General features: G+C 38.3%; 1 protein-coding gene, 1 long non-coding RNA gene and 1 pseudogene across 5 annotated transcripts; 2 read left to right on the top strand and 1 right to left on the bottom strand.

The window, feature by feature from the left end:
• Positions 1 to 61,936: 61,936 nt before the first annotated feature.
• Positions 61,937 to 250,914, bottom strand: AGTPBP1 (ATP/GTP binding carboxypeptidase 1). Of its 3 annotated transcripts, none has more exons than XM_082613851.1 (26): positions 250,750 to 250,914; positions 212,707 to 212,771; positions 190,907 to 191,031; positions 183,430 to 183,497; positions 178,975 to 179,038; positions 178,420 to 178,566; positions 177,685 to 177,816; positions 175,852 to 175,945; positions 169,698 to 169,735; positions 166,477 to 166,685; positions 164,734 to 164,911; positions 153,382 to 153,479; positions 148,309 to 148,425; positions 137,824 to 138,539; positions 128,992 to 129,075; positions 127,798 to 127,884; positions 127,564 to 127,712; positions 106,497 to 106,584; positions 102,912 to 103,056; positions 100,114 to 100,267; positions 98,897 to 99,077; positions 97,509 to 97,638; positions 96,335 to 96,466; positions 90,848 to 91,024; positions 86,731 to 86,891; positions 61,937 to 63,151 (listed from the first exon to the last, which is right to left on the bottom strand). In XM_082613851.1, the coding sequence occupies exons 2-26, from the start codon at positions 212,736 to 212,738 to the stop codon at positions 62,974 to 62,976; spliced, it is 3,684 nt and encodes a 1,227-aa protein (XP_082469977.1). In that variant the 5' UTR covers positions 212,739 to 212,771; positions 250,750 to 250,914; the 3' UTR covers positions 61,937 to 62,973. The 3 variants fall into 3 exon arrangements, with proteins under 3 accessions (XP_082469977.1, XP_082469978.1, XP_082469979.1); XM_082613853.1 differs by lacking the exon at positions 61,937 to 63,151 and adding an exon at positions 72,199 to 72,579; XM_082613852.1 differs by lacking the exon at positions 148,309 to 148,425.
• On the top strand, positions 214,441 to 214,927 carry LOC309800242 (NEDD8-conjugating enzyme UBE2F-like; annotated as a pseudogene). Its single transcript has one exon. The product of its transcript is annotated as an NEDD8-conjugating enzyme UBE2F-like (transcript).
• Positions 249,852 to 269,974, top strand: LOC309800060. Its single transcript, XR_014293390.1, has 4 exons — positions 249,852 to 250,577; positions 260,295 to 260,428; positions 260,776 to 260,943; positions 266,987 to 269,974. It is a non-coding gene; the product is annotated as an uncharacterized lncRNA (long non-coding RNA).
• The last annotated feature ends 18,384 nt before the right edge of the window (positions 269,975 to 288,358 follow it).

The following is a 288,358-nucleotide window of genomic DNA, read 5'->3' as shown; positions in this document are numbered from 1 at the left end:
TCTAGGATTGCCTAATGTAGAATTTCCCAAATGTATTTGACCATGAAACCCTTTCTTCTTTGTCACCTACTAATATCTCATGGAACCAGTGTTCCTGGGACTGTATTTAGGAAAGTTTTATCTCCAACTCCAAATAAGGAAATTGGCCATGGAGAAGTTGGATGCCCTACCCAAGATTTCACGACCTGTAAGAGGCAGCACTGGGATAGGTTCCAGTCTTCTGACCCACATCCATGGTCTTTACCTGACAACTTGTCTCTCACTCACTTTACTATTAATAATAAAAGAGCTGAGTAAAGAAGAAACCTATAAGTCCTCATTTAAAATATGTTTCCCTTGTTTGGTGATCTTATTTTATGACTTTTCAGCTGAAAGTTGTGCTGGTCTTGCCAATACTCCAGATTACTAATGAAAAAATGAGGAACTTGTAGTGGAAAAATAAATGCTTTATGAAAACTGAGAAAAATATCAGGGAGTACTTTATTCGGAATATTATTAGGTTTTCTTTCCTTTTAAAAAAAAAACATTGGGCTTCCCAGGTGGCGCAGTGGTTGAGAGTTCGCCTGCCGATGCAGGGGACGTGGTTTCGTGCCCCAGTCCAGGAGGATCCCACATGCCGCGGAGTGGCTGGGCCCGTGAGCCATGGCCACTGAGCCTGCGCGTCCGGAGCCTGTGCTCCGCAGCGGGAGAGGCCACAACAGTGAGAGGCCCGCGTACCGCAAAAAAAAAACCAAAAACATTGAACTGTGAGCTTTTATTGGAATAATAAAATATACAAGATAAATTGTAGTTGTAACTTATTCTCCAAAACCAATTCCTGAAACTATACACAATGGAAAGAACTATAAGAACAATCACTATGCAGATCAGTGGGCTTTTCTGTGTATTTCTTACCAAATAATGTTAACATCTTTGTATATATTTCTTGTTAAAAAAAAAAAGAAGAAAGAAAAGAAAAACAACTTTAAGTACTAACAAACTCTTATAGAGTTCCTGTGATATACCGGATACTTTATATACATTATCTCATTTAATTATCAGCACGACCCTGCAAGGTACATGATCTTATTCCCATTTGAAAGGTAGGAAAATAGAGGCTCTGGGAGTCAGCACAGAGGTTAAGAGGAACTTGGGCTCTAGAGCCAATGCACCTTGGTTTAAAACCCACCTCTCACTTCTAACTGTCTGACCTCAGCAAGTCACTGAGCTTCCCTGCTTCAGTGTCTTTATGTGTAAAATAAGGATAATAATATTCAAACAGAAGTCATCAGGATTAAATAAGCCTCCATAAATGTAGGTTCTTCTTGTTTTTAAGTAAATGTCTGAAGCTCACCGAGTGGAGACTTGTCCTCGCTCATGGCAATAACCAGCTCCCTCACCCTCTGAATTTGCTGTCCTGTAAATGCTTTAAATCTCAATTCAAAAACAGTAACATGAGTGGCACTTCAATCTACTTTCTCCAGATCATAGAACAAGCGCCCATATCTGGCATCCCATCCCAGAAGCCCAGAGGCCTAGCTCTGACCCTCAGGCAGGATGCTGCTGGACACACCCTGAGACAACCTGCAACTAACAAGGTTCCCAAACCGCTGGCTACGGGGTCGCTTCAGACCCTCCACGTTCTGCAAAGACGTGTATCAACAGCGTGCACACCTGAAAACATGGGCAACCCAAACACAAAAACACCCAGCAAGAAAGGGTGGAGAAGCTGTCTTTAACAGGTTAATCTTTAATTTTCTCAAGTCTGTGGAACTGATAAGGAAGAAACATTTTTTTTTAATGAAAAGCTGACTGTGACCACGAAGAAAATTCACTTCAGCTGCACAAATATTTATTGAGAGTTTACTGGTTCAGACCCTGACAGACGCAAAGGAGTAGGATTGGAATTTTAAGTAGTTTATAATTGAGCTTCCTATTAAATATGGCAGGTTGAACACCTGTGTTCCCTCCCCCAAATCACTCTAAAATGACTGAAAACTAATTTTTCAAAAAGAAGAAATAAAGTTTAAACCCACCCTCTCAGCCCACCCCCATCCTCACTCTCAGCTAATGACCTCGCCTCATGTTCCAAGAAAAACTCCCCCAAACTCCCATCACCACATCCCCCCCTTCACCTGCTGTAGCGTCCACACCATGTGCTCTTCCTTCCTGTGACTGAAGGCCGCCTTCCAGCTGTAAAGCTCCCCATGCTGTGAGCTAGTTCAGAGAACCAGTCCAAAGTTCTCCCCCCATCCTACCCTATCATTTATCCTTTCTACAGGGTCATTCCCCGTCAGCATACAAACTAGCTGAATTCTCCTTGCTCTTTCAGCTCCCTCCCTATTTCTCCACATGAAAGGGCTGCAAAACCATTTTACAATGCTTCTGCATTTATCCCAACTCCTCTCCCTTTTGTAGGCTCACTCCACTCACGTTTTCATCCCACAATCTTAGCATGGTTACCAATGACATCCTTCTTGCTAAATCCAATAGTCAGTTCTGTCTTTCCTTACTTGGTACAATTTATCACTCCTCCAACTTGATACACTTTCTTCCCTTTGCTTCTCCAAACACCAGTCTTTCCCGTCTGCCCCACATCCCTCACATTTAATCCTTTGTTCTCTCTTCCTGTTCCAGGGGAACTTGAGGCCACATATTGAAGATGGTGGCATCAAAGGATGAAAGGACCCTGAGTTCCTGAAGATGTGGAGAACATCTTCTCATCTCCTTTGAAGACCTATATTGGAAAGAAACCTTTATTGTGTTAAGCTAGCATGATGGAGAGCTTATTATATCAGTTAGCATTGCTTAGCCTTACTCATATATTCAATCACTGCAATAAGAAGGCAATGAAAAATCTGATTAATCAAGAAATAGACATTGAAGCAAAGTATTTAGACATATGGATGTAGATAGCAAAAGAAACAGGAAAAAGAGGTGAAAGTGGTACATCCAAGGAGTAGTCCTAGTAGGACTAGGGTGGGGTAGGGTAGGTGACTGCTGGTTTTTATTATAAGCCAAATACTATTGCTAATACTTAAATTTAACTACAAATATGCATAATTTAAATAAAAATATAAATTACTGATTTAAAAGAGGTTTACAACTTTCTAGGAGAAGCAGACCTGAAAACACAGATAATTATAGAATACATACTGTAAATACCCAAACTGACGCACGATGTATTATGAGTGAAACATAGGAAAAGCTCTTAAAATGGATCTAATGCACTTGAGTACAGTAAAAGTTGTGTTCCATTTGGTTAGGCTGTTTTTCAGGTTTTGGATATGATGGCTTCTTGGAGGGTAGAAAACTTGGGAGTGTTTTCTTTCTTTTTTCTTGTCTTTCTCTTTTGGGAGAAGTGTAAGAGGGAGATATTTTAAATAGTAAGTGGAAGAAGGCCAAGAATCAGGGCTCTGCTAGCACATACTATTCCTTTGTGCAAATTTTTTTAAAGCACCCCTTCCTTGAGACAATTTTGTCTGTTGGAAAATTGCCTTTACCCTCCTATGTTGTTAGAATTAGATGCTTTACTGACATCTGGTGGATAATCATCATAATAAATATTCAAGTTCAAATATTTATACCTGTAAAGTGAATTGCTCTCCTTAGATGTGAGATGTGGTCCATACACAACCTGTACTCAGGCTTTGGGCATCATCATTACTAAAATATCTGTTGACAGCTCCAGGCCCTTGGACCCTGATCCTACCTTGCCAGCCCCTCTCTTTCCCCTTCTCCTTTCTCTCCTTCTCTTTCTCTCTGGCCCTCCTGTCTAAGAGTGCCTGTCCCCTCCAAAGAATCACCCCCTTCTTTTGCAGAGCAAAAGCCTTGGTTTCAGCAGACACCTAGACTTTTAGAGTTTCTCCTTCTATCCCAAGCTCTATCCAAAACTACAATGTAAATCCAGAGCCTACTGTTTATAAAATAAATTATTTTCCACCTCAATCTAGAGGCAGGTCATAATTCAGTCTATCTTTTAATTAAGTTCTGTGCACTGGGTGAATGGGATCCTAAGGCAGCTGCTGAAGACTGCTGCCCTGAGGCTCTCCATTTCCACCATTAGGACCATGAACACAGGCTCCGGCTTGGAGGTGAGTACTCGCCACACCCACTCAGATTGTTTCCAAGCCCTCCACTCAGACAGGGGCCAGAAAATCAGTGCGTGCTTTCTTCACCACTTCTCTTAGGAATCTAGGCTGGTTTTGCTGATGGTTGCTCAGAGCCCCTCATTCAGCTCAGCTGATTAAAAGGGAAGCCTCACTTATTTTTCCTCTGTTTCTTCTGTTCCAGTTTACTTAAGAGATTGGCTGATACACATTTGAAGAAAAAAATAATAATACTTCACTCTTTCCAGGTCTGACTCCTCTCTTTCCCTTTGTGGGAAATTGAATGAACCTGCCTATGATTTGAGACTATAAAGTGACCCAAACCCCTATACCTACATGCATAGTTTGATTCCACCACTTCTCTGGATTACTTTCTAAAACCCATAATACCAGATTGGATTAAAAAATGTACCTTCGGGCTTCCCTGGTGGCGCAGTGGTTGAGAGTCTGCCTGCCGATGCAGGGGACACGGGTTCGTGCCCTGGTCCGGGAGGATCCCACATGCCGCGGAGCTTCTGCGTCCGTGAGCCATGGCCGCTGAGCCTGCGTGTCCGGAGCCTGTGCTCCGCAACGGGAGAGGCCACAACAGTGAGAGGCCCGCGTACCACATAAAAAAAAAAAAAAAAAAAAAAAAAGATGTACCTTCAATGAGTCCCTTTCTTGCCATCCATCTGCCCTAACTACTGAAGGGAAATGGAGGAGTACAAGGAGGCAACCCAATCTCAATGACTAGCTTCTGAATCATTTTGATTCTTAAAACATGCTGACCTGTTGTAAAACAGAATAATTCTAGGAAACATAGTCCCCAAACCAGGTACAGTATAAATTCAAGTGTCTTTAGCCAATTTCATCATACTCTTCTGAGTTTGAGTCCTGGGAAACTTTTAAGAAATTGGGATAATTTAGTCCACAAAGAAAAAGAGAAAGAAGCTGGAGAAGGTTTGAATGCCTTGAGATATAAAAACAGCTGTTATAAGGGTCTTACCATTCATTTTTATTTATGTCCAATAAAATCAGCTTAACCTGCAATTATGTAGCTTTCAGTTATAGAAAGATCTTAAATGTGTGGATAAATAAGCTTTGGAAGGCCATCCTCACTCACACTGGAGAGCTTTTTTGCTTTATTGGCAGCTCACCGGAGGCAGGGGAATGAAGAGATGGCTTCCCGAGCTCCCTGGAGCCCTGAGTCCACCCTACTCATTCAACAGGCATTGATTGGGCATCTCTATTTGCCAGATACTTGTGAGATTAGGAGCACAGTGTGAATAAAATCCTTGCCCTCAGGAGCCCATGACCTGCCAGTGGAATGCGGTTTGTACAATCCTGTGAGAACTCTGTTTGTCCACCAGGTAAGGGGAAGTCACTCCCTTAAGCTAAATTCCTGCTGATCTGAGCATCTCTCAGACTTACCTGCCAATATAAGTGCAGCTGTAATTTAGCCTAAATCACTGAACACCAGGAATCTATGGCTTCCCTGAGAAGACCCCTTGGCTCTCTGTAAGCCAGCCAGCATGGGAGGAAAGAGGGTTTCTTAAGCATCCTAGAAGTACCTTTACATGTATTATACATTATGGGTGACTGAGGAGTAATGAAAGGAATTCCTACCCCAAATTGGAAATTTCAGTGCTGATCTGTCTCTTCTGCAGCTGTAGTCGAGGCTTTGCTTGCCTGTCCAGGATCACAAGTTTTGTAAAAAAAATCAAAGCGAGGGTAATATCAAGACTGCACACACTGAAATGTGAAAATGTGTCATATATTTCCCTTAGTCCTCTTAGTACTAGGTCACTAATAGCATGCTTAATTAACGACAGTTTTTCATAAATGTGTAACAGTCAAGGTTCCAGCAGGAAAGAGGTGACATGCTCAAATTAGGATAATTCAAGAAATATTAAATCAAAGAACTATTTAAAATTTTGCAGGGAAACCCCAAGGAATAATGCAGTCCCCCGGAACTAGTGTCACTGTAACTAGACACTCAGGACTCAAGGGAAGAGAGGAACGCATGATTACCAAGCAGAACGAGAAAATCCTGTAGAGGATGCCATCTTGAGAGGAGCTGCAATCTTCTGTCAAAGGGCACAGCCATCCAAGGCCAGCCCACAAGAGCAGAGATCCAGGAGAACAAATATCCCAACCTCACTCTCCTCCCTCCAACTCCATCAGCTGAATCCAAGAGGGAGCTGGAGGGCAAGGAAGCCCATTTGTTCCGTCAGGTTCATTACCATTAGTAAGAGAGCCAGGGAGAGTAGATGTGGATGGGCAAAGAAAGCATCCAGCCCAGAACCCGAGGTCTGAAAATGACAGTTCCTAGAGTCCCCCAAACAACTTTAAAATTATCGCAGTCAACCCAGGGTGATTAAGAAACAGATGTAGCAAATTCTCAGTCCAAATTTGACCAACCTCCCCACCCAACTTTCTGCCCCCCATGCACTTTTTTCCAGCCTTGTGTCATCAAGTGCCAACGGACATCCTTAATAAGTCACCGGAATGTGTTAATGAATTCAGTGGGTGGAAACATTTCACAAGGCATACGTCTGTCAAACCATCATCTGGTACACTTTAAGTATCTTACAATAACTATACTCCAATAAAGATGTTAGAAATAAATAAATAAATATCTTACAATTTTGTTTGTCAATTATGACTCAATAAAGCTGAAAAAATAATAAAGTAATTTTTTAAAAGAGAGAAAAATAATGTCACCTGAAAAAATAAAGATACTGGTAACAATTTAGTAAATGTATTTAAGATAAAGGGTCAGAAGCATGATTAATAAATGGAGGAGCACCCATAAAAATTCAAAACCTTTCACAATTTTTAAAAATAATTCTTGCTTTTCTTCTCATTGTTCTATATATTCTATATTGTTCTATCTATATCTATAGATAGATACAGATTCTATAAAAATAGAATGAGACTTGCCATTCAAAATACCAAACTGAATACAAATATTTACCTTTTCTCTCTGTAAAACCCCCACTGAAATAATAAAATAAATATAAATAATTAAAATAAATCCATAGCAATTCCTGTAAACCAGAGAGCAGTGCCACCAGAAGATCAGATAGTGATAAATTTAGAGATAAAGCAGAAGGGAAGCAATTGATGGCAAACTTAATAGGCCTGAGGAACTCATAAACCCAAAATTAACAGGGAAGGATGTCCAAAAGTAGTGAGGTTCACCATTCAGAACTTCTGAATAATCCCGTCAGCAACAAAGGCCTGGAGAAGGAGGCTTTAGGGGGCTAAAATCTGACCATTGGCTCTAGCTTTCTGAAAGTGCACTTCTGATGAGGCTGCGACCCTGGGTGGTTGCTGGGAGCCACCAAAGCTGATTTTTATAAGGGACAGGTGATGCCCTTGTAACCCAGAACACAAGCTACTAGCACGCCTGCCTTGTACCTGGCAAGAGAAGGAGCTCACTGTTCAGGCTGAGGCGCTGGAACCCACACTGGACACTGTCAAAAACAAAATACAGTGAGTAAATTTGCATCTCTAACTGGCTTTATTCAACAGTTCCTGAATTGGGCAGCATCCAATCTAGCAACTTGAAGGACGCTCAGCTCCTGGGAGTGGTACAAAATGGAAGGCTTTTATAGAAAGGAAGGTGGGGCAAGGAAGCCATTAGCAAAAGAAACAAAAAAAGGTTATTTTGGGCCAGGACACCTTCTTTTTGGAGGGTAGGGAACAGCATGGGGTTTATCGTGCAGATTGCCTCTTCTTCCTCTGGAGGTGGGGTGGGGGGGTGGAGAGGACCTATCTGACCAGTGACCTCATTGGTGCTGAACAGAAAACTGGTTGATTAAGATTTCATTTCTGGGGAAGGTCGTAACTGCAATTAAGTTTGGTATTGAATCTAGGTTTTGCATCATGAACTTTAGCACAAGTGACACCATCTTGGGCCTGTGGTTTTTCTCTTTAACAGCACTTCAGAGTGGGACATGGGCTCCAGGCCCACAAACCAGCTGATGCCTTTCCTAATGATTTCAATCAATACTAAATTTAATAAATTTTGCTTTTAAAAACATATGTGTAGTATAATTCCACCCTTCAGAAATTATTTCTGTACGTATGTGTGTGCACACACACCTAGATGCATAGACAGGTATCTATTTTAATGTTCAGAAAATATTAACACAGGTTTTTGGGGGATAATTGGATTTAGTGTGGTTTGTAGCCTTCTTTTTGTACTTTTTAAAACACACACCTGTAAAGATTGAATGGACCACAAAAGGTGACGTATCCTCCTTACTGTGTCAGAGCAGAACTGGGACACAAGCACAACTTCTTAATTCCTCTACTTGTGGGCCTGTGAATCCTCGGTCACACCAGCTGCAGCAACCAGCCTTAACAACCAGCAGCAGACCCCCAGGCTCCCAGAGGAATGTTCGGTGTCTGACTCACCAGCAAATGTAATTCTTAGAAAATTAGGGGACAAGGGATGTGATGGGGGGTTCTAAGAAAATCAGGAAAAGACTGAAATTCCTGCCAACCTAATGGGTTAGATCTGAAACTCTTTATAAGCGGACATCAAGACAAGAGGGGCCTAATCTATTCTTCCACGCTGTTCTCATCCGTTATCGCTCTCAGGTGTTACCCTTCTTTTCAACTCTGTTCCCTCATTAGAAGGAAGAAAAGAAGGAAGGATTGCCATTTATTTTTATATTTTTGTATCTGTATATATATTGCTATATATCTTTATATATTTATGTATCTCTGATTTGCTAACTCAGTCTTTTAATCAACTGCTTTATAACACATATTCCAGTAGCAATTATTCCATTTATCTGACAATTGCTTTCTTCTCCCTCTATCCCACATTGGAATATAATCTCTAGGAGGGCAAAAAGAATACCTATTTTGTTTATCACAATATTTCCACTGCCCAGCACAGTCCAATGTCTATGTAATTAATAAAAACATGTCCTTAGAGAACAGACTTGTGGTTGCCAAGGGGGAGGGGGGTGGGGGAGGGATGGATTAGGAGTTTGGGATTAGCAGACACAAACTATTATATGTAGGATGGATAAACAACAAGGTCCTACAGTATAGCACAGGGAACTATATTCAATATCCTGTGATAAACCATAATGGAAAAGAATGTTTAAAAAAGAATGTATATATATATATATATATGTATGTATAACTGAAAGAGTTTGCTGTACAGCAGAAATTAACACAACATTGTAAATCAACTATACTTGAATAAAATAAATTTTAAAATAAAATAAAATAAATAAATGTCCTGAGTGTCTACCATGTGGCATTTCATACACTGGGCGCTGTATCTACATCATCTCATTTTAGGGATTTCCCGCAGCTGGACTAGATATTCTGAAATAGCTGCCCATCACAAAACACTCAAATGGTGGATGAATTCATCAAACACAATTTAAACCACATCGTGGTACTCACAAGAAAAGAAAAGACATCTCCACCTCACGTCACCCCACCAAAAACCCCAAACCTGAAAGCTTAAAATAGAACAAATTCAGTAGCTGGGGCTACACTGGAGTGAGAGCCAATGCTCATGTCAGGGACCCAGAGCCCCAGGAATTCACAACCACGGGCATGGGAGTAAGATACTGGGCCTTGAGTCCACTGAAAATGAGACTCTTGCAGACAGCCAGGACCCCTGAAGTGGCTACAAACTCAGTGAAAGGGTGGGCAGGGGGAAATCAGCCAGAATCAAAGAGAACCCACAAGGAAACTTACCTGTCTCTACCAGCTCCCAGTAGAAAAATCAGTAATCCTGTAGTCTCCCTGGAGAGTCTGTAAACGTAGGCCTGTTCACACAAGAAGCTGAGAAGAGGACTTCCCTGGTGGCACAGTGGTTGAGAGTCCGCCTGCCGATGCAGGGGACACGGGTTCGTGCCCCGGTCCGGGAAGATCCCACATGCCACGGAGCGGCTGGGCCCATTCGCCATGGCCGCTGAGCCTGCGTGTCTGGAGCCTGTGCTCCACAAAGGGAGAGGCCACAACAGTGAGAGGCCTGCGTACCGCAAAAAAAAAAAAAAAAAAAAAAAAAAAAGGAAGAAGAAGAAGAAACCACCCTGGCTGGGAGGGGCTTTGCAATGTGTCCCCTTGGCTGGGGTGAACCACACATCCCCAAATTCCCTTCATCCCAGGTTTCCTGTCAGAGTGGGAGACAAAAGAGACCTTGTGGGAGATTTGGAGGCTGGAGGAGAAGCAGCAGCCATGTTGAAGCTCACACACTTCCTGGTTTACCTGCTGGTGCACCTCCTTCCTCTGGACTCTCTTCAGCTTCTCTGACTCCTGGGCCAGGTGTGTGTGTTGAGCTTCATGATGAAGAGCCCACGCCACCAGGATCCAAGGTGATGAGAACAGACATGGTTTTCAGTCTGTCCTCCGAGGCTCCTGTTTTTGCAGTGGTCTGGCTTGTCCTTGCTCTTCCCCATGCTACAACCGTCCTCTCTTCTTCAGCACCTGTGGGACTTGGCTCCAGCATCAGATGCCAAGACTGCAATCCCACAGAACCTGCTTAAATGGCAGCCACGAGTGCATAGTCAAGTACTGCAAAAATCATACATGTGTACTTATCCTGGTGGTCCAACTGCTCTAACTGAACCCTGACTGACACAGCATTTGGTACCTGAGTCTGGTTCTAGAACCTACCTTAAGGATAGGTTCCCTGAATTGCTTCTGGGTTTTCTTTTCTTATTATTTTTTAAAACTTGAGATATAATTGACATATAACATTGTATTAGCTTTAGGTACACAACATAGTGGTTTGATACATGTGTACATTGTGAGATGACTACCACAGTAAGTCTAGTTAACCTCCATCGCTGCAGTTACAAATTTTTTTATAAGAACCTTAAAACTACTCTCTTAGCAATTTTCAAATATATAGTACAGTATTATTAACTATAGTCACCATGGTGTACACTACATCCCCAGGGTCTACTCATCTTATAAGTGGAAGTTTGTACTTTTTGATCACCTTCCCATTTTGCCCATCCCTCCCCCCCATACCTCTGGCAACTACCAGTATGTTGCCTGTATCTATGAGCTTAGTTTGTTGGGTGCTTTTTGGTTTGTTTTATATTCTATACATAAGAGCATATGGTATTTGTCTTTCTCTGTCTGACTTATTTCACTTAATATAATGCATGCCATCAAAGTCCATCCATGTTGTCACAATGGTAGGATTCTTCTCTTCTTTAATGGTGAATAATATTCCATTGTGTGTATACATATCACATTTTTCTTTATCCATTCATTTGTTGATGGATGCTTAGGTGTTTCTGTGTCTTGGCTATTGTAAACAATGCTGCAATGAACATAACTGCAGTTATGATAGTGATATCATTTCCTTCAGATAAATATTCAGTAGTGGAATTGTTGGATCATATGGTAGTTCTATTTTTAGTTTCTTAAGGAACCTCCATACTGTTCTCCATAGTGGCTACACCAATTTACATTCCTACCAATAATGCACAAGCATTCCCTTTTCTCCTGTCCTCCCCAACACTTTCATTTCTTGTCTTTTGGTAATAACTGTTCTAACAGGTGTGAGGTGATAGCTCACTGTGGTTTTGATTTTCATTTCCCTGATGATTAGTGATGTTCAGCACATTTTCATGTGCCTGTTGGCCGTTTGTATGTCTTCTTTGGAAAAATGTCTATTCAGATCCTCTGCCCATTTTTAATTGGATTTTTTTTCTGAGTTTGTATGAGTTCTTTATATATTTTAGATATTAACCCCTTGTCAGATATATGATATGCCAATATTTCCTCCCATTCCATAGGTTGCCTTTTCATTTTGTTGACTCCCTTTGCTATACAGAAGCTTTTAGTTTGATATAGTCTCACTTATTTTTGTTTTTTGTTTGTTTGTTTCATTTTTTCCTTTGTTGCTTTTGCTTTGGGTGTCAAATCCAAAAAAATCATTGTTAAGACTGATATCAAGGGTTCTGAGTTTTCTGATGTTTGGTTCTCTGGTCTAATTAGATTTAAAGGCATTAATGACTCTGTTTCCAGTAGTAAAGAAGGGACTGGTCTTTAGTGAAGCAATAAAACAAAACAAAGTATTGTTTACAACACATACTCTTTCTTAGCCCTGTTCTCTGTCAACTGAAACTTCTGGTTCTTGAAATGTTTGCTCCAGACCTAAGATTAGAAGTTATATAATTCTTCCAATCGTGTGCCTGAAGGCTACAGTTAATGTATGATTTTCATGTTTTCTTTCATTTCTTAAACCTTAATTTAGCTTTTATCTTGATAAATATATACATAATTTTCTAAGCTTTTTCCTTCCCTGGTTGACCCATGCTCTTTTTTTTTTTTTTTTTTTTTTTTTTTTACAGTACGCAGGCCTCCCACCGCCATGGCCTCTCCCGCTGCGGAGCACAGGCTCCGGACGCGCAGGCTCAGCGGCCATGGCTCACGGGCCCAGCTGCTCCACGGCATGTGGGATCTTCCCGGACCGGGGCACGAACCTGTGTCCCCTGCATCGGCAGGAGGATTCTCAACCACTGCGCCACCAGGGAAGCCCCCCATGCTCTTGATTAACCCCATCATGCCATGTCATTTGGTATCTGCCTACCCAGAGCCCCTTCTAAGGAAAATCACTCTACCAACAGCCCCTGCCACCTAACCTTAAAGCACTTGGCCCCTTTACACCCTCATCTTTGCAGATTGGGCTAGGAAGGGCAGGACCCTCGGGATCAGGGTGACACTGCAGAGGGACCAGGCTGAGTCTCTCTAATCTAATCTAATTCATCTCCTGGTGTCTCCTGGGACAGAGCTGTTGGGACAGCTTTTCCCCAGGGTCCCATGTTTGGGGTGGTCCCTGATAGCTCTCCTTCTTCTACACCTTCTTACCCCCACTCTATCTTGGAACATGAACCATTTTGAAAGTTGAAAGTGAAGTTGCTGCTGTGAGAAAATGAGTGTAGCGCAACATTCAGCTATGGACCTCGCCAGTCGGCCATCAACTCACCTTATCCTTCTTCCTCAAACAGAAACACCTTTCTTTTCAAGTTGCTTTTGTTACAGAATTAAGGAAATGGCTGCTAGGACTTGGTGAGAAAATCCACCAAATGTCCCAAGTGTTGCTAATGCTCAGAAAGACGGGCTTTGTGTATGTTCTTGTGAACAAAGTTTCCTCCCATTGGTGGAAGAAATGCCAGATACACCAAGCATGGAGAGTTCCAAATTTATAGTTTCAACAGAGACAAAAAAGAAGAAAAAATTACCAGCAGAGACATGTCCTCTGGGAAAGATTTGGTAAATACTGAAGATTCAAGTCTCATCCCCCAGTCCCATCCCTGTGGGGCCTTGTCAGCAAATTCATTGCCCTCCCAACCATCAAAGGAACACTTTCTCACAGAAGAGCCCTTAAGAACCTCAAATGCAAAGAGAAAAGCATCTCAACAACAATGGTTTCAGGGGAACTTTTCAGAAGGAAAATCTGCTCAACTAAAGATGAGGGATGGAGCTCCTCAGGAAATCTGTGACTCTGGAAGAATACTGGGACAAGGGAACTTTGAAGTGGTCCCTGAGGTTGCAAGGGACCACTAAATGGGCAAAAGATGGCAGGCTGGAAGCTCCACTATCAAGTTACTTGGACAAAAGTCGAGCTTCCTAAAAAGTGTGAAACAAGAACACATCATATGTCAGGAGCAAGTGTTTGAGATGCCTAAGTGAATGTACCTTGTGACAGAGCTTTGTGGGGAGGGAGAACTTGAAGAAATTCTGAGAATGAGTCCAGCTTGATCATCCAAAGCCTTGCTCACGTCAGCTAGAGCATATCTTCACAACAGGATACCCAGAGATCTGAAGCTGTAAAGCAAGATGGTTTAAAGCAGCTTTATTGATGCTACCAACTTCAACATAAAGGCAATTGTGGCTTAGCTGTGCAGAAGCCATGCTGTGAGGTACACGTGGGACCCCTGCAGCTATCAATGCCCATGGCCAAAGCCAGCAGTGTGACACTGGGTCACAGATGCGTAGGGACATGTTATTATGTGGGAACCACACTTTTTAGCAAGCTCAGAAGAGAAATTTTTGAATTAATAAAAAAAGAGAGAACTATGTTTTGAAATCCACTTGGGGATTCGATAAGTGACTGTGCCAAAAGCATTTTGAAACAAGCTACAAAAGTGGATCTTGCAACTAGAATCCTGCTTGAGGAACTGTTAGATGACCAGTGGTTAGCAGGAAACATGGTTTCTCGGGCAAGATCAACCAATGTGCTGGAAATTCTTTAAGAGTGGAAACACAACTCAAGAACTGATGAAGAAAACACAGCAGATGGAAAGAAGAGCAATTGCTCCATTCGAGGACAATAGAGAAGTTACCAACCCAGGGGAAGTGGATCTGGTGTCATAACACTTTGACGGAAGAGGAAAACCAGCACTCTGCTTGTGAAAATGTAGCTCCTGTGACCAGAAAGAAGGGAAAATGGCCTATTTGGACATGTTCTCTTCAGCCTCCACATCTTGCAAACTCTTTCCAATTGGGCTCAAGGAAGAAGTAGAGAAACCCATTGTGATTTTGAGCCAAGGAATAGCAACCAAAGGCACTATTAAATCCAATGCCCTGTGTAGAACCAGAAAGTATATAGTTTTCTCCCATGCTGACCAGTACAATGACAGGCTGCTCTTTCTAGTGATAAGATGAAAGGATGGGAGGGGAAAGGGTGGAGCTATGCTGAGCCTGTTAACAGGCTGAGTCCTACATCTGCTTGCATCCATTTAAAAGTGAAGCTAGTTATCTCCAGAGCAGCATGACCTGCATAAGGGGGGTTAAAGGACAGCCACTGATGGGCTTGATGGCAGGCTGTGGCTGGAACCCAGTTGGGACAGATACAAGGGTTGTCTAGACAGGCAGAGACCCTCAAAGCAGTAAGGTCACTTGGGAAGACTTTGGGATATACGTGCTCAGTTTTACTTATATCAAATTGTATTTAGTCACAATTATTTATAGAGGAATGCAAGTGGCCAGATATGATCAGGGAGGTCCCAGATTAGATGCACTTTGCAAGAGAAGACTTTGTTAGGAAATCCCCTATAACCTTGGCATAGGCTTTACAGGAAAGTGCTCTGGCCGTTCATACATGTTCTCATGGTTTTAGGTTGCTAGAGATTGCTCAAGACAACTTCTTTTAAACTTGGAAAAATATATTTTCTAACTACCTACTATTAACCAGCTGCTAAATTCCCCATACATTGATAGAATTAATTAAAAGTAGATGTTGGGCTTCCCTGGTGGCGCAGTGGTTGAGAGTCTGCCTACCGATGCAGGGGACACGGGTTCGTGCCCTGGTCCAGGAAGATCCCACATGCCACGGAGCGGCTGGGCCCGTGAGCCATGGCCACTGAAACTGCGCGTCCGGAGCCTGTGCTCCGCAACGGGAGAGGCCACAACAGTGAGAGGCCGCAAAAAATATATATAAAATAATAAAGATAAGGCTGCAAAGAAAAACAGGTGCAAAAAAAAAATTATATGTTAAGCTTACCTCCCCTGGCCCTTCAAAAAGTGAATTCTACAAGAGCAAGGAGAGATTCACTGCTGGTGGCAATGTAAATCAGAACAAATTTTCTGAAAGTTATGGAGCATATACCAAAAGCCCTCACAATATGCATATTCTTTGCACAATCATCTTTGGCCTTGGTTTTCTCATCTGTAAAATGAGAACAATGATGTCCCCTCCTCAGATTGCCATGGGACAACTGAAATTCTGTGTTCAGATCAGCTGAAATGAATAGCTGCTCAGTAAATGCCACTTCCATTTCTCTCTTACCTGTGGTAAAACCCCATCTTGTTTGCCACCGTGTCCCTTTGCTGAGGTCCTGCATATGTATGACAACTTGGTGAATACCATGACTACTTGTGTTATTAGTTAGACCTGGTGCCTTGTGGCATGCACTCTGAGATGGCTTTTAAACAGGGATGATAAGCAAGGTAAGTCTGAGGCCAAGAAGCCAGTTGCAAGCAGCTCATGAGACATTAAATCCATGATGTCCTCACCCTGTTAGCTTTGTTAGCTTTGTGTTCTGATCAAATAAGCCTAGAAGGAGATAGAAAATGCACCATGACTATCTGTGGTGTACCCAGGACTGTCACATGTGTGATCTTATTTAATGCCTATAGCAACCAGATGGAATAAAACATTATTAACTCCACTGTAATTGGTGTTACTGTAATGTAACATGGTGGATGAGGTCCACAGCTCAGAGGAAATGAGTGGCTCCCACAAGGCAATCAGAGGTAGATCTGGGGTTTAACCCAGGTCTTCTGACTCTGAGACCCATCCAGGGTCACCACCCCAGGAGGACTTCTGATTCCATTTCTGACCCAGTCAGCACTTCTGTGTGCAGGCATCATGCTGGTTCTGGGAAGGCAGAGGGCAGTGAGCCAAAGCCCCGGCTCAGCACACAAACTTGGGTTTCCACTGGGGAGTCGATTTGTGGGGAACAAGGAAATGCACTGAGGGGACCCCCTGGGGTTGGATGGTCAGAAGATCCAAGGAGACCGTACTTGAAATGAGACCTGGAAGTATCAACCCTGTAAAGATCTCAGGGTGGGGAAGCCCTAGCAGAAGAGCAAAGGCCTTGGGGTGGGTGGGTAGTGAACAGGGAGGGGATGCAGGAGAAAGAAGGCCAGTGTGGCTGGAGCAGAAGGAAGAATGGAGAGTGTGAGAGAGGCAAGGGGTGACCAAGGTCTTGATCAGCCAGGGCCACGTGGACCAGGTTGGGTTGTACTCTGAAGTGTGGAGGGAAACCTTTCAAATGTTTTTAGCAGGGAAATGACACCATCCGATTCATAGTGTTTAGAGACTTCCCTGGCTTATGTGTGGGGAGTGGAGTGAGAGCAGTACCACCAGTTTGGGGGCTGTTACTGTACTTCCAGAGTGAGCTGGTTGTGCCTGGCCAAGGGCAGAATCAGGAAAATGCAGCAACGTGGACAATTTTACTATTTTTGAGGTATCACTGAGCCAACTTGCTAATGAGTTGAGTCTGTGATGATTGGGAATAAGGGTAGGGGTAGGGGAAAGAAAGAACTTGAATAAGGTGGGTGGTGAGGCCATTAACTGAAATAGGGAGGCCAAGGGGAGAAACAGGACGCTGGAGATGAAGAACTCTATTTTGGCTGTGGCAAGTTAGAGGTGCTGGTTAGATACCCAGATGAATACAGGTAAGCAGCTGAACTGACCTTTTGCCCTATGGAGTGATCAGAGTTGGGTTGTATCAACTAGGAAGTGAGTATAGAAGAGAGTTAGTCTGGGTCCGTGTTTAGAAAGTTGGAGCAATGATGCTGCCTGTTCTGCCTTAAAGATGATCTTCACTAAGACTGAATGGGGTGAGTGCAGACTTCTGTTTCAACGTCAGGGATCATCACTAAGTTGCAAACATCACACCACCATTCCTTCTTCTTAGAGATAAGATGGCTGATGAAGAAAGATGGCTTTGTGGAGAAGCTCTCCTACGGTGAAGGGTTGGAAGGGGTGCTGGGGTGATCACCACTCTCCCATCCAGCACCAGCTGGTTTCTCTGGGTCCTGGCCTCATTTCAATGAGCCTGGGACAGCTAAAAATAAGTTCATCTTCTTCCCCATCCTGTCCTTCTTTCTGTGAAGCCCATCACCATTGCATAGAAATATGTAACACGACAGAGCCCATCATGTTGTTGAGATGCTCATGAAACTTTGGGACAGTTGACCTGAGAAATGTGAGTAATGCCAGTGCTTCCTTTTCTCAAACTTTATAAGCACATGTTTCTCCATGGAGAATTTAACACATGGAAGTTTTCATTTTGTAATTTCCAGATGTTCTGCTGTTATCTATGAGGAAGACAAATACCATTTATATTCTTTGTTTGCATATTAAACACACACACACAACCGTCCTCCCATCTAGCTACAAAGCAGAGAATATTTTTTTCTTTCATCTTTATCTTTCCTCTCCCTTTGAATACAGATCAAGCATGGAAAATTTCCAGTCAAAGGAATAATTCTTCCCAAAGCTGTGATGCAAATGAGGAGGGGGTGGTAATGATGTACACCTGGATACAAGGCTGACCACTCATTCTGGCATCCAGGGGGGCAAACACTGGCCTGGGAAGGCCGCCCCCACACTGTGTTCACCCCTCCACAGCTTGTCCAGCCACTCAGCCACCCTGGGCTTCATCTCCCACCCTTCCAACAAAGAGGATGAAAGCATTCATTCTCTCCCCAAGGATGCCATGGAAAGGGCGTGTGAGAATCCACTGTGTGTGCTGTGTGGTCTGGGTCACTCTAAGATGGAAAATGTAGGAACGGAAGTCTGAAAGTAAAAGACATGCTTTAAGGAGAAAGTCTTCTTTGATCTCACTTGGTGATTAAATAAATCAGTATTATTCACCCAATACGTATGTTTCCCACTCATTTCCTCAAAAACACTATATACAAATAATATTATAAATGTCTACGTACATCTATCTATGTAGAGACACACATACTTCTCATAAGCAATTATACACAAGGACACTGTAGGTTGCATGTATACTAAACATCTAGAAATCTTTTCTCAACTCGTACCCTGTGCCAGGGTCTATGCTAAGTGCCATGGTTTCAAAAATGAATAATGTGCAAAATATCTTTTCTTGCGGAGTTCACTAATAGTGGATACAGAGTTCTAAACAATCTCGGCCTGCTTATCAAGTGCAACATTAAGCATTTTGTTCAGATATAGAGAACATTCAGGGGAGATTCAGAGCACCACTATCTTTCAGAAAATAGAGGCTGAATAATGGCCCCCAAAAATATCCACGTCCTTACCCCCGAATCCTGCAAATGTGTTACCACATTTGGCAAAGGGACTTTACAGATGTGATTATCCACGTGGGCCCAATGTAATCACAAGCCTCCTTATATGAGGGCTGCAGGAGGATCAGATTCAGAATAAAGAGATGTGACAACAGAAGCAGAAGTTAGAGGGATATGTTTGAAGATGAAGGAAGGGGCCACAAGCTGAGGAATGTGGGTGACCTCTAGAAGCTGGAAAAGGCAAGGAGCGGATGGCTCCCTCTGAAGCCCCCAAAAAGGTATCAGCCCTGCTAATATCCTGAGTTTAGACTTCCGACCTCCAGAACTGAGAGAGAATAAATGTGTGCTGTTTTAAGCCTCTAAATTTGTGGTAATTGGTTATGGGGGTGACAGGGAACTATTGTATTGATAGAAGGCTAAGAAGGGATTCCTGGAAGAGGTCAACAGCTTGGGGCAGCCAGACAGGGGAGCATCTCAGCGGTGGGTGAGAGTGTAGAAGCAGATGTGCTACAGAGGCTTCGCTTTAGTGTTTTGTTCTGTTCTGATGGTAGAGGGTAGTGGAGAGGAGGGAGAGGTGACACTAAGCAGTCTGTGAAGGCCTTGCATGGGGAATATCAGTTATCTAAGGCCACAATAATGCGGCACAATACACGATGCCAAGACTGTAGCTTTAGACACCACCCATTTCTAATTTCTCACAAATCACTGGGTCATCTCGGGGGCTGTGCTGATGTGAGCAGACTCAGCTGATTTAGTTGGGCTTCTCACGCAACTGCAGTCAGACAGCAGGTGGGCTGTGGGATGGCTGGTCCAGGTTGACCTCAGCTGGGAGGTCTTGGCTCTCCACGCATCTCTCACATCCTTCCAGGGGGGTATCTTGGCTATGTTCTCTCAGTAGTAGCAGGGTCAAAAGAGAAGAAGCAGAAATTTACAAGCACTTTTCAACCTTCCTCTTGGCATAAAGATTATTACCATCCCTGGTGACCTAAATGGGAAGGAAATCCAAAAAAGAAGGGATGTATGTATACATATAACTGATTCACTTTGCTGTACAGTAGAAACTAACACAACATTGTAAAGCAACTATACTCCAATGAAAATTAATTTAAAAAAAAGAAATAAGGGGAATTAAGAGGTTACAAACTTCCAGTTATTAAATAAATAAATCATGGGGGTATAATGTACAGAATAGGGAATATAGTCAATAATATTGTAACAACTTCATAATGTATAAAAATATCAAGTCACTATGTTGTACACCTGAAACAAATATAATATTTTATGTTAACTGTAATTTAATTTTTTAAAGTAAAAAAAAAAAAAAAAAAGACTACTACCGACCCATTGGCAAAAGCAAGTCACAAGGTGCAATCAGTTGCTAAGGCTGCCATAACAAAGTACCACAGACTAGGTATCTTAACACAACAGAAATTTATTTCCTCACAATTCTGGAGGCTAGAAGCCCAAGATCAAGGTGTTGGCATGGTTGTTTGTTTCTGAGTCCTCTGTCCTTGGCTTGTAGATGGCCATCTTCTCCCTGTGTCTTCACATGGTCTTCCCTCAGTGCATGTCTGGGTCCTAATTTCCTCTTCTTATAAGGATACCAGTCATATTGGATTAGGGCCACCCTAATGACCTCATTTTAACTTACCTGTTTAAAGGTCCTATCTCCAAATACAATTACATTCTGAAGTACTGGTGCGGGGGTTAAGACTTCAACATATGAATTTGAGGGGGGAACACAGTTCAGCCCAGAACATGTGGCTTAGTCCAGAGTCAGTGTGAGAGGGGGTTACCAAAGGGTGTGGACCCGGGAAAGCATGAAAATTTGGGAACACTAATGTAATCAATCTACCACACGAGGAATTGAGAATTTTGATTGAGATTCATTACATGATTGGAAGTCTGAGGATTTTTACCTGGGGAGTATAATAATAATAAATTGCATTTAAGGAAATTATAGTTCCAAATATATTTCTTGCTAAACAGAACATTGATTTACAAAATACTAATAAAAGTGGGTTCTAAATGTCATGGCTTTGATCCAACATACTGATTTCAGTTATCTATTGCAAAGTAGCCCAAACCTTAGTGGCTTAAACAGCCATTTATTAGATTTCATAATTTTATGGATCAGGAGATTGGGCTGGACTAGCTAGACACCGCAAAACCCTGAGAGAGAACTTCCAAGAGAGAGAAAGTAGAGGATTGCAGTCTTTCAAGGATGGGCCTGGAAATGGGCACAGAGAACCCTCTCCTGCACTCTATTGGTCAAAAGAGTCACAAACAAGATCCCTCTGTTCATTTCTAAAATCCTGTTGCTTCCTCAGAAAAACGGGGCCTGAATAGCTGGCTTTACACGTTGTCCTTTTTGTACATGTTTGAGAAGGGCTTTACAAGAACGTGAGCAACGTTTCAGACCTATGTGGAACAAACAGCACATGACCTGGAAAGCAGGTTTGTGACCTCTTCTCCATCCTGGGGAACCAACCCACACACCTATGCATGGCATCCAGACTCAGGGTCTCCCAGCCTGGGCTCCTGTGTTCCTTGGTGCTACCAGCAGCAGTGGGCTCCATACCCACTGAAAAGCAGTGGAAAGAATGGAGGATGACCTTCTGGCCCTTTCTTCTTGGTGTTATCATTCTACTAGCCCCCTCCAAAAAAGGAGTGAGGGGCCCGGGAGAGCATCGTTCCAGCGTCTCTGCCCCACGAGAGCCTGGAGGTGGGGCTGAGCTCCTGGAAGACTTTTTCCTTCCACTCATTCCTCTCAAAAGTGCTCACTTCCTCAGAATCTCCTCAACCCACCTCCCCTGCTTAAAAGAGAGAGGCAGTTAATCTTCCCACTACGCACGCTAGAACTTATGTCTGGGATTGGCCTTCCCCAAAGCGGACCCTGAGACGAGGACTCAAGTGCAAGAACTTAACTTGGGAGGTAATGCCAAGAAGCACCAGTATGGAGTGGGAAAGGGAAGGAACCCAGGAGAGGACGTGTTAACCAGCAGATAGCTATGATGGGCAGCCAGGGCTCACCCTTGCTGACCTCTGGGGATGCCGTAGAGGGTACCTCAGAGTTGACCCATGCATATGGGGTGGAAGCCGGGATATTGACTTCCAGCCCCACCCATCCTGGCTGACGACTGCTCTCAGGCGCCAACTCCCCTGCACATTGCACCTGCCCCAGGAATGGGCCTAGCAGCCAGAGACAGCCTCAGGCAGAGCCACGGATGCTCCTGTAGGAAGCTGCCAGCATGTGCAGGGCAGGAACAGTAAGTGTTGAAGGGATAAAGATGGGGCACCAACCATGTCTGCCAGCAACTCATACCCGACGACCCACATTAAACCTCACATCATGGTCTTTTTTACCAATTACATCACTGAGACGTTTTTATCAAATAAGAAGAAAATCAAATTTTGAATGTAGTATGTGTCTTCAGCAAAATAAAATATAATGAGAGAAGTTAAAACTGTACAGAAAAGTAAGGAACCAAAAATAAAAGTCAGTCTCATCTCTGTCTCCGTACCCCATTCCACAGAGGTATCCACTCTCTTAACTATGTTCTGTTTTAAATGCTTGGTTATAATCATCCCTCTAAATCATATACTTAGGCAGGAGGTCCTCATTATCCAGGGACAATTGGCACCGGAAAAAAAGCCACTTAAAGTGAACCCATTTAAAATGGAGATCAAAATTTCACAGTAAATGGTGATTAGGAGATTATCTTGGAAACTGAAACTAAAATGATAAAAATAAATGTATTTTATTTAATTAAACTTTTACTATAATGGCAACTGTGCACTAATTCTTAGAAAGAATAAAGAATAAATCAAGCATTTATAGGGTTTGGGGAGTAATTCTGCAGACAAAATTGCATAATAGCAGGACAAGACATGATTCGTTTCATATTTGACTTTCACTATTTAATCATAGTATGGTCATTTTTGCAAAGATCATTTGAAAACTTCATAAATTCCAAGCACTTCTCTTTATTGTGTGATATTCAAATGCATTTCCTATGAATGACGGCACTGTTGTCATCCTGCTCAGCTTTTCTCTTCTCAGTTGTCAACTGGTCTCACTCCACCATGTCCTTGTTTGTCCTTGACTTTGAGTGTCATTCACGAAGGAGTCCTGTATCACTTTAGAGTTTACATAAACTCCTACATCTTATCTAAGGTTTGCAATTGACTGAATTAATGTAATAGGTACAGATAACTGCAAGTGTCAAGAAGGGAAGATGTTTTCGTAGGAACTAATTTTACCAATATTTATATGGTTTTTTAATATATGCATAATTTGACAACTTTTGATTCCCTACACAACCTCATAAGTACAGAGACCAGCATAATGAATATTCAGATAGCAGGGAGCACTGTACCTCCATTTCTTAACTTATCAACTTTGGACAATATCCACTGACATTCCCACTGTGAAAGATGGGAAATCACTGTCCTTGAAATGCCTGCTTCATCCCCACTCTCTGTACCACTGGATTTTTGTTGTATAATCTTATTCGTTCTTCTAGGTTTGCCTTTATACTTTTAGATGTACTTAAACTTCTATTTCCTGATCCAGAAACATTAACCTTCATCTCTTGACTCTGTCCCTGAGGACCACTGTCTTGAACCACCAGCAGAGCTTGCCCAGAGGACCTAAGACCATGGAGACACGTGTAAGAAGTCATGAGCACTGCTGTGCAGGCCCTTGTAAGGCAGTTGAAGTAGCAGTTGATTCTGACCAGGTCTCTAGATCTGTTCTGTTTTCAGTTTCATGGGGAAACTGAAGTGGTCGATTGTGCCAGAAACACACATCCGTGCGCAGCAGAGAAACCATCTTTTATATGACAATCTATTACAAAAATAGGAGCTAACGTCAATGATAATTTTCAAACCAATGTGTCTATCCCGTAAAGTGAATTAAACCTAACATGTGAAAGAACAGTAACCTTGAGGGCAGAAGTTTCCAAACCTGGTAACACATCCCAAACAATGGAGAGCCTGATTTCCCAGCCCCACTTCTGGCCTCTGGGAGGAGGGCTGGGGAATCAGGATTTTCATCAGGAATGCCAGGTTTCTGATCCTTCTGGAGCCACTGCAGCCCAGGGCCTCACAAGAGCACTTCCGGACCACCTCTGTAGAGGCGGTCAGTTGTCCTGGCTAAAGCCACAGGCACTGAAGCAGGAGGAGGAGGGGTGAGAGAGGGGAAGACACGTAGTGTGTACCTCACCCCCACCTAGTGCCAGGCCAGACTCTCCACGTGTTTTGTCCCCTTTCATCCTCACAACACTGCCATGAAGTGTTAATATCCCCATTTCACAGATAATAAAACTGAAGCTCAAAGAGGTCAGGCAAATTATTCAGGTCATTTAGCTTATAAATGGAAAAACCAAGATTCAAACCCATGTAACTTGACTAAGCAAGACCATTTCCGGCTACAGAATGGAGAAGATGGTGTGATGCGTTGAATTTAGTCCCCTCAAATTTCACATATTGAAGCCCTAACCCCCAGTACCTCAGTTTGTGACTGTACTTTGAAATAGGACATATTAAAAGATAATTAAGGTTAAATGAGGTCATAAGTGTGGGCCCCAATCCAGTAGGACTGGTGTCCTCGTAGGAAGAGGAAGAGACACCAGGTATGCAGCAGTACAGAGGGGAGAACCGTGAGGACACAGGGAGAAGATGGCATCTTCAGGCCAAGGAGAGGGGCCTCAGGAGAAACCAAACCCACAGCACCTTGACCTCGGACTTCCAGCTTCCAGAGTTGTGAGAAAATAAACGTCTGCTGTTTAAGCCAGCCCATCTGTGGTATTTTGTTATGGCAGCCCAAATGAATACAGAGGGAAAATGCAAAACACAAGGAGGAAGAAGGGAAGGGAAGGGAAAATAAAAGAAAGGGAAGCAGAACAAGTAAGGAGAAAGCGTTCATTCTTGGTTGCACTTGGGATTTGGGGGAGGAGCTTGCACAGCATGAATCTGTGGAAGAGCAGCGAACAAAACTTGGAGGAAGCCTCCTTTAACCACTGACAGAGAGGCCCCTAGAATGAGCTGCACAAGGACAAGAGCTCTCCACACGTGTCCCCATCCCTCCTGAGCATCTGCGGGCCCCCAACAAGGGATGACCTCTGCTTCCCTGCCTCCTGCACTTGACATGACCGGATGCCCCAAATGGAGGCATCAAGAGGAAATCGTACAGAAGTCCAACTAAACAGTCAGATTCTGTTTTTCAAATGGGTTTTCAAATTCATCATGGAGGGATGGTTCACATCTGTGTTTTTCCCAGCTTTGCAGCCCTGTGTTTTCCCCATCCTCGCTGCTGCTGGTTCTGACTTCAAAGGTCCAGGGAGGTTTAAAGAAGCGAATTGAAGACAAGCAGCTTTGTCTCCATCAAAAGTGGATTCCACAAAGCAGCAGCAGCCCTGCACACAGAGCGTGTTGATTGCTCCACGTTCACAGTTAACAGCCTGTCAGCTGGGGAGGGGTCCGCCCTGGTAGGGCCGAGGCACCTGCCGAGGTGTGTTCACAGCAGATGCTTCAATCTTGCTTTAATGTCATCTAATCATTAGAGGAAGCGGAGCTTAAAAGAGATTCTGTCTGAGGATGCAAAGGGCTGAGCACCTCACACTAGTAGCTGAGAAAGTAGGGTCTTCAAAGATGTGATAAACTCATGACCACAGGGAAGTATTGTTAGTGCTGGGGAGAGAGGATTATTATTATTTTTTGACTTTGCATTAGAGATTCCAAGAAAATAGGACAGTTTGCAGTTGTTTGTTTGTTTGTTTTGGCTTATAAACAACAGGAACTTATTTCTCACAGTTCTAAGGCTGGAAGTGCACGATCAGGGAGCCAGTATGGCTAGGATATGGCAAGAACATTTTTCGGGGTTGTAGATAACCAACTTCTCACTGTGCCCTGACGTGGTGGAAGGGGTGACGGAGCTCTCGGGGGTCTCTTTTATAAGAGCGCTAGGCCCAATCATGAGGGCCCCATACTTGTGACCTAATCACCTCCCAAAGCCCACCTCCTAATACTAACACGTTGGGTGGGTTTAGGATTTCAACATATGAACTGGGGGAAGAGGGGGACACAAACAGACCACAGCACAGGGCTTAGTTGCTCTGCGGCATGCGGGATCTTCCCGGACCAGGGCTCGAACCCGTGTCCCCTGCATTGGCAGGCAGTTTCTTAACCACTGTGCAACCAGGGAAGTCCCCTCAGGCCTATTTTAAACAGAAAGTCCTGTGCCAAGTACAAGACGGTGCCAGCCAGGTTCCAAAGAACACCATGCGTGTGCTCTTGGTTATCTTGGATTAGGGCTGGAGCTGCGGAAGGGTCAGGAAGAACTCCTGTCTAATCTTCCACAGCAGCATCTGGTCCCTCCTTACTGTTCCCACAGATACAACTCACCTGAGACTGCGTGTCATCTCAATCAGTCCCCCAAAGCCGGGCAAGTTCTCCACCCTGACTTCCAGCCACCACCCAACACCCTGTCCTGGATTTTGCTGCAGATTTTTCATTTGAAAACACAGCTTGAGGTGAGCCATTCCCCTGCAGCTGACCCTCCTCTGGGTTCCTGCTGCCTATTCAGAAGTTCCAAGCATTGAACCTGGACTCAAGGTAATAAAAACAACTGGTGCCCTGCAGCTTTCCTGCACTCACTTCTCCCAGTTCCAGAGTCCAGGGAACAGACCATCCCAGCCCCAGTGGGTAAAATAACAGCCCGTTAACATGTCCATGGATGCTGTGGGTCAGGAGCCAGAAAGGCACAGAAGGACAGCTTACCTCTGCTCCGACATGTCTGGGGCCTGAGAAGACTTAGAGGCTGGGGTGACCCTGTGTCAGGAGATTGGAGTCATCTGAACACCCAGGCCTGGGCCGGGAGGACAGGAGTGCTTGCCAGGGTGCCTCCGTGCAGCCACTCCATGTAGAGCAGCTTCCTCCTGTCCTGGCAGGCTCAGCAGGGTCGGGCTCCACACATGAGGGCTCAGATGCCATTGGTGAGTGTTCTCACCCACAGGGCAGGAACAGCAACTCCTCTTATGGCCCGGCCTCAGAAGTCCTGTGATGTCACTTCCACTGCATTTTGAGGACTACATACAGGGCATGGCCACAGGATTCAAAGGGAAGGAAATTCGACTACACCTCTCGATGGGGAGAAAAATATGGGCTCATATTTGGAGCATATGATCAGCCGCGTACCTAGAGCCAGAGGACACATTGGCTGTTGGCCAAGCATGCCCACTCTCCTACCCCTTGTCCCTTAGCCCCAGCTGCCTAAGTCCGACACACCCCTCAAGGCCCATCACAAATACCACCTCCTCCATGAAGCCAGTGCCCCTGCCGAAACTAAACTCCTCCTCTCCACAGCCCATGCTGTAGCTGTTCTTCTCGGGTGTCTACCCTCTCCTACCCTGCAGCCTAGGTGTCTGGGCCTGCCCTGGCTCATGCCCCAATCTCCCTCTGGCCCTTCTGTGTCTGAGCATTGGACTGACCCACAGCAGGTTTAAACTCCATACATTTTCCAAGAGTGCACTGTGCACCGTGAGGGGCCAGAGTAATGGGAACAACGTGTGCCGGACGTGTGTCTGTGGATGAAATATGTCTCTGGAAAGTTTAGCAGCCTTTGAAATCAGCCCAAGCCTGGCCCAGCCCCAGCTGGCAAGCTCTGGAGGACAAGCTGGACATGGTCACTTGTACTATCCAGGCCCACATTCTCACCCATGGCTCCTTTAATATGATGCTCTGAAACGAGGTTCCCCAACACTAGACAGACATTGCCTCCGGGGCTGCATGGGGCAGGCTGGCACACAAAGCTCTTGGCTGTACAAATTCTCGGGTCCTTTGGAGCCTCGGGTCAATCTGAGACATCTTTTCCATCTGGCCAATGGCACTCATGTGAAAGACTGTGGCTGCTTCATCTTCTTTTTTTCCCCAGCTTTATTGAGGTATAATTGACAAATAAATTGTAAGATATTTAAAGTGTACATCATGATGATTTGATATATGCATACATTGTGAAAGGATTCCTCCCATCCAGTTAATTTCCTCCATCTTCTTGATCAAGTTCTGCGATTTATACCCAGAGGTCAGATCCAGCCCATTGCCTGCATTGGTAAAGTTTTAATGGAACACAGCCATCCCATTCATTGCATTTTGTCTATGGCTACTTTCCCACTACAGTGGCAGAGTTGAGTGGTGTGACAGAGATCATGCCGCCAGCAAAGCCTAGAATATCTCCTATCTGGCCCTTTAAAGAAAAAGTTTTGCCCAGCCCTTCTCTAGATGCTCCTGGATGCCCTCACCACCCCCCAGTCTAGAGATGGGTGTCAGGGAGGAAAAGGACCAGCTGGCATATGCCACCTTTCACTCCACTCAACCAAAAACATAGCCCAGGAGTTCAAACAGGGAGGAGAAGACTCCAGAAAGCCCACGAGAGAGAGTCCCACATAATGGATCAAAGGCATAACAAGAAAGAGACCCCTGGGACCACGAGGCCACCCAGCCTCTGCTTCTCCCATCTCCCCCTATAGAGGTGGGCAAGCTCCCTTCCCCCACTTTAGTAAGAGCTGGGATTGGTATTGTACTAAGGGAAAACCCAGAAAAAGAACAAAAAAAGAGGGTTGGGGTACATCGAAGTCTCAGGAGTGAACTTGTGTACAAACAAAGGAGCATGCTGCTGAGGGAAGGAAAGTCTAGCTCAGAACTGCCCCTAGACTCAGGGCCTTCAGCCCCTCTCCACCAGGCTGGGGCGCAGTGGCTGGCTGGCCATGAAAGCTGGGTCCTCACATAAGATTCAGGTCCACCATACAAGGTTCTGGTTCTCTGGGGTCCTTTCTCATCCCAAATCACAGCTGTCACCACTGTCCCAGGACCCCTCTTATAGGACTAGTAGACCCATTCTTCGTCGTCACGGTGAACCATCTGCCAGACGAGTCTCTACAGAGGGACACTCTATTCTTGCCTACCTGCAGGAGACAGATGGAGACCCTCCCCTGAGCCCAGGGAATGCTCAGATGCTTTCCTTCTCAGGGGATTAACTTGTAGACTTTTCTTTAAGGAAGGAAGCTTGCTGAATCCTAGTCCATAAGGCATTCCAAATAATGAGTTCCAAGAGAGAATCTGTCACTTGCCAGCTTTGTAACCTCAAGCAAAGTACTTAAATCTCCTGAGCTTCATTTTCTTTTTCTGGAAATGGGATAATAATACCACCCGGGATGGTTAAATGATATATATGAGGCCCTTGGCACACAGGATAAATGAAGGCTTTAAACACACAAATGGAAACAGTGACACGTATGTGACGGGAAGTTTCCTTCTCTCACAGCACCCCTTGGGAATATCGCTGTTTTCTCCCTTTTAGCCCATTTTACCCAATTTGTCCTTATTTTTCCCCACAGAAATTCCTTTCTCTTTTATTCCATTCTTAAGGCAATAAAGAAAAGGAGATACAGCTGTAAATTAAATTTCTATTTGATTAATAATACTATATTGAAATTATTATACTAAACTGAAATTTTACTATATTAAAATTTGGCAGGACAGTCCTATACCCCTGCTTCCTTTCTTTCTTACCCCAGACCAAAATTAGCCCCCATATGTGGAGCCAAATTTATTTATGAATACATATATATATGTGTGTTTGTGTGTACCTGGTTTGCATAAAGATGTAACTAAATAAAACTTTTAAAATATTAGGACTGAATGTCAAAAGACCAGGATTCAAGTCCCTGCTTTACCACAAAAATTTTGTATAACCTTTGGAGAGTCACTTGACCTCTATCGGCCTCAGTTTCCCCATCTGCATCATAAGGGATTTAGACTACATATTATTATGTCCTTGCTGTATTGTAGGATATACAATGTGAGAAAGGGGTTTGGACAAAAGGATCTGAAGGCTCTTCTGATTTGAAGCCAATCAGTCATTTCTGAGTCAAAGCTAGCAGGCTCCTGGAAATAAGAAAAAAAAAATTTTTTTTTGCCAATGATAGAATTTATTTTATTTTTTAATTGATTTATAATTAATTAATTATAAAATAATTAAATTATTTTTAATTTTAATAATTAAATTAATTAAAAATAATTAATTTTTATAGTTGATTTACAGTGTTGTATTAAGTTCAGGTGTACAGTAAAGTGATTCATTTATACATACATTTTTTTTCAGATTCTTTTCCCTTATAGGTTATTACAAAATATTGAGTAGAGTTTCCTGTGCTGTACACTAGGTCCTTGCTATTTATCTATTTTATATATAGTAGTGTGTATATGTTAATCCCACACTCCTAACTTATCCCTCCCCCTCCCTTTCCCCTTTGGTTACCATAAATTTGTTTCCTATGTCTGTGGGTCTATTTCTCTTTTGTATGTAAGTTCATCTGTATCATTTTAGAAACCAGTTTTTAATTTGATTTCTTCTTATGTCAGTCCTCTTCATTTTTGCTCTCTCCCCTAATCATGTAAACTTCCCCTACAAATTTGCCCTCAGTCATCCTTCAAAGAAAAGAAAGTCTAAAAGAATCTGCAAAATCCCTGATTATTGGAACTCATCATTCTGTGGGTGTTGGGCATTTTCAGAACATACGCCAAGGACTGGGACTCTCAGAGGTGATCAGCTGTCTGCCATGGAGCCAAATGTGTGTGTGTGTGTGTGTGTGTGTGTGTGTGTGTGTGTATATATAATATATGATAAATATATGTATGTGTCCTTGGTTTGCATAATGAAGTAGCAAAATAAAAAGGAATTATTTCTAAAGGCATCATAAACGTCATCTTCAGCAACTTCCAGAAACCACTGACTGGGTGGGGTTAGTCCCCAGCCCCCAGTTAGTAGGTCTAGGCCAAGAGCCTCAAGTCCTTTGTCTGGGGTCCAAGAGCACTGCTCGATCTTCAGAGAACTGTCATCTCTTAGGAGAAGGTCAGGGAGGCACAGGAGAGCTCAGCGGCGGTGGTGAGTGGCCTCAGTAGACGTGCCAGGACTTCTGCTTTCCCCGCTGCATCAGCTCATCCCTCTGCTGTGGGCCACAGCCCAGCACCTAATGCACCCATGACCTCTACTCACTGTCCTCACCTTTACAGTTGGCTCTCAGGCAGGGAGGCCAAGCCTAACCCCAAGCAAGGCCTTCCTCTCAGGCCTCTCTGCAGCCCTTCTCTCCTCCCCTCTATCTTCCACATTCCTCATCAGTGATCTCTGAATTTCAAAAATGATCTGGCCACCCCTTGTTTAAAAATACTTCCTGGTAGCTTGAAATTCACTCTATGGCACTATGACATTCAAAGATTCAATCTACCCTTGCCACCATTATTTTTATGCCATAGATGCCTTCCCCACCATACACATGCAAACACACACATGCACACACACATACACACTACACACAAAGCCAGAAACATACTCATACATGCACAAACCCACATTCATACACACACCCAAACCCTAAATACATAAAGTCACACACTCATACATACACATAACACAAACATGCACACAACACACACACTCTCATACACACACACACATACACACTCCAGAGTCACCATTTATTCAGTGAACCCTCTTTGTGTTTGCACACAGTGTTCTATGAATCTGGACTTTGAGACATCATCAGTCCAATGGTGGTCTCCACTTCTTGTCCCAGCTCCTCTATGATACAATTGTCTTTCTGGGTGGTAAATTATCTATTTTTATGTCCTTTGCCATCCAGACAGAAAGCTCTTAAGGGGTAAGGACTGAATGGGTCTTAGGATTGGAGCATAACAAGTCTCTCATAACAGGTTTGCTGAGCCTGTACCTCAGGTTGGGATCTGAAGCACAGACACCTGCTCAAGTATTATCACTGCTATTGACATAACTCATCCTGGTTCCCTTTCATTAGCACCCACCATGACATCTGCCCTGTTTGAGGTAAATGCAATCCTATTGACATTTTCTAGAACTCTCCATGTCCTTATTTTGCATATCTGTGTTAATGAGCAGCTTCTCCCCATTCATTCTCACCCATGTGGTGTGCAGGTGAGTGAAAGATCACTGTGTACACTCCAGGAATGTAAGTAATCCCAGCCCGAGTGGACCACACAGCCCAGTCACCAAGTGTATCCACAGGATTATTACTCCTCTCTTCTGACCCCAAAAGTCATTGTCACCCATCTAGAACATGCTTAATACACAAATTTCTTCAATGGGATTTTTTCTTACCTTGCATTCTCTCTTTCTCTCTCTCTCTTTTTTAACAGACTTTGTTTTTTTAGAGCAGTTTTTTTTTTTAGAGCAGTTTTGGGTTCACAGCAAAATTGAGAAAGAGGCACAGAGATGTCCCACAAACTCTTGCCCCTCCCCCGCAAGTCTCTCCCTTTATCAACATCTCTCAACAGAGTTGAACGTTGACCCAATATTATCACCACAGTCTACAGTTTCACTAGGTTTCACTCTTGGTGTTGGACATTCTGTGGGTTTGGATAAATGTATAATGACATGTATTAGTCATTATAATATCACACAGAGTGGTTTCATTACCCCATAATCTGCTTACTCATCCCTCCCTCTCCCTAACTACTAGCAACCACTGATGTTTTATTGTCTCCATAGTTTTGCCTTTTCCAGAATGTCATATAGTTGGAATCATACAATACGTACCTTTTTCAGACTGGCTTCTTTCACTTACTATTATGCATTTAAGTGTCCTTCATGTCTTTTCATCGCTTGATAGCTCATTTCTTTTCAGCACTGAATAATATTCCATTTCCTGGATGCACCACAGTTTATTCATGCCTTCACCTGATGAAGGGTATCTTGGTGGCTTCCAAGTTTTGGCAATTATAAGTAAAGCTGCTATAAATATCCACACACAGGTTTCTGTGTGGACATAGGTTTTCAACTCCTTTGGGTAAATGCCAGGATCATGATAGCTGGAAAAGGTATATGTACTCTTATAAGAAACCATCAAACTGCATTCCAAACTGGTGGTACCATTTTGCATCCCCACCAACAATGAACAAGAGCTCCTGTTGCCCCACATCCTCGTCAGCATTTGGTTTTGTCAGTGCTCTGCGTTTTGCCCATTCTAATAAGTATGTAGTGATATCTCATTATTGTTTTAATTTGCTTTTCCCTGATGACATGCTGCTGAACATTCTTTCATATGCTTCTTTACCTACTGTATATCTTCTTTGATGAGCTATCTTTTAAGATCTTTGACCTATTTTTAAACTGGGTTGTTTGTTGTCTTATTGTTGAGTTTTGAGTGTCCTTTGTGTATTTTGGATAATAGTTTTCTTTATCAGATATGTCTCTTGCCAATATTTTCTCCCAGTCTGAGGCTTCTCTTTTATTCTCTTATAAGTGTGTTTCACAGAGCAGAAGTTTTTAATTTCAATAAAGTCCAGTTTATCAACTATTTCTGCCATTGATCATGGCTTTGGTGTTGTAAAAAAAAGTCATCACCGGACTTCCCTCATGGCACAGTGGTTAAGAATCTGCCCGCCAATGCAGGGGACACAGGTTCGAGCCCTGGTCCGGGAAGATCCCACATGCCGCAGAACAACTAAGCCCGTGCACCACACCTACTGAGCCTGTGCTCTAGAGCCCACGGGCCACAACTGCTGAAGCCCGTGCGCCTAGAGCCCATGCTCCACAACAAGAGAAGCCACCACAATGAGAAGCCTGCACACCGCAACAAAGACCCAATGCAGCCAAAAAATAAATTAATTAAATAAATAAATTTTGGTTTTTTTTAAATCAAGGCAAGTTTGAGAAACTGCCAAAGCTAAGAAAAGCCTAAGGAGACATGACAGCTAAATATAATGTATCCTGGATAGGATCCTGGAACAGAAAAAAAAAGTCATCACCAAATCCTAGGTCATCTAGATTTCTTCCTATGTTATCTTCTAGGAGTTTTATACTCTTAAGCTTTACATTTAGGTCTGTGATCCATTTTGAGTTGATTTTTGTGAAGGTTGTAAGGTCTTTGTTTAGATTCATTTTTTTGCATGTGGATGTACAGTTGTTCCACCACCACTTGTTGAAAAGACTATCTTTTCTCCACTGTACTGCCTTTGCTCCTTTATCAATATATTTTGCTGCTTTGGCTATATTTATTGGGTCTATTTCTGACCTCTCTATTCTGTTGCATTGATCTCTTTGTCTACTCTTTTGCCAATACCACACTATCTTGATTACTATAGCAATACAGTAAGTCTTAAAGTTGGGCAGTGTCAGTCCTCTGATTTTGCTCTTCTTCAATATTGTGTTAGCTATTCTGGGTCTTTTGCCTCTCCATATAAACTTTAGAATTAGTTTGCTGATACCCACAAGGTAACTTGTTAAGATTTTTATTGGGACTGCAATGATCTATAGATCAGGTTGGGAAAAACTGACATCTTATCAATATTGAATCTTCCTATCCATGAACAAGTAGATTAGTGGTTGGGGGTGCAGGACAGGGGAACTGGGAGGAACAGGGATTAACAGTAAAGGTACATGAGTGAACTTATTAGGGAAATGTGAGTTATGGTAATGATTGCACCCCTTGGTAAGTTTACCCAAAAATAAAATCATTGGGGCCTCCCTGGTGGCGCAGTGGTTCAGAGTCCGCCTGCCGATGCAGGGGACACGGGTTCGTGCCCCGGTCTGGGAAGATCCCACGTGCCGCGCAGCGGCTGGGCCCATGAGCCATGGCCGCTGAGCCTGCGCGTCCAGAGCCTGTGCTCTGCAATGGGAGAGGCCACAACAGTGAGAGGCCCGTGTACCGCAAAAAAAATTAAAAAAATAAATAAATAAAATAAAATCATCGAATTGAACACTTGAAATGGATGAACTGTAGGATATGTATACTATACCTCATAAAGTATTGTTTTAATTCTAAAATTCACAAGTTTGTATTTTAAAATCCTTTTTGCATGACTCTGCCTCTGAGCCTCACTAAATCAGCTGGGTGAACCATACTGCATTTTCACCTGATTATTGCCAACGGCTTTACACTAAGAATGCAGAAGCTTCAAATACAGAGCTAACACTCTGAATCCTACAAGACCTACGCAGAGAGTTTTTTCTTTAATTAACAAGTCTCTGGCTTTGATACACCTGCAAGGTGTTCGTATTTCTGTAGGCTGGGGTCTAATTGCTCAGGATTTTTATCATACTTTCTTCTCTCTTCCTCTAGAGCCTCCTCCTGGGGAAAGAGAGACAGCTAGACGGTCAGAAGTGTTTGAGGCAACCTGCAATAGGGGCCCTATTCATTCCTGCACTCCCCTTCCCCTAGCACATAGTAGAAGCTCCGTAGTTATGTGCTGAATAGAAAGGCAGGGCATTTGAATTTCATTTGGGAAACATACATGGTCCACCGCCCAAGCACCTCCAAGCCAGCAGCTGGCTAAACACAGCAACAGTGAGTCAAATTTGTGTCTGCAGGGGAAACAAATAATTAAAACAGATCGAAGACTCAATGTAATAATTAGAAACATGCTCATCGCTGTTTGGTAGCCGCTGAGGATCTCCACTCTCAAAGATGGAGAAAAGGCCACAGGCAGTGTTTTAAAACTGTCTGCACTCCCTAACCCCCTTCCCTTGGGTTTAGTTCCCTTTTTCTACTGAGGGGCTGACATTTCTTCTTGCCATACTTGCAACCAAAGGATCAGTCCCCTTCTTTCTCAGCCTGTTGGCCTCTTGTACATCCTTTAAGACAACATTAAATGCCACGTCCTCTGGGAAGCTGGTCCTGGTCCCTCGGGGCTCAGGCTCACAGCTGTTGGAGCACTTCTTACTTCTCTGCTCTATGAGCAGAGATGAGGCTGCTGACTCCACCCCAGGACCTAGGCCCCATGAGGGCAAAGCCAGTGGCACTCACCTCCTTGGCCTTTTGACCTCCCACAGCGTGCGGGTACCCAGCCTGTGCACAGAAAGTCTCACTCAGATACACACCACTGACTTGACAGTGACGGTGTCTCTTGCCCTCCTGGAAGGGCCCACCACACGCCCTGCTGCCTTACGTATCCAGCCTCACTCATCTCTAGAGTCACCAAGAAGAGAAAACATTCAGACCTAGTATTTGCTCCGCCTCTAAACTGTTTGAGCTAGTTTTCACCTGGTTCCTCCCCGTCCAGAAGAAGAGACACGCTTCCTCCTCTGCAAAGACATGTCTTCCATTCCATCCTTTTCCGTTTCTTTGTTGCATCAAATATCCGCCATCTCGCCTGATGCCCTCCCCCTCCTTCACTTCTTAACCTCTCAGCAAACACCAGTCAACTTTGCCCTCGCCTCCCCCTCACACGCACCAGCATGCACACATGGCACTCAGTGACAGGGGACACGATGCAGGAAGGGAGGCTGAGAAGGGGAAACCAAAGAGGGAGGATCCAGGAGGGGACACTGGCACGAACACCATGACACACTGGCGGCCCCGGGCTTCTGCATCAGCCTTCTCTCCAGGCAATCTCATTCCCCCTCTAAGTTTCCGTTAGGAGCAGCACGGCCCACAGGCCACTCCTGTCTTTGTCTTCCCCGGAAGGGTCACCAAGCATGTAAACTTTACCCTTCCCTCCCCGCCCTTTCCATCCAGCCACCCTCCATGTCCATCTCACTTAACAGCACCTCACCACCTGCCTGTGGGCCACACACGGCCGCTCAGGGGGCCCCGCCATCAGGCACCAAGGCCCAGTCACTAAGTCTCCAGACTGATTCTTGAATCCTTCTCTCCTGCCACTACTTTCTTGGCTCTCCAAGTTCCCGACAGGCAACCTTAGAGAGCTGACTCCAGCCTCACCTTCAGGTGACATTTGGTCACGTCACCTGCTCATCTGCCTTCACTGGCTCCACATCACTCAGAAATTACTGTCCCCAACCTCGGTGTGGCCTTCGAGACCTTCTAAAGCCCTCACTCGGAACCTTCCTGCCACCCCCGACCCTTCCAGCCTCACCAAATGACTTGCCCCTTCTTACCCCACCATGCCCACGCTGCTCCGTGTCTCTACAAGTGGTTTTATCCCCTTCTCGTCTTTCGAGATCCAGCTCCCTTTCCTTGGCGCTCACAGCGCAGTCGCAAATCTAGCACTTCCTGCCCTGCCTGAGTGGTCGATCTGTGTTTGCCTGTCTGTGTCCCCATCCAAACTGTAAGGATCCTTAAAGCAGGGACTCCAATTTGCTCACCTTCACATTGCAGTGCCTCACGTAATGCCTGGCACATAGTAGGCATCTTAATAGGTTTTAATGTTATTCAGTTATGGTAAAGTCAACAGATCGGGAGAGGATTGTCATTGAAAAAAATAGTTGATTACTCCCAGTTCCTAGGAGAAGAGGGCCCACCACACCCCAGGGGCCACGTGGAGAAGCACCAGGAACCATCAGGAGGCAGAGGGAATGAGAGGAAAATATGGATGAGAGACTTTATTGTGGTTTCCACAGAAAGTAATGGGCGAGGCAAGGCAAACAGGCTTAAAATTGGCTTGTTTGAATAGTTTCAGAGCACTCAGGTGGGGGAAGGGTTTTTCCTAATTGCCTGGCATTTGGCCCTTGGGTGATAGGGTAAATGGACAGTGGCCCTAAGTGTGAAAATCCAGTAAGGGAGGTAGTTGGGAGGTAGACTCTGGATTAATCTCTTTGGAATTGGAAAGGCACCCCTGGGAGGAGGACATGGGAGGCAATGAGGGAGACAAGACAGCAAGGGCAGGTGATTCAGACATATCTTCAGTTTGTCCAGAACAATATGTGTCTGACATATGCACGCAGGGCAGATGTTAAAGCATCAAGTTTACAAGATGGTGGAAACGTGGTTGGGTGAATGGATGGATGGATGGATAGATGCTCACGTGCTAGTAGTTTCAGACAGTCTAGAGAGATCACTAAAGCATTTTGATTTTCCATCCTTTAGTTTTTTTGCATATTTCAGATATAGGAGAATTATGGTTTGTCTGTAAAACAATTTTCAGAAAAACTTGAGAAATAACAACAGTTTTGTTTCATAGCCTGGCTATGGTATATATATTTTACAGATACCATTTATTCACAACTTTTTCCTTCTAATTATGGTTAAACATAAAACTCACTGTAGTTCTAAATTGGGGGAGAGGAGTGGGGCGGGGAGGGGGAGTGTGGAATCTATACACCATCCCAATAAATGCAATAAAACTGCAATATCCTGGTTTTGAAGAGGTCATTTGCGCTGATAGAGTCCCAGTCCTGAGTGGGGTGTTCAAGGTCAGATGGGAAGCGGACTTTAGGAAACTGAGCCTCAGAATGGTTCAGTGGCCTCAGAAATGACTGTGCTGAGACTGACACCCCAAGTCCCCTATGCCTGATGCCCAAGGCTCTCTCTGTCTCTCTGCAGCTGCAGATACAAACGTTTGCCACCAATTAACAAATTACTGATGATTTCAAACCTAGTGCAAAGATGTTTCAAAAGGAAGCCACTCTGGACACAGAGCCGGAAATCCAACTCTCAGACACATCCCAGAAATATCCCTGCTGTGCGTCCCCCACTTTAATCTGTTTTCTGTGATTATAAGGGGATCTAAACTTTTTTTACAATGCCATTACCAATCTCATTAAAAAAAAAAAAAACCATCCTGCCAGGGTACATAATCCAAGTTAATATAAATCCAAACAAATACAAAAGGAAGAAAGATTGTATTTATAAGATGGAAGAGAGCAAACCATCGCCATTACTGAAATCTCATTTTCAATGGCTTTGGTCCACACTCAGAATAGCATTGAAGACCATTTGAGATGCTCAGAGGCGAATGTGAAGCTGAGATATCCACGTCTCCCAAAAGAAAGGCACAGGGGCTCGTGTAGCGTGGCCTTTAGCTGGGAGCTAATAAAAAGTGGGGAAATAAAACACATTACTGTAGTCAGGACAAATGAGATGGTATTTGGTTAAGCAGGCTACACTGTTTATTGCCTATTTCTCAGGCCCCAGTTCATTAAGCATTGCTGTTGAAAACCATGGTTGATCCAAGTTCTAAATGAAGCGGACGCTCTTGGCAATGAGAGGTTTGGGTAACTGCAGACTAAACCTGTTTAGTTTTACTCCCACAGGTGACAGAGCACAGGGAACAGAGACCAAGCAGTCAGCACGCCCAGCCCCTCAATCCGGGGACATACAGCAACCCTGCTCAAACAATAAGGCATCGTCAGGGGCCTGGGGGCACTTGTGCTGCCACCATGTCTCTCCAGCCTCCAACACCAAAATCACGTCTCCCCCGGCTTTGTTAGTTCACCGCTATTTTCTCTCTGCTGGGCTAATCGCAGCAGCCCCACTGGGGCAGTCGCTGTCTTCACCAAGGTGACCATGTTTTTCTCTTTCTGCCCTGCCACTGCCCCTGCACCAGGACCCCTGGGTATCTTGCCTCTGGATAAATTTGCTAACTTGCAGGAAAACTTCCACTTAAAAAAATATATATATCCTACTCCCCACCCCGACCCCTCAAAATTCCTTGAAGAATTTCTAATTCCAGCCCCAGCACCTGTTAAAAACATAGCCCAGGTGATTGTAATGCATACGCCAGGATTGAGAGCCCTGAATATTATCTCTACTTATTATATAGACGTAATTATACTGAAATAATACTTTGCCTACACTGGATTAGTTTGAATATGGACTAGACAATTGATGATATTATGAACTTATTAGTAATTTTCTTAGGTGTGATAACAACACTATGGTTGTTAGAAAGATTTAAGTACACACTTATAGAGATAGAGAAGTCATACATAGCAAAATGTAAATCACTGAATCTAGATGGAGCATATGCAGGTGTTCATTTTACTATTATTTCAACTTGTCTCACACTTTGAACATTTTCATAAGAAAACGTTGAAATAAGGAAAAAGTCAAATACATATTATTATAAAATACTTATTATAACTACAAATTTTTTAAAATATTAATTAATTAATTAATATTAATAAGTATTAATATTAATAAGACCTGGCTGCACCAGGTCTTATTTGCGGCATGCATGTGGGATCTAGTTCCCCGACCAGGGATTGAACCCAGGCCCCCAGCATTGGGAGCACGGAGTTTTACCCACTGGACCACCAGGGAAATCCCTATAACTACAATTTATAATAAGAAAAAATTTTAATTTTTATTACATACAGATTTCCCATTTCAAGATAGGCTAATCATTCAGAAATCTAAGAGAAAGTGACCAAAAAAAGTGTCCCCTGCACAGACTTCAGGGAAGGCAGTCAGGAATGTTCCTCAAAAGCAATTCCACTGCTAAGAGTTTAGCCTACACAAGTAAGAAAACAAAGGGAGCTCAGACGTATGAAGAAGGATATTCAATGCAGCACAGTTATAAAAGCAAAAACACCCCTCGATTGCGGGCTGACATAGCCACAGGGTGGAGTAAGACTCAGCCATCACAATTTAGGTTACATATCCATGTGTGTTAACCTGGGGGAAGATGTCCACAGTTGAAAAAGGCAGGTTAGGTACAGACAGGCAGACACATACAGACAGGGAGACATTATACGTTTTTGTTTTTTTTTTTTCTTTTTGTCTTCAGTCTTTGTTTCCTGAAAATTTTTAAATGCTCATTTATTACTTTTGTAATTAGTTGGGGGGGAAAGGCCATTTCCATTTGGGAACCAAAAGGACTCATGCCTTGTGACCCAGAGTAAATGAGTGAGGCACAGCATGTGCCACATGGCCCTGCCAGTCCCCGGGGAGACAAAGGATCGCTCTTGACAGTTTCCTTTTTTTTTTTTTTTTTTGATAGCTTCCTGTCACCCTTCCTGAGGGAACACGTGCACCCGGACCCCTCCCAGGGACGAGAGGGTGGAACCAGCATCCCAGCTCTCAGGCTCCTGTGAAGGAAGAGCATAGGGTGCCATTCTTCCCCTCCTCCCTCCAGGCTGCCAGGCTGCATTTCATAGTTTGACTGAAAGTGTGCCATTCCGTCTGTCTCCCTACAAACAAATGGAATATTCTGAGCTTCCAGCATTTGGAGGCACACAGCTTGCATGTTTTTATGAAGAAAAATAAACACTGTGTATGGTAACAACGGAGTCCTGATGGAGAAAACATGCTGCCATCCAGAAGTACTGGCACAGCCCAGGCAGCAGACTCCAGGCAGGTAGGGACCGGCCTGGCAGTGAGGGGGCACAGGCCTGGGGGCGAGGGGCATTGGAGGCTGTGTGTGCACGTGCCATCGGGAGGACACACTTATCTGGTCATGTCCCCACCGCTCCTGAAGAACAAAAGGCACATGTTGTTTATTCCAGTGGCGACAGTCAGTGGAGACGTCCAACTCCCTCTGGGCACCCAGTCACGACTCCCATCATTCAGGTTCGCCCCTTCCCCCCAACCCTCTCCCCACCTCCTCCGGCTGCTCTAGGGACTGGAAGGAATTGACATGAGCTCACACATGAGTTTCCAACCCATTCCTTAGGCTGAGCAGTGGTTCTCAAAGGGCCGTCCTGGACCGGTAGCATCCACATTGCAGGGAGCTTGTGAGAAATCCAAAGGTGTAGGCCCCGCCCTGACCTACTGGAGGGGAGATGGGCAAAGGCAAAGAGCAAGAGCGTGGGCCCGGGAATCTGTACCCACTTACAAACTGTCCAGAAGGCTCACCCAGTGGGTTCTACGGACGCCTCTTCGGCCAGCACTGTGTCCTATGGACACTGCTCCCTGCAAGGGAGACTGGGTAACGTCGCTTTTTTTTTTTTTTTTTTTTTTTTTTTGCGGTACGCGGGCCTCTCACTGCTGTGGCCTCTCCCGTTGCGGAGCACAGGCTCCGGACGCGCAGGCTCAGCGGCCATGGCTCACGGGCCCAGCCGCTCCGCGGCATGTGGGATCTTCCCGGACCGGGGCACGAACCTGTGTCCCCTGCATTGGCAGGCGGACTCTCAACCACTGCACCACCAGGGAAGCCCCCTAACGTTGCTTTTTCATTGGGCCCATTTAGTTGGGGCACAAACACACACACACACACATCCCCAATAAACCAGGCTTCAGTCGGTGAGGAAAAAGGGAAAGAAGGCTGCTGGGAGGTGAGGTGGGGGGAGCCTGCTGCCTTTTGTGTCTCTTCTTCATCTTCCCTCTCTCGGCCTCTTATAGCAAACGAACCACGGAGAATGGTCCACCATCTACACTGGCAGACTGGAGGGTGCTTGAGTTGTGGGCTTTCCTGCAGGGTTAATCCACTTCATCCCTGATCACCTTCCGGGTAAGGGCAGGAGAAGGTAACCCCCTCTCTGTACTCTCTCGTTTCTCATCTTAGGATAATACTCCCTTTGGTGGCAGCTCACTCCTGATGTTAGAAAGATGTCCTCACCTTCCCTCACCAGAGCCCTTTCCATACGAGCTACGTGCTAGCAGGTCCTGGTCTCTGTCCTGAGCAGCAGCTCTGTGTGTGGTGCCCACAGGGAGGGCATCTTTATTCAGCCTGCACAGCCGTGTCTGAGCTGAGGACCAGCCGGCCCCGCCACTGCTGACCTTACCAGCCTTCTCCTTCCCTCTTTCCACCTTCTAATCTGACCACACTGAGCACCTGTATCTTCTCCAATACCTTGTGCCTGTCTCTCTCCAGGCTTTTGCATACTCTCTTCCTGCTGCTCTGAATTCTCTTCCCTGGCTTCAGAGTCTGAAGTTCATCCCACAGGTCCCATCTCAGACATAACTTCCTCCAGGAAGACTGACCTGACCACACAAGCCCAGATGAGATGCCATCCTCTGAGCTCCTCTTGTCCACCCCAGCCTGCTTAGCTATCGTGCATGGATGCTCTTCCCCACATCCCGTAGACCAATGACCCAAGACTAAAGCTGGACCAGCGGATGAAGCAAGCAGGTCTGAATACAAACGCTAGCAGTAGGCAGGAGCCTCGTTCTGATAAGAATAGGGCACCCTTCTCATAAGGGTGACTGACCTAACTGTCCCCCGGCACCAGGATCACCAGAAGGGCTATTTTTTGAGACTCTTTCGTAAAAAGAAGTTATTGGGCGGTAGTTGCTATATGAGCAGTGAGCAGAAAGAAGATGGGAGGAAGCTGAATCAGTCTCTAGATTTTGCATGAGAGTCAAGAAATCACCACCCACCCCTACCAAAGGTGACCCATATTCTCCCCCTGAGAGCAATGGGCAGCTTGACTCCCAGGCCAGGCTCTGAAAGCAGGGCCTCATCTCTTCCACTGGTGCCTGATTCCCTTCCTTCTGCCTGGGGGTTTCCTACGAAAGCCTCTTGTGTGGCCAAGAGTGATGATCAACTGTCTCCAGCCTCGCTGTTATAAACAAACGAAGAACCCCAGGCGACATGCGGCAAACGTGAAATAGGTGCTAAAGAATACAGTTCTCACCCAGAGGCCAGTGGACTGCCAGAGCCTCCCCGGAAGCTTGCACCTAATGCTAAAGCTGGCCTGGGCTGTTCTGGGAGTACTGGCCCAGAGAGGGGTTGACCTTCCTCTCTCCCCAGTCAGCACACGGACTAGGTCAGGCCCTCACTTGTCTGCAGATAAAACCACCGTTTTCTGCAGAGACATGAACCCCTATTCCCAAGGGAACAGAACAATCACAGTCATGTTCTCCCCCCTGCTTTACCACCCCTCCTACGACTTTATTTCTTCCGGGTGCTCCTCCTCACTTAAAGGCTGTAGGCCAGAGTAGCTTGGGGACATCTTTGTAGCATGTGTTCCCTAGTAAACAATGGTGAAAAGTAAAACCTGATCATGGAAAAAACAATGTCAAAGGAAAGGAGAGGCAAGAACAAACACTCGTTTAACCCAGTACGTGCCTTGCACAGTAATAGTTTTTCTCATTCATCATCTTAATACCCACGACCATCTTCAGAGGTAGGTGTTACCATATTACAAATGAGATGATTGAAAATCAGAGAGGTTCAGTAATTTGTCCAAGATCACACAGAAGAGGCAGGAAATCCTAAAATGATCACCTTTTTTTTTCTTTTTCTCCTGACTTTAAGGTGGCTGGCCTTCTGCTCTTCTGCAATGTGAAGCCCATCTGCCTTCAAAAGACCCCTCTTCCCCTGCCAACGGCTCACCCCCTCCCACCCAGGCCCCTGGCTTGCAGGAGCCTTTGCATCTGTTTGACAAACCACAGGAGAGAAAGCTGGTCCAGGCACAGGTCAAGCTGCAAAGCTTTTTGGGATGAGGGGTTTAAAACCCACCTTTTTTTGAATGATCCCAATTCTGAGAGAAACAAATGCAAACCAGAATTCTTTGGCTGCAGTCTGTTGGAATATCTGGACACTTTTCCCAGCATGTGACATCATTTTCCTTCCAGACTTCAATGTTAAACATAGCCTGGCAAACCCTTTGAACTACTGTCTCCTTCAAACACAATATGGATTGTATGTGTGTTTACCACTTGGAAGAAACGCTCTGTGAGACAAGACATGCTGACAGCCTGTTCCAGTGGCTAAGGGGATCCATAGACTTGTTGGACTTACACTGAACAGACACACACACCTGCACACACACACACACACAGGCCACTCTTACGTGGTACAACCATTCCAAACCAGCTGCTAGTTTTAAACAACCCTATGAGGTGATCAAATTGACAAAACTCAGCAGGAAGCCACATTTTCTCTCTCCCATCCAGGTAGATCAGGCAAAAGTGCCTGATCAGGAAGAATTTTAAGAAGGTGCCATCTTAAAATTTCTAACTGCTTTTCTGCCTGGATGGGCCCAGCAGATTTTGTTCAAGGAAGAGTCGCTAGGTGACCTTCCTGGCTCTTTAAAGGTGAGGGCATAGGCCTGCCCTGGGCCTTAACAAAGGCCACTCCTTCTAGAACCACTTTCCATGCAGAGCAGGCTGCTGGAGAGACGTGAGGACATTTGCTGTAGAGCGAGGACACCTCCTGGGAGCACAGGGATAGGGAACTGACCTGAGTCTTTGAGGTTCATGATTCTAGAGCCTCTCAGTTGGACTGGAACATTCTGGCCATGGTCAGCTGGCAGGATAGGATCAAGAGTTAGTCAGAAAACAGGCGTTTGACTGACAAGCCCAGCTCAATACCAGGACCAGCTGGCTGGGCAGCCCTCCTAAACCAGTTGCCCTGAACAAAACTGGCAGAACCTTCAGCAAGCATGTTAAGTGGTTTCCCTCAGAGAACCACAGAGGCTGCCAGGGATCTGAGAGAAGGACTTGGGGGAGAGGCCTGACATTTGGAAACAGGGCTGATCCCTTTAAACTGAACCAACCCCAGGTGGCAGGGAGACCCCAAGAAAGGTGGTTCTGGATGTTCTGTAAGGTGGGCAAGAGGGTGATTGTGGCTCACCTTGAACGTTACAGGAAGACATCATGCCCATCACACCACTCCTGGGTCTGTGCCCCAAGCTGGTCAAGTAGGTCATTCAGGTTACACCCCGTGCCTCACACTCAGCCTGTAGTAGAGAAAGACTGGGTGTCCCCTGCTGGACTTCTTTCCACTCCAAAGACTGAGTGCCTTGCCTGCTTCTGGGGAAAGGGGTGTCGACTGCAGAAACGAGCCCCGTTGAGGGTCACCAGGGAGCGCACAAGACGCCCAGTCAGATCTGAGCTTCAGATAAACAATGAATAAGTTCTTAGTGCAAGAATGCCCCAAATATCACACTGCTGTTTTTCTGAAATTCAGGTTTAACCGGGCATCGTATCTTTTTGTCTGCTAAACCTGGCGGCCCCGGTCTCACTGCAGAATCTGCTGTGGGCCTGTTTTCGTTGTATGCTTCCCATGCACCGAACACAGTCCTCTGCCTTCTTCCTGTGAGTCAGAGGAAGTGATTGGGCTGAGCGAGGATGAGGGTCCCTACCCTCATGGGTGTGATTTTTTTATTTAGTCAGGAGGGGAGGAGGATATAAAAGAATTGAAGCCTTAGGAAAATAGGTTTGAAGACCCAGGAGGCCCACGGAAGCTGTGGACTTGAATTCCTACCGTTCTTTGTGCCCTGCTAAGCCCTGGGGCAACTTAATGATCCCATCTGTTATGGTTTTCTTTTTGAATCTTTTTTCCCCCAAAACTTAAATCAACAGTAAGCAGGGCCCAAAGTCCCATAACCAAGCTGTTCAGTCACCTGCTAACTGCCCCTGGTGAGGGCTTCACACCCACACAAATGTCCCCGTCCATCCCACATCCACATCAGAGAGGACCAGCTGGGAGGAGGAGTGGCTGGCCCTCCTGTGAGAGCAGAGGTGGGGTGGCCTGAAGGTCTAAAGGGCGTGCAACCTGTGGGAAGCTCTCCTGGCCACACCTCCCTTTGCGTCCTTGGGCCAGACCCAGTGCACCAGCTGGTACAACTGTTTTTGAGCATCATCATGCCCAGAACCAGCAGGAAGTAGTGCCCAGCAGAAGAGCCTGCTTGAGTCTGTGCAAAGGCAACTGGAGACCCCAGCTGGGGAGGCCAGCCTCATATAACAGTGACCTCCAGACCCAGGCCGGCCCCAGGGACCTTCGCAGTGCAGGCCATCACCAGCCTGCTCCCCTCCTGAGACACCCCCACCTACCCATCTCTCCCAAGGGTCCCAGGACAGGAGGAGAAGCCCCAGTTTTGAAGGGGCTTTAAGGAACATCTATCTCCTCCCACTTCCCATCTCTGTCCTCATCCCTGCAGAGACGGGGAACTCACTCCTCCTAAGTCAGCATATCCTCCCCCCCATTCATCTCCTTACATTGAGTCCAAACCCATCAGTGCTCACAGTTCCACCCAGACCCCACAGGGGCCCATCTAGAGCCCTGTAGTCCTTCTACTGTATGAAGCCTGCACCAGTTTATTGAGCAGTTCTCAGCTCTTTGGGGGTACAAGCATGAAACAGTTTCGTTTTTCGCCAAAGATTTTTTTATTGACATATAACTGACATATAACATTATATTAGTTTCAGATGTACAACATGATTCAATATTTGTATATACTGCAAAATGATCACCATAATAAGTCTAGTTAACATCCATCACCATACATAATTACAAAAACATTTTTTTTCTTGTGACGAGAACTTTTAAGATCTACTCTCTTAGCAACTTTCAAATATGCAATACAGTATTATTGACTATAGTCATCATGCTGTACTTATATCCCCAGGACTTACTCATCTTATAACTGGAAGTTTGTACCTTTGGACCGCCTTCACCCATTTTGCCCATCCTCCATCCCCACCTCTTGCAACTATCAATCTGTTCTCTGTATCTATGAGCTTGGTTGTTCTTTGTTTTTTTTAGATTCCACATATAAGTGAGACCACACAGCATTTGCCTTTCTCTGTCTGACTTATTTGTAATAGGGAAGAACAAATCTGACTCCATATTAGATCTGTTCCTTTTCCTGTGCTTAGTCATGCTGGCTTCACACGTTTTGTAAAAGAATGTTGCCTATAGCCTGAAATATACAGGATAGCCTCTTCTCAGGGCTCTGACCTTTGAGTCCATTCATATAGAGATAAAAAGTTGCAGAACAGAGAATAACATTTGTCATGTTGGAGGTTTACCGGGAATATCGTGACCTGACATATGTGGACAGCTGCAAGAACAAAGGAGTCCGACTTCAAGAAATTTGCAACAACTAAGTTTGCACTCCCCTCCCTCACCTGGCCTTTGGAAGTGCCTTGCTGAAACCCTTCAGAGAGTTCGGGGTTTTCTGGGCATGAGCCAGCCATCTCCTTGCATGGCCCTGCAATAAACCTTACTGTGCTCCAAACTCAGACGTTTTGGTTTGTTTGGCCTCACTGTGTATCGGGCACATGAACTTGCATTCCGTAACAATTTCACGTAACATAATGGTCAATAATTATTTTCAATCATACTGTGTCAAATCTCCCATTTCCTTCCCTCGATGACATTCTGAGTTCATACATATATTTAACTTTGATCCAAGCCTCATCTTCTCCCTCCTTCAGTGCTGACTTGAGGGAGACCCTGAGCACATGCAGTGAAGAGGTCATGGTTGAAATTCGCATCACCCCTGGTCTTTGGGGCCACGCCCCTCCAGCATGTGGGGGTGAAGAGCAGGGAGAGGCAAATGAGCAAGTGTTTCTTTAGTTCACTGGGTCCCGCTGTAGCCTTCTTTCTGTTGGTTGCCTCTGCTTCTCGGACTGAGAGTTAGCTACAAGATTTGGTCCAGCTGTAAACCTCCTGGTTGGGTGGCACAGCTTTTCTGGCTCACATCGAGGGGCTGTTGGTGCCCTCTGGGGGCAGGTGTTTCAGGAGGCCTGTGTCTGCAGGTTCCTCCTCATGGCACAGTTCCTGCAATCTCCTAGTGCCCTCAGCTTGATACCCACCAAGGTTCTTGGCCTTCCCCAAGCAACAGAAATTGACTAGAAGCCAAACAAGAAATTCAGGCAACGCTTTACTGGGGTCCCTGCTGCAGCACTGGGGGTGGGGGGGAGCGAGAACAAACAACAGGTTCCTTTGCTTGCTCGCTCCCTGAGGCATAGGGGTGTGTCCAGGGGTCAGATCGGAGGAGAGGCTTCGGTGTTTTGCCCACCCCTTAGGCGGTGTTGAGGGCTGGGGGCATGCTCAGTACCCTGCTTTTGCTCCCAACACCCTGTTTTTTGCTCCTGGCTCTTCGGAAATGGCAGTTCAGTTGGTTTTTGTTTTTGTTTTTGTTTTAGCCTTTTGTATCTTTTGGTCCAGAATTTGCCCCAACTGCACATGCACACTGTTATTTTTAGTCCCATATAGTTTCTTTGTATTTTGTAGCTCGAGGAGAGGTGTGTCCAGGTGCAAGCACTACAGCATTGTAGCAAAGCGTCCCAGGTCCCAGGCCTGTCTCAGGCTCACGTCACCAGCATCCAGCCCGCGGCCCTGGAGTAGGGTAGGCCCACCTGCTGGGTGGCGCCCTCGAGGAGGACGCTGGAGAAGCATCTCCACAGGCGCTCCTACAGTTCCCCCTCCCTGGTGCACCAACACCGAAGCATCCCTGTCTCACCTTGCCTATCCCGTCCACTGGCTCCGAGATCTCTGTTCACTGGTAATCTCATATGTATCGAAGGCACAGGTATGACCATGCTTAGTGAAAACAGCCGGAAAATTCCACCTTTCTGATATTAAAAAGTTAAAATGGCCAAGGTCACTCCAACAGAATGTAACATTGTAGTAGATTCAAAACGCAAGGAAAATAAGACTACATGGCTGAGAGCACTGTGGAGGTGTGCAATTCTCTCTCTGCATCTTGGAAATGACGCCCCACAAATATGGACAAAAAACTGGCTGAGCTATTCAAGCCCAACTGGGTCAGGCAACTTCCCAGAGCACCCGGCAGTTATGAAAGACAGTGCTGGGCTGCTTCGTGGTTTCATCTGCTATATTTTTATCTCTTTTTCCCCCAAACTTAAACCAAACTGTTATTCCACATTGAGAATTCATCACACGGAAAGCCTTAAAATTCAACCCATTTGCACAATTTGACTTTTCTAAGTGAGGAAAGCATATTTTCCTCATTCTTGTACTCTCATAACTCAAAAGGGGTTAAAATAAACTGTCCATGCGCTCGCAATAAATAAAAAGCAGCATCTTGAAGCTGAAGCCAAACATGAAAACGTTTAACTCAAAAGCAACAGGAAAGGTGGTTAGTGTTGTTGTTTATCCAAGAAGTTGAGTTGCAGCTTCATTAGACACACTCATCACATGGGAGCTGGAAGGCTGGTGGGTTTTGTTTGTTTTCCCTCCTCTGGATTAGTTTTCTGTTGCTACACATTTAGCAGACTAAAATCACTCCAAATGTAGCCGATTAAAACAACACAAACATGTTACCTCAGTTTCTCTCAGTCAGAAGTCTGGGCCCAGGAGCTTAGAGGGCTCTGCATGGCCTGAACCCACACAAGGCTGCAGGCAAGATGTCAGCAGGGCTGTGATGCTCTGGGCACCAGCTGGCTTCCAAGTTCATTCAAGTTGTTGGCAGATTTCCTTTTCCTGGAGAACTGGAGTCCCACTCCCTTGCTCTGGGCCAGGGTCGCTCCCAGCTTCTGGGTTCGCCCGCGTTCCTCGGCTCACGGTCTCCCCACTTCCATTTCCAAAGTCAGCAACGGGTGCTTCAGATCTCTCTGACGGATCTTTCTGCCTCCTTTCTCTGAGTCCTCTGCCTTCCTCTTCTGCTTTTAAGGGTTTGTGTGATTATTTCGGCACAACCAAATAATCCAGGATAATGTCCCTATTTTGAAGTCAGCTGGTTGGTAACTTTAATTACATCTGCACAACCTTTCAGCAGTACCTAGATTAGTGTTTGATTGAATAACCAGGGAATGGGAATCCTGAGTGACATAACTAGCATTTTACTGATCACACTTTTCTTCCCCTCCCATTTGCTAACTTGGTTTTTAGTTTAATTTTCTTCTTGCATAGATGGAGATCCAAGCCATTTTAATACAAATTTCACTTCCTTTCCACTCTTCTGATTTGGGGGGTATTGGGGTGGCAGCATCTCTGCCATGGCAGAAAAACCACTGGACTTACACACCACACAATCACATACCACACAACACATACAAATACATACCACACACACAACACATACAAGACACACATACCATATACACACCCCACATACACATATATACCACATACACACAAACATACCACATACACACCTCACCACACACACACGCACACGCACACGCACACACACATCCTACGTGACTCATGCACATCTCTTAACAGGAGATAAGCTAGAAACTTTTAGATCAGGAAAAAAGATTATGAAAATGGTACCATTTGTTCAAATTACTTGGTTAATGAGGGCATTTCTGTAAAGACAGGTATTTTCCACTCATCCACAATGGGAGGTAGAGGGGCGAATGTTCTAGAGGGTGAGGGGCAGTCACCCAGATCTCCGTGAGGACTACCAGTAGGATGTGTCTCTATGTACGATCAATTTGCCAACGTTATCTGCCTTAGGTAAATATTCTGTAACGTGATTGCCTAAATTAAGGTGATTGCCTAAAATACCTTCCATTCATACATGTAACAGAAACCAGAAACACTTTGTGGAGGTTTGAAGAACGTGCATGAGTAGACAAGGGGTTCCTCACTCTCCACTTCCCCAGGCTGACCCTCCTTAGGGACTCACTCAGCAAATTCATTAATCAGGAATTTGTCTGCAGTTCTGCTGGGAAGCAAAATTATTTGTCAATTGCCGTAAGACCTGCCAGCCTCTGAGAACTGCACTCTGTGACATATTGACGTAGCCTAGAATCCTTAGTTGAAATGTCAAGATCCATAGTGCACATGCACTCGTTAAATTCAAGCCCATGATGTCAGAGCACAAGTAACTTTGGTGTGACTATCTCTGTCCGTTTTCCCTCCTGGACTATGGAGTAGGTTGCAGCAGACCCTGGCTCAGAGGGAGGGTGGGTTTGTTTCTGAGGACTCCTAGTGGGCCTCTCACCCAGGGGCAGCTAGTGGCCTGAGGGATCTGGGGGTCAGCTACAAACTCATCCCCAAAGAAGGGAGTTGAGAGGCAAACCTAACAAACCCAACTGGTTGTTGGATCCAGAAGTGAAATCAGGGGTTGATACCCTCCCAACGATTCTTTAGCTTTCTAAAACATAACACTAATCCCGTTGCTTATTTGCTTAAGATCCATCTGTAGCTCCCCACTGACCTATGGAAACAAACTCCATAGCATAGCTTCCAAATCCCTTCATGACCAGAGCACCTCTCCACCTCTCCTCACCTTCCCCACCTCCAGCCTCTGTGTGTCTTGTTCCCTCTGCCTGGGATACCTGCACCTTCCCCCACCTGCTCTGCCTGCACTGCCCCGCTGCCAGCTCCCTTCTCCACTTTTCAAGCCCCAGCATTCTTTAAGATCCAGCTGGTTGTTCCCGTGTGCCCCCTCGGCAATTCTGTTCCTTCTCCTGGCGTCATGTTCTGTCTTGCGTTGCTGTTGTTTATTGAAACCATGCTTATCTCCTCCATGGGCTCCCAGTTCCTTGCAGATAAGAACCACACCTTACTTCCTTTCGTGTTCCTTTCACTTACCACAGTGCCATACACATCAGTACTGAATAAAATTTTGACAAATGAATGAGTGAATGAATGCTCTTGATTAAGAGCTGCCAAGCTCATAGGCAGATTTTCTATGTGTCTCAAATCCAAAGGCAGGTGGAATTTCTCCTCCAAGAATAGAACAATTAAACCACTGAGGCAATAGGAAAGAAAAACTTTTTTGTTGTTGTTTGGATAGACCTACCAACAATAGAAAGTACAACTTCTAAACAAAGGATAGGAACATAAACATAAAGCTTTGAAAAAAAAAAAAAGAAAAATCAGTCCTGAGGGGCTTTGCTACAATTCTGCAAAATAATCAAAATCTTAACCAGTATTTGGGCAACGACTTGACATTCTGTGCCTTTCAACATACAAAATGTACCAGCACAACCACGGACCAATGATCAGACAACTAGAGTCACTGAAAAGTCCATTACCAAATCCCATCTGCCCAAATTCTCATTTCACATGTGCTATCATCTTGCTGCTCTCCTATGCCACCACTTAAAAGCTTCATTATTAGGCATGGGGAGTGCATATTTGGATGGTAGAGTATTTGCAATGATCCTTTAAGGTGCTTCCCAGAGCTATAAAGTCAAAGCTATAAATGGCAACATGGTTAATGTAACTGTCAACAGAATATGAAACAACTCTGAAATTGAGTCAGTTCTGCTCATCCTCAAATGATGTGCCAGCAGAGTGTACACATCAGAAAAGATCTGATGAGGGGGCGGTTCAGGGAGCAGAATCAGAAAGCTGAGTGGCCTCAGGCAAGCCACTTAAGCTCTCTTGGACTGAATTCATCTTAAAAATAGTGGGGGACTCAATGACCTCTGAGGGTCTTTTCAGCACTCAAGATTTTATGGAAGGACAGAAAATTTCTGAAATACTAAGTAGAATAAATGAGAGTCAAATGGCCCACCACCCACAGAATTACACTATTTACTGAGCTGTTATTTTTGTCCCAGGCTTTATACATGACACCCTACAAATCTGGGTTTCTATAACCTCACAAGTTGTAACAGTATTTGGTGAATTAATTAAATAGACAGTAAATTCTCCGCCCAATGCAAACTATTCCAAATTAGTAAAGTAGACCTATGAAAGGGCATCCTCAGCCCCATAAGTTATTTAAATCAGATTCTACTCAAACAACGATGTAAGTGACCCCTCAAGCCCACACCAGGTCCTGTGCCCCTCCCAGCGATAACCCTGATAAAGGGAAACACTCATTTTCCCAGGAATATTACCATCAGTTTCATCAATAAGGACAAGAAAATAGAGACATGGGTCTGACAAAGATGCAAAGGCTGAATTAGCCAGGTACTAAGAGCTGTTGGGTTTGCCCTGCTAGTGGTTCACTGACGAAAGTGTCTCCAATTTCCACAAAGTCTAGTGACATTTTTGACCCCAAAGGAAGAGGCAATTTCTAGACAGTTTTAAGCAATATACAAAGACGATAGAATATCTCTTGCTTTCCTTTCCTCGGTTATAAATGTGCATTATTATCTTGTGGGAATACAGTGAACTAAATTCCTGAGTTGCATCATTTTCTTTCAGCCAGTAGGTTGCCACTCTTACTTCGGGCCTCTATAACCTCACCAGCTGTGAGAGTAGTACTTGGTGAATTAATTAAATGGACATTAAATCCTCCACCCAATGCAAACTAATCCCAAGTTAGAAAAGTAGACCCATGAAAAGGCACCCCGGCTCCTTTGAACGAAGTCAGATAATTTGAAAGAATCCACAATTAATAAGATCCCAGGCCTCTGAAACTTGGACATAAAAGCAAACGTACTGTGGACAGCTGGCGAACACAGGGGTGGTGCTGATGAGCAGGGAGGCTAAAGATGAAAACAATCATTTGAAAGATCTGTGGAGAACTCGCACCTTGGGTGTTATTTCATATGTCCCTAGTAAGTTCCTAGGCAGGTGGCTTTGACTTGGGGTGGGGGCTATTTGAATATTAACATACCAAAAATGAAAGGTAAAGTCTTGCTCTGCTATGCCCAGCTTCTACCCCTTTGTCATCCTGTGTGGACTTGTAAAATAACACAATTTTTGAAACAACTTTCCACTTCTCTAAGTCTGCAAAAGTAAGTTTCATTGTTGCTGCACAAGTTGACACTTGCATACGGTGCAAAACTGCCCTGTGAGTCACAGCCCTGTCACTGCCCCTGGTTCTGCATTTTTTGGCCCATTGATTTTACTCATTAGAGTCCATGACTGTCTCCATACACAGCCCCCCTTGCACTATCTGTACAGTGGATCCCAGGCAGGTGCCTAAGGGGTAACGGACATGCTGTAAAGTATGGAACTTCCCTCAAGAGGGAACTCTCACAATCCATCTTTATTAATCAGTGGTTTCTCATCATGTTGATCATCTAGATTTATAAACAAGTAGCATAGGAGATATTTTAGACATATATATAATTATTATATAATTATATCTATAATTATATAATAATAATTTATATATATATAATTTTTCTCAGGACCTGCTTTTTTCTTTCCTTTTAACAACAACAAAAGGTTTATGATGGGTCTAATTGGGGAACTGGACCATGTAGTGGCTGAATTGCTATCTGAATTCCATCACGCTTACCCACAAGGAGGCATATGACGGGGGACAGCCCATAAACAGAGCTACTCCTGGGAAGTTAAATGTGATGGCCATCCTGCTACAGTTCCTGAGTTAGTAAGGGCCCTGAGATTGGACTCAGAAGTATTGCACTATACCTGTTCCTTGAGGGTATAAGCAAAATGGCAGGCCCATGTAAATAAGCCATGCTTGAACCATACTGGCCATGAAATGTACTCCCTGGTGAGATACTGTGGAATCTGGGATGACAACTTTGTAAAACCCCTAATGCCAGTTCTTAGGGGTCACTTTCCTGCTTGACTTGAATAAGAATCAACTGATTTTCCAACATTTATTAGTTGCGTGATCTTTAGCAAGTTAGTTTCCGCATCTGTGAAATGGGGATAATAGTACCTGTCATAGGGTTGCTGTGAAGATTAAATAGACATACACATAATACATAGATTGGTGCCTGTAGCATCGTAGGTACTCTGCAAATGCTAGCCTTTATTATCATCAAAGCGAAAAGCATTATTTTATTCACTCCAAGTATAGGACAGATCGACATGCTTTGGAGTGGTCTTACTAAAACGTTTTGTAAATTTGATGGGCTTACCTGTAAAGATATGAGAAACTTCCCGCATCACATTAACTAGAAGTAAAGCAATGTAGAAGAGTCCTAGAGCTCTCTTCCTGTTCAGGATGCTTATGCTTTTGGATTTGGTATACAAACCCTAAGAATGACCCATGGTGGATGTCTTCTACAATGCAGGCAAGAGTGCACCTTGTCAAAGTGGTACAGCGGCAGTTACCCAGCTTTCCAGCTGCTACTATGGCACTCACACCTTTAGAATTACCAAAACTTGAGGATGATGCAAGCCAAATTTAACCAGCCAATGAATAAAAAAATCTCTATAAAAATTTGGCCAAGGGGCTTCCCTGGTGGCACAGTGGTTAAGAATCCATCTGCCAATGAAGGGGACACAGGTTTGGGCCCTGGTCCAGGAAGATCTCACATGCCGCAGAGCAACTAAGCCCATGCGCCACAACTACTGAGCCTGCGCTCTAGAGTCCATGAGCCACAACTACTGAGCCCGCATGCTATAACTACTGAAGCCCGCACATCTAGAGCCCAAGCTCTGCCACAAGAGAAGCCACCGCAATGAGAAGCCCACGCACCGCAACAATGAGTAGCCCCCGCTCGCTGCAACTAGAGAAAGCCCGTGCACAGCAACGAAGACCCAATGTTGCCAAAAGTAAGTAAATAAAATAAATAAATTTATTTTTTTTAAATGCTATGAACTATACTTAAAAAATATTTGGCCAAGAACTCAATCATAAACTAATACAAATATAAAGCTGGAGTGTTTGGGTTATCTTATTCTTGTTTTGTATTATAAAAAGGCTATATTCCTCTAACTAAAATTCAATCTAGAAAAACAGGTAATTGTGGGCTTATTTCTAAAGCTTATTTGTTGGCCCTGTCAGTTAAAGTAATAATGAAGCTACAGAATAAACTATCTTCTCAGTAAAAACATAAATTCTTTAAAGAAAACAAAACAAAAATGAACTTTAGGTTAAGTCTATGAGACAAAATGTACTCTAGGTAAGTATGTTAGACAAAATTCTTTTCCCTCACCATCACAGGTATAAAAGCAGCCTTGAGGGAAAGCAGAAAAGACAGAGAAAGGCTTGTACTAAACCATTACCTATTTTGTTAAACATAAAAAGACTCCAGGGTCTTTTTCCTTTAAAAAAATAGATATATATAGATATAGATAGATAGATAGATAGATAGATAAAATGGTTAGAAACAAAAACTGGATGGACTGCCTTCCTCCTAACCACTCATAAAAATACTGATTTGGAAAATAGGAGAATCATTCCATGGGCGAAAAAAGAAAATGTTTCCATTGAGATCGTTTTCATGAAGCACCCAAGAGAGTGCTTCACACACCTGATACTGTCAGGTTTCGCTCTGCCCACCTACCTTGGGGACCCTGTGGTGTGTAGTGATAAAACAGTTGCGTATTTTTCCAGTGTCATCAAACTATCTACACAAGGCTGGCGGGGATGGCTCATTTGCAGAGGTGGCACAGGCCGTCGATTACTCCCTGTGAGAGAAGCACAGGGTAGTCGGCAAAGGGGCCGAGGGTGGGTCTGAGCCCCAACTCTGCTATATACTAGAAGTCCAGGTAAGTCATATGGCCTCTCTAAGCCCCACGTTCTTCATATATTAAATGGCAATGCTAATGTATCTGTTTATTAATAGTGTTTGAGTGATGTTCAAATGAGGTAACCTTTAGGAAAGCACTTCTTAAACTTTAAAGAGCTGTTGAAATGCTCTTTAAATCTATGACTTTTGTGTGGATGAAAGGCAGGGATCTGTAGTTCCAATCAGTGGGTGGATGGAAATTGGTAACTGAGTAATATTAAAGCTTCATCCTATTATATTTGCTCATTGGTCTGACTGATGTAACTCAACAAAGGGATCTCTGTTCCCTCTCAGCTTGCTCCCTGGGTCCATCTTGTTATATGATGCACCACTGAGGAGGTATTCACTTTCAATATTAATATTTCACAACACTTGTGTCCTCCATTACTACTACAGAGAACTTTCAAGATGCTGAAAAGTCAGCTCTTGGGATAATATTCTTTCTGAACAAACCAATAACAGGTCTCATCACTGGAGGAAACAATTCCTGAGTTTCAAGTAGGCAATGACAAAAATATGTCTTGTTTCTGGCCCAGTAAACTTTTCTGGCAGACACAAAATAAAAATGAGTTTGTCTGACATGTTTGAGTGGATATCTGCTGGTCTTGCCTTCCCAGAGTATCTCTTCCTTTTAACACCTCTTAGGACATATGCTTTGGGTGGAGCCAGAAGGTTGCTGGGTTTTCAGGTAGGTTTCAGACATACACACCTGTGTAACAGACATATCTTTTCCAATAACAGAAAATTCAATTTTAAACAGCCTACGCTTTGAAGGTGATTTATAACTGACGCAATTGAGATTTCACATACAGCTTGACACAGGGCTCAGGTGAGAGAAAGACCCAGTTCCCCTCAAGGTCTTGCCTCTGTTCCTTCAACACTGGCTGTCTTGGGCACACTCTTCTCTCAGGGCTGTATGGTGGCTGCCAGCAGTATATCGTTCCTTACCAAGACAGGGTCTTTGTTCCAGCACTACCTTCGCAAGTCCCGACAGTCATTCTGTTTGGATTGGCTTAGATGGTGTGCCCGCCCCAGACGCTCAGCAGAAAGAACAAGCTGGCTGGCTCAGTTCAGGTCATGGGCTCCACTCTTGAAGTGGATACCTCAGAACACACAGATCTTGAAGGCTGGTTAGGGAATGGGGAAACTGGATGTGTGCCCACAGCATCCTGTAAGTGATCTGGGTTAAACAGTGGTGTCGTTTTTGATATTTTTTCATCTTGTGTAGCTCTTCAGGAGGGGGAAATAAAGGTTGGCAAAGGTAGTTATCATTGGACACTCCTCTATATTAAATACAAATTATAATCCTTTAACAGCAAAATTTTTAGATTCCGAAATTTATCCTATCCAATTCATGCACTGTTTCAAGTGCCCACATTTTGAAAGAAAAAGAAAACAGATGAAATGTCAAACATTTCTAAGAATTAAAAGGAGGAAAACAGGAGAAAAAACAATCATAGATAATACGAAGAATAGGAAAGCATAAGTAGTTTTAAAAAATAATGACACTGTAAATAGAGTACATAACTTGACTTCACTATTTTACTATGAGCACTGAACATGAAAATACATTTTCAGTCTTAAAATTCTCTACTTAATTACACCTTCAGCTAGAGGAAAAAAGCTTACAGAGAAGTCAACCTATTTTCAAAGGTGTAGACTTTACATTTATTTATTAAACACTAGCCTTTCCACTTTAATTTCCAGTAATGAGCATCTTTGCCTTTTATAATTTCTTCACATTTGCCATTTATCACAGATCTTTATGTGGCCTAAAAGTACACTAAAAATATTTGGCAGATCAGCATCATAATTACCCCGACTGGATTTTTCTTGCTGCTCACCTCATCTTCGCTGGACACTCTATCAGTGGTGTCTTTGAGATGGAGAGTAGAATCCAGTTGATATTATAAAAATAAACCTTCCTAAATATTTGGAGCCATATCTCTTCAGCCCTTTAAAGCTGTCTGGGTTTACAGGTAGGAGGGCACTACAAATCCATTTCCACTTCACAGGGCTGAGTATGTTGTGTGCAGATGCACATCCACAGAGACCCCTTTAGTACTCACCAATGTCAACCATGTCCCAGACTCCCAAATACCGCTCTGACTGGCCTGCATGATGCCTCAGATGCCACCATAACAGGGCCATTCACTTAGATTTAGGTACTGCATGTTTAGCAAACTCAAATCGAAAAAAACGTTGAATGACTCAATGCCCCCAGTAACCAGCCATGCTCTGAAGACTTGATCAGATTTGACAGAGGGTGACAGCAGGTCCAAGAGCCTGAGTATAAAGAAGGCTTATGAGGTAGAATGGGCAGAATAAATGGCCATGGGCCTAAGTTACTGTTCAGGGTCTAGAAAGAGGAGGCCACCACAAAGGCAGACCAGTATAGGTAAGTAGAAGTGCTTTATAAGTATCATTAATAGCGGAAAACAACTATATTGTAACATTTCGAGGACTAAATCTTTAAAATACTAAGGCTCATAAAGAAAATGAGACTTTCTTCTTAGTTTCCTTTTTTTCTATGCAGGAATTTGAATATGCTTTAACCAGAGAAATATTTACTTAATAATTAATGACAATATTCTGTCATGTAAAGTAGAATAGCCTTTCAATTAAAATATTGCTTCAACAGGTTTTTTGCTAAAGGAGAGAACTAGGGTTTACATACAGCTACTAAACTTTCACCAAAATAAGAGAAAAATTCACTGATTTTCAATTAATATTTTGTAATGATTGAAATACATATGGGAAAATGAAAAGATTTAGAAAGATACATTTATAGTTTCATTACAGTAATTTATTTCTGGATCATGCACAAAAACAATTCCATTAGTACACTTATTGTATTATCCATTTCAGTGCTTATATTAATACGATCATCTTAATTTGCATACTTGAAATTCAGAAGTATCATAACCATTGCGGTTCATATGCTCTCCAAAGTGGAACTCCAGCTTACTTATTTGTAATTAGGATTCAGACAAATGTCCATGTTTCTAAACATCACACAAAAACTGGCAAAAGTGGCAGAGACTGATTAAGAAAGATACTTAAATGCACAACAAAATCCTGTATTCAAACAACACTATGACTGCAATAAAGGAAAAGCCATTGTGAACCATAGGTTTTTGCCAGACAAATTTTATAAGCTCAAGAAAGACCGACCCTCGAGCTTTTAATATTCCTCATTTTGGGGAGAAAGGCAAAGAACAGCATCTCCTTCTTTGGTAAGAATATGAGGCTAGTTGTCAGGAGACCTGGGCTAAAGCCCTGGCTCTGTCCCTCAGTGACCCTGTGACCTCACCTGATCTCTGCCTATTTTCTCTATTCTGCAAATTAGCTTTTGCTCTCTGCAAACTGCGATGCTGAAAGAGCATCAGGTCATACCAGTGACTCTCACAGTTTGGCTCCTGCAGCATCACCACCTGAGAATTTTTAAGAAATGCAAATTTGGGGGACCCACCCCAGAAATCTGTGTTTGAGAAGCAAGTCCAGGTGATTCTGATGCACACAATATATACTGTATACCAGGGGTCCCCAACCCCCAGGCCGCAGACCGGTACTGGTCCCTGGCCTGTTAGGAACCGGGCCGCACAGCAGGAGGTGAGCGGCGGGCGGGTGGGCGGGCCAGCAAAGCTTCACCTGCCACTCCCCATCACTCCCCATAGCTCCCCGTCGCTCCCCATCGCTCCCCATAGCTCCCCGTCGCTCCCCATAGCTTGCATTAATGCCTGAACCATGCCCCCATCCCACCCCCACCCCCGGCCCGTGGAAAAACTGTCTTCCATGAAACCGGTCCCTGGTGTCAAAAAGATTGGGGACCACTGCTATATACAGTTTGAGAACCACTGCATTAGATCAAAACTACAGTTAAGAAATTCACAGTTCCGAATTCAATGTAAATTAAATAAATCTAAATTCCATAATAGACTCAGTTTGTCGGCCACATTAATTTTCAGGATTATGGCACTGAAGGCACCTCAATCATTCTTTGAAAATCTAAAAAGACATAGCCACAAAGGTAAAATTTAGGGCCTTTTTAGCTACAAATAGCCTATGAAACTTAGTTTTACCCCTAATTAGGAAAGTTAGGATTTTAAAGTATTTTTTACTTTTCCAAAGCTATTTATTGTTAAAGAAAAAAGTCATTTCCTAACTATAAAGACCTTCTCTTCAATCTTGTGAATAATTATTTAATAAAAGGCATATTCAGGTTTGTAAATATACTAAAAGATATGCCTGATCTATAGAAAACATTATAGCAGTACATGGTAAGGGGTTTTTACACTGCTAACATAAGAAACACACGTTCTGAGTTATTCTGCACATTCTAGTAGCTGCAGTTGCCTTTCATACAAGACTACCTTGGTTTTTAATGTCTAGTTTTATAAGATCCAAGAGAAGTGCACATACAGACATTGTGGCTCCATAATCCACCCTCTGAAAAAATTATAATTATATATGTAATTACTTTCTATATATAGAAATAATAAAATAACTTTATGAATTATTAGATAAATTATTAAATAAATAATACTTTACCTTGCTAAGGTATCCTCATCTTTCAGGTCACCACACATTAAGAGGGCTGGTTCAGTTTCACAATCTATTTAGTCTTTATTTTCTGACATCAATAAGAATTAGGCTATTTAGAGAAAAGACCTCATTATCAAGGCCCCTTGCTATGTTTTTAAACATGGTTCCTCTGACACCAAAAAGAAGCTACACTGTGGATGAAATGCCTCAAATAAAACAATGAAAATCATTGATTTGGAAAATGCAAAACTCTGAAAAATACTCTTTTATAATTTCTTTTCCATAATTACAGCTTTTTCAAAAAGGATTTTTAAAAATTATCTTCTGGAATAAGTGAAGATAATGTGCCAAAACCAAAGCACCCAAGTCCTGGCAAGAGTCTGTTCATAAGTTATCTTTTTGGATTTGTTTTGTTACAACAGAAACTTAGTTCTTAAAGCACTTATCCAAAGACCCTGGACTTGTTTTATTTTACTTGAGGACAAAGACATTCCTGCAGCAGGACAGCTTAAACTCGGGAAGATGTCACTACAAGAAAAGGCTGAAATTCACTGCCATCTTCTAGGACTCGGTTACCAGTGTCAGCATGCCCTGAATTCACTTTAGCACATCTAATAACAGCACAGCTCAGGAGGTGTTATATAAGCTTCATATACATTTAACACTGGCTCATAGCCTCACTGAATTTTTAAAGCTTTTAAACAAACTGACTGCAGTGATAGACTTTAGGTGCAGCCATGAGACACAAGTTTAGAGAAAGGAACTGTTCAAGTATATTTTTTATGATAGATAGGTATACTTATACTATAAAAAACTTAACACTAGGGCTTCCCTGGTGGTGCAGTGGTTAACAATCTGCCTGCCTAATGCAGGGGACATGGGTTCGAACCCTGGTCCAGGAAGATCCCACATGCCTTGGAGCAACTAAGCCTGCGAGCCACAACTACTGAAGCCCACATGCCCTAGAGCCTGAGCGCCGCAACTACTGAAGCCCGCGTGCCTAGAGCCTGTGCTCTGCAATAAGAGAAGCCACTGCAATGAGAAGCCCAGACACCACAATGAAGAGTAGTCCCGGCTCACTGCAACTAGAGAAAGCCCGCGCGCAGCAACAAAGACCCAATGCAGCCAAAAATAAAGTAAAAAAACAAACAAACAAAAAAACTTAACACTAGTAAATTAAGCTTTTTTTTTTTTTTTTACAAATTTTTATCAATGTTTTCAGATGTCAGATTATCATAATATTACCCCAAAGATTCTATAGACCAAATAATCTGAGCTGGTTAAAAAGGATGAATAAATGAATGCAACATTTAATAGAGCTTTTATTTGTTTAACTTGGTAAATGTAGAATGTAATGGTTTCAAGGAAAACTCTGGAGTATTTCAGTCACAACTCAACAGTTAACATGATTTTAAAGAACAGTCTTATCTTCAATATCTACCCACCCTTACACAGACACATCTACAGGAATCCATGTACATATATATTAGTTTTCAACAACCCAGGATTCTCAACAACTCTAGAATTTAGATTTTATATTCTCACACACTTCAAAATTACCCATTTGATGCAGGATATAACCATAAGGAGATAAAAATTCATGCAATGATACTCAGGTTTTGAAAAAGTAAACCCAATATTTGATACTTCAATGCTATGTAAAGTGCATTGAATATCTAAAATAAAACAAGTGCCAATTTCACCATGAATTAATAACATATTTATTGTCTTGAAACCAAACAAGGCCCAAGCTGCTTTCTGTCTTTCTGAGTCACCTCTCTATACACTCCTTGCTCTCAAACTTCCTGTGTAATGAAAACCAAGATATTTCATTTCTTCTATGCAGTTCACAAGAGATGGCAAAGGGCTCAAGGTAGGTATGATCTTGATAGTTCAGAGTCAGAAAGTACGTCTTCTTGTGCAGAAGGTTCATAGTCTCCTGCATTTTCAGCCAATTCAATATCTAACTCATCATTACTTTCTGCACTGTAATCAACTTCTTCAAGGAATCGAGGTTCATCTTCATCCAAAACATAAGTGGTGGGGCTGTAGCCAAAGCACATGGAACACACAGATTTTGTTAGTTTTCAAGGCTCTAATACAAGATTATTGGGCCATACTGGATTAACTTTGATTTCAATATAATACAAGTAATTTGGGTTAATTTTTAAAATGTTACCCAAATGAACAAATTAAGAAATTTATAATAGCGGAAATCTATTGCATTGATAATAAAGGGTGAAATGCTGATTTCTAATTATCTGACAAGAGTGTCAATATATATGCTACAATTAGATAGCTACAAAAAACAACGGACTCGCTCATTAGGTTACTTCTTTGAAGGATTCCATCAATTTGTAGACTCTAAAAGTGTATTTTAATCACTATAAATCAAGTAACAGATAATTTCAACAGGCTTTATAAGAAACTGTGGTCTCTAATTGGTTCCTCCAGTAATGCCCTGAAACCACTTATTCTAAGTCTGTAAAGTAATTATTTGCCATAAAAACTGCCCATATACCCATCCTCACAGTTTCCACTGATCAAGAATAAAAATGAAAAACAAGTGAACACTCCATACCCAGATTAATTACTTTCCCTTGGAACACAGAAGAAGATATTTGCTAAAAGCACTAAGTGCTTCTAAATATTTCATTAGGCAGGTTGTTTGGGATTAAGACAACCCTTCCACTAGGGTAACATATTCTTTCCTCTTCAAAAAAATCACAGTATTCTGATTTCTCCCCATTTTGGAGATTTTACACACACACACACACACACACACACACACACACATCAAAGACACACTACAGAAACATTTCAATGTCCCCATTTTGTGACCAAAATGATCTCAGCTTCATATAGATATGTTTGTTTATATCCCACCTACTTCCCATTGCTGATACAATTAAAAGCTATAAAATCAGACAATAAAAGGGGAACAATAATCTTGTCAAATGAGCAGAGAAAGAGATGTTATTAGGCACCTAAAATGAAAGAATTCCTACAACTGAATATTAAATTCAGTTCAGATATCTGGAAGTTTAAACAGGAAAGACAAGTTAATGGATTATATTGTTCTAATTTTCTGAGACAAGAAGGCAAAACTCATCTGGTGAGAGTATCTTTTTTCCTAGAATTGTCTTAATCTTGCTAATTAAGGAAAAGAGAGTAACACATTGCAAAACCACCTTGATCTTGTATAGTAAACTTCCTCTTAAACGCTGAGAGCTTGCACCATGATACAGTAGTCCTGATAAATCAAGCTGAGTGGTTTGGAAGATTGTGTAAGACTTTACAATACATCTAACATTCACAAGAACAATTTCACCATTATGCAACTAAAATATCATCACTCTGTTAGGTTTTTAGAAAAAAAAGTTGGATTAAAAAATTATTTGCCAGGCTTCCCTGGTGGCGCAGTGGTTGGGAGTCCGCCTGCCAATGCAGGGGACACGGGTTCGTGCCCCGGTCCGGGAGGATCCCACATGCCGCGGAGCGGCTGGGCCCGTGAGCCATGGCCGCTGAGCCTGTGCGTCTGGAGCCTGTGCTCCTCAACGGGAGAGGCCACAGCAGTGAGAGGCCCGCATACCGCAAAAAAAAAAAAAAAAAAAAAAAAAATTATTTGCCTTTAAAATGACAATTATTCTCTTTCTTTCTTTTGAAAAACTGTTAATTCATTCCATCTTGACCTTGGTGTTTCAAATTCTCAGGGTGTCCCAGGGAAGCTAAATACTAAAAAATTAATCAATTTGAACAAAGGGAAAGAGTTTAAAGAAAAAGCCTAGTCTTATAAACTGTAAGTCAATAAGGAAACTGAGGGAGAGAAGTTAATTTAGGGACAATAAAGATGCCCAGGATCAAGCCACAGAAGCTTCCAGAAAACAAGGAGACTTGGAGCTGGTATCAGATGCTGGCAAGAACTTTCAGACAGAGAAGCACAACCTGGAAGGCAAGCTACTGGAAATTTAGAAGAAATCCCACAATAAAGAACATTCAGGGCTCTGGATACAGAAAATAATTTAAGACTGTAAGTTCTTGGTTTTGGTTTATTCATATGCCACCTGTGACATGAACTCCATTCACGTTCTGGCATCACCCATTCTAAGAGCCAGGAGTGGACTAGTTTCATATTCTTAGCCCACTGCTGTAACCCACACTGGCCCTGATATTTGACTCCTGTTTCTGTGGATCCTAACAAAATCACGTTCCTAGCCCAGCTTCATTAAGGACTACACCACAGCTGAAATATTCGGTACATCCTGCAATGGTAACGGGGCCATCAGTGCTAACTTATGGTGGGGAGGGGGACAGAGGAGACAGGAGGGGTCAGTAGATCTGGGTTTAAGGAGCTAGGGGGATACTGAGATGAGGAAAGAAAAGGAAGAATACAACCCCCATCACTCACTGAAAGCAGCCTTCTTACTGGCACTTTAGATGTTCTTTTTTTAAAGCCCACCCTGCCCTTTCTCTATACACGCCCTTTGTACCCTGCACATTCTATCTGATGCTTCTCATATGCATTTGAAACCATCTATTGAGGGCCTGTCTTCTCAGTACTAAATCATAGGTGTCTCTTGGCACCTCCTGCCGGTCGGCTCCCAGACTACCTGATACACTGTAGCCCTGAACAAATGTTTGCTGAGCTCTATGAGAAGCCGCAAGGTTGACAAGATCATCCATTTTCATATCACCCAATCCCAGTGATTTTACCTTAGTGAAAAAACTTAAGGCACAAGATCAGTCCTAACAACTCAGCTTTACTTTTATTAATAATTCCAACATATGTTTTGAGTGCCTTACAACTCAGGAAGTTCCTGCACACACATGATCTCACAATAACCTTCACTTCAGAGAAAGACTAAGGTAATTTGCCCTAGTGTTATAAAACAATCCCTTTATATCAGCAGACAGGAATTCAAATATTATTTTAATCATAAAAAAAGAAAGTCTAATTTTTTTATTGGGGTATAGTTGTTTTACAATGTTGTGTTAGTTTCTACTGTACAGCGAAGTGGACTTCCCTGTGCTATGCAGCATGTTCTCATTAGTTGTCTATTTTATACATATGAATGTATACGTGTTAATCCCAATCTCCCAATTCATCCCACCTCACCTTTCCCCTCTTGGCGTCTAATCAACATTTAATTATTTCCCATCACTACTACGTTGCTTTTCCCACCACCTCTTCCTTGTTCCCCTCATTTTCTTCACAAATGTTTATTCCTTTTGCCCTGTTTTTGTTTCATTCTAATAGCTGTTCCATATATACCTGCCTTAATATCCTTCTATTCTGGATTTTAGAAACATTTCATTCTAAAAGAGAGAATAGCATTTTAATTCAAAAACAAATCCTCCTCATGCTGCTTCAGGGAAAATATCAAAACTTTCCCCCAAAGGGCATTCTCACAGGACAAATCATTGAAATTCTCTGTTGTATGGTATCGTTATGATGTGGAAAAGGTTTATAATTCTGCTTCATTCAGATTCAGAAAGTTTTCTGGCTATCCTTATGTTAAACTATTAAGCACTGCACAAAATTAAACCTAAAAAATTCAGTGTCTCCCTCAAACGTACACTCATCTGCTGCCATTACAGCTGTTCTGACATCCAAGACACCAGGGTGTAGACCCTCAGCTCTGTTAACCTGTACAAGCACGAAGGAAACATGGAGTCGGCAAGTCTGGGTTTGTGCTTCTACTCCTCTGTTAACCAGCTGTGTGATCTTGAACAAGTCACTTACTTTCTCCAAGCACTGGATTTTCTCAAGGGTATAGCGGCCCCACCACCTCACAAAGTGATCTGGCTCAAATTAGATAGTAAATGGGAAAGCATTTGAAACTCCTAAGCTGCACAAATATAAAATGTTATTATGACATTAATAAAACCTACCTTGTTAAAGAAAAAAGTAAATGAATCTTTCTCAATTCCTGAAGAGTCCAGGTGATGGGCTGCCCCAAGCCCAGCAGACTAAAAACGCTGCCTTACCTTTGTAACTCAGGATCCTCCCTTAACCCTGCACTCTTTTACAATTCTGAGACCAACCTACCTGTTTTCAGACAGTAAAATTTAAAAATAAATAAATAAAGATAGCCTGGGGGAGAATTTCTGAAACTTATTTACAAACAGAAAAATATTCCATTGCCCACATGGTCAGAAATTTGTGACTCGCTGACTGTGTCTTTCTTGTGTTGAAATGTTAAGTCTAAGGTGAAAGAAAATCTCTATCTGCACAAATATTGGAGCGTATTTTACTTATATAATTTGATTCCTACCCTATAGCCTCTACTAAATATCACAAAGTTAACAAAATTATCCATAAAAAACACAAATAACAACTTCTGTCAGTCTTAAGTGCCACGGCATATATATAAGTACTTGCACACACATTCACACGCAACACACACACACACAGAGTGTACAGAATGTTTAAAAAGAGATTATTTACCTATTTGGAAAAAAAAAAGGAAAGTCAGTTGCTAATTTACTGATACTTTGTTGGAAAAAAAGTGTAACAGTTGCCTTTGGTTAACAGTAAGTCACTAAACTCCAACTTAGTTTGCTATTGATCTAAAAACACTCCTTGTGCATAATGAGAGCGTTAAATGGTTAATTCTCAAATAATACAGGACAGCTCCAAAAACTGAAACCTTTCCCTTTCAGTAATTTTGCTTAGTCATTTGGAAGATGCAAGATATAAGGAAAGTACAGGGGAATTTTGGAGTTAGACGCAGATGCAATTCCTGGTTCTGTCAGGAATTACTAGATGGATGACCTTGATAAATTCATCTCTGAGCCTTGATTTACACACGTATGTAGAGGGGTTACAATTCCATCTGTCTCTGGTCATTCTCAGTAGAACATTAAAATCTCTGAGATAACAATCCAACTTAACAGAAATTCGGAATGCGCACGCGTGTTGGGGGTCCCAAGACCACCCCAGGTTTAGTGATTTGCTAGGAAGATTTACAGGGTTCAGCACGGAGTTGTATTCAAAGCTATGACTTATTACAGTGAAAGGATACAAAGAAAAATCAACCAAGAGAAAAGGTGCATGGGGCAAAGTCCAGAGGAAACCAAGGGCAGGCAAGGGCAGTGGCTAAGAGGCAGGGTAGTCATCAGAGCTTTCAGCAATTTCAAAAGAATGCAGGCAAAAATTGGAGTTCAACAAACACATGAAAGAATGCTCAACATCATTAATCATTAGAGAAATGCAAATCAAAACTACAATGAGATATCATCTCACACCCGTCAGAATGGCCATCATCAAAAAATCTAGAAACAATAAATGCTGGAGAGGGTGTGGAGAAAAGGGAACACTCTTGCACTGCTGGTGGGAATATAAATTGATACAGCCACTATGGAGAACGGTATGGAGGGTCCTTAAAAAACTACAAATAGAACTACCATATGACCCAGCAATCCCACTACTGGGCATATACCCTGAGAAAACCATACTTCAAAAAGAGTCATGTACCAAAATGTTCATTGCAGCTCTATTTACAATAGCCCGGAGATGGAAACAACCTAAGTGTCCATCATTGGATGAATGGATAAAGAAGATGTGGCACATATATACAATGGAATATTACTCAGCCATAAAAAGAAATGAAATTGAGCTATTTGTAATGAGGTGGATAGACCTAGAGTCTGTCATACAGAGTGAAGTAAGTCAGAAAGAGAAAGTCAAATACTGTATGCTAACACATATATATGGAATTTAAGGAAAAAAAATGTCATGAAGAACCTAGGGGTAAAACAGGAATAAAGACACAGACCTACTTGAGAATGGACTTGAGGATATGGGGAGGGGGAAGGGTAAGCTGTGACAAAGTGAGAGAGAGGCATGGACATATATACAGTACCAAACGTAAGGTAGATAGCTAGTGGGAAGCAGCCGCATAGCACAGGGAGACCAGCTCGGTGCTTTGTGACCACCTGGAGGGGTGGGATAGGGAGGGTGGGAGGGAGGGAGACGCAAGAGGGAAGGGATATGGGAACAGATGAATATGTATAACTGATTCACTTTGTTATAAAGCAGAAACTAATAAAAAAAAAATTGGAGTTCAGAGCTGCGAAGTTTCCTGAAGGAAGGGAGTTGCAGAGGTGTGACTCCCAACAATTCTGACCTAGAGGTATTTGACAAATTCTTAAAATACACAATGCAAGAAACGGAAAAGCAAAGCAGAAAGCAGCAAAACAAATAAAACAGAAAATAACAGAATTTTTGGCAGTCTTGTGGTGCTAAGGAAAGGAGAAACACTGGGCCTTCAATTGTGACCTCTGGAGGGCTACAGCTTAGAAAGGGGGGAGGGGTGAACCGAGGATTACACAAGCTTCATAAGTTTTGCAAACCCATCTCAAGTCAGCTCAGTTCCTCACTCATTTGGGGCGATCTGCCCTATTCTACGGCCTGCCGGAGGAGAGAATGAACCCTCTTTGAATGAATATGTGCTCTTCTTATTCTGATATATTATATTCTTATTTTGAAGTCTCAAATAGACACCTATGTGAGAAGAATAACTTCATTCTTTGAAGAGCCTACCAAGAATTTAACACATAAATATCTATAAATGTATCTGGTCATCAAATGTCTTGTCCAGGCAAGTCTTAGAGACTAACAATGACTAACTTGACACCTACCTGACTCTCAATGATAAGGATGATCGTTGCCTCCTCTTATGATAAGCCTCAAAGCTTTCATTATAGTCAAATCTGGCCTGTGGTCCTAAGTGCTCACTTAAGTCCCAGTTATTTTTCTAGATGATTTCAATTTCCTCTGTATTTGTGGGTACAACAGCATTTCACTGACTTAGTACAAATGCACAAATGGTTCATTTTTAGTTATAAGCAACTATGATTTCCAGGGGACTTGGAAGTTGTGATATTATCTTCAATTACATGGAATGATTTATCTGCCTAGAAAATATTCCAAAAGCAATTATAGCTATAAGAATTTTCTACGTGGTAGTAATAAATGACTCTCATATGCAAATCAGACTCAAATATGTGCATCACAGTCACTAAAAAGGAAGATCCATTTTCAAGATTAGCTTGATTAAATGGTAAACTGTACATTAAAAATGATGCACATTAATATTAGGAAGCTTTACTATACTAGATATTGCTGTGAACATTTGGCCACAAATGATCTATACTGACAGAGACTCTCCTTGACCAAACTTGAGGCAGGGTCCTCTGAGTCCTCTTTCTGACTTGGCCCTGACTTGGGTCTCTGTCCTTAGTTCAGTGGCTCTGCCTGCTTACTCCAGGTTTAGCAAGAATCTTGCTGAGTCTGTTAATCCCTTACTCTCGGTATCTGATCACCCTGGCCTGCTTTCAGCAAAAATTCTGTCATGTCCGTTTAGCCAGAATCTCCCTTACCCCTGATGTTTCCTCTTAGCAATTTTCCATCCACAAATCCCCACTCTATATCTCAGCTATAAATCTCCACTCCTCCATACTGTATTCAGAGTTGAACTCAACTCACCCCTACTGCAAAACCCCACCGTAGCAGTCCTCCTGAATTAAGTCTGCCTTGCTGTTCTTTAACAAGTATCATGAATAATGTTTTTTCTTTAACAATATTAACTTAATTTTCTCAGAAGAAAAAGTTCTTATATACTTACAAATAAACACTAGCTTCACATAAAGAAAGTGTGGATAATATGGAGGTTACTATTACATTCTAATGTTAATAGTGTACAGCAATCAATATCTTTGTATTACTTTACCAGTAACTTCCAGCTATCCTCTCTTATACTTCTAGGGACAGGGTAGAGCCTTCAACCAAGAACATTATGAAGTTAACTGGTCCATAGACCTGTACTCATTTCTTGTACCTTAGTAGAAATGTACTCTACATTTATCAAAACACATCAAATTAGATTTTTTTTTTTTTTTTTTTTGCGGTACACAGGCCTGTCACTGTTGTGGCCTCTCCCGTTGCAGAGCACAGGCTCCGGACGCGCAGGCTCAGCGGCCATGGCTCACGGGTCCAGCCGCTCCATGTCACGTGCGATCCCCCCGGACTGGGACACGAACCCCTGTCCCCTCCATCGGCAGGCGGACTCCCAACCACTGCGCCACCAGGCAAGCCCCCAAATTAGATTTTTAAAGAAGCATTCACACAAAATAGAACTAATGTTAAGCATGTTTTAAAGGCTTTCTTCAGCTTAAGTCCTATTTATTTTATTAGTTGCATTAGGAAAACTTTTTCATCAACTTTTCTTATGTCTTTGTATATGCACAAAAAGGAATTAAGTAGTGATACATGGATGAATCTCAAAAACAAAGGTAACTGAAAGAAGCCAGACACAAAAGGTCACATATTGTATGATTCCATTTATTTGAAACATCTAGAGTAGGTTAATTCATAGAAGCAGAAAACAGATTAGTGGTTCAGGGGCTGAAAATGCTGCTTAATGAGTATGAGGGTCTCCTTCGTGGGTGATTAAAAAAAGTTTTGGTACTAGACAGAGGTGACTGATGGTTGCAAAATATTGTAAACAAACTAAATACTATTAAATTGTTCACTTTAAAAATGGTAAATTTCATGCTGTGTGAATTTCACCTCAATTAAAAAAAAACAGGTCCAAATGCAGTTTGATTACAAGATAATAAGTAGGCTTCATTTAAATACGGCTATATTTTTTATTACAATAAAACACTGTATAGAGTTTGGTATTTTTCAGCTTCACTTTCCCATAATGTTTCAAACATACTTAAACTTAAAACCATATGGCTATTATCCTGAAATTTAGTCACCATCACAATTTCCTAATGAGAAGTATTGTTAAATGCTTTATCAGTTCTCAAAATCCTTTAAATGAGGGTCACTAGAATACTGCTTAGTTCAGGTAACAGGTAAAATAAAAACACTTTTGCTAAGTTCAAAAACACTATATAGCTGTGTATGGTCAGGCCACTCAAGATGGCTGTTCTCTTGCTCCCTGTACATCCCCCACTCAAGGAGTGCCTGCCTCACCCACACCCTACTGGCATGACTGACCTTCCCTTTTAATCATAGAGCCTAATAAGTAACTTGCCCCACGCCCCAACCTCCCACCCCTACCCCAGCTTAGTGATCTTCTACTCTTCAGATCAGAATGGCTCCACCTGCTAGTTTATCAAAGGGACTGTGAGGGAAATGCTCTTCTGCTGGTTTCTCTGGTAACTGGTGAGCCAACCTGATGCCAATTCTCTGTGTAACTGGTAACACCCACCCCCACCACCGGTACGAAGACTGCAGCCATGTCCTGCCTGCTGTCTCTTTCCAGGACCTTGCATCAGACATGTAAGAGTCACTATCCAATAAACCAAGGATGTCTCTAGCTGTCTCTGGGCTCGCTCTTTGGTTTTAAGGCTGGGCAATTACAAGGCGTGCAGGACTGTAGGGTGTAGCCTAACAAGCTTTAAGTTTTTAAATGAGTTCTACCAACATTCCCAGATTTGACCTAAAAGAAACACACGCCCTAGGAAAGACATAATGCAGACTTAAGTGTTGTATGAAATGGAATTTTTATTACACAACAAATACAATTGGGTAAAATTAAAATGATTTGCATGTGGCAATTTCAAACAAATGCCCTAAGAATATAAAACATAATTAATTTTCAACCACAGGCTTCACTGAGAAGCAAGTTCTATAACTTATGGTAAACATAGTGGACCTCAAAAGCCACTAAGATGATGGGAAAAAAAATAACTTTTTTAAAAAGGATAAACCCATACAAAAAGAAAACTGGAGGGGAAATAATAGCAAAGAAGAGATATCAACAAAATGTTGGAGGATGGAGGAAGATGGATGAAATTAGTAGGCTTGAGTTCCAACTTCCTCCAATTTGCTGAGCATCTACAGTAGGGGAAGCCAAGGAAAAAATGCCGATTTGTATTACAAAGCCCTAGAACAGTTCAGGAATTGAAGATAATGGTTATATGGGGGAACTGAAAACAGAACTGGTTAAAAGGTATTACAAAGAGCAATTAGATCTTTAGATCCCCTTGCTTGGGCCATGCCCTAGTTCAAAGAGATGGAAAGTCGACTTTCTAAAGACTTTTTATCAGAGAGGCTACTCACTTAGGGCAAAAGGCAGATATGGGGTAAAGGTGAGGAGAGTAAGTGAAAGTCTGCTCAAAATAAGTCCTACTAGGCTCCTAGAATGCTGGCTTATGCGCCTGGGCAATATTTCTCAATTTAAAAAAATCATCCTCTCGAGTTTTTTTTGGTTTTTTTCCCCCTAATCCCCCCTTAATTAACTACATTTAAGAACTAAAAAGATAAATTTCACATCAGATTAGACCCAGCTAAAGGAAGCATGGGTGAATTAAAGGTTGGTTAGAAAAAACATCCAGAAAAAAGCAGATGGACAAAGGAATAGAAACTTATTCATGAGAAGTAAAAGACACAGAGGATATAGTAAAAAGGTCAAACTTAAAAGTAAATGGAGGGGGGCCTCCCTGGTGGCGCAGTGGTTGAGAGTCCGCCTGCCGATGCAGGGGATGCGGGTTCGTGCCCCGGTCTGGGAGGATCCCATATGCCGCGGAGCGGCTGGGCCCGTGAGCCATGGCCGCTGGGCCTGCGCGTCCGGAGCCTGTGCTCCGCAACGGGAGAGGCCACAACAGTGAGAGGCCCGCATACCGCAAAAAGAAAAAAAAAAAAAAAAAAAAGTAAATGGAGGGGCTTTCCTGGGGGCACAGTGGTTAAGAATCCACCTGCCAATTCAGGGGACATGGGTTCGAGCCCTGGTCCAGGAAGATCCCACATGCCATGGAGTAACTAAGCCCATGCACCACAACTACTGAGCCTGCGAGCCTAGAGCCCATGCGCTGCAACAAGAGAAGCCACTGCAATGAGAAGCCCACGCAGCACAATGAAGAGTAGCTCCCGCTCATCGCAACTAGAGAAAAGCCCACGCACAGCAACAAAGACCCAGCGCAGCCAAAAATAAAATAAATTAATTAAAAAAAAAAAGTAAATGGAGTCCCAGAAAGCGGGAGATAATAGAGCAGAATCAATGTTTGAAGAGAAAGTGGCTAAGAATTTCCCAAAACTGATAGAAGACATCAAGCCACAAATTTAAGAAACCTTGTGAATCTCAAGCAAAATAAATAAAATCACATCTAAGTTAAACCCCTAAATAACTAAAGACTAAGAGAAATTCATAAAAGCAACTTAACCTTAAAAGATAGATCACGTTCAAAGGGGCAACAATCAGACTAATGGCTGACTTGACAACTCAGTGGTGGAAAACTGAAGACAATAGAATGATCCCTCAACATCCTGAAAAACGTTTCTCTTTCCAAAATAACACCCCTCAAAAATGAAGGTGAAGACTTAAGGGTATTCTTTGAGTAGAAGAAAAATGACCCCAGACAAAAGCTGATACGAAGAAAGAAATGAGAAAAGGGGCAGGGAGTGGTGAGGCAGTAAATGTGTGGTGAGATCCAATGACTGCATAAAACAGTAATAACGGCTACAAAGTGTACAATGCTCATAGTATACTCTATCTGACAACAGCAGTACATATATTGAGAGGGGGTTAAATGGAGTTAACATACGAAGGATCCTATATTGTCCCAAGAGATAAAAATTCACATTTATATTGAGTTTGAATATAAATACGAATATATTTTATATAATATAAATGTAAAAAGTTTAGTTTGAATAAATCAAAAAGAAATCTTTGCAAAAACACAGGGCAAGTGGAACAAACAAAGCAAATAATAAGCAGGTAGATTTAAATCTAAATATGTCAATAATTACAGTAAATGTAAATGAACTAATGTTCCGATTAAAAGATAACTGTCAGACTAAAACTTTACAAAAACAACTATATTCTGCTTACAATATATTTACATATAAAGAGACAGAAGGTTAGAAACAAACACTAAATGAAAAGAAAGCTAGTTATAGCTTATATACATGTAATACCAACATGGTTAAAGAATCTGTCTGCTTTTTAATATAAAGTCTTATATTCAGAAGTTTTAAGCATTCCAAGTAAAATAATTTTACAGATCAGTAGTTTTTAAGCTTTGTTCAACTTCTAATTGATTTTTAGATTCCAATTATTGTTTATAAAACTAAAGTATCTTCTATTAAATGGAGCAATGGTATATATACTAAATGGAACAACTGGGAAATTATTTTTCATAATTATCAAAGATTCACTTTGAATAAGTCTCTTACCTTTTTTCTTACGTTTATTTAAACAAACTCAAACGCTATGTGCCAAATACCTACGGGTTTATGGTGTTGTGATGACTAATTATTTGTCATCTATACATAAGTCACTGATTACCTTGACAAAGGCATTTAATGTTTACTATTCTTGCCACTGCAATTATTCCAAGCTTACTTGATATAAATTGCCTATAGAAAATAAATTAGTTCACAACAAATAGATACTCTATCTTGAGAAACAGTTAAACCTGAGGAAGATAAAATTAAATTGAGGGCTACTATGTGGAATAAAACCATCCACATTGTACACAGAAACAAAAGCATAAATTTGACAGGGGAAGATGGGTTTGAAAGATTTTTAACGGTCAACTCACTAAAAAAAAATGGGAAGGACTTATATTCATTCAGATGATACCTCAGGTTCACATTAAGACCAGGAAACAGAAAGTTACCAAGAACAAAGAAAGGATACAGAAGAGTACAGACAATAAAGAGAAAAGGACAGGAAGGTAATCTTAGTAAAAGTAAGTGGTTTCCTAGTTCCATCTCTAATACCACCATTTGCCTTTTTCACTCCAATATGGAAATGTGGCTTCACCTGCTTCTGATTCCATATTCAAGCATCAAGACCTCTCCATTGCCACCTGATACTGTCTCCTCAAACAATCATTGCCAGTTACCTCCTTATTTGAGCTCTCATCCTCCTCTCAAACATGAAAGATTCCAAACAGTTTCCTCAAGGGTTTTCTTGCCTCTACCTTCTCAGCTTCAATCAAATCTTTACACTATTTTCAGGCAAAAACTACCAATTAGCAGACTCCACCCAGTGGCTTCAAAACTGCCTACTGCCTAAAGGATAAAGTCTAACATCCTTACACTGATATTTAGGGTACTGTAAGACCTTTCCCCCAACCAACAAGCAATCCAACCCAACTGAATCTGAAAATCTTATGTAGCAACCTACCACTTCCTCAACTCAGTATGTGACTGGCACTATGCAAGCCACCATTAGACAGTGTTGAAAGGCATAAATTTGGTCCCTGAGGTTAACTAGGAGTTAGCTAGGTAGGTGTGACTGACAGACTTCTCTCAGAAGCTGGTTTAGACAAGTACATGCTTTGAGACTCTTATTATCCTTGCTCTAACCACAGAGCAATGATAGATAAGATATAAAACAGGAAAACAAAAAAGACACAGATGCATACAGAAACAAGATAAACATCTCCTTGGCCCAGAAAAAGCATAGAGTCACAAAAATAGGTCATGGGTCTCCTGAATTCCAGGTCCAAGAGCAGGCAGCAGTAGCTCCTTCAAAATAACAGGGAGGCTTAAATGTCCTAGAGCCAGGGAATTAAACCCAGACTCATGGCAATTGAGCAGCTGGAGTGAGGCTTCCCACTTTAGAAAGGAGGCTGAAAAAATAAGGCTGAGACTTCTGCCTAAGGCTAAGATTTTACAAAGTTGCAATTATTAAGTCAGAAAAAAGGAGACAAAGCAGCAAAGTCAGAACCCTCATGAACACAGTCACCTGTCCAGCAAAATCCCCAGTATCATTGAAGGATGGGAAGTAGGAAATACAAGACTAATAAAATGCTAGCATAAGCTAATATAAGCTTGGACTGGAGCCTAGAGAGGGCCAGGTAGAAGCAACACAAAATCATTAAGGGATTAAGGGCAGAGACTTGAAAGAGCTGGGGGTTTGGGGGAAACTCTCATTTAATATGAGCTTGCAAGTTACAAAACTCTTGAGAAACCATGATGAGCTTACCAACACAAAAATAATGGCATGATCTACAAATGACTATGAAAGTGTTTAGGGTCTTCAAAGAAGAGAAGAATAGTAGCCATAAGAATAAACAAGGCATCATGAAATTTAAAAATGCAGAAACAAAAAAGAACCAATTAGACGTGAAATATATAATCTTTAAAATAAAATACTCCCATGAGATAAACTTTAGACCAGAAACAACTAAATTTAGTGAATTATAAAATGCTACTGAAGAATTTACCTAGACTGAAGTAGAGATAGAAAATGTGAAAAAGTTGTTAAGAGACATGTGTGGAGAACAGACAGAAAAGCTCCAGTGTAGGAATTCTGGAAGAACAGAATAAAGGAATTGTCAAAGAAGCAATTTTCAAAAAAAAAAAAAAAAAAAAAGGTTGAGATTTTTTCAAAATTGAAGAGTCCTCAAATTAAAAGTACATATTAAGTGTCAACCAAGGTATATTCTTTTTAATATACCACTCCTAAACACAATGCACTGAAACTGAAAAGCACTGAGGATAAGGATAAAACCTTAAACAAGTGGAGGCATAGACATTTTGGTAGAGGAAAAAGCAGATGCAAAGACGCTGGGATGATAAAAAGATTTTCATGTTCTAGAATAGCACTACTCAAGGTATGGTCCACAAATTCTTTGTTATTGGTCCATGGCAACAAAAGCCTAGGAATTAAAATGAAGTGTTCAGAAACTTTTACAACAATTTTACATAAAATTATGTGTCTGGTGACTCTAATAACAGGAAATTGGAGCTTATATTTGCATTCCTTGGGGTGCCCTCTTCCATTTGTATAGTACTTCATTCTTACTGTATTTTAGTCAATTATCAATCCATAACAAATAGGAAAATAAAAACTAGACCTTTGCTAGTTTAGGAGCACTGTCATAAAAACTAAAAGATGGTCAGTGCGGTTGGAATGGTAAGAATACAGAGAGAGAGTAGGACAAGCTAAAGGGGGAAAGAAAGGTATAGATGGCTCATTCTGGACCTCAGAGACTCTGATAATGGATATAGGCCATATATGTGGAAAATAACGGAAGGACTTTAAACAGGACAGTGACCACTTCGTACAAAGAAACTGGAGGATACAAAAAAGTAGGGAAAGACCAGGGAGGGGCTACTGGAGTAGAGCAGGCAAGAGATGATGGCAGTCTGGACCAGTGTAATGGCAGAAGTGGTGGAAAGAAATAGAAAGATCTGAGAAATATTTTGGAGGAGAAATCAAAAAGCCCCAGGTGATGGATTGGATTAAGGGTAAGGGAGAGAGAAGGAGATGCCAAGAATAAGATTTCTTACAAGGGCAATTGGGTAGAGGGAGGTGGATACAGATGAATGGGTTTGTTTGGGGAGAGGTAGGCGAACAGAAGTCATGAGTTGAGTTTTAGACAAGTTAATTTTGTGTCCAAGTGTACGAAACCAAGTCGGAAGCTGGATACGTAAGTCTAGAGCTCAGAAGAGAGGTCTGGAAGATTATATGTATTTTGGAGTTATCAAGACACAGACGTAATTTAAAATCACTGGAATGAATATCACTTATGGAAAGTGTGTAGGGTGAGAAGAAAAGTTGAAAGAGGAGAAAAAGCAAAGAAGATAGAGAAGAAACACTCAAAGGAAAGTTTTTGAACACCACAACCCCCATTTTTGGCCTCAACAAATAAACCCAACTGATCTGTGTTACATTTACTATAGCTTTTATTTCCAAGGTAATTGTTATCAGTGATTGCCAATGCACAGCAAAACTAAAGGATGATTATCAAAAGCTAGGAGAAAGAGGGAAAGGTGAGAAATATGTACAAATTCCCTCCCACCCATTTTACCAATAATGCAAATAATGACAAGAATTTACAATGATTCTTGAAAAGTTTCCAAGAAGCAATAAAAAGGACAGCCAAATGAGTAAGCAATCATTATTAAATAAGATTTTAAAATCATAAATGACAGTAGCTATGAGGAAAAGAGCTTTGTCAGTCTTGGTGGTGGTGGGGGCAGTCTTAAAAGCAATAAGTATATACCAATAATTCCATCAGAAACTTTGGAGCTAGCTAGTTTCATCTTCAGCCACAATCAGAACCTCTCTCATTCCTCCTTATTCACTCTACCCATATTAGAAACCAACTAAAACAAAAGAAAATAAGAATAACAGAAATCTACATTCAAGAAGCAGCATTTTGAATAACTGGACACTAGTAGTATACATTAAAAGTATCAACCTCAAAGAACAACCCCAGAAAGCTCTGTAGTCACCTTTTCCCTCAACTTACCATAATACCTGGTGCTTACAGAAGTATTACACTAGCATAAGCTTCTAAACATTTTGAATTTTAATAACACTGCATAGGATATATCAGTTATCATTCCTTGCTTAAGAACATATACAGTTACTACTTCTCTTCTATAAAATCCACACTAACCTTCCCATGAAACTGAACACCTACTCCCGTAATGCCTTCTTCAACATTAGCTTTTCTAAGCTCCAAGCAATCCTTTCCACCTTACCTAAATTAGTCTACTTCTTATTGCCAACTTTGTTTTCTTCATGTTAGCTCCTATTTCTTTACCAAGCCTCACCTACTATCTTTCAAGCCCTAGCCTAAAACATACTAATTTAAGAAATTTATTCCACATAAATCCAGGTGATTTTAAATTATTTACTCAGTAACTTTTTTCTCAATATGTCTATGCAATTTATAAATTTTGTTTTTTAAATATATTAATGTATTTTCTGTATTTTTTATAATTACCATCATGCCCCTTCACAAATGTAAATTGTGCTTTTTCTATTATACTGTCAGCTCCTTTCAGAACACTATCTTTTGGGGAATAACAAAAGTATGAAACACAACAAAGAGCTCATGCCATGAAACCATTATGTCAGGCTGGGAGAGGTGGCTGTTCTAACTAATGTGCAGAAATGAACAGAGTCAATAAAAATGAAGAATTAGGGGAATATGTTCCAAACAAAGAACAATAAAAATATCCAGAAGCAGATCTTAATGAAATAAAGGTAAGTGATTTACATGATACAGAGTTCAAAATAATGGTCATAAAGAGGCACACCAAAGTTAGGAGAGTAATGCATGAACAAAGTAAGAACTTCAAAAAAGAGACAGAAAATATTAAAAATTCCCAAACAGAAATGATAGAGCTGAAGACTATAATAACTGCACTGAAAAATGCAATACGACAGTTTCAACAGCAGACTAGATCAAGTGGAAGAAAGGATCAGCAAACCTGAAAACGGCAGCAGAATTTTTTTCAAACACAGGTGCAAACAGAAATAACGAAAGAGTGAAAATAGCTTAAGATATGCATTATAGGGGTTCCAGAAAGAGAGCAGAGAAAAGGAGGCAGAAAGGTTATTCAAGAATTAATGGCTGAACACTTCCCTAACTTGGGAAAAGAAAGAGACGTCAGACAGTTGGATCTAGGAAGTCTAGAGAGCACTAAAAAAGATAAATCCAAAAGGACCCACACCAAAACACATTATAATTAAATCATCAAAACTTAAAGACAAGGAGAATCTTCAAAGTAGCAAGAGAAAAAGAAACTCATTACATACACAGGAACCCAGATAAGACCATAAACATATTTTTCAGCAGAAACCTTGCAGGCTAGAAGGGAGTAAGATGATATAATCAAAGTTCTGAAAGGAAAAAATTGCCAATCAAGAATACTCTACCTGGCAAAGTTGTCCTTCAGAACTGAAAAAGAGATATAAGTTTTCCAGATAAACAAATGATGAAGGAGTTCATCAACACTAGACCAGTCTTAAAAGAAATGCTAAAGGAAGTTCTTCAAGCTGAAACAAAAGGATACTAATTAGTAACAGGAAAACATGAAAGTATAAAACTCACAGGTAAAGGTAAATATATAGTTAAATTCAGAATATTCTAATATTGCAATGGTGATGGGTACATCACTTACAAATGTAGTTTGCAGGTTAAAAGACAAAAGTATTAAAAATAAATGTAATTACAATAATTTGTTAATGGATATACAATGTGAAAAGATGCAAATTATAACGTTAAACAAAATGTGAAGGAAGGGGAAGTTTTGGTATGCATTTAAAGTTAAGTAATTATCAGATTAAAATAGACTGTTTATATTTAAAATGTTTTATATAAGGGTGGTGGCCTTGACAAAAAAGAAAAAAAAATGTTTTATGTAAGCCTCAATGCACTGCCAAAACCTATAGAAGATATACAAAAGATAAAGAATTCAAAGCATACCACTACCGTAAGTCCCCTACATACAAACAAGTTTCATTCCAAGAGCACCTTTGTAAGTCCAACAAAATTAGCCTAGGTACCTAACTAGCACAATCGGCTATATAGTACTGTACTGTAATAGGTTTATAATATTTTTCACACAAATAATACATAAAAAACAAACAAACACAAAAAATAAAATATTTTTAATCTTACAGTACAGTACCTTGAAAAGTACAGTAGTACAGTAAAACAGCTGGCATACAGGGGCTGGCATTGAGTGAACAGGCAAGAAGAGTAACTGACTGGAGGAGGGAGAGGAGAGATGAGAGATGATAGAACTGAAGGATCATCAGCAATAGAAGACGGAGGGCAAGCTGCAACTTCATTCATGCCTGACGCTGATGACATAGGTTCTGGTTCCTTTCCGGATTCAATTCTATCTACCCTCTTGAAAAAATGGTCCAGGGATGTCTGGGTAGTAGCTCTTTTTTTCTCATCATAGATGACACAGCAGCACTGGATTGCATTCTGAACGGCTGCTGCAAACTTCGTGTACTGTTCTACATTCAGCTCCTGTGCCTCAAAATTAACAGTGCCTCTTCAAATAAAGAAAATCCCCTTGCCATTTCCTGTGTTGTGAATCTCTTTGGTTCTTCAGTTACTTCTTCTTCTTCTTCTTGTCTCTCTTCATCCTTTCTCTGGGTCTCCAATTCTATCAGGTCTTCATTAGTAAGCTCCTCATGTGGCACAGCAAGGAGTTCAATGAAGTTGTTCCTTTGCAGATCTAGCTTGAAATAAAGATACTGTACTACTGTACTCTATACAGTACTATACAGTAAAGTACACAAAAGCACAACCACTTGTAAAGGATGCACGCAGATGACAATGTACACCAGACACATGAACTAGCTTACATGATTGGACATGTGAACACACGTTTCCATCTTTGAAAGTTTGCAACTTGAAGGTTCATGTATAGGGGACTTACTGTACAGAAAATTATCAAATCACAGAGGAAGAGAGCAAGAGAGGAAGTAAGAAACAAAGGAATTACAAAATAACCAGAAAACAATTAAAATGACAACAGTAGGCCCACACTTATCAATGATTACTTTAAATGTAAATGGACTAAATTCTCCAATCAAAAAATGGAGTGGCTGAATAAATAATAAAAGAGACCCAACTATATGTTGCCTACAAGAGACACCTCAGTTTCTCAGTTTTAAGGACACACATCAACTGAAAATGAAGTGATGAAAAAATAAATTCAATGCAAATAGAAACCAGAAGAAAGCAGGGGTAGCTAAACTTATACCAGAAATAAAAGACTTTAAACCAAAGACCAACAAGAGAAAATAATAAGGTCAGTATATAATAATAAAAGGACTGGACTTCCCTGGTGGCGCAGTGGTTCAGAATCCGCCTGCCAATGCAGGGGACACAGGTTTGAGCCCTGGTCCGGGAAGACCCCACATGCCATGGAGCCACTAAGCCCATGCACCACAACTACTGAGTCTGTGCTCTAGAGCCTGCGAGCCACAACTACTGAGCCCATGTGCCACAACTACAGAAGCCCATGCGCCTAGAGCCCATGCTCCACAACAAAGAGAAGCCACCACAATAAGAAGCCAGTGCACTGCATGAAGAGTAGCCCCTGCTTGCCACAACTAGAAAGGAAACCGCGCGCAGCAACGAAGACCCAATGCAGCCAAAAATAAATAAACAAATTAATTAATTTTTTAAAAAAATAATAAAAGGATCAATTCATCAGGAGAATATAACAATTGTAAATATTTATGCACCCAACATAGGAGCACCTAAATATATAAAGCAAATATTAACAGATCTGAAGGAGGGAACAGACAGCAATATAAGAATAGCAATGAACTTCAAACACCCACTTTCAACAATGGATAGATCATCCAAGACAGAAAATGAGTCTAACAAAAACCACTGGAATTAAACTACACATTAGACCAGACGGACCTAACAGATATATAAAACATTCTATCCAACAGCAAAAGAGTACATAAACACACATGGAACATTACCCAGGGTAAATCATATCTTAGGCTACAAACAAGTCTTAATAAAGTTAAGAAGACTGAAATCATATTAAGCCCAACCACAATATAAAACTAGAAATTGATTGGGAATCCCCTGGTGGTCCAGTGATTAGGACTCCGTGCCCTCACTGCTGAGGGCCTGGGTTCAATCCCTGGTCAGGGAACTAAGATTCCACAAGCCGTGTGGTGTGGCAAAAAAAAAAGAAAAAGAAAAAGAAAAAGAAAGAAAGAAAGAAAGAAAGAAAGAAAGAAAGAAAGAAAGAAAGAAAGAAAGAAAAGAAAAGAAAAGAAAACTAGAAATCAATTAGGAAAACTGGAAAATTCACAAGTACGTGGAGATTACATATGTTCTTGAACAACCAATGAGTGAAAGAGAAATCAAATAATATCTTGAGAGAACTAAAAATGGAAACACAACATACCAAAACTGATAATATGCAGCAAAAGCAGTTCTAAGAGGGAAGTTTATAACAGTAAATACCTGAGAAAAGAAAGATCTCAAATAAACAACATAATTTTACACCTCAAGGAACTAGGAAAATAAGAACAAACTAAGCCTAGAGTTAGCAGAAGGTAGAAAATAACAAAGATCAAAGAGACATAAATGAAATAGAGACTAAAAAGAAAAAAAATCAATAAAATTAAGAGCTAATTTTTTAAAAGATAGAATAGACAAACAGTGAGACTTTCCAAAAAAAAGAGAGAAATTATAAATGAAAAAGGAGACATCACATCAGATACCTCAAAAATACAAAGGATCATAAGAGACCACTATGAACAATTATACACCAACAAATTGGACAACCTAGAAGAAATGGAAAAAATTCCTAGAAACATACAAGCTACTAAGACTGAATCATGAAGAAATTAACAGAAAATCCAAACAGACCAATTACTTGTGAGGAAACTGAATCAATACTCAAAAACCTTCCAAGATAACCCCAAGACTAGATGGCTTCAATGATGAATTCTACCAAACATTTAAGCAAGAAATAATAGCAATTATTTTCAAACTTTTCCCAAATTAAAAGAGGAGGGAACAATTCCAAATTCATTTTACAAGGTCAGCATTACCCTGATACCAAAGTCAGAGAAGAAATTTTAAAAACAAGAAAATTATTGGCCAAAATCCCTCATGAACTTAGATGCAAAAATCCTCAATAAAATGTATTAGGAAATCATATTCAACAATACACTAAAAGAATCATACCTAAACCATGATCACCTTGCACCCTGAGATGCAAGGATGGTTCAACATATGCAAATCCATCAATGTGATACACCACATTAACAAAATGAAGGATAAAAATCATATAATCATCTCAATAGATGCAGAAAAGCATTTGACAAAATTCACCATCCATTCATGATAAAACTCAACAAACCAGCATAATAAAGGCAATATATGACAAGCCCACAGCTAATGTCATACTCACGATGAAATACCAAAAGCTCTTCCTCTAAGATAAGGAACAAAACAAGGATGCCCACTGTCACCACTTTTATTCAACACAGTACTGGCTTGAGCAATTAGGCAAGAAAGAGAAATAAAACGCATCCAAATCAGCAAGGAAAAAGTAAATTTTCTCTATTTGCAGTAGACAAGATATCACATAGAATCCCTAAAAACAGCACAACGTTAGAAGTAATAAATGATTTCAGTAAAGCTGCAGTATACAAAATCAATATACAAAAACCAGCTGCATTTCTATACACTAACAATGAAACATCAGAAACAGAAATCAAGAAAACAAACTTACTATAGCATCAAAAATAATCGTTAGGAATAAATTAACCAAGAAGGTGGAAGATCTGTACACTGAAAACTGTTAAGACACTCTTATGTTCAAAGCAGTATTATTCACATAGTCAAAGTATGAAAACAATCTAACTGTCCATTGATGGATGAATGGATAAAGAAAATGTGGTATATAGATATACAATGGAATATTCAGTCTTAAAAAAAAAGAAGGAAATCCTGTCATATGCTACAGCATGGATGAAACTGGAGGGCATTATGCTAAGTGAAATAAGCCAGACAAAGACAAATACTGCATGGTGTCACTTACATATGAAATGTTAAAAAAAAAAAAAAAGAATTGGAACAACTCAGAAACAGAGAGTAGGAAAGTGGTTGCCAGGGGATATGGGGCAGGCAGAGGACGCAATAGGGAGAGGTTAGTAAGAGTGATACAAACTTTCAGGTGTTGAGATGAATAAGGTCTGCGGAAGTAATGTATAACATGGTGACTATACTAGATAACACTGGATTGTATAATTGAAATTTGCTTGGAGAGCAAAACTGAAAAATATTCCCTCACACCCAGACACAAAGGTAAACATGTGATGTGATGGATGGGTATGTTAATAACTCAATGGGGTAAATCCTTTCACAATGTATACATATACCAAATCATCACAGTGTACACTTTAAATATCTTACCATTTTATTTGTGAATTTTACCTCAAAAAGATGGGGGGGGGAAGAATACATGAAATAACTTAAAAGTAGGCTTCTAAACATCAATGAGAACTTTATTTATACTTATTTACACATAAATATATTTATATTTATTTCCATTATTGTTTAGCAAGTGTTTTGAAATATAGAGAATGCAGAGGATCACTGCCTCAATTATCACATTATATAAGAATCAAGTTCTAATTAATGTTTTACTACACTTAAAACTACTAAATTGATATATATATATATATATATATATAACATAGCTTGGCAATAAATTAACAAATCTGATGTCAATGTCCAACAATAAAAATCATGTAGGTTCTATAAAATGGGACTATTCCTACCCATGTGTATCAAACTATAAAATGCTAAACTCTGGTACTATGATTAAGAATTGTGATACTAAATTATCTCTGAGCCAATAACTGATCAAATTTTACATACACTGAATTTTAGGAGCAAAAGTTTACCTACTCAGAAGGATACTACTTGGCAGATGTAGTTATATTTTCAGAGGGATATTAAATTAGCTGTTTCTAGTAGATGTAACCAGAAGGTGACTGGAAAGCCATCTGATATTTGTAGATTATCAACAAAATAAAATTTCTTTTGAACTATGAATCTTGGCTCCAAGCCTTCTTAATTTACATATTATCTAAGTAACGTTTTCCACACTGCTTATTTTTAAGTTAAAACTAAATCATTAAGATCACTAAAACAGCATCCCAAATATAAGGATATTTCATTAGAATTTTATCCAAATACCAATGTTAAAAGAAGCAAGACTTATGTATATTAATTCTAAAAATGCTCCTGGCTGTCAAAATCTCTGAGCCTTTCCTCTGCGTAACTAATTTAATGAAGTTTAACAGTATACTACCATATAACAAAAGAATAAAACAAGTATGTCTTACCTAGTTACTTTGCAGCTCGATTCAATCAAGTCATTTTCAAAGTCAAGCAGACAAGAAGGTAGATTATATTCCAGTGGGGATGTCAGTCTTTTCAAACGCAATAGACCAACACAAAATTTTGCTCCCATCTCTTCCAATTCTCGAGTACCAATCTGTAAACCCTAAAAATAAAGAAATAATAAACATGTAACTAGGACATTTGCTATCCTCTGGCTATATCTCATTAAAATTACATAAAAGGAATTTGTAACTATATTAATAAAATAAAAGCCTGGCACTTTGTATGAACCTAGGACTCAAAAGCACAGTGTCTTAACAACATAAGATTATTTTAAATCACAAAGGAAACTGTCTTAAGAAACCATTTATAAAATGTCTATGCTCATTCACTGCGTGCAAACTATTTTCACCAACACACTGGGGAGGAAAAAACAGATAAACATCTTGTGGTTAAGTTATTCTTGGAGTTCATGGGTGAAATTATATTTTTACAAGATCTTGCTAGTACTTCTTGTAATCTACTACTTGTATGCCAATGTTGAAATATTATAGTGCTACAATCAAGGCTCCAATTTGTATACTTGAACATTACTTTATACATACTTTTCCTGAATGATAAAAAGAAATTGCTGAGTAAAAAACAAACAAAAGAAAGGTAACTATGTCAAAAAATAATCAGACGAATCTAAGCTAATGAGGCAGCAGTAAAATAAGTTTTTATGTTCCATGTTAGTTAAGAATGCCCATTTCAAAGCTGGTCTACTAATGCAAAAGCAAAATTTTACCACAACCCTTTTTTAACCAATAGTTTCTCAATAAACAATATATAAGGTTTACCAAAAGTTAAACATTACCAAATAAAAGGATAGAAATGGACTGTAAATCAAGACGTTACTTATCATTTAATTTTCAGATAAAAATGAATCTCTAAAATAAATGCAATCCTTACACCAACAAAGGTTGCAGGCATAGATGAGAGCAGACTAGACTTTCAATGACCAGACTAAAAGCACACAGTAACTGAAGAGATAAATCATAAAAACTGTTATTTACTCTACGTAACACATGCCTTCATAATAATGATTGACTGATTGTTTAAATAGTTTGGCCATCTCCAAATATTCTAAGAAATGTGACCTAACTGACTTAGAAAATGCATTTGCCTTCTTAATCTAAAAGCTTTAGAAAGGCTATGCCTATTTCTGAATTAGCTCATCAAAAATAAAAATAAAGAATATTTAAAGCCTAAAATTCAGTAATATAAGAACATTCTTGAGGGTGAAGAGATTTGTTTCTTAAAATATTATTAGACTTACACAACTTATTAGCTAATATTAACAAGTTTGAAAAGTATACATTATGTGTAGGGGGGAGGGTGGGGGTATACGGGAATTCTGTAGTTACCACTCAATTTTTCTGTGAATCTAAAACTGCTCTTTAAAAAGTTTATTGGGACTTCCCTGGTGGCGCAGTGGTTAAGAATCCGCCTGTCAACGCATGGGACACGGGTTCGAGCCCTGGTCCGGGGGGATTCCACATGCCGTGGAGCAACTAAGCCCATGCGCCACAACTACTGAAGCCCGCATGCCACAACTACTGAAGCCCACAGGCCTACAGCTCGTTTTCCACAGCAAGAGAAGCCACCGCAATGAGAAGCCCGTGCACTGCTATGAAAAGTAGCCCCCGCTTGCCACAGCTAGAGAAAGCCCGGGTGCAGCAATCAAGACCCAACGCAGCCAAAAATAATAAATAAACTTATTTTTTAAAGTTTATTAATTAAAAAAAACTTTTAAAAAGTATATGTTAGGATCAAAGCACTGAATTTTAGATGTACAAAACTTAGCTTATTAGTAGCAGTAATAGGAGTTTTAAATCAATGTAACTATCAATGGAAATCACGTAAAGTATATATATTTCAATGTAAATCGTATAAAAGAGAAATGACTGTATATTAGGTATCTATTTTATTTAAAAAATTTTATAAAGTAATTTTTAGAAAACTCGTCTAATGTTTTATGTTTCAAAATATATTTTAGCAATTTTTTAAACGTGGTTTTTTCAATGACTAAATAAATTTATCAAAACACAAAAAGAACACTTAAAAAAATCCAATGAAAGTCTATCAGTAGAATCCAAATATAGTAAGAAAGTGCTACTATTATTATGCAACAGATGATTTCAAGGGGCATGCAAGTCTCAGCTTTCCTGACTTCTTCTCTCCCTACTCCCAGAGACTAGTTTCACAGACACTGACACTTTAATTTACCTTCTCCAGCCAGACTGCATCTCTTTAAGAACAAATAATTTATAGTCTATTTCCCTAAATCATATGAACTACCTATGGTCCTTTACAAAAATGACTGTCAAGTTTTTTCCATCCCACACACTTACAGTCCACTAAAGCAATGATTAGGAGGCAGGGTCTGTGGGCTGGAGTGCTCATGCTCCTCTCTTACCACAATCGTGCCTTTGGTAATCTAGAAGACACTGTTTTACAATATTTGAAGAGATTTCAAAGGATAGCACATTTTAGAAGAATAGTATACTGTGGTCAACCTAAATCTTAGGGAAGAGTCATTCTACAGAAAGTACTGAAATTTCACTAAGTTCTACCCATCTAGGCCCCCAAAGTTTGAATGCCAGTTGCAAAATCTATACAATTTTCTTCTAGTTTGTTACAGACTGGAAAAATCATTTAAGCTCGCCACTTGAACATTTTGGCATCAATCATAATATGTTTACATTTTTAATACTAAGCAATTGGAAGATTTTTAACTCTTTCTAAACATAAAGTTATAATCACTTTTATGTGACGTATATGAAAATCACTATGAATTCAGATTCCTTTTGCCCATGTCAAAAAAACAAAACACAACAAAACAGAATGAGTGGAATAGTTAGCATCATGACACCTGAAAAGCTTTTTGTGGCAAGGTAAGAAAAATAAATATCCGGGTTTACAGTTGCTTACCTAAGGTCCAATTCATTGCCTTTTAAGTTCTCAATCTTTTGTGGTACATACATGCAATGGAATATTACTCAGCAATAAAAAAGGAACGAAATAATACCACGTGTAGCAACATGGATGGACCTAGAGATTGTAATACTGAGTGAAGTAAGTCAGACTGAGAAGAACAAATATTGTATGATATCACTTATACGTGGAATCTAAAAAAATGGTACAAATGAACTTATCTACAAAACAGAAATAGAGTCACAGATGTAGAAAACAATCTTATGGTTACCAGCAGGGAAACGCGAGAAGGGATAAATTGGGAGATTGGGATTGACATATACACACTACTATATATAAAATAGATTAACTAATAAGGAACTACTGTATAGCACAGGAAACTCTACACAGTACTCTGTAATGACCTATATGGGAAAAGAATCTAAAAAAGAGTTTATATATGTATATGTATAACTGATTCACTTTGCTGTACACCTGCAAGTAACAAAACATTGTAAATCAACTATACTCCAATAAAAAAAATTTTTTTTAAGTTCTCAAACTTTAAAATTAAAAAATTCAAAGTCACCTAACATTTAATTACTCTTAGATTTCAAAAGTAAAGTCTGAACTCATTGTTTCCCATAAAAGCCTATGGTACCATAGGAGGAGGAGAAGAGGAGTCTTAGTAAAGAAAAAAAAATTAGTAAAGGAATATGCATTTAAAAGTCACATACACACAAAATCTAAATTTAAAAAACTTAGTGTAATGTGTTTATTTCTAAATGCATAAAAATATATTTACAACCAATAAATTAAAATGATAGAACATTTTATTAATAATGTACTACTTGCACAGCTCATTAAAAATTACTAACCGTTATTTAAATGTGTATTACAATATGCTTTCTTAAAAATTATGACTGTAAGTAGACTCAACCAAGATTTCATAAGGATCCAAAGCAAGCTATTTAGTTCAGAGAAGTAAAAAAAACAACCAAAACAAAAACTGTTCTCAAGATCGCATATAATTCAATTCCATTATTGCAAGTTACATTTAGCTCAGCATAACAAACATATCATTTAATACATACTTGAAAACTACTAGAGCATATATGGAAGACTTGAAATATTTTTATGGCTGGAAGTCCTGAGATGTTTTACCTTATATTTTCCCTGATCACAGCCACACAAAGTACTCTCCATGGTATAGCTTCTTTGTACTCCTATCTCTCTCCAAACTACAACACGTGCTGTAGATTCTTTAGATTTTTCTACTACGAAGCTACAGCTGCTCATGCAAAATGCTGGGGCAATATGGCTCAGAATCTTAGGCAAAGTCTGCAAAGATAAGAATGATAAAATATTTCAAGAGCTTTCTTTTTTTGTCATTTAAAATTATTTTAATTTCTAAATTTTGAAAAAAATTTATGAAAGCATAGTCATTAGAGCAGTCATGTGGATCTTCTTCCTATATCCCTTGCTATTCAAAACACTGAAAGAATCCTCTTACTAAATTAGACTTTTCTGCTTTCCTAGACAAATATTAATCAGAAAATAGAATGAACGAAAGGATAACATTCATAGTAGCAACCAATAAGTGGAATAAAACCATGTAAAAAAAACATGTTTTAAAATACGAAAACATATTTCAAAAACTGAAGAAACTTTAGTCATGAAGATGGCTTGACTAAGAGATTTAACACTGTAAACGTCAATCACCCCTAAATGAAACAATAAAGCTAAAACAGTCACAGTCGAAATGCCCACAAAATTTTTGCAACTTAAAATTATTCTCAGGTTCATGTGAAAATGAAATATAGCTGTATACCTTGGGGAATTCTGAAAGAAAAGGCTACAACTAGAGAAATAATCTGACAGATAATTACATATCTAGCATTAGTTAAAAGATGATACTGGTATAGGAATAGATGCATCTTTAGAAAGAGAGTTCAGAATTAGAACCAAAGGTATTTGTTAAAATTAGTATTATTATTAGTGAGGAACATTGATCATTCATGAAAAGCTAACACAACTGGTCAGCCACTGAGAAAAACCAGCTGAAGTCACTCTCCATTGAACTAACTCTAATTAGATTGTGAATTTAAATTTTAATAAGTTAAAATTTTAAATGAAACTACAAACAGTAAACATAGAACTCTACTTTTAAAATCTTAGAATGAGAAGTCTTTCTAAGCCTCAAAACCCAGAAGCTACTTAAAAAAAAATCAACAAATATGATAAAAGTTTTAAATCACTACACATCATAAACAAAAAATTTTAATATAAAGAGTATACTTATAAAGTTATTTTAAAAACAATATTAGATACTTGTACAAAAGCAGAGAATATGAGAAAAGGCTATTTTTTAAAAAGAGAGATCATAATTGGCCAAACAGAAAAAGATACTTGACCTCATATATTATAATTACAGATACACAAACTAAAACCATCAGATATTTTTTTCACCTGGCAAAGATGATAGTAAGATGTTTGGAGAAACAGCACTATCATTCACTGGGAAGTATCAATTTGTACAATCCTTATGAAAAACAATTTGGCAATATTAATGAAGTGACCACCACCAAGGGACAGTGAATAAATACATTTTGGTATAGCCATACAATAATAACAAAAATACACAATGAAAATCTTGTGTGGCTATCAAAAATATTAAGACAGATCTAGATATGAGGACCTAGAAAGATGGCCAACAAACACGTGAAAAAAAAGTTGCTGTGGAGCGTTAAAAAAAAAACACAAAAACTTGATATACTATGTTTATATACATCTATGAATGCATGTGCTTAGAGGTAAATCTCACAATACACATGGTGAAAGTGATGAATTAGTGATTAATTGAGAGAAAATGACTTTCACTCACTACATTTCTGGAGTGTTTCCATTTTTTAACATAACTCTAATCATTTTATTTGAGAAAGGGGAAGAAGAGAGAGGACACCAAAAAGAAAATGTGCTTTGAAGTTTTGCTAAGGGTAGTGGTATGTTACTGAAACTTTTTTTTGGAAAATAACCTGGGGTGCTTGTTTAGGCGTAAATATAGTAAGAGAGACACTGTGACAAAATGAAAAGCACACAGTACATAAAACAATAGATCTCCCTTCAGTCCTAGGCAGACCTCAAAACACACCCATACATGTGGAAACAAAGTCTGTAACAGATGGCTTTATAAAATTGGCAGAGGAAGGAGGTGCTGTTTAATAAATGGTGCTGAGACAACTGGTTATACATGGGGAAACTAAAATTAGACCCCCACACTTCATACAAAAATAAATTCCAAATCGATTAAAAATCTAAATGTGAGAAGCATTTTTAGAGGAAAAGCTTTCAGTTTTTCAAACTTGAGTATGATATTAACTGTGGGTTTGTCATAAACGGCCTTCATTATGTTGAGATATGTTCCCTCTACACCAACTTTGATGAGAGTTTTTAACATGAATGGATGAATTCTGTCAAATGCTTTTTCTGCATCTATTGAGATGATCATGTGATTTTTATCCTTCCTTTTGTTAATGAGGCATATTACAATGACTGTTTTGTGAATATGAACCATTCTTGCATCTTTAGAATAAATCCAACTTGATCATGGTGCATGATCCTTTTTATATATTGTTGGATTCAGTTTGCTAATATTTTGTTGAGGATTTTTGCATCTATATTCATCATAGATACTGGCCTGTAATCTTTTTTGTAGTGTCTTTGGTTTTGGTTATCAGGGTAATGTTGGCCTTGTAGAATGAATTTGGGAGTGTTCCCTCATTTTCAATTTTTTGGAGTAGTTTGAGAAGGATAGGTATTAGCTCTTCTTTACATGTTTGGTAGAATTCCCCTTTGAAGCTGTTGGATCCTGGACTTTTGTTTGCTAGGAGTTATTTTATTACTGATTCAATTTCACTACTAGTGATCAGTCTGTTCAGGTTATCTATTGCTTTGGCCAAAAAGTTCCTTTGGTTTTTAAGTAAAAATAAAAGACACATTTTTCATTTTCACCAAGAACTTTATTGAACAACGTATTCACCCTCTGGTTCCACTACCTTCTGCCATTTTTCAGGCAACTTCATAATTCCATCTTCCCAAAGCTTTTTATCTTTTTGAGCAAAGAACTGTTCCAGATGCCTTTTATAGTTTTGGAAGACTGTAGATTTCTAGGAATTTATCCATTCCTTCCAGATCATACAATTTGTTGGCATAAAACTGTTCATAGTATTCTCTTATGTTTTTTGTATCTCTGTGATACTGGTTGTAATTTCTCCTCTTTCATTTATTTTGTTTATTTGGGACCTCTCTCCTTTTCTTAATGAGCCTGGCTAAAGGCTTATTAATTTTGTTCATCTTTTCAAAAAAAAAAAAAACATTGATTTTTTTCTATTTTTTGGGGGGGGCTGTCTCAATTTTATTTCCACTCTGATCTTTATTATTTCCTTCCTTTTGCTGACTTTGAGCTTTGTTTGTTCTTCCTTTTCTAATTACTTTGGATGATAGGTTAGGTTGTTTACTTGGGATTTTTCTTGTACAGGATACAAGATTAAAATACAGAAATCTGTTGCTTTTTTATATACACTGATAATGAACTATCTTTAGTTCAGGAATCCAAAACTAATTCCATTTAAAACTGCATCAAAAAGAATAAAATACATAGGAATAAACTGAAAGACCTATACTCTGACAATTATATAACACTGATGAAGGAAATTGAAGATGATACAAAGAAATGGAAAGATAACCCTGTTCATGTACTGGAAGAATTAATACTGTTGAAATGTTCATACTACTCAAAGCAATCTACAAAATTAATGCAATCGCTATCAAAATATCTAGAATACCCAGGACATTTCTCAGAGAAGTACAACAAATAATCCTAAAATTTATATGGAACCACAACAGACTATAAAGCAATCTGGAGGAAAAAAAAACAAAACAAAGCTGGAGGTAACACTGACTTCCTGACTTCAGACTATACTACAAAGCTACAGTAATCAAAACAGGAATGTACTGGCACACACACTAAAAAACCCTGACATATCGAGCAATGGAATAGAGAGCCCAGAAATAAATGCACTAACATATGGTCAATTAATCTATGACAAAGGAGGCAAAAATATAAAATAGGGAAAAGACAGTCTCTTCAATAAGTGGTGGTGGGAAAACCGGACAGCTACATGTAAAAGAGTGAAATTAGAAACATTTTCCATACCATATGCAAAAGTAAACTCAAAATGAATTAAAGACCTAAATGTAAGGCTGGAAACCATAAAACTCACAGAAGAAAATATAGGCAGAACACTCTTTCATGTAAGTTACAGCAATATTTTTTTGATCTGTCTCCTCAGGTAAAGGAAAAAAACCAAAAGTAAATAGCTAGGACCTAATTAAATTTAAAAGCTTTTGCACATCAAAGGAAACAACTGACAAAATGAAAAGACAACCTACGTAAAGGGAGAACCTATCTGCAAATGATATGACTGAAAGAGGTTAATATCTAAAATATATAAACAGCTCATACAACTCAACATCAAAAAAACCCCCAAACCACCCAATTAAAAAATGGGCAGAAGAACTGAATAGATATTTTTCCAAAGGAGACATACAGTTGGCCAATAGGCACATGAAAAGATGCTCAACATCACTAATTATTAGAGAAATGCAAATCAAAACCACAATGAGGTATCACTTCACATTGGTCATAATGGCCATCATCAAAAAGTCTACAAATAATAAATGCTGGAGAGGGTGTGGAGAAAAGGGAACCCTCCTACACTGTTGGTGGGAATGTAAATTGGTACAACCATTATGGAGAACAGTATAGAGGTTCCTTAAAAAACTAAAAATAAAGCTACCATATGATCCAGCAATCCCACTCCTGAGCACATATCCAGAAAAGACAAAAAACTCTAATTCAAGATGATACATGCACCTCAATGTCCACAGCAGCACTATTTACAATAGCCAAGACATGGAAGCAACCTAAGTATCCACCAACAGATGAATGGATAAAGAAGATGTGGTGTATATTATACAATGGAATACTCTCAGCCATAAAAAAGAATGAAATTTTGCCATTTGAAACATCATGAATAGATCTGGAGGGTATTATGCTTAGTGAAATAAGTCAGACAGAGAAAGACAAATACTGTATATTATCATTTATATATGGAACCTAAAAAAATAAAACAAATGTATATAACAAAAGAGAAACAGACTCACAGGTATAAGGAACAAACTAGCCATTACCAGTAGGGAGAGGGATGGGGTAGTGGCAAGATAACAGTAGGCGATTAAGAGATACATACTATGTATAAAATAAACAATGCATGAACAATACAAGGATATACTGTACAGCACAGAAAATACAGCCAACATTCTATAATAACTTTAACTGGAGTATAATCTACAAAAATAGTGAATAACTACACTGTACACCTGTAACTAATGTAATATTGTAAATCAAGTCTACTTTAATTAAAAAAAGCAAAAAAAAATTAGAAGAAACATTTAAAACGAAAAATCTGAAACAAAATGGCAAAATGGTAACATTTACTGAATCTGAGTAGTTCCTGTATGTTAAATTATTCTCTGTAGTTTTATGCATGTTTGAAATTCAAAAATTCCTGCCTTATCTGTAATAATTACCCTGTATCCCCCATCTTCCACAACATCACATGAAGCTGCATTGTCATTCGTGTGCCACACTGTCTCTTTGATGCTGCAGCCATACATAAATACATTCTTCTTTCGGGAGTGGCCATGATAATCACAATAAACCTTGAAAAGATAATATATTTTAAAAATAAAATCCTTCAAATTCATATATTGCCAAGTAAAGGTAGCTAATATGAAGCCAATAAACAGTTCTGTGTTCCTTTGTCCTTTTATTGTAACTGCGCCACCATTTAACAAGTAGAATCAATAAAAGTAATAATACATATCTACTTCTGGAAAGGATCTATGATTAATCCTAGAATGGCTAAATCCTTTGCAGGTAGGTCCTGCATCAAGCCACGAGTTCCACTCTTTGTTTTGTATCTACTATTCATCACTTAAAAAATAATAAATTCAATTATAGGTCAATCTACAGCTGCACGCATCACTGACCCAACGGTTGTTAAAATATTTACCTAATTTAAGAGAACATAAAAAATGCTTTCATGAAAAACATTTTAAAAGGAGTATGGTTTCCCTTTAATTTTTAAGAGCATCATTTAAAAAATAGAAAATGGACAGATTTGCATGCCAATTTTGCCCCTCTGAAAAGTGTTCTATCTTTCCCAAAGGAAGATTAACTCATTTAAAGATTAAAATAATGGAAACATTCTAAACAAAAGCTGCTGAAAACAGAAGAAATACACATACACAGTTCAGGAGAGCATCCCACCATGCCTATATTACCTTTCCTATGTGTATAATCGAGACTTACCTGCTTTAGAATTAGCTAAAGAGCTCAGAAATAATTTTCTACTAGTTTGAGAACTTGGAAGATATCTATTGTACTTTTACCTTGATATTGTTCAAACAGTGATGTTAAATAGCTAAAACTTACAGCCAGGAGTTACCACTATTCATAAACAAAACAGAAAAGTAAAGGGCTCATGAGAATTATAAAAATTAAATCTAATGAAATAAGAATATGGATACATTGTATTAATTTGACAACATAATTAATACACAAGTGATAGATAACAAAGATGTTTTAAAGAAACTGCTTCTGAAATTAACACCCAGCTTTTATAACCAGAAAATAATCTACAAAATACTAACTTATAACAAAATCACCTCTTTGACTATACAAACAAATATTGCCACTTACCAGTGGTAAACGCTTCACTGCAGCCAGATATTGCAGCAGACCCTTGGCATGATAAATTGTAGGATGTAAATCTGGATTTGGACTTTGCCACTGTCTATTCAAATCCTCTCCACTTAAAGAACAGCGGTGACTACACATATGTAAACACAATGACAAACATTGGTACCAATAAACTCTTACATACACTTGATTTAATTTTATGATTCTATTCCACTAAATATTTCAAACAGGTATAAACGGTGTGCTCACCAGAATGCATATTATAGTCAGTAAGTAAACATTTATTTAGCATTTGCTATGTGCAAGATCTTGTGTTACATGCATTTAACTGTGGTAAGCTTGCAGTTTTATAAGTCAAAATTTTCAAGCTATAGGAAAAGTTCTCCATTCATGGTCATATTTTCCATTCTGACTACATAATAATCATTTCTTATGCTAACATTCTGTATTTTGATTGTATCAGTTATTATTGAAGGTGCTATCTGGGCCCTCCTTCTAAGAAAGATAAGTATTGTATATGAAAAGCACACATTCTTGCAAAAATTCAAATACATTTTCATTAATCATAGGTATTAAGTATTAAAGCCACTGAGCAAAAATTTAAGCAAATGGTCAGAAGGTGATAACAGAAATATAAACAGAATTCTAACTGGTCAATATGTTTTTGAATTAAAATTAGACATAAAATCTCATTTTAGTTCCATAATCATACTACCTAAAAAGAAATTATTCTATTTTTTTAATTCAAAAATTTCCTAAATATGAGAAATATTCATGGTTCTTTTATTGAATAAATAAATATGGTGTCCTCGACTTTGGAGATGCTCATGACAGTTAGACTAACTCCCCCCTTTCAGAGACCTTGGTCTAATTGACACAATAAATGAACTGTACCAACTATAAGCCACCTCCACTTAAAAAGTAACGTTCCAGTATTTCCTCTAAAGAATTCCTACTCATATCAAGAAGAGGTTAGCAAACGGAGCCAATATTCCATATTAGTGGAAAGAGATCCCAGAAGATTCTAAATCTTAAAACAACCTAAGATCATGCCATGTCAAATAAAAAGGACTATAAGACGATGTGCTAAAATCTTTTTCATATCCCAATACTGTGATTTTTCTAAAACAATTCAAGCAGACATACATCTTATAAAATCATATTCTCATGAATAGATACAGAATTTCTCAAAATATCATAGTACTAATAATATACAAATTATATTTTCACTTAAAAATTTATCAGATTAATTCTTCACTAAATTTTTTTTGTTCTAGAAAAATCACTAGGTTTGTTTTTGAAATTAATGTGGATGCTATTATTTCAACAAGTTTATACAGGACAGCCACAACAATCTATAATATTTCTATAACTATTGCTTAACTTACTTTCCATTGATGACACCATCTGGATTTAGCATAGGGACAATTTTAAAAATATAGGATTCTCGTAAGCTCTGAGCAGTAGGGTTATTACTCATGAGATACTCCAATGTTCCTTTCATTACCCAACTTGCATTAGTCTCTCCAGGATGCACCCGAGCAGATAAGAAAACGTAAGGGCGATTTCCTAAAGTAGACATAAAACCTCAAATTAAAATGAACGTCTACTAAAAGGCTGTATGATGTTTGACTTTGGGGCTCTGGAAATATTTCTACTCAATTGTGAATACTGATGTAAAGTCAAAGTATAACTCACTGCGCACCTATTATATACAAGCACTATACTAGGCCCGCTAGAGAAAACAGATATAAAACCCATATAAGTCATGTCTTATATGAACATAACACATTAAATAGTATTTGAGTCATTTATTTCACGATGATTAATCTAACACATAAAATTAATTTTTTAATATTATCTTGGTTTCATAAAGAACAAGTATCTGGGGAAAATAGATGAAATATAAATTTATTTTTCATAAAGTCATGGAAAAAAGAAGGAACATATAATCTTATTTCTGTTTTATAGTCACTATGATAAGCACAGAACAGTAGGTATATCTGCTCAGAGATTTACAAAGAAAAATATTTTTCACTATACATTTAGATATACAGGGCTACAAAATAACCATTCAGTTCATCTGCTCATATTTTCATGAATAGCAAGCTCTTTCTCTTTCCCGAAAATATTTTACCTTCTTAACAAAATTAGAACAGTTTTCTTATATGCATATATATTTTTTTACCATAGCTGTACATTTGAGGCAATTTAAAAACATAAATGGCAGGGAAAAACAAGTAGCTATTCAGTACTAGCATCAAAATACTTGATAGGTTTATGGTAGTTTTATTTATAAATAAAATTAATTGTAAAGTCTTAAACTGATGGTATAATTTGTTATACTATACTTTGGGTATGACTTCTAAGAATAAGAACTACAGAATATTAGTATCAAGAGACCTCAGAGGTCATCTCAGGCAGCTCCCTCATATGAGGAAACTGAGGCCCAGAAGTGGGCCCAAGCTAGGCAGTAACAGGACCCAGACTAGAACCCAAGACTTCTGATGCTTATTCCTAGTACTAATGCCCTTACAAAATAGTCATGAAGCAAAGAAAAATAAGTAAGAATGATTGGTATTGTGAGTGAAGAAGACAAACTTACTGAATTGACAGATATGTTCATAATAATTAGACTCTGGCATTGCTGTTATAGTCACCAAGGGACAGCTGTTTCCAGACAGGGTTTCACATAACACATCTTTTCGAAAATAGATTTGCTGAGGATTGTGTGCTGATTCCAATTTTTGAAGATGCATCTTAATAAAAATTTAAAAGCAAAGTATATAATCATTTAAAAACTCCCTATGATAAACAGAAATAAATGCATCCAGATCTTGAACATAACTAAAAGTGAATCAGATTCCTAATCCCTTCTCCAGGGATTAGGGTCCAGATGCAGTTAAATATCAGTATTTGGGAACTTGAGAAAGGGGATAGATACAGTTTGGATACCCTTAATAGTGTGATATAACCAGTGGGGTCAGCAGCAGCAGCCTGTAAATAAGCACATTAGTATTTCTGTAGCAAAGCATATGAAGAGTCACGCTAAGTAGAATCAATATTCTAAATAAGCTCACATCAATTCAGGCCAGGCTTTGCTGCCAAATGGGTTATGAAAATGCTTTTGGTTTTCAAAGGCTTCTGAATGTTGAAATTTTGTGACTATAGATCTGTTAATGGCAACCTAAAATATGGAGAATGAATATTATGCAGCACAAGTTTTTTAACAATCTTTCCTGATTTCAAGATTAATAAAGGCTCATCATAAAATGTCTGGAAGACACAGAAAGTACAAGAAAAAAATTTAAACACCCATAATTGCATCACCTAGATTACTACTAACAAATGCCAATATATATAAACAAAACTGTAATTACATGTAAGACTTTTTATAATCTGATTTTATCATTTAATAATTTATACATTCACATTAAGATATTCATAATTATAAATATTATGCCATATCATTAAACATGTTGAATATATGTCTTTTGAAAACACAAATTTTAATGGTTTTAGTATATGGTCACACCAAAAATAAATTGTTCAATCCCTTATTTTAAAGATACTTAGTTGGTTTCCAAACTTTTGCCTATGTTCATTCACATAATCATGATTTACCATGTGGTCACTATTTCTGGGCTAGAAACTGTGCCAGGCATTGGGGATATAACAATGAATAAATGGTCCCTACCCTAGAAAAAATATACAGTGCTATGAGAGCTTGAAATAAAGGGAAGGGAGCCTTGCAGAGTCTGGGCAGGGAGGAAAGGTCTTCTAAAAAAAAATTACATTTAAAGTGAGATCCAAAGGATGAGTGAAATGGATAGAAAGTGCACTGTAGGCAGAAGGAAAGCATACAGGAAGACCGTGAAATAAGAAAAAAGAAGGACATTTCAAAGAACTGAAGAAGATTCATTATAGCTAGACCAGAAAGAAAAGGGTAAGAAATCGAGAATTTAACACAGAAGAAAGGGCCTGGTAGACCAGTCCTTCCCAAAGCATAGTATTTGGTAATTAAGGTAACTAAGTGATATGTGGATAACCTTTAAAAAATTTTTAATAGATATGTATTTTACTGTGAATTAGAAAAAAAGTTTAGCACATTAAACCTGTAATTCCACATATATTAACTTAGGATGAGGATAATCTTTAAAGAGTGAATTACTTTAAAGTCTATTTAAAAATAAATATTAAGTAAGTAACAGTCCAAACAGTATGAATAAATGGCCAAAACTGTGCAAAATAGTGGAGAAATGACTGAATGAGCTATGGTAAGAATTTTAGACTTCATACAAATGGCAAGAGAAATCACTAAGGAATTTTAAGGAGCAGATTTATATGATTAGATTTGCCATCAAAGAGCCCTCTTGCTACAGTGTGATAAAACAGTGATGAAGAGGAAAGGGGATACAAGTGAATTTTGGGACACCAGTTAGAAAGAGATCGGCAAAAGTCCAGGTGAGAAACAATGGTAATGCATGGAAAAGGTCGTGGTAGTGGGACTGGAAGAAAGTAGGGGCATTTAAAATATATTAAAAAGGTAACATCAGTAAAGGACAGTAACAAATACCATGTAAATAACAACACTATATTTCTGATGCTATGTTATTCAGCACAGAAAGATATCAGTTTATACCTTTACTGTAGGTTGGAACCTTACTAAAATAAAGTGAGCCTCATTTAATGTTCTCGGCCTTGACATTTCTTCTGCTCTATGGACTATGTTTTTCTCTCATTTTCTCCTCTCTCATAATTTGGAATCTTGTTTCTAATCATTGTGTTCCAATTCCTTTCTGGGTAAATTGATCATACGAAGCTTCAAGATCCTTGATCATTAGGACAGACATTCTGTTCTGAGTGTAAATCTGCCACGGTAATTACTTGAATTTTTTGTTTTACAACGCAAATAATCAAAAAATCTCAAAAGAACCCACAAAACAACTCTTATACCCCATATTCTAAGCAATCTGGATCTAGGACTCCATATGAAGACTCCATATGACTCCATTAGAAGAAATGAATTCACAACAGAAAAACTTAAATTGCATATACATTTTCTACTATTACATTTTCTGTGAGATTCAATGCTTTTCTTTAAACAAGTAGAAATCTCACCTAGTTAAAATTTATAAATTGTGATTTGTAGATTTCTACCCAAAGTGGAAAGTAAAAATCATGTCATATTTCCATAGTATTTCTATTAAATAAAAATTAAGACTATATTCCCATTTTACTTTAATGATTTCAACAAATATTGTTATTATTTTCTAAAGTCATCAACCCTGAATCTTTTTCTTATCTTATTTAGATATTTAATTAAAGCAATTTTTCTTCAATTATCTGACACATACACATACAACACAATAATGGTCACAGTACAACTTAATGAGTTCTCACCTGTAAAGTTGAATACGTATATGGATAGTGATAAGCAAAATAGCACACATCATCTTTATGTGGAAAAATGACAGTGAATGTAATTGTATAGTAGGATTTTCCCTTTTGCCCACCTGCAGCAATTGAACTTCTTGAGAAGTGATTTCTGCAACAGAAATGCATTGTTTATTTCATCCACATAAAAATTCTGATTTTTCTTGCTATTTTAGTAAACAGAATTTCAGAAAAAAAAAAAGAAAAACCATGGCTTGTAAAAAAGTTTAACTTAAATCCTCTTAAAAATTAGACTTGGGGGACTTCCCTGGTGGGCTAGTGGTACAGAATCTGCCGTACAATGCAGGGGACACAGGTTTGATCCCTGGTCACGGAACTAAGATCCCACCTGCCGTGGGGCAACTAAGCCTGCACGTCATAACTACTGATCTCGCGTGCCTCAACTAGAGAGCCTGAGTACCGCAAACTAGAGCCCACGCACTCTGGAGCCCGCTTACCACAACTAGAAAGAAGCCTGCATGCCACAATGAAAGATCCCGCGTGCCGCAACTAAAACCTGATGCAGCCAAAAATACATTAAATTAATTAAATAAATAAATAATAAATAAATCTCTACAAAAAATCAGTATGTTGTTTAAAACAAAAATTAGACTTGGTACTAAAAAAGCAGTTAATTGTTATCAGCCAACATCATGACTTTCCACTTCTGGATTTACTAATTAAATAGAGCTACTACTCTATACATCAATAGAAGTTTTAGACCCCCATTCTTTGATAGCCATACACATTACTGGATCCAGGCAGTGATCACCAATGGCTGCTACAACCATTGGATGAAAGGCTGACGGATCAGACGACAATACCTGAATTCACTGATCAATTTTAAAATTACAAAAGAATAAATAACCAGAGATGATATGTTTCCTAATATGATGCAACAGGAATTCCCTGCACCATCTATGAAGTACTCTTGTCAAAAATGAAACCTGAAACTGATAAAGCTTCTACATCTAACTATGAGTTTATAGGAGATTGGTGAGATAGAAGAATTCATTAACACCACAGGGATGCAATCAGCAAAATCCAAAATATGGAAAATCCTGCATGACAAATGATCTAATTTCTTCAATAAATAAAGGAGAAAGTTAAAAACAGAGAAGAAGGAAGCCTATAAATTAAGAGACTTAAAGGACATACGTGTGATCCCTTGGTTGGTATGATTTAAACAAACCAACTATAAAGTAACATTTATGAGACAAGTAAGTCCAAACATTGACTGGATATTTTATCTTATTAAGGAATTTTCTTAGGTGTGACAACGGCCTTGTGGTTAGATTGTCTTAAATATGTATCTCAAAAAGACAAAGACCTTTGAAGCATTTATGGATAAAATATATCTGGAGAAAAATAAGGATAAAATATGTCTTAAAAAATTCAGTGTGGAGGTAGGGGTGAAAGTATAGCTAAAATGAAACCATGTGTTGATAATTGTTGAAACTCAGTGATGAATACATGGGGCCTCATTATTCTATTATCCACTTTTGTAAATGTTTGGAGATTTCCATAATAAAAAGTTTTTTAAACTACATATTACTTTCCAGACATTAAGTATCATTGAGATATGATGACCTAAAGATGCTTTGGTCTATCAACTTCATTTCTAAAATTCCAAATCACCTTGTATTATTTAAGCCATGAACTGAAGAAAAGCCAGGGCCTACAGATTACTTATTCATGCACACAGACATTCAAGGTAGATCACAACCTTAGAACTACCCTGGGATCAGACCTTCTAATATAATCTTATAAAAATCAAGCTTGCTATTAATGAAAATAAAAGAACACTGACGTAAAAGAATGATACAGTCTTCATTAACTTAGCCACTACATCTTGAATAGATACTCAATGACAAGGTGCTAAGAGTTGAGGAAAATGCAAAATAAGGCCCGGAAGTAGATCCTGCCAACTCTTTTACTCCAAAAGCTTAACATCTAATTGTGGAGGTATTTATGTCACCACATTACAGCTATATGGCATTTTATAGGTTATATTCACTCACATATTCGTGGAAAGTAGATTTATTCTCATTTTACAGATGAGACAAACAAGTATCAAAGGACAGTGCAAAAATAGTAGTTTTTAATCCCCACTATCTGGATTTCAGGCTTGAGAAAAGCAACTAGAACAGTGCTTGTTACATAGAAAGTGGTTAATAAATATCTGTTGAATTGGCCTGAATTCCAATTCCAAATCTGGAAGTAGCCAAAAGAAAAAATAAAAACTAAACAAACAAAAATCCTTGCCATCACCCTTTACATAAAAAAGAAAAACCACCTGAGATGCTATGACGATTCACTTTACAGTGTGAAAAAGAAAAGCATTCATTGATTGATGATTTCTATTGTGCAAAAGAAAAGCATGAAAGAAATACTTTTTGAAAAACATTGTTTCACCCTTTAACAATTTAAATCACTCTGCCAAAATCTAACCAAGCACTTCCCAGATAATCACTGCTCCACTCCAACTTATGAGAAAGAGATAAATGATAAAGTATATTTATATTAGGCTACCATTAAAAGAAATATGAAATTCATTCAGGTGAAGAAGAATTACATATAACCTTATGCTTCTTTCCCTCATTTATTTACTATTTATTTTGCTAATAAAATGGGGAAAACCCTACTGAGATTAATTCCAAGGAATGATTTCTTTCTTAGAAAGCAATAGCACTTACGATCTAGGTTTTTCCAAAATCCTATCAAAACCATTAAAAACAGTTTAATTTTAAAATTCTTCTTCTTCTAACAGATCAAACTAAAAGAAAAGGAACATTAGTGCTAGTTAAGCACAATATAAAATATAAAAAGTCAAAATCCACTAAACAGAAATGCCAGGATTAAAATTAATAACAGAGAAAAACAGGGATGTCAAGTGCATTCAATAGAGGATAGAAGTTATCTTGAAATGTATTACATGCAGAAACAGTAAAAATGGGAAGCAAGGCATATGATAATCCTAGATTACTTAGTCATGAATTGAAGAATAATCCAATTATTCCACTGAAGCAATAAATGATTTCTAGCACTTATTTTAACTTGATAAACAGATCACCTATTTGAAGTCAAAGTTGAATTGTGAAAGCAGAAGTAATGTAATTGTGGAATACATCTCCAAGTAAAATATTTTTGAAGTTAAAATGAGGTAAACATTTGTGTGCAGAAGAGAAAAGAATTACACTTAATATCACCAGAATAATAAAAAAAAACCACTGTAAATTATTTCCTAGAGTTTCTAATTTCAGTCTTACTCAATGAAGTTTCCAGAGTTTTAAAGCTAAAAAAGTTGAGAACACATCTAAGTGGGGGAGGCAAGATTTGGACCTAAGTCTGTTGTCTGTCTACAAAACACGTTTTATTTCCACTAAATATACCCCCACATGGATCTCAAATTTTTAAAAACTCTGTTGGAAGTAATTCTAAACCATATCACCAAATTCAAAGAACACAATAACTTTTTATCTTTGAACTTAAATAAGACGAATTAATATTTCCTTCTGTAAACTGATGTCCTATTATTGTCAGAATACTTACTTATAGTAACAAATGTCAGTCCCCACACGAATCCACCATGGTCTAGCATTTAACGCTTCCTGAACCGAATACATGAGTGGTTGCATACCTTTGACAGAGAGAAAAAAAAGAGAAAATTCTTTTCAGAATGTTTGAGTTAAAAATTAATCTTGCCATTGTAGAAAGCACCAAACATTCAGGAAAGCTAAAAGAAAATACATTTTGGTTTTTCAGTATGCATTTAAAAAATCTGAGATCTTTCTTTAAAATCTCCTAAATCAATCAATGATATGTTTTATTTCTAGTTTTAACTAAAATGGAGTTTCAACTTCAATGAGTGAAAAGTCATTAAACATTTTTCTATTATCTTTTCTATATTAGATCAATTATATACATTATAATGTATAATTATATATAATATATAAAAATTATATATATGTAATATATATTACACTAAAAATTATACATATATTCCTTATAACAAGTGAAAGAGACACAAATATATATTAAATTAAGTATGATCGCCCCTCTAACTCTCCATAGATTCCCATCTACACCAAGGTAAGGAAAACAATGCCACTAAAATGGCATGACTGTTTTCTTCCTCAGCCTTCTCCATACAAATAGGTGTTTATAGCATGGAGAAGGAGAGCGGGGATGAGGAGGAAGAGGGACTGTTAACAAAAACAGAATTAAATATATAGTATATTTTCTTAGGTAGTTTTAGAAATATAATTTCCACATGCACTTTAAAGTCATTTTAAAGGTTTCTAGGTTTCTAACAGGAATTAATGAAATTCATATGTTAATTTTGGAAAGGTTGACAATTTTTATTGAGATCTCGTTCAACTTTCATTTCTTTATTTTCTTGATACAGAACCATTATGTTAAACTTATCTCTGAGTATTTTTATTAGTCTTTAATAGTCTCTTGGGTTTTCTAGGCATGCAAATCATATCATTTGTAACAAAATATTTTATCTCCTTTTTTAGTATTTATAACAGTTACTTTATTTTTTACTTTTATTATATTTAGAGAAATGAAACAACCTCAAAAATGATTCTGAATATAGTGGTAAGAACAAAACTCTGTCTTCATAATTTTAATCAAAATACTTTGCCATTCAATGCTATTATTTGCCTCTTGTTTTTTAACAAATCAACTTTATCTTATTTAAATAATAGAAAGAGCTAACACTGAATAATTTCTATGTGCCAAATACTGCTCTAAGCATTTTTATATACATTGTCATTAAATCCTCACAACAACCCTCTGTGGTAGGTGCTATGATTATTCCTGTAACTGGAGCAGTTTCTCCCATAATTCTTATTACATTGAAGTGTTTTTAATTATTTCATCAAATGCCTTTTCAGCATCCAGTAACAGAATCACATGGCTTTTCTCCTTTAGTCTCTTGATGCAATAAATTGATAGATTTCCTATTGTAAACTATCCTTGCATTCCAAGAAAATGCTATTCTTTTACTGTTGTATGATTAAATTAGCTAAATCTCATTTAGAATTTCTATATTTAAACATTGGTCTTTAAAAAAAAACTACCTTTACCAAGCATTGGTATATTATTATACTAGCTTCAGAAAAACATAATAAAAAGCTGTCCATCACTTATTAGAATAAAAGTAAAATCTATTTTTTTAGAAGTAAATATAATTTAGCTGGAATATCATCCTGATATGGTGACTAATAAATACATTTTTTATTTCCTTTTCAACAGTTATAGTCTGTTCAGAATCTTTACTTTTTTCAACCAATTTCAGTATTTCTATGTTTTGTTCTATTTCTCATTATTTTTGGCATTTAAAAAAATTCTCTTCTCTATCCTTTTGGTTTTATTTTTTTGTTTTTCTAATATCTTGAGTACTTATTTTTTGAGTACTTAAAAACTGAGTATTTGAGCAATAACTTATTTTCAGTCTTTTTTAATTTTAAATAATACAGTTATTAAAAGCATTCAATTTTCCTCCAAATACCAGTTTAGCTATGTCCCATAAGTCTATAAAGTGTTCTCCTTTGCTATACTTTCTAGATCAGAGCCATCCAATTAAACTTTCTGCCAGAATGGAAATGTTCAATATCTGCACTGTCCAATGTGGCAGCCACTAGCCATGTGTGGCTATTAAGCACAGGAAATAAGCCTAGTGCCACTAAAGAACTGAATTTTAAATTCTCACAATAACTGTCTTCTAATCAGGTTGTAATTCTCAGAGATTTTGCTCTTTCTATGTGAGTGCCATGTGGTTATGGCTATTGTATTGTATAAGAGGTTAGTGTTCTGTATAGCAAATGAAACCATCAACAAAATGAAACAGCAACCTAACAAATGGGAGAAAATATTTGCAAATCATATATCTGATAAAGGATTAATATCCAAAATATATGAAGAACTCATACAACTCAATAGCAAAAAAACACACAATCTAATTGAAAAGTGGACAGAGGATCTGAACGGACATTTTCCAAAGAAGATATACAGATGGCCAACACGTACATGAAAAGGTACTCAACATCACTAATCATCAGGAAAATGCAAATCAAAACCACCATGAGATATCACCTCATACCTGCTAGAATGGCTATTATCAAAAAGACAGGAAATAATAAGCATTGGTGAGACTGTAGAGAAAAGAGAACCCTTGTGCACCGTTGCTGAGAATGTAAATTGGTGGAGTCACTATGGAAAACAGTATGAAGATTCCTCAAAAAATTAAAAGTTGAACCACTGTTTGATCCAGCAGTTCTACTCCTGGGTATTTATCCTAAAAAACTAATTCAAAAAGACATGCACTGCTCCCCACATGCTCATTGCACCATTACTTACAATAGCTAACACATGGAAGCAACTTAAGTATCCACTGATGAGTGAATGGATAAAGAAGATGTGGTATGTATATAATGTATGTATGACCGTGTGTGTGTATGTGTGTGTGTACATAGTGGAATATTATTTAGCTATAAAAAAGAAGGAATTCTTGCTATTTGCAACAACATGGACAGACCTTGAGGGCACTATGCTAATAAGTAGGACAGAGAAAGACAAATACTGTATGATCTTGCATACGTGTGGAATCTTAAAAAAAGAAAAAAAAAACCAAACTCATAGATACAGAGAACAGAATGGTGTCTGCCACAGGCAGGGGCTGGAGGGGTTGGTAAAGTGGTCAAAAGGTTATGAACTTCAGGTTATAAAACAACTAAGTCATGGTGATATAATGTACAGCATGGTAACTATAGTTAATAATACTACAGTGTGTATTTGTAAGTGGCTCAGAGAATAGATCTTAAGAGTTCTCATCACAAGAAAAATAAAGTGTAGTGATGGATGTTAACTAGACTTACTGTAGTGATCACTTCACAATATATACAAACACTGAATCATTATGTTGCACACCTGAAACTAATACAATGCTATATGTCAATTATATCTCAATGGGGGGGAGATTTGCAATTATTATAGCATCTTCAAGGACTGCAACTTGTAAATACACAATATCCAGTCAGTGCTTTTAACCCTGAATTATTCTTTGTCTGACATTAATATTACCACTTTTCCTTTACTTTATTTGCATGTACCTAGTTTATCTCTGCCCAGTCATTTCTTTCAACTTTATCATTTAATTAATAAACACACACACACATATTCTCTGACCCTACAAATTGTATAATTTTTGATATCTGATTTTTGAGGATATTTTGGCTCATTCATAGTCAGTAATGACAGACAAACATTTCATTTCATTTCATTCCTTCCATCTTTCTTTCTACTATTCATTATTTTTTTTTCCTTCTTTAGAACTTATTTCACTTGCTTGGTTACATTTTTCCACATTTCCTTTTCTTCTTCTATCATTTGAAAGCTTTCTTTTGTGTTTCTCAATTCCATTTCCCATCCTAATAGTTATGATTAACTGATATTTCTCTAGTATACTATTATCATATTAAATAACTAAGCAATCCCATCAAGACACATTAGCTTTCACTTCTCCCATATCACCCCTTTTAGAACATTTTCACTTAACACATTTTATAAATTTCAAGTCTTCTATCTTGAGATCTTTTTCCTCATTTATTTTTCTCAGAGAGGGTTCAGGTTAGCAGATTTTCTGAATTCTACATATACACAAACATGCGGTTTGTTGGCCATGACAAACAAATGACAGATTTTGCAAAAGACATTTGGCGCTCCTCTAGCTTCTAGCACCACAGATGAGAGTCCAATACTAACCTAATTTTTTCACATGCACAACAACATAGTGATCAAGAGCATGCAGTCTGTAACCAGACTACCTGGGTTTGAATTCCCACTTTACCACATGCCACATACATGATCCTGGTCAGATTACTAAACCACTCATGCCCCCTTTTTCTCTTCTGTGGATAACAACCATGCTAGGTTGGTTTGTTGTATGGATTAAGAGTATCACATGTGTTAGCACTTAAAGAAGGCCTGGAACATGATAAATTTTCAATAAACATTAGCTGCTGTTATTATCAATATTATTAAAGTACTGTAACCAGTTCTTTTAAAGTGGAAGTATGTTAAGGTTTTCTCTTTATATCTGAAACTCAGGTATTTCACTGATACATATAAAAGATTACTGTCTTCCTTATTTCTTCCTAGGAGTCAGTGAGGTATTTCAATCCGAAACTTCAACCTCTTCCAGGCACACAAAACTCATAATAATGGTTAATTATAATAAGGTGGAACAAGGTTCAGGCTGAAGTCAAAGGGCATAAAAGATTTATCTGAAGTGTTCTAATTTTATAAAAGACAATGTATTCTCTTATTACTTTTAAAATGATGGTCAATTCTGGTCACAGTGAAGGGAGCTATATTTGGAAATTCTGACTATAATGAAAACCATCTGAACAAAATAGGTTGCCCCAGTAAGAATAAATCAAATGAGGTAATCAGATTGAATAAATCACAATCTACTCAACCTAATACAGAAAGGCTATATTTGAATAACTGATTTAGTCATTAGCCAAAGGATAAACTTTTATGTGTATAAAATAAATACGTTAAGAACTGTCAAGCTTGTCACCTGAATACAGACGATCAAAATATTAAACTGCCAGAGTGAAACCAACATCCAATGGCAATAGCCTCTAATAATATTTATGTAAAGGCTTAAGTTGTACTGAGTACAGGCTCAGTAACAAGTGCAGATACAATGAAAGACAAGGTGTTTTAGGCCCTAATCATCAAATATATTGTGAATCACAGACTCAAAATTTTCAAGTTGAAGCTAACACCATCATTTAACAGATGAGGGGGAGCTTGAATAACCTGAAGGTACCTATCACAAGCTGCATATATGTTATCAGTAACTGTACAGAGAAAAAAACACATGCTTCTAATATGGCTGGTATCATAGCAGAGAGTCATACTAAAAACAGGAAGATGAGATTCTTGGTCTGAAGGGTAATGGTAGACACTTGAATCAGAATCACTCCACACATCCTCACCAAGACCAAATAAATAAATTCAACAAGTAGCACAAATAAAAACTACACATGCCCAGGCCTTCAGCATTCCTGGAAGACAGAATATAACAGACTTCAAGTTGCCTTTATGTAGAAAAATGGGCAAAGATATACCACAGAAGTGGAAACAATAAAGGAGGGATTGAAATCATGAGCTCAAAGTAGATTGCAGGCTAAAAAATACTAAGTGACACGAAGAAGGAATTTTATGAAGTCACAATTCACAGTGAAAATATAGCAAGACACAATATCTATGCACCAGATAAGACCAACCTCTTATATAAGGCAGAAACTACAGGAAATACAGGAGAAGTATTAGAGACATACTACTGATAGCAGATGCTAACACTCCACTCTCAGTACAAGACAGGCCAATTAAACAAAAATTAAGAATATTTATACAGATCTAAATAACATAACTAACAAGGCAAATCTTATATTGATATGTTGAACACTGTATCCTGATAGTAGAGAACATACCTTCTTCTAAGAGCATGTGGAATATTCACAAAAATTGACTATATAGTAGGTCAAAAGGAAATGTCAGTTAGTTCCATAAAAGAGAAATATTACAAACTCTCTGATCACCATGTGATAAAACTAAAAATTAAAATCAAAATGAAAAACAAAACAAAAAGGGAGGATACCCATGCAGAGGCAAGGGAGACAGGTTGACTTGGGTGTCAGATCTTGAAAGGGGTGAGGAGGGCATCTGCCCGAAAGTGCAAAGGGCAGACTGTTATGTACACTGGAATTGATCAAATAAATATATTAAGAATAGTAGAAGCCAAAATTCTCCATGTTGGAGAAGGAAGTTGTAAATATGGAAAGAAAACTAGAATAAATCCTGTGCAAGTGAAGATATCAGTGTAACTTCATAGAGATACTGGGTGTGTGCTTATGTGTGTGTTTGTGCATACACACACAAAAATAAACATACACATACGTATAAATTACTACCAATGAAAATTTCTATATAAACGCTTGTATATACAAATACATATTCCCTAGCTCTGTCAATGGACAGGTCCAATAACAATGTACACACTATGCACACAGATTTTATTTTTAAAATACCATTCTCCAAACCAGGGCTCTTTGAAGAAACGACTGTTGAAAGGCAAGATGAGCCCTGAGCATCTTGTGCCAAAAAGCAAGGACACCCATAAAGAATGATGGGGATATGTCAAAAGAACACACAATGCAGCATGAAGAGATCCCAATGGCCAAATCCTGGGCGATTTAAACATCAAAATAAATAATGACAGCAACAAATTACAACCCACTGAGTAAAACAGTAAACAATTCTATACTGATATTAACATGTAAAATACTAACTACAAAGAGAAAAAAGGTAACTTTACAATGGAAAAGTCTGGCAGACACCAACTTAAACAAATGAATAAATTATTACTATCAGTAATAAAACAAAATCCTGGGTCACCAAAACACACTGTCACTTCTGTGATGTTCCTCCTGAAGATGCCTAACTTAAATCAAATCATGAGGAACATGAGACAACTCCAAACTGAGAACCATTCTACAAAATAAGTGCTATAATTTTCAAAAGTGTCAAGGTCATGACCATTAAAGACTGCAAAACTGTTCCTGACTAAAACAGTCCAAAGAGGCTTGACAACTAATTTACAACATGTGGTTTGAGCTGAATCCTTGTGCTATTAAGGTCATTAATGGCAAAATAGGTGAAACTTAAATGGAGGGGGTCTAAGGATTAGATGGGATTCATATATCAATGATAATTTCCTGATGTTGATAGCTTTCCCATAGTTACATAGAAAAATGCCATGTTTGCACAAAATATACTGAAAGTGTTCTAGGGTGATGGGGCATCACTTTCGAAGCCCAACATGTAGATAAAGGGTACAACTTTTCTGTAAGTTTGAAATTATTTCAAAAAAAATATTTAGAAAACGATGATCATAAACTGAACTACCTTCTTCTTGACATATATTTTGTGCGTGGCATTTTATGTTCCTAATAGGATCTTCATAGTTCATTCATCCATTGCCTCATTTATTTAATAAATATTTACTGAACATCTACTAAATGCCTTACTATAAATAACAGAGGTCAGCAACAGATACTGTCCCTGATCTTGTAGAATATACAAACAATTTGCGGGGAGGGGCACATAGAGAGGAAAGGTATTAATCAGCCACATACAAAAACAACATTAAACTGTGAAGAGCACCCTAAAAGGAAAAAAATACAAGCAACATTTATCAAGGGGACTAAGCCAGTCTGGGGAGTCAGGGAAGACTTCTTTAGTCAAGAGATAGCTCAACTTCCAAGTATGGAATTAACTAATGTGAGCAAGGTGGGAATGCTACAGAATTGACTCCAAAATGCTATTTTGTTGCCTGGTTCCACATATGTTCAATTTATATAAGAGAGTGGTTAAAAATCTTCATATATCTGGAAGATATGGGGGAGGAAGGGCAGGGGGAGAAAGAGCTTGCAACTAAAGCTCTAAGTTACTAAAACGCAAGACTGCCATCTAGTGGTAATTTGAGCAAACCCCTTTCAAGTAAGGGGGGGGCCTGAGAAGGGGGAGGGAGTAACGAATTACAACAGTAGTATATAGTGACATAAATTCTCACATACAAATTTATAAATAAGATCATTCATTGTGAGAAAACTAAGAAAACTAATATTTAATAGAATCACCTAAAAATTCTCCAAGAAAAGGGCAACTTGTGAAACAAAAGAAACTATAATTCTTCTCTTTTTTGAGGGACACTGCCAAAGAACAAGACCTCTATTGGGCACATCTGCTAGAAGAACCAACATTTAAATACTCCCCCAAGCAGCATGTCCCAATGGGGAAAAAATTTTTTTTTTATAATTTCCTAATTAATATTATTTCCTGACTTCAATCATGCATGGCAATTAAATAAATTCTTCCAGCTGAAGATGCTTCCACTGCAAATATCTTCAGTCATCATTATCATCCCTGAAGTGAATTCAATATGAATCTCATGACAATTAACATTAACTACATAGCTGGTTATCATTTCTTAAAATGTTGAATTCTAATTTACTAAAATATTGGCTTCTCCCTTCTTCTAACTCTGTTGATGTTCAGAAAAACTAAGATTTGCTGTATGTTGCATTATCCTAACAAATCTAATAGTAGAGTTCATTTGAAAATTACATCTACCTAACAACTCTTTCTACAGCTTCTACCAACCTCCTAGTTAAATACTTACAAGTATAGGAAAATAAAGGACTCACAACAGACAACTTCTTGTCAGAATCTGGGAGGAATCTCTAGTAAACTTAAGACAGATGGAGCAGGACTGAAAGAAATCCAGTACAGAATATGCCTCACAATCTATTTTTATATATACATATTTTGGTTTCCCACAGCTAAAAGAAGTATTGTACTACACCTTGTAGGCCCTTAAAGAATAACACATAAAGAAAATAAAGAACAGCAAAAATAGAAAACATTTAAAAAGTATCAATTATAAAAAGAATTTTGAATAGGTTAAAATCACATTTTAAAAGGCAAGGGTCAAACAAAATGCAACCTCTATTTACAAAAACAATCAGCAAAGATGTATCAAACAAATTCAAATCAATGTAATATAAAAATACAATTCTGAGCAAAAGATACTGAATGGAATGAATGTGACTATTTTATACTGTTAATGGGTATACACAAAAGGAACAGGAAAAGTTATAAATGTCTATGTGCCAAATGATACAGCATTAAAATAGAAAAAAATATGTATATATTTTAAATACGTCATTTTAAATGAGGTATTGACAGAAACATAATAGAAGTGAAAGACTGTTGAGTTTTCTTAAGCCTTGGGCAAGTAGACAAGATAAAAAATAAAAAGGATACAGAAAACTGAATAAACAAATTTATATCAATAAACTTAACAATGTATGTTAAATTATGTTGCCAACAAAGAATACATATTTCCAAGAAACTGTGAACACTAAAACTGATCAGATATTAAGCCATAAAAATTATTTCAAATCATAAATTTCACATCTATGAACAAAATTGATTAAAATCTGAATGCAATGAGAAAAATTATAGCCAAAATAATTTAACCAACTAAAAATATAACAAACCCTTTTCTAAATAATTCTTGGGCCAAAAGGGATATGAAAACCAAACACAATTAGAAGCCATCTAGAAAATTACAAGGAGGTCTTAGTATCAAAATCTGGAGGGGAGGGGATACAGAATTAAGTTGTAATCGAGAACAAATCCAAAACCTAAACGCTTGCAGGAGACTTCCCAACATGGCAGAGTAGAAAGACCCTGAGCTCACCTCCTCTCAGGGGCACACCAAAATCACAACTATCTGCAGAACCACCTATGAAAAAGACTAGAACCTACCAGAAAACATCTTCTACAACTAAAGATATAAAGAAGAACCACAATGAGACAGGTAGGAGGGGGAGAGTCATGGTATAATCAAGACACATGCCCTTCAGTGGGCAATCCACAAACAGGAGAATACAATTGCAGAGGTTCTCCCCAGGGAGCAAGGGGTCTAAGCCCCACATGAGGCTCCCTAGCCCAGGAGTCCTGTGCCAGGAAACAAGCCTTGAGAATGTTTGGCTTTGAAGGCTAGCAGGGCTTAAATTCAGGGGGGCTGGAAGGCTGTGGGAAACAGACTCTATTCCTAAAGGACACACAGAAAATCTCACACGTTCCAGGGCCCAGGGAAAAAGAAGTAATTTGAAAGGAGCCTGGGTCAGACCTAACTGCTGATCTTGAGAAGTCTCCCAGAGAGGAAAGAGGCAACTGGAGCTCACCTTAAGGACACAGACACTGGGGGCTGCCATCTTTGGGTGCTCGTTCTATCAGACACTGGTGCTGGCAAGTATCACTGTGGAATCCTCCCTCTAGCTTATTAGCCCTAGGACCCCAGGACTCAACAGCCTGTAGTCACCAGTTCTGCGACACCTGAGGCCAAGCAACTAACTGGGCCAAGACATACCCCCATCCACCAATAGGCAGGCTGCCTTAAGAACCCCTGAACAGACAGCTGCCCCAGACATGGCTGTGCCCACCAGAGGGCCCAGGACCTGGCCCCACACACCAGTGTGCAAGCACTAGATCTGGGACTCCCAGGGCCCTACAGGCAGAGATTCCAAGACCCAACTCCACCTACCAGCAGGGAGCTGACACTGGCCTCAGGACCAGCCTCACATACCACTGGACAGGCACCAGCCCCAGGACCCACTGGGCCCAGCCCCTGCCTCAAAACAAGCCTGCTCTAGCCTCAAGACCAGTCTCACCCACTAGTGGGCACTCATCAGCCCCAGGACAACCTCAGCCCTGAAGCCTGCCAGGGCAGGACCCAGCCCAACCACTAGCAGGCCAGCACCAGACCTGGGACAGTTGAGCCCTAGTCCCACCTACCAGCAAGCCAAGACAAGTTTCAGGACAACACAAACCCTGCAGCCAGCTGTATCAGGAACCAGCCCCACCCTCCAGTGGTCTGACACCAGCTCTGGGACCCCTGGGCCCTCTAGCCAGACCCCAGGACCCAGCTCTGCTTGACAGTAAGGCCAAAACCAGCTCCGAGACCTGACTTCAGCCACCAGTAAGTGAGCACTGGCTCCAGGATCTCCTGGACCCCAACTCTGTCCACCAGTGAGCCAGCACTAGCCCTAAGGCCCCCTGGGCTTCCACAGCCAGCCACCTCATGACCCAGCCCTACCAATCAGTGGCTGGCAGCCTCCACACAAGGCAGGACTTGGCAACCAACCAGACCAGGGGCCAGCCACACCTACCAGTCCACCCACAGTGGTCAGCCCACCACAACAGAAGGACACAAAAAGCCCATATAGGAGGCACCACTAGAGCACACAGTTCTAGTGACCAGAGAGAAGTACACAGCTGGGGCGCATAGAATATCTCCTACAAAAGGGTACTTTTCTAAGGTCAGGAAACATAACCAACATACCAGATACATAAAAACAAAAACAGCAACTCAGGCAAAATAAGTTGACAGAGGAACACGTTTCAAATGAAGGAATAAGATAAAACCCCAAAAGAAGAACAAAGTGAAGTAAATATAGGCAATCTACCCAAGAAAGAGTTCAAGGTAATGATCATAAGGATGATGAAAGAACTCAGGAGAAGTAAAGATGCACAGGGCAGGAAATTATAAGTTTTTAACAAAGAATTGGAAAATATAAAGAACAACCAAACTGAGATGAAGAACACAATAAATGAAACAAAAATTACACTATAAGGAATCAATAGAAGACTAAATGATACACAGGAAAAGGATCAGCAACCTGGAAGACAAGAATAGTGGAAATCACTGACGCTGAACAGAAAAAAGAATAAAAAGAAATAAGGACAGTTAGAGACCTCTGGGGCAACATTGGGCATACTAGGATTCACATTAGAGGGGTTCCAAAAGGAAGAGACAAAGGAGCAAATAATACATTTGAAGAAATAATAGCTGAAAATTTCCCTAACCTGAGAAAGGATACAGACATCCCAGTGCAGAAAGCACAGAGAGTCCCAAACAGGATCAACCAAAAGAGGACCACACCAAGACACAATGTTATTAAAATGGCAAAAATATTTTAAAAGGACAGAATATTAAAAGGAGCAAGGAAAAAGCACTAAGTTACATAAAAGGGAACTCCCATAAGACTACCAGCTGACTTTTCAGCAGAAACTCTGCAGGCCAGAAGGGAGTGGCATGATATATTTAAAATGATGAAAGGGAAAAACCTACAATCAAGAATATTCTACCTGGCAAGGCTCTCTTTCTGATTTGCTGGAGAGATCAAATGTTTTGCAGACAAGCAAAAGCTAAAAGAGTTCAGCACCAACAAACCAGCTTTACAAGAAATGTTAAAAGGACTTCTCTAAGTGAAAAAGAAAAGGCTACAACTAGGAACATGAAAATTATGAAAGGAAAAAGCTCATCAGTAAAGGCAAACATACAGTAAAGGTAGTAAAGCAACATGTAAGAGCTAGTAGGAAGGTTAAAAGACAAAAGCAGTAAAATAAGCTATATCCACAATAAGCAGTTAAGGAATACACAAAACAAACAGATGTAAAATATATGATATCAAAAATGGTAATTGTGAGGAGAGCAGAGTACAAATACATGGTTGTTACAATGCATTTGAAATTAAGAGATCACCAACCTAAAATAATCATGTATATAAATACAGATTGCTACATATAAACCTCATGGTAACAACAAAACAAAAATCTATAATAGATACATACACAAAAGAAAAAGGAATCCAAACATAACACTAAAGATAGTCATCAAATCATAGGGGAAGAGAACAAAAAAAAGAAACAAAAAAGACCTACAAAAACAACTCCAAAACAATTAACACAGTGGCAGTAAGTACATAAGTATCAATAATTACTTTAAATATAAATAGAATAAATGCTCTAATCAAAAGACAGAGAGCATCTGAATGGATGCAAAAACAAGACCTGTAATATATGCTGTCTACAAGAGACTCACTTCATATCCAAAAACACAAACAGATTGAAAGTGAGGAGATGGAAAAAGGTATTCCATGCAAATGGAAATCAAAAGAAAGCCAGTGTAGCAATACCTGTATGAGACAAAATAGATTTTAAAACAAAGACTGTGACAAGAGATAAAGAAGGATATCATATAATGATCAGGGGATCAATCCAAGAAGAAAATATAACAATTACAAACATATATACACCCAACATAGGAGCACCTAAACACAAAGAGCAAATATTAACAGACATAAAGGGAGAAATCAACAATAACACAATATTAGTAGTGGACATTAACACCCACTTACATCAATGGACAGATCATCTAGACAGAAAATCAATAAGGTAACACTGTCCTTAAATGACACATTAGAGCAGATGGACTTAATAGATATATATAGAACACTCTGTCCAAAAGCAGCAGATAACGCACTCTTTTCAAGTGCATATGGAACATTCTCCAGGATAGATCACATGCTAGGCCACAAAACAGGCCTTGGTAAATTTAAGAAAATTGAAATCATATCAAGCATCTTTTTTGACCACAATGCCATGAGACTACAAAAAAAAAAAAAAAAAAAAACCTGCCAAAAACACAAACACATGGAGGCTAAACAATATGCTCCTAAACAACCAATGGATCACTGAAGAAAAAAAAAAAACTGGAGACAAATGAAAACAAAACACAATAAATCCAAAATCTATACGATGCAACAAAAGCAGTTCTAAGAGGGAATTTTAAAGCGATACAGCTTACCTAAGGAAACAAGAAAAATCTCAAATAAACAATCTAACTTTAAACCAAAAAAAAAAAAAAACACCTAACTTTACACCTAAAGGAAAAAGAACAAACAAAACCCAAAGTTAGTAGAAGGAAAGAAATCATAAACATCAAGAATTAATAAAATAGGGACTAAAAAAAAACAACAGAAAATATCAGTGAAATTAAAGCTGGTTCTCTGAAAAAATAAACAAAATTGATAAAGTTTTAGCCAGACTCATCAAGAAAAAAAGAGGGCCCAAATCAATAAAAATCAGAAATAAAAAGGGAGAATTTATAAGCAACACCATAGAAATAAAAAGAATCATAAGAGATATGCCAGTAAAATGTACAAACTAGAAGAAATGGACAAATTCCTAGAAATGTACAATCTCCCAAGATTGAACCAAGAAGGAATAGAAAACATAAACAGAGCAATTACCCATAATGAAATTGAATCAGTAATTTAAAAACTCCCAAAAAACAAAAGTCCTGGACCAGATAGCTTCACAGGTGAATTCCACCAAACATTTAAAGAAGAGCTAACACCTATCCTTCTCAAACTATTCTAAAAAGTTGCTGAGGAAGGAATACTTCTGAAATCATTCTATGAGGCTAGCATCACCCTGACACCAAAATCAGACAAAGAGATCACAAAAAAGAAAATTACAAGCTACTATCACTGATGAACATAGACTCAATAATCCTCAACAAAATATTAGCAAACTGAATCCAACAATATGTTAAAAGGAGACCGTACACCATTATCAAGTGGAATTTATTGCAGGGATGAAAGGATGGTTCAATATCCACAAATCAATCAACGTGATACACCACAATGACAAATTGAAGAATAAAAACAATATGATCATCTCAAAAGATGCAGAAAAAGCTTTTGACAAATTTCAACATCCACTTATGATAAAATCTCTATAGGAAGTGGTACAGAGGGAACATACCTCAACATAATAAAGGCCATATATTATTAGCCCACAGCTAACATCATACTCAATGATGAAAAGCTGAAAGCATTTCCTCTAAGATCAGAAACAAGACAAGGATGCCCACTCTCCTCACTTTTATTCAATATAGTATTAGAAGTCCTAGCCACAGCTTTCAGATAACAAAGAGTAATAAAAGGAATCCAAATTGGAAAACAGAAAGTAAAACTGTCATTGTTTGCAGATGACATGACATTATACATAGAAAATCCTAAAGATGCCACCAAAAAATGACTAGAGCTCTTCAATGAATTCAGTAAAGTTGCAGGATTCAAAATTAATATACAGAAGTCTGTTGCATTTCTATACACTATAACGAACTATCAGAAAGAGAAATTAAGGAAACAATTCCATGTACCAATGCATCAAAAAAGAATAAAATACCTAGGAATAAACCTACCTAAGGAGGTAAAAGACCTGTACTCGAAAAACAAAAGGACACTGATGAAACTGAAGAAGACACAGATGGAGAGATACATCATGTTCATGGATTGGAAGAATCAGTATTGTTAAAATAACCATACTACCCAAGGCAATCTACAGATTTAATGCAATCCCTATCAAAATACCAATGGCACTGCTCACAGAACTAGGACAAATAAATTTAAAATTTGTATGGAAACATAAAAGATGCTGAATAGCCAAAACAATCTTGAAAGAGAAGAACAGAGCTGGAGGTACCACGCTCCCTGACTTCACACTACACTACAAAGCTTCAGTAATCAAAACAGTATGGTACTAGCACAAACATGGATACACAGATCAATGGAACAGACCAGGAGCCCCGAAATAAGCATGCACCCCAATGTTCATATTATTTACAATAGCCAAGATATGGAAGCAACTTAACTGCCCATGAACAGATGAATGGATAAAGAAGATGTGGTGTACACACACACACACACACACACACACACAAATGGAATACTACTCAGCCATAAGAAAGAATAAAATTTGCCATTTACAACAACATGGATGGACTAAGAGGGTATTATGCTCAGTGAAATAAGCCAGACAGAGAAAGACAAATACTGTATTTATCATGTATATGTGGAATATAAAAAATAAAACAAACTAGTGAACATAAAAAGAAACAGAATCACAGATACTGTGACTAAACAAACTAGGTTACCAGTGTGGAGAGGGGAGGTGGGAGGGGCAAGATAGGGGCAGGGGATTAAGAGGTACAAAGTACTATGTATAAAACAATTAAGCGTCAAGGATATTGTACAACACAGGGAATAGAGCCAATATTTTTAATAACTATAAATGGATTATAATTTATAAAAATTTTGAATCACTATGTTGTACACCTAAAATTAATATAATATTGTAAATCAACTATACCTCAATTTAAAAAAAAACCCTAAATGCTTGATCATCAAACAAAAATAAACTTAAATAAATTTAAGCAAATAAACTAGAAGTTAGAAAGAGAAAAAATATCAACCTGCAGGGAGGACAAGGGAGAAATTAATAAATTTAAAAAAACTTTTAATGGAAATAATGAATAAAACTAAGAGCCAGGTTTTTAAAATAGTAAAATAAAACAAATTATGTTTTACACACACACACACAAAAAGGAAAGCAAACAAGGGGACATGCAAGTACACATACTACAGATATTGCATACAACTCTCTGCTAGTGAATTCTGAAAATCTAAATATTACCTGTGTAAGAAAAAATAAATCATCAAGACTGCCTCAGTAAAAACTAGAAAACTAGACTATATGGAGTCACGTAAAACTGAAGAAGTTATCCAGATGCTCCCTCTCCCCCACAAAAAGGGGCACAGAATCAGACTACTTTAGAGGTGCATTATTTCCAAGTTTCATGAAAACATATAAATGCTATTTAAACTGCTCCAGAACACTGGGTAGGGAAATAAAAGCTGTTCATTTAAGTGTTCAATGTTAGCATTAGCCTGCTTCCAAAACTATAAAAAGATAGTCCTCCAGTCAGGAAATTGTTTTGTCTAACTTATGACCAATGATGTAAAAACCTTTAAACAAAATACTAACAAATGCAAAATATTTGTATTAAAGATTAACTCACAGGGCAAAACAGACTAATTTCTGAAACTCAAGGATGGTTTACTATTAGAAACATTATTAAATAATTATAATACAGCACATTAACAGCTCACAGCATTATATGGTCACACTGATAAATGCAAAAAGTGAAATAAAATATTTCTGATTTTTAAAAATTCGGTAAAAATAGCAATTATTTACTATAAGAAAGAATATGTAGCCCAAAACGAGCTGACATACATAACATAAATACTAGCAGGATTTTCCTGGCGGTCCAGCAGGTTAAGACTTCACGCTCCCAATGCAGGAGGCGCGGGTGCAATCCCTGGTCGGGGAACTAAGATCCCGCATGCCGCGGGGCACCGCCACACACACAAAAAATACGCACACACACACACACACACACACAGCACTCACATTAAATTCAAAATTAAACAAGGATGCCCAAAGTCTCCTTTTAGTTTAAACAATCTCAAAGTTCCAGCCAAGCAATGAAACATATACGATATAACTAGGGATAAGGAGAAATTATAGGGACCTACCAAGAAAATTAAAAATATCAACTGAGAAACTATGAGAACTAATAAGAAACTAAGGAGTCTGATTTTCAAGTAAACATATAAAAATCCTTAGCTTTCTTAATTATAAATAATAACAAGCTTGAAAATAGGGAGAAGTACGCTTTCACAACAGAAAAGAGAAATACATAAAATACTTAAGAATGAAGGTATACTTAAGAAATATATGGAACTTACAAAAAGAAAACTAAAAAATTTAGGTGAGAACATAAAAAACTTGAGTAAACAAATACACCATGTTCCTAAGTGGCAAGATCGAATACAATATAAGAAATCCAATTTCTCCCACATTATTCTATAAGTTTAATGCAATGGAAATTTGGGGCACTTGATAAAATTACTCAGAATGATATTCAGAATAAACTATTCAGGAAAAATAAAGTTAGAAAAAGTTGTTAAACTGTTTTTGAAAAAGACTACAGGATGTTAAACTATATTATAGTCAAAATAATTTAAAAAACAAAATGGTTCTAGAGCAACAATGATGTTACACAAGACTGAAAGGTCAGAATAATTAAAATCAAGTGGTGCTAGAGCAACACACAGCCCCCAAACAAATGCTAGTATATTGTGAAGGCCACAGCTTGCGAGAGTTGTGGTGTTTCAAACCAAAAGGGATACACAGTATGACTAACAGGTCAGAATAATTCCACCCAAATTCAGAAAGTCAGAAATTATGAATAAGCAATAGTGGGATACCTTAAACCAGTTTCTAATCTGTTTTTTTTTTCTAAACTGACCGTTTTCTATAACAATTATAACAGGGAAACAATGTACAATGTCTTCTGAGTCATGTTCCCTATCCTGTTTTTACTAGTGGGTCAGGAATACAGTTGCAAATGAGTTACAAATGTAAACGTCTGACAACTCAATGAATTCATCAACAACAGTTTAAAACTCTTTTGAGAAAGAATTAGTTCAGCTAAAGCTGCTTAACTACAAACGATAGGATTACCTTAGATCCCAATTCACAGAATATACCAAAATAAATCCTGCATGGATGAAGTAAAATATAAACACTAAAATCATACTATCAAATGCTCTTCAAAGAATCTGAACTAATTCAACACTCCCACCAACACTGTAAGGACCCATTTTCCTTAGTCTTCACCAACATAAGTTCATTTCCTTTGAGAAATTCTACTTGGAGGAATATATGGCAAAGCAATAATCAGAAACATACACACACAAGAATAATTAAGGATATCTATTGCAACACAGCTCCTAATTTTGAAATGTTGAAAAAGACAAATTCTCGTCAATCTGTTATCATTTAAATAATTATTGTACATTACTCAACAGAATACTATACAAACATTAGTAATGATGTTGCTGAAAATATGTAATGGCATGGTGAAATGTTTTTACAATATATTGTGTAGTTTAAAAATATAGTTTACAAATGAGTTTTCATATTGTGATCCCAAATCTATAAAAGGGTAAAATTTAATTTTAAAATTATGTGAATGTGAATAACTTTAAGGATGGCTAACAAAACGCTAAACAGCGGATTTTTTTCTTCTCTTTCCTTCTTAGAGATTGTTCTCTAAAGTGTATTTCCTAAAAAAAAATAAAAAATAAAAAGAAAATCACTACTTCAAAAATAAAATAAAATAAAATGTATTTCCTTTACCAAATTCCCTAATTTGGATAGTGGATCCCATAAGATCCACTGTTCCTAATCAGAAAAAAAAAAAAAAAAAAAAAAAAAAAAACACATTTACAGCTGGCAGACAAAGAAATTCCACTTCTGTAAATGTGTAACAAAATTATTATACACACAAATATTTAGTACAATGTTTATCTCAGTAGTATTTAAAATAGAAAATAATTAGAAACAACTTAAATTATAATAGGTTCACTAAACATTGTAATCATTTCATGATATAAGTCAAACCACAATGCTGTACACTTTAAAGTTATACAGTGCTGTAGGGTCAGTTATATCTCAATAAAACTGGAAGGAAAAAAAAAACAAGTCCAACAAAAGAATGTTTGGATAAATGAGTTAGAGAACTTCCATAGGATGTCCATTAAACTCTGCTTCAGATGGATATTTAATAACCAGAAAAATACTGACAATATAAATATAATGGTTGGTTAAAATATAGACTATGAAACTGCATGGGTTGTGAGCATTATTTTTTTAAATAAATACATAACTATATGTATGGAAAAATCACATACTGCATTATTTTAAAAGCTGGAAAGAAACAACAAACATTAAAATATGTTTCTCGGGCTTCCCTGGTGGCGCAGTGGTTAAGAATCTGCCTGCCAGTGCAGGGGACATGGGTTCCAGCCCTGATCCAGGAAGATCCCACATGCCACGGAGCAGCTAAGCCTGTGTGTCACAACTACTGAGCCTGCGCTCTAGAGCCCACATGCCACAACTACTGAAGCCCGCGCGCCTAGAGCCCGTGCTCTGCAGCAAGAGAAGTCACCGCAATAAGAAGCCCGTGCACCACAACGAAGAGTAGCCCCTGCTCACCGCAACAAGACCCAACGCAGCCATAAATAAATAAATAAATAAATAAATAAATAAAATGTATAAAAAATAAACAAATAAAATAAGTTTCTCTGGATGACATACTGTTGATGGTTTTAATTTCCTTAACAACACTGTGTTTTCCAAATTCTCCACAAAGTGGGTTTGGAAAGGATGATATACATACAAAAATACCCAAAGGGCAGGAGAAACTTAAAAACTAAAGCAGCCATCTGTCTCATTGTTTTGATTTAGTTTTCCAGAATTTTATTCATTTTAAATTTAAAATGACACTAAAGGAAAAAAATTATCACACAGAAGTATAGTTTTTTTTAATAGAGAAGCACTGTTCCAAAATGTGTGCTTTTAAGTGTAAAAATTAAAATATTTTAATGAAGCTTAAAGTAGTAAGTACTATTTTATAAAAGTGAATAAATAAATACAATTAGTAAAAATGCCATCTACCTATAGCACTAGTATTTAAAACCCTGGCTTTGGTATTCCAGTACAGCTATGTAAGATGTAACCATGAGAAGAAATCTGGTGAAGAGAACATGGAACCTTTCTGCAACTTCTACAATACTGTAACTTTTTATGAATCTATTCAAAATAAACAGTTAAAAAGAGACTGCTTTATGTAATTCTCTTCTGGATGAACAGACTTTATTAAAAACTTGATTTTAAGCAGCATACATAATAAATCTTTATAGTTGTATTCAATTTGGATGAAACCAACCTCACTTATTACATTTTTGTTTGTTTGTTTTGTTTTTTGGGTTTTTTTTTTTTTTGCGGTATGCAGGCCTCTCACTGTTGTGGCCACTCCCATTGCGGAGCACAGACTCCGGAAGCGCAGGCTCGGTGGCCATGGCTCACGGGCCCAGCCGCTCCGCGGCATGTGGGATCTTCCTGGACCGGGGCACGAACCCGTGTCCCCTGCATCAGCAGGCGGACTCTCAACCACTGCGCCACCAGGGAAGCCCCACTTATTACATTTTAAAGGGCTTGCTTTTATAAGGGTAACTCTGTTCACCAACAAAGCAAAGCTTAGTTTATGTCAAATCTTGCATAAATATCTGAATTTTGAAAACTAGAAAAAACAAAAGAACACTGAAACTTTTTAAAAACATTAGTAATTTTAAAAAAAACTTCTATCCTACAGTTACAATGCCTGCATGCCCTCTAAATTGGGAAAGAAAACTTTCTGTCTTACCATAATTAAATTGACTGTTGGACTTTTCACAGTTAATGATGTTGAACCTATAAGCAATGCTTGGTCGCATTCCACTGACTTCAAAGTAAAACCACTGATGATAATGATTACTATTTATATCTGAGTTCAGAATAAGGTCATATTCATTTCTGAAAACAGAAAATAAACAAATTTGATGAAAATTAGGAAAATAATCTGTGCACATACAAAATGGGAAAATTTTTAATGACTTACTTTCTAATTTGAATTACTTTGCGCAGATTCCCAGATTCAAATTTGGAGTTAAACTTCAAAATATCTCCTTCTTCTGGAGTGGTATAACTAAATGAAATTTTAAAGTAAGAATAATAAGATACATTGCATTTAAACAAGTGAGCAAAAAATAAAACTACACTACAGGTTAAAAACACACCATTATTGCTGCATCACCCTCCTCATTATTTTTAAACCAAAGAACAAAACCAACACAAGCAAAATACAAACTTCAGCTAATATTTATAGACAAAATAATTATAAGTACGAGTAGAGATTTGTTCCCACATTTATAGTCAGTGTTAATCACAAAAACTTTAGAAATAACTAAGAAGTTATGAATAAGGTAGATTTGTTTTTCATTTTTGAGAATATTATTTCAAATTCAGTCATTAGCTCTGACATTAACTTTACCCTAACTCTCTAACAAAAATCTTTTTAAAATGTTTTATTTTTTCCAAATGAGACTACTGAAATATGAAACTGCCCCAAAATATTAGAATGTTGAGGGAGAGGGAAAACCCACGTGCAGGCTGATTAAATTTCTTATTTGATAAATAGTAGTCACCTTCATCATTTTTCATTTTCACTTATTTATTTATATTTAAACCATAAAATACAATGGTACCAGTGATAATCCTAAATTGGAAGTGACGTTAAAACATCAAGGATCACAAACAAATGGCTTCAAAGGTCAGGCAAGTAACTTAAAGGATTGAAGCAGATTGTAAGCAGTAAGAGACAAAAGAGAGAAGTGGGGACTGTGGAGAGTTAGGAAGCATATGTTCCTTCTAAAGGGGATGGTAATTTGTTGCCCTAAGGAAATGAAGGCTCAGTATTACAGGACAAAATTGCAGCATTCATGTGATATCTCCACTCTCTTAAGTGGAGGTATTTTCAGTTTTTAAAAATAAAGCATCAGTTTGTGACCTTTCCCTTATGAAACCCATTAAAAGCCCACCTAAGATCAAATAAAAGCTTTCGATATATTCAATTTAAGTAAATAAACATGACTTACATTACCATTACATCTCTGCTAAAAGATCAAAACGTAGTGAGGGTTAACTAACTAGGTGGAAGTTAACTATATTTTTTTGTCTTTTAAAAGAACACTGAAATTTTACAGTAGGAATAAAACCAATAAAAGTAAAATAAACAAACAAAAAGCATACTTACTTTGGGTTATCTAAGTCATATACCACTCGATCTATTATATCACTCTGATGTATTAGCCTCTCAATATCTTGGGCAATTTTTGTCCTGAAATCATAAAAAAGAAGTTTGACCAAAATTCATTATTATCTCCCAAGTAAGTTTTGGATAAAAAAGCATAAAATGATTAAAAAAATTTCTTAAAGTAAAAATGATCAGTCCTCTACATATTTTGTGTACAAAAAAAAAATCAATTCATAACAAGACATAAACCAGTATTTTAAAAGTCTGAGTTGTAGAAAATAACTAGCTACAAGGCCAATAGTTTTTGGAAAAAAAAATCTTGAATGTCTATTATGCTTTTCTACATAGAAATTCTTAATCTAGCAGTTATGCATAATTTATTAATTTTTATTTTACAAAAAATAACTCATCACTCACAAAGCAGTATATCAAGAAATAAACCCAGTATCAAAGGATTATGATATAAATCCTTGATTTAGAGTCAATGTCGTAACTTGCAAAAGTCAAATTCTTTCTAAAGAAACAAACTTTTAAAAAGCTATTAATTATAATAATAACAAATCCAAAATTTATATCAACCAGATCTCCAACAATGAAAGAGATGGCACTTACATACATACTATACCAAAAATTACAAGTGTTCAAGTATGGTGAATGACTAAATACATCCATTTGTCAAAATAATTTATTAAATCTTAAGGTTGATATCTACCACAAATGTGCAAAAAATTAATACATACAAAAGTCTGGGGCTTTACTTAAGGAAAATGGTATTAAAAGGCTGATATAATAGCTCAGTTCTACAGCAATGTTCTGTAATGTAAAACAAGGTAAAAAAGCTCGACACCTACAGGGCCAGCAGGTGATGTACCTGAGGAGACCTGTGGAAAACTGGGGAACGCAGGCTCTGTCTAAAAACAACTGAATGTTGCCAGGTAGGAAACAGAGGTTAAGGATGTCATACCAGTTTTCCGAGAAACAGCAGAAACTTGGATCTCTATGTGGAATCTCTCAAATGTTAACTGTTGGCATTCAGTTAATAAACAAAAACAAAAACCTCTGCAAGTGAAGCTAAAATCACAAGCAAGTTGAATACGGCACTGCATTTTAGGAGATATAACTCCCCATTTATATTAAATTTAGATTAGACCTAAAACTAATACCTGAGGGAAATCTTGCCCTGCCCTCAGACCTCATTAGTAAAGAGGACAATTAGCCTTTTATTCATACATTTGTGTTAAGCAGCACAGCTTTCATAAAAGATATCAATCCTTCGTTACTTTACCTCAGCTGCCTATTAAAATATATGGCTCTCTAGTCAAAACAAAACAATAAGTATTTTCTAGGTACCCTTGGGGACTATAACCTCAAACTTATTGACATTCATCATCAAAGGCTTGGCTCAGAAGAAAATAATTTGTGTTGGCTCAGAAGAAAATAATTTGTGTAAGGCAGTCTGAAAAATTTGCAGCCCATTCAGTCTAGTAAATACTCAAAAGTTCACATGATATGTGGCCAACACCAAAATTGTACTTTTGTTAGGTTTCAACCAATACAGAACAACATTATGAGAAACAATTTAGTACACCTCATTGCTATATTTACTCAACCATCAGGATATTATGGGATATGTTGTTCGTTACATAAGTGTTCTCTGAGGACCCGTAGAAGATATTCTTCATGAGTATGGTATAACCACATATATATGATCACTATGTATGAATGCCTAACAGGACAGGCTCATGACGTAAACCAGGCTGACTCTTGGCTCTGTCATTTGCTAGCAATGTTACCTTGGATAAGTTCCTCAAGAATCCTAAGTTTCAGCATAGTCTTCCATAAAACAGGAGAAATAATAGCAATTTCCTCATAGAGCTGTTATACCATTAAATGACATAATTTATAAGCATATACACACTGCATACAAAGTGCTTTTTACTTATTTCTGTGTCTGGCCCATAAAAACCACCCAATATAAAAATTTTCTGCTAGTGTTGCTCCTACTAATACTTCTATTATCTCCATTCCAGAAGTACGTGAACCATTCTAAATATGATATAAAGAAATCCAAGGTTTTGCTTTCCTTATTTTGCTTTTGCCACAATTCCTTCACCTATGTTTTTAATTTTAAATTTCTCAACAGGTAATATATTGACCTGGTACAAAAATCAAATATTACATAAAAGTATAAAATGAAGACTCTCACTTTCAACACAACCCACACTGTTCACTTATCCAGTTAACTACTTTTATTACTCTCCTTCCACAGCACCTTGATTATTTTATTTAATAATACATCTTGAAGCTCTTTCTATCAGTGTACAGAGATCTTTTTGTTTTTTAATCATTGCAAAGTATTCATAGAATGGATACACCATAATTTATTTAACTAGTCTGTGATCGATGGGCATTTGAGTTGCTTCCAATCTCAAAACAATGCTACAATGAAAAACTTTGAACCTAGACATGCAAATTACATGCGTATATGTACATATATATCATATATATATATATCATAAATTTTCAGATGTGGGATTAATGTGTCAAAGGAATTTAATTTTGATAAACTCTGTCAGACTGCCCTCCACAAGAGGTATTATCAATTGAAAATCCCACTATCAATGTATGCGAGAGCCTGTTTCTCCACAGCCTCATCAATAGAATATACTGTCAAGCTTCCACATTTTAGCCAATTTTTGATATGTGGGAAATGATATCTCAGTACATTTTAATTTGCATGGTGGGACGGGGGGAGGGAGGTCCATGAGAGAGGGGATATATATGTACATAGAGCTGATTCACTTTGTTGTACAGCAGAAACTAACATAACATTGTAAAGCAACTATACTCCAGTTAAAAAAAAAAAAATGTCTCTTACTTTGAAAAATGCTGAACATATTTCTGAGGTTAAGAGTCACCATGTTTCTTTGCCATTTTTTGCATTTTATTTTGCTGAAAGTATTTTCGTAAAATACCTTAAATGCTTTTTTAAAACAAGGTAACATGAATTATATTTTATAATAAAGTATCTATTATTATAAAATACAGCTAGGCAATTTTTCTAAAACATACAGAAGAACAATGTGAAGAAAATCAAAATGCTAATTTTATGTAATATGAATACAAGGAAAATACACCAAAAAATGCCAAGCACACTTTAAACTGAGATGCTTCATTTTAATTTTTGATCCAACTTAGACCAAAAATATGGATTTCAAGTAATCATCATTATGTATTTACAATAATTTTTTTAAAATGTCAGTGCATTATCCACATTGAGATATGAATCTTATAATGGATTTTTCCCCTTCCAAATGAGGTGAAGAGATTTTTAATGAAATTTTATTCATTTATTGTACTTTCTTTTAAAAAGATCAGTGATTACATACAAGAAAGATTATTATAAAGTAGACCTTCAAAATGACAAAAAGATATTTTCACTGAATAATTTTAAGGAATCTAATGCTTTCTTTTCTGAAAATGATAAAATAGTAAATCCTCATTAATTCTGACATCAGTCATTTACAATGTTACTGCACTCAGATAGGGACTGAGCTAAAAGTTGACACTTACAAAATGTTTATCATTTGCTCAAAAAATAAGTTTCAGAAGATGAGGCAAATAAGATAAACAAACTAGAATCAATATCCTCAATGTATTTCAAAAAAAAAAGGAAGCACTTCTGAGTATTTTAGTAATACCTATTACCTGGCCCATATTTGATATTTTATTACAAATACAGAACCATAAAGCCTTCAGACTACCTAGCTACAGGGGTCAGCAAACTTTTCCTATATAGGGTCAGACAGTAAATAGTTTAGGCTTTGCAAGGCACATGGTCTCTCACTACTATTTAACCTTGTCACTGTGGTGAAAAAACAGCCATAGATGGTACATAAACAAATAGGACTGGCTGTGTTCCAATAAAACTTTATTTATGGACACAAATATGAATTTCATATAATTTTAATGTGTTACAAAATATTATTTTTCTTTGGATTTTTTTGAGCCATTTAAACATATAAAAACCATTCTTCGCTGGTGGGCTGAACATAAATAGGCAGTAAGCTGTATTTGACTTGTGGGCCATAGTTTGCTATCCCTGGTCTAGATGAATTATCAAACTTTCTTGATCGTGACCTTCAAGAAATACATTAAAAAAATCACAGCCCTACATACACACACATGCACGCAAGCGTACACACGCATACACACACACAGCTGAAACAAAAAGTTTATAAAACAATACCTGGCTGCACTAGATGTGACACACTGTTATTTTCTCTTTCAATACTGGCTACTAATGGACATCAACCCACAGTTTCAAAAACAGTGATCTGCTTTTAGTTAAGAAAATTGGTATCTGGAGAAATAAAGTTATTTGCTCAAATGTACACACACAAAGTCAGTGGGAGAGCCCAGTCTAGAATCCATGTGCTTCGACTTGCTTTTCAGAGTATCCTGACCTGCCAAAACGCCTCACCATGCCACATGGCCTCCGCACTCTCAAATCAAGTCCAATTGTCCAAGTATTGCCGCTACAGGCATTTGTTCTTCCAGTCTCAAATTAATGTCACCTGAAGGAACAAATAATTCTGAAGTTTTCTACCCGTTATTCAAAAATGATGGGAGAAAAGCAGCTTTGACACATTGCATCTCTCTGCATCGGGATGACACTGCCCACCACAAATTCCACATAAATACTTGACAAATATTTGCAGAGTACATAAAATAAGGAGAAAAAGAGTAACAACCCTCAAATATGAGAGTACTGCTGCCTAGTATGTATTGATAATTCAGAAACATTTTAAGTATATATTTTTTGCATTAGTTATATCTAAAGCAATTAACATTACTGGGGAAAGTCCTACACATCTAAATAAACAGAATCATAATGTTTGGTTTCATTGACATAGAGTTATATTCCTGCGTCACATCAAATATCTGACACCCATGGAAATTTTGACAAATGATATGAAAATGGAAATTATGACAAATAAGATGAAAGGTGTTCTTTGCAACACTCACAGTCACACAAAATATATAATGATGCAGCAAAAGAGACTAGCAAAGGTTAGATTACTTCATAATTTCTCACTTATTTCTGTTGCAACAAATCAGAAGGCAAAAGAATATTTTTATCAAGGTGATGAAAATCAGTGGGGTAAGAAATCTTTGAAACTTCCAGGAGAAATGGATTATCTAACCCTCCAAGCTGTTTTAGGGTCCTACTTTTCTCATTGTAAATTTTCCAGAGTGGATGCAGGAAACCAGGTTGTAAATCATTGGGTTTTCTGTGTTTTCATTTCCTTGAGCTCCATCTCCTATGCACTTTAACTTGCACCAACACACCCACCTTTAAAACACATATCCCAACTCTGAGTGACCTTTTTATCATTTATCATGCTGTTTAGTTTCAAAATTATATTTTAAAGCTTTGGTTTGAATACATAACAAACTCGGTGGTACATTACCCTGTGTAGAGAGGCAATAGAAAAAGTCAATTACTTCAGGAAAAAAAATCTGAAGGTGGACTAATATACTCAAGAGGTCGAACTTCTAATCTGTTGATTAGATGCGTAAAGCAATTGCGATGTCTGTGTTTCAGGAATGAGGTGAAAGAATTCACCATAAATATGAAGAAAGAGGGGAGGACTGAGAAGAGCCACAGTAATTCCAGTCGGTATAAACTTCTCCTCTACCAGGAAAGGCACAGTCCTGGGGAGACAGCAAGTAGACTATGGGACTGTGGGTGGAATAATCTTCTCTTAAAGACCCAGCCAGGCAATGACAAAGCCCAACACTAGAAACAGCTGCTCAAAGAGGACAAGAGGCCACCAGAGTTGAGGGTGTAGCTCCCCACCGGCAGCACAGACATTTTGAAAACCCACAGAGTAGGTATAACAACTATTCGTGGCCATGATACATTTATTTGCAGTACAGCTACACTTAATTAAAACAAGTTTCTTTACTTATCAATATCAATAAATGTATCAACTGAAAAGGTGAACTAATGTTAATCAGAAGCTCTGCTTAGCAGGAATTTATGTCTTTTATTAGCAAAAATGGGTAAAATACTTAAATAAGAGTCTTGACTGAGAAAAGCTTTCATAACAAAGTCCATGAGGGGAAATAAGAAGGAACCTTGGTAGTTAAATTAAGGCTGAGAATCAGAGACCTATATAATAGTTATAGCCCAATTCCACAATCTTCCTTCCTTCTAATCTTACTTCAGATATTATAGGCTAATAAGGAAAATTAAAACTTTCAGACTGAGGCAATTTAATGAGGAAACTTGCTCTCAGCATTTAAAGAACACTTAAAGTTCAGGAAGTGCCTTCTGTAGCCAAGATGACATCTTTGACTTTCAGGAGATAGAGAGGCTAAGTGGTGATGCTGAAAAGGAGAAAAATCTAGCTGCTGACTGATTCTGACTCATGCCAGGCATGTCAGTTCAGGTCCTTCAAAAAGCAAATGCCAGACACAGTCACAATCTCTTGCAGCCAACTGTGCAAGAGATCTATTGGGGGAAACACGTGTGAAAAACAAAGGGGAGAGGGAGCAGTAGTTAGGCGTGAAAGGCCTTCAGGTCTGTCCAAAAAGCAGATTTTATCTCTGGGAAGAGAGAGAACACTGAGTAGGAGAGCCTCACACTGCAGTGCAGATCTGCAAAAGTCTCAGCCATGCCAAAAAGAAGCCACAGAGCAAAGACTGCCTATGATCAGATCCCCGCATTGGTCAGGAATGGCTCAGCTCTAGTACCACCATCATGGTCAGCCAATGGCTGAAGCAATGCAAAGAGGACATGGTCTCAGCAATAATACTGCAAGGGATCTCCAAAATACAGTGGCTGAAGGCTGGGGGCAACTACAAGCCTCACAGCAGGTTCTCTCAGGAAGGGAGAGATGAGAAACTCATTGCCATGGCTGCCACAGCCCACCCTTGTGCTGCATGGATCCACTTCTCCACCCATCTTTGGAGAGCAGCTGCTCCACAGTTCCTGTGGGCCTCTACTAAGGAGACACTTAGAAGAAAAACATGAGCAGGACAAACGCTGTCCCCATGCATCACTGCAATTATTCTCAGGGCTGTAACTCATCTCCATCCTCTGATATCTATCAAAATTCCCCTCTGCCTCACCTATAACACCTCTGCAGGTCTTGGTAGCTGATGTGATTAAGTGACCCAAACATTCCTTAGATGTCTGAGACCCTGGCAATCATATCATCCTCATTCCAGGGTGGCCGTCATGTGTCCATTCACACTTAAAGTTAGTGGATCACTTGAGTGCCACCCATAGTCAACCTGTTGCCATTGTGTAGAAGCAATCCTACCTCCTTTAGCTGATCTGGGTCCTGTCTGCTGGTCCTAGACACAAGAGACTAAAGTAAATCATTGGCAACCACAGCTTGCAGTCAAACTGTACCCTTGCTATGTCCCCTGTGGAAAGACTACACCCACTTTGGGACTAGGACTACTAATGCTGCAGAGCTCAGAGGTGCAGGGACACATGCCTGCACAAAGTTCCCCAGCGGGACACTGTGAGCTACAGTAAGTAGGACTATTTCTGTTTCCACCTTCTGCTTCCCAGACCCATTAGTCTTTCTACTGGGGATACAGAACCAAATGGAAGTTTCTAACTTAGTGGCTATACTCCATCCTGTAAGACTGCAGCCCATCCTTGCAGAGTATTTCCTCTGAGTTGGAGCTTCATCTGTGCCTTCTGAAGGCCACTCCAGCACTCCAAGAGGCCCGTCACCTCTGGATGATGCAGTCTGTGATACAACAGGTGGATGACAAGGCAAAGGCCCACCCTCTCACCCCCCCGCCCCATGTCCCAGCAGAGTCAGTCCCTTGTTCTGATGCTATGTTGTATGTGATTCCATACCTATGGATCAAGGAGTCAATTGGTAGCATTAAACATATACTAAGTTGCCAAGTAAAAATGATTAATTATATTATATATTAAATATAAAAAATAAATAAGACACAGGTGTTGCCTTAAAGGAGCTCATAGTCTAAGGAGGATCAAATATGCACAGTAATGTCTTCCTTCATCATTACATACCATACTCATATCAAGAACATATAAATGTTCTTAAGTACTGGTAAGCCACCATCACAAACCCTTAATCATAATCTCTGAAAATAGTCAAGTTGCACCAAAAATGTATTTATGTGCCCAATATTCACTAGTTGGCAACAGTTAATACTAACCATAATTTCTAAAATTAACTGGCAATATTTAATAAGTTCAGTTCTATGAATCCCAAATTTTTATATTGTATATTTCCAATTCCAAATTTTACAACAAAATAATGCTGCCCATATTGCTATTTTTAGATTATATACCTAAATCAAGTTCAAATAATAATCAAATTACTAAATTAATATATAACTAATATAATATTTTTTCAAAGATTACTAAATAATCTTTTTATATTTTCAGAATCATTCTAAATAGAAAATTTCTAAATTGTACAATGGTCAGGTTTATTATGCTGGCTTCATTTGAATAGTTCATTTGAATAAGTTCATTGAATAATGAACTTAGAAAATAAATAAACCCATACAATTTCAAAACAATGCAAAATTTCCAAAGCAGGATAAAAAATGACACTAACTTTATTTTTTTTCTTTTGATAGGCAAGAAGTAGATTCATTACTACAGGATGCTTGTGAGGGATACAAGCGGGCAGGTGAGGGGGCTCTGCTGACACTAACTTTAATTAAGAATAATTTTCTTCCTAAATACCCAAAGCAGTTTTTTTTAGCATGCTCCATATTTTGACAATGATCTTGTTTATGAAGAAGAGGAAATCTGCAACTCACCTTTGTACACCGTAAGGCCTTTCCAAAATAGGCTCTTTGAATGGAGGAGGAATGTGACCAAAATAGTCAGGATAAGCCACCTCTGAATATTCTGGGACAGACTTCGTACTTTTCACAATCTCAATATAAAGATCTGAGTCGTGGAGTGTTGGTCCATCAGGAACTTCAACTAATGCTTGTTCCACTGATGCAGTAGACTCAGTGTCTTCATCATCCTCAGTTTCGACTCCAGTACAGCAAAGCTTGCCTAGCTGAACAGTTCTTCCCTCAAACAGAACATTCCCACAAGTAGCCACGTGTGAACATGCGTTAGCGCACGTAAGGGCGGTGACAGGGAGACCGTAGTCCTTCTTCATTCCTGCAGTAAAACCCGGGGCTGTTCGAGAAGGAATATTCTGCAATGTAATTCGGTCCAAGGCCTTCACAATATCATTGTTTAAGCCATGGCCCGATGAAATAGTTCTATTTTGATCACCTAGCTGCTGTTGTAATGTTCTGTCATTATCTTTAATGTCTTCTTTTGCCAGATCCGCACAGGCTGGTTTCTTATTATCTTCATCTCCTTTAGGAGACACAGTCACCTTCATTACAACTCCTTTTCTTAAACTGCTGAAATTCCCAGATGCTTCCTCTCCTGCCGTGGGAACAACAATAGGGCCACGCACTTTTCCCTCAAATACAAAAGCTTTTGGTTCTCTGGAGATTAAATCATAGTCCTTTGAAAATAAAAAATAAGTTTAATCTTTTATATGTGAATATTTACACGTATTAACAAAACTAAGATCATATTCATTTTATATGCTGATTCAGAAACCTAACATTTGAAAATTTTAAAGATGGATAAAACAGGGTATATTTTAATTTTGCTAATAAAAGACAAAATGTTTAACTAGCACAAAATTCATTACACTTATTTTACTTTTTCTATTATAAAAATAGTGCCTATATATAAGAAATATGAGAAATTTTAGAAAAGTATAGAGACATTAAAATCATCCAAAATCTATTAAAGGAAACAGAACAGCTAAATTGTTATTCACTAATTCAACAGACATTTAGAGTGTTTGTTTTGTGCCAAGCAGTTTCAGGCACTTAAGACCCATCAGTTTAAAAAAAAAAAACAAAAAAACAAACAACTCTTCCCTTTTGCAGCTTATATTCTTCTACAGAAGGAGGGGAGAGGACTGTCAATAGAAAAAGTAATAAACATGATACAAATATATTTTATGGAATGTTAGAGGGTAAAGTGTTAAAGCAAAAGAAGAGGGGGAAAGTGTTAAAGCAAAAGAAGAGGGGGAAAGGGGTAATGTGGACTGGGAGTGCCAGGGGGAGGAGAGGTGGGTGGCAATATTAATGTCATTGATTAGGGAAGGCTCACTGAGCAGATATAAGCAAAGACAGAGAGGGCTGCCGGTTCCCAGACCCACAAGTGGGAGAAGGCCTGGTGTGGTCAGAGAACATCAAGGAGGTTAGGATGGCTGGAACAGATGGACCAAGATGAAGTCCAAGAGGTAAAGAGGACCAGATACTGTAGGGCCTTGCAGACTATTGTAAGAATTTTGCTTTTTACTCTGAATGAGACTGGGAGCCAATGGAGGGTTCTGAGAAGACGAGTGCCATGACATGATGTATTTGGGGAGGGGAGTGGGGGGAAAAGACAAAAACCAAAACTGTAGTGCAGGCTTCTTAACCACAGCATTTAGGCATTTGGGGCTATGTAATTCTTTTTTGTTTAGTTTGGTTCTGTCTTTCTGGGGAGGAGCAGGGGGGTAATAGAAGCAGGAAGACCTATTAAGAGTCCTCTGCAGTAATCTACAGAAGTTGGTAAGAAGTGGTTGGATTCTAAATGTATTGTGAGGCCAAAAAAGACATGATATACTGATAGACCAGATACAGGGTAAAAGGTACAAAGAGAGGTCACAGATGGTACCAAAGTATTTGCCTGAACAACTGAAAAGCATCAGGAGTTTAGCTTTGGAATGTTAAGTGTGAGCTAGTCACATATAGACAAGGATGTAAAGCAGGCAGCTGAATGTATGCATTGAGAATTCAGAAGAAAGGTGTATGCAGAAGATGTTACTTTGAGAGTCGTTCACATACAGATACTACTCCAAGCCATGAGACTGGAGATCATCAGTGGAAAGAAACAGACAGATAAGAGAATAAGACAAAAGACTGTACACCTCGGGATACTACAGTCTTAAGAAGTTGAGGAGATGGAAAATGAAACAATAGGAGATGGAGAAGAAAAAGCTGGGCTGGAAACATGAAAACCAGGAAAGAAAAGTGTCCTGGAAGACAAGTAAAAAAAAGGATGCTGCTGACAGATCAAGTAGCCTTTTCTCTTTTTATACTTTTAGACATTTTTTTGGTCTATGTAAGACTTTATCAAAAAAAAAAAAAAAAAACCTCAATGGATTTAACCTTTATTCTACTGCTGGGCATTAAATCCTTCACAGAATATGGAAGGATTTAAACAAACAAGTAAGATGTATATTTAAGCCATTTCCAAAATTTTGCTATTATAAAGAACTCTGCAATGAACATCCTTTTGCATAAATTTTTTGTTTAGGATAATTTCCCAAGCACTGAAATGGAATTACAGAGCCAGATACTATAATCAATTTTAATGTTTAATACAAATTGTCCAAATGCCTTCCAAAAATACTTATATTAATACTATTCCCAGTAACTGTATATGAGAGTATCTATTTCAACTTTTCTCTTCCTTGACAACATTAGGTACTATAGTTTAAAAAAATTTTTTCTAAAGTGGTAGATAAGAAGTATGGTCTTACCACCACTTTAATTTGCATTTCTTTGACTATTAGAAAAGCAAACAATTTTCCATATATCTATTAACCAGTTTATTTCTTCATAGGTAATATATTTATTCCTGGAATATAGGGATTTTCTTGTTTTGCAGTATAAATTCTCACATTTATTTATATATACACACACATACACAGAGACACATCCCTTAACCTATTTTTGCAACAATTTTTCTGGATTTACAATTCACCTTTTAATTTTGTTTAACTTCTACACACACATTATGTAGTCAAAATTAAGACTCTTTTCTTTTGGGATTCATTCCTTAAATATCCACTGTATAAAAGCCAGGGATTCAAATATAATTCACTTTCGGCCTCTGTACTATATCTAATCCAAGGAGACAAGGAGGCACAAAGGAGGTAATGGGTAAATGTCTCTGCATTAAAAGGGCTGAAGGGAAGAAATCTGCATTTAAAAATCTGTTGTAGGAAACCTGGTGGGCTAGTTATCTACCCCACAGAAACATTTACAACTGTTGGAAAAGATATTAAAATATTTTGGAAGTTCTCTGATGGTCTAGTGGTTAGGATTCAGAGCTTTCACTGCCTTGGCCCAGGGTTCAATCCCTGGTCAGGGAACTGAGATCCTGCAAGCCACACGTCACGGCCAAAAAAAAAAAAAAGATATTAAAACATTTTAAGTATGACAACAAGTGAATAAGAAAGCAAGGGTTAAAAACCAAATAGTAAGTGAAGACAGGATCCCAAAGCTGTAGGACTGAAGCTGGCTTTCACTTGAAAAATGTTTGTTAAAACAGGTGACCTAGGGTATAGGTTTTCCCATCTCAAAAAGTATAAAGAACAGGAGAGTAACTCAGAGCTTGCATAAAGTGGGCAGTCCAACAGAAGATACCCCTCCCATAAAGAGGAACCCCAGAAAACTAAATCTTCAGTATAGAGGCCCTAGAAATACCCCACCACAAAACAAATAATAGCAAGGAAAGTCAACTGTCTCAAACCTTAGCACTTAAGAGGGTGAAGAATAGCACTACTCACAAAATGGTACCAAAAGCCTGCTATCACACCACATGAATTTGCAGCCTGAATTCACATTATCTGGGTGGTCCAAAAATCCTCAATGAGGAATTTAATCTATTACAGTGCTTGTCAAAAGCAACAACAACAAAAACTTCTGGAATTTCCACAAAATTATAAAGAAAATGAGCAGCTCATGGCAAAAAATAAAAAAACTGCAAGAAATTCAGACACTAAAACTATAAGACTAAGGAATGTCTATATTTAATATGTTCAAAGAAATGAAAGACAAGAAACAAGAAGTTAAAGACTGATGAAACATTTTTTTAAACCTTCTAAAAATCAAAAACAAATTTAAATGCCTAATGTATGTTTCTAATGACAGATTAGATGGAGCAAAAATTAGAACTAGGGAACTGGTAGACTGTTCTGATGAAATTACCTAAATGCAGCACAGAGAAACAAAGAGAAGGAAAACATAAAAAAAAGAGTTAAAAGATATGGAAGAGAGTTAGAAAACCTACATTCAATTTGAAATGCCAAAAGAGAAGAGAGAGGGAAAGAGAAAGAGGCAGTATCTGAAGAAGAGAATAAAGAGTTTTTCCAAATCCTATGAGAAAACAACACTCACAGATTCCAAAACACAATGAATCCCAAACAAGACTTAACAATACCTACACTTAACAAACATTTCTGGGAAACTGTAGAGCATTGAAGCTAAAGAAACAATCTTACAAGTCACCAGAAACAATTTCTTATAAAGTGAAAACATACACTCAACCCAGCAATTTCACTTGTAGGTATTTATCCAAGAGAAATGAAGGCATATTTCCTACAAAGCTTTCCTACAAAAAAGCTTTGTACACACATGGTAGTATCAATTGTATTCATGATAGCCTCAAATTGCCAACATTACAATACTCATCAAGAAGTGCATGAATAAAGAAATCGTGGTATATTCATAAAATGAAATATTACTCAGCAATAAGGGAAAAAAAAACACTGATAAATGCAAAACACAGGTGAATCTCAAAAACATACTGAGCAAAAGAAGCCTTACACAAAAAAGTACATACTATACGAGCCCAGTTTTGAGAAATTCCAAAACAGGCAAAATTAACCTGGAGTGACAGCAGGTCAGTAGTTACCTGGGTGAGATGAAGATATTGTCTAAAAAGAAACCCAGGCAGAATTTCTGGGGTGACAGAAACAATTCTATATCTTGACGGGGTTGGTAGCTACACAATTGTATATATCTGTTAAAACTCATTGAACCTAAATATTTGTAATCTATTGCATGTAAATTACACTTAAGTAAAGTTGATTTTTAAAAAGTAGCTAGAGGAAAACAGTGACTAACTTTCAAGAAGTACAAAATAAATACATTTTTGGACCAAAAAAGAGACAGACAGACAGACACTATAAAACATTTCAAGCAGGAGGAAAGCAATTCAGACAGAAAGTCTGAGAAACAAGAAGAAATAAAAAATAAAAAGGTAGTGAAAATGTACGTAAATCTTAAACACAATCTAAGCACAAAGCAGTAGCATCATATGAGTTTTTTTTTTTTAAAGCTAGAGTTAAAATATAAATTCAAAGCATGTAAGTTTTGAAGGTTTGGGAGGTATATATAAAGTATCCTAAGTTTCCTTTTATAATTAAGAAGAGAAAAGAAAGATCCTAATTAACTTCAGAATTTAGTAAATACATATATTTACTATTTTATCAAGAGTAACTAGAGGGCTTCCCTGGTGGCACAGTGGTTAAGAATCCACCTGCCAATGCAGGGGACATGGGTTTGAGCCCTGGTCCAGGAAGATCCCACATGCCACAGAGCAACTAAGTCCGTGCGCCACAACTACTGAGCCTGTGCTCTAGAGCCTGTGAGCCACAACTACTGAGCCCGCATGCCACAACTACTGAAGCCCACATGTCTAGAGCCCATGCTCCACAACGAGAAGCCACCAAAATGAGAAGCCCATGCACTGCAACAAAGAGTAGCCCCCGCTCGCCACGATTAGAGAAAGCCCACGTGCAGCAATGAAGACCCAACACAGCCAAAAATAAAATGAAATAAATAAATTTAAAAAAAAGAGTAACTAGAATTTTTGCATTTATGTCAAACTTACACTTTAAATGAATGCAATTTGTTGCACATAAATTATACCACAAGAAAGTTGAATAAAACTAAAATAATGAGACTGTGTAGTTTTCATATAAATGTGAAAAAACTGAAACGAGGAAAAATAATCCAAACAAAGGCAAGAAAAAGACACAGAGATGAAACAAATGAAAATACAAAATAAGATCTCACAAATCCAAATATATGAATAATTATATGTAAGTGATCTAAACACTCCAGTTAAATAGCAAAGACTCAGACTTGAGTTTTTAAAATCTAACTATATGCTGTTTAAAAGGTAAACAGCTAAGGGTAACAAGAAGTTGGTGAAAAGGTTTTTAAAGATGCCAGGCAAGTAACTAAAATTTATGTAACTACATTAATATTTTTTTTTAAAAACTTTTTGCCTTAAAGGCTTACAAATAAAAACTAACTTCAGGGCTTCCCTGGTGGCGCAGTGGTTGAGAGTCTGCCTGCCGATGCAGGGGATGTGGGTTCGTGCCCTGGTCCGGGAAGATCCCACATGCCGCGGAGCGGCTAGGCCCGTGAGCCATGGCCGCTGAGCCTGCACGTCCAGAGCCTGTGCTCCGCAACGGGAGAGGCCACAACAGTGAGAGGCCCGCGTACAGAAAAAAAAAAAAAAAAAAAAAAGGTGAAAAAAAAAAAAAAAACTAACTTCAATAAAAGGTTCAATCTGAGGGAATTCCCTGGTTGTCCAGTGGTTAAGAATCCACCTTCCAATTCAGGGGACGCAGGTTCAATCCCTGGTCAAGGAACTAAGATCCCACATGCCACTATTGCTGAGCCCGTATGCCTCAACTAGAGAGCCCGCACACTGAAAACTATAGAGCCCACGTGTTCTGGAGCCCGTGCGCCGCAACTAGAGAGAAGCCCGCGCGCCACAATGAAGAGCCCATGCACTGCAAGGAAAGATCCTGCATGCCGCAACTAAGACCCAACGCAGCCAAAAAAAAAAAAAGTTCAATTTGAAAGGAGGAGAAATCAATATACACTTATACAAAATAAATAATAAGCCTCCAAAAATATGTAACAAAAACTGACAGAGCTGCAAAAAGAAACATATTTGCAATCATAATGAGAAATCTTTAACACACTTTTATCAGTAACTTATAACATAGGAATAAAAATCCATAAGGATAGAAAAGAGCTTCTAAACACAATTAACAATCTTGTCCTATTAGGCAAATATACAACCATGACTAACTGCAGCAGAGTTCTTTCCAAAGACATGAGAAATAATAACAAAAATTGACCATATTCAAAGTTATAAGCCTCAAAAATTTCAGAAGATTATAATCATAAAGGATATGGGCTCTCATCCTACTACAATATGCTAGAAGTCAATAAAAAGACAAACAGAAAATTGGAAATTAAAAAGCCAATCTGACATTACCAATGAATCAAAGGAAAAAATCATAATGGAAAAAAAGTTTCAAAACAAAGAAAATGAAAGTACTAAATTTCAAAACCTGTGTGATGCAACTAAAACAGTAGAGGGAAATTTATAGCCTCAAAATGTAAATATTAGAAGAGAAGCTGAAAATTACTGGACATCTATCTTAAGATGATATTAAAAAGAGAGAGAGAGAGAATGAAAGCAGGAAATATCAAGACATGGCACTGTAAGCATATCATTTAGAAATATGGGGATTAACTTCAAAAACATACGGAAAGGTGATTGTAGGAAACAGCAGATAGGAAGGAGACTACAGTTTTTCCTGATTAGACTATGTAAAACTATTTGCTCTTTAAACTTTGTCCATGCATAACTTTAATAAAAATTTAAAACCAAATTAAAAAGAGAGGAAAGAGGGGCTTCCCTGGTGGCACAGTGGTTGGGAGTCCGCCTGCCGATGCGGGGGACACGGGTTCGTGCCCCGGTCTGGGAGGATCCCACATACTGCGGGGCGGCTGGGCCCGTGAGCCATGGCCACTGAACCTGCGCGTCCGGAGCCTGTGCTCCGCAGCAGGAGAGGCCATAGCAGTGAGAGGCCCACGTATCACACACAAAAAAAAGAGGGGAAGGAAATAAACATAACAAAAGTCCATATGGTAAATGTCATCATGCTACCATAGATGTATGAAAACAGAGCTGTGAAAATGCAGGATTTTGACACTTCTAATATTCTGCTATCAAGAAACAAAAGAAAATAAAACTATACTTGTCACTACAAATAAATAATCATAGCTTTAAAAGCATGCGTAAGGTCCCCTTAAAAAAGTCTGTTGCTAACTACTTTAATAATTCTTTATGTGGACTTCAAATGCACTCATTCTGCCTCCGTCAGGCCATTGAATAGTAGCTTTAACACATCTGGAAACAAAGTGGGTGGTGTTCAGGTAAAAACAAACACATCAAGTAATTTTAAGCTTCAGTGGTTGCTGTTGAAAGTGACATGCAAATCCAAGTGGAAAAAGTCATAATCAAAATTAATTCCATTTCTGATTAATATCTCATGATCTGCCATCTCATATCATTGTATCATTTGATACAATGATAGCTGAAAAAAATTCTTTCAAACACTTCCTATTTAGAGCCAACCAAATATTTTTAATTCTCAAAAAAACATCACTTAAATATCTCTGCCTATACATAGTTCCAACACACACTTAAAAAATTAGAGACTAAAGTGTTTGAACAGTGCGTTCCTCTGAAACTGAAAAATGAGAGAGTGCCAACACAATTACTTTAGAATGATTTTCCAATTACGTACATAGAAGAAAATGTGCTATTTCCTGCAATATATACTATATACATAGAGCTAACTATTCTACTTTAAGCTTTAAAAATATGGCCTTAATAAATATGTACTATCTGAAATACTGGAAATAACTTCTTTTGCTTAAACACAGTAAAAAGGGGTAACTCACTTGGGAAGAATCCTCAGAGCTCTTAACACTCAGACACACCTGTCTTTACCATCTGACCCTGGTCACACCAAGTCAGGCCAAAAGTAGGAGTCTGTTCTAGGAGCAGCCAAACTAAAGGACAAGTTGGCCAGCTCTTCAAAGGTGCCAAGCAGGAAACCATCACGGGTGGCCTATTCTGGTTGTTGAACTAATAGGCAAACGTACAAGTACTCATCAACATAGTCTACAAGAAAAGAACTGGCTTGTGAAATAATGAGAATCAAAATCCTGACCTTAACACCTATTAAAAAACTAGTCATCTCTATTCCCACATCAAAACTCCTACAGTTTTTACTCACATTATATAATTCTTATATGTATACAAATAGAGAAGAAAATAGGTCATTTCTTCACAGAATAATCAATTCCTTCCCCAAACCCCTTCCACAATATATTTTTTCTGCTTTAAATTGGCAGTATTTGTTATTTCTGGGGTTTTATTTTAAAGTGGTTCTTAGTTGGGCACAAAAGTGTGAAAAGAGCAGCCAGATACTTCCGGTAGGTGGCATGAAAGAAAATCACCCTGTATCCTTTCCCAAATGCCTCTTCTTGTCTTCTTCTTTTTCTTTGACAAATAACCTCTCCTTCATTCCTGCCCTCTTTCTACTACCCCTGATTTCAACGTACCTTCCAACATACCCCAAATCTATGGGGAGTACTAAGACACTGGGGGAGGGGGAGAGGGAGCAACTTGCTGCTGCTTCTATTGCATCCAAAAGCTCATTAGTTCCCAAAGAGAAACCTGAATAATTAGAACTGTGAAATGTAAACATTAGCTAGCAAGTATTTCTCTGTTTTTATTTCTCACATATAGCTTCACATTTAAGTCTTTTTCTTTGAGCAACCAGGAATTAAGTGTGTGAAACTTGGCAGGGCAGGGGGGAGAGGGGAAGGGGGGCGGTTTGCAGCAAGAGCTAAATAAATCTAAGATTATCAGTTCAAACCCTTTATTTTACAGTTTAAGATTCTGGGCAGTTTCAGGGACTTACTCAAGAACCCACCACAAGTGAGTAGCAGAGTGAGCGTAAGAAACTATATTTACTACTAGCCATCAGTTCAATCAGCTTTACTTGCTGTGCAATCCAAGCTGAATACTATATTCTAGTAAATAAATGAGGGTAAGAAATGTTAACAAGAAGTCACTGTCCTTATGAAGCAACTTAGATTCAAAGACTTCCAGTTGTCCTCTTTCCCCGACCTTCCATGCTTATATGGTGACTATCAGGAAAAACAATTCAACGAGCATAGACTATGTTTTTAATTAAGCATTTTCTCAGCTCTCATCTCCCCTCAGTTGAAAGCAACTGATAAAAATAAGGCTTTAACATAAGATTCTGAAATGCCATTTTAAAGATTACTTTTAAAAAGAATAAAAAACGATGTCAATTAACTTGATAAACAAAAGTGATTAAAAAATTTAAAAGCTAGTCCAAAAATTAAATGGCTTAGTCCCCTCGTTTTTACCGACAGCAATTTGTAGCTCAGAATGCTGAAATAACTGTCCAATGTCACTCAGAAAAGCAACACTACTTTCATTTTTTAGAAGTGAAAACAGTGATGATAGGTCTAAGAAAAAAAGAACTTTTTCTTAAAATTAGTTAAGATGCTGAATTTTCTGTATACCTGAAAATCATCAACGAGCTCAGGGAAAAGGTGTTCATACATTTTAAGTTCTTCTATTGTTCGTCCTGGTTCTTGCTGGGGTTTTAGTTTGTTAATATCTGTTTCAATATCATCATTCTGAAATAATAAAAATGGTATGTCACCAATTAAGAAAAATGAAAACTTACAAAATACATTTCAGATTTAAAGCTTTCCAAATTATTAATTACATGTACATAGAGAATAATCACTGCAGAAAGGTTGTATTAATTTAATTGTAAATTAAAATTTGCTTACATTTTTTGATTGTTGTGTTATTGTTATTTTGATTGTTATGTTGTGTTTTCTTTTTATCAAAGATTATCCTAACATAGCATGGTATGTAGGCTCCTCAAGATAGAAAAACTAGAGATCGAAACTAAACTATGTTCCCCCCCAATCTCCCCAACTGCCATCGTTTTGCTCAGATTAAAGGGCAGTAAACTAAATTGAAAAACGTAAGTATATGATGGTGGTGGTGATAATCAAAATAACTAACTTTTATAGAGCAATGAAAATATGTGACGGACTATGCTAAGGATTTTACATAATGATCTAATTTAATCTGCATAAGAATACTATGAAGCAGATAGTATCATGACCTCCATTTAATTAAAGAGGAAACTGAGGTACAGAGAGGTTAAGTGGCTTGCAAAGAGAGGAGCCAGCATGTGAAATCACTAATCAGTGATTTCAAAGAATACACTGTTAGTCAATATAACGCACTGCCTCAAGAGCGACTAATGGTTATCACGCACCCTTAGAAAAGCTCATTACTACCATTCACTCTGTTTTTCAGGGAAAAAAAACAATGAGGAGTGGAACAACAGCCAAAAATGATTTCCATGTCCCTTCAGGAAAAAAAGAGGGTAAATGTAAAGAAATATGACCTCGGAGGAATAGGATATTTATCCAGGATTAATTTGATCTGTGTGTGTACAAAGAGCTAATGTACATCATGATGGAAAGACAAGTGTGAGTTACCAAGCTATTTTCTAGGACCCTCAACAACTCTGGCCTTACACAAATACAAATCCATCATTACCTTCACTGATGGCTAAAGAGAGATAATAAGACCACTTATTAATTTTCAATTGGTATTCATCTTCAATTTTATATTTATCTTACTATCAGAGTACTTATTTTTCAGACTTAAATTCATTCTATGTGTCAATCCTTAAAATGCTTTATATACATGTACCTGATTATATTTATATATTGTCATATTAACACATAATTTAAAAAAGAACAATATACTATATATTTCTCATATTTCATATTCAGGAATTTAGCTATTATTTCTTTAGCCAATAAAAAGATTTTCCCCATTGCCATAAATAATAAAGACTGGTTTTATTTAAAGTGTATCATATTAATTACTGTATCATAATTGTGTAATTATTATTACATGAATATATAATTTCACATATCCTTAAATTATACATTGATGAACCAAAAAAATGTAACTTTCTTGATAGCATCTATTAAAGTAGATAATACTTTCAAAATAATAAAAAAATTTTTAAAGGTATTCCTTACTCTAAACATACTAGTAGTTCAATATTCATTATTATTTTATGAAGATATAGCTTTTTACAAAGTAGCTATTTTAAAAATTTTAAAAAAATTTCCTGTAAAACAGGCACAGTGAGGAAAGAAAACTATACTTTGAGAGGCCAATAGCAAGAAATTTTGTGTTTTGGTTTGGGGAAAAACAAAGATAAAGAGCTCCTGACACACTCAGAAGAAATAAACCTCCTACTACTCCTTAAAGTTCTTCTAAAATTAAGGAGAAAAAAAAAGAATACATTGAAGCTTATATACTGACAAGTCCTGGCAATCTGGAGACGACTCTTCTACAACAGAACCTCCAGGTTTCTATAAATGCTCCAAACTCTGAAAAATCTGGGGCAAAGAGAATTGAATCACTATGGTGAGGAAAAAACAGTCTCTATGACTACAGTCACATTAGAACACAGATATTATACCCACTACAATGTAGCAGGTTCACCTAAAGCATGAAAAAAGTGATGTGATTTAGATAAAAAGGAAAAACTAAGGAAAGTCCAAATGTAACAGACAACGTGAGTAAGAAGCAGAGAGTGGTAAAGAAGAAAAATAAGATAACACAGCTCAGCAGTGTCAAAGAGCCAACAATTCTGTAGCCCTTGAAAAAAAGTAATATTTAGCAGAGCAGAGTGGTAAAGAAAGCAAACATTCACACTGGAATGCTTTATTCTGCATCTTGGTCCCACCTCTTATCAGCTACACCGATAACCTTTCTGTACCTTTGGTTTCTAATTATCAGCCCTGTAAAGCAGAGGTAATAATACCACATACCTTATAGGATTACTATCAGGACTTAATGGTTACTACAGGCATACCTCGGAAATATCTCAGCTTCAATTCCAGGCCACCACAATAAAACAAATGTCGCAATAAAGAGAGTCAGACGAATTTTTGTTTTCCCAATACATACAAAAGTTATGTTTATACTATACTGTGGTCTATTAAGTGTTCAATACATTGTCTAAAAAAACAATGTAAATACCTTAATTAAAAAATACTTCATTGCTAAACACTTACAATAGTAACATCAAAGATCACTGATCACAGATCACCATAACAAATATATTAATAATGAAAAAGTTTGAAATATTGTGAGAATTACCAATGTGACACAGAGACATGAAGTGAGCCAATGCTGTTGGAAAAATGGCACCAACAGACTTGTTCCACACAGGGCTGCCACAAACCTTCTTCAATTTGTTAAAAACACAGTATCTGCTAAGCTCAATAAAAGGAAGTGCAATAAAACAAGGTATGCCTGTATATGTAAAGTGCATGGACTAGCACAGGATTAACTGTTCAATAAATTCAATCTATTATTTTTTCTTATTATTATAACTGCTGTGTTAAGGTAAAATGGGGAAAATGTGAGCAATCTCGAATACCCCAGTGAATAATGCTGCCAATAACTGTATATTTTATAGATGTGACTGTCAAAAAAGGCAAAGAAATATGTGGAAATGTTCTAAATTAAAGGAGACTTAATAGACATGACAATTAAATGCAATACCTGATGCTAGATCCTATACTGGAGAAAGAAAAAAAAAATGTTTTAAAAGGGATTATTAGATCAGCTGACAAAATGGAATGTGGATGGTAGATTAGATAAAAATGATATATCGCTATAAATGTATTAAGTTGGTAATTGTATTGTGGTTATGTAACAGAATACAGTCAGTCCTCCGTATCCACAGGTTCCCATTCCTCAGATCCAACGAACCATGGATTGAAAATATTAAAAAAACAAAACTCCAACAAGTAAAACATGAATTTGCAGCACTCCAGCAACTATATACACAGCATTTACTTTGTACTTACAACTATTTACATAGCATTTACATTGTATTAGGTATTATAAGTAATCTAGAGATGACAAAGTATATGGGAGGATGTGTATAGGTTACATGCAAATACTATGTCATTTCATATAAGGAACTTGAGCATCTGTGGATTTTGGTATCTGAGGTGGGTCCTGGAACCAATTCCCCCTAGGACACTGAGAGATTACTATATCACTGTCCTTAGAGGAAATATACACTAATTTATTTAGGGGTAAATGACCATAATACATAATATACAAAACTTATCCCCATACGATTTTTTAAAAAATTTTAAATATGTATTCATGCATACACACTGACAATTTCCAAGCAGAAAAATTAGAATCACTGTTATAAATTCCTATTGAGTTCTATTTCCCTGCCAATCTCCATCTTTACATCTGTATCAGTCACAACAGATTTTTTTTTTTTTTCGGTACGCGGGGCTCTCACTATTGTGGCCTCTCCCGTTGCAGAGCCCAGGCTCTGGACGCACAGGCTCAGCGGCCATGGCTCACGGGCCCAGCTGCTCCGCGGCATGTGGGATCTTCCCAGACCGGGACACGAACCCGTGTCCCCTGAATCGACAGGTGGACTCTCAACCACAGCGCCACCAGGGAAGCCCACAACAGATAATTTTAATGAGGACCCTGAGCCATGAAGAATAAATTACACTCAACATACTTTGTTTTTAATACACATGGAAACATACATAAAAGAAAGGTTTCCATCGAAATACAAAACTTTAAATTATAAACTTAATATTAATCTAGGAAATTTTACTATCTCTAAACACTCACTTCCCAAAGAATCCAAACAGTTGATTTTAATATACCTCCTGTTACCTAAGGAACACTTTATATGCAGAATATAAACTCTTCTAACTTGGATCCTACCAGTTCTTTCACCATATCAAGTCCAGAACCACCAATACAGTTACCCCAGATTTTTTGCCTTGAACACCAGAGCCTGCACTGTTTTTCGTCTTTGTAGCTTCTTGAGGCCAGGATGCATGCCATCACGTTGTCTAGACTGGCTACCATGACAATTTCGCCAAAGCTTGCCTTGGTGATCACATCTGGTGATAATAAAACTGGTTCTACATCTGCTATTAAGATAGAAATGTCCTTCCAGTATCTTAGATTCTATTTCCAGAGAGAGTCAAATACTCAGTGTACCCCAACTTTGATGTAGCATTTCAAGACAAAAAGGCCCAAGCAGACAAGAGTCAAATGAACCCCCTGTGCCCCAAAAGGCATTAAGCTAAACAGTTGAAAAATAGGAGTTAAGATGTTTTTCTGCAGATACTAAAATGGCCCCCTCTACCACTTAACAAAGCAAAACGGGTTGCCACCTAAGAGCCTCAAAAAACACTTTCCTTCAACCTTAGATTTCCTTAGACTTTAAAATCTAAGTCAGAAAGGTTAGATAAAATCTTCCTTGTCAGAGACAGTGAAAATAACTTCTTTTAAGGCCCTTTTCAGACTAATGTATTCAAAGCAACATTATTTTCCTTTCAATAGCTTAGTGTCCATAGTCATCCATGATAAAATGATGTGGACAAAACAAATTAATCTACTGTTAGCTATACATATCTACCCAATCTTTGTCCTACACCTGTGAATACAATTTATAAAGTTGACTAAACACAGAAATTTATACCAACCTTAAAATTTTTATCTAGGTCATCTTCATTTTCGGTTTCATTTTCAGCTTCTAAATCAATATCATCGTTGTCATCACTTTCATCTACTACGTCATCCACTGTGATACAAAATGTGCTATAAGTAGGTCAGAGGTAAGCATTCTATAACATGCACATCCAAAAGTAGAATGTTATATATATATATATGTATATAACACTGGTATTTCAATCACTAATGGAAAAGTAAATGAAATTTCCTTATAAAAAATGTCTCTAAGGTTGTTCCAGGTGTTGAAAAACCTATGAGATGAAGTGAAAGTACTTCAAAATTTGGAAAAGCACTCTAAAAATGTATGAGCTTTTTCACTAATGTTATCAAGTTCTAAAAAATTAATAATGTCTTACGTTGCAACAGCCTGAATGAAACACCTCGTTTCCTGTTTATGATAAATTTCAATAACTCTTGTCATCCATTTACAATTCACTCCCCATTTATTTCTTTCACTGACTGCCATGTACCATGCACCGTGTTGTGTGCAGGGAATTTTTTAAAAGATGTGTAAATATAGTCCCTGCCTCAGGGACCTTATGAAGTTAAAGAGAGAAAGAGCAAAAAATAATTATAATACAAAAGGTCTACACTAATGAAGGCATATACTTAAAAATGCCATGGGAATGGAATAATAAATGCAAACTGCCTGGGGCCAAGGTTATTAGTGATCACTTCACAAAACAGGTAATAATTAAGCAGTATCTTGGAGAAAAATATAGCAGCTTTCTGGGTGAACATAAGAGTGTGTGAGTGTGGCTTTTAAGAAGAAGAAATGATAATGTGAAAATATAGAATTTAAATTATATATTTGGAAAATAAGTTAATAGTGACTTAACTTGTATGCTTGAGAAAGTACTAGGAGAAGCAAATAAGAATGAGAAAATGAAGGGTATGATAGGCCAATTAGTTTAGATTGTCATCCGATGGAAGATAAGCACTGGGGATTTTAAAGAGGAGAGTGATTTAACTTACATTTTTCAAAAGATCACTCTGGCAGGTATGAGAAAGGGAGCATATATATGGAGGGGGACCAATTAACAGAAGAAAAGACAATAACTGTCTGGACCAATATAGCAGTAATGGGGATGAAGAATGAATATGCATTAGAGAAAAACCCAGGAAACAGAATGCAAAAGGACATGAGGACCATAGACGTGGGGGACACAAGGAAAGAAGAGTAAAGGAGTATTCTGAGAGTACTCAGGTAAGCAAATGAGTGCATTAAAACAAAGTAGAGAATATTTTTAAAGGACATTTTTCTAAAGTTTGTTTTTATTTTTTGACTCTATTGAGGAATAATTGACAATATAACTGTATATATTGAAAGTGTAAAATGTGATGATATATGGTAAAATGGTAAATCATGGTAAAATGTATATATTGAAAGTGTAAAATGTGATGATATATGGTAAAATGGTAAATCATGGTAAAATGATTATCAAGATGGAGATAATTAATACGTCCATCACCTCACATGGTTAACACTGTTAACACTTTGTGTATGTGTGTGTGCGTGTGCATGTGGTGAGAATACTTAAGACTTACTCTCAGAAACTCAATACACAATGCCGTACTATTAACTATAGTCACCATGTTGTACATTAGATCCTCAGAACTTAATCTTCTTAAAACTGAAAATGTATACCCTTTGACCTTATTACCCCATTTACCATTCTCCCAGCCCTTGGAATCCAACTTTCTATTCTGTTTCTATGAAATCGGTTTTCTTTTTTTTATTCAACGATTCCACATATAAGTGATACCATACAGTATTTGTCTTCCTCTGCCTTGCACATTTCACTTAGCATAAATGCCTACCAGATTCATCCATGTATCCATGTTGTTGAAAATGGCAGCATTTCCTTTTTTTAATTGGCTGAATAATATTTGTATATATGATATATGTACATCCTATATATGAATCACTTTTCCTTATCCATTCATTCATGGAAAGACATTAAGGTTGTTTACAAATGTTGGCTGTTGTAAATAATGCTGGACTAAACATGGGTATACAGATATCTCTTTAAGATAATGACTGATTCCTTTGGGTATATACCCAGGAGTGGGTTTGCTGGTATGGTAGTTCTATTTTTAATTTTTTGAGGAATCTCCATGTCCTATTCCATATTAGCTGTACCATGTTACATTCCCACCAACAGTGTATAAGGGTTCTGTTTTCTCCAAATCCTCACTATTTGCTCTCTCTTCTTTTTTATAATAGCCATTCTAAGAAGTGTGAGGTAATATCTCTTTGTGGTTTTCATTTGCATTTCCCTGATTATTGATGTAAGGCACCTTTTCATTATCTACTGGCCATTTGTACATAATTCTTTGGGAAAATGTCTATTCAAGTCCTTTGCCCATTTTTAATTGAACTTCTTTTGTACTATTCGGCTATGTGAGTTCTTTGTATTTTTTTGATATTAAACCCTTATTAGATATATGGTTTGCAATTATCTTTTCCCATTCTGTAGGTTGCCTTTTCAATATATTGTCTCCTTTGCTCTGCAGAATCTTTTTAGTTTGTTGTAGTCCCACTCATTTATTTTAGCTTCTGTTGCCTGTGCTTTTGTTATCTTACCTGAGAAATCACTGCTAAGACAAATGTCAAGGATCTTTTCCCTTAAGTTTTCTTCTAGGAGTTTTATAGTTTCAGGCCTTATATGTAAAGTCTTTTATCCATTTCAAGTCAATTTTTGAGAATGGTGTAAGACAGGGGTCCAGTTTCATTCTTTTGTGGATACCTAGTTTTCCCAATACCATTTATTAGAGACTGTCCTTTCCCCATTGTGTGTTCTTGACACCCTTATCAAAAACTAGTTGACCATAATATGTTTGGGTTTATGACTGGGCTCTCTAATTTGTTTCACTGGTCTATGTGCCCTGCTTTATTTGAGTGCCATACTATTTTGATTACCATAGCTTCATAATAGCTTGAAATCAGGAGGTGTGATGCCTCCAGCTTTCTCCTTCTTTCTCAAGATTGCTTTGGCTATCTGGGGTCTTTTGTGGTTCCATACAAATTTTAGGATAGTTTTTGTATTTCTGTGAAAAATGACACTGGAATTTTGATAGGGATTGCATTGATTCTGAAGATCACTTTGGTCAGCATGAACATTTTCATATTAATTCTTCCAATTATAGAATACAGGATATCTTTCAATTTTTTTGTGTGTCTTCAATAACTTTTAACAACGTCTTATTGATCAGTGTACAGGTCTTTCAATTCCTTGGTAAAACTTATTTGTAAGTACTTTATTGTTTTTGATGCTATTGTAAATGGGATTGCTTTCTTAATTTCTCTTTCAGATAGTTCATTATTAGTGTGTAGAAATGCAACTGATGGTTTGTATATTAACTTTGTGTCCTGTACCTTTACTGAATTCATTTACTAGTTCTAACAGTTTTTTGGTGGAGATGTTACAGCTTTCTATATATAAGATAATGTCATCTGCAAACAGAGATGACTTCATTTCTTCCTTTCTGACTTGGATTTATTTTCTTTCTTTTTTCTAGCCTAATTGCTATAATTAGGATATCTAGTACTATGCTGAGTAAAAATGGTGAGAGTGGGCATTCAGCTTTTGTTTTTCTGTTGAACTCTTTATCTCTCATTTCTGAAGGACAACTTTGATGGGTAAAGTTTTTTTTAATTAATTTATTTATTTTTGGCTGTGTTGGGTCTCCATTGCTGCACGTGGGCTTTCTCTAGTTGCAGCAAGCAGGGGCTACTCTTCATTGCGGTGAGCAGGCTTCTCATTGCGGTGGCTTCTCCTGTTGCAGAGCATGGGCTCTAGGTGCACGGGCTTCAGCAGTTGTGGCACGTGGGCTCAGTAGCTGTGGCTCACAGGCTTAGTTGCTCTGCGGCATGTGGGATCTTCCCAGACCAGGGCTTGAACCCGTGTCCCCTGCATTAGCAGGTGGATTCTTAACCACTGAACCACCAGAAAGTCCCAGGTAAAGTGTTTTTGATTGACAGTTTTTTTCTTCAAGCAATTTGAATATATCATCCCACTCTCTCCTGGCCTGCAAGGCTTCTGCTGAGAAATCTACTAATAGGCTTATCAGTATTACCAGATAGGTAACAAGATTTTTCTCTAGTTGCTTTCAAAATCCTCCCTTTGCCTTAAGAGCCTGATGAAAATGTCTTGGTGAAGATCTCTTAGGGATGAATCTATTTGCAGATCTCTGAGCTTGTGCACCTACATAGCCATATCTTCACCAGATTTGGTAAGTTTTCAGCCACTATGTCTTTAAATAAGTTTTCTGTCCCTTTCTCTCTTCTTCTTCTTCTGAGATTCCCATTACACAGATGTTGTTTCACTTAATCGTGTTCCACTATTCACATAGGCCTTCTTCACTCTTTCTTTCTGATTTCTTTTTCTCCTCTGACCTTATAATATCATGAGATCTGTCTTCGAGTTCACAGATTCTTTCTTTTGCTTGATTGAGCCTGATACTGAAGTTCTCTATTGCATTATTCATTGTATTCTTCAGGTCCAGAATTTGGTTCTTTTTATGATTTCTTTCTCTTCATTGAACTTCTCAATTTGTTCATGTATTGTTTTCCTAAGTTCACTGAATTGCTTCTGTCTTCTCTTGAAGTATCTGAGCTTCTTTACTTTGAATTCTTTTTCAGATAACTCACAGACCTCCATTTCTTTAAGTTCAGTTACTGAAAAGTTACTGTGTTCCTTTGGCAGTGTCATGTTTCCTTGCTTTTCCAGGTTTCTGAAGGTTTTGTATTGATGTCTGCACATCTGAGGGTGCAGTCAACTCTTCCAGCCTTTTTGGACTGGCTTGGGTAGGGAAAGACTTTCACCTGAAGGTGACTGTAAGAGCACCAGCTGGGTAGCATGCAGCAACTTTGCTTCCTGGGAAGGCACAGTGATGGCATCTTTATGCAGCTCCATCAGTTGAGGTCAACATCAGCACTGACTGTAGGGGTCTTCTGTGGCCTATACTATGGAGGTCCTCAGGTAGCAGTGGTGGCTAGGGCTATTGGGATCCTCAGGGGCAAAGGCTGCTAGGGTCTTCTTGTACTCCTCTTTTCTGCCTATACGAGGAAGTTCTAGCTAAGGGGATCCCCCTTGGCACCTGATCTGGTATGCTGGATCTCACAGCAGTAACAGAGCCAGCCAGGGTCCTACAATCAGGTGCATGTGGAACCACCATAAAGCCTGAGTCCTTGGGCACTGGTACACTTGCTGTGGCAGTGGCATTGGTGTCTAAGGTGCGAGAATGTGCATATCTCTCATGAAAATGAGGTCTGGAACTCTGGGGCTCACTGTAGTGAGTCCAGCTGAGGGGAGATGCAGCAGCTATATGATCCCACAGCAAGAGCTCCATCCCCAAGGAACAAATGCAAGAGGCAGGACTCCAGGCAGCTCCGTCAGCTGAAAGCAACTTTGGTGAAGACTTGGGAAGCCTCGGAAACAAAGGCTATAAACATCCACAGCAAAAAGGCTCACCAGGATTCTTCTGCTGTCCTTTTCTCCATGGGGTAAAACTCTACTGAGGGGAACTCTCTGGTACCAAGCTGCTCTGGACTGGGGGATGGGGTGATGGAGCTAAAATGCTTCCTGTACTTTTCTATGTGGCCATCCTCAGGTTTTGAGTTCTGCATGGTTTCTGATGCTTCTTCATTGAAGTTCAGAGCTATCCCTGAAATATTTTCATCAGTTTGTAGTTGGTTATTTATTGTTTTTGCTGCATTTGCAGGGGAGACGAGTGTTGGGACCTCCTACCCCTCCATCTTGCTGATGTAACCTTCTTTAAACTCTTTTATACTTCCATTTCCAATGTGATTTATTATAGCAAAGATTATAAATTCCTCCCACCCAAGTATTTGTTCTCCTCTCCTTCATTTCAGTAACAGAACCTCTGAGTTTTAGCTAGAGGTTATAGATGCCAGCCTCCCTCACAGTAGTTACAGCCATATGACTAATTTTTGGCCAACAGTATGTGAGGCAAAGTTGTAAATACAAACTCCAGGTCCCATCCTTTAAAAAGAAAATTGCCCTCTCCATTTTCTTCCATTACCATTTTCCACATGCACATGAGGAAACCACCATAGGAGATGATGAAAACAAAAAGAATCTTTTTCCTTTGATGACCTGGTGGACAGAGGCCTACTGTCCAGGATCACCTACCCATCTTCTGGATGGGTATGTGAGAGAAAAAAAAACATTTATCTCATGGCAGTGTAGCAAATAGGCTCTGGAGACAGAATACCTAATTCAAAACCTGGCTCCTTGAGTTACTAACTACTTGATCTTGAGCAAGTTACATAAGTTATTTGTGTCTCAGTTTCCTCATCTATAAAATGGAGATACCCACACATACTGTTCTTGGGAGACTTAAAGGAGTTAATATATATAACGTGCCAGGCAAAGAGTATGTGCTATATGGGACTTCCCTGGTGGCGCAGTAGTTAAGAATCTGCCTGCCAATGCAGGGGACATGGGTTCAATCCCTGGTCTGGGAAGATCCCACATGCCATGGAGCAACTAAGCCCGTGTGCCACAACTACTGAGCCCATGCGCCTAGAGCTCATGCTCCGCAATAAGAGAAGCCACCACAATGAGAAGCCCATGCACTGCAACAAGGAGTAGCCTGCGCACAGCAACAAAGACCCAGCACAGTCAATAAATAAATAAATAAATAAATTTATTTCTAAAAAAGAGAGAGTATGTGCTATAAAAACGTCTGTTATTACTATTGTTGCTTGAAGGACTGTGGTACTGTACTGGGTCGCTGTGTAACAGCAGCTCAGTCTATCCTAACAAGCAGAGCTACAAAATTGCTCTAAATTCTTTCAGAAATAGACCACACAAAGTAAGTATTTATATTGCATATAGTAACTGGGTCTATTTATGTCAATGTACTAATGCCAGTTAGTCGTGGATAAACATAGGAAAAACTGACATTTTGTAAAAGAACTGTTAGGAAAAAAGAAGGCACTGATTTCAGAAAAGCCTATTGCAAACAAGAAAGACAACTCCTTGGATAGGGAGAAGGGAAAATGCAGTTCAGCATCAAAGAGAAAATATGTTTTTAATTTTTAGGCAAACCTGTCAAATTTCTTCCTTTATAGGTATTTTCCTTTGGTTTCATACTCCAGATGTGAAATGTCATATAGCTTAGGGCGTCTGAGACCTTCTTTTCTATTCCAATGATCTATTCTTGTACCATCACCAATAAATATCAATTATTATAACTTAATCTCACAATTAAAATCAGGGAATAAAATCATCCTTGTTGTTAGTTTTCAAAATGTCCTTGGCTCATTTATAGTGAAGACAAAAACATAGGAAAAAACTTAAATGGCTATCAATAGGAAACTAGTTAGATAAATTATACTATATCCGTATGATATAACAATTAAAAGGTACAAGTCAGCACTTTCCATAAGGTTTTGGAAAGTATATTCCAAGGGGTTTATTTTGTTCGTCCTATTGCTCCTATAAATGTGATCTTTCCCTTTGTGTTTTCTGTTACTGTTTTTTGTTGATACATACATATACATACACACACGTGCGCACACGAAGGAAAACTAGTGAATTTTATTCATCTATCTTGTAAACAGGACTTCATTGAACTTTTATCTGGTCTAAGATACATTTTATACTTGATTTGCTTGGATTTTCCACATGAGCAATAACATCCTCTGCAGACACTGATATAACTTTATCTCACTCTTTTAATGATTAATACCTTTCCTTTCCCTGTCTTACTGATTTGGCCAGAGTTTTCAAAACAGTGTTAACTAATAATGGTTAAGAAAGGCTTCCTCTAACACTTCATAACTATTTGTGATGTTGGTTGCTGGTTTGAATTAGATAATACTCAGTTAGCAGGGAAAATATTCCTTAAGAAATTTTATCTGGAACTAATAATGATTTTTATCAAAATTCTTCATGGCATTTATTAAGATAATCATTGGTTTTCGTGCTTTGACCTACTGATAAATTTTAATTAAAGTCTTAATATTACGATAAACTTACTTTCTAAAATAACCCTTACTTTGTCAAAGTGTCCTATATCTGAAAATGCAGCTCAATTCAATATGCTAGTATTTTAGATTTTTATATTTATTTTCATGAGTGACAATGATCTGTAAGTTGTTTCAGGTTATTCTTACCAGGTTTTGATTTCAGCAACATACTAGCTTCTAAACTTTTCTTTTTTTTTCTATGCTCTGGAAAATAAAGCATAGGAAAATTTCTTGAAAGTTGAAAGAGCTAATCTATAAAGTCATTGTTGTTTGGTGTCTTCACTGAAGGCAACTTGATTGCATATTCAGTTGTGGGTTTGCTACTATTTAAGTCAATTTTAGTTATTTATATTTCCCTAAAATATTGTCCATCTCAATCATATTTTCAAATGTATTAACAGGAGCTATCTTTAGCATCCACTTAGATTGACTGGATCTCCTCTATTTAACTTGCCAAGAACTTAGAGGTATATTAAAATCACCCACTAATGCTGTGTTTCTATCAATTTCTCCATATTATCCAAATAATTATAGCTTTATCTACCTTTGTTCTAGTGCTTGGCACACTTGTTATTATCTAGCTTGCATAAAATCATCTTTGATATCTTGCTTTAAACATTTTGTTCTGTATTTATATTTTGTGGGGTAGTAATAATGTCTTCCTCACCTTTCTTGAGCTGAGAAAAACAGATACACAGTTGCCAATCTGTTTATTTTAAGCTTTCAGTCTTGCTGTTTTAAGAGTTTCCAGGATGTACCAGCTACTTAGATTTTGTTTTCAACCCAACCTGAGAGTCTCTTTTTTTTTTTTAATGGGAGTATTTTATCCTTTTAGATATCTTATTACTGAAACTGATTTGCTTGTTCTCGCTTTGTATTCAGCATTCTCCAGATTTTGTGCATGTTGGAAATTTTCTTACTTTTCTATAGCAGTGTCTTCAAGAATTTTTTCCAAGAAGAAATATACATTATTTTATACAGAATTTCAAAGGGTTCTTAGTGTCTGAGGTCCATCCATGGATTCCTATGGTTCAGTAGATTCTAGTCTAAGGATCTCTGCTCTAGATGTTACTTTTACATTTTGAAACACATATTTGGTCCACTATTTCTATAATTACCATCTTAGAAATACAGCAATATTATAATTTAAGAAATCTATGAATATAAATTGCAAAAGACCCAGTTTACTATAGCCGTATATTATGTATCTTTCACCAAATATTAGTTGATATATTTCAAAATAATAGTAGAGCAACTATTTAGTATTACATAATTAACAATTTGTAATGTTAAATATAATTACTCTACTACCATGTCTTCTGCATTCTTGACTTAATTCATCACTGGCCTGGCGGAAGTATTATTTCATATAATTACTTCAGAAGGGTTCCTGGGCAATATGCTTCTGTACCCTTGCATATCTAAGAATATGTCACCTTCATATATGGGTGGCTTCTAATAATGGTTCAGAAATCTTGAGTCAGAACTCTTTTCCTTCGAATCTCCAGCGTCTGCTTCACTATCTTTTGGCATTAAATGTTTAAGAGAATAAGTCTTGAGGCCAGCTCAATTCATCCATTAACAAATGTTAAATGCACATTTATTATAACTCATGCAATCTAACGCATGCTGAGCATAAAATGAAGGTATAACGACAGTCCTAGCTTCGTGGAATTTACAGTCTAACTGAGGATGGTAAAAAATAATGAAAATTGTGATAAATGTAATGAAGCCTGATATGTGAGAAAATGATGGAGAGCAGGGTGTTTTCCTTGTGTCTATGCAATTGCTATTAGAACCCTGCTCTCACATCTTATTCATGAAGCCTTCTTAGTCAATTAAAGTCTCCATTTCTAGTTCAGTGATCCATCAGTCTGAAATGATGCAGAAAAGGAGCCCTCAGAAAAATATTATCTCTGTCTTTTTTTTCCCCATGTTTGATATATTCCCTGCACTACAAGTCAGCTTTCTCTATCCATGTGATTATTTTGGACACTGAGCAAAGAACACTCGGGGGTATATCCTATCTCTCTCCCAGTGTTACTACCTGCCACACATAGCAAAGTTTCACAGCTTTCTACCAGTTAGACCACCACTTAAACCTCCATAATCCTACATTGAGAGAGAGAAAGAAATTCCAACAGCTCCTTGATTGTCCCTCCAAATTAGATGCTAGTGGCCCTCAACCTGGAGCCAGAGATACTGCATTTCATAGAAGGGTGAATAGAGTTGACACTCTTCCTTAATCTATTCTTTTCTCCAACATGTTTGTTTCACACCCTATGTTTATTCCATGAGAATGCTCCTTTTATCTAGTTTTCAGATTCAGTACAGATTGTCCCCCTATTTTTGAAGTCTGTTGGCAATTTTAAATGGAATGAGAAGAAGCAATTAGATCACTGTTTTCACTTAGCTATGTTTAATCAAGTCCCAGACTTAGACTTTTAAATCTTTTAAAGGAAGTTTCTGAATAATCCATTTTGATATTTTGTGTAGACTAAACTTCTACTTTAATAATTAAATACTTTAGAAATGCAATCATAACAGTGAACTCTGTGATATATACCATAGGTAAATCTATATCGAGGATAATAAACTAATTATAATTACTTGAAATTTTTCTTAACTCACTTACTTCAAAGAGTTGCTTTTAAATATAATTAAAAACCTCTTACTTTTAAAAAAAGTGATCACCTAACAAGAAAATACTTTAGAAATTCTATTAATAGCCTAGACTACTTTCTCTTTTTAATTTTGCTATGTCTTATCAAAAAAATTCTGCTTTTTCCCCACATTAAGAAGTGGAAACTCTTACTTCCTTTGCTATGTACACAATATTGCACCAAAAATGACAAAGAGCCAATTTATGATAATTTCATATTTTCTATCAGGTAAGTAACTGTGCAAGTTTTGTTAAACATAAACCATAACATATTTGATGATTAGACACCTTTAACTTTAAAAAATGAAGTTCATTAAACAGCTACAAATGTAAGCTCAAATATAATTACCTAAACAGTTAATGTTCACATTCTTAGATTTTGAAAATTTATATAAATTATCAAATACTGTTCCTGTGTGGTACTTAAAGTTTTTCACAATTCACATTTCCACATATGTAGTACACCCCACATTCCTTCCCTTAATTACTCAATCTCAATTTCTTATATTTGAAGAAATATTTATTAACTAAAAAATAATATGAAAGTTTATCATGTTCATTAAAGCCTTCTTTTGCTAGGGAGATGAACAAAAGCAAAAATAGATAAAGTCACACAATTCCAATAACCACTGAAAGCCAGCAAGAAGCATGTGGTCCTACCTTCAGGGGGTAAACTGTAGAGCTGGGCCACAGGTCCAGTCACAGGAATAACTGGTAACTGGAAATGGAAAGAACTTTTAATCGTTGGGAGTGGCAGGCGATTTTTAGGGAAACACTTCCTCATTATCAGACTGGAGGTGTTGACAAGAGGATCAAGGGTCCTGACTGCCAAACATTCCTGTTTTATAAGAAAAGAAAAAAAAGATAATGTGCCTTTGGTGAATAAGTGAAACAATTTTACATGACTTCGGAAAGTAATATATTAATAATTTTCAAAAGGCAAATACCACAAAAAACAATATTTTTAATATAATTATAAAACAGCTTTGACTAATCAGAAATATCTTTTTGTAAGTAAGAACTTCATATGGCAAATTTAGCAATAATTTTCCTTAAATATTTTAACTAAACAGAAATCAGTACCATCTTTGGTACCAGAAGTCACCAAAGCACTAAGTAATATCTATGAGTGACTTAGGGAGCATTTAGCAAGCCTAGGGTATAAAATAAAAATGAAAATTTAAGGGAAGAAGAAAAAAAGAAGAAAGATTAAGAAATTAAGAAAGGTGTAAAAAATAAAAAGAAATGTGCATTTGGCTGAGCCTTTCTCAAAATTCTATCAGTTATCATGCAATAGTACCCCTAATAAGTTAGCTGTTCAACTTATAAAAGAATAGCCTGAATATCACAATTTTAAGTTTTAAGAGTTTAATTTCCTATCCTGGTATCTAATCTTGAGAAGGACTAGTGAACAGGGAATTTGAAACTATTTCATATAACACTGTTATTATTATTGACAATTGACATCTAGATGGCTTTAGATGGCATTTTGATAACCTGTGAAATTTTCAGTGGAAATCTTCACACCTGACCTGTCAAAACAGATGAAAAACTAAGGCTCATAAATGTGAAGTGGCATAAACAAAGTCACCCAATTCTTCCTCATATATCAAATATCCATCACTGTCTATATTAGGAATAGTAAAAATAAATGCATGTGATTGATCTAGAAAAGAAAAAGCTAAGAGTTAACATAAAATATGTGTTCTTAACTACTCTCACATAGAAAAAGATTATTTGTTGTGTGTAAGACCAAGAGGGCACAACCAAGATGACTGGCTAGAATTTTCAAGACAGATTTTGTTCTAATAATTATAGCCTTGTAAAAATAAAAGGTTACTTTGCAATATCCCCACTCTCCATAACTGACAGTCTTCTACAGATGCTAGAATCTTGCTAAAGATATTGTTGAGAAGGTTTATGCATAAGATGGCTGGCAGAACCAGGATTCCTAACTCCAGGTTTCACTTCTGTACCTGCACTATTTAAAAATATTCTCTCCAGAAGAAAGACTGAGAACACTCACAAACAACATATCTGCGTTACCAGCCATAAAGGATTCGTGAATACTTATGAGGGAAACATACAAAACTGAGTACAGCCAACTGCACACCTTAGAAAATGTGGCTATATGGAATTCTTTCCTGCCCAGTGGAGAGATTTATATACATCTTCCTTTTACGTATGGGGGAAAAACCTCATATTGCAGAGATATGCACTGAGCACTTTCTCGAACTCAGTCTGATGTCACATTTGAGAAACGATTGTGCCTTTTGGCTTTCGGATTTTTTAAATATATTTATCATACTTTTTGAGTATTTTTAGAAATACTAAGTATTCTTAAGAACAAAATCCTATCATTAATAGATAATCATAATAACAGGAAGAAAATTAAAAACTCACTTGTGAAGTGTTATAAAGAATTTTCATCCCATTGGCATCAATAAATGCTTTTCTTCCCAACTTGATGCTTGTAACACTTTTTAAACTCTGTAAAATTCCTTTTCGAATGAGCATGTTTCTATGCCGATTATCATGGCGGTGCCAATCTACATAAATTGTTAAAAGGACTTGGACATATCCTCTGTCTACAGCTCTCCTGGCATTTGTTTCTTTAACAAAAGAAAATTGAGAAAGAATATTTTTTAAATAATAAGAGACACTGGTAGAATAAATCAAATTAAAAACATAACCACAATACTGGAATGAAGTCTTACAAAACTTTTTTTCCAAAAAAAATGGCAACCACATATTTAAATATTTTTTAGCTAACAAAATAAATTTGACAAGTTCCAGGTAATTTTCCAGAAACCTGCCCATATATTGTTTTGTGGTTAATAAATATCAAAATATCTTTAACACAATTAAGGTTGTATATTTTTAAATGTTAATACTAACAAAACTTTCATATATTTTAAAACTTATGCATATACTGACTTTCATTACACCAAAAGGAATATATAAGCCTTTAACTCACTAGCTGTGACTATGATTTTGTCAAAAGCCATTATCATTATCGCAACTTATATTACAATCTTTGTGTGAAATAAACTCCATTGGATTGTAGTTCCTATTACAAATTTTATGCGTTTCTATTGAAATTATTTTAAATTTTAATTACCCCCACAATTATATAAATATCCATGCTACAACAAAGCTAAGTGAAAAGTACTTAAACAACTTTTTAGTAAGTGAAATGTAAGAAGCATTATATGATTAGAAGATAGTGCTTTATTGTCATTAATTTTTTAATATATGAAAAAACTGCATCAAAAAATTTTTTTGTAAACAGTCAATTTTATTGGGGTAAAATTAACAGAAATAAATCCATAAATTTGATGTACTTCATTTTCTTATGTTAATATTTAAGATTTTTAACCAAAAGGGTGCATTTCACTAAGATGAGCACAAGGGAATCATATCTTAGCAACATCCTGGGCCACCCAGCACCACATGGGTGGGCCAATGATAAGAGTACAAGATAATGTGGAATACCAACCCATCTGAGGTTGTTTAATTAGAAAGAAATACCAATCTCTTCCTCATCTACATTTACGTATAAAATGACCACCTGGTTCATGGCATGGACACTAAGATAATGCAACAGTAAGGCTGTGCTGCTTTTAGTTGCCTGAAAGAATTACTACAGTTTTAAATGTGCTAATACCCACCTAAAACATAAAGACACTGAGATCAACAAACTTATTAATGCCCTCTTAGAAATTATGTTCTGATATTTGAGAGCTGGAAGAAACTCACAGGGGCAGGAGGGGGGCACTTTCTTATGTAAAAGGTTTAATACCTCTGTTGTGTCTGGAAGAGCTAGTTTGCTAAGGCTGTGACTATCTATAGAACAGTTCAATAGTTCTGACTAACAATAGTTTCATGTATTTTAAACAAATATACACATTTTGTTCACACCAATTGGAATATATAAGCCTTTAGCTTACTAGCTTTTTAGTATTACCAGTAATACTTAAAAGATATTACTATCATAATGTCTTTTAAGAATCACTGTAACTCCTATTACAAACTGTGTTTCCACTGGAATTCCCAAAAGCCTAAATGGTATTTATGAGAAATATTTAAATTCTTTATTGAAGATCAAATTAAAAACTTGTGCATAACTCAAGCACAGGTGCTGAGTGACTCTTAAGAGAAGTGAGCAGATCTATCTGCAATCCAGGATCATTTACTTGTCAGTTACTTTTTTACCTGATGGAGCAAACAGATATGCTTGCCCACCATCCTCCTTTGAAGGAGAAGAAGGGAGGGAGTAAAAGGAAGCTTATTATTTAAAACTGAAGATATCAGCATTTCAGTCATTTTACATTAACTGATTTCTAAAAATACCTGAAACTTAGGGTTTGAGTTTTTACTGACTTCGAATTAGTGACTTTGTCATCAGTGATTCTGAAAATTAGTAAGCTTTAATAAGAGTTTAGTTTTAATGGCTATTTTAATCTACTCTAAATCAAAAAAAATATGCCTACATTAATTTAAAAATTAATCTTTAAACAATTTGAACCACAAAGGCAGGGAGGGCACATCAAAGCAAGGCTACAGATATCTTTGAAATTAATCCAAATATTCTAATCTTGGTCTAAAATTTATCACATCATATATGAAAACAAAGCTACATAGCTAATCTAATTGAATAACACACATTTCATTTCAAGGATAAAACTGTTAACTGAATTTTATGCACTCTAGTATATAATACTAATACCTAAGGTGATTTTTTAAATTTAATAAATCATTACCAAATATCAGATTCTCAATCAATTAATCATTTGCTACTGTCCTTCTCATCAAACTTAAGGGCACCATCAATAGACAGTTTTGGGGAAAAATAACATTGAAAGCCATCAACATAGATCTTTAGGACTAAATGTTATTGTGGTTAAATAAGATGTTAATTTAATCAACCAATAAAATGGGGTAATGGGAGTGCTAACAAAAATTAATATTTAAAATACAGACACTGAGTATCATGGAGAGAAAAAAAGCACATAATGCAGATGGTTACTCTCCAAAAGCACCATATTGTGTTAAGACATATTTCCTCCAATACTTCAATTTTGAAAATTAAAAAAATTGTGCTTTAGTCTGTAAATGCATTTAGTAAAATATAAATTTACATTAAGTCATTTTTAATGTTAAAAATTTGAATTTTAAGGTAGAAATAAAACTTCTAATAAAGAGGTCCTAACTGAAAATCATATGTTATATAGAGACAGTAGTTGTCAAAGATACTCTTCATGGTAGATGTTCTCAAGGCCATGTTAGCATCACTTTTTCAAAATGATACTATATAATATTTACATATTACTTTCCCCTACTAACAAGGCTTTATGTTTATGAAAGTAACTTAGAAAAAGGAAGTCAATATACTTGAATAAATTATATGAATGTACTGATAAATTAGAGCTCAATAAACATAAATGATCTTAGTTAGATATATATCAATCAACTGTACTAAAAGATAAAATCAACTTTGACATTAAATTATTATGAACAAGCTTTATAAACATAAACTAAATCTACATTTCCAGTTTCTTTAACATAGTAGATAGAATACTCAGAAAAATAGTATCTAGTATTTCTAGTATTTAAAAACTTACTTGATTTTAGCAATGCAGCAAGAGTGTCTAAAGCAACCCTGTCAACATGAGAAAACACAAACAACAACAAAACTAGTAAAATTAATCTACAATAGTAAATTCATACAATCTTTTCAGATAAGTAATTAGTATCTACTCCAAATGTCATTCCTGTTATAATCAATTACATATGGTGTTTCTCTATATGCCGCACTTCCTTCAGGTTAAAATTGGATATGAGGAAGATTAAAATATCAACTAAAAAGCACCAAAAAAAATGTTTAAGAAAGAAAGAGAAGAAAATTAACAATGTCTAAGTCTTCGTATTGGAGGTTAGGCAAATGGAATCATTGTACCTGTGTCTGACTGGGACAGAGTTCACAAAGGAATAATACTAAGAATCATAGATTCTGATTCACAAAAAAATTAAAACAAAAACCAGTTTTAACACAAAGTTTGCAACTACAAAATTCTATAGATATTCGTAGCTATCTGACTTCAAAGTATTTTAGCTCTATCAAGCAATAATCCTAACATTTAATGTAATAACAAATGTAAAATATTTTGGAACTAGGAGGTTTGGGGAGAGGAAGTATGAACCCTTAACATTTTTCAGCCATATGGCACCAAAGAGAATAATGACCTAATTAACAACTCAAAAATTCTCACTGCCCATTAGAGGACTTATATATTCTTTGAATATAAATGTGCAGTTACACACAGTGAAATCAGGGGCCATTAAGCAGCTTTAAAAATATATATAACATCACTGTGGAAAACCTGTAATTCAAATATTTTTTTAAAAATGAGTTATTGAAGAAATGGAACTTTCAGGAACTTTAAAAATATAAGCCAGTACCTCTTAGTAAGATTTCAACAAGGATAATTAATTTGCATGAAAATATGTACACTGTCAAATTTAAGTATTTCACTCATCACTAAGCATTTGTTGAATGCCTACTAGATCCCCACAGTAGCAGGTTCTTCATGGGTATAAAATTAGAAAACAAAGTTATCTCTTTCACAGATAATTTTACAATCTAGATAATGTAATAAAATATACACATCTATGGAAAAACTACTCAAGAAATTAAAACTGAAAACAAGATAATAAAGTTAATAAAGCTGCATACACATTAGTGGTACACATAGCGTGACCAGATGATGACTTCTAAGATGACTTAGAAGATTTAAAACGGATACTGATTTAAGATGGATACTGGTTCAAAATAAAACCTGAAACAATAATCCAGGACTAGGTACAGACTAAGTGCTCATTTATAATAAATGCTCATTACTGCTACCCTCTAGAGCAAGTTATTAACAGTTACATTTTGGTTTATTGACACAAATAAAGAAACCATATAAACATTTATTTATGATAACATTTGTAAAATAAAAACAACAGTATATGCTCTAAAAAATATAAACTCCTGCATGTAACTTTCTTAAAACAATATGCAGTTTTGGTAATAGCAAGTTAAAAGTAAATGAAAACTATAAAATTATAACAGAATTTTCACAGCACTGAATCATCAGTAAGAAACTTTTCATAATCTTATAATTATTCAATAAAATGCACTTAAGACTATAAAACTATCAGAATAAGGATGACTTTTAAATTGGTCAAAATCAGAACTAAATGGATCTTCTAAGTACAATGGCAATTTTGGGGGAAAAAGAAAAGAAGACTTCATTCAGCAAGACCTGATAAATGCCAAAAATTGTTACAGATGCCTTGTATATGTGTTTTCTAGTTTAATTCTTTAAAAAAAAATTCCTAGTTCATAGAATTGATACATTTTATGAATAAGGAAACTAAGGATTTCAGAATATAATATGCCTAGGGTCACATTAAAAACTAAGTGATATGAAAAATTAATCATACAAGATTCTTGTTGAGAAAGAAAATTATGGAATCAGAAATGTCAGTCTCCTCCAAAAAGATATGTTGAAGTCCAAACCTCTAGCACCTCAGAACGTGGCCTTATCTGGAAACAGGGTCTTTGCAGATGTAATTAGTTAAAATGAAGTCATGCTGGAGTAGACTGCCCTTAATCCATCAAGACGGATGCTCTTATAAAAAGAGGGAAGACTATTTGAAGACAGACACACAAGGAGAGAACACCATATGATGATAGAGGCAGAGACTGAAATGTTGCACCTACAACCAAGGACCATTAAAGATTGCCAGCAAACCACCAAAAGCTAGGAATAAGCAAGGAAGGATTCTCCCCTGCAGGTTACAAAGGGAACACTGGTCCTGCTGACAAGTTGATTCTGAACTTCCAGCCTTCAGAGACAATAAATTTGTTATTGTAAACTACCAACTTTGTACTAGGTACTTTGTTACAACAGTCCTAGGAAACTAATACAATCGCTTAGAGGCAATCATTTGCAATGAACTCAGAATTTTCCCATCTACAACTAAGTCTTAATTCAAAATTTAAAAAATCTTAAGAGTACTTTCAGAAACAGTCTTTCTGCCTGCTGGCAGTGTCTACAACACATTTGAACCAAACAGAAGTGCTCTGACATTTTCTAAGCCTTAAACTACATGTTTTTCTCTTGATGTTTATTCTTCAACACTGCCAAAACTGGATATGCACCCAATTCCTTCTGCCCATCATGCTTGTTCCACAGCCCCATTAGATGAAAAGAAATTATCAAGTTTGGTACAAAGTCGTCTTGACAGTTTTACCAAGATGTTTTTTAAAAGGTATTTTTAAAAACTTCAGTACAAAGGAATTTCTGCAATTCTATGTCAGTTATAAGCCAGTATGAATTTATAATATAAAAGTTACCTAACAATTACAGAATAGTATTTATTGAAAAGTACATTTTTATATGTTAATTAGAATTTCTCAGCACCAATATTTTATACTTCCTCATATATTTTTCAGTCTTCATAAGTCCCACACAGAATAACATAGCTAACAATGGCTTTAAAAGCAGCCTGTGGCTTATTCATTTGGGAGCAGTGAGGGAGGAGAAACTGAAGCCTCAGGTACTCATGAAGTTATTTAAGTTGGGGGGGGTATCAATCCTTGCAATAACCTCCAAACCTGTAGTGAAACTCAGAAAGAGTTACAATAACTTTTAGAGTTGCTTCCTTCTAGTTTAACAATGTTTAAATCCAAAACCTAAAATTGGAAAGGAGAGGAAATTCTCAAGGAAAGCACTACTCTTCAAACATAAATAATAACCCTCAATCTTCTTCAACTAACTAAATGCAGGGCATTAAGGGGAGGAAGAACTGGTATACAAATGCTCTAGATGTTGAGATTGTTTAATTAAGGGGGAGATCCTACAATTATTCAAAATAATAAAGGAATCATGATATAGATGTCTGGTCAATGAATGGTTTATCCTTTTTAAAGTAAAAATAAAGTTTAAAGAGTTTTTCTTTTTAAAATATAGAAAAAAGAATGAAGGAATAATGTAGATAACGTACATTCCTTTCTCGGAAGTTTAAACCCACTGATTTCTACGTGGTTTTGGAAATAGTCCATGTTGTGTATTATACAGATACTTGTGAAATGTTCTTTTCTCCTAGGAACTTTTTATATTAGGTTTGGTAACTTGGTTACAATAGAGTAATGTAGATCTTAAGTAGGAGATCATAACCAAGATAAAGATTAATTTTAAAGTACTTTAAAGATCGAGAAAAGGCATAAAAATTTTAAAGATAAAGAATATATTTTTAATATTAACTAGAATTCATTCACATCCACATTACTACATTACTTACCTAAACTAATTACACTGCATTAATATAGGCATTGTGCTAATTACAAGAATTACCTCATTAAATCCTCAAAACAACCTTATGATGTAGGCAAAAATACTACCATTTTACAGACAGGAAACTGGGGCATAAAAAGTTAGGCAACTTACTTCATATCATGAAGCCAGTAAGAGCTAATATGCAAATCAAGTTCTGCCGGACTCCAAAGCCCACTCACTACACTACATCAATTCTGGAAGTTGGTTTTACTAATTGTGAACAATCATTTTCTTTATCTTGTCACATTTCGTCAGATGCTCTGTGTGTATGATCTTTATATAAGTAAATATGCTGTCATCCCACCAAATAATATTTAATAAATAATTATATGTGCCAGTAAGCTTCCATTTTCAAGCAGGGTAAAAGCTAAATATTTGACCTTTATTAAGTAAGGGTGAAAAGACTGGGTATGTTCTGGACATTATTCATTTGTAAAATTTAACCAAATAGTTGATGTGGACAAGTTCTTCCTTATAAAAGAATCACAGCTAATAAAAGTAGAAAGAATGAGAAAATTAGAAAAGTCACTATTTTGGAACCTTTTAAGAAATAATGGATCAGGCAATGCTATGAAATATTGCTAAGTTTTTAGGTGAAAGGGGATGGAACATTTCAACTCAATGATTTTAAGTGGTTCAAAACAGAGACCCAGCACCACCTATGAAATATTTTGACCATTAAAAAAAAAAAAAGAAGGGCTTCCCTGGTGGCGCAGTGGTTGAGAGTCCGCCTGCCGATGCAGCGGACACGGGTTCATGCCCCGGTCCGGGAAGATCCCACATGCCGCGGAGCGGCTGGGCCCATGAGCCATGGCCTCTGAGCCTGCGTGTCCAGAGCCTGTGCTCCGCAATGGGAGAGGCCGTAACAGTGAGAGGCCCGCATACCGCAAAAAAAAAAAAAAAAGAAAAAACAAATCTAATCAAGCCTCAAGCTCCATCAGTCTACAGAAAATTTGAGGGATATACCTACAAATTAAGTGACCCCAGTATACAGTCATCTTAATCTATGTTGGGACATTTTATAAGATGCCATTCAGTTCCTTCAACAAATAAACCAAACAGACGGAAAAGTAGGGGGACTGTTATTGACTGCAAAAAATTACAAGACATCAATCAAGTAGAATATAGAGCCCTTATTTGGATCCTGATTTGAACAAGCCAACTGTAAAAAAAAGACATTCCTCAGACAATCAGAAAATATTAGATGATCTTAAATAATTATTAATATTGTTGAACAAAGAAATGATACTTTGGTAACACTAAAAGAAAAAAACTATGTCTGATAGTGATCATACGAAAGAATTTACAGTATAAATGTCATGGCTGATACTTGCTTTAAAGGGCATTTGGAGACAACTGGAGAAAACTAAATACACTGGATTTTAGATTGTGTTAGGGAATTAATCATTTTGTTGAGTATGATTATAGTATTATGGTTATTTTTTAGGTCCCTATTTAGCAGAGTTACATAATGAAGTATTTAGGGGAAAAGTGAGAAAATATCTGGTATTTGCTTACAGAAATTCATATATATGTGGATAACATCTGGGATTTGCTTAAAAATACCCCAGGAAAAATAAATAAAAGTCTGGAGGGGGAATAAATGAAACAAACATGGCAGAATGTTGATAACTGTTGAATATAATAAGTAATAATTAATATATTATAAATGCTGTATTTGAAAAATTCCATAATAAAAAATTTTTTTAAAGAATGACCATTAATTTGGCTTAAGAAAGTACTAAATATAATGAAATAACTGAAACTGCTTTCATTTTCTGACGTTGAGTGACCTACAAATGAATATGGGCATATGTGTGTGTGTGTGTATATATTTATTTATTATTTATTTATTTATGGATGTGTGTGTGTGTGTGTGTGTATATACACACACACACAAATACACACATATATAACACATATTTTGAGATATATATACACATATCTAAAAGTAAGAAAAAGAATAACATGATTTTGACAAAAAAGAAATGCATAAATTTAAAATATATCCAAATAATTGTAAGACTGAAGGAAGTAGTCATTAAAAGACTGTAAAATTGGGTAGGGAATATAGTAGGCACTCAATAAATGTTTCTGAATGAATGATACGCTATAAATGGTCTTCTTTCCTATTATAGTATCTAGGAATGTTCAAAGTCTTAATTTCCATAACACTATGTTCAATGAATTTATCTAATTTTGATATATTTTTGAAGATTAAACTTTATACTAAAGAAAATCTTTATCATAATTAAATCACTATTTAAGAACTGAGAAAGGACCCTAGATACAATTTAACTCAACCTGCTCATTGTACAGATCAAGATGGTAAGGCCCAAAATAACAAAGGGTATATATACCTCTATTTACACTTAAAACATTTACTCACTTCATAAGACTGGAATTCTTCTTACTAAATGGTCCGATGATTTTAAACATCAGTTCCACAACTCCATTTTTCCCTAAGGATACAGAATTCACAGCTGGGAAGGTGAAAAAAGAGATGTAAAGTGATTTAAAAACCTCAGTGAGTAGAAATGTATATACGTGTGATACATAGCCAAAAATATACACAAATTGTTTAGTAAATGTGAACTCAAGTCCCTCGTAAAGTCCACCTTAGTCAATACTTCAAAGGAAGGGGGTTTTTTTGCTTTATTTTTTAATGGGAAGTTGCAGGGAAATTGCAGTTACATGTTGTTAAAACAGTGTTAGACAAAGGCATGCCAATGGGAAGATGAGGTGGGAAAAGAAGTTAAAACAAATTATGAAAGGTCCTAGAAGTTGTTAATTCTTTCAACTACAGGGAATTACCCAAAAGGAGCAACAAATCAGATCTGCTTTTAGATACAGGTCAGACCTAACAGCATTGTAGGAAAGATGGATTTGAGAGACACATTAGGAGACTGTGGTCTAGGTGAGAGGTAATGAGGACCTTAACTAAAGCAACTGCAGTAGGGAAAAACAGGTAACAACTTTAGACAGAACATGCAAATAATTACCTAACCAGAAAGTTGTGCCTAACATTTTCAATCCTGAACAAATATTATTTAAAAATTATAGATACACTGTTTACTGGCCTCCTGGTGCTTAATTAAATAAAATGCCACCAAAAATGTAGTTACTGAAGTTTTGTATGACAATTTTAATTTCCTCTATATCTGTTTATTACTCCATTATCGCTTCTAACTTTAGTCTGTTTTGTCTTCCTTTTTCCTTCATTCAGTGGTTTACCTGTTTTATTTTTAATCCAATTGTTTTATTTTTTAAATCAACTTTTGAAGATTTCATAATGTATTTTTTCTTTACTATTTCATTCCTCTGCTTTCCTTGTGTTTATTGCTCTGTTCCTAATTTCTTTGTTTAAACAGCCAATTAATTCATTTCCTCATGTGCTTCTTAATTATTTAAGTGTTAATTATTTAAGTGTTCAAAACTATTTTCCTGTGAGTACACCTTTAGCTATACTGTCAAAGTATAGATACAGATAAATAAATACACACACACAATCTACCACTTTGATTATCATTATTTTGTGACGATGTTCTGCAATAATATGTACTGTACAGTCTCAATTCCGGGTGTTTTGTTAATCATTCCAATCCCATAGTCAGAGAATAGAAGAAAATCCTTACCTCAGAGGCTTGGGACTTAATATTACATTAGTGAGAGAGGGAGAGAATATGTGTGTGTGTGTGTGTGTGTGTGTGTGTGTGCCCATTGGGAGACACTTCATCTGAGACTCTCTCCCTGTGATTACTGTTTTCTCCAGCTTCCTCAGAAGCTCCTGTGCTATTTATTTTCGGTTCTGCTACTTCCCTATTCATTACTGAAGAGAATTAGCTCCAGGTGACTATGCCACCGCATTCCTTCCTTCTCAATTTTCCTCTCATCTGTGAAAATCCAAATAGGCATAGCAGTTTTTCCAGCTTCCAATATCCTCATATTCCTCCAAATCTTTTCCACAAGCCACCTACTCATCCCCCTTACTACATGCCTTTACATACTGGGGGAATTAATGAGAATTCTGAAGATTTTGTCAACTCAAGTTCTTACCCTACCTCACTTTTGTGGTGGGGGGTTAGAATTACAAAGAGCCATATTAAATATTCTCTTTCCTTGTCCACAAATTTTAGAGACTTATGAAGTTAAAGTACAAAATTTTCATTTTGTGTTAACTTCACAACACTGAGCTAACTAAAAGCTGCTCTGAAATACTCACAGTTGGCAGAATATACTCGTAAAAGCTGAAGACAAGGCAAAACCAAGCGATGATTCTGCAAATTCTGTTTGACCAAATTCAGGGTTATATTTAGAGCTCCATTAATTCTAGCTTTCACTCCAAATTTTTTGTCTGTTTAAAAAAAAATGAACAAACACAATTTATTCATATATAACTTCTGAATAAAATGAAATGTCATAAAACAATGAAATTTCTAAAACTAATATTGTAAATTCATATTATCAACTAAAAGTTGATCTGAGATAATTAAAGCTGCAATCACTTTCTTATATGATTATGATTAAAAGCTTAACTAGACTGTAAGCTTTTTAGGCACTGAGACGTGACTATAAGATGACTATTACTGAAAAGCAAACATATTCTACCAGCATGCTCCTCAAAGCATTCCCATCCACACTCCCTCCTTCTGGCCTCAACAATATCCATGTTATGTGTATCTTTATAACATATATATGCTAGGGACACACACACCAAGACATACTTCTGACTTTAACACATTTTTTCTTCCTTTTTCCACCATATGCAATAGAATTACTCAGGAATTTAGGATCCTAAATTCTTGCAGGTCACTAGTTGACTGTAAAAAGCATTCCATGATGCAGACCAAGAAAAAGCAGTAGCATTTTAGATTGTAAAATTTACCAGTTTCAAGGCACACAGAATTGATGTAACAAAAACAGTTCCACCTGATAGTCATACAAACGAAACCCTTACCTTTCGGTCCAATTTTTGCAAGAATGGAATGAATCTGCACCATTAACTCCTCATTCAGGGGAGATTCTTTGCTGGCGTTCATAAGTAACTGTAATAATATTTGTGAACCACCTTTGGAGACTAAGAAACTCGCTCTTCGACCTCCACCTAAGAAGTTTTTTGAAAGAAATATGCTGAAATCGCAAATTCTTCTATAACATATTAGATATCACAACTTGTTAGCTTTAAAGAAGTATTAAAAGTGATGACTTCAGAAGGCAAACAAATAGCATCAAAATAAAATTTTATTTTATTTATGTTAGTTTAAAAAACAATGCAGACAGTAAATAAAAGTGATGCAAAACTCTACATTCAAGGCTCTAAAACATGGGTTTGAGGGACACCAGAAGATGCCAAAAACAAAGCAAGAACAAGAGTATGACATTTTCGCTTCCAAATTCCAATACTCAGAATAGCCTCTGTATGAGTATCAGAAAATTCCAAAAAAAGTACACATGATGCATTTCTGATCATTGTATACAAACAGAAATTACACCAAAGGAAACAAAAACTTACCAGCTGACACCAGCTCAACAAGAATGCTTAAGATATTAAGTGTAGTTTGAAGATCTTTCGTGTTCTGAAATAAATAGTTTATTTGCTTTATTAAAACATTGTAAATTTGTGATTCCCAAACTTTTTCTGTCTGTCGGGAACCACCTATATTTTACAGATGACCTTTTTGGTTTCTCTAAGAATAAACGTATTCAGGTTTTCACTATTCTCACACATCACTTCAGTCTCTTCTTATTGCCCTTAAAATTTTTTGGAAATCATCTGAGTTATTATTTTCTTATTATCAACAGGAATTAATTTGTGATTTGAACTCATCAACTTCTACCAAACAGACAATACAAATAAATGTATCAAAGTATAAAAGGCACTACAATGTATATATGGTGACTATCCAGTGAGCTCCCCTCTCAAAAAGTAACTGCATTATCAATTTCTTATGCATCCAGCAAGATACTGTACACACATAAAAGTAATCCATGTAAATACACATGTATACATGATTTATTTCTCCAAATGGTATTACTGCTCTGTAGATAACTATTTTTCATACTGATATTTTTACATGTCAATAAATAGTTTCTTAACCCTTTTTTAAGGACCACATGATATATTCCACTGCATGGCAATACCATTGTTTATGCAACCAGTCACCTATCGATGGGATATTTAAAAATTTTAAATCTTTTGCTATTAAAAATTGCAACCAAAACTAAGTATGTACACTTACAGGGAAGCAAGTACAACTGTACATGGGATAAATTCCTAGAATTGCTGGGTCAATGATATGGGCATTTATTTTGATAGTAGATATTACTAACTTGCTCTTCACTGAGCAATTTACACTCCAACCCACAATGCAGAAAAGTAACTATTTCCCAAAGTCTGAACAACCAATCTAATAAAATGTTTAAATACTGTACTTTGGTTATATTTCTCTTACTAAAAGCAATGCTTGGATGAAGAAAACCACATAGACAGCAGAACTGTGGCCTATTCAAGGAACTGCCTCATCCCCAGAGTAGAAGGATTTTACAGTGCTTATTTAGAGGAATTTCGGAATTGCAATGTATCAGTGACTGGAATGGGACGCTTGTTCTTCCCCTTTCCAAAAGGGAATAAGTGTTGTCTACTTCACCATTTAAGGGCAGAGACTAATGGAACCAGAAAGTCAAATCCAGACCAGAAAAAGGACCACACATTAACCAGAGACCCTCGTCTTAGCACTGTGGGTGTTAACTGGACCACTGGCTCACTGGGGACGGAGTTGGAAGAATGAGAGACAAACATTTGTTAAAGAAAAGAATGGGCTGCGGCACGAGCAGTATTGCTAAGTGTTCATCTTCTTCCTGGGTACACAGCCAAACCACATTTTCCAGCTCTTTTGCAATTAGGTTTGGGCCATGTGACTGAGTTCAGGCCATTGGAATCTGAATGGAAGTTACACTGCCCTCTCATTTACCAGGGAAGTGGGATAATTTTTTTTTGAATAGTTTTTTATTTTTAATTTTTAAAAAATTTTATACAATTTTAAAAGGTTACTTTCCATTTACAGTTATTAAAAAATATTGGCTATATTCCCCATGTTGTACAATACATCCTTGTACAAAACTATCTTGCACTCTATAGTTTTTTTTGGGGGGAGGGGATATAGTTGTTTTACAATGTTGTGTTAATTTCTACTGTACAGTGGAGTTCCCTGTGCTATACAGCAGGTTCTCATTAGTTATCTATTTTATACATATTAGTGTATATATGTCAATCCCAGTCTCCCAATTCATCCCACCCCCCCTTTCCCCCCTTGGTGTCCATACGTTTGTTCTCTATGTCTGTGTCTCTATTTCTGCCTTGCAAACAGGTTCATCTGTACCATTTTTCTAGATTCCACATACATGCGTTAACATATATTTGTTTTTCTCTTTCTCACTTACTTCACTCTGAATGACAGTCTCTAGGTCCATCCACATCTCTACAAATGACCCAATTTCGTTCCTATTTATGGCTGAGTAATATTCCATTGGGTATATATACTACATCTTCTTTATCCATTCGTCTGTTGATGGGCATTTAGGTTGCTTCCATGACCTGGCTATTGTAAATAGTGCTGCAATGAGCACTGGGGTGCATGTATCTTTTTGAGTTATGGTTTTCTCTGGGTATATGCCCAGTAGTGGGATTGCTGGGTCATATGGTAGTTCTATTTTTAGTTTTTTAAGGAACCTCCATACTGTTCTCCATAGTGGCTATATCAATTTACATTCCCACCAACAGTGCAAGAGGGTTCCCTTTCCTCCTCACCCTGTCCAGCATTTATTGTTTATAGATTTTTTGATGATGGCCATTCTGACCAGTGTGAGGTGATACCTCATTGTGATTTTGATTTGCATTTCTCTAATAATTCGTGATGACTAACAGACATATAGGAGAAACTGACAATAATACATAATAGTAGAAGACTTTAACACCCCACTTACATCACTGGACAGCTCATCAGACACAAAATCAAAAAGGCAACAGCAGTCTTATATGACACCAGAGGCCAGTTGGACTTTATAGGTATCTACAGGGCATTACATCCCAAAACAGCAGAATACATAATCTTTTCAAGTACACATGGAACCTTCTCCAGGATAGATCACATGCCAGGCCACAAAACAAGTCTCAACAAATTAAAAGGCACATGAAAAGATGTACAATAAGGATAATTATTATAGAAGTGCAAATCAAAACAACGATATATCACCTCACACCTGTCAGAATGGCTATCATCAAAAAGAACACAAAAAAACAAATGTTGGCAAGGATGTGGAGAAAAAAAACCATGTACACTGTTGGTGGGAATGTATATTGGTGCAGCCACTGTGGAAAAGAGTATGGAGCTTTCTCAAAACTAAAAATACAACTACAGAATGACCCAGCAATTCCAATCCTGAGTATATATCCAGAAAAAAACAAAAACACCAATTTGAAAAGATATATGCACCCCAATGTTCATAGCAGTACTATTTACAATAACCAAGATATGGAAGCAACCCAAGTATCCATAAACAGATGAATGGATAAAGAAGATGTGATATATATATATATATATATATATATATATATATATATATATATATATATATATATATAATAGAGTATTACTCAGCCATAATAATGAAATTCTACCATTTGTAGTAATGTGGATGGACCTAGAGAATTTTATGCTTAGTGAAACAAGTCAGACAGAGAAAGACAAATATTGTATGCTATCACTTATATGTGAACCCTAAAAAATAATACAAATGAATGTATAAAGCAAAATTGGAACATTCTCACAGATACAGAAAACTAACTAGCGGTTACCAGTGGGGAGAGAAGATGGTGGAGGGGCACATTAGGGGTACAGAATTGAGTTACAAACTACTACGTATAAAACAAATAGGCAACAAGAATATATTGTATAGCATAGGGAATTTATAGCCATTATCTTGCAATAACGTTTAATGGAGTATAAACTATAAAAATACTGAATCACTATGCCATACATCTGAAACTATAAAATATATAATATTGTAAATCAATACTATACTTCAATTAAAGGAAAAAAAAAAAAAAAACAGAGAATTCCCTGGCAGTCCAGTGGTTAGGACTTCACGCTTTCACTGCTGAGGGCACAGGTTCCATCCCTGGTCAGGGAACTAAGATCCCACAAGCCATGCGGCACAGTCAAAAAAAAAAAAAACACACACACACATGAACTTACTCCCTGCTCATTTTTTTTCCAGTTCTACTAAGATATAATCTGACATATAACATTGTTTAAGTCTAAGATATACAATGTACTCACTCACTCCTTATTTTTAACATTACACTGAATAAAATATAAAATCTTGATTCTGACTATGTCTTGCTGATCCACCCCAAACTGTTATACTAGCATTGAAACTTAATTAATATCAATATAATATAGTTATTCAACAAATGTATGAAGTAAACTTAGTCATAAATGAATAACTAACAGAATAAATGAGAATTTCCAATTTCAATCTTTTTTTTTTTTTTTTGGCCATGCCACACATTATGCAGGATCTTAGTTCCCTGACCAGGGATCGAACCCATGCCCCCTGCAGTGGAAGCACAGAGTCTTAACCACTGGACCGCTAGGGAAGTCCCTCAATCATTTATTTTAAGCTAAAGATTTATTTCCAACTAATGCTTTATTTTCTATTACCAATTAGAATGGCATATTAAGATTTAAAATATGGTTATCATTATAATCCTAGGGAAATACACTTAGAGGTTCATCTAATATATGTTAGAATTTTTATATCCCCATTCCAAATAATTTAAAAAAGAAAACAAACTTCCATTCATTTGCTCTACCTCTAGGATAAAAATTTTGTACTTTGTAATTTTTTTTCTCTCAGTATTGGTTGCTATTAAGAGCTACATAATTAAAGCATGTCAGTGACTTACCTCTAATGTTGACAGCAGAACTTCCATTCCTGTAGAACCTTTGGCTGTCATTTCTCTCCTTGTTTTTTCTGAAAAGTAGGAAAAAAAGTTTTCTTCTAAAACATGAAAGAAAAAAAATTACATATAGCTTTATCACACAGTTAACATTTACTAATATTAGATATTATATTAGTTATAATTATATTATACTAGATAATATTCCCCATGGTATACAACATATCCTTGTGGCCTATCTTACATCAAATACTTCGTACCTCACTCCTCACCACTATATTGTCCCCCCCTCCCTCCCCACTGGTAACACTAGTTTGTTCTCTATATCTGTGAATCTGCTTCTTTGTTGTATTCACTAGTTTGTTATATATTTTACATTCCACATTTAAGTGATATCATACAGTATTTTCTTTGTCTGACTTATTTCACTTAGTATAATGCCCACCAAGTCCATCCATGTTGCTGCAAACAGCAAAATTTGTTCTTTTTTTATGGCTGAGTAGTACTCCATTGTGTGTGTCTGTGTGTTTGTGTGTGTATATCACATCTCTTTCATCCATTCATCTGTTGATGGAACTTAAGTTGCTTCCATATCTTGGCAATTGTAAATAATGCTGATATGAACATTGGGGTGCATATATCTTTTCAAATTAGTGTTTTTGTGGCTTTTTGGATATATACCCAGGAGTGGAACTTCTGGGTCATATGGTAGTTCTATTTTTAGTTTTTTGAGGAAGCTCCATACTGTGTTCCACAGTGGTTGCACCAATTTACATCCCCAACAACAGTGTGCAAGGGTTTTTTCTCCACATCCTCACCAACATTTGTTATTTGTGTTCTATTTGATAATAGCCATTTTGACAGGTGTGAGGTGATAGCTCATTGTGGTTTTGAGCTACATTTCACTGATGATTAGCAGTACTGAGCATCTTTTCATATGCCTGTTGGCCACCTGCATTTTCTCTTTGGAAAAATGTCTGTTCAGTTCTTCTTCCCATTTTTTAATTAGGCTGTCTGGTTTTTTTTTTGATGTGAAGTTGTATTAGCTGTTTATATATATTAGATATTAATCCCTTATCAGTCGTATCATTTGCAAATATTTTCTCCCATTCAGTAGAAATGGAAACTAGATGATCCTTTTCATCACAATAAATAGAAAAAAAAAGGTTGTCTTTTTGTTTTGTCAATGGTGTCCTTTGCTTTTAAATTGAATTAGGTCCCATTTATTTATTTATTTTTGCTTTTATTTACTTTACTTTAGGACATGAATCCAAAAAAATATTGCTGCGATTTATGTCAGAGTGTTCTGCCTATGTTTTCCTCTAGGAGTTTTATAGTATCCAATCTTACATTTAGATCTTTAATCCAATTTGAGTTTATTTTTGTATATGGCGTTAAAGAATGTTTTAATTTCATTCTTTCACATGCAGCTGTCCAGTTTACCCAGCACCACTTACTGAAGAGGCTGTCTTTTCTCCATCGTATATTTTTGCCTCCTTTGTCATAGATTAAGTACCTGGGTTTATTTCTGGGCTCTCTATCTTGTTCCATTGATCTATGTGTCTGCTTTTTGTGCCAATACCATACTCTTTTGATTACTGTTGCTTTGTAGTATAGTCTGAAATCTAGGTGTGTGATTCCTCCAGCTCTGTTCTTCTTTCTCAAGATTGTTTTGGCAATTTGGGGTCTTTTCTGTTTCCATACAAATTTTGAAATTATTTGTTTTAGTTCTGTGAAACATGCCATTGGTATTTTGATAGGGATTGCACTGAATCTGTACATCGCCTTGGGTAGTATGGTTATTGTAACAATACTGATTCATCCAACCCATGAACACGGTATATCTTTCCATCTATTTTTGTCATCTTCAATTTCTTTCATCAGTGTCTTATAGTTTTCAGAGTACAGGTCTTTTGCCTTCTTAGGTAGGTTTATTCCCAGGTGTTTTACTCTTTTTGATGCGATGATAAATGGGATGGTTTCCATAATTTCTGTTTCTTATATTCTGTTGTTAGTGTACAGAAACTCAGCAGATTTCTGTATATTAATTTTGTATCCTGCAACTTTATGAAAATTCACTGAGGAACTCTAGTAGTTTCTGGTAGCATCTTTAGGGTTTTCTATGTATAGTATCATGTCATCTGCAAACAGTGACTATTTTACTTCTTCCTTTCCAATTTGGATCCCTTTTATTTCTTTTTCTTCTCTGATTGCTGTGGCTAGGACTTCCAAAACTATGTTGAGTAAAAGTGGTGAGAGTAGGCATCTATGTCTTGTTCCTGATTTTAGAGAAAATACTTTCAGCTTTTCATCACTGAGTATGATGTTAACTGTGGGCTTATCACATATGGCCTTTATTATGTTGAGGTATGTTCCCTCTATGCCCACTTTCTGGAGAGTTTTTACCATAAGTAGATGTTGAAATTTGTCAAAAGCTTTTCTGCATCTATTGAGATGATTATATGGCTTTTATTCTTCAATTTGTTAACGTGGTGTATCACACTGTTTGATTTGTGGATACTGAAGCATCCTTACATCCCTGAGATAAATCCCACTTGATTATGGTGTATGATCCTCTTAATGTATTGTTGGATTCAATTTGCTAATATTTTGGTGAGGATTTTTGCATCTATGTTCATCAGTGAAATGGGCCTGTAATTTTCTTTTTTTTGTTATATCTTTGTCTGGTTTTGCTATCAGGGTAATGCTGACCTTGTAGAATGAGTTCAGAAGCATGCCTTCCTCTGCAATTTTTTGGAGTAGTTTCACAAAGATAGGTATTAACTCTTCTCTAAATATTTGGCAGAATTCACCTGTGAAGCCATCTGGTCCAGGACTTTGGTTTGTTGGGAGTGTTTTAATTACTGATTCAGTTTCATCACTGGTAATTGGTCTGTTCACATTTTCTGTTTCTTCCTGGTTCAATCTTGGGAGACTGTACGTTTCTAAGAATTTGCACCTTTTTCCTAGGTTGTCCATTTTATTGGCATATAGGTGCTCATAGTAGTCTCTTATGAGCTTTTATATTTCTGTGGTTTCAGTTGTAATTTCTTCTTCATTTCTGATTTTATCAATTTGAGCATTCTCTTCTCTTTTTTTTGATGTATCTGGTTATAGGCTTATCAATTTTGTTTATCTTTTCAAAGAACCAGCTCTTATTTTCACTCATTCTTTCTAATTTTTTTAAGTCATTTCATTCATTTCTGCTCTGATCTTTATGATTTCTTACCTTCTACTAACTTTGGGTTTTGTTTGTTCTTTCTTTTTCTAGTTTCTTTAGGTGTAAGGTTAGGTTGAGATTTTTGTTTCCTGGGCTAAGCTTGTATCACTATTTTGTATCACTAATTCCCTCTGAGAATTGCTTTTACTGCATCCTATAGATTTCAGACCATTATTTTCATTTCATTTGTCTCCAGGTATTTTATGATTTCCTCTTTGATTTCTTCAGTGATCCATTTCTTGTTTAGTAATGTACTGTTTAACCTCCACATATTTGTGGTTTTCGCAGGTTTTTTCCCTTGTAGTTGATTTCTAGACTCATAACATTGTGGTTATAAAAGATACATGATATGATTTCAATTTTCTTAAATTTACCGAGGCTTATTTTGTGGCCTAGCATGTGAACTATCTTGGAGAATGTTCCATGTGCATTTGAAAAGAATGTGTATTTTGCTGCTTTCAGATGGAATGTTCTATATATATTTATCAAGTCCATTTGGTTAAATGTGTCATTTAAGGCCAGTGTTTCCATATTGATTTTCTGTCTGAATGATATGTCCCTTGATGTAAGTGGAGTGTTAAAGCCCCCTACTATTATTGTGTTACTGTCCACTTCTCCCTTTATGCCTGTTAATACTTGCTGTATGGATTTAGGTGCTCCTATATTGGGTGTAAATTTATTTACAATTGAACTGATCCCTTGATCATCATGTTAAGTCCTTTGTCTCTTGTAATGGTCTATATTGTCTGATACAAATATTGCTACCCTGGTTTTCTTTTGATTTCCATTTGCATGGAATACCTTTTTCTGCAGAGGAAATGTTTGAAGCTAGCAGAGGCTGATTCATGAGGATCAATGAAAGAAGCCATCTCTATAACATAAAAGTGCAAAGTAAAGCAGCAAGTGCTGATGTAGAAGCTGCAGTGAGTTGGCTACACGAAACAGCAGATTTTCAGTGTAGACAAAATAGCCTTATATTGGAAGAGATGCCATCCAGGACTTTAATAGCTAGGGAGAAGTCAATATCTGGCTTCAAAGCTTCTCTCATTAGGGACTAATGTATCTCATGACTTGAAGTTGAAGCCAATGCTCATTTTCAATTCCAAAAATTCTAGGGCCCTTAAGAATTATGCTTAATCTACTCTGCCTGTATTGTATCAATGGAACAATGAAGCCTGGATGACAGCGCATCTGTCTGCCACATGGTTTACTGAATATTTTAAAGCCCACTATTGGGACCTACTGCTCAGAAAAAAAAAGATTCCTTTCAAAATGGGACTGATCACTAACAATGCACCTTGTCACTCTGATGAAGAGCTCTGATGAAGATATACAAGATTAGTGTTGTTCTCATGCCTGCTAACACAACATCCACTCTGCAATCCATGGATCAAGGAGTAATTTTGCCTTTCAAGTCTTCTTATTTAAGAAATACACTTCATAAGGCTATAACTGTCACAGGTAGTGATTCCTCTGATGGATCTGAGCAAAGTCAGTTAAAAACCTGTAAAGAATTCACCATTCTAGATGCCATTAAGAACATCTGTGATTCATGGGAAGAGGTCAAAACATCAACATAAATAGAAGTTTCAGAGAAGTTGATTCCAACCCTCATGGATGACTTTGAGGGATTCAAGACTTCAGAGGAGGAAATAACTGCAGATGTGGTGGAAACAGCAAGAGAACTAGAATTAGAAGTGGATCCTGATGATATGACTGAATTCCTGTAATCTCATGATAAAATATTAACAGATGAGGAGATGCTTCTTATGGATAAGCAAAGGAAGTGGTCTTGAGATGGAATCTACTCCTGGTGAAGATTGCTGAAGTGACAACAAAGGATTTAGAACACTACAAAAACTCAGTTGATAAAGCAGCAGTAGGGTTTGAGAGGATTAATTCCAGTTTTAAAAGAAGTTCTACTGTGGGTAAAATGCTATCAAACAGCACCACATGCTATAGAGAAATCATTCGTGAAAGAGTATGTGTGGCAAACTTCACTGTCTTATTTTAAGAAATTGCTACAGCCAACCCAGCCTTCAGCAACCACCACCTCAATCAGTCAGCCACCTTAAATATTGAGGCAAGACACTCCAACAGCAAAAAGATTATGACTCACTGAGGGCTTACATTTTAAGCAATAAAGTATTTTTAAATTAAGGTATGTACATTTTTTTAGACATATGCTATTGCACACTTAATAGATTACAGTACAGTGTAAACATAACTTTAATATGCACTGGGAAACCAAAAACTTCATGTGATTCACCCTATTGCAATATTTGCTTTATTGCAGTAGTCTGAAATCGAACCTACAATATCTCTGAGGTATGCCTGTAGTTCCACATATGAACCACAGCATATATTATAAATAATTTATTATTGATAATAGTTGTATAATGTAGTTATAATGTCCCACAGTTTGGCTATATCAAAATTAATTCAACCATTCTCCACAGTTGGATATTTAAGGTTGTTTCTTTATCTTTGACTTTACAAACACTGAAATAAACACCTCCAAATATTCTTTTATATAATAAGATTTTTATTTCACTCAGATTTCTGAGAGTGAAAGTGTTAAGTAAAATAGCAGGTGCACTTTAAATTTTAATAAACGTTGCCAGATTCCTTCCTCCAAAGTTTATAATAATTATTGCACCACCTACAGTGTATGAGAATACCCTATTTTCCATGCCGTCAATGGCACTGGATATTGTCATTCTCTAATTTCTGCCAATTTAAGTAGTGAGAAATATCTTAGTTGTTTTCATTAATAATTCCTGACTTTTAAGAAAGTAAAGAACCTTTTCATATGTTTACTGGTTATTTGCATTTCTTCTTCTTTGAGCTGTAAATTACTAATCTCTCTCTCTCAAATGAATAGACAACTGGATTATCCTATAAATAATGATGGGACAATCTTTCACTACTAATTTATACTGTGTTAACTATAAACGGAGTCATTGTATTATACAACCCCAGGGGCCAGTATTCAGGGGCTGGCTCTCCCATTTGTGGGTGGCAGGGTGGGGAAAAGGACAATCTCTGGTAGTGGTATGACTAGGGGCATTTTCAGTAGTGATGTTGGAGTCGGGACTTCTAGACTCTGATGGGAAGAGTCTACAGTGGTGAGAGCAATTATACGCAAGTAGTATCTATAGGTCTGGAGAATTTGTTTTCTTTTTTTTGCTGGGGTGTTTTGTTTTGTTTTAAGGAGTTATTTCATATGCGAATACAGTGAATATACTTGGTACATCTATCTATCTTTGCACTAATACAGTGACCATCCTTATACATTTACCTTAGTTGATAAGCACAATATTTCAATGACCTACACCTCCAGAATAATGAAATAATAAAAAACTAAATAAATTAAAATAATTGTGAATTGTCTGGATCTTAATTTTAACAGAATGCCTTCAATGTGTCACTGTTAAATATAAAGGTAGCTACTGGTTTACCCTTATTTAGAAAAAGAAAAATCAAGGTTTTTTTTTAATCAAGCACAGATTTTGGAATCTTAAATTTCTTTTTTAGCTCCTATTGAGATAATCACATAGGTTTTATTCAACCGGTCCAAATAATGCTATACTGATATATTTCTTGATATTATAATTGGACTTAATTCATTAATGTTTTATTTGGGATTTTTCAAATTTAGGTTCCTGAGTGCAAAGTTAATACTTTTCTTCTCTTGTACTCTGTCAAGGTTTTGATAACAACTCAGTAGTACTAGCTTCATAAAACAGATAAATTATGCCTAATTACAGATATCATTTATTGAACATTTTGAACATTATTTTTACATGCTTCTCATGTAAATTACATGATAATTACATGATACCTCTTATCTCTATTTCAGAGATGGTGCAGCTAAATCCTAGAGATTCAAAACTTCCCTAAGGTCACCCAATCACTGAATGACAGGGCTTGCATTTCAAAGTGGGGAACAACACTAATAACCAACATAATACCTGCCATCTTTTTGTCAACATTCTAGAAAAAGTAGTACTGGAATTAGGTGTTGTCTGAAAATTGGGGAAAGGGGGGCATACATACATAAGTAAACTCATAATCATTTTTTAGAAACAATGCTTTGAAGATCAATTTCTTCCACAGTTATTCACTTTTCTACGTCTTGAGTCTATGCGAGAAAGTTCAATTTTTACATAAAACCATGTATTTATCAAAAGTTTGAACATTCTTAGCATCTACTTTTAAAGAATTAAGAAAGCATTCCAAAAACAAGAGATTAAAGTTTACCCTGACTCTGAGCCAGATGAAGAATTTTTGATGTAACATATCTGGCAGTGTCTGATTCTGTAGATTCAGTATTGATCTTCTCCAGCTGAGCCAGGAGTCCCACAATCCGAGAGTTATTGGTAAGGCTAAAAAAAGAATGTTACTTTAAATCAGGGCACATTCTACATCAATTGCAAATAAAATACTATAAAGGTCAGTGTTAAAAACAAATCAAAACAAAATTCTACCCTTCTAAGAACATTAAGCATTTACACATGTCACATTTCCTTACTCTGTGTTAGAGCTTAACATTGCTATGTTCTGTTGATTTACATGAGAAACATTCTATTTCAGGAAACCACAAATGTGCATTCAACCCTATCCAGCAATCTTTTATCACATCCTGACAATTCACCTTTCCACTCTCCAAGCAGACTTTTTATACATCCTATGCTCTCCTCAAACCTCTAACCATCCCTTCCAACCCACTCCATTCTCAGTTAGTACCCTGCTTCATAACTATTGTAAAATCAAAAAAGAATACATTCATTTTCCCACAAATAGTTCCTTAAACCTCTCTGATTCTCTAGCCACATTCTTTCTTCTTTATTCCCATTCATTATACATTTGCACATTTGGTGCTATTCTAGGTACTGCCAACAGTAAACAAAATGAACAAAAATTCCTGCCCCTCAGAGTGAACATTCTAATGGGACAAATTAAATACATAAATAATTATATAGTACGAAGGAGGTAGGAAGCACTATGGAGAAAAGCGGGTTGTGGGAATAAAAGATGCAAGGGTGTGGAAGGTTGCAATTTTAGACAGGGTGGTCAGGGAAAACTTTGAGAGGGTACCATTTAGGGAAAGGCCTGAAAGGAGTAAGAGAGTAAACGGTGCAGATACCCACAAAAAGAGCTGACCAGAAGACAGAGTCACAATCATCAAAACACCAAGGCAGGACCATGCCTGCTGTATTCAATTAAGAGTGAGATGGCCACAGCAGACTTAAAGGAGAATAACGGTAAAAGATGAGGTCAGAGTTGAGGGTGGGGTCGAAGAGAGCACAATCATTTAGAGCCTTATAGGCCACTGTAAAAACGTTGACTTTTTGCAACTAGGTGAGACGGGAAGTTTTTGAGGAGAAGAGTGATGTGATCTGACTTCATGCATTTATTTATTTATTCATTCATTCATTCCTTTATTTATTTATTTTTATTTTTGGCTGCGTTGGGTGTTCGTTGCTGTGCACGGGATTTTCTCTAGTTGCAGCGAGCGGGGGCCACTCTTTGTTGCGGTGCGCGGGCTTCTCGTTTTGGTGGCTTCTCTTGTTGTGGAGCATGGGCTCTAGGCACGAGGGCTTCAGTAGTTGTGGCTCACGGGCTCTAGAGCACAGGCTCGGTAGTTGTGGCGCACGGGCTTAGGTGCTCCGCGGCATGTAGGATCTTCCCGGACCAGGGCTTGAACCTGTGTCCCCTATGTTGGCAGATGGATTCTCAACCAGTGCACCACCAGGGAAGCCCTGACTTGCTTTTAAAAGGCTCTCTCTGGCCGGTATGTTGAGACTCAAAGAACAATCCCTCCACTGGCATGCCTGACCCCAGCCCTTCTTGCATTCCCAATGTATTTATTCCTTCAATTAATCTTTCTCTGATTCATCATTTAGCTCTCCCTTTCAACTGGATCATACCCATTAGCACACAATATGCTCCAGGAGCTCCCACTAGTTACCACCCCATTTCTCTGCTACTCCTTGAAGGAAATGTCTGTACTTGACCTCTCCATTTCCTCACATGTTGTTCACTTTTTCAAACTACTACTTTGGCTTCTGCACTCTGAGGTCTCCCCAAAACCTCCTGTGGTCACTTCTTTCCTTGTCAGATTCAGAATCTCAGCCCTACCCCAATCAGCTCCTTCTTTCTTCACTTCCTCCCTTGGGCTTCAGTGGCTCCATATTCTCCTGATTTTCTTCCTATCACCACTTCTTTTAGATCGACTCTACTGGCTCCTCCTCCAACAAACCTCTAGATGCTGAGGACCCCCCACAGCTCTATCCCCAGCCCTCTTCCCTTCACTCTCTCCATTCTACTGCCCCGAGCAATCTCATCTAACCCCACAGCTGCGGGTTAGATTAAAACTGATATGCTGCCTGGCTCCTACATTCAACTCCAGCCTCAAGCTGCTCCTCTTCCAAATCTTAACTTTCCCAAACTCACATGAAACCATCAGTTGCTCAAGACAAAAATCTAGACTCCCCTTCCCATGCCCAGCTCAATATTAGCTCCATCTCTAAAACACCTCAAATCCATCCACTTCTCTCCATATCTTATCATTATTACTACCCAAGTCCAAGCAATCATCATTTCTCACTTGGCAATTACAGCATCCTAAATAATCTGCTTTCATTCTTGCTGCCCTCATACTGGGATCCAAACACACTGGCCTTCTACCAAGTTCCCTGAATATAGCAAGTTTCTTCCCAGTCTCAAGGTCTTTATATTTGCTGTCCTCTCAACCTAGAGGATAATTTCTGCCAGTTCTTCATATGCCTGGCTCCTTCTCATTTCAGGTTACAACCTGAAGATGTTCCCACTTCTCCGCCAGCCCCTCAGCTTCCAATATTAAAATGTGTCCAATGATGTAAGCTTCACAAAGGTAAAGACCTTGCATGTCTTATTCTATATACGTAGTATTTTGAACAGTGGCTAGCACAGAATAGGCAATACCCAGCTATATTCAGAATGAACAAAGAAATGAAGAAGCATATGGAAAACAGTATATTTATACATTTTTTAGATTAACAACTAGACTCAATGCTTTAAATTTGGAGGTACTTCATCTGAAAAGGTATCTGGAGGATGAAAAAAACATATTGAGCAGACTATTTAAGAATGTAACTAAAATAAAATAATACAATATTTCCCAATTTTGCAAATAGCCAGCATTGTATGAAAATGAAAATACATATCACTATGTATAAATCTCTAAAAGAAAAAACAACTCAAAATATATACAGTATGATATTAACATAAAGTTTTAAAATATACAAACTCAATACAATATATCCTTTAGTGTGTGTGTGTGTGTACTTATATTTTCCTCTCCCCAACAATGGTATCATTAATATGCTTGTCAATCTTTATTTTCTGTAAACTGGTAGTCGAATTTAAAGGCCTAACCTGATCAAGGCCTGATTTGGTGACATGAATTCTTTATAAGTGGTACTGTAATCTTCCATAAGGAAGCAAACAGGGTCTGGTTATCTTACTTTTGTAATATAAGCAGTCACTGGTTACCACTGCCTAGATCCATTACTTTACTAGGGGTTGAAAAGCACTGATACTCTACCATTTCCATTCCTTCTACTTCTTAACTAGGACAACTCCATAAAAAGAAAAATCCCTTATTTAATTATCCAGAGGTATAATTCATCAAATAAAAGCAAAATAAATGCTGGATTTTTAATTTATCTTTTTTTTAATTTATTTATTTATTTTTTAATTTTTTGCCTTATAACAAATTTATTCAGTTATACATATACATATGTTTCCATATCCCCTCCCTTTTGCGTCTCCCTCCCACCCTCCATATCCCACCCCTCCAGGCGGTCACAAAGCACCGAGCTGATCTCCCTGTGCTATGCGGCTGCTTCCCACTAGCTATCTACCTTACGTTTGGTAGTGTATATATGTCCATGCCACTCTTTCACTTTGTCACAGCTTACCCTTCCCCCTCCCCATATCCTCAAGTCCATTCTCTAGTAGGTCTGTGTCTTTATTCCTGTCTTACCCCTATGTTCTTCATGACATTTTTTTTTCTTAAATTCCATATATATGTGTTAGCATACAGTATTTGTCTTTCTCTTTTTGACTTACTTCACTCTGTATGACAGACTCTAGGTCTATCCACCTCATTACAAATAGCTCAATTTCATTTCTTTTTATGGCTGAGTAATATTCCATTGTATATATGTGCCACATCTTCTTTATCCATTCATCCGATGATGGACACTTAGGTTGTTTCCATCTCCGGGCTATTGTAAATAGGGCTGCTATGAACATTTTGGTACATGTCTCTTTTTGAATTATGGTTTTCTCAGGGTATATGCCCAGTAGTGGGATTGCTGGGTCATATGGTAGTTCTATTTGTAGTTTTTTAAGGAACCTCCATACCGTTCTCCATAGCGGCTGTACCAATTCACATTCCCACCAGCAGTGCAAGAGTGTTCCCTTTTTTCCACACCCTCTCCAGCATTTATTGTTTCTAGATTTTTTCATGATGGCCATTCTGACTGGTGTGAGATGATATCTCATTGTAGTTTTGATTTGCATTTCTCTAATGAGTAGAGATGTTGAGCACTGTTTCATGTGTTTGTTGACAGTCTGTATATCTTCTGTGGAGAAATGTCTATTTAGGTCTTCTGCCCATTTTTGGATTGGGTTGTTTGTTTTTTTGTTATTGAGCTGCATGAGCTGCTTATAAATTTTGGAGATTAATCCTTTGTCAGTTGCTTCATTTGCAAATATTTTCTCCCATTCTGAGGGTTGTCTTTTGGTCTTGTTTATGGTTTCCTTTGCTGTGCAAAAGCTTTTAAGTTTCATTAGGTCCCATGTGTTTATTTTTGTCTTTATTTCCATTTCTCTAGGAGGTGGCTCAAAAAGGATCTTGCTGTGATTTATGTCATAGAGTGTTCTGCCTATGTTTTCCTCTAAGAGTTTGATAGTGTCTGGCCTTACATTTAGGTCTTTAATCCATTTTGAGCTTATTTTTGTGTATGGTGTTAGGGAGTGATCTAATCTCATACTTTTACATGTCCCTATCCAGTTTTCCCAGCACCACTTATTGAAGAGACTGTCCTTTCTCCACTGTACATTCCTGCCTCCTTTATCAAAGATAAGGTGACCATATGTCTGTGGGTTTAACTCTGGGCTTTCTATCCTGTTCCATTGATCTATCTTTCTGTTTTTGTGCCAGTACCATACTGTCTTGATTACTGTAGCTTTGTAGTATAGTCTGAAGTCAGGGAGCCTGATTCCTCCAGCTCCATTTTTCGTTCTCAAGATTGCTTTGGCTATTCGGGGTCTTTTGTGTTTCCATACAAATTGTGAAATTTTTTGTTCTAGTTCTGTGAAAAATGCCAGTGGTAGTTTGATAGGGATTGCATTAAATCTGTAGATTGCTTTGGGTAGTAGAGTCATTTTCACAATGTTGATTCTTCCAATCCAAGAACATGGTACATCTCTCCATCTATTTGTATCATCTTTAATTTCTTTCATCAGTGTCTTATAACTTTCTGCATACAGGTCTTTTGTCTCCTTAGGTAGGTTTATTCCTAGATATTTTATTCTTTTTGTTGCAATGGTAAATGGGAGTGTTTCCTTGATTTCACTTTCAGATTTTTCATCATTAGTATATAGGAATGCCAGAGATTTCTGTGCATTAATTTTGTATCCTGCAACTTTACCAAATTCATTGATTAGCTCTAGTAGTTTTCTGGTAGCATCTTTAGGATTCTCTATGTATAGTATCATGTCATCTGCAAACAGTGACAGCTTTACTTCTTCTTTTCCGATTTGGATTCCTTTTATTTCCTTTTCTTCTCTGATTGCTGAGGCTAAAACTTCCAAAACTAGGTTGAATAAGAGTGGTGAGAGTGGGCAACCTTGTCTTGTTCCTGATCTTAGTGGAAATGGTTTCAGTTTTTCACCATTGAGGACAATGCTGGCTGTGGGTTTGTCATAGATGGCCTTTATTATGTTGAGGAAAGTTCCCTCTATGCCTACTCTCTGCAGGGTTTTTATCATAAATGGGTGTTGAATTTTGTCGAAAGCTTTCTCTGCATCTATTGAGATGATCATATGGTTTTTCTCTTTCAATTTGTTAATATGGTGTATCACGTTGATTGATTTGCGTATATTGAAGAATCCTTGCATTCCTGGAATAAACCCCACTTGATCATGGTGTATGATCCTTTTAATGTGCTGTTGGATTCTGTTTGCTAGTATTTTGTTGAGGATTTTTGCATCTATGTTCATCAGTGATATTGGCCTGTAGTTTTCTTTCTTTGTGACATCCTTGTCTGGTTTTGGTATCAAGGTGATGGTGGCCTCGTAGAATAAGTTTGGGAGTGTTCCTCCCTCTGCTATATTTTGGAAGAGTTTCAGAAGGATAGGTGTTAGCTCTTCTCTAAATGCTTGATAGAATTCGCCTGTGAAGCCATCTGGTCCTGGGCTTTTGTTTGTTGGAAGATTTTTTATCACAGTTTCAATTTCAGTGCTTGTGATTGGTCTGCTCATATTTTCTATTTCTTCCTGATTCAGTCTTGGCAGGTTGTGCATTTCTAAGAATTTGTCCATTTCTTCCAGGTTGTCCATTTTATTGGCATAGAGTTGCTTATAGTAATCTCTCATGATCTTTTGTATTTCTGCCGTGTCAGTTGTTACTTCTCCTTTTTCATTTCTAATTCTATTGATTTGAGTCTTCTCCCTTTTTTTCTTGATGAGTCTGGCTAATGGTTTATCAATTTTGTTTATCTTCTCAAAGAACCAGCTTTTAGTTTTATTGATCTTTGCTATCGTTTCCTTCATTTCTTTTTCATTTATTTCTGATATGATTTTTATGATTTCTTTCCTTCTGCTAACTTTGGGATGTTTTTGTTCTTCTTTCTCTAATTGCTTTAGGTGCAAGGTTAGGTTGTTTATTCGAGATGTTTCCTGTTTCTTAAGGTGGGATTGTATTGCTATAAACTTCCCTCTTAGAACTGCTTTTGCTGCATCCCATAGGTTTTGGGTCGTCGTGTCTCCATTGTCATTTGTTTCTAGGTATTTTTTAATTTCCTCTTTGATTTCTTCAGTGATCACTTCGTTATTAAGTAGTGTATTGTTTAGCCTCCATGTGTTTGTATTTTTTTACAGCTCTTTTCCTGTAATTGATATCTAGTCTCATAGCATTGTGGTCGGAAAAGATACTTGATACAATTTCAATTTTCTTAAATTTACCAAGGCTTGATTTGTGACCCAAGATATGATCTATCCTGGAGAATGTTCCATGAACACTTGAGAAAAATGTGTATTCTGTTGTTTTTGGATGGAATGTCCTATAAATATCAATTAAGTCCATCTTGTTTAATGTATCATTTAAAGCTTGTGTTTCCTTATTTATTTTCATTTTGGATGATCTGTCCATTGGTGAAAGTGGGGTGTTAAAGTCCCCTACTATGATTGTGTTACTGTCGATTTCTCCTTTTATGGCTGTTAGTATTTGCCTTATGTATTGAGGTGCTCCTATGTTGGGTGCATAAATATTTACAATTGTTATATCTTCTTCTTGGATCGATCCCTTGATCATTATGTAGTGTCCTTCTTTGTCTCTTCTAGTAGTCTTTATTTTAAAGTCTATTTTGTCTGATATGAGAATTGCTACTCCAGCTTTCTTTTGGTTTCCATTTGCATGGAATATCTTTTTCCATCCCCTTACTTTCAGTCTGTATGTGTCTCTAGGTCTGAAGTGGGTCTCTTGTAGACAGCATATATATGGGTCTTGTTTTTGTATCCATTCAGCCAATCTGTGTCTTTTGGTGGGAGCATTTAGTCCATTTACATTTAAGGTAATTATTGATATGTATGTTCCTGTTCCCATTTTCTTAATTGTTTTGGGTTCGTTATTGTAGGTCTTTTCCTTCTGTTGTGTTTCTTGCCTAGAGAAGTTCCTTTAGCATTTGTTGTAAAGCTGGTTTGGTGGTGCTGAACTCTCTCAGCTTTTGCTTGTCTGTAAACGTTTTAATTTCTCCATCAAATCTGAATGAGATCCTTGCTGGGTAGAGTAATCTTGGTTGCAGGTTTTTCTCCTTCATCACTTTAATTATGTCCTGCCACTCCCTTCTGGCTTGTAGAGTTTCTGCTGAGAGATCAGCTGTTATCCTGATGGGGATTCCCTTGTGTGTTATTTGTTGTTTTTGCCTTGCTGCTTTTAATATGATTTCTTTGTGTTTAATTTTTGACAGTTTGATTAGTATGTGTCTTGGCGTATTTCTCCTTGGATTTATTCTGTATGGGACTCTCTGTGCCTCCTGGACTTGATTAACTATTTCCTTTCCCATATTAGGGAAGTTTTCAACTATAATCTCTTCAAATATTTTCTCAGTCCCTTTCTTTTTCTCTTCTTCTTCTGGAACCCCTATAATTCGAATGTTGGTGCGTTTAATGTTGTCCCAGAGGTCTCTGAGACTGTCCTCTGTTCTTTTCATTCTTTTTTCTTTATTTTGCTCTGCAGCAGTTATTTCCACTATTTTATCTTCCACCTCACTTATCCGTTCTTCTGCCTCAGTTATTCTGCTATTGATCCCATCTAGAGTATTTTTTATTTCATGTATTGTGTTTTTAATGGATGCTTGATTCATCTTTAGTTCTTCTAGGTCCTTGTTAACTGTTTCTTGCATTTTGTCTATTCTATTTCCAAGATTTTGGATCTGGGAAATAGAATCTTGGATCATCTTTACCATCATTATTCTGAATTCTTTTTCAGGTAGAGTGCCTATTACCTCTTCATTTGTTAGATCTGGTGGGTTTTTATCTTGCTCCTTCTCCTGCTGTGTGTTTTTCTGTCTTCTCATTTTGCTTATGTTACTGTGTTTGTGGTCTCCTTTTTGCAGGCTGCAGGTTCGTAGTTCCCGTTGTTTTTGGTGTCTGTCCCCAGTGGCTAAGGTTGGTTTAGTGGGTTGTGTAGGCTTCCTGGTGGAGGGGACTAGTGCCTGTGTTCTGGTGGGTGAGGCTGGATCTTGTCTTTCTGGTGGGCAGGTCCACGTCTGGTGGTGTGTTTTGGGGTGTCTGCAGACTTTTTATGAGTTTAGGCCACCTCTCTGCTAATGGGTGGCGTTGTGTTCCTGTCTTGCTAGTTGTTTGGCTTAGGGTGTCCAGCACTGTAGCTTGCTGGTCGTTGAGTGAAGCTGGGTGCTGGTGTTGAGATGGAGATCTCTGGAAGATTTTCGCCGTTTGATATTATGTGGAGCTGGGAGGTCTCTTGTGGACCAGTGTCCTGAAGTTGGCTCTCCCACCTCAGAGGCACAGCACTGACTCCTGGCTCCTCAATTTGGGATGATTTGTTGTCTATTCATGTATTCCACAGATGCAGGGTACATCAAGTTGATTGTGGAGCTTTAATCCGCTGCTTCTGAGGCTGCTGGGAGAGGTTTCCCTTTCTCTTCTTTGTTCTCACAGCTCCTGGGTCTTAGCTTTGGATTTGGCCCCGCCTCTGCGTGTAGGTCGCCGGAGGGCGTCTGTTCTTCGCTCAGGCAGGACAGGGTTAAAGGAGCAGCCTCTTCGGGGACTCTGGCTCACTCAGGCCGGGCGGGAGGGAGGGGCACGGAGTGCGGGGCGAGCCTGCAGCGGCAAAGGTCGGCGTGACGTTGCACCAGCCCGAGGCGCGCCGTGCGTTCTCCCAGGGAAGCCGCCCCTGGATCCCGGGACCCCGGCAGTGGCGGGCTGCACAGGCTCCCGGAAGGGCGGTGTGGGCAGTGACCTGCGCTCGCACACAGGCTTCTTGGCGGCGGCAGCAGCAGCCCCAGCGTCCCACGCCCGTCTCTGGGCTCCGCGCTTTCAGTCGCGACTCGCGCCCGTCTGTGGAGCCCCTTTAAGCAGCGCTCTTAATCCCCTCTCCTCGCGCACCAGGAAACCAAGAGGGAAGAAAAAGTCTCTTGCCTCTTCAGCAGCTCCAGAGTTTTCCCAGACTCCCTCCCGGCTAGCTGTGGCACATTAGCCCCCTTCAGGCTGAGTTCTCGCCGCCAGCCCCAGTCCTCTCCCTGCGCTCTGACCGAAGCCCGAGCCTCAGCTTCCAGCGCTGCGCGCCCCGGCGGGCGAGCAGACAAGCCTCTCGGGCTGGTGAGTGCCGCTCGGCACTGATCCTCTGTGTGGGGATCTCTCCGCTTTGCCCTACCCAGGTATGTGGGGAGTTTCTTGCCTTTTGGGAGGTCTGGGGTCTTCTGCCAGCGTTCAGTAGGTGTTCTGTAGGAGTTGTTCCACGTGTAGCTGTATTTCTGGTGTATCCGTGGGGAGGAAGGTGATCTCCACGTCTTACTCTTCCGCCATCTTACCCGGAAGTCGTTTAATTTATCTTTATTTACCAGTTTTCAGAAGAATGAGTTCATTTCCAAAAGTCCCCCCCCAAGTAATCAATGAAGTATTTTGATTTCATGTATCAATATGTACTCACAGATTTAAATGCATATGATACATTTTATCCACTGTAGTTATTAATGCTCAAATTGCCCCATCTTTGATCAATGGGAGCCTCTTCATGTGGGCTCCCAAGTCCTTTTGTTATGATCCTAGTCTTTGATAGCTTCCTGGATTTCTGATATAACAAGACTGTTATTAGGCCAGCAGTTCTCAGTATGCTCTACAAAACTGAGTACTTGAGACTTTCAGAAAATCTGTGAGGTCAAAAACTATTTTCATAAAAATACTAAGACACTATTTACCTTTGACACAGTGTTGACATTTACATTGTTGATCTGAAGGCAATGGTGGATAAAATGCTGGCACATGATACAATCAAGACAGTGACACCAAATTGTAGTCACTGTGTGATACCTAGCAGTCACCACGTTCTTCACCAACATGCACTCACAGTTAAAAACAAAAATGCCAGTTTCACCTATGAGTATACATTTTTTTAATATTCTGTGTGCACATAAGACATTTCAGCTGCACAATGAAATAGGATGGTTGAGGGAAAACACTTGTGTGGTTGTTTAAACTGCAAGCTGAACTAGTTACTTTTTCCATAGAACATCATTTTTACTTTAAAAACACAACTGACAATGATTATTCGCACTGGGGTATTCTGGCATACATTTTCTTGGCGATAAACAAAGTGAGTCTATCATTTCAAGGAAACAACTGATAGATTTCTTACCAATGATTAAATGTGAACTTTCAAGCAAAAATTAGAATCTTGGAAAACAAAGATCTACCATCATGACCTTGACAGCTTCCCCCTACTTAAAGAATTTTCTGATAAAATCACTGGTGATATTAGTAAATGTAATTTTTTTAAACTGTGTAATAAACATTGTCAATATTTAGAAGGTCTGCATAACTCACTGAATCAGTATGTTCCAAATACTGACCAATGTGTGATGTTACAAATTCAGACATGGAAAAAAGAACCAGTCAATATGCAAAAGAGACCAATGGATTTTAATGTAAAAGAAAACAAAAAGTTCACATATGTGGTTGCTGATTCCACAGTGCAACTAACCTTTAGGAAACTACCACTTATCAAGTTTTAGTGTAATATCAAAGAACATCCACTTCAATTTGAATTTCAAACAATATGGCTTTATTTCTAAAGTACATTGTTATCATTCAGAAATGTTTATTCCTAGCCCGGAGATGGAAACAACCTAAGTGTCCATCATCGGATGAATGGATAAAGAAGATGTGGCACATATATACAATGGAATATTACTCAGCCATAAAAAGAAACAAAATTGAGCTATTTGTAATGAGGTGGATGGACCTAGAGTCTGTCATACAGAGTGAAGTAAGTCAGAAAGAGAAAGACAAATACTGTATGCTGACACACATATATGGAATTTAAGGAAAAAAAATGTCATGAAGAACATAGGGGTAAGACAGGAATAAAGACACAGACCTACTAGAGAATACTTGAGGATATGGGGAGGGGGAAGGGTAAGCTGTGACAAAGCGAAAGAGAGGCATGGACATATACACACTACCAAACGTAAGGTAGATAGCTAGTGGGAAGCAGCCGCATAGCACAGGGAGATCAGCTCGGTGCTTTGTGACCGCCTGGAGGGGTGGGATAGGGAGGGTGGGTGGGAGACGCAAGAGGGAGGGGATATGGGAACATATGTATATGTATAACTGATTAATTTTGTTATAAAGCAGAAACTAACACACAATCGTTAAGCAATTATACTCCAATAAAGATGTAAAATAAATTTTTTAAAAAAAGAAATGTTTATTCCTCACCTATAATTATTACTCTTGCTTTAATCACATTTTTACTATTTCTCTCCGAATACTGAACACACAACTTTATTTTCCTCCATCATAAATCAAAGGACAATTAGCCACAATTATCTGAAAAGGCCTTTTATTCAACTATTCCTTCCTTTTCTAAATATATATCTATGTGAGCCCATATTGTAGTCATATATTTTAACAACATGAATACACACAAAAACATATACGTATGTACGTATAACATATGTGTGTACTATATACAATATGTATATTGATGTATGTATGACAGTTTGAACTCAGAAGCAGATAAGAGAATCTAGCTGTCTTCCATTAAGCCAGACATTAAAGAGATCTGCAAAAATTTAATAAAACATGCCACCTTCTAAATATTTTTGACAATTTAGTTATTTTAATATAAAATATTACTATGTTATTATGCAATGGGTTTATTACTGTTATTTTTAAATGAAGTAATAAAATTTTTTTAATTTCTCAGTTTTAATTTATAATATGGTAAATATCAATAGATAAAAAATAATGCACATTCAACAAAAGATTTTTGGAGTCATTAATTTAAGAGCACAAGGGAGTTCTTAGACAAAAAGTTTGAGAACTGTTGTTCTCAACTTATCTTGCACATTTTGTGCTCTGATCTGGAATCGACCCTTTCTCCAAAAAGCCCTGGTTCTTTCTGGTAAGAAATGGTATTAAGACACCACAGTCTGCATACTAGAGAGCAAATACATCTTTAAAAACAATTCTGTAACCTAGATTTAAGAAAAATTTGCATTTTGGAAACCAGGATTCTGAAATTTAATAATTGAGTGGGTTTTTTTGTTTAGTTTTCTCCAGTTATTTTTCTCTTAAAGGTCATCTGTTAGCATTTTTCAGTAGCTAATAAAATATCTACTATTAAAAATATTCAAAAACATATAAAACACACTGATCATAACACAAGCTATGGTCCATTCCAAAGTAAGAGTTTGAATTTTAAATTAAATTATACCACTATCAAAGTAAAACAACTTGCAACTAAGTGATTTCTTTCTAAGAATCATGCTCTTACAAATTATAGATGGATAGATGCATGCATTTTTTTGAAGGACAGCAAACAAATGGAAATTAAGAACGTAGGCAAGTTGATTTCCCTATTTTTACTTTTCTTATTGACAGAATAAAAACTGAACGAAGGGCTTCCCTGGTGGTGCAGTGGTCTTCCCTGGTGGCGCAGTGGTTGAGAGTCCGCCTGCCGATGCAGGGGACACAGGTTCGTGCCCCGGTCCGGGAAGATCCCACATGCCACGGAGCGGCTGGGCCCGTGAGCCATGGCCGCTGAGCCTGAGCGTCCGGAGCCTGTGCTCCGCAACGGGAGAGGCCACAACAGTGAGAGGCCCACGTACCACAAAAAAATTAAAAATAAAAAATAACTGAGCAAAATGTTCCAAGCCACCCCCAACTCAGCTCTAAAAATTTAAGGCTGTTGACACTAATGCTGAGAGAACTGCAGGGTGAACACCAGAGGGCAGCTCTACCTACTGAATGATTTTTAGACTTTGGAAAATCCAAGGATAAAGGAAAAAACAAAAGCTATACAGCTATTCAATGAGCAATCTGAGCTACACAGCAGAGCAGAAAATTGTTAAATAAAGAGGCTCAGACAAGGATTTATCTTCCCTGCCTTGCCCTATTTTTAGATGAATCGAAATGAGACCAAGACCAACCTCGGGAGGTTCCATTTATAACTGCTAATGTTAATTACTTTATAGTAAAAAAAATCATGGAATTGAAAATATGATCAATGTGAAATACATCAAATCGATTGAACTTTCCAATGTATATTTTAAAGATACTATCACTCAAATATTTGTTTCACTGTAGTGGTCTCCTACTGCTTTTGATTCTTTGAGTTTACATTCAGCCTTACAGCTACTTCCCTAAAAACATAATTTTTTTGTACGTTACGAAAGTCTCAATGGTGTATAGATATTATCTTGCAACAAATGATTTCCCAAGCAAGTGCAAGGGCTAAAGAACCTATCTTCACATTATAAATAAATTTTATTAGCTTTTCATCTTAAAATGTAAATTGAATACAGATAGTAAACGTCTTCATAAACAAGATATAAACATCTGACAGCAAAAAATTCATTAAAATATATCAAAGTTTTAGACTTAACCAAGACTCATAGTAATTAAGATTTAATTTCAAACAATATAGTTTTATGTCCAAAATATGCACGTTATCTTTCAGAAATGGTTGTTCCTCATTTATAACTCTTTATTTTTATTACTTTTGCTTTAATCATATTTTTATTGTTTCTCTCCAAATACTGATCACAAATCTTTATTTTTCTTTATTGTACAGCAAAGGACAATGAAAAATAGAAATTTCACTATCATTCCTTTATAGAAATAGCTAAATATTTAAATATGTAAGTTTGGAAAATAATATTCTAACTGGAAGAGAACAATACTTCTCTAACGACTTCTAAGATAATAATTAAACACAATAAAGGCTTCTTGAACAATAAATGTAGCTCAATAGTATCAAGTGATTTGTTAAAGAAAACCAATAAAAGTTTGTTAAAAATTTAAATTACCTGAATTTATACCAGTGTCAACAATAATTAAAGTTATCCTCTAAATTTCTTCACCAAAGTTAACTAAATGCTAATTATTTTATATTCATTATTTTTAAAAACTTCTCCAGTCATGTTCTAGTGGGATTTTAGGTAAGTGCATATGGCTAACTTCTAACTTTAACTTTCCCCCAATATTTGTTCTCTCTTTTATAGTAACAAGAGTTTTAGCCAGGCCTATTCCAACTCTGTTAAAACCACATTTCTCAGCCTCACTTTATACTCTTAAAAATTATTAGGGACACCCCTCAAAGAGTTGTTATTTGTATGGGAAACAGGGATAAATCTGAAAAACCAGTGCACTGAAAACTACAAAATACTAGTGAGAGAAGTTAAAGAAGATCATAAATAAAAGAGAGATATATCATGTTCAAGAGTAAGAAGACAATATTGTTAAGATATCAATTCTCCCCAAAATGATCTACAGAATCAAGGCAATCCCAATCAAAATACCAACAGGCTGTCGTGTAGAAATTATCAGACTGATGCTAAATTCATATGGAAATGCAAAGAACCTAAAATAGGCCAAACTTTAGAATAAAGAGAAAGGTTGGCAGATCAACACTATATGCTAAATTCATATGGGAATGCAAAGAACCTAAAATAGGCCAAACTTTAGAAAAAAGTAAAGGTTGGCAGACCAACACTACCTAAATCTTGAGACTCATTATAAAGCAACAATTATCCAAGCAGTGAGGTATAGGCACTAAGATAGACATGTTGATCAACGGAACAAGACAGAGTATAAGAATAGACCTACACATCCACAAATAACTGATTTTTGATAAAGGTACAAAGGAAACTCAGTGAAGAAAGGACAGTCTTTCTAAAAATGGTGCTGAACAACCAGATATCCATATGAGCAAAAAAAAAGAACTTCTATCCATACCTCGCACCACATATAAAAATTAACTCAGAAAGGAGCATAGACCTAAATGTGAAATCTAAAACTATAAAAACTTCTAGAAGAAACATAAGAGAAAACATTGGTAATATGGATTATGCAAATATTTCTTAGATGCAACTCTAAAAGCATAATCCATAAAAGAACAAATAAGCAAATGGAAATCATCTAAATTTGAAACTTCTGATCTTAAAAGATACTGCACAGAATATGAAAAGACAAGACTGGAAGAAAATGTTTGCAATTCAAATATCTGATAAAGGACTTGTATCCATAATATATAAAAAATTCTGAAACTCAACTATTAAGAAACACTACAATTTCAAAAACTGGAAGATTTGGAAAGATATTTCACCAAATAAGTGCATGAAAAGATGCTCAACATCATGTCATTAGGGAAATGCAAATTAAAATCACAACGAGATACCAATACACCCCTATTAGAATGGCTACAATTTTAAAAGAATGATCATAAGAATTTAAGAATTTGAAAAGAATGACCGTACCAAGTGTTGGTGAGAATGTAGAACTAGAACTTTCATACACTGCTGCAGGGAATAGAAGATGGTATTAATGTCTTTGTAAAACAGATTGTTGGCAGTTTCATAAAAAGAAACACAGACCTACCATATGCTTCAGCCATTTCATTCCTAGGTATTTAGCTAACAGAAAATAAAGTGTAAGTCCAAAAAATGTTCATAACAGCTTTACTTGTAACAACCAAAAACTGGAAACAACCCAAATGTCCAAAAGTTGAATGGATAAACAAATTGTGGTACATCAACACAATGGAATACTACTTACTAATCAAAAAAAAAGGTATGACTACAAGAGATGATTATCAAAAATAATTGCGCTGAATCAAAGAAGGCATACCCACACCCCTACCTTCTACCTCCACCCCCACCCCCAAAAAAGACATACTGTATGGTCCCATTTATATTAAGTTCTAAAAAAGCCAACACGTCTGTAGTGACAGAAAGCAGATCAATGGTTGTCTGGAGTGAGGGATGGGGTGGGAGAGAAAGATTACAAAAGGGCACCAATAGACATTTGAGCATGATAAATATTTTAAGTATTTTGATAGACAGGATAATTCCAGTTATACATAGGCCACACTTACCAAACTGTACTCTCTATGTACAGCTTGTTGTAAGATGATTATATCTCAATAAAGCTGTTTAAAAATTCATAGGTACTTCACAAGCACTGAAATTGAAACTGTGATAAAAAATCTTCCAACAAACAAAAGCCCAGGACCAGATGGCTTCACAGGCGAATTCTATCAAGCATTTAGAGAAGAGCTAACACCTATCCTTCTGAAACTCTTCCAAAATATAGCAGAGGGAGGAACACTCCCAAACTCATTCTACGAGGCCACCATCACCTTGATACCAAAACCAGGCAAGGATGTCACAAAGAAAGAAAACTACAGACCAATATCACTGATGAACATAGATGCAAAAATCCTCAACAAAATACTAGCAAACAGAATCCAACAGCACATTAAAAGGATCATACACCATGATCAAGTGGGGTTTATTCCAGGAATGCAAGGATACTTCAATATACGCAAATCAATCAACGTGATACACCATATTAACAAATTGAAGGAGAAAAACCATATGATCATCTCAATAGATGCAGAGAAAGCTTTCGACAAAATTCAACACCCATTTATGATAAAAACCCTGCAGAAAGTAGGCATAGAGGGAACTTTCCTCAACATAATAAAGGCCATATATGACAAACCCACAGCCAGCATCGTCCTCAATGGTGAAAAACTGAAACCATTTCCACTAAGATCAGGAACTAGACAAGGTTGCCCACTTTCACCACTCTTATTCAACCTAGTTTTGGAAGTTTTAGCCACAGCAATCAGAGAAGAAAAGGAAATAAAAGGAATCCAAATTGGAAAAGAAGAAGTAAAGCTGTCACTGTTTGCAGATGACATGATACTATACATAGAGAATCCTAAAGATGCTACCAGAAAACTACTAGAGTTAATCAATGAATTTGGTCAAGTTGCAGGATACAAAATTAATGCACAGAAATCTCTGGCATTCCTATATACTAATGATGAAAAATCTGAAAGTGAAATCAAGGAAACGCTCCCATTTACCATTGCAACAAAAAGAATAAAATATCTAGGAATAAACCTACCTAAGGAGACAAAAGACCTGTATGCAGAAAATTATAAGACACTGATGAAAGAAATTAAAGATGATACAAATAGATGGAGAGATGTACCATGTTCTTGGATTGGAAGAATCAACATTGTGAAAATGACTCTACTACCCAAAGCAATCTACAGGTTCAATGCAATCCCTATCAAACTACCACTGGCATTTTTCACAGAACTAGAACAAAAAATTTCACAATTTGTATGGAAACACAAAAGACCCCGAATAGCCAAAGCAATCTTGAGAACGAAAAATGGAGCTGGAGGAATCAGGCTCCCTGACTTCAGACTATACTACAAAGCTACAGTAATCAAGACAGTATGGTACTGGCACAAAAACAGAAAGATAGATCAATGGAACAGGATAGAAAGCCCAGAGTTAAACCCACGGACATATGGTCACCTTATCTTTGATAAAGGAGGCAGGAATGTACAGTGGAGAAAGGACAGTCTCTTCAATAAGTGGTGCTGGGAAAACTGGATAGGGACATGTAAAAGTATGAGATTAGATCACTCCCTAACACCATACACAAAAATAAGCTCAAAATGGATTAAAGACCTAAATGTAAGGCCAGACACTATCAAACTCTTAGAGGAACACATAGGCAGAACACTCTATGACATAAATCACAGCAAGATCCTTTTAGACCCACCTCCTAGAGAAATGGAAATAAAGACAAAAATAAACACATGGGACCTAATGAAACTTCAAAGCTTTTGCACAGCAAAGGAAACCATAAACAAGACCAAAAGACAACCCTCAGAATGGGAGAAAATATTTGCAAATGAAGCAACTGACAAAGGATTAATCTCCAAAATTTATAAGCAGCTCATGCAGCTCAATAACAAAAAAACAAACAACCCAATCCAAAAATGGGCAGAAGACCTAAATAGACATTTCTCCACAGAAGATATACAGACTGCCAACAAACACATGAAAGGATGCTCAACATCTTTACTCATTAGAGAAATGCAAATCAAAACTACAATGAGATATCACCTCACACCAGTCAGAATGGCCATCATGAAAAAATCTAGAAACAATAAATGCTGGAGAGGGTGTGGAAAAAAGGGAACACTCTTGCACTGCTGGTGGGAATGTGAATTGGTACAGCCGCTATGGAGAACGGTATGGAGGTTCCTTAAAAAACTACAAATAGAACTACCATATGACCCAGCAATCCCACTACTGGGCATATACCCTGAGAAAACCATAATTCAAAAAGAGACATGTACCAAAATGTTCATAGCAGCCCTATTTACAATAGCCCGGAGATGGAAACAACCTAAGTGTCCATCATCGGATGAATGGATAAAGAAGATGTGGCACATATATACAATGGAATATTACTCAGCCATAAAAAGAAATGAAATTGAGCTATTTGTAATGAGGTGGATAGACCTAGAGTCTGTCATACAGAGTGAAGTAAGTCAGAAAGAGAAAGACAAATACTGTATGCTAACACATATATATGGAATTTAAGAAAAAAAAATGTCATGAAGAACATAGGGGTAAGACAGGAATAAAGACACAGACCTACTAGAGAATGGACTTGAGGATATGGGGAGGGGGAAGGGTAAGCTGTGACAAAGTGAAAGAGCGGCATGGACATATATACACTACCAAACGTGAGGTAGATAGCTAGTGGGAAGCAGCCGCATAGCACAGGGAGGTCAGCTCGGTACTTTGTGACCGCCTGGAGGGGTGGGATAGGGAGGGTGGGAGGGAGACGCAAAAGGGAGGGGTTATGGAAACATATGTATATGTATAACTGATTAAATTTGTTATAAAAAAATAAAAAAAAAAAATTCATAGGTACTGTTGGTGTAGTGGATAAGGCAGAAACTAAAGAAGAGTGGTTAGAGTGTGAAATGAGATGTAGATTTCATTTATAGGCTATTTCAAATTTTTTGTCTTTTGAGGAAATCAGATAAATTGAGTAGTAACAGAAGAGCAGAGTCTAAATATTGGAAAGTCTAGATCATGTTTAAATGATAAGGAATGGAGGAGTTAAGATTCAATATAGAACAATACTAATGATTAAAAGACCCTGAAAAGGAAAGAGAGAGGTGAAATCTAGAACACAGGTGACAGTATTAGTCTTTAACAAAAAAACAGACACATCCTCTGTTGCAGTAAATAACAGGAGGGTAAACAGAGGATAGAATCAAGTAAAGGGGAGTATGCAAATTTTGTGTAAGAAATATAAGGATAATAAACTGTATTATCTCTATGATATCACAGAGAAGGTCAACTGCTGAGGGTATGTATATGATACATCTGAGGATTTCAAAGATTTGAAAGGTATGAAGAAAGTGTAAAACAGTCATTAAAAAAAATTGAGAAAATGAGCTTTATAGAGAACCACGGTAGTAAGATTACTGATCAATAATGATCCATAATTTTTAGCAGTATCTTCCAAGTTAGTTCATCCTCCAACATCATTCAGCTGCTCAGTAAAGGTCTACCCAGGGAAAGGACTTCGTCAGGTATGTGTGATGAAATAATACAAAGTGAGGTAAAAACATTTCAGGTATTCCAAGAGTGTAATGATGAACAATGGATTCTACACTGGGTAAGAGAGGAAGAGATGATAAAAGTCAATAGCTCAGAGCTCTGGATAAGGCAGAACTCTTTGCAGTACAGCCACTTGAACAAGTGAGCTAGAAAGGTAAAAGATTTTTGTTGGAAAATGAAAAGTCTGAATTAGTACTTTGAAAGGAGAGTTTTGCTGGTGATAACACTTAGGGCATGAACATGATGATGGAGAGTAGGGAGTAGAGAAAAATTCTGCTTCTTGTATCTTACAAAATTTTCATTGCTTGATTTGTCTCACCACCCACTCATATGGTCTTTAAATCTGCCAATCTAATCCATCCAATTACAGTCCTTGCCTAAACTCAGCAAGTATCAATATTCCACCCACTCCTCCAGATTTGCTAAAAAGCAAGAAAGTCTCAAGCCAGCCCTGCCTCTTCAAGTCCATATCACACGATAAACACCTATTTATGAGGATCCTGTTTTCTAACTCTAAAGACCTCACAATTTAACACTTCACTGTATACTGGTTAAACCACTATACTGCATTTGTTCAGGTGTTTTCATCAGGTTACAAGCTTCGTGTAAAAAGAGAATAGGGCTCAATTCTTCAGAACATACTCAACACCCATTTTCTGCAAAGCACTGTGTTAAGTGTTATATTTATGTTTCTTTTCTACTCTCAAAGATTCAGTGCTGGGTTAGGTACATAAAAGTGTTTAATAGATATCTCACGGTTGAGAAATAAATCTAAAAGGGGCAAAAAAATAAATAAACTAAAAAGAGCATCTATAGAAGCCTTTAAAGACAGAAAGAATATAATAAGTTTTCTGTTGAAATGGATGTGCTTTGATCAAGTCTTATGTAAGGAAAAAAATTCAGTGGCCAGACAATATATAAATAAGTGAGCACAGCTGTGTTCCAGTAAAACCTTATTTACTGAAATCTGAATTTCATATAATCTTCATATGTCAGAAAATATTATTCTTCTTTTTAGTTTTATTCCTAACCATTTAGAAACGTAAAAACCACTCTTAGCTCATAGGCCACACAAAAATAAGAAGTAGGCCAGATTTGACCCATGTGTCCTACCTAGTTTGCTGACTCCTGCTTTAACTGAAAAGTTAAACACTAATAAATATTAATAAAATAACATAAATATAACACACTATATTTAAACAAATATTTCTTAAAGTAAAAAGTTTCAAACGATCACTTCATGCATTATTTCTGTAATTTATACATACTGGTATTTAAAATTGCAGTACCAGGGCTTCCCTGGTGGCACAGTGGTTAAGAACCCACCTGCCAATGCAGGGGACATGGGCTCAAGCCCTGGTCTGTAATATCCCACCTGCTGCGGAACAATTAAGCCCGTGCACCACAACTACTGAAGCCTGCACGCCTAGAGCCCATGCTCTGCAACAAGAGAAGCCACCGCACTGAGAGGCCTGCGCACCACAATAAAGAGTAGCCCCCACTCGCTGCAACCAGAGAAAGACCACACACAGCAACAAAGACCCAACTCAGCCATAAATAAATAAATAAATAAAAATAAAATTGCAGTACCTTTTCTCTGGTATCACTTTTAACTTGCTCATCTTGAATTACTTCATTTCACCATTGCAGATAATCTGAAAAGAAAAAAAAAGTTAATGATACTAAACACACAATTCTGTTTTCTATATATTAGATGTCATAAAAGCCATACAATTGAAAGTTTTTATCATGGGCAACATAAGACTGGAAACCACAGGAGAATGTTTGAGTTTTATGTGCTTCTGGCAGGTCACTTCAATGCGCAATGTGTGACTATTAAATTACCTAAAATCAGCCAGTAAAATGTTATCAAAAATCCTAGTGCTACAAAAATGCAAAAATTTAACATAACACAATTTATGATACAGTACCAAGATTTCTTTTTAGATAATTCAAATTATCCTTCCTGTTCTAATACTCCACCTTAAAATACTCAAACCAATCATAGCATCATGTGATTAGTGCATTGTCCACCATTCACACAGCAGTGCAATACTGGTAAATATGTATGATTATTTCTATATGAAAACACCTTAATCAAAAACAAATTGTTTAGACAGAGCAAAAACCTTCTAAAACATCATCTCATTTAATATACTTATGCATATTTTCCCTCAATCAGTACAGGTTTCATCTTTAGAAAGTGCATATTACACATTTAAAACCTTAAATCTTTTTTTTCTTTAATAGAAGGAACCTAATATAGGAATTGGTAACATGGGTGTTGAAAGGCTAGCAAGCAAAAGAGGAAACCTAGGGAGGCTCAAGATAAAGAGTTGCAGGAAGCAGTCACCACCCTGGGCTGCAAGGACAAGAGGGAGAGGGGGTTTAAAACCCTAAATCTCAATTCACACCATTTTTATAATTTTTCAGATTTATTTTACAGCTATTCACCACCCCCCAAAAAAACCCCCTGGATATCTTTGAATTTTACATATCAATGCTTATTAATGAAGCAGAATTTTGCGGCATCACAAGAAGTTTAAAAATTACTGCCAATTCAACAAGTTACATTCTTATGCAGTATTTAGTAATGCTACAGTTAAAGGAAAACAAACATGCCAAAAAAGAGATCTCAAATTGTTTAATAGAATAGATTTAGAAGATATAGGGTTTCCCTGGTGGCGCAGTGGTTGAGAGTCCGCCTGCCGATTCAGGGGACACGGGTTCGTGCCCCGGTCTGGGAGGATCCCATGTGCCGCAGAGCAGCTGGGCCCGTGAGCCGTGGCCGCTGAGCCTGCGCGTCCGGAGCCTGTGCTCTGCAACGGGAGGGGCCACAGCAGTGAGAGGCCCGCGTACCGCAAAAAAAAAAAAAAAAAAAAGAAGAAGATATAGATATTCTGGATGTAGTTCTCCAACAACAAAGAACTTTTACATTAACAAAATAAACATGACTTTTTTTCATTTTTCTAATTAACTCAATTATGAAAGAGGAAACATGTATTTAGGGTTATGTACAAAAATTACATAGGCTGTTTTTAAGGTAGATAAGAAAATGTTTAAATGCTGTTTTTTCTTTTAATTGACTTTTTTAATGACTACAAAGTCAAAGTAACTTTTTCCAATTTCCAAATTAATTAAGGGGGGGGGGAATCTTGTGTGTCTTCAAAAGTGCTGTTGCTGCCATAAACAGAGGTTAATTAAGCTACTTCTACTTGTTGAGCAGTATGACTTTCTCTAAAACTACATTAACAGCAAGCCCACCTCAGGAGGTGAGGGGCCGCATCTCGCCTGTCTCGGGTGCCCAGGGTAAAGAGAGCAGTAATGCTGACGCTGGCAAGCATACTGAAGCGAGATAATGGGTCTCAAAGGGTCCCGGACATCAGCCATAGCCTCCATCTCTGCTCGGAGGGCTTCTATGAGAGACATGCTGCTTATTAAAGAGGTTGCAGGGCATGAAGCTAACTTATAATACATTGCACATGTAAAGTGCATTTTTCTGATCCAAACAAGCTTCACTGCTTTCAGCAAACTGTAACTCCAACCTCCCAAGGTGAAATGCTTGACTAGGGTCACTGGTAAAATATGTCTAAGTTTACTGAGAGAACATTCGGTTGATGGCACCGGCTGGGCTCCCATGAGGACACGGAAGTATGTTGTTTCAGGATTAAACTCTGTTTACTGATCCTCTCAATTCTGATGCTCCACTGAATCATGAAGCTGCAGAACATCATCTGTGGGACAAGGAGGACTTGGGGAATAAAGTTGAAGACTACACGAAGCGTTACTCCAGATGATAGGAGGAGAAGGCTGCAGGGCTCATAGGCTGTGTGTTACAAGTCTGTCTCCAACTTAAAAGGAAGCCCTCCTCCCCAGTCATGAAGCTCCCTCTCAGTCCCAGTGGTTGTCCAAGTCCTGTGACCATGTTGTCCTGAGGAAGAACCTCTTCACAACTGCCCATTGTAGATGGAGAGTTCTACATAAATACAGCAAGAAAATGTGTTTGAAGTTCTAAAGGGTTGCCTCCTTACCTTAACATATTTACTTTTCTGAAACTGTACTAAATAGGCCTCTGCTGAGATTCCTGAGAAGTTGTAATGAACTCAGAATTGAGCCTAGAGCTTGCTTCTTCCCTTTTTCCCAGACAAAATCAGTTCCCTGCACAAGTGATGCTAACGATGTGCTTAGCGTAGCTTGCAGACTGGTGATAAGAAATCTGTTACAAACTGTGATTGGATGTAAATTCTTAGCCCTTTCCTAGATGTCATGAAGCTTCCCAGAATGTATAGAGTCATTCACTGTAGATCTCTACTGAAATGAGCATTGTATTTAATGTAAGTATATTTGGAACAGATTCGTAATTTGTACAATTTAATGCTTTAATTATTTTTTTCTATTGTCATTTAGTTTGTATTTTCATTGTATAGAGCCAACAGAAGGATGTTAGGTCAAGCAACTACTGAAGAGAAATACAAAGAAAATACAAAAGAAGAAAAAAAAGTGCATTTTACTAAGCCAATATGTCCCTTACAGTCAGTTTTTCTTGCTGAAGCCTGATGCTACAGTACTTCAGAGAAAAAGAAAAGCCTTCTTTTTGCTGTGACAGTTTGTGTTCATTACAGTATGGTGTAACAGAAAGAGCAGGAACCTAGAAGCAGACATGTTGCATCTCACCAAGTTTTGTGGCTTTGCCAACCAAGTGTGACAAAGCAAGAAAGGGACAAAGAAGTTGAGACCTTATGCAAGGGAGGCTGGAAAGTCTGAGATCAAGGTGCTGGCAGTTATAGTGTCTGGTGAGAACTGGCTAGATGGTTCATAGACCCCCATCTTCTCACTGTGTTGTGGCATGGGGGAAGGGGCCAGGGGGTTCTCTTAGGTGTCTTATAGGAACACTCATCCCATTCCTGAGAGCTCCACCCTCATGACCTAATCACCTACAAAAGGCCCACCTCCAAACACTACTGCACTGGGAATTAGTTTTCAAAAAATAAATTTTTAGGGACACAACATTCAGTCTGTGGCACTATCTGAATCACTTTTATGATCTGACCTATCTCATATTTATTTTAAAATATTTCAGGAGGTTAGGAAAAATGGACACTTAAACAGAGCTTAACAGTGGTTACCTCTGGGCATGGGGGTGAGTGGAAGAGGGGGCTGGAAAGCAAGGTGATAGTGGAAAAAAGATCTTTGATTTCTTATGTTTTGCCATACTGTTTTACCTTCTTATTTTGAAATTATTATAAATTCACAGGAAGTTGCAAAGATAGTAGAGAGAGGTCCCGTGTTTCCTCTCTGTTTCACCCAACAGTTATATGACATTTTATGCTAACTCTAGCACAGTATCAAAGCCAGGAATTTGATATTCATACAACATGTTTCTCTAGTTCTATGTCATTTTATTACATGTGTAATTTATGTAACTACCATGTTCTGCTATATTTTTAAAATATTAGAAAGCATGGATTTACTTGAATAATTAACTTTAAAAAGATGAAAATCACTGTAATCTCAAAATTCATTCATTTAACAAACATTAATGGCTTCATAGCTTCAACGGTGTATGGCCAAAGAAAGTACTTCCAAGAAGGAGCATTTGATACAGCTGATCACTCTCTCTTCTTGCAAATACTTTATTTATATGGCCATATTTTGTTTTCTGCCTACCTCACTGCCACCCCTTCTTAAGTTTCCTTTACTAGAATGCCCCAGGGCTCAGTTCTTGTCCTTTTCAACTCCAGTCTCTTCCTTGGTGATCTCATCCAGTCTCATGACTACTCAACATCTCCACTTGGCTCTCTAATAATATCACAAACTCAACATATATAAAACTAATCCGACTTTCCCTTCCCTTCCCAATGTGCTCTAACCTCAGCTTTCCCCAAGTGTAGTTAGAGACAATTCTCTCTCTCTCCAATTGCTCAGTCTAGAACCTTAGTGTCCTTCTTGACTCCTGTTTTATTTTACACCCAACATCCAACCCATGAGGAAGTCCTGATAATTCTGCTTTCAAAATATATCCAGACTCCGATCACTTCTCCACATCTACTACCATGATTGGGCCACTGCCCTTATCAGTCTCCTTTCACTCTATTCTCAACACAGCATCCTGACTGATCCTTTTAAAAATTTGAAGAGAAAAAAAAAAAAAAAAACAGTAGATAAATCTTAACAGCACTCTGCTCAAAGCCCAGCAATGCTGCCCATTTCAATGACATTAGGGACCCTAAGGGAATACCCCAGCCCTTCCCTCACTAACCTCATCTCCTACCTACAACTCTTCTCCCTCACACTGCTCTAGACACACTGGCTGGGCTTCCCTGCTTTCCACCAACATGCCAAGCTCACTCTCGCCTTACTACCTTTGCCCAACCTGTTTCCTTTGCCCAGAATGTTCTACCAGGTATCCCAATGACCAACAAACTCCCAAACTTCCCTGGCCCAAGTATCACCTTTTCAATAAAGCCTATCCCAACCATCCTATTTAATACTGTAAATCACTTCCATACCCTGGCATACCCACTGCCCCTTGCCTCAGTTTACTTTGTCTTTTCCCAGAGCACTTACCGCCTTCTATGACAGGATGGTTCAAAAGTATCAGAACACTTTGAAAATTGTACTACTCAATAATAACTGATTATAATTGAACAGGTGTCAAAACAAATTTTTAAGGGAACAGTTTATTTCCATGTACTTATAAATGCTCAATATATGGCCTTATCACACCACATACATTAATCCTGTACTCTAATTCACCCCAAACTCTTAGCAGCTTATCACCACTGGTGACTACAAAAGAACCACAATGGGTTCTTTCATTTCCTCAAGGTTTTGAGGAAAGCAGCAGCAACCCAAGGTTCTTGATATAACCACATAAGTCACATAGTTTAATATCTAATATCTTGTTGGTCACTTACTTGACTCTTTTTAATCACCTTGTGAACTAGACAATTTAACTCTGTGTACTATTTATTATCTATTTCTCTCCACTGGAATTAAAGTTCCGTAAGGGCAGAAATCTTGGTTTCGCTCACTGTCTCCCAAGTACCTAGAACAGTGCCAGCACATTGCAGGTGGTAAATAAACTTCTGAATGAACAAAATTTTGAGAAAATTTTACTACACAAATAAGAAATCTTCATTTTTAAAAATCCAACAATATGGTAGATATATTGGCATGCAATATCTATCCCAATTTCTCTCCAGTGTGCCTTCCTGTACTACAGGAATGTGAAAGCTTTCCCAAATTAAAAAAAAAGTATTTCCTAGACTCTCCTGCAGCTAGGGTTCCAGATGTTTTCCTCAATTTCATCATTTATGAAATTTATTAGACTGAAAGTCAGAAAAAGGCCACTTGATCCCACAGGTAAGTACCAACTTAAACGTGCTTAGTTCTTCTACAGCAGTGTATGGAGAGGTCCCAAAGTCTAGTCCAGGGTTTCTCAAAGTGGGGTCCACAAGCTGAATTCTTTGAGAGCTCATGATGGGGGGCAGGGGGTTCTTATTTCCTTTTCTTTTACTTTTGCGCACCAAGCAATGACAGCATAATTAATGATTTTGTTACAAATCAGCTGTGTGTGATAGTGCACAGTAGGACCATGTTCTTTTGGTTAGAGTTGGCCTTGATAATTGAAGACTGCAGGACACAGGGAGAAGATAATAGGCTAATGACTATCAGCCTCTCCTTTTCAAATTGCCTCCCCTAATCTCCCCTTGTGCACTGCTAACTGCCTTATAGGAGCAAACAAACTCTACAAGTGTAATGAAAAACTGGAGGGAAATTTTAATTCTAATGAAAAAAACTTTATACCCAGTTGCCCCCATTCCTAACGCTTTGCTATTGGCCTGAACATTCAAAAATGTGGACTAAGTAAATTACCAGGGACTTCTACTGTGAAATGTTTGGACTTTTTGTGATTTTCTCACTTAATTGTTTGGTATGCCCTTATGTCTCACACATTAACATTTGTAATTTACAAATATGCCTGATAATCCAATGTGGCAATTTTTGAGGCTGAAGTGTGAAAGGAAGGTCAGTGGACAATTCTGGTAAGATTAGTAATGAAGAGTTGTATCTTGTGAGTCATTTCACTAAATTAATGCAACAAGAGAGACACACAAAAAACATATCCTTCTAATGAAAACTACTTATCAATGGATTTATACAATGGAATATCCTATTCCATTTTGTGTTGTCTGTGGAAAACAACGTTTCAAGTGCAGCAATGGCTCCAGCAATATTCAAAAGACATAGCTGCAAATTATAGTCATTTGACACATTAAAGATATTAATGGGATCTCAAAATAAGCATAATAAAGCTTTTGCTTTAAAAATAACATATAATGAAAAGGCTGAGGTAGCAAGTTATATAGTAGCAGATCTTATTGACCAGAAAAACGAAAGCCACCCCAATTGCTGAGAACCTAATACGGCCAGAATGTAAAATTATGCTGAGTGAAATGTTTATATGAGATGCAGTAAGAGAAATTTTTAAAGTTCTATAGTACAATAACAGTAAGGTAAGTCAATGTATTGACATGTCATGTGATGTTGAAGACCTACGTGATAACAGGAAAACAAGTTTCTCTAACCAGATTGATGAGCCAACAGAGTTCATCATCTGTAATATTTATAAGATTACATTATGTATTTATAGATTTTATAAGATTTGAAAATGGTAAAATCAAGAAAACTTTTTTTTGCTACACAGTGCTGCCCAAAGCCAGCAAAGGACAGGATATTTAATGTTTTGTCCTCTGTCTAGAAACAAAAGGTCCATCTTGGAGGAACTATGTTGGCATCTGTGCTGAAAATGTCCCACCAATAGCTGGCTCCATGTGAAGATGTGCCACTATTGTTTAAACTCTCCCCACACCCCGAAAAAAAAAAAAAAAAAAAAAAAGCCTGACTTCTCAACACAGTGTTTTCTTCACAGAGAAATGCTAGTGTCAAAAGCTCTGGGAGATGCAATGAAAAAGTTCTATTTGAAGCTACAAAAAATGATTGACTTTATTAAACAAAAACCTGTTTACTCAAAAATGTTTAAAGAGCTATGTGAAAACCTGGACAAAGAGCACATAAATCTCCTGCTCCATGCAGAAGTCCAGGGGCTTAGCAGATGAAGAGTTCTCAACAGGACATCCGAGCTGAATGGTGAGCTGCAGGGGTACGTTCGCAAACACAGTAGGCCAGATTCTGCTAAGTGCTTAGAGGATGAAGAATGGCTACTGAAACTAGCCAACTTAGCAAACATTTGTTATCACATGAAACAAATGAACCACTCTCTGCAAGACCTTAAAGAAAGCATTTTGACTTCAAGTGACAAGATTCTTGGGGAAAAGATCAAGTGACAAAAGGATATCAAAAGATGCTCTTATTGCTGCTTGGACTTAAGAGTGAAAAAGGATATATCTGCAAATCTCAAGTCTTGCTAACCTAGGGGAGCAAAATTTTAAAATAAAATAGAACAGTATTTTCCCTTTCTTTTCAAACAAGTGTAAGGCTAAAATGAGAGACCCTTTCTCTGAATCATCTGTGCAGGCTGAGAACTTCACTTTGAGGAAGAAGAATTTTGTGCACTGCGGTCTGACTATGAAATCAAGATGGTATTTACTGATCTGCCCCTAAAAGGTGCTGGATTTCTATCAAAGAGTAGTGTCCTGAAAATCATAAGAGGGTAATGAACATTTTGCTGCCAGCTTTCAATTTCGTTATATGTGTATGGAATTTTTTGTTTAACAAGCATCAAGAGCAAGGAGGAAATCATCTTATGTCAGTTGAAAATGAAATCTGTGAATGGTTATTTAAAGTTCAACCAAAGAACACAAAAACAAGTTTCATATGAAAGACATAAACTTCACTCTTTATTTTTAGTTTTAAAAACTAATAAGTTTATTGTATAAAACCTTTTCATAAAATATCAAGTGATCAACACACATATATATACTCATTTGTAATTCCTGGACCTATATTTGAGCCTCATCATGTCAGTCAGGAAAAAATGAGTTTATTTTTTTCGAATTCTGGTATAAATTCTAGTGGGCTATATTTTTATTAATATTACTTTGGCTTATAGCTTTTAGATAGCAAATATCTGCACTGTCAATAATTTTCATGTTTGTAGTAAATGCTAGTTAAAATCAGTTTACAGTGGTACTGGCAAGAAGATAGACAAAGAGACCAATGGAATAGAACTGCAAGTCTAGAAATAAACACGTACATTTATGGCCTATTGATTATTGACAAGGGTGTCAAGTCCATTCCATAATGAAAGAACAGTCTCTTCTATTGCTGGGACAACTGGATTTCCACATGCAAAAGAATGAATTTGAACACCCACTCACACCATAGATAAAAATTAACTCAAAATGAATCAATGACCTAAATATAAGCACTAAAACTCTTAAAAGAAAACACGGGAGTAAATCTGTATGACCTTGAATTTGGCAATGGATTCTAAGTTATGGCAACAAAAGCATTAGGAACAAAAAATAAATAAATAAATTGAACTTCAAAATTAAAACCTTCTGTGCATCTAAGGACATTGTCAAGAAAGTGAAAAGACAACATACAGAATGGGAGAAAATATTTGCAAATCATACATCTCATAAGGGTTTAATATCCAGGGACTTCCCTGGTGGCGCAGTGGTTGAGAGTCTACCTGCCAATGCAGGGGAGACGGGTTCGATCCCTGGTCCAGGAAGATCCCACATGCCACAGAGCAGCTAAGCCCGTGCACCACAACTACTGAGCCTGCGCTCTAGAGCCCACGTGCCACAACTACTGAAGCTGGCACACCACAACTACTGAGCCCGCACGCCACAACTAGTGAAGCCTGCACACCTACAGCCCATGCTCCGCAACAAGAGAAGCCACTGCAATGAGAAGCCCACGCACCGCAACGAAGAGTAGCCCCCGCTTGCCACAACTAGAGAAAGCCTGGGTGCAGCAATGAAGACCCAGTGCAGCCAAAAGTAAGTAAATAAATAAATAAATTTTAAAAATAAAAGAATGTGGATAAATTGAAACCCTCACACATTGCTGGTGGGAATGGAAAATGGCACAACCACTATGGAAAATAGTTCGGTGGTTCCTCAAAAAGAATTACCATATGACCCTTCAATTCTACTCGTAGGTATATACCCACAAGAATTGAAAACAGAGACTCAGATAATTGTACATCAATGTACATAGCATTCTTCACAACACAAAAACAAGCTAAGTGTCTACTGAAAGATGAATGTACAAAATGTGGTATATACACAGGATGGAATGTTATTTAGCCATTAAAAGGAATAAAGTTCTAACACATGCTACAGTATGAATTAACCTTGAAAACATTATGCTAAGTGAAATAAGTTAGAAACAAAACAATAAATATTGTATGCTTCCACTTATATACAATATCTATAACAGGCAAATTCGACTTCCGGGTAAGATGGCGGAAGAGTAAGACGCGGAGATTACCGTCCTCCCCACGGATACACCAGAAATACAGCTACACGTCGAACAACCCCTACAGAACACCTACTGAACGCTGGCAGAAGACCCCAGACCTCCCAAAAGGCAAGAAACTCCCCACATACCTGGGTAGGGCAAAGCGGAGAGATTCCCGCACAGAGGATCGGTGCCGAGCGGCACTCACCAGCCCGAGAGGCTTGTCTGCTCGCCCCGGCGGCGCTGGAAGCTGAGGCTCGGGCTTCGGTCAGAGCGCAGGGAGAGGACTGGGGCTGGCGGCGAGAACTCAGCCGGAAGGGGGCTAATGAGCCACAGCTAGCCGGCAGGGAGTCCGGGAAAACTCTGGAGCTGCCGAAGAGGCAAGAGACTTTTTCTTCCCTCTTGGTTTCCTGGTGCGCGAGGAGAGGGGATTAAGAGCGCTGCTTAAAGGGGCTCCACAGACGGGCGCGAGTCACGACTGAAAGCGCGGAGCCCAGTGACGGGCGTGGGACACTGGGGCTGCTGCTGCCGCTGCCAAGAAGCCTGTGTGCGAGCGCAGGTCACTGTCCACACCGCCCTTCCGGGAGCCTGTGCAGCCCGCCACTGCCGGGGTCCCGGGATCCAGGGGCGGCTTCCCTGGGAGAACGCACGGCGCGCCTCGGGCTGGTGAAACGTCACGCCGACTTCTGCCGCTGCAGGCTCGCCCCGCACTCCGTGCCCCTCCCTCCCGCCCGGCCTGAGTGAGCCAGAGTCCCCGAAGAGGCTGCTCCTTTAACCCTGTCCTGTCTGAGCGAAGAACAGACGCCCTCCGGCGACCTACACGCAGAGGCGGGGCCAAATCCAAAGCTGAGACCCAGGAGCTGTGAGAACAAAGAAGAGAAAGGGAAACCTCTCCCAGCAGCCTTAGAAGCAGTGGATTAAAGCTCCGCAATCAACTTGATGTACCCTGCATCTGTGGAATACATGAATGGACAACAAATCATCCCAAATTGAGGAGCCAGGAGTCAGTGCTGTGCCTCTGAGGTGGGAGAGCCAACTTCAGGACACTGGTCCACAAGAGACCTCCCAGCTCCACATAATATCAAACGGCGAAAATCTTCCAGAGATCTCCATCTCAACACCAGCACCCAGCTTCACTCAACGACCAGCAAGCAACAGTGCTGGACACCCTAAGCCAAACAACTAGCAAGACAGGAACACAACGCCACCCATTAGCAGAGAGGCTGCCTAAAATCATAAAAAGTCCACAGACACCCCAAAACACACCACCAGACGTGGACCTGCCCACCAGAAAGACAAGATCCAGCCTCACCCACCAGAACACAGGCACTAGTCCCCTCCACCAGGAAGCCTACACAACCCACTAAACCAACCTTAGCCACTGGGGACAGACACCAAAAACAACGGGAACTACGAACCTGCAGCCTGCAAAAAGGAGACCCCAAACACAGTAACATAAGCAAAATGAGAAGACAGAAAAACACACAGCAGGAGAAGGAGCAAGATAAAAACTCACCAGACCTAACAAATGAAGAGGTAATAGGCACTCTACCTGAAAAAGAATTCAGAATAATGATGGTAAAGATGATCCAAGATTCTATTTCCCAGATCCAAAATCTTGGAAATAGAATAGACAAAATGCAAGAAACAGTTAACAAGGACCTAGAAGAACTAAAGATGAATCAAGCATCCATTAAAAACACAATAAATGAAATAAAAAATACTCTAGATGGGATCAATAGCAGAATAACTGAGGCAGAAGAACGGATAAGTGAGGTGGAAGATAAAATAGTGGAAATAACTGCTGCAGAGCAAAATAAAGAAAAAAGAATGAAAAGAACAGAGGACAGTCTCAGAGACCTCTGGGACAACATTAAACGCACCAACATTCGAATTATAGGGGTTCCAGAAGAAGAAGAGAAAAAGAAAGGGACTGAGAAAATATTTGAAGAGATTATAGTTGAAAACTTCCCTCATATGGGAAAGGAAATAGTTAATCAAGTCCAGGAGGCACAGAGAGTCCCATACAGAATAAATCCAAGGAGAAATACGCCAAGACACATACTAATCAAACTGTCAAAAATTAAACACAAAGAAATCATATTAAAAGCAGCAAGGCAAAAACAACAGATAACACACAAGGGAATCCCCATCAGGATAACAGCTGATCTCTCAGCAGAAACTCTACAAGCCAGAAGGGAGTGGCAGGACATAATTAAAGTGATGAAGGAGAAAAACCTGCAACCAAGATTACTCTACCCAGCAAGGATCTCATTCAGATTTGATGGAGAAATTAAAACGTTTACAGACAAGCAAAAGCTGAGAGAGTTCAGCACCACCAAACCAGCTTTACAACAAATGCTAAAGGAACTTCTCTAGGCAAGAAACACAACAGAAGGAAAAGACCTACAATAACGAACCCAAAACAATTAAGAAAATGGGAATAGGAACATACATATCGATAATTACCTTAAATGTAAATGGACTAAATGCTCCCACCAAAAGACACAGAGTGGCTGAATGGATACAAAAACAAGACCCATATATATGCTGTCTACAAGAGACCCACTTCAGACCTAGAGACACATACAGACTGAAAGTAAGGGGATGGAAAAAGATATTCCATGCAAATGGAAACCAAAAGAAAGCTGGAGTAGCAATTCTCATATCAGACAAAATAGACTTTAAAATAAAGACTACTAGAAGAGACAAAGAAGGACACTACATAATGATCAAGGGATCGATCCAAGAAGAAGATATAACAATTTTAAATATTTATGCACCAAACATAGGAGCACCTCAATACATAAAGCAAATACTAACAGCCATAAAAGGAGAAATCGACAGTAACACAATCATAGTAGGGGACTTTAACACCCCACTTTCACCAATGGACAGATCATCCAAAATGAAAATAAATAAGGAAACACAAGCTTTAAATGATACATTAAACAAGATGGACTTAATTGATATTTATAGGACATTCCATCCAAAAACAACAGAATACACATTTTTCTCAAGTGCTCATGGAACATTCTCCAGGATAGATCATATCTTGGGTCACAAATCAAGCCTTGGTAAATTTAAGAAAATTGAAATTGTATCAAGTATCTTTTCCGACCACAATGCTATGAGACTAGATATCAATTACAGGAAAAGAGCTGTAAAAAAATACAAACACATGGAGGCTAAACAATACACTACTTAATAACAAAGTGATCACTGAAGAAATCAAAGGGGAAATTAAAAAATACCTAGAAACAAATGACAATGGAGACACGACGACCCAAAACCCATGGGATGCAGCAAAAGCAGTTCTAAGAGGGAAGTTTATAGCAATACAATCCCACCTTAAGAAACAGGAAACATCTCGAATAAACAACCTAACCTTGCACCTAAAGCAATTAGAGAAAGAAGAACAAAAAACCCCAAAGTTAGCAGAAGGAAAGAAATCATAAAAATCAGATCAGAAATAAATGAAAAAGAAATGAAGGAAACGATAGCAAAGATCAATAAAACTAAAAGCTGGTTCTTTGAGAAGACAAACAAAATTGATAAACCATTAGCCAGACTCACCAAGAAAAAAAGGGAGAAGACTCAAATCAATAGAATTAGAAATGAAAAAGGAGAAGTAACAACTGGCACTGCAGAAATACAAAAGATCATGAGAGATTACTACAAGCAACTCTATGCCAATAAAATGGACAACCTGGAAGAAATGGACAAATTCTTAGAAATGCACAACCTGCCAAGACTGAATCAGGAAGAAATAGAAAATATGAACAGACCAATCACAAGCACTGAAATTGAAACTGTGATAAAAAATCTTCCAACAAACAAAAGCCCAGGACCAGATGGCTTCACAGGTGAATTCTATCAAGCATTTAGAGAAGCGCTAACACCTATCCTTCTCAAACTCTTCCAAAATATAGCAGAGGGAGGAACACTCCCAAACTCATTCTACGAGGCCACCATCACCTTGATACCAAAACCAGACAAGGATGTCACAAACAAAGAAAACTACAGGCCAATATCACTGATGAACATAGATGCAAAAATCCTCAACAAAATACTAGCAAACAGAATCCAACAGCACATTAAAAGGATCATACACCATGATCAAGTGGGGTTTATTCCAGGAATGCAAGGATTCTTCAATATACGCAAATCAATCAATGTGATACACCATATTAACAAATTGAAGGAGAAAAACCATATGATCATCTCAATAGATGCAGAGAAAGCTTTCGACAAAATTCAACACCCATTTATGATAAAAACCCTGCAGAAAGTAGGCATAGAGGGAACTTTCCTCAACATAATAAAGGCCATATATGACAAACCCACAGCCAGCATCGTCCTCAATGGTGAAAAACTGAAACCATTTCCACTAAGATCAGGAACAAGACAAGGTTGCCCACTCTCACCACTCTTATTCAACCTAGTTTTGGAAGTTTTAGCCACAGCAATCAGAGAAGAAAAGGAAATAAAAGGAATCCAAATCGGAAAAGAAGAAGTAAAGCTGTCACTGTTTGCAGATGACATGATACTATACATAGAGAATCCTAAAGATGCTACCAGAAAACTAATAGAGCTAATCAATGAATTTGGTCAAGTTGCAGGATACAAAATTAATGCACAGAAATCTCTGGCATTCCTATATACTAATGATGAAAAATCTGAAAGTGAAATCAAGAAAACACTCCCATTTACCATTGCAACAAAAAGAATAAAATATCTAGGAATAAACCTACCTAAGGAGACAAAAGACCTGTATGCAGAAAGTTATAAGACACTGATGAAAGAAATTAAAGATGATACAAATAGATGGAGAGATGTACCATATTCTTGGATTGGAAGAATCAACATTGTGAAAATGACTCTACTACCCAAAGCAATCTACAGATTTAATGCAATCCCTATCAAACTACCACTGGCATTTTTCACAGAACTAGAGCAAAAAATTTCACAATTTGTATGGAAACACAAAAGACCCCGAATAGCCAAAGCAATCTTGAGAACGAAAAATGGAGCTGGAGGAATCAGGCTCCCTGACTTCAGACTATACTACAAAGCTACAGTAATCAAGACAGTGTGGTACTGGCATAAAAACAGAAAGATAGATCAGTGGATCAGGAAAGAAAGCCCAGAGATAAACCCACGCACATATGGCCAACTTATCTTTGATAAAGGAGGCAGGAAAGTACAGTGGAGAAAGGACAGCCTCTTCAATAAGTGGTGCTGGGAAAACTGGACAGGGACATGTAAAAGTTTGCGATTAGATCATTCCCTAACACCATACACAAAAATAAGCTCAAAATGGATTAAAGACTTAAATGTAAGGCAAGAAACTATCAAACTCTTAGAGGAAAACATAGGTAGAACACTCTATGACATAAATCACAGCAAGATCCTTTTGGACCCACCTCCTAGAGAAATGGAAATAAAAACACAGATAAACAAATGGGACCTAATGAAACTTCAAAGCTTTTGCACAGCAAAGGAAACCATAAACAAGACCAAAAGACAACCCTCAGAATGGGAGAAAATATTTGCAAATGAAGCAACTGACAAAGGATTAATCTCCAAAATTTATAAACAGCTCATGCAGCTCAATAGCAAAAAAACAAACAACCCAATCCAAAAATGGGCAGAAGACTTAAATAGGCATTTCTCCAAAGAAGATATACAGACTGCCAACAAACACATGAAAGAATGCTCAACATCATTAATCATTAGAGAAATGCAAATCAAAACTACAATGAGATATCATATCACACCAGTCAGAATGGCCATCATCAAGAAATCTAGAAACAATAAATGCTGGAGAGGGTGTGGAGAAAAGGGAACACTCTTGCACTGCTGGTGGGAATGTGAATTGGTACAGCCACTATGGAGAACGGTATGGAGGTTCCTTAAAAAACTACAAATAGAACTACCATATGACCCAGCAACCCCACTACTGGGCATATACCCTGAGAAAACCATAATTCAAAAAGAGACATGTACCAAAATGTTCATAGCAGCCTATTTACAATAGCCCGGAGATGGAAACAACCTAAGTGTCCATCATCAGATGAATGGGTAAAGAAGATGTGGCACATATATACAATGGAATATTACTCAGCCATAAAAAGAAATGAAATTGAGCTATTTGTAATGAGGTGGATGGACCTAGAGTCTGTCATACAGAGTGAAGTAAGTCAGAAAGAGAAAGACAAGTACTGTATGCTGACACATATATATGGAATTTAAGAAAAAAAATGTCATGAAGAACATAGGGGTAAGACAGGAATAAAGACACAGACCTACTAGAGAATGGACTTGAGGATATGGGGAGGGGGAAGGGTAAGCTGTGACAAAGTGAAAGAGCGGCATGGACATATATACACTACCAAACGTAAGGTAGATAGCTAGTGGGAAGCAGCCGCATAGCACAGGGAGATCAGCTTGGTGCTTTGTGACCGCCTGGAGGGGTGGGATAGGGAGGGTGGGAGGGAGACGCAAAAGGGAGGGGATATGGGAACATATGTATACGTATAACTGATTAAATTTGTTATTTAAAAAAAAACAGGCAAATTCATAGAGATATAAAGTAGATTAGTTTACTGGGGGCTAGTGGCAAGGGTGAATGGGGAGTCACTGCTTAATGGTTGCAGAGTATCTGTTTGGGGTGATGACAAATTTTGGAAATTAGATAGCGATGACTGTTGTATAACATCATGAAAGTAATTAATGCTACTGAATTATAAGCTTAAAAATGGTTAAAATGGCAAATTGTACGTTAAATATATTTTACCACAATAAAAAGATAATTTTTTTAAAAATCAGCATACAATATTTTTTTAAACTAAGTCTACCAAGGCTGCTTTTCAAAAAAATTGAATCCCATTTTAGCTTAAGCCAGTTATTTAACAGAAATTTATTATCATCACCATATGTGGGGTTTTTTTGGTTTTTTTTTTTTTTTTTTTGCAGTGTGTGGGCCTCACACTGTTGTGGCCTCTCCCGTTGGGGAGCACAGGCTCCGGACGCGCAGGCTCAGCAGCCACAGCTCATGTGCCCAGCCACTCCGCGGCATGTGGGATCTTCCCGGACTGGGGCACAAACCCGTGTCCCCTGCATCGGCAGGCGGACTCTCAACCACTGCACCACCGGGGAAGCCCTCACCATATGTGTTTTTAAACATCATAAAAAGGAAAGAGATTAGTCTCCAGAACAGTAAGCTAAGTTTAACTACCTGGTTATTTTTCAAGTAAGGTTGGTTAAAGTCTTTATTTGTATAAATAAAAATAAAATTACTCTTGTACAAGCCATATACCACAAGCCATACTATTGATATCTTGTATAGTAAAAATCTGTAAGACTCCTAGGTCTACTTGGATAAAGTACAAAAATACAGTGGGAAATTTAGGAAAAGGAAAAACTGTTTTTTCTACCTGCACAATTTAGGACAGGAGATCTCTCTTTCACCAGTCAAATGAAGGGAGGTGAACAGGAGGTGGTCAGACAATTACTATATCTAAACTTTCTGTTTACACTAATATCACACCTGTAACCTGAGACCTGAAAATTATATCATGGATCCTCCAAGGTATAAAAATTGAGAAAGGCTAGTCTAGTCTCTTGTAGGCAGGGCTGGTACAGACCAGAACAGGTCCAGTGCGGTTCTAGAGCTGATTAAGTATAGCAGGAGATTCCCGATTACCATGGCCTCCTGACCACATTTTCCTGATTTTAAAACAGCAGTAAAGATCTAAAGGCAATTTCACAATTAGACAGGCCCCTTAGTCAAAAAAAGACAATAACTCCCTGTGTTTCTCAGTTCTGTGCAGAGGTTTTGGAGGTTGTTCCTTTGAAGCTCAATCAAGAGTCTCTTTCTTTAGTTGTCTAAACAATTCTGTAAACCACTTAATACCTGTGCTAGATATTGATTCATTACCCCCTCCTCTCCAAATTCACCCTTTTTGCCTGTACTGTGAAAATGGATTTATGCACTTAAAATACCAATTTCTTTGCCAACTGACATGATATTAAGCTTTGCCAAGAGAGCAATGGAAAGACACTGTGGGGGGAAAGGATTCTGTTTCGTGGTTCCAATGTGCTCACTTGGCTGCAGCAGGCAAGGCTTCTCCAGGACCCACCCCGACAAGGATGGCTTCTCCAGCACCAGATTCCTGCAGCAGTGCAGCTTCTCCAACAGGAGGTTAGGCAGTTTCGTAGCAGAGTGCCGCTGGTGAGTCACCTCCCCAGGAATGCTTTCCCTGGAACCCAAGAGGGCACATAACCAGCAAATTCTCCTAGTGCCACACCTTACCTACTTGACTTGAACGTGCCCTACCTAACCAAGGATAGACTTCAGTGAGCCCTGGGGTTAGAAACTGCTCTTTATATCAGCTATTCTTATATTCTTTAGCATTACCTTGACTTCTTACTGGTAAATCCCATATTGCTCCAGTCCCCTGTTATAGTCAATAATTCTTTTTTGTTGTTGTTGTTGTTGGAGTATAGTTGATTTACAATGTTGTGTTACTTTCTGCTGTATGGCAAAGTGAATCAGTTATACATATAAATATATCCATTCTTTTTTAGATTCTTTTCCCATATAGATCATTACAGAGTACTGAGTAGAATTCCCTGTGCTGTACAGTAGGTCCTTATTAGTTATCTATTTTATATATAGTAGTGTACATATGTCAATCCCAATCTCCCAATTTATCCCTCCCTCCCTTTCCCCCCAGTAACCATAAATTTGTTTTCTACATCTGTGACTCTATTTCTGTTTTGTAAATAAGTTCATTTGTACTTTTTTTAGATTACACATATAAGCAATATCATATGATATTTGTCTTTGTCTGACCTACTTCACCTAGTATGATAATCTCTAGGTCCACCCATGTTGCTGTAAATGGCATTATTTCATTCTTTTTTATGGCTGAGTAATATTCCATTATATATATATATGTATCACATCTTCTTTATCCAATCCTCTATCAATGGACATTTAGGTTGCTTCCATGTCTTGGCTATTGTAAACAGTGCTGCAGTGAACACTGGGGTGCATGTATCCTTTCAGATTATGGTTTTCTCCAGATATATGCCCAGGAGTGGGATTGCTAGATCATATGGTAGTTCTATTTTTAGCTTTTTAAGGAACCTCCATACTGTTCTCCATAGTGGTTGCACCGATTTACATTCCCGCCAACAGTGTAGGAGAGTTGCCTTTCCTCCACACCCTCTCCAGCAATTATTGTTTGTAGACTTTTTGAATGATGGCCATTCTGCCCAGTGTGAGGTGATACCTCATTGTAGTTTTGATTTGCATTTCTCTGATAATTAGTGATGTTAAACATCTTTTCATGTGCTTTTTGGCCATCTGTATGTTTTCTTTGGAGAAATGTCTATCCAGATCTTCTTCCCATTTTTTGATTGTTTTGTTTTGTTTTGTTTTTTGGTTTTGGGGGTTTTTTTTGACATAGAGCTACATGAGCTGTTTGTATATTTTGGAGACTAATCCCTTGTCGGTCACTTCATTTACAAATATTTTCTCCCATTCTGTGAATTGTCTTTTCATTTTGTTTATGGTTTCCTTTGCCGTGCAGACACTTTTAAGTTTAATTAGGTCCCATTTGTTTATTTTTGTTTTTATTTTTCATTACTCTAGGAGGAACTGCCTGTCCTGAATTGTACAAGATAGGTACTACCTGACCCTGATCAGATCAAAAAAGATCTTGCTGTGATTTATGTCATAGAGTGTTCTGCCTATGTTTTCCTCTAAGAGTTTTATAGTGTCTGCCCTTACACTTAGGTCTTTGATCCATTTCGAGTTTATTTTTGTGTATGGTGTTAGAGATCTAATTTTTTTTTTTTTACATGTAGCTGTCCAATTTTCCCAGCACCACTTCTCAGCCTTTTGGTTAAGATCAAGTGTAGTCAATAATTCTTTATACTACTCTTTCCCTGTTAAATTACTGTGTGGCTTCTATCTCCTGATCAGACCCAGACTGATATATCCCAACAATTTTTTAAGCTATTTACTACCCCACAGTAAATAAATCCTCTCTGCTTAAGTTACATCAAGTGGATTCTGTTCTCTATAATTAAATCTTCACTGTTTTCTCTTTGAATAAAGAATTTTAGGGGGTGGGGGTGTGGAAAGATTTTACAATATTCATAACATCATTTTTTTTTAATTAGGAAGTGATACTAATTATACATAGCCAGAGTTAAGAATGGCTACTGAAGATTATATTCCCAGGTCAGGCTATTAAATACTTTAATTGTAATATTAACTTCATCTTAGAGTACTATCATTCCTGTAATGCCTAACCACTATTTTAAAAAATTAGTCCACAGTGAGATACCACTTCACACCTACTAGAATATCTACAATAAAAAACACAGATAATGACAAGTGTTAACAAGGATGTGGAGAAACTAGATCACTTGTACATTGCTGATGGGAAAGTAAAATAATACAGCTGCTTTGAAAACAGTCTAGCAGTTCCTCAAAAGGCTAAACATAAAGTGGCGATAACGACTCAGCTATTCCATCTCTTGGTACATACCCAAAGAAATGAAAATTATATCCATACAAAAACCTGTACACAAATGTTTATAGAAGCATTATTCATAAAAACCAAGAAGTGGAAACAACCCAAATGCCCATCAACTGATGAATGGATAAAATGTGGTATATCCATACAATGTAATATTATTCAGTGACAAAAAGAAACAAAGTACTTATATGTGCTACCTGGATAAACCTTAAAAATATTATGTTAAGTGGAAGAAGCCAGTCAAGAAGGACCACATAATTATATAATTCCATTTATATGAAATATCCAGGATAGCTAAATCTATAGAGACAGAAAGTAGATTAGTGGTCACCTAGGACTAGGAGAGATGGGGATGGGTGTGCGGGAAGAGGCTAAAAGGGTGTGGGGCTTCTTCGAGGGGTAATGAAAATGTTCTAAAACTGACTGTGGTGACGTCTGCACAATTCTGTGAATGTACTGAAATCCACTGAACTGCATACTTTAACTGGTGAAATTGTATGGTATGTGAGTTATATCTCAATACAACTATTTGAAAAAAAAAGCTTAATCTCTGCAGGTACTTTCATAATTCAACCATTCCTAAATTAGGATTAGAGACTTAAATCCCTCTGTACCTCAGTGCCTGCTTCTCATGATGGAATACAATATCCTTTACACAAAAGCAAAACTACAGACCCACCTGGCTCTTGGGGATATGTATTCTGAGTTACTTACCCAAAAGAGGTTTGGGGGAAAAAAAAGCTACACTATGCTGTCACATAAAAATCCACAGTATACACCTCCCTCAGTTGGGGGAAGAGTCTGTATAAATTGATTTTTATATATTTAAATGTGGCTTACACTAGAATTTAATGTGGAAATCTGGCCTTAGCAGAAAATCATACAAGCAAATAAACTTGCTCAAGCTAGCCCACACATAAGGAAAAGTAAACAATTTTGCATATTCTAGCTCAGAAGTACAAAGGTTTGGATCTTCTGAATTTCTGAGATTTTCCTGATCTTTTGCTCTCAACTAGAACTAGTTCCAGAGCCTAGAGAATCTAAAAACTGAAACCCTCAGTTCTCACTGGCTTAAGCCTGGAATCAAGCTCATCAGCCAAGTCAATAAACAGGCACACACACATAAGGCATCAGTATTTCATACATGTAAACTGTCCTAATTTTCATTCCACAAACAAGCCACAGAAGAAATTCTGACACACAGCAAAGGTAAAGCTGTATATTCTAAATATATAAAGACTTCAAATACATGTGGTTTTAAATTTATTTCAAGTCAAACTGCTAAAAAAGAAAAAACGCCAAGAACCATATACTGTTCACACTCCAAAGCCCCATCTAAAATCTTTCAAAAACAATCTGAGGAAATATGATTCCCTTTGACTTGACTTGCTTAAACAACTTGGTCCAGTTCCCATTCAGCCAGAACAACTTCACTAATTTACTCTCATCTGTTTACTAATGGGTCTCCGCACAAGGTATCATTAGACAAAAAACTTCCACTATTTAAAAACGTTTGAGGGCTTCCCTGGTGGCGCAGTGGTTGAGAGTCTGCCTGCCGATGCAGGGGACACGGGTTCGTGCCCCAGTCCGGGAAGATCCCACATGCTGCGCAGCGGCTGGGCCCATGAGCCACGGCCACTGAGCCTGCACGTCCAGAGCCTGTGCTCCCCAACGGGAGAGGCCACAACAGTGAGAGGCCTGCGTACTGCAAAAACAAACAAACAAACAAACAAACAAGAGTTTGGATGGTTCACACACTACTCCACAAAAGATGCTCTGACATTTACAAAGGTCTAATTTGTTCTGCTATGTGATGTTTTAATTATACTACAATTAATAGGGTCTTATTGTTGGAGGAGCAGAATCCAACTACACTTCAATTTAATTAGTTTATTTAAAGTAACTCTTCCACCCAACACTGATTCCAACTGACTATTTTTATACTTAAACAAATGCCAAAATTCCTAAATCCATATGGAAGAAATTAAAATTCTTACCTTGAAGCACATATTTTCCTTGCCTCTAATCTATGACTCTAACCCACTAAAATGATTTAAGTTTTGTTTATTTGTTTATTTGTTTGTTTTAAGGAAAGTACCACAGCCCTAAGTCACCTCCCACTAATATCACAATAGGAATCAAAATATACAGGACATGAGGAACTCAAAAAGCTATCAGGCATATAAGAAACTAATAGCAAAATGACAAAGTTCCTCCTTATGAATAATTACTTTAGATGTAAATGGATTAAACTCTCCAATAGACATTGACAAAAATGGATTTTAAAAACATGATCCAACTATATGTTCTCTACAAGAGACTTACTTTAGATACAAAGGTACAAGAGGGGTTGAAAGTGAAAGGATGGAAAAAGATATGACATGCAAATAGTAACCAAAAGAGATCACGGGTGGCTGTACTAATACCAGACAAAATAGACTTTAAATCAAAGGAGGTTATAAAATACAAAGAAGAACACTATATATTAATAAAAGGCTCAAGAGAGCAAGAAGATATAACAATTATAAACATTCACCTAATAACAGACTATCAAAATATATGAAGCAAAAACTGACAGAATTAAAGGGGAAAATAGACAGTTCTATAATAACAGTTGGCAGTTTCAACACCCTACTCTCAATAATGGATAGAACAATCAGACGGAAGATAAGTAAGGAAATAGAGGACTTGAACAACACAATTAACCAACTAGAGATAACAGACATATATAGAACATTCTACCTAACAACAGATTATACATTCTTCTCAAGTACAAGTGGCACATTCTCCAGAATACATGATATATCAGGCCATAAATTATGTCTCAATAGACTTTTAAAGACAGATAATCATACAAAGTATTTTTCCTAACTACAACAGAATGAATTTAGAAATCAGTAAAAGAAAAATTAGAAAATTTACAAATTTGTGGAAATTAAACAATACGCTCTTAAACAACCACTGGGTCAAAGTAGAAATCCAAAGGGAAATTAGAAATACTTAAAAGACAAATGAAAACAAAAAACACAACATACCAAAATTTATTAGATGCAATGAAAGTAGTGCTAAGGGGGAAATTTATAGCTGTAAACACATATTAAAAAATAAAGATCTCAAATCAACAACTTAACTTTACAATTTAAGGAACTAGAAAAAGCTGAAACCCAAAGCTAGCAGAAAGAAGAAAATAATAAAGACTAGGGCAGAGATAAATGAAACAGTGAATAGAAAAATAATACAGAAAAGCCAACAAAAACAAAAGTTGATTCTTCAAAAAATTTACAAAATTGATGAAACTTTAGCAAGATTAAGAAAAAAGAAGCAAATTACTAATCAGAAAGTGCAGACATCACTGATTCCACAGAAATAAAAAAGATTTTATGAGAGTACTGTGAACAACTGTGCACCAACAAAGTGGATAACCTATGTAAAACTGACAAATTTCTAGAAACCTATTATGTCACAAAGAAATAGAAAATCTGAATAGACCCATAATTATTAAGGAGATTGAGCCAGTAATCAAAATGCTCCCAACAAAGAAAAGCCCCAAACCTGATGACTTCACTAGTGAACTGTACCAAACATTTAAAGAATATCAATGCTTCTCAAATTCTTCAAAAAACTGAAGTGGAGGGAACACTTCCTAACTCCTTCTATGAGGCATCGCCCTGATACCAAAGCCACACAAAGACATTACAAGAAAACTACAGATCAATACCCCTTTGAACACAGATCCAAAAAATCCCCCACAAAATACCAGCAAACTGACTTCAGCAGCATAAATGCAAATCAAAAGCACAATGAGATATCACCTAACACCCATCAGGATGGCTACTATCCAAAAAAAACCAAAAAACAAAAAAACCCACACACAGGAAATAACAAGTGTTGACAAGGATATAAAGAACTTGGAACCCTTGTTCAATGTTGGTGCTGGTGTGAATATAAAATGATGCAGCCGTGATGGAAACAGTATGGTCGTTCCTCAAAAAATTCAAAATAGAATTACCATATGACCCAGCAATTCCACTTCTGAGTATGTACCCAAAAGAACTAAAAGTAGGGTCTTAAAGGAATATGTGCACACCCACGTACACAGCAGCAGCATTATTCACAACAGCCAAAAGGTAGAAGCAACCCAAGTAACTATCAATGGATGAAAAAACAAAAAAATGAACAAATATGGTATATACATACAATGGAATGTCAGCCTTAAAAAGGAAGGAAATTCTGACATGCTACAGCATAGATGAACCTTGACGATACCATACTAAAAGAAATAAGCCAATCACAAAAGAGCAAATACTGTATGATTCCATTCATATAACGTAGATAAAGTAGTCTAATTCAGAGAAAAAACAAATGGTAGTTGCCAGGGGCAGGTGGGAGCATAAGAAATGGGCAGCTATTATTTAATGGATCAAGAGTTTTAGTTTTTCAAGATGAAAAGTTCTAGAGATGGATGGTAATAATGGATGCACAACAACGTGAATTACTTAATGCCACCGAACTGTATATTAAAAATGATTAAGGGCTTCCCTGGTGGCGCAGTGGTTAAGAATCCGCTTGCTAATTCAGGGGACATGGGTTCGAGCCCTGGTCCGGGAAGATCCCACATGCTGCGGAGCAACTAAGCCCATGCGCCGCAACTACTGAGCTTGTGCTCTAGAGCCCACAAGCCACAACTACTGAGCCTATGTGCCACAACTACTGAAGCCCGCACACCTAGAACCCATGCTCCAAACAAGAGAAGCCACCACAATGAGAAGCCTGTGCACCACAATGAAGAATAGACCCCGCTCACCACAACCAGAGGAAAGCCCACGTGCAGCAATGAAGGCCCAACGCAGCCAAAAAATAATAAAATAAAATCATTTATTTTAAAAAGAGATTAAAATGCTAAATTTTATGTTATATATATTTTACCATAATTTCTAAAAATAAATTTTAAAATCAAAATATGGACCAAAAATATGAATGAGTCAGTATGTTAAAAATTGGAAAAAATAAGTTTCAAATATAAACACAAAATTAAAACTGGGGGGGACTGGTTAGATGGTGGAGTTGAAGGACATGCTCTCACTCCCTCTTCTGAGAACACCAGAATCACAATTAACTGCTGAACAATCATCGACAGGAAGACACTGGAACTCACCAAAAGAGATACCCCACATCCAAACACAAAGGAGAAGCCACAATGAGATGGTAAGAGGGGCGCAATCACAATAAAATCAAATCCCATAACTGCTCGGTGGGTGACTCATAAACTGGAGAACACTAATACCACAGAAGTCCACCCACTGGAGTGAAGGTTCTGAGCCCCATGTCAGGCTTCCCAACCTGGGGGTCCGGCAAGGGGAGGAGGAATTCCTAGAGAATCTAACTTTGAAGGCCAGTGGGATTTGATTGCAGGACTTCGACAGGACTGGGGGAAACAGAGACTCCACTCTTGGAGGGCACACACAAAGTAGTGTCTGCATTGGGACTCAGGGGAAGGAGCAGTGACCCCATAGGAGACTGAACCAGACTTACCTGCTAGTGTTCGAGGGTCTTCTGCAGAGGTGGGGGGTGGCTGTGGCTCCCCGTGAGGACAAGGACACTGGCAGCAGAAATTCTGGGAAGTACTCCTGGGTGAGAGCCTTCCCAGAGTCCGACATTAGCACCACCAAAGAGCGCGGGTACGCTCCAGTGTTGGGTCGCCCCAGGCCAAACAACAAACGAAGAGGGAACCCAGCCCCACCATCAGCAGACAAGTGGATTAAAAGTTTGACTCGGCTCTGCCCACCAGAGCAACACCCAGCTCTACCCACCACCAGTCCCTCCCATCAGGAAACTTGCACAAGCCTCTTAGATAGGCTCATCCATCAGAGGACAGACAGCAGAAGCAAGGAGAACTACAATCCTGCAGCCTGTGGAACAAAAACCGCATTCACAGAAAGATAAACGAGATGAAAAGGCAGAGGGCTATGTACCAGACGAAGGAACAAGATAAAACCCCAGAAAAACAACTAAATGAAGTGGAGATAGGCAACCGTCCAGACAAAGAATTCAGAATAATGATAGTGAAGATGATCCAGGACCTCAGAAAAAGAATGGAGGCAAAGGAAAAAGAATGGAGGCAAAGATCGAGAAGATGCAAGAAATGTTTAACAAAGATCTAGAAGAATTAAAGAACAAACAGAGATAACAATACAATAACTGAAATGAAAACTACACTAGAAGGAATCAATAGCAGAATAACTGAGGCAGAAGAACGGATAAGTGACCTGGAAGACAGACTGGTGGAATTCACTGCTGCAGAACAGAATAAAGAAAAAAGAGTGAAAAGAAATGAAGACAACCTAAGAGACCTCTGAGACAACATTAAACGCAACAACATTCACATTATAGCAGTTCCAGAAGGAGACGAGAGAGAAACGACCCCAGAAAATATTTGAAGAGATACAGTCAAAAACTTCCCTAACGTGGGAAAAGAAATAGCCACCCAAGTCCAAGAAGCGCAGAGAGTCCCATACAGGATAAACGCAAGGAGAAACAAGTTAAGACACATAAAAATCAAATTGGCAAAAATTAAAGACAAAGAAAAATTACTGAAAGCAGCAAGGGAAAAATGACAACGTACAAGGGAACTCCCATAAGGTTAACAGCTGATTTCTCAGCAGAAACTCTACAAGCCAGAAGGGAGTGGCAGGACACATTTAAAGTGATGAAAGGGAAGAAACCACAAGCAAGATTACTCTACCCGGCAAGGATCTCATTCAGATTCGATGGAGAAATCAAAAGCTTTACAGACAAGCAAAAGCTAAGAGAATTCAGCACCACCAAACCAGCTCTACAACAAATGCTAAAGGAACTTCTCTAAGTAGGAAACACAAGAGAAGAAAAGGACCTACAAACACAAACCCAAAACAATTAAGAAAATTGTCATAGGAATATACATATTGATAATTACCTTCAAGGTGAATGGATTAAATGCTCCAACCAAAAGACACAGACAGGCTGAATGGATACAAAAACAAGACCCATATATATGCTGTCTATAAGAGACCCACTTCAGACCTAGGGACACATACAGACTGAAAGTGAGGGGATGGAAAAACATATTCCATGCAAATGGAAATCAAAAGAAAGCTAGAGTACCAATATTCATATCAGATAAAATAGACTTTAAAATAAAGAATGTTACAAGACACAAGGAAGGACACTACATAATGATCAAGGGATCAATCCCAAAAGAAGATATAACAATTATAAATATATATGCACCCAACATAGGAGCACCTCAATACATAAGGCAACTGCTAACAGCTATAAAAGAGGAAATAGACAGTAACACAATAATACTGGGGGACTTTAACACCTCACTTACACCAATGGACAGATGATCCAAACAGAAAATTAATAAGGAAACAGAAGCTTTAAATGATACAATAGACCAGATAGATTTAATTGATATTTATAGGACATTCCATCCAAAAACAGCAGATTACACTTTCTTCTCAAGTGCGCACGGAACATTCTCCAGGATAGATCACATCTTGGGCCTCAGTAAATCAAGCCTCAGTAAATTTAAGAAAATTGAAATCATATCAAGCATCTTTTTTGACCACAATGCTATGAGATTAGAAGTGAATTACAGGGGAAAAAAAGTAAAAAACACAAACACATGGAGGCTAAACAATACGTCACTAAATAACCAAGAGATCACTGAAGAAATCAAAGAGGAAATTTTAAAAAATACCTAGAGACAAATGACAATGAAAACACAACAATCCAAAACCTATGGGATGCAGCAAAAGCAGTTCTAAGAAGGAAGTTTATAGCAGTACAAGCCTACCTCAAAAAACAAAAAAAAATCTCAAATAAACAATCTAACCTTACACCTATAGGAACCAGAGAAAGCAGAACAAACAAAACCCAAAGGTAGCAGAAGGAAAGATATCATAAAGATCGGAGCAGAAATAAATGAAATAGAAACAAAGAAAACAATAGCAAAGATCAATAAAACTAAAAGCTAGTTCTTTGAGAAGATAAACAAAATTGATAAACCATTAGCCAGACTCATCAAGAAAAACAGGAAGAGGACTCAAATCAATAAAATTAGAAATGAAAAAGGAGAAGTTCCTACAGACGCCGCAGAAATACAAAGCATCCTAAGAGACTACTACAAGCAACTCTATGCCAATAAAATGGACAACCTGGAAGAAATGGACAAATTCTTAGAGAGGTATAACCTTCCAAGACTGAACCAGGAAGAAATAGAAAATATGAACAGACCAATCACAAGTAATGAAATTGAAACTGTGACTAAAAATCTTCCAACAAACAAAAGTCCAGGACCAGATGGCTCCACAGGTGAATTCTACCAAATATTTAGAGAAGAGCTAACACCCATCTTTCTCAAACTCTTCCAAAACATTGCAGAGGAAGGAACACTCCCAAACACATTATATGAGACCACCAGCACCCAGATAACAAAACCAGACAAAGGTACTACAAAAAAAGAAAATTAAAGACCAATATCACTGAAGAATATAGATGCAAAAACCCTCAACAAAATACAACCAAACAGAATCCAACAACACATTAAAATGATCATACACCACAATCAAGTGGGATTTATCCCAGGGATGCAAGGATTCTACAATATATGCAAATAAATCAATGTGATACACCATATTAACAAATTGAATAAAAACCATATGATCATCTCAAGAGATGCAGAAAAAGCTTTTGACAAAATTCAACACCTATTTATGATAAAACCTCTCCAGAAAATGGGCATAGGGGGAACCTACCTCAACATAATAAAGGCCATATACGACAAACCCACAGCAAACATCACTCTCAATGGTGAAAAACTGAAAGCATTTCCTCTAAGATCAGGAGCAAAACAAGGATGTCCATTCTCACCACTGTTACTCAACATTGTTTTGAAAGTCCTAGCCACGGCAATCAGAGAAGAAAAAGAACAAAAGGAATACAAATTGGAAAAGAAGTAAAACTGTCACTGTTAGCAGATGACATGATACTATACATAGAGAATCCTTAAGATGCCACCAGAAAACTACTAGAGCTAATCAATGAATTTGGTAACGTAGCAGGATACAAAATTAATGGACAGAAATCTCTTGCATTCCTATACACTAATGAAAAATCTGAAAGAGAAGTTAAGGAAACACTCCCATTTACCATTGCAAATACCTAGGAATAAACCTACCTAGGGAGACAAAAGACCTGCATGCAGAAAACTATAAGACACTGATGAAAGAAATTAAAGACAATACCAATAGATGGAGAGATATACCATGTTCTTGAATTGGAAGAATCAATATTGTGAAAATGACTATACTACCCAAAGCAATCTACAGATTCAATGCAATCCCTATCGAATTACCAATGGCATTTTTTACAGAGCTAGAACAAAAAATCTTAAAATTTGTATGGAGACACAAAAGACCCCGAATAGCCAAAGCAGTCTTGAAGGAAAAAAACGGAGCTGGAGGAATCAGACTCCCTGACTTCAGACTATACTACAGAGCTACAGTAATCAAGACAATATGGTACTGGCACAAAAACAGAAATATAAATCAATGGAACAAGATAGAAAGCCCAGAGATAAACCCATGCAACTATGGTCAACTAATCTATGACAAAGGAGGCAAGGATATACAATGGAGAAAAGACAGTCTCTTCAATAAGTGGTGCTGGGAAAACAGGACAGCTACATGTAAAAGAATGAAATTAGAACACTCCATAACACCATACACAAAAATAAACTCAAAATGGATTCGAGACCTAAATGTAAGACCGGACACTATAAAACTCTTAGAGGAAAACATAGGAAGAACCCTCTTTGACATAAATCAAAGCAAGATCTTTTTTGATCCACCTCCTAGAGTAATGGAAATAAAAACAAAAATAAACAAATGGGACCTAATGAAACTTAAAAGCTTTTACACAGCAAAGGAAACCATAAACAAGACAAAAAGACAACCCTCAGAATGGGATAAAGTATTTCCAAATGAGTCAACGGACAAAGGATTAATCTCCCAAATACATAAACAGCTAATGCAGCTCAACATTAAAACAACAAACAACCCAATCCAGAAATGGGCAGAAGACCTAAATAGACATTTCTCCAAAGAAGACATACAGATGGCCAAGGAGCACATGAAAACCTGCTCAACATCAGTAATTATTAGAGAAATGCAAATCAAAACTACAATGAGGTATCACCTCACACCAGTTAGAATGGGCATCATCAGAAAATCTACAAACAACAAATGCTGGAGAGGGTGTGGAGAAAAGGGAACCATCCTGCAGTGTAGGTGGGAATGTAAATTGATACAGCCACTATGGAGAACAGTATGGAGGTTCCTTAAGAAACTAAAAATAGGGCTTCCCTGGTGGCGCAGTGGTTGAGAGTCCGCCTGCCAATGCAGGGGACACGGGTTCGTGCCCCGGTTCGTGAAGATCCCACATGCCGTGGAGCAGCTGGGCCCGTGAGCCATGGCCGTTGAGCCTGCTCGTCTAGAGCCTGTGCTCCGCAACAGGAGAGGCCACAACAGTGAGAGGCCCGCATACCGCAAAAAAAAAAAAAAAAGAAACTAAAAATAGAATTACCATACGATCCAGCAATCCCACTGCTGGGCATATACCCATAGAAAACCATAATTCAAAGACACATGCACCCCAATGTTCACTGCAGCACTATTTACAATAGCCAGGTCACGGAAGCAACCTAAATGCACATCAACAGACGAATGGATAAAGAAGATGTGGTACATATATACAATGGAGTATTACTCAGCCATAAAAAGGAATGAAATTGGGTGATTTGTAGATATATGGATGGATCTAGAGGCTGTCATAGAGTGAAGTAAGTCAGAAGGAGAAAAACAAATATCATATATTAACGCATATATGTGGAACCTAGAAAAACTGTACAGATGAACCGATTTGCAGGACAGAAGTGGAGACACAGATGTAGAGAACAAACGTATGGACACCAAGAGGGGAAAGCGGCAGGGGGTGGGGGTGGTAGTGTGATGAATTGGGCGATTGGGATTGACATGTATACACTGATGTATATAAAATGGAAGACTAATAAGAACCTGCTGTATAAAAAAATAAATAAAAGAAAATTTGGACCAAAAAAAATAAAATCTGTTAAAAGGGAAAAAAATTTAATTTAATTTAACTAAAAAAAAATTAAAACTGAAGAGATGAAATTAACAGATGAAAGAGACATTTTCAAGGCAAAGAAAAAAATCCCAGAACTCCAGAATTGTAGCAGGCTTCAAAGATCTTGTGGAAGTCAAATTCCTTCACTCTGTAAATTAGGAGAGAAGCTCCTCAGTGAAGTTAGCTGTCTTGCATCAACTATCATCAGTCAGTTCTGCCTACATTCAACAAGAAGCTGTGCCTACCATAAATTAACAAATCTGGAGTTTTTGTCAAAAATAGCATTCTTTTCAATTCATTAAACTATTATATGTAGACAGTGTTAACATTTTTATTACTATTATTCTACCATAAATCCTTCATTGACATTATTATTATTATTATTCCCAATGTAACCTATACCCTTATAATCATAATCGTAAATCATTTTCCCCATAGGGAAAAGATGTGACACAAAGACAGCAAGTGCTGGGCACCTCTCCTTAGGATGGTTCATCCTCAGCATGAGTTAAATGAGAAATGAAGGGAGCTAAGTAGTTTGTCTTTTTTTTTTTCCAGCTTATGAGCTGGGTATCAAGCGAGTTTTCCATACTGTGCCTTCACTATATTTGCCTAATATGTAAAATCCAAAAAAAAATAGATTTGAACATTTATGTGGAAATGTACTACCAAATCTTCTTGTTTTAAAATAGTATAATTTCAAAATACTAATAATATAGCCCCCTTGTATCAGCACTTGACTAAAACCCTAAGAAACCTCTCAACTTTCTATGAATAACCTTTACTCTGCTTAAATTTTTTTTTTTTTAAAGAAGGCCTTTACAGGGACCCAAAAGTCTGAAGCAAAAATAGACTAGGAATAGTTACTACCACTTCCCTTCCTAATCAAAGTTTGGTAGAAATCCCCTATGATTTATACTATAAGTCCTCAAAGTGTGGTCTGTGGAACCCTGGGGTCCCAACACCCTTTTAGGGGGTCCACAAAGTCAAAACTATTTTTATAATAATACTAAAACATTATTAGCCTTTTTAACTATATTAGCATTTATACTAATAGTGCAAAAGCAATGGTGTGTAAAATTTCTGGCACCTTGGAACAAATTATAATGGTGGCACCAAACTGTACTGTTATTAGTGATTGTATTTTCACCATCAAGCACAAGCAATTATAAAAAAAAAAGAGTCTGTTTCACTTAAGAATGTCCCTGAAATAGTAAAAAAAGATATTAATTTTACTAAATCTTGGCCCTTGCATACATATTCTTTTAATGTTCTATGTGAAAAAATGGTTAAGTATGCATGAAGCCTTTCTTGCTATATACTAAATTATAATGCTTGACAGCTGTCTCAAGGAAAAGTGCTTCCGTAACTGAATTGAGAGCTTGAATTAGCCTTTTTCATTAGGCACCACCTTTACTTAAAAGAATGACTTAGGTATTTTGGCAGAGGTTTGCTCAGAAATGAATGAAGTCTATTTCTCACTTACAGGAAACAACTGACAATCATATTTGTTGCCAATGATAAAATTTGAGCTTTCAAGCAAAAATTAGATTTCTGGAAAACTCATATCCACCATCATGTCACAACTGGGACAGCTTCCCAATAACTTGTTTCTGATGGAATAGGTGGTGATATTGATATTAACAAACATGATTTTTTTAATATTTTATAATGAAAAGTAACTCACTGAACCAATATTTACAAATGACCAGGGCATGATGTTATAAATTCAGGCATGGGCATTAGGTCCACTCTAAGTTCAGACCAATGGATTTTAACATAACATTATTAAAAAGTCCAATGTTACGATTTCAGATTCCATACTGCAACTGTCAGGGAGGAAGAAAACTTTCCTCTACCCTTCTTCTAGGTTATTCTGGCTGGTCTAAGAATTAAATTGGCATGAGACAGATTAACAGGAGAAAAGCAAATTTAATTTCATATGTATGGGAATCCCATCCACATGAGGGGTCAGAGACCCTACATACATCAGAGCTTCAAAGACAGAATGGTAAAATGAAGTGTGTACGTCATCCTGAGCTACAGAATGGGATAGGGGCCTGGGCCTTCCAAGAACTAAGGTCATTCACAGGACAATAAGAAGAGGAGATGTTTGACAATATGATGTTTGTCTGCCATATAGATGGGGCCACTAGGATAAAATTTATCTCTGGTAATAACTCTTTTTCTGGGAAAAATCCCCAATTTAAATTCTTCTAGGTAGTTAAGGAAGGGGCAGTAGTTTCCCTTGAACAGGCAGTTTCTCAACTGCCTTTAGCTCAAAATAATCCACACTCAAAAGTGGCACATTTTGGGGAGGTTCATTCCAAACCTTTATATAACTAACTAAAAACTGTCATATGCTGAGTTTTGATGTAGTACCAAACAAGTATATCCATAATTATCTGGAGGCTATCAAAATATCCCTTCCTTTTTCAGCCATTAATTGTGTGAGGCTGGATTTCTCTCTGTATATATACTTCAACCCGAACAATATATTGCAATAGACTGAATGCAGAAGCAGATATGAGAATCCCTCTGTTTCTATTAAACCAGACATTAGAGGTTTACAAAAGCTAGAATGCCAGTCTTCTCACTCCTTTATTTATTCTTGAAAAATAGTCATCTTTCACTAAAAAATACGTTTATGTTAACATGTAATGGGTTTATAATGATCATTTTAAGTGTATTAATAAAAATTTTGCACCTTTGCTTTAATTTATAATATATAATCCACAAAAGCTTTTTGTGGTGCTCAATAATTTTTCAAGAGTATAAAAGGGTCCTGAGACCAAACATTTGAAAGCACCTGGTGTAAAGAACAAAGTATTAATATCAGATCCCTGCAAACCAAAAAGAATGAGAAGTACATTTTAAAAAATTTGTTTTAGTTTTCCTAGGAAAATTACATGAAAACTGAAAAGGAACACAATGGCAAATCAAAACTAACCTCATTCTAAGTAACATCAATACAGAATTTAAAAAGAAAAGAATGCTTAGATGAAAGTGATTTTGTATATCCTGGAAACATGCAATATCTTGATCAGATAAACACATAAATATATCCATTAATAGTTTGATAGATAATATTTTTGATAGCTGCACATGACAGCCAAAGAAACATGCAATCACAAACTCAGAAACAGGTGATTAAAATAGCAGCCACCACCACCATGAGGGAGACAATCCAAGGTTCTGTCAGAAGGGACAAACAGGGATACTACAGCCACTCTCCGGCAGCATCTCAGGGCACCCAGCTCAGGGTCTAGCTGTTCTAAACTAAACAAATTACATGCTTCCAAGTCAGGACAGTAACACTAAGCTCTCACTTAGCCCCAAAAGAGCAAATGGGTCATTGTGGAATTAATCTGGAATAACAGTGTTCGATCAGCCCAAAGCCCCTTTTCGGCTTACTAGATCCCTTGCACTGAGGAAAAACACTAGCAATATTTACTGAGCATTTACTATGTGCCAGGCATTGTGGGCTAAGCACTTTATATGTATTAACTCATTTAATATTCAAGATCAGCTTAAGAGTATACACCATAATTATCCCCATTTTTGGAGTTGAGAAAATTGAAGCACAAAGAAGATAAACAACTTGCTCAAAGCAAAGCCAGGATTCAAATCCAGCCTGTCTGGCTCTGAGGCCCAGCCCCTTAGCCACTACACTGTAGTACACAGAGGCACAGTAACCAACAATAATATATAAAGTTTAAATTCAGTGTCCACGGTTGACAATTTCTGTTGTTTACACTGAGACCTACTGCCTAAGAGAAGCTCCCAATTTGCAGAGAGCCCTCTGACAGGTCATCCATTACTACCCATGCACTGTTCAACTTCCAGGTATTAAGGGGCTTCGAGCAAGAAAAGTAGATTTTGGAAGGTGAAACTGTGGAAGAGATTTTTTTTTTTGTCCAAGATATAGAATATAATACAAATTAGATGATTTCACACGTCTGGGACCTCTTTTTCTTCCACTATTGAAAATAAAACTGTTATTATATAAGAATCTAGCTAGACTATTCCAAAGAGAATAATGCCTCAATTCAAGTGAACTAAAAAAGCTTTATAAAAACTGCTTTTACAAAAGCTCAGATTACACTATACATTTAAATGTTTTGCAACGTGGCTGATTACAAGGGTAGCTCTATGTCTATACTTTTCATTTCAGTGCTCAGAGTGAGACTGCAGTTCTAAGTATGTGTTGAAGCAATTCAAGGCAGAGTTTTGAGGTCATTAAAAATGAACCTAGGGGCTTCCTTGGTGGCGCAGTGGTTGGGGGTCCGCCTGCCGATGCGGGGGACATGGGCTCGTGCCCCGGTCCGGGAAGATCCCACATGCCGCGGAGCGGCTGGGCCCGTGAGCCATGGCCGCTGAGCCTGTGCGTCCGAAGCCTGTGCTCCGCAACGGGAGAGGCCACAACAGTGAGAGGCCCGCGTACAGCAAAAAAAAAAAAAAAAAAAAAAAAGAACCTAGGGCTTCCCTGGTGGCACAGTGGTGAAGAATCCGCCACAACTACTGAGCCTGCGCTCTAGAACCCGCAAGCCACAACTACTGAAGCCCGCGCACCTAGAGCCCGTGCTCTGCAACACGAGAAGCCACCGCAATGAGAAGCCCTCGCACCGCAACGAAGAGTAGCCCCCGCTCAACGCAACTAGAGAAAGCCCCCGCACAGCAACGAAGACCACAATGCAGCCAAAAATAAAATAAATAAATTTTTTTAAAAATGAACCTATAACTTCACTGTAGAAATTAATTCAAGCAAAGTGGAATGGGAAACAGAATAAATCATGTTACAACTCAGCCTTAAGGATGAGAAATAAGGAGGGGATAAGGTACTGCTAACTATCTCACAGTAATTACATAGGAAAATGCTTACAGATCTTTCAGGGTTTTGTTTGGTTTTAACATTTGGCACACGTTTTAAATAACACGCCTTAAATAAACTACTACTTTTTTGGCCTACTGAACTGAAAACATTCCACAATACAATTATAAAAATCAGTTTCTGGTTTTCTCAGGGGAAAAAAAAAAGACAATTTATAAGACGAATTCAGAGGTTAACAAAGAAAGAGATAACCGGATTTACATAAAGATTCCAACACGGGGGCTCCCTGGTGGCGCAGTGGTTGAGAGTCTGCCTGCAGATGCAGGGGACACGGGTTCGTGCCCCGGTCCGGGCAGATCCCACATGCCGCGGAGCGGCTAGGCCCGGGAGCCATGGCCGCTCAGCCTGCGCGTCCGGAGCCTGTGCTCCGCAACGGGAGAGGCCACAACAGTGAGAGCCCAACGTACCGCAAAAAAAAAAAAAAAAAAAAAAAAGATTCCAACACGAACATAAATGCTAAGTGAAAATGAGTGATCCAGAAGACTATTAAAGTCCCTTCTACCTACAAACTGTCGTACATCATAAACACTGCTACAATTTTGAATACCTGAAAGAAAAAAAAAAACACACTGAATTAATATTGCCAAAGAAAATTTCGAATGAGTCTTAACAACATATTAGGTCATCGGCAGTACTAGACCTGCAAGCACTTGAGGAAGCTATCTTAAAATGAGAAATGGGCTTTAAGTTATCAACATTCACAACGATGTGTAAAACTCTATTCTGTGATGAGTAAATGCCCAGGAAAGGAAACGAACCAATTCAAAACTGCACTGGTACTTTAAGAGACTTAAAGGCACAGGAGGGAAACAACCATTGAGCCCAGCAAGCCTTTGCGTTGGGTTGCAGGAGTCCCTGAACACTTGGAATGAAGAACCCGCAACTCAGGAAGGAAGGCTGGAGGGAAACTCTGCACTGTCATCTAGGGCGATCTGATTCAGGTTCAAATCAAACCCACAGGGCGCCAATTTGTAAGCAGAAAACACACGTCAGGCCAAGCTACCCACTGAGAGGGAGCAAGCCCAGCCATCGCCGACGTCACACCACAGCCCACCCTGAAGCCCGGCGCACCTAGGGGTTGGGAGTTGGGGCGGCTGGGGAGGCGGGGTGCGCGCCCGGCCCCTGCCCGCCGCCCCTAGGCCCCGCCCGGCGCTGTACTGCAGCCACCCGCGCGGTCACCACCGAGAGAAAGGGAGAGCAGGGCAGGGGGCCGTCTCTGCCTGGAGACCGCGCCGGGCACCCTCCGCGGGGACTGGAGCGGGGACGACCGAGCCTCCATGGGTGGGGGCGGGGCGTTTTCCAGAAACCGGCCAAAGGCCCCACCCATCAGGGGTTCCCCTCAAGACCCGGTCCACCCCCCGAAAGACACGGGTTACACAACCTGACAGGTAAGGGGCGGAGGGATCGCAGGGCGCAGACCGGGGCGGGCCCGAGGTCGCTCCTCCCCGCCTCCCCAGCCCCCAGGACGCCGCGGCTGAGGAGATAGGAGGGGTGGCGGGCGGGCTAGCCGCAGCCGAGGGGCTGCCGGCCCGGACGCGCTGACGGCGACAGGGCGCTCACCGGCTCAGGATGGGGCGCTGGCAGGGACTGGGTAAAGCTGCAGCACCCGGATCGTCGTCGGCAGCGCAGGCGGCTGCTCTCCGGGGGCCCGGCGGATGCCTCGCCGCCCGCCGCCGGGTGTTTTCATACAAACCCTGGTGGCAGAAGAGGAGGCGGCGGCGGAACCTGCCCGCATCCCAGGCAACGTCAGCGCGGTGCCCCGCCCATCGCACTCCTCGGCCAGCCTGCTCGCGCGCGCCACGGGGAGGGCGGGGCGCGCGCCGCGGGGAGGGCGGGGCGCGCGCCGCGGGGAGGGCGGGGCGCGCGCGGGCAGGAGCGGGGTTCGGTGTGTTGGGGAGCGCGCGTGGAGAAGGGGGGAGCGCGCGCAGGGGGAGGGCGGGGCGCACGCGCCGTTGTTTGGGGGCGGGGAAGGCCGGGCCGAGAGTCTGGAGTAGGGCTAGTGCGCGACGAAGGCTGTGGACCACTGCAGCTCTCGGCCTACCCAGCCAAATGGTTCTTCGGGCGGTTTCCCATGTCCCGCAGGTCACCTTTCTGTACGCTCCCAGTTAGAGGCAACGCCTTTTCCCAGAACTAAGCCGGAGCCCACGCCCACCCTCTTAGGAGGCTTTTAGCAGCACCGGACCAGCACCATGCCACCCGGTACCTCTGACCCACGTGGTACCCGGGTGGCATTGGACCCTGGGGACCGCGGTAAAACTTAGCCTTTTCCTCACCTCAAGGAGAGTCCATAATAAGAAGGTGAAGACAAGCAGCTATCACAGCTGGGCTCCCAGAACACAACGAAATTCCACTTTGTGGCCCTGCCTCAGTAAATCAGATACCTAGTGCTGCAGCGAACAAAATAGCATAATGATTTATTTTTTGCTTTTTTTGTAATGTGCGTACATATGTTCACAAAAATGGTAATGCTAAATGGGCCACTGAAGGCAGGACGGAATGTTTTATCTGAGCCAAAGTAATGTGTCAGAAAGGTAAAATACTGATACACCCCCTTCTGTTTTGACTGCATGTAAACGCACTATAATATATTCTTAATACTGCCATTTACTTTTTTTCAATAGCATGGATCATGTTTGCTGCTGTTTATAGTAGCTGTTAAGGAATGTAAAATTATTACAACCAGTTAGGGAAATAAATTGAGAGCTGTGAGGTTTTAGTTTTGTTTTCTTATCATCAAGTTTAAAAGAAATTAAGCAGATGTGAAGGTCATTCAAAAGGTAACCCGAGGTGCAGCACGTGTACTTTCTGCAGTTTGCCCTTGGCAGATGTCTTTACTCCGATAAACAAGAGACTGCCATTTTATAAATGCCACAGTTTCCCTGACTGTGAGCACCAAAAGGCAGGGTACAATATTTTAAATAATTTTAAAACAACTACCACCCCAAACCACCCAGGCTGAAAAGCATTATCTGAGAAATTATCTAAATATTTAACACTTTACAGAAATTAAATGTAGGTAATATACATGAAACTTTATTCAAAGAGCATCTTCCTAAATGAATTAACCTGCAATGTAGAAATATAGATAAAAATGTGAATGTGTGTTTTTGCACAATTTGCATTCAACTTTAACAAAGCATTGTTAGTGTAGTTCAATAAGCATTGTTAGTGTGGTTCAATGGCCAAGACACAGACCCAGTAGATTAACCTACACAACTAAGTAAAATGCAGAACCAATCCCTGTTGTTCCCTCAGCTTTGTCAGCACACCCTATTATGATACATAAAACTTGTTGTAAATAATTGTATGCTGTAGACCAGAGTCTGACCATACAATGATATTCATTTAACTGGGATTCTTCAAATCAGTCTAGCCCATACCTTGTAAGTATTCAATAAATGTTTGATTATTTTAACTTTGGACTAGACTGGGAGAGAAAGGTGAGTGTTGTAGCCCAACTATCTCTTTCTCCTCTTTTGGTGATTTCCTTACCTCCATACCTTTATTAGAGAAATATACAAAATGCCGCAAACTTTATCACGAAACTTTATAGCCGTAAGGTTTAGAATAATAGTGGCCCTCTCAGGGCTTCCCTAGTGGCGCAATGGTTGAGAGTCCGCCTGCCGATGCAGGGGACACGGGTTCGTGCCCCGGTCCAGGAAGATCCCACATGCCGCGGAGCGGCTGGACCCGTGAGCCATGGCTGCTGAGCCTGGGTGTCCGGAGCCTGTGCTCCGCAACGGGAGAGGCCACAACAGTGAGAGGCCCACGTACCACAAAAAAAAAGTGGTCCTCTCAAAGTCTACAGTCATTTCCATCTGGAAACATAAATGTTAGACATGGTTTCTGATACATATCCAATCTGGAGTTGTAACAATCATCAGTTTATTGAGCACCTCCTATGTGCCAGACACAATCCTCCTGAAATCTTCTGAGGAGTTAAACAAATGATAATACTCAACAAAATATCTAACAGTTGTTATGTGTCAAACTAAAAGGTTTCCCATAAAAAAACAGCAAAAGTGCAGCAAGAACAACCTGAGCTGAACCTAAACAAACATGACAAGGCTGGGAAGCAACCCCCAGCATTTCACACAATGGTGTGGTTCTGGGGGCAAAACCCTTTTACAGTGGCAAATGGTTTCCAGTGGTCAGGTGGTAGATCAAATGATATATGATTCAGGGTCAGAAAAACTGAGTTTAACGATCCATTATCTGTAAACCACTATACTCTCACTTTCTTCATTTGTGAAATGAACTTAAATATTCTTGCCAAATCTAACATTTGAAAATTTGACATACCCTTTGATCCACTTAACGAAATTTATTCTAAGGAAATAACCAGGGAAGTGGCAGAGATTTAGCTAAAAGAATGATTATCCCAGAGTGGTATTATAAACCATCTTAAGTGTTCAAGAGAAGGCACCTGGATAAACATATTATTGTACATCCATGCAATAGATGACTAGGAAGCCATGAAAAATGATGTCGTAGAGAAGGAGTTTTTAACCTGGGGCCCAAAAGGTTTCATTCATTAACAGCTGTGGATTTACCTTGAGGCTAATGGAGTGAGCAGTGAAGAGAGCTCTCATAGCTCCCCACTTGTGCAGGCACCTGTGAGTGCTGAATTGCTGAGAGTTAAAGAATTTTCTAGGCATGAAGGGGAAGCCAAGTTGCAATCAAGAAGGATTTCTACTTAGCATTTCTGGTAAATTCCTGAACAGATCTCATTTAAAAAGCACCTGAGGGCTTCCCTGGTGGCACAGTGGTTGAGAATCCGCCTGCCGATGCAGGGGACACGGGTTCGTGCCCCGGTCCGGGAAGATCCCACACGCTGCGGAGCGGCTGGGTCCGTGAGCCATGGCCACTGAACCTGCGCATCCGGAGCCTGTGCTCCGCAATGGGAGAGGCCACAACAGTGAGAGGCCCGCGTACCGCAAAAAAAAATTAAAAATAAAAATAAATAAAAATAAAAAGCACCTGAATCTCCAAGTCTCCAGCAAGATATTGTAATTTCTCATTCTAAATAAATACATTTATATATAATTTTGTGTTTTTCCTTTTAGAGGGCTCCCCACAGTGTGAGAAGGGAATTTCCCATCATTTTCATATCAGTTTCTCAATCCTACAATCTAGACAAGTGTTTTGTTTTGTTTTGTTCTTAATAACCAAAATAATAAATTTTTAACAGAAATCACAAACACTAAAAGTACTCTTTATTTCTATGTAATAAAACTGTTTAGCACTTCCAAACAACTAATAATTAACTGATTTGAAAACATTAAAGAAATAGTTTCATACCAGCTAATCATTAATTAGATTGAAATTTAGAAATGGGGAGTCAAAATTAAATTCACTTTCTCATACTTAAGAAATTCTTCAGTGTCTGATATATTGTTAAATGAGAAAAGCAAGTAGTTGAACTGTATGGATTGTATGAAGAAATTTGTATTTTTTTAAAATCAATACTACAGAAATTATTATGCATTTATAGTTTCATAAATAGGGTTCTAGAAGAGAAAATACCATTCTACTTACTAGAATTACTTGGGGCCAGGTGGGGATAGGCACTGCCATTTTATATATTTTGCATTATTTAAATGTTTTAAAAGTAAGCATGCAACCTAAGAAAAAATAAAGTTAAAAACAAAAAAATAAAAATAAAATAGCCTCTCCAAAATCATATAAACTTCAAATCCCATAAATCCTAGATCCTCCTCTATTTATTAACTGATAAATTTTTATTGTGTAATTGCATAGCTGCTTCTTTTGGGGCTTAGGGAGTATGACTTTCATTAGATTCTTAAAGAGGTCCAATTACAAAAGGATTAAGATCATGGTTTAAGAGGAATACACTTAATGACACATAAACATATTCATGATACATTGTTTTGTAAGTTAGCAGATTACATGCAACATGATTCCATTTTTATAAAAACATATGTCTTTATATGTATAAAAACAAGACTGGAACATTAAAGTTTTTTGTTGTTGTTGTTAGGATTCTGTTTTTATTTCATATATTTGTGCTTAATTTTTCCATTATGAAAGTGAGGTCAGATCTCATTGGTCTCTTTATTTAAAAAAAGGGTAGGGGAGGAATTTTATGTTGGCCAACTTATTCAACATTGGTCTGAGTGAAAGAAGATGAGTTTTTGGTAAGGTTCAGTGACAACTCTTGGACAGCTCAGCACTAACATGTAACAGTGCACAAAATATATACAAATTTATTAGTGTTTTCTCACTGCAAGCTATCACCGAATTACCAAGGAGCAGACACTAGGGATGCATGATTTTTACTTTCTATATATAATGATGTTTTTTTTCTGCTTTATAACAAATTTAATCAGTTATACATATACATATATTCCCATATCCCCTCCCTTTTGCGTCTCCCTCCCACCCTCCCTATCCCACCCCTCCAGGCGGTCACAAAGCACCAAGCTGATCTCCCTGTGCTATGCGGCTGCTTCCCACTAGCTATCTACCTTACGTTTGGTAGTGTATATATGTCCATGCAGCTCTTTCGCTTTGTCACAGCTTACCCTTCCCCCTCCCCATATCCTCAAGTCCATTCTCTAGTAGGTCTGTGTCTTTATTCCTGTCTTACCCCTATGTTCTTCATGACATTTTTTTTTCTTAAATTCCATATATATGTGTCAGCATACAGTATTCGTCTTTCTCTTTCTGACTTACTTCACTCTGTATGACAGACTCTAGGTCCATCCACCTCATTACAAATAGCTCAATTTTGTTTCTTTTTATGGCTGAGTAATATTCCATTGTATATATGTGCCACATCTTCTTTATCCATTCATCCGATGATGGACACTTAGGTTGTTTCCATCTCCGGGCTATTGTAAATAGGGCTGCTATGAACATTTTGGTACATGACTCTTTTTGAATTATGGTTTTCTCAGGGTATATGCCCAGTAGCGGGATTGCTGGGTCATATGGAACATTAAAGTTTTAACAACAGTTATCACTTGATAATGGAATTATAGATCATTTAAAATTTGTTCTTTTTATTTCTCAATGGTTGTTAAACTTTCTGCAATAAAAATATGATATTTTAACAAAAAGGTTACATTATTTAAGTTATCATAACTAATTTTGAAAGTTTTTGAGCAGATTAGAAGTTATAGTATATGTAGGCTTCCCTGGTGGTGCAGTGGTTAAGAATCTGCCTGCCAATGCAGGGGACATGGGTTTGAGCCCTAATTGGGTAAGATCCCACATGCAGCAGAGCAACTAAGCCCGTGCACCACAACTACTGAGCCCACGTGCCTAGAACTCGTGCTGCGCAACAAGAGAAGCCACCGCAATGAGAAGTTTGCGCACTGCAACAAAGAGCAAGCCCTGCTCGCTGCAACTAGAGAAAGCCCGCGTGCAGCAATGAAGACCCAATGCAGCCAAAAATAAATAAATTTTTTTAAAAAGTATAGTATATGTAAAAGCAGGTTGTAAATCATAAGGTCCCTACAAAGGTTAATTATTGTTTTCCTGGCTTTAAAGTAGCCATGGAACATGGGCACCAATAGACTGCATTAGCCTGAAACCAAAGGCAACCATTGGGAAGTCTCATTTATACATTACTCTCTTCTGTCACAATCGACTTTGTGGACAACACCTTTTAAAACAAGAGTTAATGCAAATATGAAAGATCTGGATTTTTTTTTAACTACAAAGAGAAGTCATGCAGAATTATCTTCAGCTTAAAAGTAAGAAATAATTTTTTATGAATTATTGAAGAAACATTATTCCTATTTTTAGATATGTGAAATTTGGGCATACCTTTATACTCTTAGGGCTAGACTGGACTTTGATTCCTCTCCTGGAAATTTCAGGACAATAACCAATAACCAATCAAATTATTTGTTCTCTATCTGTATCAGTCTGCAGGTTCAAGATCCAGATCTTGCAGAGAGCACAGCAGTGACTCACAGAGATGATGGTGAAGTCTCTGTGATACTGTGCTGGCAGAACGTGCTGGAAATCTGTCCTTTGGAACTTACTAGAACTTCATCATCTAGGATGCTGGGGAAAGCTATTCATGGGGAGGCATCCCACCGAGACACTCCACTATGAAACTGCCTGAAGGGGTGCCAGCTGCTGGCTACTGGGTGCCATGCATTGGAGAAGTCACCGATTGGGACTTAATGTTGGTCTTCACTGTTTGCAGGTTAGGCACTCAGAAGTAGCGTCAGCTAAGTCAGCCTTAGTAAGCATAAGCCACGTTGCTGAGCCCATGCATAGCCTCTATCCCAGCCACTGCAGCCACTTTGCTCAGGGGTCCACTGAGCAAACACTGCAGTGGCTGGAGAAAGTGACTGACATCTCAGAGAGCATCATTTTGTCCATCTGGTAATTAACCTTCCCTGCAGTAGATGCCCTTAGGTGGGCTTTCATGTGGAACACAAATATTTTCATGGTTTGTGCCCATTCAGAGAGGTCCATCCACATAACCTCCTTTGCAAACTTCCTCGTCACCAATCTCTCAATCCCATTTCTTCCAAGTCCCTAACTCACCAGCCCAACAATTGGCCACTGCCCAAGAAGCAACGTGGATCCATACCTATTGATCAAAATTCTGCCCATTGGAAGGATTTTCCTTCACTGTTGTCCTTCGAGTCACCCCTGTGTGAGCTGTAATGCTGCAGCCGTCTACTTTTGTATGGTGCCAGCATATATACAGATCCATCAGTAAACCAAGTTTGATTTTTTTCTTCCTCAGACAGCTGGCCATATATACAGTGTCCCCCAAAATATCTAGGTATTATCTGTAGTGCTTTCAGTCTTCCTTCTAGGTGGGAATCTTTGATTTGCCAAAGGACTCTAGACCTGTGATTCCTCCCTGAGAAACTGAGACTTAATGAGCTTTAATTCTGGGACACTGGTAAAAATACTTTTACAACTTCCTTTTGCATTGTTTAAAATTCATAGTGACAGGCTTATGCCTTAACTATTTATAAAGGAATGCATGCCAAAAAAGTAAGAAAACAGGATTCATAAATAAGAGGGATTTTAACCAAAGGATTAGTGGATATTGCTCAAAGAGACATGAAAATATCTTACAGGGAAAGACTCAGTGGCTCTGGCCTGCATTGCTTATGGACAATGGTCACGATATGCTAGTATTTTGTTCCTATAAGAAACGAAAAATTTGCTACTTGGCTAGAGCCAGCCATTTCAGGCTCCATTTGGGGAGTTTCCCAAGAATCTCGCACAACACAGAACAGCATAGAAGGAATGCTTTATTTCTCTGGAAATTCTTTTCTCCTGATCCCTGTGGAAGACAGAATCATGCCCCCTCCCCAAAGATACCCACATCCTAATCCCCAGAACCTATGAATATATTACTTTACATGGCAAAGAGACTTTTCAGAATTTATTAAATCAAGGACCTTAAGACAGGAAGATTATTCTGGACAATCTGGATTATTCTGAATTATCTGGGCCCAATCTAATCACATGAGACCTTAAAAGCAGAGAGTCTTTCCTGGCTGTGGTCAGAGGAAGATGTGACTATAGAGGACAGATCAGACAGGTGCAACATTGCTGGCTTTGAAGGTGGAGAGAGGAGACCATAAGCCAAGAAATGCAGTGGGCTCCAGAAGCTGAAAAAGGAAAGGAAAGGGAATCACCCCAGACTCTAGAAAGGAATGCACCCCTGTCAAAATTTTAATTTTAACCCAGTAAGAGCTGTATTGGATTTCTAATCTACAAAACTGTAATATAATTAATGTGTGTTATTCTAAGCCACTGTGATTATGGTAATTTGTTACAGCAGCAAGAGAAAACTAATACGACCTCCATGTTGATTATCCGTAAGTAATGAGAATACTCTGTCTACTTGACTTTTTTTTTTTTTTTTTGCGGTACGTGGGCCTCTCCTGTTGCAGAGCACAGGCTCTGGACGCGCAGGCTCAGCGGCCATGGCTCACGGGCCCAGCTGCTCCGCGGCATGTGGGATCTTCCCAGACCGGGGCACGAACCCTTGTCCCCTGCATCGGCAGGCGGACTCTCAACCACTGAGCCACCAGGGAAGCCCTACTTGACTTCTTAAACAAACATAACCTACTCAATTCTAAATGTGATTATGCTGGGGTTTTTTCTTTTGAACTTTCCAGACAGAAAATGTAGATATGTTTCTTACTTCTGAATTGGAGGAAGTCTCATTATAATGCAATTATCATCTTACCAACCCCCAACCTTCACCCCCAAAGTCAGGATAGTTCATTCTCTAAATGAAGGTATTCTTACAGCAACCTGCATACACCGGGACTTAATTCATGTTTGCTGATGATTATGACAATAGTAATGACCATAGATGAGAAGCTTTCTCTAGCCATAAAGGAAAATAATGCATAAAAACAAAACAACAACGAAAGACTTTTTAAGAATATTTTAATAGAAGGAAAATGTTTGAGCTCTATTTCCATATATAAACCAAAAATCTTCTCTTTAAATTAGCTGTTACACTTTACAAATATGCTTGCATAGGCTCAGAGTGTCTCTGAAAAACAAACAAGGAACTGATAACAGTGGTTGCCTCTGGGGAGAGCTGGTAGACTGTGGCAGAGAGACTTACGTTTATTGAACACCGTATTATGCTTTTAGATTATACTGTATGCATGTAGTATCTAGTAAAATAACTACTTGATTTTTTTAAATTTGAAGCTTTTACATTACCTTTTATTTAGAATTTTATATAGAGAAAAGGCCTTTCGTGTAGAGATCAACCTGTACCCAGGTATTACAGATACAGAAACTGTGATGAGAACCAGTCAAATGTCATTACATTGCAAACTCAAAGTTTAAAACCTCCTTTTAAAAAAAAAGTCATGTGGAAGAAAAAAAAAAGTCATGTGTATGTGGATGAACATGTGTGTTTGTATAAATGGCTAGACGATACACCAGAAGTAATAGTGACTGTCTTTGGGTGGTGGATAAAGTGATTTCCATTTTCTTCTTTTTGCTTTTCTAATTTTCTAAAAATTTTACGGGACATCAGGTCACTTTTGTAATTAGAAGAAGAACCATTTTAATAGACAGAAACGTCCCATGACTTGAGCTCAGCTCACCTGACTGACTACATTTTCCAGTTTCCTTGTAGCAAAGAGAAAGTTTCCCAGTTGCTCCACTTAAGAAAGAGCTATCAGAGAGGAAAGTGTGCTGACCACCCTGATCGAAGTCTCAGAAGGGCAGTTCCTCACTGATGAGTCTAGTCTTCAACATGGTAAGTCAAGATATTTGAATTTTCAGTCGGTGCATCGCAAATTTATCAGTTAATAGGAAGCTGATTGAAGTTAACTAAACTCACAAGTGACCGAATTATACCCAGAAAAATAAACTGTTAACTTTAATAAGGGATGTGCTTTTCTGGCAAACAAAATCTCTGGCCTACTATTTTTGAAAGTTTTTTTTAGCGGTGGAATGCTTTCTCCAAGCAACTGTTTTGTTTTGGGTTGTGTGTGTGTGTGTGTGTGTGAGACCAATATGTAAAACAGAGAAAATGAAGCTGCTCCTGTTGAAGACAGATGAAAGGGCTGCTCAGCCTAGTGTGATCTTCTCCTCTTTCCCCAGATGTCCTCCAGAACAGTTCCTTAGAAGCCCCAGGACTTGAAGGAATACCATCTGACACCAATTCATCTACTGGTACCAAATAAATAAGTAGAAGGTTGCTTAGTTGAGCATAGACCTGAAGGAAGGAGACTTGGAGGAATACTCCATCCAGGTTCTGGGAAATGTCTGGTGAGTTTTCCCAGTTCCACACAACACATGCCTCTCTGACAGATGGGAATGTACATTTTCCTGACAGATAGGCTCTCTTTGCTTCTAGCAGTGCTGGACAGTGGTAGACTGTTAAACCAACTCTCTGAAAACTAAACAAAACTAGCAAACAAAAATCCATGGTCTATAGCAACTGCCAATTTCTGTGGTATAAACATTCCCACTGTGGCTGATTTCAAGCGACCAACAGAATTTACCTGAATATTTAACAATCAGTTCTGTAAAACCCGTACTGCCAGCTCCAGTGGAACACTGCTATATGTGTGCTCTATGCAAAACACAGTTTAGTAGGCTATAGCTTTCTCTGCTAATATTCCTTGTCTTGATGATATATGTAGGTCAGCTATATAAAATTTAGAGGTTTCCTGAATCTCTAATAGTCACACATCTACAAACCATCTCTGGATTGTTTCTGCCAAAGGTAAATCTACTTGTCATGTGTTCATTCTTTCTGGTTTTATTCAGAGGGCAACCAAATTCTGAAAGTTTCACTATTTACTGACAGCAGTGATTCTGACAAACTGTAGCCACCTCTTTGGCCTGGTGATGATTTCATACCTTACAGGCCTTTTCCTCCCTTATGAATCATGCCTCTGTTTATTCCTGGAAGTGAAATGGACAATTTTTAATAAATGCTGTGTCCATACAGCCACAGAAGAATTGGACCTGAATAAATAATTGAGTTAGTCTCTCTTACTATTTATTATCCATATGTTCTGGTTTCTTACTGAGGGCCTGCGTGACCAGTTCTGTTTTCCAGGATAAGGTTGCTCCTGATTTAGTTTTTTGCAGATTACCATCTTGCACAGAACCATAAACACTGTAAAATATTTCTATTCACCTCCTAGGCAATGTTAGCTAGTGTCGACTGAAAAAAAAAGAAGCACAACCTAAAAGTTGAGAGTTATGTTTTATTTGACAGACATTCTACTTAAACCTGGGAGACAGGACTCTCAGATCTCTCTGATGGACTGCTCTGAAGAGGCAAGGGGGGATGGCAGGATGTATAGGAGCTTTTGCAACAAAGACCAGGTAGTGGGAACATCAAAAGATTACTGTTAATTAAAGAAAACCAGATATCTCAAGTTAAGGAATTTAGTGCTTTTCTATGTATAGGAAGATGCAAGGGTCTGGGCTCATTGAAATCATTCCTTTGATATGCACCTCAGCTATCTGGGGCCAGTATTCTGCTTTTCTCCATCCTGAATCACCTCAGGGTGCACAGTTGGGGGTGACTGCAGTGGCTCAGAGCTTGGCAGTGGGCAGCCTGTTTGTCTCCACCCTGAGTTCCCTCAGGGCTCACAGTCAGGGGGGCTGTAATGTGATGGCTTGATGGCTGCAACATCCTTTGTTTGCTGATATGGCAGGGAACATTTCTCATTCACACTAACCTGAGTGGCTGATGTGAAATAAAGAAAACTTAAATGCCTACCCCAAATATCTTTGACTACAGGTTCATCAAGTTCCCTGAAATTCTCAGCCTGGGAGTCACTCCTTTGAGGCAAATTCTAATTCTCCAGAGGAACTTAGAGCTGTGAAATATTTAATTTATGAGGGAGATGCCTTAGCAGTTAGAAATATAATTTTTAGATATTTATGAGTTTAATGAAAAGAAAATAGGCCACAAAAGACAGATTACCATGAAGGAATGGGAGAAAGGTTCAGAGCTTGGAAGAATGCTATGTGTGGGCTCTGGGCAGAGCAAAACACAGTGAGCTTTGAAAGTGAGTAGAAGTCCACAGTAATGGGAGGTGAATTACTCGAAGACAGACTATAATTCTGTGACTTTTCTTGTCCTGTCTTGCTGGCTTTGATTCTAGCACATACATGATTCTGGAAAACAAAATGCAGCATTCCCTTTTCTAATTGAAGTACCTTCAGTTCCCTTGGCATTGCATCTGAAATTGAAAAGTGGATAAGAACACTATGAAGATGTACCAGCCGGTACAGAGCTCTTCCCTCTATGAATTAGCAGCAATCATGAGTATTAGTTAACAGAGTGTGCCTGGAAGGCCCCCAGAGTGTAATGGGATCAGCTATCACTAATGATTACAGGAAGATGAAAGCAGACAGTAGCTAAAGGAGGAATTTGAGCTGAGGCAGGCAGCCTGAAGCAACTGGAAAACCAAGTCATTACATGTGCAAAATCAATCCTTCTGTTCAGTTTTTGGGAGACTCCCCTATTGCCAAGAAGGGTTTAATTCAATTAGCAAAGAGCTGTGGGGAAAAGGCTTGTGCAACCTTGAGGCTGGCTGGATATCTTTAGCTCTAAAGCAAAGTTATTTTGGGAGGATCATCATAATTCGCTTGCTTCAGCACTAAACGCATCCAGGATATGCTCCCTGAAACGCAAAGGAATGCTCTGTCTCACATCCTGTGTTCCTGCATGTAACTTTCCTTGCACTTTACTACTGCTCCCTACACCCATCTCTTCCCGGCTTCCCACCGTAAGCTCTCTTCTCCCTATATTGGATAAGAGCATTGTGAAAGGACCTTAAGTTGCGGAAGAGGAGCCATCTCTAAATGGAGCTATGAGGAGAAACTCCAATTCAGTGTGTGCCCTTGGGTAAGCCATGCCACCTCTCTGGGCCTTGGTTACCTCCTTTCTAAAACTGAAGTTCTGGAAAGCAAATGAACTGCAGGGCTGGACTAAACAATCTCTAAGGTATTATTCCAAACAAGTGTGCCAGCTAACATAAATGTGGCCAGAACAGCTTACGGGCAAGCTGACAGTCATCTGCTTGCCCCTGTCTAGCCACACTAGCATGCAGAGGTATTGAACCCCTTGGCCTTTAGGGCAGCTGGAGCCCCTGAGTCTGCCACTTACAGATGCAAACCTCCCAATCCCTTTTGATATGCAGTATATATACAGATTTCTATGGAAAACACTAGAAAACATTAAGATCCCTTTCAGAGCTAGCATTCTGCAAATCTGTAAATGTGGCATTTGCATTTCCCAGAGGGAGAGCTTCCAAAACCCTCAGGAAATATGCCTGGGAGGCCATGAAAAAGATCAGATGAGGGTTTTCTTTGGAGAGTCTCAAAAAGACAGGAAAGATGCTCACAGCAAAGGTGGAGAATTTGCTGGTGGTTATAAGAAGAGTTGGCCTTTGGAGACAAATTAATATTTTTGCACCTGAATAATAATAACAATAATAATTAAAAGGCGGTCCTTCATACAGATCTGGTATAAGGTATATACACGGTAAAAGGTGAATGAATACATGACCTTTACTAAGAAGCCACAAGATACAGTACTAGGATTATACCTGTAATCCAATAGTTCCCTTGGTTAGTCTCAAGCTTGCCAGATACGTATATCTGTTGCCTCTACTAGACTTTGAGGGCCCCTTAAGCAAGGACAATTTGTCTTACAGCACTTAGCAAAGTACTTTGGATACGGTATATACTCAATGCAAATTTGCTGAATTTAATTTAATTTAGAGATACCAGCTTCAAGAAATTCCTGCTTTCAAAATATTTGCAGTGCATGGGGGGAACAAAGCTAATCAACTTTAATAATTATACACATTACAAAATTAATTATGCTTATTAATATGGAAATAATTCTAAGAATCCTTCTTAATATAAAACAATAGAAACAATTCAGTTTTACCTTCATTAAATGCACTTTCATTTTTACCTTTCATTGCTCTCCCCTGTGGCCTAAAATTGACCTGTTTTTCCTATTTGATGGGGGAGTTCTACTCTCCTTTTCAAAACCACAGTTTTCCACTTGCTCTCTGCATGGGTAGCTCTGTCCAGCCTTTGGGTCTCAGCTGGGTTTCACTTTGATATCTCCTGGGCAGAGACTGAGATTAGGACTTAGGAAGGGATTCCTTAGAGAGAGAGTGGAGAAGAACGAGACAAGGAAGGAGGAAAATCCAATAAAGGACCCACTTATTGTCTGGGTACGGTTATGGACTACTGGGGCTCCCTCCCCCTAGGAGCCCTCTGCTGCATCACGTAGAATGTGCGTCAGAATTGTTCTCTAAAATGGTTGGAGTCTGGGGCCTTTATCCACCAACTTCTCTCCTTTTTTGGTTAACGGTTGCCCCTGGTGAATACTTCCAGTTTACCCCGTACCTGGCAGAGCAAGCTCCCAAAGAAATTCTGCCAAGAAAGCCCTGAGGCAGAATTAGTAGTGGGATGCTGTCTACACGCAGGAGAACTGACCCCTACAGGTGCAGTGCAAATCGAACGCAGGTTAACACCCATGAGGCTTTGCTGAAATAGGCAGCCACTAAAGCATTTTGCCTAACAATATATATATATATATATATATATTTTTTGCGGTACGCAGGCCTCTCACTGTTGTGGCCTCTCCCGTTGCGGAGCACAGGCTCCGGACGCGCAGGCTCAGCGGCCATGGCTCACGGGCCTAAGCCGCTCCGCGGCATGTGGGATCCTCCCGGACCGGGGCATGAACCCGTGTCCCCTGCATCAGCAGGCGGACTCTCAACCTCTGCGCCACCAGGGAAGCCCTGCCTAACAATATTGATCAGCTTTAGTTTAATTATCAGGATATATCATTGTTCATCTTTGTTCATGAGCATCTAATGTTTGGGGGGCTTCTTTCTTCTGGAAACAGTACTGCAGTTTTCCTCGAGGAAAGCCACTTCTCTATTGACAGCTATTAGGCTTCAAAAGTAGAGTCCACTCCTCGTTCTAATAATGGCCAGGAAGCAGTGTGCTCCACAGTCCATGGATGTGTCTCTTGCTTCAATAGTGTTTGTACAGAACAGACCCAGAGACGCCCCTTCCTCCAGCCCCCATCCACCCTCCAACCTATTTATCACTTGCAACCTTTGGACCAACCACTCAGCTCTCCTCGGTCTCGGGCACCAGCCAACATCATTTTCTGAGCTTAGCTCCTTAATGCCAATCAACCACGAGCTCCCAGATTTGTCAAAATTATTCCACGGAGATAGAGGCTGTCATCAACCGCCCGGCCTACATGCATCTGCGGGCCTCCTACACCTACTGTTACCCAAAAAACTGGGTTTGCCTCTTGGTGGGTGTCGAGTTAAAAGATACAACTGTGGAAGAACATCACCTGCCATATCAGTAAACAAAGGATGTTGCAGCCATCAATCCCTCAGCCACTGCAGCTGCCCCGATTGTGCATCTGATTCAGTATGGAGGCCCTAGACAGTTAAGGAATGATTTCAAAGAGCCCAGACTCTTGCATCTTCCCATACATAAAAAAGTACTAAAGTAACTTAAGATATCTGGTTTTTCTTTAATTAACAGTACTCTTTTGATGTTCCAACTACCTGGGTTTGGTTACAAAAACTCTTGTATCCTGGTTCCTCCCTTACCTCTTTGGAGCAGTCCCACAGAGCTATCTGGGAGGCTGTCTTCTGGTCTTAAGTCCTCAGAAAGTCTGCTGAAATTCTCAACTTTTAGATTGTGCCATTTTTTTCAGTTGACACAACCAAACCAAAGATCAAGAAAAGGAAGAATTTATTACTTGCAGCAAGTAAGGAGAACACTGGGGATCTTTCCCAAAGCAGTGTCTCCCTAAACAGTAAAATTGAGGAAGCTAAGGGTACATGCATTTTCATGAAGGGACTTGGGTGGTCAAAAGACTCCAAGCTTTAGTTGACAGAAGTCACAGGGGTCCAGAAAAGGTTAACATCCTCCTCCCTTAGGTTCCAGTTGATCTGGTGGTTGAGAGCTTCAGGTTAATCTTTACCATTGAAAGAGAACTGGGAGTTTTTACAACTGCTATATTATCTTTGCTATTGTTACTTCTCTTACTTGACAATAGTCATTTGTTTCTGCATTCTTTTGCTCTCTTAAGATCATTAATTACTGAAATCTGTTCAAAGGACTAGCTTTGTGGCCAGGCTTAGATCACAAAATGGCTTGGGCTAGAAATGGCTTATTTATGTCAAGAAAGCCGTGATTGGTTCTTTCTCTGGGGACCCCCTACCCTATCTGCTTATACTAACTTTCTCTGGGCTTCTATTTTGACCTTGGCTATGATGTGTCTCTGCAGGGCATGGGACACTTTTCCCACAAATTGGTGGAGGAGAATCCCAAGGGTGCTGAGTGTCTCTTGAAGATGCAACACCAGCAGTGACCTCACCCTCTTTCAGGACCTGCAGAAGCCGTCCCAAGATGAGTGGGGTAAAACCCAGGTGGCTACAGAAGCCACCGCGCTCATGGAGAAAAACCTGACCCAGGCCCTTTTGGATCTGCATGCGTTGGGTTCTGCCTGAGTAGACCCCCATCTCTGTGACTTCCTGGAGAGCCACTTCCTACAGGAGCAGGTGAAACTAATCAAGAAGATGGCAACAACCTGACTAACATCCACAGACTGGGGGCCCCGAGTCTGGGCTGGACGTGTATCTCTTCAAAATGCTCACCCTCAAGCACGACTAGGAACCTCTGGAGCCCAGCACCCTTTGAGGAGTCCCTCTGGTGTCAGGGCTTCTGCCTGAAGCCTCTCTGCAGCCATTAGGCTGCTTTTGAACCACGGTGGAGCCCTAATCCAAGCCCTGGACCAAATGGAAATAATAAAGCTTTTTGCAGCAAATAATAATAATAAGAGTGGCTAGGAGGCTCCTGCTGAGCCAATCAGAGCATCACGTTCCCAATCAGCCAATGAGAAGCAATGAAATATATTCTAGGACTCTCAGTTGTAACACATTTGCTGCACCGAGGGGGGAACTAGTTTAAGGACTGAGCCCACACATGAAAAGCAGAACCAGGGGTGTAAGAGAAATAGGTTTTGGTGACATTGCTTGAGGTCCTAGATAAAACTTCATAGGTAGTGTCAACTGAAAAAATACACAATCTAAAATTTTAGAATTATGTTTTACTCCGTGGACAAAACTGAAGACTTAAGCCCAGGACACAGCATCTCATAGAGACTCTGAGAGAATTCTCCGAAGAGGTAAAGGAGGAGCCAGGATACACAGGAGTTTTTGCAACAAAGACCAGGTAGTCAGAACATCAAAAGTTTACTGTTGGGGGACTTCCCTGGTGGTGCAGTGGTTAAGACTTCGCCTGCCAATGCAGGGGGTTCAGGTTTGATCCCTGGTCAGGGAGCTAAGATCCCACATGCCTCACAGCCAAAAAACCAAAACATTAAAAAAAAAAACAGAAGCAATATCAAATTCAATAAAGACTTTAAAAATGGTCCACATCTAAATAAATAAATAAATAAATAAAAGGTTACTGTTAATTAAAGAAAACCAGACATCTCAAGTTATGGAATTTAGCGCTTTTCTGTGTATGGAAAGATGCAAGAGTCTGGGCTCACTGAAATCATTCCTTTGACATGCACCTCAGCGATCTGGGGCCAGTATCCTGTGCTTTCTTTTTCTTTTTTTCTTTTTTACTAATGGCCTACTTGAGTTGGTTGGGTTTTTTTTTTTTTAATTTTTATTTTATATTGGAGCGTAGTTGATTAACAACAGTGTGTTATTTCAGGTGTACAGGTAAGAGATTCAGTTATACACGTATCTATTCTTTTTCAAACTCTCTGTGGTTTCTCATCCTGAGTCTCCTCAGGGTGCACTATCGGGTGGGGTGGGGGGATGGTGGCAGCTGCTGACTGCTAGATGGCGGCCATCCTGTTCATATCCTGAGTTCCCTCAGGGCTCACCGTGGGGGCGGCTGTAATGTAATGGCTTGATGGCTGCAACATCCTTTGTTCACTGATACCGCAGGTGATATTTTTTTTCATTCGCGGTAGCGAGCCCAATTTCTGGATTTTTTTTTTTTAATGAGCCAATAAATTCCCCTTTTGCATGAGTCAGTTTGGGTTCAGCTTTTCTATCATTTGCAACTTAAAGGATCTTGTATTGTCTAACTCTCCCCGTAGACTGTATGTTCCATGCGGGCGGAGACCTTATCTGTCTCAGTCACCATTGATTAAGCTGATATTGGCACAGTGCCTGGCACATAGTAAGTGCTCAAAAATTATTTGTTGACTTAAATCATTTATTCAGCTCCAACTCTGAGTAGTGTAAATTACACTACTGAAGAAAATTCTAGTGTTGAAAATAGTATGTAACTAAGGTAAGATGTATTCATTCAGGTACTGGCAGGAAATTAGGTCCAGATATTTTAACTGAGGAGGCTTTAATGAAGGGATTATTTGAAGAGTCCCTTCATGAAAGGACCACACAAGAGAAATTGGGGGCATCTAGAGCTTGCAACAGTGGGAATCCATTACCATGCCTAGGGCTGAAGGGGACAAGGGGAGGAAATACTGTCATTAAAGCTTAGGGAGAGCAGAACTAGGGAGGAAGGGCTGTGGTACAAGAGCTAGAACTGTGGAGGAAAGTTGCCACTGTCAAAACCACAGTGCCCCAGGAGGGAAGAAATGGTGGAATTAATACCCTGACCTCTACTTCCTCCTTGCAACACAGGCAAAACCTAACCAGAAGTCAATCTATAAAGGAGCCTGGGTGACACGATCCCAAGTGGTAGCCTCCAGGAACATGGAAAAAGGCAAGAGAATGGATCTGTATGGTCAAACGGAGAACAACTAGGACAAATATAAGAGAAGATTCTCTTGAGAGAATAAAGAAAATAGACCACAGAAAAGAGGAAGTCAAATATGACAGAAACCAAGTGTCAAATCAAGTGTCAGTGCTGCTGCACTTCCTTCTTATGTTTTTATCTCCTTGTAATAGGTATATATCCCTCTTCATTTTTCCCAGTTGATGCTTATTACTGCCCTCATCTTCCTAATGTTGTCTTTATGTATGAGTATTTTTTATTGAAGTGTAATTGACATACAATATCATACTAGTTTCAAGTGTACATCATAGTGATTTGATATTTACATACATTTTGAAATGGTCAAATCGATGTCTAATTACCATCTGAGACCATACAAACTTAATACAGTGTTATTGAATATATTCCCTGTGCTGTACATTGCATCTCTGTGATTTAATTTTTTTATAACTCAAAGTTTGTACCTCTTAATCCTTTTCACCTGTTTTGGCTGCCCCCCAACACCCTCTCATCTGGCCACCACTGTTTTGTTCTCTATGAGTCTGGTTTTGTATTGTTTGTTTTGTTTTTTGGATTCCACGTATGGTTTTGTATTGTTTGTTTTGTTTTTTAGATTCCACATATATGTGAAATCATATGGTAATTGTCTTTCTCTATCTGACTTATTTCACTTAGCGTAATAAACTCTAGGTCCATCTATGTTCTTGCAAATGGCAAGGTTTCTTTTCTTATGGCTGAATAATATTCTATTGTTTATATACACCAATATCTTCTTTATCCTTTCATCAATCAACAGACAATTAGGTTTCTATATCTTGGCTATTGTAAATAATACTGCAAAGATATATGCATAGGGTTGCATATATCTTTTCAAGTTAGTGTTTTCTTTTCTTTTTTCTTTTTTCACTATTCAACTCATTCTATGAGGCTGGTATAATTTTGGTACAAAACCAGGAAGGGAAAATAGGAGAAAGGCAAATAACAGGCCAGTTTCACACATGAGTACAGGGGCAGAGTATTCCTTAACAGAATATTAACAAAATAAATCAATCAATTTTAAAAAATAACAGTTTTACACTAAAAGCAAAAAAAAAGTGAAAATAGAAAAATTAGATTACAATAAAATTTAAAACTTCTTCATCAAAGAAAACCGTTTTTTTTTTGAATTTTTGAATTTTATTTATTATTTTATACAGCAGGCCCTTATTAGTCATCCATTTTATACACATCAGTGTATACATGTCAATCCCAATCGCCCAATTCATCCCACCGCCACCACCATCCCCCTGCCGCTTTCCCCCCCTGGTGTCCATACGTTTCTTCTCTACATCTGTGTCTCTATTTCTGCCCTGCAAACTGGTTCATCTGTACCATTTTTATAGGTTCCACATATATGTGTTAATATACAATATTTGTTTTTCGCTTTCTGACTTACTTCACTCTGTATGACAGTCTCTAGATCCCTCCACGTCTCAAAAAATGACCCAATTTCATTCCTTTTTATAGTTGAGTAATACTCCATTGTATATATGTACCACATCTTCTTTATCCATTCGTCTGTCAATGGGCATTTAGGTTGCTTCCATGACTTGGCTATTGTAAATAGTGCCACAATGAACGTTGGGGTGCATGTGTCTTTTTGAATTATGGTTTTCTCTGGGTATATGCCCAGTAGTGGCATTGCTGGGTCATACAGTAATTCTATATTTAGATTTTTAAGGGACCTCCATACTGTTCTCCATAGTGGCTGTATCAATTTACATTCCCACCAACAGTGCAAGAGGGTTCCCTTTTCTCCACACCCTCTCCAGCATTTGTTGTTTGTAGATTTTCTGATTCTAACTGGTGTGAGGTGATACCTCATTGTAGTTTTGATTTGCATTTCTCTAATAATTAGTGATGTTGAGCAGCTTTTCATGTGCTTCTTGGCCATCTGTATGTCTTTGGAGAAATGTCTCTTTAGGTCTTCTGCCCATTTTTGGATTGGGTTGTTTGTTTTAATATTGAGCTGCATGAGCTGTTTATATATTTTGGAAATTAATCCATTGTCCACTGATTCATTTGCCAATATTTTCTCCCATTCTGAGGGTTGTATTTTTGACTTGTTTATGCTTTCCTTTGCTGTGTAAAAGCTTTAAAGTTCCATTAGGTCCCATTTGTTTATTTTTGTTTTTATTTCCATTACTCTAGGAGGTATGTCAGAAAAGATCTTGCTGTGATTTATGTTAAAGAGGGTTCCTCCTATGTTTTCCTCTAAGAGTTTTATAGTGTCCAGTCTTACATTTAGGTCTCTAATCCATTTTGAGGTTTTTTTGTGTGTGTATGGTGTTATGGAGTGTTCTAATTTCATTCTTTTACATGTAGCTGTCCTGTTTTCCCAGCACCACTTATTGAAGAGACTGTCTTTTCTCCATTGTATATCCTTGCCTCCTTTGTCATAGATTAGTTGACCATAGGTGCATGGGTTTATCTCTGGGCTTTCTATCTTGTTCCATTTATTTATATTTCTGTTTTTGTGCCAGTACCATATTGTCTTGATTACTGTAGCTCTGTAGTATAGTCTGAAGTCAGGGAGTCTGATTCCTACAGCTCCACTTTTTTCACTCAAGACTGCTTTGGCTATTCGGAGTCTTTTGTGTCTCCATACAAATTTTAAGATTTTTTGTTCTAGCTCTGTAAAAAATGCCATTGGTAATTCGATAGGGATTGCATTGAATCTGTAGATTGCTTTGGGTAGTATAGTCATTTTCACAATATTGATTCTTCCAATCCAAGAACATGGTGTATCTCTCCATCTGTTTGTATCATCTTTAATTTCTTTCATCAGTGTCTTATAGTTTTCTGCATACAGGTCTTTTGTCTCCCTAGGTAGGTTCATTCCTAGATATTTACTTCTTTTTGTTGCAATGGTAAATGGGAGTGTTTCCTCAATTTCTTTTTCAAATTTTTCATTATTACTATATAGGAATGGAAGAGATTTCTGTCCATTAATTTTGTATCCTGAAACTTTACCAAATTCATTGATTAGCTCTAGTAGTTTTCTGGTGGCATTTTTAGGATTCTCTATGTATAGTATAATATCATCTGCAAAAGTGACAGTTTTACCTCTTCTTTTTCAATTTGTATTTTTTATTTCTTTTTCTTCTCTGATTTCTGTGGCTAGGACTTCCAAAACTATGTTGAATAATAGTGGTGAGAGTGGACATCCTTGTCTTGTTCCTGATCTTAGAGGAAATGCTTTCAGTTTTTCACCATTGAGAATGATGTTTGTTGTGTGTTTGTCATATATGGCCTTTATTATGTTGAGGTAGCTTCCCTCTATGCCCACTTTCTAGAGAGTTTTTACCATAAATGGGTATTGAATTTTGTCAAAAGCTTTTTCTGCATCTATTGAGATGATCATATGGTTTTTATTCTTCAGTTTCTTAATATGGCATATCACATTGATTGATTTGCGTATATTGAAGAATACTTGCATCCCTGGGATAAATCCCAATTGATCATGGTGTATGATCCTTTTAATGTGTTGTTGGATTCTGTTTGCTAGTATTTGGTTGAGGATTTTTGCATCTATATTCATCAGTGATATTGGTCTGTAATTTTATTTTTTTGTATCTTTGTCTGGTTTTGGTATCAGAGTTATGATGGCCTCACAGAATGACTTTGGGAGTGTTCCTCCCTCCAAATTTTTTTGGAAGAGTTTGAGAAGGATGGGTGTTAGCTCTTCTCTAAATGTTTGATAGAATTCACCTATGAAGCCATCTGGTCCTGGACGTTTGTTTGTTGGAAGATTTTTTATCACAGTTTCAATTTCATTACTTGTGATTGGTCTGTTCATATTTCCTATTTCTTCCTGGTTCAGTCTTGGAAGGTTATACCTTTCTAAGAATTTGTCAGTTTCTTCCAGGTTGTCCATTTTATTGGCATAGAGTTGCTTGTAGTAGTCTCTTAGGATGCTTTGTATTTCTGTGGTGTCTGTTGTAACTTCCCCTTTTTCATTTCTAATTTTATTGATTTGAGTCCTCTCCCTGTTTTTCTTGATGAGTCTGGCTAATGATTTATCAATTTTGTTTATCTTCTCAAAGAACCAGCTTTTAGTTTTATTGATTTTTGTTATTTCTTTCTTTGTTTCTATTTCATTTGTTTCTGCTCTGATCTTTATGATTTCTTTCCTTCTGCTGCCTTTGGGTTTTGTTTTTTCTTCTTTCTCTTGTTCCTTTAGGTGTAAGGTTAGATTGTTTACTTGAGATTTTTCTTCTTTCTTGAGGTAGGCTTGTATAGCTATAAACTTCCCTCTTAGAACTGCTTTTGCTGCATCCCATAGGTTTTGGATCGTCATGTTTTCATTGTCATTTGTCTCTAGGTATTTTTTTGATTTCCTCTTTGATTTCTTCAGTGATCTCTTGGTTATTTAGTAACATATTGTTTAGCCTCCATGTGTTTGTGTTTTTTGCATTTTTTTCCCTGTAATTCATTTCTAATCTCATAGCGTTGTGGTCAGAAAAGATGCTTGATATGATTTCAATTTTCTTAAATTTACTGAGGCTTTATTTGTGACCCAAGATGTGATCTATCCTGGAGGATGTTCCGTGTGCACTTGAGAAGAAAGTGTAATCTGCTGTTTTTGGATGGAATGTCCTATAAATATCAATTAAATCTCTCTGGTCTATTGTGTCATTTAAAGCTTCTGTTTCCTTATTTATTTTCATTTTAGATAATCTGTCCATTGGCTTAAGTGAGGTGTTAAAGTCCCGCACTATTATTGTGTTACTGTCAATTTCCTCTTTTATAGCTGTTAGCAGTTGCCTTATGTATTGAGGTGCTCCTATGTTGGGTGCATAAATATTTTCAATTGTTATATCTTTTTCTTGGATTGATCCGTTGATCATTATGTAGTGTCCTTCCTTGTCTCTTGTAACATTCTTTATTTTAAAGTCTATTTTATCTGATATGAGTGTTGGTACTCCAGCTTTCTTTTGATTTCCATTTGCATGGAATATGTTTTTCCATCCCCTCACTTTCAGTCTGTATGTGTCCCTAGGTCTGAAGTGGGTCTCTTATAGACAGCATATATATGGGTCTTGTTTTTGTATCCATTCAGCAAGCCTGTGTCTTTTGGTTGGAGCATTTAATCCATTCATTTAAGGTAATTATCAATATGTACATTCTTATGACAATTTTCTTAATTGTTTTGGGTTTGTGTTTGTAGGTCCTTTTCTTCTCTTGTGTTTCCTACTTAGAGAAGTTCCTTTAGCATTTGTTGTAGAGCTGGTTTGGTGGTGCTGCATTCTCTTAGCTTTTACTTGTCTGTAAAGCTTTTGATTTCTCCATTGAATCTGAATGAGATCCTTCCGGGTAGAGTAAGCTTGGTTGTACGTTCTTCCCTTTCATCACTTTCATCACTTTAAGTATATCATGCCACTCCCTTCTGGCTTAATCTAATTTCTGCTGAGAAATCAGCTATTAACCTTATGGGAGGTCCCTTGTATGTTATTTGGTGTTTTTCCCTTGCTGCTTTCAATAATTTTTCTTTGTCTTTAATTTTTGCCAATTTGATTACTATGTGTCTCGGCATGTTTCTCCTTGGGATTATCCTGTATGGGACTCCCTGCGCTTCCTGGACTTGGGTGGCTATTTCCTTTCCCATGTTACGGAAGTTTTCGACTATAATCTCTTCAAATATTTTCTTGGGTACTTTCTCTCTCTCTTCTTCTTCTGGTACCCCTATAATAAGAATGTTGTTGCCTTTTTTTTTTTTATATGAAATCGATTTTTTATTGGTAGACATTTAGATTGTTTCCAGTTTCTTCTTATAACAGATAATACTGCATACATAATTTTTCAAGCATACAAATAATTCTCCAGTATAAATTCCTCAAAGTAGCATTGCTGGGTCAAAGTATATGTGCATTTGTAATTTGCCAAACTGCTCCATGGAAGTTATACCAATTAATACTCCTACCAGCAATGTATGAGAAGGTCTGCTTCCCCACCCGTTTGTCAATTTAATGCATTTTTAGATTCTTTGGCCTTTGTCAATTTGGTAGGTGAAAACCAATATCTCATTTTTAACTCTTTATTGTAAAAACTGACAGACACATAATTATGTAGAGTGACTAGAATATTGAATTCCCATTACTCAGTATCTAGATTTTAAACATTTTTATTTATTTGTTTTTAACAGCTTTATTATGATAGACTGAATAATGGCCCCCTAAAGATACCTGTGTCCTAGTCCCTGGAATCTTTGACTGTGATATGTTATAGCATGTATCAACATTTCATTCCTTTTTATTTATTTATTTATTTTTTTTTGCCTTATAACAAATTTAATCAGTTATACATATACATATGTTTCCATATCCCCTCCCTTTTGCGTCTCCCTCCCATCCTCCCTATCTCACCCCTCCAGGCGGTCACAAAGCACCGAGCTGATCTCCCTGTGCTATGCAGCTGCTTCCCACTAGCTTTCTACCTTACGCTTGGTAGTGTATATATGTCCATGCCGCTCTTTCACTTTGTCACAGCTTACCCTTCCCCCTCCCCATATCCTCAAGTCCATTCTCTAGTAGGTCTGTGTCTTTATTCCTGTCTTACCCCTATGTTCTTCATGACATTATTTTTTCTTAAATTCCATATATATGTGTTAGCATACAGTATTTGTCTTTCTCTTTCTGACCTACTTCACTCTGTATGACCGACTCTAGGTCTATCCACCTCATTACAAATAGCTCAATTTCATTTCTTTTTATGGCTGAGTAATATTCCATTGTATATATGTGCCACATCTTCTTTATCCATTCATCCGATGATGGACACTTAGGTTGTTTCCATCTCCGGGCTATTGTAAATAGGGCTGCTATGAACATTTTGGTACATGTCTCTTTTTGAATTATGGTTTTCTCAGGGTATATGCCCAGTAGTGGGATTGCTGGGTCATATGGTAGTTCTATTTGTAGTTTTTTAAGGAACCTCCATACCGTTCCCCATAGTGGCTGTACCAATTCACATTCCCACCAGCAGTGCAAGAGTGTTCCCTTTTTTCCACACCCTCTCCAGCATTTATTGTTTCTAGATTTTTTGATGATGGCCATTCTGACTGGTGTGAGATGATATCTCATTGTAGTTTTGATTTGCATTTCTCTAATGAGTAAAGATGTTGAGCACTGTTTCATGTGTTTGTTGGCAGTCTGTATATCTTCTGTGGAGAAATGTCTATTTAGGTCTTCTGCCCATTTTTGGATTGGGTTGTTTGTTTTTTTGTTATTGAGCTGCAAGAGCTGCTTGTAAATTTTGGAGATTAATCCTTTGTCAGTTGCTTCATTTGCAAATATTTTCTCCCATTCTGAGGGTTGTCTTTTGGTCTTGTTTATGGTTTCCTTTGCTGTGCAAAAGCTTTTAAGTTTCATTAGGTCCCATGTGTTTATTTTTGTCTTTATTTCCATTTCTCTAGGAGGTGGGTCAAAAAGGATCTTGCTGTGATTTATGTCATAGAGTGTTCTGCCTATGTGTTCCTCTAAGAGTTTGATAGTGTCTGGCCTTACATTTAGGTCTTTAATCCATTTTGAGCTTATTTTTGTGTATGGTGTTAGGGAGTGATCTAATCTCATACTTTTACATGTCCCTATCCAGTTTTCCCAGCACCACTTATTGAAGAGACTGTCCTTTCTCCACTGTACATTCCTGCCTCCTTTATCAAAGATAAGGTGACCATATGTCTGTGGGTTTAACTCTGGGCTTTCTATCCTGTTCCATTGATCTATCTTTCTGTTTTTGTGCCAGTACCATACTGTCTTGATTACTGTAGCTTTGTAGTATAGTCTGAAGTCAGGGAGCCTGATTCCTCCAGCTCCATTTTTCGTTCTCAAGATTGCTTTGGCTATTCGGGGTCTTTTGTGTTTCCATACAAATTGTGAAATTTTTTGTTCTAGTTCTGTGAAAAATGCCAGTGGTAGTTTGATAGGGATTGCACTGAATCTGTAGATTGCTTTGGGTAGTAGAGTCATTTTCACAATGTTGATCCTTCCAATCCAAGAACATGATACATCTCTCCATCTATTTGTATCATCTTTAATTTCTTTCATCAGTGTCTTATAATTTTCTGCATACAGGTCTTTTGTCTCCTTAGGTAGGTTTATTCCTAGATATTTTATTCTTTTTGTTGCAATGGTAAATGGGAGTGCTTCCTTGATTTCACTTTCAGATTTTTCATCATTAGTATATAGGAATGCCAGAGATTTCTGTGCATTAATTTTGTATCCTGCAACTTGACCAAATTCATTGATTAGCTCTAGTAGTTTTCTGGTAGCATCTTTAGGATTCTCTATGTATAGTATCATGTCATCTGCAAACAGTGACAGCTTTACTTCTTCTTTTCTGATTTGGATTCCTCTTATTTCCTTTTCTTCTCTGATTGCTGTGGCTAAAACTTCCAAAACTAGGTTGAATAAGAGTGGTGAGAGTGGGCAACCTTGTCTTGTTCCTGATCTTAGTGGAAATGGTTTCAGTTTTTCACCATTGAGGACGATGCTGGCTGTGGGTTTGTCATATATGGCCTTTATTATGTTGAGGAAAGTTCCCTCTATGCCTACTTTCTGCAGGGTTTTTATCATAAATGGGTGTTGAATTTTGTCGAAAGATTTCTCTGCATCTATTGAGATGATCATATGGTTTTTCTCCTTCAGTTTGTTAATATGGTGTATCACGTTGATTGATTTGCGTATATTGAAGAATCCTTGCATTCCTGGAATGAACCCCACTTGATCATGGTGTATGATCCTTTTAATGTGCTGTTGGATTCTGTTTGCTAGTATTTTGTTGAGGATTTTTGCATCTATGTTCATCAGTGATATTGGCCTGTAGTTTTCTTTCTTTGTGACATCCTTGTCTGGTTTTGGTATCAAGGTGATGGTGGCCTCGTAGAATGAGTTTGGGAGTGTTCCTCCCTCTGCTATATTTTGGAAGAGTTTCAGAAGGATAGGTGTTAGCTCTTCTCTAAATGCTTGATAGAATTCGCCTGTGAAGCCATCTGGTCCTGGGCTTTTGTTTGTTGGAAGATTTTTTATCACAGTTTCAATTTCAGTGCTTGTGATTGGTCTGTTCATATTTTCTATTTCTTCCTGATTCAGTCTTGGCAGGTTGTGCATTTCTAAGAATTTGTCCATTTCTTCCAGGTTGTCCATTTTATTGGCATAGAGTTGCTTATAGTAATCTCTCATGATCTTTTGTATTTCTGCAGTGTCAGTTGTTACCTCTCCTTTTTCATTTCTAATTCTATTGATTTGAGTCTTCTCCCTTTTTTTCTTGATGAGTCTGGCTAATGGTTTATCAATTTTGTTTATCTTCTCAAAGAACCAGCTTTTAGTTTTATTGATCTTTGCTATCGTTTCCTTCATTTCTTTTTCATTTATTTCTGATCTGATTTTTATGATTTCTTTCCTTCTGCTAACTTTGGGATGTTTTTGTTCTTCTTTCTCTAATTGCTTTAGGTGCAAGGTTAGGTTGTTTATTCGAGATGTTTCCTGTTTCTTAAGGTGGGATTGTATTGCTATAAACTTCCCTCTTAGAACTGCTTTTGCTGCATCCCATAGGTTTTGGGTCGTCGTGTCTCCATTGTCATTTGTTTCTAGGTATTTTTTAATTTCCTCTTTGATTTCTTCAGTGATCACTTCGTTATTAAGTAGTGTATTGTTTAGCCTCCATGTGTTTGTATTTTTTACAGATCTTTTCCTGTAATTGATATCTAGTGTCATAGCATTGTGGTCGGAAAAGATACTTGATACAATTTCAATTTTCTTAAATTTACCAAGGCTTGATTTGTGACCCAAGATATGATCTATCCTGGAGAATGTTCCATGAGCACTTGAGAAAAATGTGTATTCTGTTGTTTTTGGATGGAATGTCCTATAAATATCAATTAAGTCCATCTTGTTTAATGTATCATTTAAAGCTTGTGTTTCCTTATTTATTTTCATTTTGGATGATCTGTCCATTGGTGAAAGTGGGGTGTTAAAGTCCCCTACTATGAGTGTGTTACTGTCGATTTCCCCTTTTATGGCTGTTAGTATTTGCCTTATGTATTGAGGTGCTCCTATGTTTGGTGCATAAATATTTATAATTGTTATATCTTCTTCTTGGATCGATCCCTTGATCATTATGTAGTGTCCTTCTTTGTCTCTTCTAGTAGTCTTTATTTTAAAGTCTATTTTGTCTGATATGAGAATTGCTACTCCAGCTTTCTTTTGGTTTCCATTTGCATGGAATATCTTTTTCCATCCCCTTACTTTCAGTCTGTATGTGTCCCTAGGTCTGAAGTGGGTCTCTTGTAGACAGCATATATATGGGTCTTGTTTTTGTATCCATTCAGCCAATCTGTGTCTTTTGGTGGGAGCATTTAGTCCATTTACATTTAAGGTAATTATTGATATGTATGTTCCTGTTCCCATTTTCTTAATTGTTTTGGGTTCGTTATTGTAGGTCTTTTACTTCTGTTGTGTTTCTTGCCTAGAGAAGTTCCTTTAGCATTTGTTGTAAAGCTGGTTTGGTGGTGCTGAACTCTCTCAGCTTTTGCTTGTCTGTAAACGTTTTAATTTCTCCATCAAATCTGAATGAGATCCTTGCTGGGTAGAGTAATCTTGGTTGCAGGTTTTTCTCCTTCATCACTTTAAGTATGTCCTGCCACTCCCTTCTGGCTTGTAGAGTTTCTGCTGAGAGATCAGCTGTTATCCTGATGGGGATTCCCTTGTGTGTTATTTGTTGTTTTTGCCTTGCTGCTTTTAATATGATTTCTTTGTGTTTAATTTTTGACAGTTTGATTAATATGTGTCTTGGCGTATTTCTCCTTGGATTTATTCTGTATGGGATTCTCTGTGCCTCCTGGACTTGATTAACTATTTCCTTTCCCATATTAGGGAAGTTTTCAACTATAATCTCTTCAAATATTTTCTCAGTCCCTTTCTTTTTCTCTTCTTCTTCTGGAACCCCTATAATTCGAATGTTGGTGCGTTTAATGTTGTCCCAGAGGTCTCTGAGACTGTCCTCTGTTCTTTTCATTCTTTTTTCTTTATTTTGCTCTGCAGCAGTTATTTCCACTATTTTATCTTCCACCTCACTTATCCGTTCTTCTGCCTCAGTTATTCTGCTATTGATCCCATCTAGAGTATTTTTTATTTCATGTATTGTGTTTTTAATGGATGCTTGATTCATCTTTAGTTCTTCTAGGTCCTTGTTAACTGTTTCTTGCATTTTGTCTATTCTATTTCCAAGGTTTTGGATCTGGGAAATAGAATCTTGGATCATCTTTACCATCATTATTCTGAATTCTTTTTCAGGTAGACTGCCTATTACCTCTTCATTTGTTAGATCTGGTGGGTTTTTATCTTGCTCCTTCTCCTGCTGTGTGTTTTTCTGTCTTCTCATTTTGCTTATGTTACTGTGTTTGGGGTCTCCTTTTTGCAGGCTGCAGGTTCGTAGTTCCTGTTGTTTTTGGTGTCTGTCCCCAGTGGCTAAGGTTGGTTTAGTGGGTTGTGTAGGCTTCCTGGTGGAGGGGACTAGTGCCTGTGTTCTGGTGGATGAGGCTGGATCTTGTCTTTCTGGTGGGCAGGTCCACGTCTGGTGGTGTGTTTTGGGGTGTCTGCAGACTTTTTATGAGTTTAGGCCACCTCTCTGCTAATGGGTGGCGTTGTGTTCCTGTCTTGCTAGTTGTTTGGCTTAGGGTGTCCAGCACTGTAGCTTGCTGGTCGTTGAGTGAAGCTGGGTGCTGGTGTTGAGATGGAGATCTCTGGAAGATTTTTGCCGTTTGATATTATGTGGAGCTGGGAGGTCTCTTGTGGACCCGTGTCCTGAAGTTGGCTCTCCCACCTCAGAGGCACAGCACTGACTCCGGGCTCCTCAATTTGGGATGATTTGTTGTCTATTCATGTATTCCACAGATGCAGGGTACATCAAGTTGATTGTGGAGCTTTAATCCGCTGCTTCTGAGGCTGCTGGGAGAGGTTTCCCTTTCTCTTCTTTGTTCTCACAGCTCCTGGGTCTCAGCTTTGGATTTGGCCCCGCCTCTGCGTGTAGGTCGCCGGAGGGCGTCTGTTCTTCGCTCAGGCAGGACAGGGTTAAAGGAGCAGCCTCTTCGGGGACTCTGGCTCACTCAGGCCGGGCGGGAGGGAGGGGCACGGAGTGCGGGGCGAGCCTGCAGCGGCAAAGGTCGGCGTGACGTTGCACCAGCCCGAGGCGCGCCGTGCGTTCTCCCAGGGAAGCCGCCCCTGGATCCCGGGACCCCGGCAGTGGCGGGCTGCACAGGCTCCCGGAAGGGCGGTGTGGGCAGTGACCTGCGCTCGCACACAGGCTTCTTGGCGGCGGCAGCAGCAGCCCCAGCGTCCCACGCCCGTCTCTCGGCTCCGCTCTTTCAGTCGCGACTTGCGCCCGTCTGTGGAGCCCCTTTAAGCAGCGCTCTTAATCCCCTCTCCTCGCGCACCAGGAAACCAAGAGGGAAGAAAAAGTCTCTTGCCTCTTCGGCAGCTCCAGAGTTTTCCCGGACTCCCTCCCGGCTAGCTGTGGCACATTAGCCCCCTTCAGGCTGAGTTCTCGCCGCCAGCCCCAGTCCTCTCCCTGCGCTCTGACCGAAGCCCGAGCCTCAGCTTCCAGCGCTGCGTGCCCCGGCGGGCGAGCAGACAAGCCTCTCGGGCTGGTGAGTGCCGCTCGGCACCGATCCTCTGTGTGGGGATCTCTCCGCTTTGCCCTACCCAGGTATGTGGGGTGTTTCTTGCCTTTTGGGAGGTCTGGGGTCTTCTGCCAGCGTTCAGTAGGTGTTCTGTAGGAGTTGTTCCACGTGTAGCTGTATTTCTGGTGTATCCGTGGGGAGGAAGGTGATCTCCGCGTCTTACTCTTTCGCCATCTTACCCGGAAGTCTCATTCCTTTTTATCTGTTGTTGCGTTTAATGTTGTCTCAGAGGTCTCTTAGGTTGTCTTCCTTTCTTTTCACTCTTTTTTCTTTATTCTGTTCCATGGCAGTGAATTCCACCATTCTATCTTGCAGGTCACTTATCCGTTCTTCTCCCTCAGTTATTCTGCTATTGATTCCTTCTAGTGTAGTTTTCATTTCAGTTATTGTATTGTTCATTTCTGTTTGTTTGTTCTTTAATTCTTCTAGGTCTTTGTTATACATTTCTTGCATCTTCTCGATGTTTGCCTCCATTCTTGTTCCAATGTCCTGGATCATCTTCACTGTCATTATTCTGAATTCTTTTTCTGGACGGTTGCCTATCTCCACTTCATTTAGTTGTTTTTCTGGGGTTTTATCTTGTTCCTTCATCTGGTACATAGCCCTCTGCCTTTTCATCTTGTCTATCTTTCTGTGAATGTGGTTTTTGTTCCACAGGCTGCAGGATTGTAGTTCTTCTTGCTTCTGCTGTCTGCCCTCTTATGGTGAGCCTATCTAAGAGGCTTGTGCAAGCTTTCTGATGGGAGGGACTGGTGGTGGGTAGAAGTGGGTGTTGCTCTGGTGGGCAAAGCTCAGTAAAACTTTAATCTACTTGTCTGCTGATGGGTGAGGCTGGGTTCCTTCCCTGTTGGTTGTTTGGCCTGAGGCAACCCAGCACTGGAGCCTACCCAGGCTCTTTGTTGAGGTAATGGCAGAGTCTGGGAGGGCTCACGCCAAGGAGTACTTCCCAGAACTTCTGCTGCCAGTGTCCTTGTCCTCATGATGAGACACAGCCACCCCTCGCCTCTGCAGGAGACCCTCCAACACTAGCAGGTAGGTCTGGTTCAGTCTCCTATGGGGTCAGTGCTCCTTCCCCTGGGTCCCGATGCACCCACTACTTTGTGTGTGCCCTCCAAGAGTGGAGTCTCTGTTTCCCCCAGTCCTGTCAGAGTCCTGTAATCAAATCCCACTAGCCTTCAAAATCTGACTCTCTAGGATTTCCTCATCCTGTTGCCGGACCCCCAGTTTCAGAAGCCTAATGTGGGGCTCAGAACCTTCACTCCAGTGGGTGGGGTTCAGTGGTATAAGTGTTCTCCAGTTTGTGAGTCGCCCACCCAGCAGTTATGGGATTTGATTTTATTGTGATTGCGCCCCTCCTACCATCCCATTTTGGCTTCTCCTTTGTCTTTGGATGTGAGGTATCTTTTTTGGTGAGTTCCAGTGTCTTCCTGTCGATGATTGTTCAGCAGTTAGCAGTGATTCTGGTGTTTTCGCAAGAGGGAGTGAGAGCACGTCCTTCTACTCCACCATCTTGGTTTCAGCACAGTCTATTTCAACAGCATTGCCCTCCATCCTCAACACCCAACATCACAAAACTAGTTACTGGTGAAGCTCACTTCTCAGTGTTCTCCAGCCTTTTGTGGTGCCTGTCCAATAGTAGCACCATCCATGCTTGCCCTGGTCTCACTGTCAGGACACGTATTTCAGTTCATCTGCATTAGCCCCATGCTCGGTTCCCCTCAAGTTAGTGTTTTCATTATCTTTGAGTAAATACCCAGAAGTAGAAATGCTGGATCATATCTTAATTCTATTTTTAATTTTTTGAGGAACCTCAATATTATTTTCTGTAGTGGCTGCACCAATTTACTTTCCCACCAACAGTGCACAAGGGTTCCCTTTTCTCCACATCCTCACCAAAACTTGTCATTTTTTAAAAAAAATCTTTTTGATAATAGCCATTCCGACAGGTGTGAGGTGGTATCTCTTTGTGGTTTTAATTTGCATTTCCCTGATGACTGGTGATGTTGTGCATCTTTTCATGTGCCTGTTAGCTATCTGTATGCCTTCTTTTCAAAAATGTCTATTCAGATCCTCTGCCCATTTTTTAATCAGGTTCTTTGTTTTTTGATATTAAATTGTATATATTCTTTATATATTTTGGATATAAACTCCTTATCAAGTATATGATTTGCACATATCTTCTCTCATTCAGTAGGTCACCTTTTCATTTTTGTTGATGGTTTCCTTAGCTGTGCAAAAGCTTTTTAGTTTGATGTAGTCTTGTTTGTTTTTGCTTTTGATGCCCTTGCCTGAGAAGACATGTCAAAAAAATATCTCTAAGAGCAGTGTCAAAGAGCTTACTGCCTGTGCTTTCTTCTAGGAGTTTTATGGTTTCAGGTCTTACATCCAAGTCTTTGATCCATTTTAAAATTATTTTTGTATGTGTTATAAGATAGTGGTCCAGTTTCATTCTTTTGATGTATTTGTCTAGTTTTCCCAACACCATTTATTGAAGAGATTGTCTTTTCTCCATTGTGTAGTTTCACCTCCTTTGTCATAGATTAATTGGCCATATAACCGTGGGCTTATTTATGAGCTCTCTAGTCTGTTCCATTGATCTATGTGTCTGTTTTCATGCCAGTGCCATACTGTGTTGATTACTATCGCTTTGTAGTATAGTTTAAATTTTAAGGGCACATGATACCTCCAGCTTTGTCTTCTTTCTCAAGATTGTTTTGGTTATTTGGGGTCTTTTGTGGTTCCATACAAATTTTAAGGTTCTTTGTTCTGGGTCTGTGAAAAAAATGCCACTGGTATTTTGGTAGGGATTGCATTGAATCTCTAGATTGCTTTGGGTAGGATAGACATTTTAACAATATTAATTCTTCAAATCCATAAGCACAATATATCTTACCATTTATTTGTGTCCTCTTCAATTTTTTTCATCAATGTCTTATAATTTTCAGAGTACAGGTTTTTCACCTCCCTGATTAAATTTATTCCTAGGTGTTTTATTCTTTTTGATGCAATTGTAAATGGGATTGTTTTTTTGTTTTGTTTTGTTTTAATTAATTAATTTATTTGTTTTTTGGGGCTGCATTAGGTCTTCGTTGCTGTGCACAGGCTTTCTCTAGTCACTGTGAGTGGGGGCTACTCTTTGTTGTGGTGCGTGGGCTTTTCATTGCAGTGGCTTCTCTTGTTGCGGAGCATGGGCTCTAGGCATGCAGACTTTAGTAATTGTGGCACGCGGGCTTCAGTAGCTGTGGCACGCAGGCTCTAGAGTGCAGGCTCAGTAATTGTGGCGCGTGGGCTTAGTTGCTCTGCGGCATGTGGGATCTTCCTGAACCAGGGCTCAAACCCGTGTTCTCTGCATTGGCAGGCTGATTCTTAACCACTGTGCCACCAGGGAAGACCAATTGTTGTATTCTTTAACTCTGGTGGGTTCTTTATTATATTTTCTAACTCTGTTGAAGTTTTCACTAGGTTATTTCATTCTTCTTCCAAGTTTGGTGAGCATTTTTATGACCATTACTTTGACTTATTTCTCAGATAGATTACTTTTCTCCCTACTGGGGTCTTTTTTAAGGTTTTTGTCTTGTTCTTTCATTTAGGACATATTTCTCTGTTTCTTCATTTTGCTTAGCTCTCTGTATCTGTTTCTATGTATCAGGAAAAACTGCTACCTCCCAGTCTTTAAGGAGTGGCCTTGTATAGGTGATGATCCTTCTCATTCAACCATAGCTGTTGGTTGCTTCTTAAATCTTTGTGGTTGTCTACACTACCTGATTTATTCTGAATATACCCCTGTTGTTGAGGTTGTATTGTCAGTGTTCCAAGTAGAGGAAACTCATTTTGCACATATTTTCAGGCTGATTGGATGACAGACCCTTAGGCAGCTCTTAAAGTGTACAGATATGTACAGTCCTGTGGGACTGTAATTGTAATCCTGCTGGACTCCAAACCAAGAGATCTGGAGGTGCCCCTGCACAAGAATTGCAAAAATCAGGGCTCCTGACAAGTGTATATGCTCCTTTCTAGGGAGTCTTGTCAAGCTGTAGTGATACCAAGTGAGTGTACAAGGATAGTGTCTCCCTGCTTACATTCCCCAAGAGCACCTCCTTAGCCTGTAGGCATGTGTGAGACCTATACCCTCTCCCTCAGGATAGTGTCATTATGAACTCATGGATTTTAAACATATTTGAAGTATTTTTATACCTTGCAGTTATCATCCTTATTAGTGCTCAAATTTCTCCATCTTTGGCCAGTGGAAATCTATTCAAATTGGTTTTAAGTCCCTTTGATACAACCCTAGTAGTCTTTGGTAGTTTTCCTATTGTCTGGTATTAAAAGATATTCCAGCCTTTTATTTTCCTGTCCCAAACATGGAAGCAGCCATTTCTCCAAGGAATCCTGGTGCTCTTTCCTACTCAGTTGAAAATACCTAAAAACAATAATCAACTGTATAGCAATGAGGACCTGTAGTAGACAGATCATGGTCTCAAACTAGCACTTTTCAGTACATCATTGTTTCTAGGTCCTTTAAGCAGTGATAAGAAATTATGGTAAATTGAAAAAATGGACACAAGTCCCTCCCCTTCCTGTATACCACATGTCTCTGACCTTGACACTTCTCCCATTGAGATATGGATCTATTTCTCTAACTCTAGAATTTAGGCTTGGCCATGATACTAACCTTGGCTAGTGGACAACAGGAGAAGTGACAAAAACATAGACTTGAAAAGCACATGTGCAGTGGGGGCTTGATCAGGTACCACTGGGAACAAGCCTGGGTTAGCTTCCTTAAGAATAAAAGACCACATGGCGAGAAGCACCCACCATCCTGGCTGTCCCAGCTGAGACCCCATACATGTGATTGATGCTGTCCTACCCAATCCCTCCCCAAATTGACCTCCCAAACCAGAAAAACCACCCAGCTAACCCACAGAGTCATGAGAAATAAAAACATTTGTTGTTTTAATCCCTTAAGCTTTAGAATGGTTTTGTTAAGCAGTAAAAGCCAACTGATACAAAAATATGTATTTTAAAGCTAACGTGTATCATATGTTCACATTAATACTTTAAGCTAAAATCCAATTTTACAGGGCTTTTACTTAAGCCTTGATCTTTCACTGAAACTCCTTTCTCTTACTCCAAAACTTCTTATTTTAAACAAGATGAACATGATTAGTTATTTGTTTTATCCCAAACTATACGTCTAAAGGTCTCAGAACAATAGTACAGTCATCCCTCGGTATCCCTGAGGGATTGGATTGGTTCCAGGAGCCCCCATGGATGCCAAAATCCACAGATACTTATATCCCTTATATAAAATAACGTAGTACAATGAATACAGTTGGTCCTCCACAACCGCAGGGTTTGCATCTGCAGATTCAGCTAACTGCAGTTGAATCCATGAATGCAAAACCTGTAGATACTAAGGGCCAACTGTACTAATGCTACCTCTGTCACAGGTTGGGTTTTCTGGAAGCAGAAACTGAGATGGAGTTTAGGATACAACATGAGAAAGGAAGGGGGAGGAAACAGAATTGGGCAGAAGCCAGATCAATGTGACATGATGTGATCAAGTCCCTCCAAACCTTGGTTAATCCACAGGAAATATGGGATGGATAATGCCCATCACATATGTCTCATATTGGACTGAACTTGCCAGAACTTTATATTCCTGTCCTGCTTGGTCACCAGATGTGGGCTGCACCAGGAAGGGCATGCACCAGGCAGGGCGGCTCTGAACTTGAGGTTAACCCTGAAGGAGTTGATAGCCCAAGGCTAGCCACTGACCATACTCCCTGCTCTCAAGGGGAATCTGGGCAGCACTTCTGCATGTCTACAACAACCTCCAACAATATGATTATTGAAAACAGTTTAGGATTATGTTAATAGTTTTTTATGTCCCTAGGGTATATACTTTAGGTATATGCAATCAAATTACTATATTTTAAAGACATTTGGAATAATGTCTCTGTCTGTAGTTAATACTAATAACTGGATCTCTTTTTTAGTTTATTTGTTTATATTTTAATTTTTACACTTAATTTTATATTATGATTATGTGGAAACATTTACATGGTTCCAAAATCAAATATATGAACAAAATGTATTTGAAAAAATCTAACTTTTTTCTCTGACCTCAGCTTACAGGTAAACAATTTTTTTAAATTTAATGATTTGTCCTGCCATTTC

This window comes from Mesoplodon mirus, assembly GCF_964341445.2.
Source record: "Mesoplodon mirus genome assembly, chromosome: 1".
Classification (NCBI taxonomy): domain Eukaryota; kingdom Metazoa; phylum Chordata; class Mammalia; order Artiodactyla; family Ziphiidae; genus Mesoplodon; species Mesoplodon mirus.
The sequence above is the reverse complement of the archived record's forward strand: the minus strand, read 5'-3'. Positions and strand labels throughout refer to the sequence as shown.

What these genes read in the sequence shown, in the direction of transcription:
- AGTPBP1 (XM_082613851.1), bottom strand. Translation starts at nt 212,738, where the DNA reads ATGAGCAAGTTAAAAGTGATACCAGAGAAAAG. An exon ending in ACCTAGATAAAAATTTTAAG is followed by an intron (nt 148,426 to 153,381) that starts GTTGGTATAAAT and finishes TTATTATTTCAG; the next exon opens with AATGATGATATTGAAACAGA. An exon ending in CAGTGAAGCGTTTACCACTG is followed by an intron (nt 96,467 to 97,508) that starts GTAAGTGGCAAT and finishes TATCTTTTCAAG; the next exon opens with GTTTATTGTGATTATCATGG.